Genomic DNA, 235,801 nt, shown 5'->3' on the forward strand with positions numbered 1-235,801 from the left:
ACCTCCAATTACAAAAAAGAAGACTCCTAGAAGGGCCTCCAAGCAAACTTAGATCTCCTCAAAGAAAGGAGAGCCAAGGTGCATCTACATACCTTAGTGTATAAGAAGGCAACGACTTGGGTATACAACCGCAGAGTCCGCCCATGGCCAATCAAGGTCAAGGACCTCGTCCTCCGAAAAGCAGAGGTGAGTGACCTGACTCGAGCAAGGGGAAAGCTCACCCCTAACTGGGAAGGCCCATATCGAGTCTACGACATGGTCCGAGAGAGGACCTACCAACTTGAGACTATGGAGGGAATCCCCCTGCCGAGAACATGGAACGTGATAAACCTAAAGAAATTCTACCCATAAAAGAAGCAAGTCTGGGTGAGAAGAAGACATACGAAGCATGTACACCCACACTCGAGAAAAAGCAAGTCAGAATTTCAAAATGAAAGTGCTTCTTGACAAAAGAGGAAATACACAAGGTGGTCGGACGGTACGGTTCCTAACCCAACCAGAACAGAAGGAAAAGAAAAGGGAAATGCAGCCCCTAGCTAGGGGGCGGGGTCTCGGGCCCATCGTCGAAGGGGACATTTGTCGGCATGTCGATGTCTTGATTCGTCGAGTTGTCGGTGAATGGGTCTGACTCCAGCTCCAGGTCCAAGTACTTCGCTCAGAAGCAAGTGCAGGCCACCCGGTACTCGTACTCATACGTGGCTCGCCTCGACCTCACTAGGCCACGCTCGAACCTGACGGATGCTTTGTATATGGCGACCGCCTCCTCGACCTTCTTGGGCAATGCCAGTCGCTCCTCCTTCAGGATCTCTTCGGTGGCTTAGGCCGAAGATTTGGTGGTCTCAACATCATGGGAGAGGGTCAGTAGCTCGTCATCCAGTGATTGGATATGTGACCGGTTCTCTTCTAGCTCGGTCTTCAAATGAGCCACCTCCTCAAGTAGAGTCGAGGCGCGCTCTTCGACCGTGACGATGACCTGTTGCCCCCCTCCGACCTTCAGCTCCAAGTTCTCCAAGCGAAGGGCAGCATAGGTGTCCGACTAGCGCTCAATCACCCGCCCGACATCGAGCACCCGGTCAATTAGCGCCATGTCGTAGTGCTAGCTCCGCATGTGGATCGGTGTTAGGACCCATGCAGGAAGGGATTGAGCAAGGAAGGGAAGTCACCACTTACCTAAATGAGTGACTTGGCTACCCGCTCTGCCAGCACCTCGTAGGGGGAGTTGTAGAGATCCTTGGCTATAATGGGGTGGAGCGCCCCTCGGATGAACTCCTGGGCAGTTAGCCCATCGTCCAAGATGTGACTATCGGCCTTGAGGGTCGCCCATCGGGTGGCATAGGGGGCTCCTGGCTCCCCAATTGAAAGGTCAACCATGTTCAAGGCCTGGTACTCCTCACCATTGGCCCAGGAGTAGACGCGACACAGCTCCCGTATCGACGGTGGGTGCGTCGGCGGAAAAATAATATAAAGCCCCGTGAAATAGTATAATATAAAACCTTGTGCAATAGTATAAAGTTCCGGGCTAGCCTCCGGCTAGGGGGAGGGAAAAATAATTCTACCCACTACTGACTTGCTCGTCGGAGGGGCTAAAGTCGGGAATCACTCGACGAAGGCCATTTTTGCAAGGAAGCAACCACCTACGGTCCGCGAACGTCCCAACCTTGGAAGTTGTCGACCGACGTCCCTAAGGTGAGCCATCAATTTGCCCAGATCCTAACCAACGCCAACCAGCACTCATTCTCGATGGTGCGGTCACCTCAGCATCCAGCTCACTCTATAGAAAGCTCTCGACATTGACCCGCGGACCTAGCCATGCTCAATGATCAGTCACGATATATTTGTTCGCTAACAACAGGATACGAGGAAGATTTCTCTGTGACGTCTTCGCGCATGCTTTTCGTATCACAAGTAATTGGTAGGAAGAGTTCATCGAAGGCTATGGCTGCATGTGCAACACTGGAGCGAGGAAGATGATCGCGATAACGGATGCAACTCAAACGTACACGCCACTTGGGGCTTTCATTGGTTGAATTGTCCGGGAGCGTTCACGGGTTCACGGGTCTAGCATGGAACAAAACACGCAGCTTGGGAAAGTGGAGAAGCGAACACGCAAGTATTGTCAGCTTATTCTTCGCGTCAACTCCAACCTCAAAATGAACCGCGGACAACTCGCTTGTCTAATGTTAGAATTCTCTAGACTTGCAGGATGATAACCTACAGCCATTTTTGCAGGCTTTCTGATGCAGCAGGGGATGAAGATGAATATGAGGTCTGAGACAGAGGAAAGGACGGAAGAGCAAAAGCAGCAACGAGGTCTCGTCCCCTTGGGGAACACGCAGTGAAGATTGTTGAGATGATGATTCAGTTTGGCGTCAAAGTGAACTCGGATCCATGTTCTTTTGGCTTCGAGGTTAAAGCGACTTTGGTAGCCAGTGATGTGTTGGCTGCACGCTTTGCACCATCGAGCATGTGATGTGTTGGTGCCAGTGCGGCACTGCTTTAGAGGCACTGAGTTCACGAGCTCTCTGTGATGTGATACAACCTTCTTCGCCATCACATTAAAATAACATTAGCTACTCGGTACGACCTGTATGTCACAGTAATCATATGACTATCGATTGACAGATGCCACAAGGACAGCATTATCCATTTCAGCATCCCTCGCTCCGAACCACAACAATTCACGCTGGCTGGATCGTGGAAGGCTTCTGTTCCTCGTAAACTTTTGCTCGTTAGTGTCGGCCACCGCTTGCTGACGATGAAAGTTCAACGGCGAAAGATTCCCAGCACATTCAATGGCTGTGGCAAAGCCAATCATCGAGGAAGCACCATCCCCTGCAAAGGCCTCACCTTTCCTGCAGGATTAAATTGCATGCTCCGATGTGGGCGCGTGCAATGCAATGCATGGCCCTTGCGTGCATACAATTCGCACTCCATTCCTCGATCTAAGAGATGACTTAAAGCCGGAATGGGAAAAGAGATTCCCAACTCCCCACCACCATCCGCCCACTTCGCCCCCCTCTATCTCTCTTGCGAACTCATATGAAGCCATGAAACGAAAGATAATATCTAAACAAATGGCGTCTTCTATTAATTACACATTCACTACGGTGGTGGAATTGCTGTCTGCTTCTGTTAGAGGCCACAAACGGGAGGCACCCGAGAGACTGTTATCTCTTGCGCTGGAGCTTTCTGCTTGGATCGATGTAGCCTTTCTCCCTGAGCCTCAGCTCCAGGTTTCCCTGCTCTGGATTCTTTCTCTTGGAGTCTCTTTGCATCCCACGTTGAGGCTCTGGGGATCCAGATTCAAATCCTGGTCTGTAAAAGCTGTGCTTGGAGCCCTCTTCTCGGACTCCTCTGCTTCCTATCTTCACTTCCTACTTGTTTCCTTCCTGAAGACCTTGACTTTGGCTTCCCAGAAATCTTTTGGCTCCAAATCCTTGGTTTTCTCTGTACGAATTCGCTCGTCTAGCACCAAGTCTTTAGCGTATCGTGGAAGATTCATTAAACTCGACCTTTTTAGCTGAAAAAGATGGTTCCTTCTCGAGCCTTGGTGCTGATGGCGGCCCTGCTGCCTCTCCTGCTGCAATGCAGCGTGGCGGTGACGGAGGCGTCGTGCTCCGACGTCGTGCCGATGAAGCGGCGAAGGGAGGTGATTTCGATCACGGACTTCGGAGCTGTGGGAGACGGGAAGACGCTCAACACTTGGCCTTTCAAGAAGGCCATCTATCGGATTCAGCACCTTCGACGCAGAGGTGGTACTCTTCTCTACGTCCCCCCCGGCGTTTGGCTCACAGGGAGCGTCAGCCTAACCAGCCACATGACGCTTTACCTGGCCCGAGGAGCCATCATCAAGGCCACCCAGGCGTGTCTTCTCGTCACATTTAACCTTCTCTTCTAACCACCTAGTAGACCAAGTTATGAAGTGGACTAAACTTGGGGTTACATATCCTTCAATGTCTGTACCTTCATTTTTGTACACGGATGCCAGAGGATACTGCTGTGGGTTCCGCTGACACTCGCAAAGTTGAGCTGTGCAGGATACACGGAGGTGGCCTTTGGTGGATCCTTTACCGTCGTATGGAAGAGGGCGGGAGCTGCCGGGCCGTAGATACATGAGCTTCATTCAGGGAGACGGCATCAGTGATGTGATCATAACAGGTGACTTTATCACATCGCTCTTTAGGTCTTGCTATTGCATTCTGCAGAGGCAGCATGTTTGTCGTCTGCTGCACTCTTTTGAATTCTACATTCTTTTGTGGAGATCTATTAACAAAACATGCACCATAGGCGACACACAGTGGTTTCCATGTCCAATGCCAACATGGGCGCTGTTTCCTGGGCAACATTAGCGGAAGCACTGAAAGGTCTTTCACCCGACGGAGACGAATCTCTATGCCCTGTAGCTGAAACGATAAATAATAAGAACAAACAAAAGGGCATACATGCATGATTATTTGTAGAAAAAGGATGTGATAATGGAAATATTCGAATTTAATGATTTTTTCCCCAAGCGGACGATGTTCATCTGTCGAGAAGGGCATGCCTCGCCTGCGCAGCAACAGTAAAACAGAGAGACGCTCTTCATACATCAAGAATCTAATTTGTGTTCTTCTACGCTTTTGTAATCACAAATTTTCGTATTTTAAACGATATTAGAGTGAATAGCGAACACTGGATGCTATTCACGGTGCAAAGGATTCGAAGTTAGGTCTCAGCTCAGGCAGATTTCTTTATCCTTGCAGTCCACTCTGGTTTGCAGAGGTCCATCTTTGGTGAACCTACGATGTGTACATATTTCAAGCAGCTTGTTTTTGCTTTCTTCCTCGCACAAATGGATTACCTGGTTCAAATACTCAGATGATCAAGGATGGTCTATGTTTGTTTGGATGATTCACATTTTGCTTCCGCAGGTGAGAATGGAACAATCGATGGTCAAGGCGAGGTGTGGTGGAACATGTGGAGGCGGAGATCTCTCCATTTCACAAGACCGAATCTTGTGGAGTTCAAGAATTCTAGAGATATTATCATTTCTAATGTGGTCTTTCAGAACTCTCCTTTTTGGAACATTCACCCTGTTTACTGCAGGTAGCTGCATTATCTTCCTTTTTCTTCTTTTCGACCATCTGTTGATCTAGCGTTGAAGGAAGACGACGATCTGCATCTCTGTTGCAGCAACGTGGTGATAAAGTACGTGACCGTGTTGGCTCCGCATGACTCCCCTAACACGGATGGAATAGATCCAGGTATACTGGTTCCTTCGAATGCTCTTTGAGCATGCAACCGCGTCATGTGTGGTGATCGAAGAAGAAACTCGTTTGATTCAGATTCCAGCTCGAACGTCTGCATCGAGGATGCCCACATCTCAACTGGGGATGATCTGGTGGCCGTAAAGAGCGGGTGGGACGAGTATGGAATCGCTTATGGGCGTCCCAGCTCTGGCATCATGATCCGAAGGCTCACAGGTTCCTCGCCCTTCTCCGGCGTCGCCATCGGAAGCGAAACCTCGGGCGGGGTGGAGAACGTCCTGGTGGAGAACGTCAACCTCTACGACACCGGCATCGGCATCCACATCAAGACCAACGTGGGGAGGGGAGGGTTCGTAAGGAACATCACGGTGGTCAACGTGAGCATGAACAAGGTGCGCAAGGGGATCCGGATCGCAGGCGACGTCGGCGACCACCCCGACGAGTACTTCGACCGACGCGCCATCCCCACCGTGGACGGCATCACCATCAAGAACGTGTGGGGCGTGGACGTGCAGCAGCCTGGATCGATCCAAGGCATCAAGAACTCACCCTTCACTCGGATATGCCTCTCCAACGTCAAGCTGTGGGGCGTCGCCAAGCGCTCGGCGCCGTGGAAGTGCGTGGACGTCAGTGGAGCTGCTCTCGGAGTCCAGCCATGGCCATGCTCGGCCCTCGCTCGCACCATCAGCTCAGGATACTGCTCCACCGCGTTCTAGGACCGTTAGTTTCGTTCTTTCTTTGCCCATGGATTGGTTTTCGTAAAGCATCAAACTCGAGTTCAGATCTACAATGAAAGGGCCACATTAAATTAATTGATTTGATGCACCTAAATCTTAATCGATTTGAACTTTAGGGGAACTTAATTGATTAGAGCGGCACGTGTGACGTACGTGAGGTGTGATTTCCCGCGCTCGGTGGGATGAAAACATTTCCTACGTTCTCTGTTTCTGTTTCGTGCCCCACTTTGTCGGGTGTTTCCAGAATCAGCATATAGGGTTTAGGTTTTGATCGGCTCTGCCTCCATGGCTGCTGCGCGTCCTCCGTCGAAGCGCCGCCGGACGAACCGGAGCGAGGGGGGTGCCGCCGAGGGGTCTCCTGGAAAGGAGGGCGCGCCCCTCGTGGTCTTGGCCCATGGCGCCGGGGCCCCATCCACCTCCGAGTGGATGCTCAGGTGAGCGGCTTCGTTTCTAGCTGCTCTTTTCCGAATGAAACGCCCCGCCTCAGGGTGGATCTGATGCTCCTTGGTGTGTTTGGATTGAAATTATAAACCTACAAACCTCCTCCTCCAACTCCGCTTCCTCTTCCTCTTTCATTCTATCTAAACATCCCAAATCACCCTTGCGAAAAAAAAAGGGTACTTTTTTTCTTTTTCATTAATATGAATGCATGTTCCAGTTACTCTTTCGCAAGGTAAAATTAAAAAAAAAAAATCTTTGGTGCTTATCAACTAAAGAATGAATGGTGCCGTTTTCAGATGGAAGGAAAAGTTAGGGGAAGAACTGGATGCTGTCGAAGTAGTCACTTTCGACTATCCCTGTGAGTATCTTCGGGATGATGCATGAGGTGATGATTGATTGGTCTGATTAAACAATGGAAAACAAAGCGGTCGCTTTCAGAGTACCGGTCTGATCTGCAAAGCAAGGAATCTTATGTTCTACTTACAGAATAGTGCTTTGTTGATGAGGATATGTTCACCGGCAGGGGAAATGGGTGACGTTGTTAGGTGATTGTACATGACACTTAACTGGCTTAATTGCCGTGCAGATATCTCTGGCGGAAAACGCAAAGCTCCTCCCAAAGCAGAAAAGCTAGTTGATCATCACCTGGATGTTGTGAAACGTGCTATTAAAGAATATCCTGGGCATCCTCTTATTCTGGTCGGGAAGTCCATGGGATCAAGGTAATAGTCGGTTTATTCGACTAATCTGCTAATTCATGTATGTTTGGTTAATTGTCATCTTCGATAACGCATAATTTCCGATTTCAACAGAGTCAGTTGCATGGTAGCTGGTAAGGAAGATATCAATGTTTCAGCAATCGTATGCTTGGGTTATCCACTAAAGGTACTAATCTGTTGATTGTGTTCTTCATTTAGATCTGCTTACATTTATTAGATTTTGTAAATTTGTGTATGGCTAATGTATTGCAACCTGATAACGGAATATGAGAAAAACTGGAGTAGCTTGCAGGAAGGCCGAAAAGCCATTTTGAGGAGTGACTCGTAAAGAAGGTTAGAACGAAACTGATTTGGGATGAGTTGGGAGGTAGCTTCATCGTTTTTTTTTTCTTCTAAGAAAAACAAATGAGGTACAAGATAAGGCCATCTTGTCCGTTGTGAAGGCTGAAACTGAAGCAGCACCATTGTGATACAATAGGTGCTCCACCAATCAAACACATGGGATCAATCCTGATAGATCAATGAACCGGTGGATGCATGGTGGAATGGACTTGGATCAGCTGATACAATGGTCCAGACCTGTTGGATTACGAATCTCCTTTTTTATCATAATTTATGTGTCATTGTTTGTCATAGGATCAGACTGGGTGGTTTGGCATAATGTATGGCCCCCTCATAAGCGATTACCATAGGTTATTTTGGTTTTGCCAGGGAACATGTTTCCTGGTTTCCTACTATATTTTATTTTTGATTTTTTTTTCCAATTTATGATCCACTTTTAGAGAAAATATTAACCCACAGTCCTGGTTGATCGCCATCCAGGTCCCAAATTTTCTTTACTCATAAGTGTATCATTAAAGCTCGTAAGAACTATGACCTGTCTGCTTCAGAAAACCTTCTTTTGTAACGCATCAGATCAACTACAATAACATGTGAGAGTAACGTGCAACATAAATGTTTTTATCTGTGTAGTTTTGTTTCTCTTGCAAAGTCAATACGAGTTACCGAACCCTTCATTGTTTGTGACATCTTTGTGCCACACTCATCAGCTGAAAATTTTACCTCATCCTACATTTTATTTTGACTTGAAATAATCTGATGGAAGAAATTGAGAAGTTATAATTCTATGCTAATCTTACTTGTTCAAGAACTTGCAAAATCCATGTGGAAGTTGTATTTGATGGTCATAAAAGTTGATGAGGAATGCACTGAATTCATGGAGATTAATTGGTCACCGTTTCACATTGATATAGGGCATGAACGGAGTAGTACGCGATGAGACATTATTGCAGCTAAAGGCTCCGACTATGTTTGTGCAGGTTAGGATTCATGTACTAATCATTGTGATATCTGAGCTTTGTAGCCTTGTTATTCCAACATGGACTTTCTTCTTTTATGTTATGATTGCTGACTCATAAGTGAACTTTGGTATAGGGAAGCAAAGATAGTTTGTGTCCTCTGGATAAGCTGGAAAGCACCCGCAAGAAAATGAAATGTGTCAATGAGCTGCATGTGATCGATGGCGGTGACCACTCATTCAAAATTGGAAAGAAGCACCAACAGTCCACCGGGATAGATCAGGACGAAGCCGAAGGAAGATCTCTGAAGGCAATAGCCGACTTCGTCAACAGATCTATCCTAGAACAGTGGTGATATGCGAAAAGCACAAGCCAACCTGAAGGTTGCCAATTCCAACACCGTCGAGTCTCCTCCTTTGGCATGCTAGGATCCTAATTTATAATCGACTGTGGCACGGGTGTTTCGGGTCCTGTGATGTTTGATAGTTTTAAGGTGTAAGATTTTGTAAATCAATGCTGTGTGCATACACCAACACTTGCATCCTATTGTGCTGACTTTCCACTCTTAACGCATGTATTTGCTTTGCCCTTTTATCTTATTGTGGAAATACCATAAATCTTGAATTGACTTTTGGCTTGAAAATTAAGAAGAAAGGATGTCTGTAAGTGATGCAGATTGTCGATCAAATCGTAATTACAGGTTTTGACTTGTTGATCGTTCCCTTACTGTCCGGCGGTTGTTGTAACACATTAGTGAAAGTCAAAGTTAAAAATGGTTGGAAGTTGAAAGTCAAAGTTCTAGATTTGATTTGGTTGGTGGAAAAAGTGACAGCCTTTCTCGAGGGCGAAACATATTCGGTTGGCTGATGATATGGACATGACACGTATGTCCATGAGGTGACATGACATTATACTTATCCTTTCCAATTTCAAGATAATCCATTCAGTGTAACATATATTAGTCCTTCCATGGATTAAATAATATAATTATGATTTACAAATTAAAATTATATTAAACGTCAGGAATCATATCCACCACCCAATAATTATGTGCGATCCTCTCTCCATATCACCCAGAAACACTCGCGGGGTGATTCAGTCAATCCGAGCATTTTGATGGCCAATCAACTCTCGCGGATATGAGGCCCCAACGCGGGGGCCCCGCCAAATCAACTCAGCGATCGAGAGACAGCATCACCCCGGAAAGGTCACAGGGGTCTCTCGGTCTCCTCTAAGAGTCCTGCAACTCTTCTTCACCTTCACCCGGTGCTTGATTACAGCACAGCAAAAGGACAAAGCATCCTCTTCTTCTTCTTCTTCTTCTTCTTCTTCTTCTTTCATTTTTCTTGGCTTCACATGTAATTTGATCCAATATCCGGTCCCTGGTAGGACCAACAAACAGATAAGCCTCTTTGCGACTTCCCAAGAAAGATACAACCTTGTCATTATTCCCAGCCTTAAATCTCTCTCTCTCTCTCTGTGTCACGCGCACAGAAGAGGATGATACAATAACAGCTTCGTTCGGACCAGCCGTTTAAGAGCCTCAGGCTTGACTATTATTATCATTCTCTGGAGACGCAGCGCCTGCCTCTTTCATGGATTCTGAGACCACTTTTGTCTCCTTTCCTTGTCCCTTCTATTGAGGGAGGGACCAGCTTCTGGGTTTCCCATATGAACCAAAAGGGCATCACATGCATCTTATGCAGCAGGGGGGAGCACTCGAGAGATGTGAATTCAAGTTCATTGAATATTGTGGATACAAAATATGTCTACATATGGATGGATTGGATCGGACATCTCCATTCACGCTTCAACCAAACTCAAGCGCACAACATGCATCGACTCAGGAAACTCTCCAAACCGAGGACCAAGGACCAAGAAGAGAAGGAACGCAAAAGAATAGAATGTAGAGAGCAGCCTCATCATCCTAATCCGGAACAAAATCCCACATCCCCTCAGCGGTATTTGCCATATCGCCTGGCAGCAGCAAAGCCTTCACCGTGCCTCATTATCCAGAACCTCTCTATTTCCTCCGGCTTCCTCCCCGGAATCCGGCCAGCTATTAGATCCCATCTGCAAAAAGCCCCCCACATCAGATTAAAAGTAGTAGACATTGGCAGCGCAGCCGATACATTACCAAGTACCAATTCGTAGAATAAAGTTGGTACGACTTTCACCGACTTTCTTTGTGTTGGATTTCATGCGCAGAGTGCTGCACCCTTACCTTATCGGTTTGACAACTAAACATACTTTTATTGACATGACAGAGATTGCAGAGCAATAGTATTTGACGAGGCTGGACCGGTCACACCATACTAGAATCCACCGGTCGGTTTATCCGGCATGATCTCCGGCAGACATGAATATTTTCCATCATCGCTGATTGTCGTCCATGCCCTCATCTTCGCTAAATCTTTCGTTATGTGCACTTCATATATGGCATGCAACCGACAGAATGAAGCTAATCATGTCCGACATTCTGAATCAGGAGCATGGGCTCACCTGTCGCCGACGAGCCTGTACATTCTATAGATGAGATCTTCCTCTTGCTCCGTCACGTTGATGAACTGCCACTCCACGCTGCTGACCTCTGCCATCCACCAACAACATCAGCGTTACCCTCTAACAAAACCAACCTGCCGAGGCCATCAGGGGGGTGGTCACACAAGCTCCTCACCTTGCGACTCCCGTCTGCTGGACGCCCTGCGCTGCTTCTTACGGCGGTTGTCCATGGCCTCCCGTTCGTCCGCCTGTGTCAGATGGCAAAAGATGGAACAGCCCCGACCGACCAAGGTACGAGAGAACAGAGGCGGCAACTGCGTGGTTATATAGCGGCGACACTTTGGGCAAGGTGGGGAGGAAGAAGAGGTAGTTGGAGAGGCAGAAGGAGAAAGGCTAAGAACAACGATCTCTTAGCCTTTCAACAAAGAAGGAAAGGTGTGGATGCCATAAAGCGCTCGAGCAGCTTGCGGTCGAGTGAAGTAAAGAACGGCAGGTGAGAGCGGCTTACATCCCGACAACGCCAAAACCCCGAGCTGACGAGTAGTTGTCGATCTCCTCCCCGCCACCGCGTAGCGAGGCGCGACCGAGTCACCCTCGAAACTCCACGAGGGGATGGCCCCACCCTCCCCTCTGGCATGCCTCCCGAGCGGGCCCCACGCCTCGTCAGCCCTGGAAGGGTAAAAAGAGAAAGAAAGAAGGATCCCACCGGGCCATGGCCGCCCACCTAAAACAGCATATTTAGGTGGTGCTTGATGGGGAAAAGGGGAAATCTAGTACCGCTCGCTCATGTCCATCTCCCCCCGTGTCTCTTCTGCGACGAAGTTTTGATCTCGCGACCAGGAAGTACACCTCCTTTTCTTTCCTCCGTGGCAACAAAATGAGTTGGATTCTGTATTGCCACAAACCAAGAAATTAACGCAATCACGGACGGGCCTCGAGTTACAGTGGCGTCACCTAACTTGAGGTGAGGGAGTGGGGGCGGCAGTATCCTGTCAGGGCTTTGATACCAACCAAGAAGAAAGCCATCCATCGGTGATGGGCGGCACAACCACAAGTCTACCATCAAACTATAACACCATATCTTATAATACGAGGGGTTCGTACCAGTGACTCGGACAAACAGGTGGCGCAGCATAAACACGTCTTGAACCTTGTCGGGATTTAGACAGGCGAGCTGCAATGGGCGACTCATCTCGGAGTCCAAGTGCTCGGACCAATCGATAAGCTCGCAGATGCTTTTCTTTACCAGCACATCCGAAGCAAACCCCTTCGGAGTTTGGATACGGCTGCCTTCTGGTATAATTAATGACCATTGTCTGTTGAGGCTTATCAATTCGCAGGTAAAAGGCTGCTGCAGTCCACATTGAAGAGACCTAACCGTGGTGGTGAGTTACGAGCAAACTCCTCGAAGGAGGAGAGAGAGAGAGAGAGAGTTGACTGGTTGGTTTGATTCTGTCCAGGAACCCAAGTCCGTCCTTACTCTTACTGTTCACCATCAGAAGAATGGCAGACCGGAATACAGTCGGTCCTTCTGCTCTCGTCCGGCTGGCTGGCTCTATCCGGTATGCAACGTCGTGACAGTTCCCTTTAGGATATCGTATGGGCATGGCGGTTTCCAGGCATCGGGTTAAGGTGGCCATGCATGCAGGAATCGATGAGAACGAACTAATGAGAATATGAGACCGGAATAAAGCTTGCGTTAAGCATCAATCAGGTCAGATTCGGTCCATCCAAAAGCTCACTCTCCGGTTATGTTCCCTATCCACAAATGAACTTATTACTATCATATAAACTGCATTAAACGATAGCTTGGTCTAAAGCCTTAAATTGCCACCAAATAGTTTCCCTTTCTTCATGTCAAAACGGCACAGCACACAAAGATCTCCCCCTCCCCCCATCCTACCGAGACATCGTATTGAATCGGTCATAGAGTTGCAATAATTGAACTCAAAACACGTTTGCCGGTGGTGCTTATTCTTCCATTCCTCAGCATCCAACATGTTGATGTAGGAAGCTGAATATTGAATTAGCACAGGTCTCGAAATTAGGTTCATGTGCTACTGCTGCACCCATTTTAATTTGACGTACAAGACATGTTTATGTTCCCCGACATGGCTCGGGAGATGGACGAACAGACAGACTAATAGAATACTGGACTGTATTTAATTACTGGCTAGCTAGGGAGCTAGAAGAAGAAGGCAACACCCACCCCGAGGCATGCGTTTTGGCTATTAAATTATTTAGTCTTTTATTAATTTGTAGATAATGATTTGGAAATTACAACAGTCTAATCAACTCGACAACAAGTGCGCATTCACGAATGGTGATGACATACGTGCAGAGATTCCATCTCGTCGTGATTGTTCATCTACTCAAAACGATGTCAAAGAAACCTACCCTTTTCGTATGGCAAGCTATCATCGTCATCCATGTATAGCTCTGCGTGAAACCAATATTTTTTTTTTTCTGTGGCTTTCAGTGAATTATTATCGTTGTGATGTCTCCATGACCTAAGGCATGGGGACCGACAAACCTGAAATATTTGAGCCTATGATTCAGTCTAGTTTTATTGCATGTCATCACAAACCTCTTTATTTTGAATTAGTTCATATATATATATATATATATATTCAGAATGTTACTTATTTACCTGAAATTTCACGTGAATAATATACTATGCACCTTATTAGATAAAAAGGGCAAATAAAGTCTTAAAAACGCTCGCGTTGATATTACCAACTTAATTTGTTATTACTCTAAATCAAACCAAGATTTATCATTCATAACCTTAACTACATAACTTAATAATAATAATAATAATAATAATAATAATAATAATAATAATCCCGCCGATGAAAGGAGCAATTCTCATTAACTAGATATGGTGGTCCCCATGAGTGATAGTGAGGTGGTTAGATTAGCTCCTATCATCGACTAATGGAAATACGATACTTTTCTGTTTTGAGTGTCGGCTACGAAACACCAATAAATTTCTTCTCCCATGATTTTTTTTTGTCGAACAAATCTCTGTTTCCGGGTTTGAATCGGTCAGCGGGAAGTATGACCAAAGACCAGAGTGCTGAACGAGCAGAATCATCAAAAAGTAGAAGAAGATACAACAAGATCTTGACATTCCAAGTTAAACTTGGTGTGCCATTTCGCTCAAGACCAGTTCTGAACTGACTTCTGAGTCCCGAAGGCCCAATCATCCTTCTCAATTATCGAGTTTAAATTCGGACGTTTGGAGATCATCTTCTCTCAATCTAGAACGTGGATTAAGAACAGTAACTCTTGATTCTAGGATTAGCTCTCTTGATCATTCTTGACTTGATTTCTTCGTTATTCCTTTTTTTTCAATTGCTTCCTCAAAAGTTATAGAAATGTTAAGTCATAAATTTCTATTAGTGATCTGAAATTTTTTGAAGGGATTTCATCTGAGAAATCAGAATTTGAACTGTTATTGGGTGAGATTGATGATGAACTTGTTGGAGTAGGATTTATCATTTGATTACGTAGAGTGTCTAATTCTGTTAGAATCTAAATTTGTTTTTCACTTTTATTGGTCTCCCAATTCTAACTTGCCTTTGATAAAAAATATTTCTATTGATAATAATAACTTTGCCACTAACATGATTATATAATTGATATGTTTTGAATCATAACGAATAACCAATTAAAATATATTTTTCGAATTTTTCATCAAGCTTGTGATGATTTTGTGAATTCACTAAAGCATAAGCAATACAACTAAAAATTTTTACATAGCTTACACTTAATTTCATAACATACCCTCAAAAGGAGTTTAATTTATAACAACATTTGTTGGTGAAATATTTAACAAATAAATTACTATTACAACTACTTCTGCCATTTGGAAGGTGTTTTCCTTTAAACAAACTTCTTGTCATTTCAATGACAGTTTGATTTTCACATTCAATTATACCATTTTGTTACGGTATATATGGTGTTGTCAATTATATATGAATACCATTTTTTTCATAAAAAAAACTAAACTCATTAGATAAAAATTTACTACCTCTATCTATCTGAAATGTCTTTATGTATTTACCACTTTGTCTTTCTACAAGTATCTTGAATTTTTAAAAATTAGTAAACGTTTCAGATTTTAATTTCAGAAAATATTTCCATCTCATGTGACTATAATCATCAGTAAATAATAAAAAATATTAACTTCTACTAAATAACTTTATATTCATATGTTCACATAAGTCAGCATGAATTAATTCAAGATTATTATATGCTCTTCATGCATTTCCAGTAGAAAATAATTTTTTATTTTGTTTGTCATAAATGCATCATTCTCATATATCAAGTATATTAATTTTAGGTAATTCAATTTTTTTTTATTTAATAACCTTAAATTCGTAATGTTAAGATGTTCATATCTTAAATGTCATAAATTAGACTCATTCTTTTGAGTTGCAATAAGAGCATGATTTTCAATATTTGAAATATCAAGTGGAAACATCTTATTTTACATTATGTAAACATTTACCGTAATCAAACCAGATTTTTTATCTTTAATTATGCATGAATCATCATTAAATATAATTGAATATCTACCATCTATCAATTGGCCAACACTCAACAAGTTACGTGATAAAGTATAAACAAAAAAAATATTATCAAGGTATTTTACCTTCTCTTGATTTATCTTCACCTCAATTGTTCTTTTTCCTTCCACTTGGATTTGCTTGTTATCTCAAGTCTAACTTTCTAACTTATGAGTTTCATCAATATCTCTAAATATTGATCTTATGCCTGACATATCATTAGAACATCCACTATCCAGAAACTAAATATCATTTGAGATATCATTAACTTGTGAATGAGTCATAAATAACTTACTATTTTCTTCATTTTCCTTCATATAGCTTGCTTGTTTTTCTCTTTTCCAGCAATTTATTTTCATCTTACTAAACTTTTTACAATAGTAACATTGAATTACACTCTTATAATTTTTTTTATCATAATTTGATTACCTTTATTCATGCATATCAAAGTGTCATCTTCCTCTTCTTCTTCCATTTTCTCTACCATGAAATCATTTTGCTAATTTTTTATCTTCTTTTGAAGTAGAAGACTCTCCCTTAACCTAAAATAATTTTTCTTCACTTTTTTCAAGTAACATATTCAATCTTGCTTCATATGCTTACAAGGAACCTATTAGTTCATCAAATGAAAATGTAGATAAATCTTTTGACTCGATTGCGGTAACAACATGATCAAATTTTAGAATAAACTTCTCAAAACTTTTGTAAGAATTATATGATCATGAAGATATTCACCATAAGATTTCATTTGACTAATAATTTCAATCACTCGAGAAAGAAAATCTTGCACCGATTCATTGCTTTTCATGAGCAAAATTTTAAACTCACGACGAAAGGTTTGAAGTTTTACTGTAATCACCCTTGATGAACCTTGAAATTTATTTTGAAGTATCAACCAAGCTTGCTTTGAGATTGTCGCTACTGTAATTCTCGAGAAGATTGTCTAATATACAACTTGTTGAATGAAGAATAATGCCTTTGAGTTATTCTTTCTATTCTCTCTCAACCTGATTTCTTCATCTAGATCCATATCCATTCTCTATTAAGTCTCAAAGATCTTAAGACTTGAATAGAGTCTTTATCTTGATACTCCAAAATTCATAGCATTTACCCGAAAAAAATGAGAATAAGAGGTTGCGACATAGAATTACCATTGAAAGTAATAATGCCTAGTTCAAATTGGAACTAAGCTCTGATACAACAAATGTTAGGGATGGAGGAGCAAGGAAATACTAAAAATAGAATTCTTTCGATCAAGAAAATCGATGTAGTATTTAAAACAAGAGGATTGACTAGAATACTTACAAGATATTCTCTAGTGTATTCTCATTTTATCTTGTTTTATGAACTATGATCATATTTATAGGACCTAGTGCTAACTACCTCATTCCATCATATCATCCATGATTGAGTTAGTTATAGAAATTTCCCTATAATTTCTAGATGTGCTGCTTCTTGAAACATACATAAAACATACATAACTATCATTTGTTCTACCCCTGTCAACTTCTTGAACTCTTCTGAGTCTTTTTCATCCAGCGATGCAGAGCGGCGGTACTGCATTAGATCTCAAGCTGCTGCTGCGTTTGCTAGCTCAAGGTGAGGAGCAAACGAGGCAACTGGAAACTAATCTGGAGGTTGCTTTCCTGGTTCAGCATTGCAAACCATTGGCAGGACAGATAAGGTCAACTTTGAAGGAAGCCATATCCATGGCCAAACCAGTGGATTCCGAAGGGTACTCACGGCAGCACGCGTGCACCAACCACGACGCAGCTGCATCACACCCGCCTCGATCGAACAACAGGAACCCCAGGCGCCGGAATTCGGAAAGGGTCGTCAAGGAACATGAACGCCGGAAGACGTGCGAGAACAGGTACAAACGAATAGCGTACGGTAGTACCTGCAGCTAACCATCGTGGAAGAATGGTTTGTTCGTGGGCATTATGATCTTTGGGTTGCAGCAAAATTCTACCCAAATGGACGAGCCACGTTAGTGTTTCCAGCAGTGGAGCGATCGAAGCACTAGAAGATGGCTACATCTGGAGGAAGTACGGGCAGAAGGAGATCCTTGGATCCAGGCATCCGAGGTTTGCATACGAATGAGAATCCTCTTCTGTTCCTCAATCGTCTCTTCCAAGCTTGAGACTGACAGCCAACGTTTGCTCGAACCATGAACGCTGCCCTCAACATTGGTGTCTGCATCCTCACATCAGCGCAATAAATTAGATGGAACGTTATCAAACATCTACCGATCATATCATGTATCTATCGAATTACTCTGTCGTCCTCCACATACCTGAACTACTCTTCTCTCACCAGTTTTGCTATCACAGATAAGTCAACCCCAAGATTGCGGTGAGGCTATGTTATGTTATCATGGATGATGTGAGCAATGCTGCGACAGCTCCACATTCGAACATATCAGCTATTTATGGCGACCATGGGTCGATCAATCATGTCAATCGGAAATCGCTTAGTTTGTGTACGAGATAGTTGGTACAGTTGCTAAATACGTTCGCGCGAAGACTTTTTGCCTAATACGTCACAAAATCATGTGAGCTTCCCGGACTAGTCGATTTTGCCATGAGTTCTTGCATCACTTTCTTCACCGATAGCATGTCAACTTGAAAGTATTAGTTTGGCAAGTTTCACATAGTTTCACATCAGTAAAATCAAATTTGACATTTCTATTTAAACTATAAATAAGGATATGAACTTTGAAGTCAGATACCACAAGAAAACCTAATTGTTTGCTTTAGGCTTTTCTTGTTTAGTAGTTTTAAGTATTTTATAGCCTAGAAACATCTTCCTAAAGCATTTATAATTATCTCTTTTATAGTAGTGATTTGCTCCTCATTCGTCCGTGGATGTAGGTCAATTGACCGAACCTATCCTTTGGTAAATTTCTTGAGGCTAGCTTTAACAAACTGGTATCAGAGCCTGGTTTCGAGATCTTTTGACAACGATGACAATAACAAAGATCGTTGTCGAGAAATTCGACAAAAATGTCAACTTAGGCATGTGGCAACCTAAGATGGAGGTCATTTTGGATCAAGACGGAGTTGATTTGGCACTATAGGGAGCTGAGAACATTTCAGAAGATACATCAAAGGAAGATCTTGCGGGTATAGATAAGAAGGCTCGATCAAACATTATTTTAAATCTCTCCGACGAGGTTTTAGGGAGGTAGCTATAGAGACTACGGCTAATAGCATATGAGATAAACTTAAAGCCTTGTATATGAAGAGGACAGTGGAGAATCATCTCTACTTGAAGCAGAGTTTGTATATGCTTCAGATGACTGAAGGTACATCTATGCTCTTGATAAATTTGATTCCTTAGTTATAGATTTAGAGAATATAGATGTGACAATTGATGACGAGGATAAGACCCTATTACTATAATTTATGTGATACTATAATTTATGAAAAAATAATAATTTCGTATTAGGAAATTAAATCTGTACTAAAATCTAAGGAGCAAATAGATAGGGATATCACTGGGGAAAGTAAAGGGAATCAGGCTGAAGGTATGATTGTCAGGGATAGAATGGATAAAAGAGAATTTGATAATAGTAGATCTAAATCTAATTCTAAATCCAGACATAGAAATTTGGAATGCAGATATTGTCATAAAATGGGGCATATTAAGGCTGATTACTTTAAATTGAAAAATAAATTAAATCAAAAGGAAAAATTTATTGAGAAAACTATTGAGTCCACTGAAGCTAATGTATCAGTTGAGAATGTTGAAAATATTTTCTTTGCTACTGATGACAGGACGAGGTCTAAAATTATTAGATTTTATATTCAGGTTGTTCTTATCACATGTGTCATAATAGAGATTTGTTTTCTACGTATGAATCTTGTAATGGTGGAATTATTTTGATGGGCAATAATACCGCGTGTGATGTTGTAGGTAGAGGTACAATCCGAATTAAAATGCATTATGGTATTATGAGGACGCTCACTAATATTAGACATGTTCCTGATTTAAAAAAGAATCTCATCTCTTTAGGCACCCTAGAGACCCTTACCTATAAATACGCAACTGAATGTGGAGTTATGAAAGTTTCTAGAAGTGCCATTGTTGTTATGAAAGCTTGTAAGTCTGGTAGCTTGTATATTTTGTAGGGAACTACTGTCACGGGCTCAGTTGCAGTCTCGTCATCATCATTATCTGATTCTGACATCACCAAATTATGGCATATGTGTTTGGGTCATATAAGTGAAAAAGGTTTGAGCATATTGAGCAAAAGGGATTTTCTTTGTAGACAGAGTACTGGGCCATTGGATTTTTATGAACACTGCATTTTTGGAAAGCAGAAAAGAGACAACTTCAATTATTCGGCAATTCACAAAACGAAAGGTACTCTTGACTATATTCATTCAGACCTTTGGGGTTTAGCTCGTGTTCAGTCTAAGGGTGGTGCCAGGTATATGTTGACTTTCATTGACGATTATTCCAAGAAAGTTTGGGTTTATTTTTTGAAGCATAAAAATGATATTTTCTAACCTTTAAACAATGGAAGGCTTTGATTGAGAAGCAAACAAGTAAACAGATTAAACGGCTTCGAACAGATAATGGCATGAAATTTTATGAAGGTGACTTTGATGAATTTTGTAAAAATTAAGGAATTATTCGGCATCGCACTGTTAGGATGACGCCTCAGCAAAATGGTGTGACCGAACGTACGAACAGAACACTCTTGGAGAGAGCAAGGTGTATGATCTCAAATACAGGGTTGACAAAGGACTTTTGGGCAGAGGCGATTAATATGACCTGTTACGTTGTCAACCGCGCTCCTTCTGTAGCACTTAACTTTAAAACTCCGGAGGAAGTTTGGTTAGGTACTTCTGCTGATTACTTTGATTTAAAAATTTTTGGGTATCCAGCATACATGCATATAAATAAAGAAAAATTAGAGCCTCGAGCGAAAAAGTGTATTTTCCTTGAGTATGCTTTTGGGGTGAAAGGATACAGATTATGGTGTTCTGATCCCAAATCCCTAAAATTTATAATCAGTAGAGATGTTACTTTTGATGAATTGTCTATGTTATCTTCCAAAGAGGAATCTACTAGTTGTATAAATGATAGTGCGCAGAAGCAGATGGAGCTTGAGATTAGTAATTCAGATTCTTTTAAGTCGAACTCTTCTACTCAAAGAATACTAGTAGATGGTCCCGAGTCTACTGACGAAGATGATCTAGAGGAAGAGCAATATTCCATAGCCAAAGATAGACCATGAAGAGATATTCGACCATTACAAAGATATGCAAATTTGGTTGCATATGCTTTGTCTGTTGCAAAAGAAACAAGTGAAGTTGGTGAGCCTACTACCTACTCAAATGTAGTTTCTTATGATAATTCCACTAAGTGGTTGATTGCGATGAATTAAGAAATAAAATCTCTCAATCATAATAGAACTTGAGATCTTGTGAAGCCGTCTTCAGGTAAGAAAATTATTGGATGCAAATGGGATACTATTGCTGAGGGAAGGGTCCTTGTTTAAAAAATTTATACAAAGGACAATCCAGTTGATATGCTTACGAAGCCTCTTATGGTTTACAAGTTCAAGCAATGCTTGAACTTGGTTGGTGTTCATTGTTGGTGATTGCTCATTGGGGCTTTTGTGAAGAAGGTGGAGTAAGTTTTGTTGGGACATGCCAAGGTGGAGATTTGTTAGTTTGGCAAGTCTCACATAGTCCTACGTCACGAAAATCAAGTTTGGTATCTCCTGTTTAAACTATAAATAAGGGTATGGGCTTTAAAGTCAGATACACCATAAGAAATCCTAATTGTTTGCTTTAGGCTTTTCTTGTGTAGTAGTTTCAGGTGTTTTATGGTATAGGAATATCTTCTTAAGGCATTTATAATTGTTTCTTTTATAGTAGTGATTTGCTCCTCCGTGGATGTAGGTCAATTGATTAAACTACGTAAATATGTTATTCTTGTAGCTTTTATTATTATTATTATTTGTCAAATTACACTTTGATAAGTTTCCTTCGCTAGCTTGAACAGGAAATACTTGGAGTGGCTTGATGCATGCAGTTCTTTAGGCACTTCAAGATTCCCGTAATTCTCCGGCGACATCCTTGGACACTTGTGCAGGTGCTACTACAGATGCACCTACCCGCAACGGCCTTGGAAGTCTTGCAACAAAGCAAGCGCAAGGATGTGATGAGGACCCCTGGGTCATCGACATCACTTGCCTCCAGAGGCCACAACCAGCTGCAGCTTCGGCACCCGTGGAACGATACTTGCAGCGAGACCAGCGTAGGCCTCCCGTGAACGAGGCGGCACAGCACCCTCACCAGGATCACCACCTGCACGGCTCGGACATGCAAGATCAAAGCTTGACTTCTTCCTTCTCCTTTCCTTCCACGCCACTCAGCGATTAGAGACCAACTACCTCGGAGTCGAACCACTTCACGGTGTCTCCATTCTGAATGGGCACCTATCGATGGGGAGTAGCTCTGATTACTTCGGAATCTGACTTCACTGAGATCATCCCCGCTGCGACCTCTACCACCAATTCCCCTAAGTTGGATATGTCGAACATGTTCGAACACATGGAGTTTGATGATTCCAACTTTTTCTGATATATCCTATAAACATAATTGAGTCACTGCGTACGACAAATAGGTGCTATGATAAGGCCAAAATAGACATATGGAGTTGAGTTATTTTTAGTTCAAGCTTCTGCGCAAAAGTGTCAATGTAGCTGTTGGTTGTCGTTGTTGTTACTATTATCATAGACATATCCAACTATCATAGCTTGTTGGTTGTCGTTGTTGTTACTATTATCATCAGTTGTACATAGTTCCCACATGTATATTGTCTCTTTATGAGCAACTGCCTCTGCGTGCGCCGGCAGTAAGTATCACTGGCAAACATTCATGGCTACGTTAGCTAGCATGGAACTAAGAAAATGGATGGAGTCATACTTTTAAGGTTCAGATTGAAATGAAGAAACCCAGAGATTACATGGAGTAATAAGTATGTTGGTCATATTCAAACAAGGCTTCCCCGTTCTCTTTGCTACAGAAGCTTTGGCCTTGGGAGAGGATAGATAAAGAGAGTCTAGATATGGAGGATCCAGTGAGAGAAGCTTCACGAGAATGTTTGCTGAATCGCTTGTGCGAGTTCTTCGGCACTGAGCACGCATTCAATTCCGATCTGCAGAAAGAAGCAATATTGCATGGAAAAGTCGAACTAATTCAATGGTTAGAAGGAATAACATGCATGCGATGTGGTTTTCCCATCGCTTATAAAGCTAGCTGGTTCCCCGTATGTGTACTCGCTGAAATCTATGCTAAACGGCAGGTGAGAGCCTTTACTAGCAACTTTGTCATGGAGTGACTATTAAATCTTGTAGCTTGCAGTTTTTGGTTTTGTTTCTGTGATCCATGGTGTTCTAGAGAAGGTGATGGTTGTGAAAGTAGTAGCAGAAGAACATTTGGTAAGCATTTTCTGGGTAAGAGGAAATCCGAATCAGTTAGCATTACCTTGATGGTGAATGAATTGAGCATGGTGTCATCGGTGGTGCTAATGCTAACATGGAGTATCTCGAGCGCGAGGCCCTCGAGAGCTGCAATTATCTTCAGAACTTGCCCAGGGATGCGGTGAGAAGCCGTCTTAAGGATGACATTAGGACCCGAGAACTTCACCTCCACATCGGCGACAGGGGATTTGGAGTTGGCTGCAAGCTCGGAGATGCTGCTGAAAAAAGGAGAAGAGGATTCATGGGACGAAGCCAGCGTGGGGGAGACGTAGTTCTGCTGCATCTTTGGCATGTAAGGGCTTCCTGGCCGCGGCGTCCTCGGACTGATGGGAAGGGTCATTCGAGGGCTTAGAGGTGGAGGCCGGGGGCTCAAGGGTGAAGGCCTGGGGCTGGACAGCGGCCTTGGACTCAGCACTTCGCTGTAAACTTTCCTTTGCTTCTTGGCCTCCAGGGACTGCAGGACTTGTTGCAGCTCCTTGATGTAATCGACGACCCCTCCTATGATGGATGCTTGATCTCCCTTTGATCGAAAGTTGATAGATAGATAGATAGGAAAGACACGAGCATTTAAGGAACGAAGCATGATAAAAGAACAACGAAGGTGGCTGCTCGAATTCATCTTACTCTCTTTGCGTAGAAGCAAGGCATCAAGGAGCGCAGCACCGACAGGTGCTCATTCATTTGCTTCCTCCGGTTGCGCTCCACGGCGATGTGCGACGTCTTCTGCTGTCCATCGTGGATTCCTGCTTCGGTAGGAGAAACAGGGGAATCCGACAGCTTCCTCTTCTTCAGAGCTTGGCCGGCTTCCTCCAAAGCGTCGTCGGTCTCCGAAGGCCCGGCAGACCACCCTTGAGATACCAAGCCGGTATTCGGCTGCTCGCCAACCCTGGGGCTGAAGTTACTCCCTTGGAATGGGTCAAACAGGGGTACTTCCTTCGTGATGGCATCCTCGAAAGTTTCCAAGATGCTAAAAAGATCCTCCGGCGAGGTGTCTACGGCCAAATCTGTTCGGGTGAACTCTGGGTGCTCAAAAAGCTCGGACAGGCCTTCTCCCATGGTATCTAGAAGAAGTATTGGATAATGCAGCAAGTCACCACTTTTAGGATGAGTTCTATGGACTCGATATTTCAGCTCTCAGTGTCAGTGAGCATATAGCACGGTAACCTTACGTTCCGCGGCTCCGGTAGGGTTTACATCGAACTACAAGAAGAGCAGCTCTACGAACACGACGAACATGCAGCTGCTGCAGGCCATATTTACTTATATACAAGGAGAGCTCTAAGAACTCGAAAGGTATCGTGGAATGGTGAAGGAATGGGATGCGAGGGGAGAGATGGCAAACGAAGAAGCCGAACGAGAACAAATGGACACACCACCGGCTATAAGACCATTGCATCTGCATGGGCTTTGTAGATGCTCTGCATGCACATTAAATTGAGATGCTTCAGACACCCGTACACATGCTTTAGTTTCTGAGCTCTGAGGAGATTGGAGACGGGCAAACATCGAGGAGGGGGATGGGGCCACGCTTTAACTGCGCCACCAGGCATGGCATCTACATTCTAGTTCATCAACTTCTGATGGACAATAGTGGTCGTGTTCTTCATCGATGGGTGAGAACATTGTCCTTCTCTTCTTTCTCATGTTTCCGTAGTATATATATCATGCATCGTATATGCTCACTGTTAATCCATGTTTTGTAGATAGCACACCGACGTCACATCGTTCAGGTGGTTCACCGAGTGGTACTGCTAAGGTGCAATCTATGAAATGCTAAGCTGCAAATTGCAACTGTGCATTGTGCATGTAAATGTTAGAATTACGACACACATCATCAGTCTTTTAGCCTTCCCCGAGGGGTGCACAGTATTTATTAAGATTAATAATGAGCAGTACTGCCAGTAAGTAAATCCAAAAGCAATCAACAAAGCATAAATCACAAAAGTTGTGCAATCAAGTGTTACCTTACCATTTAATTTCCCTTTGGCACGGAATGACATCGACTAAAAGGATTTCCACTGCTTGTGAGAGCAGCGCAAGATAACGATGACAGTCGCTGTCAGAAGGCTTGAATGGGATCACCACAAAGACACAGTGCCATGCTAAATGTAATAAATAGGAGGAGGAGACGCAATCGCCCCCTCATTTAGTGACCAGCCGTCTTCTGCCTCGTTATTGTTCCTCAAGCTGTCAGCCGCTCCACATTTACTGTCACATTTACCGCATCCAACGGCCACAAAACAAAGTCATGCTTTCGCATCGATATCTCTGTAGAGGAAAACGAGGGATTGGCTGTGGAGACATCCATTTGATCTTATCAAGCTCCATGGAGGTGGCATCGAATCGGCTTGCCATGCTTGGGTGATAAATGCTGCTAAATGGTATTCTGACAGCTGCATCACGAGCCCTTGTGTGGTCATTTTAATGCAGGAAACTTCCAACAAATTCCAATGATATGATTCCTACTTTGTTTTAGCAACCAAACTTAAGCCTACCAGTGGAAGGGCAAAGCAGAAAGCCAGACATCATAATAATTGCAACAGAAGAATACTATGGTAGATATGTTTCGAAAAGAAATCATCAGGCAAGCGATAAATGCCTGGCTGTCTCAATCTGATTTGGCGGCCCTCCACAGATCACACATGGAAGGCCGCAGATATGCATATAACTCACAAGAGACTTAAAGCATCATTGTATGTGTGTGTGTGTCAACATAAAATAATGGTGCCCGTATATGGCAGCTTCAGTACTGATGATACCTCCCTTTCGAGGGCTTCAGCGAAAGCTCCAGTGAGACTCATTCAATGGCACCACGAAAGATGTATGAAAGAGAGAGGAGGGAGAGAATCTTGGCCTGCCGCAGTGACAGAGGCGATTCAGATTCAGACGCCCATCTGATACCCAGCTTAAAGAGGGCGGGTTGCATTGATGAACACGGGGAATGGTGCATGTATGAATGTCCCAACCATGGCGGTCCCCATGGCCTTGAATGCGGCTACAAAGATTACGAGGGCCTCGACCGGTCGCCATCAGATGTGTAGCCGTTGGGACTTCGGCTTTGATGATCTACGATACCATTTGTTGTCTCCGAAGAAGAGGCCTGCGTCATAAGCATCATTCATCTTATTTCAACATGAATGGTAGGAGGGGAGGAGGAAGAAGCCTGAAGAACTTCAAGGACGAGCGGCCATGCACGTACGACATGCAAGAACGGAAAACAAGGTCAATGATTTCAGATCGTTCCAAGCAGCACTACCGATTAGTTTAATTGGGTATTTATGGACGAGGAAATGATTTAAGCAAATGAGTACAAAAATGAAGATCTCCAGCTGTCTTCTACGGATTCACTTAGCCCGCTTCCATCTCTATCCTCTGCCCGATGATTATGATACAACTCAAGATGAGTAGGTGATAAACATGCAATTAAACCAAAGGCATCATCATGTATTTCCGGATCGAAGTATTCCAACGAAGACGGAGAGGGTGAGGGGGAGATGCAGTCAAAAGCTTGCCTCTGATTCCGCGTTAAATGAAGGGAGGACGGGTAATATGGAAAGGACGAGAAGAAATCTTTGCGAGGATCTCCGAGACCCGGACGATTTTATGGCCGTGGCGTGCCACGCGGGCGAGACGCATACGCGTGCATCGGAGACGCGATACGGCCGGAGATGGTCGGCAGATGGGATCAACATCCTCGGCGGAGATCCAGCCTACTGCCTGTGGTTAGGTTGATGCAGCATAAGAAGCATATCAGGGATGTGCGTGACAGCCGGAAGAGGGTCCACGGAGCACAAAAATTGTCCAAGCAAGCTTGCACGAATTAAGTTAACATGACCGGCCGGACCCGTCTCCTCCTCCGGGAACTCGGGGTGCGTTAGAGAGGATCGTCCCCATGCTTCAATTAATGCGTAGTCACCATCCGATATCATTAGATAAACGTGACAATTTTGGTATAAAAAATGGGGCCACATGTCGTCACGATCATCAGATCGGATCGGTGGGTCCGACCTGAAATCAATTGTGAACCGGGTTTGAGATCGGACGTGTTATACGGCCGGTTAACCGGCTCGGATCCACATGACAATAATAATAATAACTAATTGTACGAGATAAATGAATTGAGTATTTGTGGCCGAAACATAAAAAGAGAACCTACCGACGATGATCAAGTATTGGTTGTTATTCGATCGCAATGTCATCGACGATTTAATTTTCTTGGGCTGATTTTGGGCCGAACAGATACTGGAATTAGGCCCGGCCTGGTTCATTTCTTTTGGTTTCATTTGGGCTTCTTTCCCTCCTTTTTCGTCCCCGAAGCGGGGGTCCACCGAACCCTAAACTTCCTTCTTGTGGTCGGTGAATTAGGAGATGGAGGATGTGGATGCCGTGCTGGAGAGGGTCTGTGACCTCCACGACATGATCAACGACGCCATCCACGCCACCTCCCGCGCCCATTTCCTGCGCTCCATCAACGTCCGCCGTGGCGAGCGGGAGCCTGCAGCGGGCCGCAGAGGGGACGCCGGAGATGGAAATGGAGGGTTTGTCTTCGTCAAGGAGTTTGGGGCCGCGGGGGACGGCGCGGCGGTGGCGGAGGCCAGGAGCCTCGCCGCCATCCGGTCCGCGCTGGAGAACCTCGAGGACCAGCTCGAGTTCTTCCATGTGAGTTCCACTTCTCTTTCCTTCTATGTTTTCCCCCCCTCGTCATGGCGTTTTAATTCATACATACGATTGAACCAAAAGGCCATAGTTTTTTTAATAATTTGATTACATCATGGTGAGACTTCGATCAATTGATTTACGTGAGTTTGTATTTCTTTTTTCAGTCATTCACACTGGATTAGGCTTGAGAATTTGTTGCATTTATGATAGATTTAAGAAGATTGTTCTTTCGCAAATGATTTGCCATCAGAGATTGATCATGAAAACGAGATATATATATATATATATATATATATATATATATATATATATATATATATATATATATATATAATGGATTGTAGAATGTAATAATTTATACTCATAAAAAATTTACTCTTGGCTTTGAATTCATTCCATTCATCAGGTTTCTAGCGTTGCTAGACTTTGTATTTACAACTTCAGTGGTCTCTTCTTCTATTTCAACATCTGATGTTCATCGATCTATTTGATGAGTTCCTTTTACGTAAATTATGTAAATTATATACTATCCTTTTTCGTGGAAAGGAGAGTTCAAGGAGGCTTTTGCTAGGCTGGTCTCAAGGCATTGCAATTGCCTCCCTGTATGGATTATGTGGTGTTAAGTTCAATTAATTTCTAAAAAAGTTGTGTGTTTATCCCATTGATTATCCTCTGTAGAGGAACTCAGATTGCTTAATACTTGGGCAACTCTTCAACATAAGTCGATAGTATGAAAATTATAGATAACATGTTGGAAAATATCAATTAAAGTTCCCAGATTAAGGCAATCGTGGCATGATGCTGTTATATGACATTTTGGTGGGCTGGCTAATTGTTAATCAGGCATTGCAGTTTTGGCAGAAGATGACAAATGAAATTAAACCCTGGCTCGGGTTTACTCATACTTTTCTTGATATAGTTGTTGGCTTTAGAATGTGCAGCACTTTTTTTAAGATTTGTGCTCGCTTAGCTTCGTCCATACGTAATTTGATCTTAATACCAATAATGAATCATAATTGTGTTTGTGATTGTTGTTGTTTTTTTTTTTGAACAACCACTCTGTGTTGTAGAATGCTTCCTGCGCTAGACTTATTACATACTAGAAAAAGTTCTGTTTCTTGTTGGTTGCATGATCTTAACCAGCAGCAAACTAACAGAGTTTTCTACTTGTGAAATTGCCTTGTGCTTTTAAGATAACATTTCTTTTGTTAATGCTTGTTTTCAGTTCTGTGTTGGGTTAGATGATTAAGTTTAGGTTGATGGTGATTTTTAAAATTCTACTGATCATTCATGAAGCCTCTTGGTCTACTTTGCAGAAAAATCAAATGGATATGTGTTATATATATATATATATGTGTGTGTGTGTGTGGACTAATATTGAATGATTGTTTTCTAGGCTAGTGTGTGTGTGTGTGTGTATGGACTAATATTGAATGATTGTTTTCCAGGCTAGGGTGTGTGTGTGTGTGTGTGTGTGTGTGTGGACTAATATTGAATGATTGTTTTCCAGGCTAGTGTGTGTGTGTGTGAACTAATATTGAATGATTGTTTTCCAGGCTAGGGTATGTGTGTGTGTATATGTATGTATGTATGTATGTATATGTATATATATATGGACTAATATTGAATGATTGTTTTCCAGGCTAGCATTTTTGCTTGACTTTGCACGATAGATATGTGCTACGATTTACTTAACATGCAAATTGACTCTACAGACTGTACAATCACAACAGCAAGCCGAACGAGATGCTGCTATAGCACGGTTGGAGCAAAGTCATATCATTCTTGCCATGAGATTGGCTGATTATCAGGGAAAGAAGTACAGGGTAATTGACAAAGCTTTATCGTTTGTTGGTAATGTGCATGACATGGGCCGTTCTGTCACACCAGAGACCCTCTCTGAGAACAAGATAACAAGGAGTCAGTCTGGTAAGAATTTGGAAGGCCACGAGGGAAGGAGCTCTAGCATGTTAATACAGATGTTCATATCAGGCTTTGCTGCAGCGAAAAACTCATTCAGATTGGTGAGGATCCATGGTGTTTTAAGGAATGCTGCTGTTTTTGCCATAAGCATGCTTGCTCTCATGCAACTCAATCAAGTTGCTTGTAGTGGTGGAACTGCTCGATCACAACATCAGACATTCTACAAGAAGAGAAATGGAGGAAGATTTTCTTGGTCAGCAAGTGCTTCTTCTCATAGCAGCCAATTGGAGCGTCTTGAGGTTGTGTCAGCCAGAGGTTAGGGTTTGCAGGTTTATCCCTATAAATACTGAAATTAGTAGGAAATATTGTGTGTTTTTACTTCTTTGTCAAGTTTTTCTTTTTCTTTTTTGTTACTTTAATCTTGTAAGATGGTCATGTACATGGTTGTAAATCTAGTTAGGTTGTACTCGAACACTGTTCTGATTGCTTATCGACAAGCTTTCTTCTAGTATGAGCTAAGGGAGTTGTGGACTGATACATTTCTGATTACTTGGCGCTAAACTACGACTCTAATTCAGATCCTTCAGCTCATCAGTTTTCTTTCAAAGGTTTAAGTGATTTGTTCTTGTGGATGTATAGAGTGCAAACCAGCCATGGAGAGTCATCTAAATCACTTTACTGGGAACCTACTTCTCGACAAATGATCATTAGGAAACAAAGATGTCATATTGATACTCTCTGTGCACTCTTTGATCATTAGGAACCTACTTCTCGCATGCAGCCGAAGGAAAAGTTATATACGATGCATTTATAGTGGCTCGTAAACTATACATACATAGCAGTTGTAATCGACCTTACAACTCCACCCCTTCATCCTTCTCTTTCACCCAAGTTTTAGGCTTTAAGCCATTAAATCAAGTGATGTTGAACTCCACATTATTGAGTTCCAACGACTTGGGTAAGGCCAAATTAGTTCCATCAGATTCCTTTAGCTGGATGACCAACAACAGTCCAAACAGGAAAACAAGACCAACATGAAGTTTTCCATGGATCGGAATATGCTCCTTTTCTTTAATCCCTAATCTGTTCTTGTCCTCATATCGCTACAAGTTTGGTTATGTTCCTATACATCCGTTGGACTCTTAGGCGAAGCATCAGACTTCCTGGAACCGAAAAGGAATGTCTTTTGTCCCTACTTCACTACCATAATCATCATCTGCAGACAGTAAATAAATTGGCTAAACAACTATTATACATCTTGTTTTGTTTTACAATTGGCAGCCGCAAACTAGAAAAGAATCAGCAGTTGGTGCAATGAGACAACCATCACCTTTGGGGTGTATATAGAACTCACTTCCATCTCTGATAGCATCTTTTCTTGGTGTCTCGCTTGATTCTTTTACTCGGAGCTCACAGCTTACCCCCACACAAATGCATATGTTTCCATCGTTAATCGTCTCTGATGCCCATAGTTTTGGGCATCTGCATTACATTGCTTCATGAGGTTTCAAGAACATGCCAACATTGTTGTAACTTTTCAATCTTCAAGCATTTGCATGGTTAAAGAGACGAGACGAGACAGCCTTGGACTGTTGGGAACACAACCACCGAGCTGGCGAGTACCGTAATTGATAGGGGTAATAATAGCGACATGACGTGTCACGACGTCGGCCTCACCTGGGCGCCACTCTGTCCGAGGCGGAGGGCAATAATGCTGACTCGACATGCGCTGACGTCATTCGCTTTCGGACAATGACTTCATCGTTGACTGATCCCGCGCACTTGACCGAGGCAGAGGAGGACGACAACCGACCCCGCTTTCGGTTCTCCACGCAACGTCAATAGCAATGTCAGACGTCATCAGAGGTATAATCCCACCTCCCATAGACAGACACATCAGGTAATACTAAACTGTCCTATAAAGGACCTCCTCCTAGGACCAGGAGAGAGAGTTGGAGAAGGAAAACTCCCTTTCACATCATCTGACTTGATCGTCGAAGAGGTCAAGCCGAGCTTCCGACCCGACCTGCGTGCAGGAACGAAGGCGAGGTCGCACCTCCCCGACGCTACATTCCCTTCGGACTGCCGCGACCAGCCACCCCGGCTGTCCTGAGGAGCGTCGCACCGGATCCCCGAGCATTCGGACCTGAACCAAATCGCGTCGGCCCCAAGGCCACGTCTTCCGGTTGTCTCCCGCAACAGTAATGACTCTGCTGGAGGAGTTCTCGAGAGGTGCATATGATCACATCATTTAGCAGCTGCAGCATTCACAATCATTCGTCCTACACACCGACATCTCTCGTGCCACTCAACTTACTCCAATGATTCAGATTCGGAGACCAAACCACGAAGAACAATGGTCTTCTCATCCCTGACCATTTTATCGACGGAAGAAGGATGACAGTCGCATGAATGATGCAGCGGTATACTCTCACGGCTAAAGTGACACGAAAAGGAAGGTTTACACATCAAAACACGGTCTCTGACATATCTGTTGAACTAAACACAGCTATTCGGAGAAGGCCGACATCCTCCGGTTTCTGTTGATGCTCCGCAGATCTCAGTTAAATGAGCTGATGGGTGTGCTGCGGTAAGAACAGAGGCTTCACCTTCACCTTCAATGGTTGTTCGACGTCAAGGTCATCTTTCAGCACCATAAACGTATAGAAAGTGCCACATTTCAGGACCTGTCAATCATTCCAAGTAGTCGTCAAAAGTTAGGACGCCACAATTATCACAAGACTCCAAATATGGATTTGATAGCGAGTTCCGGTTGTCTTTTCACTTGACTGATAGAAACGTATGATCGTGTTCATTGCCCCAAAAACACAGCCTAGAGAGTAAATCCCCAAAAAAACTCGGTGACAGAAAGATTTGCTTGTATAATCATCTATGTTAGATATCTATTTTCTACTTGTAATCGTCCCACTAAAACTCGATTCATACACATCTCTCTCTCCCAACTCTCCAACTCCATTTCAAATTCGACTTTGGTGTCCTCTCAAATTGATTAACAAGTAGAGACAATTACGCAATATAATTTCTGATAGCTGCCAAAATCCTTTTATCCCGACAAAGGGCCCCACGTGGGACCGACTCCTGCGACACATCGCAGGCAACACGGCCACGTGTTCGGTGTTGACATCCCAAAGTATACTGCAATACACTATCACGCATTCAAGTTCGGCAAATAACACGTCCCCACACACACTCAATATATATATATATATATATATATATATATATATATATATATATATATATATATATATATATCACGCAAAAAGCTGGTATCGGATAATTCCATAAGCCTCATATTAATTGTTGTTATTAGGAATTTTCTAGTGACTGCGTTACATCATCCACTTAAGAGACGGAGTGATTTTAAGAAAGCCACTACGAATAGGGAAAATAAAGAGGAATAAGTAGAAGGAAAATAAAAAGAAAAAGGAAACTGAAGCCCTCCATTTTTTTGGGGCTCCCGAAGGAAAAAATCGACCGACTAATCTCGGCGCGATTCGCGAGCTCGAAGAAGGCTTAGTTTGCGGCGGGAAGGGGCTCGATCGGGAACAAGTCGCCGATGTCTGCGAAAAAATCGTCTCCCGCTGGCCACGTCGACGACGGCTCGAGGACGTCGAGTCCCGAGTCGTGGATGAAGGCGGCGCTCAAGTCCTCGGCAAGGACGCCGACCGGCGCCGACTCGTCGTCGAAGAAGCTGAGCAAGCCATCGAAGAGCGTCTCCTCCTCGAACTGCAGGAACCCGCCAGGCTCCACCGGTGAGCTGGACGCAATGCCCGTCGCCGGCGGTTTCGGCTTCTCCTCTGTGTCGTTGGCCTTGGCCGCGGAGGTGGAACAGGAGGAGGACGAGGAGAAGCCGCGGAGGACGGAGGTCGGGGAGTAGAGGTTGTGCGACTCCTCGGCGGATTCGTACCCGCCCGAGACGGAGGTGAGGTAGTTCTCCGATAGGTTCTTCTTGGGCGGCGGAGGAGGAGTGGGATGGGTCGTGGTGGCGGCGCCGTCCGGGGGGCGGGCGAAGTTGGTGGTGGCGTCGGGGCCGCGGAGTTGGATGGCGGCGGAGTCGTAGACCTTAGCGGCCTCCTCAGCGGTGTCGTACGTGCCTAGCCACACCCGTACGCGCCGCCAAGGGTCCCGGATCTCAGCGGCATACTTCCCCCACGGCCGCCGGCGGACGCCGCGGAATCTCTGTACGCTCCCATCGCCGCAGGCAGCCGCAGCGGCACCAGCCTTCCGCTTCTTCCCGGCCTCCGCGGCGGGCGTGGCCCCGACACGGGCAGGGCGGGTATGGAACCGGATCTCCTGGACGTACCGACGGACGCGGAGGCGGGAGTGGCAGCACTCGCCCTCGTCTCCGGAGGAGTCGGTGGCGTCGTAGTCGTCGCAGAAGATACGTACTGTACGCGGCCGTGGCGCCGCGGCGGGCACGTCGCCGGGGCGGCGCTTCGGTCGCGACGCAAGGGGCGGCTTGGGCGTCACGACGACGTGCTCTGTACGCTTCACCGGCACCAGAAACGCAGCATCCATCAAGTTAACTCCACGACTCTCCTCTACAGGATTTGCATTCCCCTGCATCCAACACAACGACAACGAGCCAAGCCAACCATAAAAATCTAATCTTTGCCATTCCAAACGCTGCAAGTAGAACTGCAGGCAAAGACATAATTGTCACACCCCAAAAGCAAGACATCCCTCCCTATCCCACACCCACGATCAACTTAGAGAGAGTAAAAGCTGATGCTTTTACCGACATATGAATGGAATATCCACTAAAACCGTGACAGCACCAACACACCCTCAAATCTTCATGGATTCTACTAATCCGAGGACAAGAGGAAAATAGGGATCGAAAAGAGAAAGAGAGACCTCGATGAAAGGAGAGAGTGTAACTCACAAAGCGAAACACCACCAAGCGAGCACGGAGTCGTTGAATCCCAGACGCGCAAGAGCAAGGACAGGCAGCCTTCTACTATTGGCACCTCTGCCCTCGACTGCAGAGCACTACCACCAACAACCCCAGAGGATGGTTGGTGCAAGAAGTAAGATAACGGACAAGAGAGCAAGAAGCGGCAGAAGGAACAGTAGAAGCGGAGAAACTTCGGCTTCAAAGTATATTGGGCTGCGATGATGGGAGAGTGAGCAGCGGAAGTCGCAGCACTCTCTTATAGGAAGCCGATGGAAAATCTGGCACCCCAAAATAACATCATATTCCATGATTTTTTATCGCTCACCGGCTGTTCCCGGTGAGCCGGTCCCCATCCGCGGACCGCCGCATCCTTCGATATGACAGCTGCCAGGTTTCAAACCAGCAGCGTACCCCCCAAAATGCTGACTCGGACGGACCCCACCACGACATCGAATCGAATTCTCGCGGTCAACCTTTGACCCAATCACGAGTCTTAAGTCCTTCCTCCCTTCCTTTTGCAAGATTTACTTACTTGGCTCCGAAGAAAATAATTAGCCGACGCAATTAGATACCATTTAATCGTAATTATCCTTATGGAACAAGCGGCCAACTCACATCAGACGAGTTGGAATCTCAAGGATCATCATCCATGTGAAGGAAGAGGAAGCCAAAATAGTTAGGGGCAAGAAATCACTGTAGGACAAAGCATACAACGCCTGTCACTACTGCCACGCTCTTAACCCGAGACATTGTTTTTTATCTTTTACAGCTGCGTCGTGTCACGTATTATCATTACCACGGTAAGCTTTGTGTGTTCTTCCTCGTTACTCCCCCTCATGATCATCTCATCGACGTGTGCAAAACACCCGAATCCCTTTCTTTCATCAATACACTTTCTTTTTTGTTTGACGTATTCACATATATCAAGTTCTATTTTTCACCACAAACACAATGTCGTTGCTAACCTATTAAGAGTCCATTCCTATCGCTTCTCATGCTTGTTCGTAGATCGGAATATCCAACTCTATACGAGGGAGAAGCACTTTCACTTCGTTATGCCTTCGCAAGAAGGCCGGTGGAAAAGGCATCGATGCACCCTAAGTACCTAAAACCCAGTCGCAATCATACGAGAGGTTTCCAAAACGCTTTGGGCGAGAAAGAAAATGTGAAGTGTACATCTAAAAAGCATTCACTAAAGATGTGACGTGATACAACCTGTGCATTTCGGAGGTGCAATCCATCCACGAAACATACATAAGAAAATGCTGTTACTCGAGATTCCAACTCATGGAGAGGTGTGTCCACGGGAAGGTTATGTGGAAGCAGCAAAGAAAGAGACGAAGGGTTTGCATATCTGCCGATGAGCAATGAACAAAAGGAAATGGTGGGAGGACAACACCGCGCACAATCGACATGTTAGGAAAGAGATCACCGAGTTGGACAAGAAAGGGTGGGTATTAATTGGTCCAACACGATTCACAGTGGCCGTGTTTTGTGGATGGCTCCTCCGATCTTTTATTGCTCCTGCTATTTTTATTTTAATTAATCCTTTTCCTCGCAGCTCCCAACATGTCCCATTAAGGATAAGTCAATGCAGCATCCAACTCCTAGATGTTCTTCCTTACCCGTCGTACCAAACCAAATCCCTATCTAGCTTTCTTCTCTTAATTATATTGCCTTTTAATGGTGATTATTATAATTACTGTCAAAAGACATCATGCATGCTTTGTCTTTCCAGGATCTTGTATCCCACTTTTTTTAGTGTGACAATGGCCCAACCCTCGTGATCTTTATACCAAAGAAAAAGGATGAAATTAATCCTTTCCAAGGAAAAGATATCGGTATGACACCTATCGTAAGGTTATTCTACAACTTAATAGAGCACAAGACACCAGCAACACATGTAGTAGTTAGTAGTCATAGCCATGGATTTACAAGGCATTTGTTTACTCGAGCTGCATGAATTCTTATGAGTAAGGTTATTCTACATCAAGTATGGATCACCCAGTCACTATGATATCACCAAGTAAAGCGTAGAGTTATGCGCGAGCAGCTCCAAACAACCTGAGTCTCCCCTGAAAGCATGATAACATAATTTTAATGCGGTCTAGGTCTAATGGAAGCATCATCATTCTCCATCAGGGTTTCATGTAATGGTAGCACTACGTACTGCTGCTGCTGCTACTGTAGGTCTGATCTTAGCTTTAGAATTTGAGAACGAATCTCTTTTAGCAGTTAAATAATGACAAGTGCAATTAATGCTGTTATATATTCTTTGCTGAATAGCAGACGGTGATTAATGATCTCGAGCAAGAAAAAGATCTCTGTATTTGTCTATTTGATCTAATGCCCATCGTATGAGCAATAACAATACACGAATCAAACCGCTTTATTGGCTTACTTTGTTGAGAAAAGCAATGCTGGTGAGAAATAAAACCGTCTCCAGAAAAGAACATCATTTGATGTCGTCTCTCTATCGTCAATGAACCGAAGATATCAACTTGAGCAGATCAGTGAGACAAAATAAGCAGCTTAGTATTATTATTATTTTCTTTCCTTCCCTTTTCGGCGACCAAAAAAGAGGAGAGGTTTATAGAGCCAGGCGAAGGCCAGGAAGGAAACGGGAGGTTGTCGCAGGAGCCGAGGGGGCCGACCCTGTGTTCCCGGCGGCCGCACCCACTGCCCACTATCGCAGTGGCAGCAGGTGATCCGTGTCCAACTCTCGGCGTCCCCATTCCCGCCCGCCCGCATGCGGCCGCGACGTGGCGGCCTGTTTCCCGAGAGAGCCGCAGGATTCTGTCCCCATTCCACTTTCGAGCGCAACCATCCCCGTCCGACGTGGCTTACTTCAACGGTTCGAAAAACCGGACCACCCACTGGTGAGAGCGTCGGTAGGTGCGGCTGACTGACGCGGACACGTGAGAGCTTTAAGACGACTCTGACGATTCCCGCGAGCTCATGGACGGTCGTGATCCTATCCAAGATCTGATCGCGTCAGCAGCACTGAGTTCAGTTCGCCAAATCTCACCCAATAGTAAATTATGAGTCGAATCAATACAAGTTCTAAGATGCCATGTCTACATTTTAGTGATCCCGCATGGTCCATCAATTTAAATAAATGAAAAGAAATCTGAGACATGTGGAATCCTTTGAGAAAGATGCATTCATGCATTGTTTTAGCTCCATCGAAGGCTGTTCCACACCTGCCACGCCCGATCACTCATAAATGAGCCATGGAAGAACAAGCGGACGTGCCACACACTAACTCTCCACTTGGGAGTTCGAACATTAGACTTTTCCAGGTGACAGTTCCCAGAAGCAAGAGCATGAACGCAAACAGTCGATCCACGGCCAAACCATCTTCCTCTGAGATCCTCCAATGGAGGAGGAGAATCGAGTCGTCGCAGCTTTGCGGCTTTATTCCTTGTCTTCGACACGAGACAAAAGCTAAAGCTCCAAGCATACATAGGAAGCGAGGCCTGGTTTTGGGGGTTTAGGTCGTCCACTCGTGTGCACGAACCCTAAAAATATTAAGTGGACTCGAGTTCAAGCATGACATTATCGTAGGCATGTGAGCTACAAAACATACATACATTTGGAATGGCTCTCGATGCGTATTAAAAGCAATCAGATGCTCAACGGGTCCTCTCGGAGAATCTGGCTTGGCTACAATACATTAAGGGGTTCGATGGAGGAGGACATGAGTCCTCTTATTTTAAGCATGGCTTCATCTTAGAATCTCAGACCACATTACTGCATGGCCTCTGCACCTGTACATCTTGCAGTTTGCGCTCAGGATGGCACATAAATGCACACACTGTGTGACTTGGTGCCATGCGAGTCTTTGTATAAACTATAAGGTTTACATCTGATACACAAAATCTCTTTTTGTCAGCATTTTCAAGCATTGAATTGATTCCTTGACGAAGTTGTAATGGCATATGCCAACTGCAAGTAGGATAGGCTCAAGAACGCAAAATAAAAAATAAAAAGGAAAACAGCGACATAATGACTGCTGTTTTCTGCATATGCTGTTTCAATTTGAACATATTCTAATTACCCATTAATTTTCTCCACTCGTCTTGCGAGCATATTGTTCGGCTTGTGCAGCAGCAAAGTGGTACGACTATGATTAGATCCTATACGTACATCCCATTTGTCGTAGTTTAAAGTCAACTGACAAATCTAATTTGACTGCAGACAGAAACTAGCAATTAGTTGCTTTACTATTAACGTGCGCGATGGTGGTAGTGAATGGGTAAAACGCACAGCTCCTTCTCCGGCCATCATGTAAGTTATAATAGTGCAATGATTGCACTTTAACTCGGAGGGGAAGACTTATTTCCATGGTGGCCGACATGTGGAGACTTATTTCTAGGTGTATACAGACGTGCTCGAGCTTTGACTACTCGTTGAGAGCTCAGCGGAGTTGCTCTCCTGTGGCCGGTTATGTTATCAGCTCTAAATAATTCCACGGCCGATGAGAAGTCGGATCTCTCTCTCTCTCTCTCTCTCTCTCTCTCTCTCTCTCGTGTTGAATCTGTTGATCGAGGAAAAGAATTCCAAGTGGTGCATGGAACTATGTAGTTTCCAAAGGTCAGCGCCCTTCGATGGCTCTAAGGCACAATGCATGATGACTAGCAGTAACCATTTGGTGATCCATGCATTCGGGAAGAAGGCTACAAAGCATAAAGCACCGGTGTTCTCTTAAGAGCACAAAAAGAGGAAGAAGGCTGCTATATGGGAAACGATGCTAACAGTTTGAGCTACATCACATCCGGTGAGAAGAGACAAACGAAAGAAGGCATGCATGCTCAAGAGTGGAGACCTCCCCACATTATTCAGGTGCCCTATGATTTTAATGTTTCTGGAGAAGGAATTAAGAGCCTCGAAGCCCAAAGACCAGCGGTCTGAGTGAAGTAACATTGTCGTGGCGACCAGGATGGGGCAGAAGTCAAGCGAAGCCAAAATGCCCAGCGCCAATCATAGCTGAAGGCTCGTAAGCAATTACTGTGTCGCCTCCCCATTAATTTTTGATACGTGATAAAGAGCCAGGAGTCTGGCAAAGCTGCTATTTCTCTGGAGGCGTCCTTGCGGTGGAACATGTCTTAAATACCAATAAATGAATCTGATGAAATCGATGCCAGTATGGTACGTAGCAAGTCAAATCGAGACAAATTTACCGGTCCACATCTAACCATTATGGCCACAAGGATCCACTATCAAGCTCACAACGAGGTAAACCGGTCGGTATTCTTCTCGTGCTTAACTTGAACCATCTCGTTAGCATCTAACCAAAAGAAGCCATGGGTGCAGCTGCATGGATCTTTACCAGTTTAATCTCATGGATTAACCATGCACGTAGTAAATAAAATATGAGCATTAGGGATATAGCCAAGCATATCAAGTAATGCACAAGCCATTAAATCAAATTAAACGGAATAGCTCAGGAAACAACACATCTCTCAAACTAGACTTCCCTTCTTGAGGTCACAGGATAGTGGTGTTCTGCCCCTCAATGATAGACCTACAGATACATCTTCTGCAGAAGCCAAAGAATCTGAACGAAAGTTATCCTACGATGGAGAATCACACTAATAAGAAGCATTCACGAAAGCGTCAACACGCTTAGCCTCGCTGTGGAGTTGTTTGGGCTTCTGCATCCTGTACTGGTGTTGGTGTCGAACTCTCTGATATGGCTTCTGTGGAAGACCGATTCCCGCTATCGAATCTTCTCACCCCTTCGATCATTCCAACCACCTCTGGTATCTTCGGCCTCCGCTCCGGTTTCCTCGCCACGCAATTCATGGCGATCTGAAGCATCTCCACCATCTCCTCCTCGATGTTGGGATACCTCAGCAGCTCCACGTCGAACACCTCTGCAGTCCATTCCTCGCGGAGAACAGAGTGAACCCAGCGGACCAAATGGACCACCTCATCACCACCACCGCCGCCGCCGCCCGTTATCTGAATGGGGGACTTCCCGGTGAGCAGCTCGAGCATGAGAACGCCAAAACTGTAGACGTCGGAAGGTTGTGACGCTTTCCTTGTGTCGACAACCTCGGGTGCACGGTAACCTGCGGTGCGGGACAGGCGTGGGAGCATCGGGTTGATGAGGGATGGCAAGCCCAGGTCGGAGACGCAGCCGTAGTGCTGGTCGTTGAGGAAGACATTGGACGATTTGATGTTGCCATGGACGAGCTTTCCATTGTTCTCCACGTGAATGTGTGCGACCCCTCTTGCTGCTCCTAGCGCTATCTTGAGCCTGGTTTCCCAGTCCAGAGGTGTCCTCTCCTGCCCTCTCTTCCCTGCAAATTATGGGGTAGATATTACCACATATTAGGGTAATCAACTGTTGATTGAAAAGACGGTGTGGTGAATCATTAGTAGCTCATCAACGATAACAGAATTGAAAGTGAAGAGATACCGTACCATGCAGCAAGGAAGAGACACTCCCCCGGCTGTAATGGTCATACACCACGAGCTTTTCGTCTTTGGAGTAGTAATACGCCCTCAGCTCCACCACGTTCTCATGCTTTACCATGCCCACCATCTCCATCTGCTGCTCGAACTCTCTCTTCCCCACGCCGACCTCCTTCAGCCGCTTCACCACCACCGTCGTCGCGTCCTCCAGTACTGCTTTGTATGCAGTCCCAAACGTTCCCTTCCCTAAAACCTCTGCAGAAGCCCTCAGCAGATCCTCTAAATCAAATGCAAACGTGCAGCCCTCGAAGAAGACGAGCCGGTTGTTCGCATCCTGACTTCCAGCGACAGCTTTCTCTGGTGACCGGTCCCTTCTCCTCCCCTTACCAGAGACAAAAATCTCGTCTTTCCTGGAGCAGCAAAGGAAGAGAAATAGCGCAAGCATGGCGAATAACAAAGCACATCCGCCGACTATGATTCCTAGGATGGTGGATTCACTCATCTTCCTCGTGGTTATAGAGCTTGGAAACAGCGGAGGAGAAGGCGGCAGCGAAGATGTAGTTGATGACAAAGCATTACCAGAAAATGATGAATTTGGAAAACCACGGAGGGATTTGGGAATCGGGCCATTAAGATTGTTATCGGAGAGATCAAGAAATCGGAGGTTTGGGAGCTCAAGATCTGGAATTTGGCCGGAGAACGAGTTACTAGAGAGGTTCAGCGCGGTGAGCTGAGTTAAGCCGGAGATGGAAGCTGGGATTTCCCCGTTGAAGTCATTGAAGGAGAGATCGAGAGACGTGAGACTCTTCCACGGCGAGAAATCCGACGGCAGGGGGCCGGAGAAGCTGTTGAGCTGGAGATGGAGGCCGGTGAGGGCGGTGAGGTTCGCGAAATCTGCGGGAAAGGGACCCGTGAGGTTGTTAGAGTTGAGGCTCAGGATCTGGAGGGCCGAGAGGCGGCTGAGGGTGTTGGGCGGGATCGGGCCGCCGAATCCGATCTCCGGGAGGCGGACGGCGACGACGCGGGAGCCGTCGATGCTACAGGTGACGCCGGTCCAGCGGCCGCAGACGGCAGTGGACGGACTCCAATTGAGGCCGCGTGTGAGGCGGATGGCGGCGAGGAAATCTATCAATGCCTGCTTGTCCTCCGCCAGTCTGCCAGCGCCCACTCCGAGACAGGACATCGCTAACCAGAGTGCAGAAGCAGCCAAGAACACTAATCTGGGATTCATTTCTTGCCGTAGATTCCGAAATCCCACGAAAGCACAATAAAAATCTCAACTTTTTGGCATTTTGCTCTTCCAACACTCGGATTAAAATTCACGAACCAGTTCGAAAGGAGAAGCGATCTCTAACTCTGCAACACCATCTTCTGAGTCAAACAAGTGACGATCACTTCAAAGTTTCCTCTTTTCCTCTGAGACCGCCGCACGCAAACAAACCGAGCCGGGGACCGAAATGGGAGATCTTAGAATAGAAGACGGGAGACAAGGGGAAGCACGTAGCCGTCAAAAGAAAGAAAAGACGCCTCGGAGATGAAAGCAACAAGTGCTATCTCCGGATTTTGCTTAAACGAAGGGCATCCAAATCGCTCCCCTCCCACCTCGGACGCCACTGAACGCAATCATTTACTCACCGAACTGCAAGCACCGAGGAAGACAGAGAGCCGGGGAGCAGGCGTTACCGTCGAACATCTTCATTCATGAAGTGAAGAGTGACAAAGGAGAAGGAGAAGAGAGAGGAAGAAGGGAGAAAGAAACCTTGCGAAATTTGTCTGGAGATCCGCCATTGCCGAGCTCGAGGAGCGCCTGCAGATCATCGAAGCCACCGAGCTCTTCGATCTTTTTATCTATATGTTTGAGGGCGGTAAACAGGGAGGGGGGAGTGTCGATTCTTCGCACAGAAGTTTACCACGATTTTGAAGGTCGGGACCACCACGGGTGCACCTCTACTTGGGTACATCGTAGCCGTACTCTTCATCTACCCTTGCGTGATTAACGTAGATATATATTTCTTACGTATCTTTCTGACAAGAAAAAGAGTAATAAATCATTAAATAATGAACAAGCATGATAATAATGTTATTATAAATCGACGAAAAATCAATACTTAATTTTAATTGAACAAAACATAAATGAAAATTATATTAGATTTTCAAGTAATGACACCGAGAGAATAAACTAGCCCGGCGGGACCCACCGTCACCCAAGGACTCATGGTGTGCCCGTGGGCCCAGTCGTGCAGAGGCAGGAGAAATCTTGATGACGATGAGCTGGCGGAGAGGGGTCTGCGAGAGTGGTGGTTGGGGGTGGCTTTGCTGTGGCTCCGGTGGACTGTTTTGTTTGGCCGTGGAAGTGATTGCCGTCTCTTCTGCCGCCCATCATGCTTTTCTCACCACTCGAGAGAGAGAGAGAGAGAGAGAGCATGATGACATCGTTGATTCTGATTCGAATCGAACCGTCATCGTCCGCTGAATTCATCTAAATTATCATATAATTTTTGTCTAAAAATTAAGTAGAGATATCTTATAGTACACTAAAAATCATAAATTTAAATATAAATATAAGAAATACTGAGTACTTTTACGCCTCTTCACATTAGGCGAATGATTGATCCTTGAAATCTAGTATTTTCCTATCAGACGACGACACGCACAGCATCGACGCTGGACCAGTCACTGTTAGACAGCGATCTCACTGCTTTTCTTATACTGTGAAGCATATAATTGATGCCGCTGGTTCACTCGGCTCTATAATTGCTCGGACACATCCGTTCGGCGGATTGCATCGAACGAGGACACAATAATCGATACCAAAAGCTCAAGATCCAAATTTTAGTTGCATCCCCTGCAGTTCTTCGTTGCCTTGCGTGAATGGAAGCGGAAGAAGAAAGAAAGACCAGTTCATTCCAGACAGACTGCATCATCCACTGGGAATAGAAGGGTTTTACTTTACTCTCTCTCTCTCTCTCTCTCTCTCTCCGAGCAACACCTGCTCCTGAGACGACGCCGTAGACAACCTTCAGCGCACAGCATTCAGGATTTCGAGAATCTGTTCCCCTGTCGAAAGACGAGTGTGGATAGTTGTTTGGTGTGATGTGAGTGAGATGCAGACAGATGCATTGATACAGCGACAATGACTCTCGTCTTTTGCTACATCGATGCTACATGAACCCCGAGCATGCGGAAGGTGTCGAAGTGCCTGCCATCCGTGTGATGGACTGTTGGATCACTGCATTGTTTTCAGGAAGCACTACCGATCGCAACTAAGTTATTGGTGGAAACTCCAACGCCTTCCGATCTTATCCATTGATATCAGACTTTGCCCAATATAATGAACTCAAGCTAATCAGGTACAGGAGAATTGAATAGAGATTGTCGTTTCTAATCTGATTGGGATTGCTGACTTCATTTCCTCATCAATCTCTAGCTTGATCCGACCAGATCATGGAATCGGATGCGGATCAATAGATAAACCGGGCCCTATCACTATCGGCCGCCCACAGGGAGGCCCAAAACTCAAGTGGGGAGAGAGCCCGGATCAGATCGCCAATTAATCGTCTGCCGCTCACTCATCGTCAATTGAACACCAATTCCAACCCATTTATATCTCTAACCAATCACCACCTCGTTCGTAAATCAAGGCACAAGTGGGCCCCTTATGACGTGGTAGAGAAGACGGGCAGGTGTACAGTGTCAATTACGAGGAGGGCGTGGGGAGACATCAGGGACGGATCATCCATCCACGTGGCAGTAAATCTCGCCAAGTTCTCGCCGTGTAAAATAGTAATACGCACAAAAGAAGACGGACACTAAACGCGATCGGCCGCACCGAGGAGAGAGGCGAGTCAGTAAACCCTAAAAGACGAGAGAGAGAGAGAGAGAGCGAAGGCGGGGGGAGAGAGCGCGTCGGCGAGATCTCATCTCGCGATAATTGAGTGGGATCGGATAGGTTTCCGCTTCCTTTGGGTGGGAATTGGAGGCGAAACCCGGAGACGAAGGCGGCGGGTGGCGATAAATTAACCCGAGGCGATATATTCTCCTCCTCAGGTCCCTCTCTCTCTCTCTCTCGTTCTTCTCTCTCATCTCCCTTCCTCCTCTTATATTTCCCTTCCTCTTCGTATATTTCGCACACACCAACTGGCCGATCTTGGAGATATATACCTAAATGTGCTCGGGGTATAGTGATCCCAGTCCAAGAAACTGAGAAGTTTGCGGTTGGCTTTTCGATCCGTTCTCGAGTCAGCTCGAATGTCGGCTGGGTTTGGTTTTCTGACGCACGTGTAGACGGCTTTCTTCTCACGTCACCTCGTTGTTCATCCCAGCTCGAGCATAGTCTTCTGGTCACGGCTCTGATGCGCCTCAGCCACTGCCCCATGAGGATATCAGTCACACTTGTCCGTGACACGGGCTAATTGGCTTGTTTTGTGGAATGTATCGTATAAAGGCCAGAGAGTGAGTGAAGAGAGAGACTGGAGCAGTGGAGCTGCATCCGTAAATGGCTGCTTAATCTTTCTCACCTGGACAGCCGGCTATCGAAACGTTGCTCGACATGGTTGGTGGAAGCTCGATATTGTAGCTTTTAATGTCCACGTCTTTCGAAGCATGCTGTTCTCACGATCGATTCACGACGAAGTATCTTTTTGTCACTTACTGCTGGGTTGCTTGGATCTGGTATCATTTTCATGTACCTCTGTCATACCTGAGACTGATATCTAATTTGAAAGCCAGAGTGAGAAATATGAAATACTGATGTTCATAGGGAAAGTTGTGAAGCTAAGGAATCGGTGGTTATTAAGTAAAATTCTTTTAAATCTTTACTTCTTGTGTTGAGGTTGTCTTTCAATGTCGTTAATTTTATTCTTTTATGGGTTCTTTTTTTCATTCTTTATGTCATGAGAACTTATGTAGTTTTTTTTATCTGAATTCCCTGTTCTTTGTTTTACGTAATTTACTTTTTGAAATCCTTGATCGATGATCTTTTCCTCTGCCTTTTCTTTTCCTGCAGATAGAGCGTTGGATGACCGATCCATTCTCATCAGTAAGTATAATTAGTCAATTCTACTGCTTGTACTCATTCAATTTGATGAGGTGCATTGTTATTATTTGCAGCAGACTTGCGACCACTATGTATTGTGGATTTTACACGCAATTGAATCATTTTTGGGATTAATATTTTGCATGTCATTTATTTGATCTTGCATCTATTTATTGGTCCAAACAATCCGTGAATTGCTTTTTTTTGGTCTTTGCTACTAAGATGTAAAATTAGTTTGACCCTGATAATTATCTGCCTCAGTGGTTCGAGAGAAAGATGTTTGCTGGGAATATTGTGACAAGATGGATGGAAACAAAGTTAGATGCAAGTTCTGCCTCAAAGTACTGAATGGGGGCATTAGCAGATTGAAGTTTCACCTTTCTCGCTTGCCAAGGAAAGGTGTCCATCCATGCACAAAAGTCAGAGATGAAGTTACTGATAGGGTGAAAGCTATTATATCAATGAAAGAAGAGGGGAAGGAAGTTTCTGTTGTTAAAAAACAAAGATTGGTTGAAACAAAATCTCCGGGAATAGTTTCAAATACAAAAGTGCATATACCCTCACCAGAGAGTACACCTCCTGTCGTGAAGCTTCTTACTGGATGCACGGCAATCAGGCCTCAGTCTTCTCTGGATGCAGAGAGATGCATTGCTGAGTTCTTTTTTGAAAACAAGTTGGATTTCAGTGTTGCACACTCTCCTTCGTATCAGCTTATGCTCGAGGCACTTGGTGGTGCAGGATTTAGAGGGCCGTCGCCAGAAGCCTTGAGGACGACATGGTTGCAGAAGCTCAAGTCAGAGGTCACGCTGCAGATAAAAGAGATCGAAAAAGACTGGGCAACAAGTGGATGTACCATCATAGCTGATACATGGACAGACCTCAAGTCAAGAGCCTTAATCAACTTTTTTGTCTCATCTCCATTGGGAACCTTCTTCCACAAATCTGTTGATGCATCTACGTACTTCAAAAATTCTAAATGCCTCTATGATTTGTTTGATTCTATCATTCAAGATTTTGGCCCAGAGAATGTTGTTCAAGTGATAACTGATAGTTCTTTAAATTATGTCAGTGTGGGGAATCACATCATGCAAAACTACAACACCATCTTCTGGTCCGCTTGTGCTTCTCACTGCCTGAATTTGATTCTGGAGGACTTTTCCAAGATTGATTGGGTAAATAGATGTATCTTGCAAGCACAGTCTATCACAAGATTTATCTATAACCATACCTGGGTGCTTGATCTGATGAGAAAGTTCACTGGGGGTCAGCAGCTTGTTCGCTCAGGCATTACAAGGTCTACATCAAATTTCCTCGCCTTGCAATCAATGTTGAGGCACAAATCAAGGTTGAAACATATGTTCAATAGTCCAGAATATTCATCTTCTCCTTATGCAAATAGACCTCACAGTATATCTTGCATGGATATTCTCGATGACAGTGAACTTTGGAGAGCAGTTGAAGAAATTGCAGCTGTTTCTGAACCTCTTCTGAAAGTATTGAGGGATGTTTCTGGGGGTAAACCTGCAATTGGTTCTATATACGAATCTATGACAAGGGCCAAGGAGTCCATAAGGACTTACTACATAATGGACGAAGGGAAATGCAAGACTTTTCTTGACATAGTCGATAGAAGGTGGCAAAACCAGTTTCACTCACCTCTGCATGCAGCAGCAGCATATTTAAACCCGAGCATACAGTATAATCCAGAAGTTAAATTTCTTGGGATTATTAAGGAACAATTCCTCACTGTCCTAGACAAACTACTGCCGATGCCTGAATTGAGACACGATATCACAGAGCAAATTTATATATTTAGAAAGGCGCAAGGGATGTTTGGGTCGAACTTAGCTAGGGAAGCACGCAATACCACCTCTCCCGGTATGTAATTAAAAGCTTAGCCTTTTGTTTTTCACGCAATACCAACTTAATTAACTTCACTATATTTTATGCCATAGGAATGTGGTGGGAGCAGTATGGTGATTCAGCTCCTGGACTGCAACGAGTTGCAGTAAGAATACTCAGTCAGGTCTGCAGCACTTCTACCTTTGAGAGAAACTGGAGCGCGATTCAGCAGATTCACTCGGAAAAGCGTAATAGGCTGGATAAGGAGACTTTGAGTGACCTTCTCTTTGTTCACTACAATCTCAAACTAGGATCCAAGGGAAAGGTAGCTGATATGGATCCTATCATACTTGATGACATTGATATGACCTCGGATTGGGTGGAGGAGACAGAAAACCCAAATCCAACGCAATGGCTCGACCGATTTAGTTCTGCCTTGGATGGTGGAGACTTGAATACCAGACAGTTTAGTACTACATCAATCTTTAATTCAAATGATCACATATTTGGTTTGTGACTGTAAAGACATAGGTCATGTTTAGTGTTAGATCACCCCCAAGTAAAGCTCACTGCTAGAAAAAAAAAAAAGCTGTATCAAACGTATCAAATCAGTTTTTTCCTGTACCAATTGCTTTCATATGTAAGGGATCTTCTGGGCAGATTGCCCAGGTAATCATGCATTATATCACCTTAGAGACAGCATAAATATGCAGGATGAGTTAGATGTTGTACTCACAGTGGAGACAAAACAAAGCAGAACTAATCAGGGGAAAAAGTCCAAGTTGGTGATAGTCCTATCATGGCATTCAATCCTTGCATGTCAAACCTGTTGTGATCAACACAGTTGTGGATTATTGCCTCTTGGAAGCGTATCTTCTTCATCTGAGCAAGTGTGTTTTGCTCCCTTTGTAAAGTCAATGCTTATATGTGTGTACATGTTGGCTATTCTCGCAACATGATGAAATTATTGCTTTCTGCATCTACCATTTTTTGTGTAATTATTTTTAAAAGAAATAATCGATGAGAATTCCTACTTGATCCTCGAAATTTCTGAGGTTAATACATGTCTATTTAAGGATTTGGAATTTTAGAGGGTATAATGCAAACATGACTTTGAGGGGGCATTTATGAAATTATCGGCAATGATGGAGGGCTGAATTAGCCTTTATGACACTCTCCTGTCTTCCGACCTATTCCATTATCCATCTCGTTATCCCCAACCCATCCCCGAACCACAGCGCGAGGCAAGGCCATGGCTTCCACCCTGGGCGCCACCGCGCTGTCCTCCGTAGCCGCCCGCTTCTCTCTCCCCCGCCGAACCCCAATTGCCGCTCTCTCCTCTAAGCTTCGGCCCCTCTCTCTTCCCTCCACCGAGGTCTCCTCCTCTCCGACCCCTCTCCTCCCCCTTCGTCCTCCGTCTACTGGTACTCGTGTAACCCGCAAATGGAAACTATGCGCGGCTTCCGACGAGACCTTGGAGCCCGAGGAGGCTCCGCCGGCGGTGCCAGAGCCCGTCGAGGAACAGTTAGCTGCTTCGACCGCCACCGAGGCTGCCAAGGGGGAAGACGTCTTCGCAGTCGTAATGGTGAGCCGAAAACTGCAACTAGGTTAGGGTGTTTTTTGGGGAGAATTTTCTTATTTTCTGGATCGTCGAATTTGTTTGTTCTGGTTTCTTTTATTGACGAATTTCTTAATTAGCATATATTTATTTTGAGTTTCAAAGTTTGATCTTTCTGGGTAAAATTTTCAGGTCGGCTCGCGGCAATACATTGTTTTTCCTGGACGGTTCATCTATACCCAGAGGTTGAAAGATGCCAATGTCGATGATAAGGTCAGAGGTTTAGGTCTTTATTAAGATTCATTCAGCCAAATTGTGTTCTAATTTGATATGAGTTTCGTGTCACAATCATGGACGTTTAATAATTGATTTCTTTGAAATTGGTTGATTTCTCCTCTTAAGGAGATTAGTCTGTTTGATTGGTATTCCGTGGTTGCTCCTCTCTTAACATTAATGCTTTTTTGGATTCGATCACCAATTTGGGGTCATGTTCAAGAGCATCAATCAAGAAATACAGGAAACAGGGTAACCAAAACAGGAAATGCTTCATGAATGTGAGGACAATCGATGTTTGAGCGGGATGCTCACGAGTTTGAATGAAATTAAGCCTTAAATCAGCTAAGATGTAGTGTTACGAGTGTGCAAATTTTTGTATGTCAGTGACACACAACCTTCTTAAACGACCTCATAGGTAATTTCTGACAAGAAATAATATTTAAGGTTGAATCCACATGTTAGTACTCCAAGTTATCATTTGTGAATTGCTAAGCTGTAAGCTGGGAGTGGGGTGATTGCTTCGAATCTGTGGATTTTAGTATTCCACATCCTCATTCATCTTCCAAGTTTATAGTTCAGGTAATGGTTGAATCCAATCATCACTGATCATGTCAACAATATCTTATTGCTAGTCACATACGACATGCTTATTTTCTTTGAGCTCACTAAAAAAGCTATGTCGCTTGAATGTGGGCATGAGAATCTGATATGGATGCATATCCAACTGTTTGATCTCAAGTGCGGGAAAAAAATGAAGATACAGGAACGCCTAGGAGCAGAGTATTAAAATAAGAGAGAACGAAAAGATGTGTATACTTAAATTTTGGAAATCAAGTTCATAAAGTCTTGAATAACATAGAAGCATTGGTCTTTGTACAACATTATAGTGTTTGAAATTGGAATAGTGTAAGTATACATATCCATCGTATCAGATTTTTGTCTGTTCAATTTCTTTTTCCTATCTTTCTAACTGGTCAGTGTGCCCATATTAAAATTCCTATGTAGATTATTCTAAACAAAGTATTGTTGGTTGGAACTCGAACGAAGGCATATATTGGACAGCCAGTTGTGACTAATGCGGCTGTACATGCTGTTGTTGAAGAACAGGTACTTTTCTTCCTCAGCTGCTAATGAGACTTAATATGAACTGCCTTAGTTTGCATCTTTTCCTCTGATTTCATGCAGGGGTTAGATCGTAAAGTTATTGTTTTCAAGTACAAGAAGAAAAAGAATTATCGCCGCAACATTGGTCACCGACAGGTACCTTGTTCTCCCGTATTAGCATTCTTGTCTTTTCTTTGGCCAACACAGCACTCTTCCTAGAAAGGTTTTTATCAGCTCTGTTTGTGTATGCTGAGGGCAATGAAATGTTAAAAATCATGCAGCCAAGAACACGGATAAGAATAACCGGCATTACAGGATATCAAGACTTCCCTGCTGAAACTATGCCCAAGACATTTCCTGCATAATGTGGCAGGGATATAGGGCACCAGGCCCATCACACAAGACTCATCATTTGAAGTTGGATGCTAGAATTTGTCGTTGCTTGTAATCTTTCTGTGAGGTTCTCTCGGTTGCAGATGTTTTACAGATCAAACTGCTTGCACTTTTGTAGCCATAAAGGATCGAAAATGTCCAATCCATATGCTACAGAAGAGCTAGTTCACGACTCGTGCGTCCAGGCACTCCTTTTGCTGATAGTGAACTGTTGATCTAAAATCTGGTGTTTACAAAATCAGCTTTTTAATGGTGCTGAATAACTCCAAAATTTGTTGGAAAACTAAGACTTTAACAGCAACCTTGGCTGTTTCTTTTCCTATTCATTCTCTAGTTATTTTTATGTTTTAATCTTTATATCCAAGTGTAATCTGACAAAATTAACAACAGATACGGGTATTTATATTCACTTTTAAAGAGTGATTAACAAAATCGATAGAACTCAAAGAGGCTGACCAAGCGAGCAACAGAATTGCTTGTTCAACTACTTTGGAATGTCATTATTCATTGCCTAGATGAACACCATGAGTAAATCTTGTCTCAGTTTACAACCAACAGTAAAGCCAAAACTTCAGTGTGTTCATGTTGGCAATTGGTTGGTGTGACTGCATGCATGGAGTGTTTCTCCGCACAGGGAAGATTTGGAGGTTTGAGAGGAAGTGATACTGTTTTGGGGTTTCCTACTCCTTGGAGAAGCCACTTCCTCCTCCTTTGTCTCCAGTTTGTTCAGTGGCAGGTCATCTAACTTGGTGATGTAGGTCACCTTATTTTTTGACTCAACATTATGTGGCATTTGGTGTTTCCCTGTGTCCTCTGTTGAGGTAGAAATTTAAATGGCAGCTCTGCAGTGAGTTGTGTGGCTTCAGTAAGGTGTTCTAGAGAGTGGCTTATACAGACAATATTCTTAGACAACATAATCCAAAAGAGCCACCCGAATCTTAGAAGAGCTCTGTAATACAAATGCAACAGGAGGACACACGGAGTAGTACAAATAGCAGCAGTGCCAAGGTAAAATGTTCCGAGTCAAACAAAAGGAGAGGAGGAATTGGCATATGTGGACAAGCTTTAACAGTGAGACAATCACAGATGTGTCCTCATCCAAGTATTGTCACCTTCTCTTTGGAAGGCTCCGTTCATGGAATATATGTATGTCTCGTTTGCTCGTAACAAACACATTGTGGTCAGTCTCCATGCACAAGCTAAACACTCGTCTATCCGATCTGCAACTCACGCTCCGTATCTCACACGTCCTACTGTCCCCAAGTCAGATGCCCTTGTTCTTGTTCTCCCGTGTCGATGCCCTTGTGCTCATCTGCTTGCCTGCTTCTCCAAGTCCAGCTCCCAGCTGACGTCCAAACTACTTTATCCGTGGATCAAACACTTCCGATGACGAATACCCGAAGATAGATATATAGCTAAACTTTAACCCAAAAAGAAGACCGAAGAACCGATGAAGCTGATGGATGACAACTTGGGAAGTTGGATCTGCTGATACAAGAAGACTCGCAGTTTTGAGATGCATCAGTATGCGTAATCTATGTATGCTCCCGGCAGCTGTTGACGCATACATGTGAGAAGAACAGTGGCAAGTACATGCACATGCAGATTGACGTCGGCATGGCCTGGTGGCTCGCACCCTACAAGGACACTTCAACACGCGCGTTGTCCGGATGTGATGGATTTACATCGACCTCTTCCCCTCCACCCCATGGCTTGGCTTCGTGCTGATTAAGCTAATATACAACTCCGAGGAATCCCACTTAACACTGACGATGATGTACTTCTCCATAGGCATGCAACTATCATGTGCTGCTGTTCGCCCGCAACTCAATCCCATCCCATGTTCTAATCATTAATTACACCTCGATTAAAGCGAGTTTATTATTGCCTGTTTCATCTAGAGAATGGCAGTCAGTGGATTGATTAATTAGCTTCACCTATATATCCTTGCTTAGCTGAAGACACAGAAGAGAGCAGAAGCTCACGACGCAACACTTGGGAGGGCTCTTCACACGGTTCCAGCTTCTTCATGTGCGTCCCAACCCGCGTTGACCGGCACACCTCCCTCCGCTTTTCAAAGATTTCCCGAGAAGTCAAAGAGAAGGTGTTCGCCCCGTAGAGGTAGGTGATGAGACGGAGAAGCGAAGAGGCGGTGCAGAAAGATCGCCATGGAAATAGAAGATCAATCTTGGAGAAAGAACTCGTTTTATACAGCAAACCAATCGTGAAAGGAAAAGGGACGGAGAGGGGATCGCACGAGACTAACTTACTTTTTCCTTTTTATTTTTCTACAATTTAAACAATGAAAAAGTAAAACCAATGGTCGAGATTTTTGAACGGTGAAAATGGACGGATAAGATGTTGGCTTCCATACTATTTCTCTCTTTTTCTCCTCTTCGCTCTGCTCTCGGCTCTCTGGCAGCACAAGAATGGAGGGACGAAGAAGAATCGGTTGCCACCGTTTGCCGTGGCCGCGTTGTCACTGTTAGGCAGACACGGCGGGGGAAAAGGAGTGTTCCCCTAGCCCGCTGTCGCCGCCGAAGAACTCCGCGACCTCCGCAGACGAAGCGGGGGCGGCGGGGCCTGCTTCCTCCGCGCCGCCCATGAAGAGCAGGTCCTGCTCGCTCATGACCTCCATGTCTTCCACCAGTAGCATTCCTTCGTCTTCGTCCAACTCCTCGTCCTCCCCGTCGTTGCGGTCCTCCATGGAGGCCGTGAGGGGGGTGGTGGGGGAGAGACCCGCCGCGGTGGACGACGACGGGGGGCTTGAGGTCGGGTTGCCACCGTCTTCTCGGGCTGAGGCAGAGGCAGAGGCAGAGGCAGAGGCAGAGGCAGGAGAAGAGAACTTGTGGCGGGTGCTGCCAGCGAGGGTGTTGCGGTGGGTGGGCACCGGGTGGTTGTGCTCGGCGGTATAGGTGATGATGAACATGGCCGGGTCCGCCGGGCTGCGCTCCACCTGTTTGCGAGCAAGGCAACCCTTCGAACTGCTACACCTGTAGTATCCCCTGTGTCTCATGGCCAAGAGAGAACCAACGAAGCCATCGTTAGCTCCTCTCGTGCTCCTCTGAAACCACAGGTAGAGAGAGAGAGAGAGAGAGAGAGAGAGAGTTGGGTTACCGAGGATATGGAGAGCCTTTGATGGGTTTCTGGCCGTACTTACGCCACGCCCATACATCGGAGGAGAGCCCGTCGGTGGGGACGTGGCACACCACCTTCTTCTGCTGATTCTTCCTGGAATCACCGAACCAATATCCGATTTTTGGATCAAAGTTTCCTCTTCAAGTCTGAAGGATAAACAAGAAATGGATGATGACCGATGGGTGCAACGCTGCATCCACTTACCTTCGTTTGGAGCGGGGGATCTGGGAGGGAGGCCGCTGACTCTGACGGGACGGCGGCGGTTGATGCGGCCCCGCCACAGCGGCAGGGGAAGGGCACGACGGACTCCCCCGCGGCCGCTGCTGCTGGACTTTTGGGAAGAAGGGCTTGTAGAGCTCCTCCAGCTCCTGAAGGCCGTCACGGCTCCGGAACAGATCTGGCCAGCCCACAAAATCGCCACCTTCCCCTCCCTCCGCCGCTGCTTCCTGCTGTTCCACGTCGAGCGGCACCGCCGACGGAGGTTGCAAAAAGAAGTTATCCCTCGCCGCCGCAGCCGCCTCCGTCGTCCCCGACGACCGGCAGCTCCGCACCACCGCGCCCAGATCCCAGTCATCGTCGGCCATCTCCGGCGAGACCAACCACAAAGCCCACGGATCGCCACAGAACCTTCACTCCGACGGGAATCCGAGCTCCAGCTCCGCCTATGTTCCACCGCGTGCAAAGCGAGACGGAGGCGTTGACAAACGGCTAGAGGAGGTGGGAAAAGGTTCTCAGAGAGAGGGAGAGAGAGAGAGAGGTGAGATGCGCTGACTTTTTCTTGGAAAAGGAATGGAAAGCAAAAGCGTGGAAACTACCTTTGCATACTTCATCAGATTGAGATTTAGCCAAAAGCAAAACAAATCAAAAGAGAGAGAGAGAGAGAGAGAGAGAGAGAGAGAAAAGTGTATGTTTGATGACGGGTTTTTAATGGAAAACCACTTGACTTTGCTATCGTTGTCAAAGGGGTGAGAACGTGAGGAAAGAGGTAGCGAGAGAGACGGGGTGGGGAGATGGAGACAGAGACAGACAGTCCAATTGTGACGAGTGAATGGGGTGTTACGGTAAATAAGAAATCATTTGCCAACTCACTAAAACAAGTTAAACTCATTATTCCTAAAAGTATTAAAAAAGAGAAAGATAATTTATTATTGGCAACTCATTCCAATAAGATAAATACCGACTATTGATATCTTATGCCCACTGCATATTGTTTTACTCATATATATATTTTATATTTTTATAAAAATCATACCGACATAAATCGTGTTAATTCTCTTATCAATATCAGGATATATATTGGTAGACTCCTTACACATATCGATTTGAACCAAGCCTAATTGATCCTAATTATCAACGTCACTTCCTATAATATTATAATTTGTTAGTTATTATCATCCCCGTAAATAGTTTTATAAGGTGACTATCATGTTCTTGAAAAGATTGAACAAAAGATTAATTATGTTAGGTGCCACGATGTTCTTAAAAGGACTGCATGAAAGATTTTTCATGTTGTTAAGTGAACCTATGAAATACTATTTATATATTAGAAGATTATCTTATAAAACTAATCGAGACTGACCTCTTCCTATTAGCATGTTTTACTCGTTCATCGATCATCGTATTATTATTATTATTATTATTATTATTATTATTATTATTATTATTTGATGATCATATTGTATGTTTATATATTTTTATTTTTTTGATAAAAATGAACAATAATTTCATGTCACAAAATAATATAAAAAACTAGAGTTATTGTCATATTCAATAAATAGTTAAAAAATACAGAAATTGATATATAAATGACCCTTAAATAAATAAAAGGAATAAAAAAGAAAAGTCTCCAATGGGTACTCATCACACGAACACACACGCAATCAATCCCCACCAGTGACTATGTAGACTGGGGATCTGCTGCACGGACGCAGTACCACTTCATTAAGTCCCGTCCTCGCCATGATCGGTGTTTGAAGAGGAAACGTACGTTTGCAGCAACACAATCATGTATTCTCTCACCTAAAGCTTCCATTCCCCAGTCGTATTCATCTAATTTGGCAAACAATGACAAGTCAACAGCGTTTGCATCTCGATCACAAAATGAGAATTTTGGTTGGCTCTTTCTCTCTCCTCCGCCTCTTCTTCTTCTTCTTCTCCCTTTTCTTGCACACACACCACTGAAGCAATCGAATGGCGGTATCTTACAAACGGCAACGATTGAAGGTCATGTTCATCTGACAAAGTCAAATTAAAAGTCACCTAATTTACTGTTATCATGTGAAGTCATATTCCATGCGTACAACCGTTGACCAAATATCTCACGTGTTCAACAGGAGCACCGACCGTTGCATGATTAGTGATCTTCCAGTCTCAGAACCTCGATTCCGGCCAATTCTCCGGTTCTTCCTTCGCATCCATGGCAGAGCAGCAGGAGGAGGAAGCTCCATTTGGGGCGTCGGATGAACGTGGCCGGCCTGCGCACCGCTTGAAGCAACTGGTGGTTGATGGCTAGATTCCGTAGTCTGTACTGCTTTACGTGTTGGCGCGATGCTAAGATCACGTTGCTTTTAATACCCATGCAGTACCGCACGACGGCGACCCTCCCCCAGCCAGTTGGGGGTCTCCTTCCCTGCCTTCAATTAGGGTCTCGCAGTGATCCCCAGGCTAATCCATCAGCTCCTACTTCATTATTCATGATGATTGGCCTCACGAATAATAATTGAGTCAACCAGCTTGTGTATCGCAACCAGAGCAATCGATTGAATGAAACCCAAACGAGAAACTGTTGGGTTGATAGTCCATATTCAACCCATGTGGGTTAGAACAGTCTACAGTCCACATTTTCTTTTAATCTAATCCTAATTAAGATCAGGGGTATGATGATTACGTTTTAAAAGCAGAAAAAAAGTTATAAAAAGACAACAACGAGATAGATCTTTAGGCTACGAGTTTTCAAAGAGAAGAAGGAGAACAAGACAGAAAAGGAAGAGAAAGAAAGGGAAGAAGACAAGGACAATGCAGAGAGATTGTTCTCAATCATCTAGCAGTGTTCTCATCTCAGATTAGATCAAATCTACAGTAGACTCTTGCTGTGATTACTTAGGGAGGTTTTAGATATTGTGGACAGTGACGTGATCCTTGTATCCCAATTATTCTCTTGTGGTTGTTGCTAGGGTTTTGGACAAGAGATTGAGATTTGTATATTCATTATTCTCATAATGGATTATCTCTAGTTTACCCCGTGGTTTTTACCCTTCACATTGAAGGGATTTTCCACGTATATTTTGGTGTTTTGTTTGATTGTGTTTCCATTTTATTCCGCTGTATATTATGATTTTTAGTATTTGTTCATATATAAAAGTTATTTCTCTTTATATCCCCATCAGAAACACCATTGCTTCTGCTTCTCTCGATACGACGAGCGGTGTGCGCAACAATTACCGGCCTTTTCCTCTCGATTTGAAGGGATGGACAACCGAACAATCACCCTGCGATCCACTGGTCCGTCTAAAGAGAAGACCGCTTTGCAGAGGAAACGCGGCAAAAGGAGGATATGCAGTAGCAGCTGGAAGAAAGAAACCCGGTCGAAATGAATTATGTTCTCTTCCCCTGACGTGCAGAACCGTCAACAGTATTCAGCTCTCCACGGAGAGCTTCGAGTCGTTTCGAGACAACGAAAGGAAGCAAGTGCTTGTCTCTGACATCAATCGGTCCTCGGATTGCGCAGTTGATGCGGCAAAGACGAGGATTAGTTGTTACGTTATTGTCAAACGACCAACACTCCTGCGAACCACTTCAAATATGGAATCGTGATCCATAGCACTCGCACGCATGCCTCATTGTTACAGAGAGTTGGCGATCATTGGAACTCTGCTTGTACTCAAAGCTCTCTGTCTTGCTGCCACCATCAATGGCGTAACAGATCACGGCACATCACAGCATGAACGCTCTGTTTCCCTCTATGGAGTGCGCAATCCATCACAGGTGACAAAAACCATATTGGCAATAGTTTGTATCAGATATTGGACTTTTGATTGAATGAAAGAAAGAGCACCGTCCGATTCCTTCTTATTCGAACTTAATCAAAATTAATGGATATCATAAGAATTTTGAAGGATAGGCGGAAAGAATTCGTGTAGCCAAGAAAGAAAAGCTGAAATATATAGAGAAGCAGCAGAACGCTAAATTCCCAGAAGATTGATCTTTCATTCTAGAAGAAGTGATGCGACTTCATATGAAAACAACGAGGAGTTCATGGAATCTTGTCTTGGAAGGAGGAAAGAAAAAAAAAAATTGAAGGAGAACGAGCTCGGAAAGATCAGCAACAACTTGCCTGTCTGCTTCACGAGCTCCGCTATCGTACAAGGACGGACTTGATAGAACGGGATGCAAGTGACACATGTACAGTATCGGAGGAATGCAACCCACGAGGAGTGGACGGGACCGCATGGACTCCGCTATTCTCTCTGCCTTCCACTTTCTTCTACGATGAGGATAGGAAGGGTGCACACGGCCACGGTTCAACTTTTCCTTGGGGCTGAAAACATGACGTTCTCAGAAACGGTGAAAAGAAGCCTTCAGATGGTTTGGGTCCCGTAGATTGACGTACGAGGAAAAGCCTGTACCCTGCGGGGACCGGAACATCAAATCCTTATCGTCCTTCCACTCTCGCCACCGGAGTGCCCCACTGAGTGCGAGCGGCCCCCGCGGCGATGCCGACCGAGCATCTCTCCCATTCCCATTACCACCCTCCGCAGTCGGTTCCTCTCCCTTAAACCTCGAAGAAAGCAAGAAGAACAGGAAGAAGTAGCCGGCCACGATACCGATACTTGCTGGCCATGTCCACCCCCTCCGGCTCCCCTCTCACGGCCACCCCCGCCGCCCAGTCCACTCCCTCCCCCGCCAACACGTCACAGCCCCCGCCAACCCCTTCCTCCTCGTCTCCACCGCTGCCCTCCGGCCGAGCTCCACCCATCCCCCGTCCACCTTTACCACCCGATCCTCTGTCTGCCCCGTTTTCTCCGTCGCCATCGTCGACGAGCTCGGTCTCGACCTCACTTGTGGTCGGAGTCACGGTGGGTGGGCTGGTGATCCTCTTGCTGCTAAGCTTTATCTGCGTCTGCTGTTGGATAAAGAAGCGCCCGCCGCCGCCCCATTACTACGGAGCTCCCCCGCCGCCCCCACCGCCTCACTACTACGGACCTCTCCCGCCGCCTCCACCGGCACGAAAAGGTTCCATCTACTACTCCAGAAATAGCCCAAAATCTATAACGAAACCTTTCTTTAGATAAAGTCTTCAGATAGCCCAAATCTTTAGATTAGATCTCTCTGATACTCCACAATTCACATTTGTGTAAGTTTATATGTTTGTGAGTTCCGCTTGATATGATATATGCAATTCTGGATGCATTACAAAATGGCATTCCATTAATGTAATCCCCAACAAGTAGTAGTAATCTTGGAAGGATGAATCGATGTCATGACATCCTCCTCACTTCCGGTTGAGACCCTAAAGAGGATTGTTATGGCTGCGTCTCTTACTATTTTTCCTCACTGGTTTTAGCATAGTGTTGCTGTCTTTTCTCAGTGTTCTATGATTTCTAAATGACAAAAGATATTTGGGTGCTTTCAGATGAATGGTATGGCCAGCATCGGCAACAATATGGTCCACCTCGAGCATATCATTTTGTCAAAGGTCCACCGGGACCTCCACCACCACCACCGCCGCCGCCGCCGTTGGCTTTGCGTCCTCCACGCCCACCAAGCCATTTGCCACCTCCACCTATGATAAGCAGCAGTGGAGGTCTGGGGTCCAATAATTCTGGCGCTGAGGATCCACCGACTCCATCCGCCGGCGGTGCACTCGGCTTCTCGAAAAGCACCTTCACTTATGAAGAACTGGCTATGGCAACAGATGATTTCTCCGACGCTAATCTCCTCGGACAAGGTGGATTTGGCTATGTTCACAGAGGGGCGCTTGCCGACGGCAAGGATGTCGCAATCAAACAATTGAAACCAGGTAGCGGACAGGGTGAGCGTGAATTCCAGGCAGAGGTTGAGATCATTAGTCGTGTGCATCACAAGCATCTGGTCTCATTGGTTGGATACTGCATTTCTGGAGGCAAGAGGCTGCTTGTTTATGAATTTGTTCCTAACAACACCTTGGGGTTCCATCTGCATGGTAAGCCATCATACCATTTTGTCAGCTGCTGCCATTAGACATAGCTTGAGCTATATAGTTCTTCTAGATCTTCCTACATGTATTCAGATGACAGTGGCCGATAAGCAGGCATTTTTTTCGGATTTGTGCATGAAACATGATTAGTCCTATCCATTAAGTACTCTGTTGATTGTGATGAACCCTGTAAAACATTTAATAGATGTTTGATCTGTACAATGTATTTGGATTAGGACCCTGCAATTCTGTAAGATTTCTTCCTGGAAAATGTAGTAAACAAGAGTAAGATTTCCTCCTTTGAATTACTATTGACGGCTGGATTCTATTCTATCATCTAAAAGCACTTCGTTTTCTAGGGAAAGGTCAGCCAACAATGGAATGGTCTATACGATTGAGAATTGCACTGGGATCTGCAAAGGGATTGGCATATCTTCACGAGGACTGTGAGTGTTTGTTCTCTTTTTGCATGCCTCATTAAACTCTTTTAGGTTTTGATTTGCTTGACTTTGTTCCTTATTGTTATTTACATTCGCAGGCCACCCTAAAATTATTCACCGCGATATTAAAGCATCCAACATTCTTCTTGACTACAAATATGAGGCAAAGGTAAACAATCACCTCTCACATTCTGCTTTAAGCACCAGGCAATTTATCTCCTGTAAATAATTAGGCTCAGGAACATACTACTGCAATTGATCTCCTGAGAGCAGTAATGTAATCTGCGAAACTCTGGGTTTTGGAAAGCTTTGATGTTCTTCATTTGTCTCAGTTCTCAAATATTGCTCTTTTTTCTTTTCGTGCCGATGACTCTGTTCAAGTGGACAAACAACTTAGTTGAAGGCATTCTGATTGTGCTCCTGTCTTGTTATACCTCAAGGCAAGAAACATAAATAAAACTCTGGTTGTGCTATATGTTCATGCTTCGACATGCAAACAATGCCCCTTTTTTCGCCTGAAACCTTCACAATCAAGCAGCAACATTTATTTCATCCACTAGTCTGTCCATGAAAACAGAACGTTAATTTCATTAAAATTTGATTTTCTGATTTGCAGGTTGCAGATTTTGGGCTTGCAAAATTTGCTTCTGATACCGACACCCACATTTCGACGCGAGTCATGGGAACCTTTGGGTATGCTTCATCTTGACTCATCTCAATTTGCTTTATAATCTCGGACTCACTTTTATAGATTAGGGACTTCAGATCATGTGTTCGTCTTTGCTCTTTCACTTATTTCCTGCCTGTGTTGAAATGTGGATTATAACAGCACACGATCGAAAATTGTTTCTTTGGTGATATTTCAGCAAAATTGAAAATGATGTAGTGATTGGATTAGCTCCTATACTGTAGCAAGAATGAAGCTTTTGAATGAAGATTGGATTAGATTAGCTCCTGCTATCTTTGCCGCTGCAAATTAACCTGCAAGCTCAAAAATTCTTGCAGTTATCTGGCACCTGAATATGCAACTTCAGGCAAACTCACCGACAAATCAGATGTCTTTTCATTCGGTGTCATGCTTCTGGAGCTAATCACCGGGCGGCGCCCCATTGATTCATCCCAAACTTTCACGGATGAAAGCTTGGTCGACTGGGTCGGTGTATCATTCATGTTCCTCTGCTTAATTACCTTCCGCAACCAATTCTTAGATTTGCTTGTCAGTCCTGCAGGCGAGACCGCTGCTTGCTCGAGCGCTAGATGATGGCAACTACGACGCCCTTGTCGATCCAAGGTTGGGAAAGAAGTATAACCTTAGTGAGATGGCCCGCATGGTTTCCTGTGCTGCTGCTTGTGTGCGCCATTCGGCACGGCGCCGGCCAAGGATGAGCCAGGTGCTGTTTCTTGATCTCTTCTCTGCACAGAATCTGCACTTGTTTCTTGACTCAGAATGCGGCTTTTCCTAATCCCGGAGAGTGCAACCGATCAGATCGCCCGAGCTCTAGAAGGAGATACGTGCCTTGAGGATTTGAACGAAGGCATCAGACCAGGTCACAGCATGTACCACACTTCCTATGGCAGCTCCGACTACGATTCTGGCCAGTACGGGGAAGACATCAGAGAGTTTAGGAAAATGGTAATGGGGACTGAAGAGTACGCCACCGGCGAATCCATCATGCCCACCGCCGAGTATGCTCAGAATCCATCGACGTCGAGCAGCGAAGGTCGACACACGCAGGAAATAGAGATGGGGAAGAAGAAAGACGTGAGCGAGAAAGGTGGCTGAGGCACGCGGTTTTGGGACTACTTTTACGGGTCTTTCATTTCATGCATGTTTGTGACCTTTTACATCGGAGTATCGACGAGCACCCACAAGGTTTATGCTCATGAACAAGACGGAGAGAGTGAAGCATGTGAGAGAGGATGGCCACTTGGATTTGCCATGATAGAAGATGAACGAATCATTAATTTCTTCTGTAGCCATAAGAATCAGTAATTTCTCATCTAATTAAGTAGGTTTTACTTGATGATGCTCTGATTCTGATTAGTCCTATAAATTTATGCTCAGAACAAAAATTTACGTTAATGCGGTCATTATTCCCTCAAACTGTCCGCCAAATAAGTATCTATCGAGTATTCATAACGTTGCTCATCCACGAGAACAGACACAGATCTCCGCCGCGTCAGCTCGCTGCGTGTGTACGATCTAAGAAAAGGAGGGTTAAGGTCTTCATGAATTGGGGGTAATCGTGGCTTCTCAGCTCGGGGTCTTGTCGGCGGGTCCCACAAAAACTGTCGCAAGCGCCAAGCGGGTACGGACCGGCGGGGTGGGAAATGCGTCGCGTCATTATAATTATGATACAAGGAAGGAAGAGGCCGACGTCATCGTCATCAGTTGTGATTTGGGGGGTCCTAAAATTGGGTTCTCGACTTCTCTTCTCCCCCGATTCGGGCAACGGTTTCTGGGCCGCGTGGCGACGAAGGAAACCCTAGATCGCTAGGCTTCGATCCTCCTTGCCTCCGCGGGATCCGAATCCATGGCGTCCCGAAGGCGAATGCTCCTCAAAGTTATCATCCTCGGGGACAGCGGGTGAGATCTCCATCCTCTTCGTTCTTCAGGAAGAAAAAGTGCCTTTTCCTGTGTTCTCGAGCCGTTACTTAATCGTGATTGTGTTCTTTGACAGGGTCGGGAAGACATCTCTGATGAATCAGTAAGACTCTCCGACGGCTTCTTGCTTTTGCGTTCCTTCTTTTCTTCTTCTTTAGATTTTAGTTTCCAATAAAAAGGTTTGTTCTTCTAATGGTGGATGATTTGGGGTTGAATGCTATATTTATATATATTCACATAACAGGTACGTGAACAAGAAGTTCAGTAACCAGTATAAGGCGACCATCGGAGCTGATTTCTTGACTAAAGAAGTTCAGATCGATGACAGATTGTTCACATTGCAGGTTGCTTCTGTTGATCCTCTTCCTTGCTTGTTTCCTAAGCACAATAGTGGCTCATGGTCATAGGATCCAAGTTGGTTTCTGGCTGGATTTCCATAGGCACTATGCTCCCTTTGTCTGACATGAATCGTTGTTTTCATTCAAGGTTGTATTTTGTGATTCTTCGATGAAGATAAATGATACATTCCATAGTGCTCGGGTGGAGTGGGGATGTTGGCTCATACATTTGCAAATAAAACTAATGTTCGGAGAAATCATCATCAATGTTTTTTATTTAATTATCCTGTTTTGCTTTGGTAAGAATTTAAAACCATTGATCATGTCTCATCTAATAAAGTAAACTTTAGATGCACCGACACCGATCTTTAAAAATTGAAGGTATCAAAGAGAAAAGTCCTACTTCTCCACATGTTGGATTTGACCCAATCTATCTCACTTTATAGCTTAGCTTTTTGATGCAATGACACTGATAATAAATCTACTTTTAAGTTGATTTTTTTTCTCCCGTTTCGAGTCTTTTACTGTTTATCGTCAAAGTAAATTTCTATAGGTTCACTTTCTGATATTTTCCTTTTCAGATATGGGACACAGCAGGACAGGAGAGGTTCCAGAGTCTCGGTGTGGCTTTCTATCGCGGAGCTGATTGTTGTGTCCTTGTGTATGATGTTAATGTCATGAAATCATTTGATAATTTGAATAATTGGCGTGAGGAATTTCTGATTCAGGTAACTGATGTTTGACTCTCTTGATTGATCTAGAAAACAACACATGAAAAATTTATATGCACATGCTCATCCAATATTGAATTTTCAGGCTAGCCCTTCTGACCCTGAGAACTTCCCTTTCATAGTGTTGGGTAACAAGATCGATATTGATGGTGGCAACAGCCGAGTGGTAAGATGACTTTTCCTTTATTTTCTTACGTAAGAAACAAAATGTTTGATATAATAGTCTCAGTTGTCTTCTACTCGAGTTATGCGATGGGCCCAAACAAACAGAATACGTCGAAGAGATAGATGGTTGTCATGGAACCATATCTAGATCAATGCGGTGGACTAGTAGATGCTAATATTTGGCTGGACTGAGTCTTGATGTGGCACCCTGTGATCTGGTACTGTGTGTTTTATCGTGCGTTAACCTGTCTCGGGAATTTTCAGGTCTCCCAGAAAAAGGCCAAGGCATGGTGTGCATCAAAGGGGAACATCCCCTACTTTGAGACGTCAGCTAAAGAAGGATTCAACGTCGAAGCTGCTTTCCAGTGTATTGCACAGAATGCTCTCAAGAATGAACCAGAGGAAGATATGTGAGTAGCTTTCTTATCATCTGTCGACACCTCTGAATTCCTAGTAGAATAACCATTTACGCTGCACACACATCAGTACACATCACCGGCCTTTAAATTTTCCTCTCAAACCTAAAAGTTGCAGTTAGATGTTGATCTGTTTATTATCCAAACCCCATGACATTGATCTGTTTATTATCCAAACTTTTACGTCATACAGGTTGTTTGTATATTTAACGTTCCGATTTAATAGTATGGCTTGTTTATCTAACTCGCAATTTTGAGACTTAGGTTTGTTTATTTTTTTACTCTGGTTGTGGAGCTAATTGTCATCTTTTTTTTTTGATGATGATGAAGATATCTTCCTGATACCATTGATGTCTCGGGTGGTGCAAGACAGCAGCAATCATCTGGTTGCGAATGCTAGATGGAATTCGTTCGTGTTGCTCTTTCAAAATTTGTCACCTCACCAATTTAATCCTATCGTTGCAACATCACTTGTAATTTGTGCCATATTCTATGGTGATTGGTTCTTGTTCTTTCTGGGATGTTCTTCCCCTGTTTATTTATATGTCTTAGCTTCAAGGATCATCGACTTGATTGTACCCCATGAATATGGTTGCCGAATTTTATCAGCCTCTGTGCAATCTTTTGCACGCGTCCAATGTCATTTGAGTTCCTTTTTACCTCTCAGCTATATATATATATATATATATATATATATATATATATATATATATATATATATATATATACACACACACACAAACGTTCTTACACCCCAGGTGGCTGGTGGCTTTCCCTGGAGTTCCGCGAGACTTGAGATATTTAAATGGCCGCGAGAGACTCGCAATGGTGATGTGAGACGAAGACAGATCCTCAACTGCACTTTGCCACGAGAAAAATAGAAGCTGTATGAAGATGCTGGTACAGGAATTTGCAACTGCCGAACCATTTCAAATTTCCTTCTCTCTATGGGAAAAAGAAAAAATAGTATTATCATTCGAAAAACAATCAGTCAGCTTGGCCACATAATAACTGTCCGTAACCAAATGATGAAAACAATCAAGGGTATCCATCCGAGTGGCCGAACGGAGCAGGGGTTCATACCGTCTTGCCGATACAGAATAGAATTTACATAGCATTCGATGATTTCAAGAGGCATATTGCTCTTTCTTCTTCTTTCTTTTTATTCTGTAAAACGGACGGTGTGATGGCTCTCAAAAGGGGACACCATCATCGTCATCAGCTCTGACTCTTCTTATTTTCCAAGGATCGAAAGGACGTAAACCACTGCTTCCAGGGAGCATCCCCTTGTTGCTCGATCCAAGACAAGAAGGAGCTATCTAACAGGCAAAACAGATTAACATAAAGGAGTTGGTATCTCACTGGAACGAATCGGAAGTTTGCAACTTGGACGATAGGCCAAACTGTCCCACCCACGATGAGAGCCGGGAGGAAATCCCTTTTCACGTCTTCCTTCACTTGGCTTATGCTCCTTCCAGAGGCTAGCCCCATATACGAGAAAAAAATTAATAGATCCAAAGGCCCGAATATAAGCCCATCTGCCGCAACCTTTGTCGTGACAAACTTCATCGATTTTGGTTGCAGTTGAAGTCGAACTCGAATGATGCGGTCCAAGTACTCGTACCTACATAAACCAAGAAAAGAAATTGCACTAGTCAGAAAAAAGATTACACATACCAACATAGTCCAAGTACACTTCTGTCAAGAAATTCCAAGTTTTGGCACTAGTAAAACTACTTCTACACAAATTTATAGGAACATATACCTATATAAGAACCGATGGTCGGCTCCTGCAGTATGTAAACATAACACTGACCTTTTTCCCACACCTTAATGTCCTCATCTCGATAACCATGGGTCTTGTCACAACTCGAAATATCTAAAAGCAACTTCCAGAAATAATGTTTTACTAGAAAAACCAACAGGCATTACCATTCTATTGGACATATTAGAATTGTTTAATTACTATATCCTAACCTTATCGGATGGTTTACTATCTTGCCACAAGCCAAGATAGAATTGCTTCATGATGAAAGGCTTATATATTGGCTTCTTTCGACAAGTTGTTATAGCCTTGGAGGATTTGTCTCCCCTTGCAGAAGCTCCATGTATATGCCCTCTTAAAACCGAGTTCTTCATGCGACTGGGAATATTCAAATGAAGGAAACTCTCATGGAAACAGATCTAGGCTGGTCAAGTTCTATTACCCCAAAAGTTCAAATAAAAAACCATCAATTACATTCTCCATTACAGCTTTGCTGAAGGAGCTGGGTCGGAATTCAAAACAAAATTTGCATTTCTATACATCTCTTTTATTCAAAATATTCTGGGCCACAAGTAAAATTGCATCAGATGATCCCAGTGAATACAATATGCCCTTTATCTTGCTTATGCTGCTACTTCCAAAAGTTGAAATGTACCTTCTAAAGACAAAGCCTTGTCTGCAACCAAATTGAAGGAATCTATGAACAATATACGTGTGGAAGCGGCTATTTTCAGAGAACATACATGATTCCCATGACAACTTGTGCAATTCTCTCACTTAACAGAACCCCAACCTTTCTGGTGGTGGCAAAGTTCAGAACATCCAACACCGACTCAAATAATTTCCCCCAGAAAATGTAGAAAGTGCAGAATTTGGAAAACTAAAGGAAGAAGCCTATTTGAGGCGGGCATACCATCAGTTGAAAACTATGTTTAAACTACAAAGGTGTATAAACATTTTTGTCTGTGACATAATTATCTTCCATCTCATAATCAATAAATTTCTCAAAGACATTACTTTTTCTTGAAGCTTAACCAACTTTTCTACACAAGATAGGGACCAAGATACAGGAAAATTATGTGTGACCTAAATGTTTTACTTACTAAGGGGAATAGTTACTATTTATGTACTAAAGTTGAGAAAATATTATCTTTTAACAAACAGTATCTAGCTTATGTTGAAATTTCCTGCACATCTAGAATCCATCTTGGGCATCTTGAAATGCACCCTCTACATTTTGTCTACTTATTACCCACCAATCCACCAACATTTTGTCCATTTAAATAAAAAATATGTGCTCAGCCAAATGGCTACTTAAATGCACTAAAAGGGAGGGAAAAGCATCGAGTAAGCTTGGGAATATAATTTCAGCTTAGAGAAACACCTCACCTGGGCAGCTAAACTTTGTGTCATTTAATTGCAAATAGGATATATTTCTCTTGGAATTCCAAAAAAAATGTATTAGGACTGTGCCAGATAGATCGGAAATGAATAAACTGAAGCATTTAGCATGCAAAAGCAAACCGCGTGATTTCATAGTTGTGAAAAGACCTTACCAGTAATGGCCAACAGGTCCAACAAATGCAAATCCAAACATGCTCGTGGTAGCCACCCTTCTCCAGTCTATATTGATCTCCTTATTTTCTTCCTGCAAGATATACCAGATGTGCTCAAACTATCAAACAAATTTTTTGATAATTAACTAACCACACTTCCACCCCAAACTACATCCACATGATGTGACTACGGTGCCCAACATTCGACATATGACTTAACAACCAATATCAGCCATCAACTCTGGGAAGCAGAAAATGTTAAAGGACATAACCTTTTATACAGCCTAGAAACACGGAAGCATATGATGGAAATTATATATATATATGATGGAAATTATATATATATATAGAAACGTCTTGAAGAATTAGATCAAGTGGAACCATCTGGATTACAATTCTTAGAATCACAAGACAAAAGCAATAATTACAGAAGCATTTGGATGAGAAAGTTCAGGAAACAAGATGGCTCATATGTAATAGGGAATAGAATAAGCTACTGTTACAGTAGAGGGAGGAGGGAGACCATGTTAACCCATTCTTGCATGCATTTTTGTTCTACTGTGATCATTTTCATGCACAAAAAAGAGAGAGAGAGAGAGATCCAAGCTGTGTAATGTCTGTATTCTATTGTTTGTTAAGCAAAACAGATAATCCTTTTTTTATCAGGACAACAACCACACCTAGTGTAGCTGCACACAAAAATTAGCCAAGCCAGATACCAACCTCCACACATATTCATACTTAGAACCTCTTCAGATGAAGGACCCTACTACAAAATTTTCACCTTCCATGTTTCTTAACCCTTGGGAAATCTTGAAGCCCTGATAAATATCATCAATAGATTTATCTTTTATCAAGTGCAACCCAGAACACCACAAGGGAATATGTAATCCAAACATCGTTTTCTACTTTGGGATGGCTTGATGCAGGCTTCTGAAAAGGAGATCACTCATTGATTAGCTGGGTTGGACTCCATGGCCTTCTATCTGTCTGTACTTTATGGAAATAGCCATTGGCCACACCATTTGAATCTACTTTTGCTCACTGTTTACTTGCAAAAATAAAAAAAATAATCTGTAAAATGTAATTTTGGACACACATATACACCTGTTGAGCTTAGCGTTAAGAACTAGAGAGTCTGGATAAGCCATCCTGGGAAGAGGATGTTTCAGGTGTTGTATAATCACTCTATAAGGACGAATGAATTGTTTCTCTTTTATCTCTTTTAAGAAGACATAAAATCCAGCTCATCCAACACAAAAATGATTCTAAATCACGTCGAAATTTTGAACAACATCCAAAAGGTAAAGAAGTCACTAAAACAACAATGTAAATGAAATTTAGTATTCCCATCCAACTCAAACAAGCCGATCTATGATGGAGCAGAAGAAGTGTGGAGCTTTCAGAAACCAAATTATTCAATCAATCCATCTTCAATGATCGTCAGTTCATCTTCCAATCACAGTCAGCTAGCATCAGGGGTTCACCGACTCGACCGCCCGGTCGGTGGCCTTTCAGCAATAAACAAATTTGATCAAATCGAAATGTGATGGTGAATCGGAACCTTATCTATTCGCATAAAAATCACTCGATTTCCCTCAAAAACTACAGACGTTACATTATCGAAGCATCCTAATCAATAACGATCAACGAAAAGCGAGGGGAGAAAACCAAACTCAGAACTAAATCCACATATAACAAATCCAAAAGAAAATACGACTTCCACGAAACGATCGACAGAAAAGGGTGAAAAGAAAAAAGATTGGGGAAATCTAATAACCTTCTTGTCCTGCGATTGGTGCCTCAGGGTTCTCTGGGTGACCGCCTGGGCTCCAATGTCTCCCAAACCCCACAGGAAGCCAGAGCTGACAATCTGCGTCTTCACCGGGTGAACGGCGAGGCACTTCTGGTACCACCTCCACAGCTTCAACATCGAGAAGGCACGGAACGAAGACGACGGAGGGGAATGGAAGTGGGGAGGCCCGGGGTTTCTCTTATTGAATCGATGGAAAGAGGAAGGGAAGAGCCAAAAACGATAAAAGGTTACGCGAACGGGCCTCGCAGAAGTCTTTATGAAACATTTGCATTTAAGTACTTCAAAGTTCACTTATTCTTGTTTTCTACCTTTAAACTTAAGTCTAATGCATATTCCTTATCATTTCAGAAAAATTGCATATAAGTCCATCAGAAACCATTTTTCTGTTTTCATTCCTTGAAATATGGTTTTGCATAAACATCCTCGTCAAACTTAAAACACTATAAATACATATTAACCCTGCTAAAATTTGCTTTTAATCTCAATTAAGCCCAATTAAAATCACCGATAGGCAGGATTTTTTTTTTTTTACTGAAAATTCAAATTTAATAAATGTGATATATTTTCATGTACAGAGATCATATGTATCGATGGATTATAAGAACAAAAAGAAAATTGTCTGTTAGTTGTTAACATCCAAAATTATATGATAATACAAAGCCAAGAGAGTTGTTGGAGTCTTATAACCAAGTGGACTGCTAGTATTCATCAAATGCAAACGCCATCCCCTCAGACAATGAATTCTTCACATATGCTCTCAATACATCATGTGATAATGTGAAATAGTAAATCCAGCATTAGTGAAATCGAACTGTGATGGTCATTGCAACCAAGCATAAACAATGAGTAAACAATAGATACATCAATAGCTAACACCAAGCAAACAACTACATCATCTTGCACCAACAAATAGTCACAAGATCAAATTCTACACATGAATGAACTACAAGTTGGAAGGATGAAGTTGCCCCCGAACTGTTTCAATGGACATTTAATTGAGCGATTCCATGGGCATCGATGGCATATGGCGTACTTCATTGCTTGATTAACACCACAATACAATGGATTTATCTGTGACAAATGAACAGTTTTGTGACCTAAAACTCACCCATAGCATACACTGATTCATGAGACGTAATCAGCATTTTTCTTGATGTGATTCTACTTTCAACAAAACATCTAGAAATAATGAAGTTCACATGAAATCACTAAGCCACATGAATCAACCAATTGAAGGAGTATGGGGCTCAGCAGCTTTAAGAATGCAAAAGGCAATAAAAATGGCACTGAATTTTTTAAACTAAAACATCACATTGCAGCGAAAAAGAGGACATATAGTGAACTTGTTGAGGGATGGGAAAAAGCACCGTATGCATCATAGAACTAGTCCAGTTTTATTCTGTCCAGTTCACTGATCATCTCCTCAAACTGCAAGATATTATCAAAGAAAACCAGACATAATTAGGGTGTAAGTCCTATTAAAATTAAAAATGTTACTGCAGCAAAAAAATAAACAAGGCAGGCAGCAACAACAGCACCAGTGGATAACAAACCTTTAAGACTTGGCGCAAAAAATAATCACTATAGCGCTTTATTGGTTTGGACTCCACGACATGAACGATGTCCTGTATTCAATTTACTAATTCTGAGAAATGTTTGAGAAAAATGGCTTGTCAAACTACACTCAAGCAAGTATTATTGGTATTCAATAAGAGAAGAATGGAAGACGAGAATGGACCACACAACTACAAGACCTCAAGTTTTATCTTGCTTTAATAGTATATATCCTGCATTTCCTCTTTCAATTTAAGAATCCACATATCCTGCTGTCTGTGGCATTGAAACTCCAGAACCACAGTTCTAATAAAAAGCTTCCAATCTTCATTCAAGAAAAACATGAAGACGATACCAACTATTAACAGGAAAGGTTAGGTTGCCCACCGATCCACAACTTACCTCACTAATATAGTAGTCCAAATCTGCATTAGGAATGATCTTCCCATCCCTATCAACTGCATGCATCTTGTGTTTGTATGTCATCAAGATGGTTCTGTCAAAAAAATTATTGCCAAGTCACGAAATTACTATGGATGAAAGTCAATTAACTCAGATTGGCTATAAAAAGCTTGAATCAAAACCATTCCAGAGCTTGCAGCAATGATAAGCATATGCATAACTGAGTCTATAGGTATAATAGCTTTTCTTTGAATAAAATTTACCAGATTGCAACACAAACATCAATGTACGGACCTCAAAGTGGGTTCATCCACCTCCATATATGCAGCAAGTTTCCCAATTGATATGGTGGAGTACAACTTCAAGAAACTGCGGACACCAGACAGCAACTGCTGTTGCTTCACTTCATAAAGAAACAATTTCAACTGAAGTCTGTAAGCATCCTGATTTCAGGGTTCAGAAAATTAATTATGATGTTCAATAGAATACTCAATAATAGATTGTTATGTTGAGCTAATTCTAGATAAGCATACACATGCTGGTAACTGACGCAGTATACCACAGAAACAAGGATGGAATCAAAAATCCAAAAATATAGCACAATTTTGGAATTTAAAGTTGCATTTATATGAAAAAATAGGTTAAAATAGACTTACTAAATTTTTAAAATCAGAAGGCCAACTTGGTTGGATTACTTGACAACCAAGTAAGACTTACTATTGCCAAAAAGTAAGACGAATAGTAAAGGTGATGTCCACCTGACGACATATCAATAGTTGCAGCATTTCTACAAATGAAACGACAAAACAAAACCACCAACCAACATAGGAAGTGAAATGAAAGAATTTACCTGGTTGTAATTCGTAAGAGGTTCCTCCAAAACTGGAGCCGATGGAGTAATGAATTTGGGGCAGGCATATGTGAAAAGTTCATCATATACAGCATATGCTTCATCATCATACCTCAGCATCTTTGTCATCTTCTCATTGTACTTATCCCTCAACTGTGAATTCACATTCTCTTCAACAAGATTGATTTGCGGGCACAAAGAAAGGCAAATAGCCAATAAGGCATACATCTGTTCATTTTTCTTCAGTATCTGATCATATTGTGGCGATTTCTGATGATACTGCTTGAATTTAAGAATATACAGTAGGATCTTATTGAACTCACGAATTGCTTCAGCATACCTATCAACAAGACAGTAAAAGGTGAGCAATCTACTGGGTTGTATTGGTAGACCATCATGCTGATACCAAAAAACAAGCAGGCATGGAAGACACAAGGTAACACAACAACAACAACAACAATAACATCAATAAGCCAAAATGTCCAATTATTTTGAGATCAGCTACATGGATCTTTTCCCTTCATTAAGCTCTATGATACAATATCTCTAGTTAAAATAAGAGCATTCTAGCCTCTAGATAAGCTAACAAGGTCAACAAGAAAGTAAAGAAAATCAACAACATTCATCCAAAAACCTATCAAAGAGAATAATGCTTTGCAATGTGGGAACATTAACACTTAGCCAGTTGGCACTAAAATTCTTAAAAATATGAGAAGGACAGAACAAACAACAAATAAGCATATATTTTACAAACAAGCCAAACATGCAGTTTGGTGTCCCCAGTCCTATTAGTTCAAACCAAAAACTTGCCTGGAATTCATAGAGAAACACATTAAGCCAGAGCTGCTATGCTCAGAACAAGCTTATATCTTGAGTAGTGTTCTTCAGCTCAAGAATCATTTAAATGAAATGCACAATGATCCTTCTTCCTTCAAAAATGCCAGCAGGCATTATCTATATCGATGAACTAGCCACTTCCTTACAGCAATTATATTTCAGAGTGTTGATGATGCAATGATGATGTAGGACATTTTTCTAATATTTGCAAACACTAGGAAAAAAATATGGTATTTGACAAACTGACCTCACAGAACAAAAAATGAGAGTCTATCTGCACAGTAAGTCCCTAACTTTAACAATTATATGGAACTATGTTTCATGGCTCAAAAGACCAAAGCAGCTTTAACCTCAAACAAACCAGTGAAACATCTGTACTCAATGCACTTAACATTTAGATAAGACAGTTAAAGTGATCCAACAGACTCTGAAATTAATTTTCTTGAAACTGAATCAGGCATGTGAAATATAAATCCTTGTAGAATTCTAACCATAATATGGTCCTTGCAAGGAAATTAAAACATCATTAGTTTTTTATAATCCATGGTATTTGTTGAGGCCCAACAGGAAAGAGGATCGAGATGGTGCATGCATACTTAAATGTGACCAAACAGTAGGCATACCATTGCAACTCACATCTGAGATGAGCAGCTAATGGGCCTTTGATCGAGGTCCTTGGGGTTCATACTGATATATTTTATCAATCTGAGAATCCATCAACCAAGAAAGTGAAATAACTCTTAAAATATAGAAGAATGTACTAATCCTTGATTTTGTAAATTTTTTCTCATTTTTCAAAAAATATTCCGGATTACAATACCAACAAGGTAATGTTCATGTCACATATAACATATACATATATGAATATTAAAAACAGCTTCGTAGCTGCTGACCACACTAATAGCTTAAGAAAATTAAATAATTGGCTAAAACCATAGTATGCAGTACCGAATGGTACCGCCCAGTACGGGCGGTATGTACCGATCCGATGGCATACCGGTACGCGGACCGCCCGGTACTGCTACAGTGCCACAGTATTATACTATAACAATGTTACAGTGCTACAGTAATGAAGAAAATATATAAAATTATTCGGTACACCAGGATATACTGCTCGGTATACCGGTACCGTATCGTACCAAGCCAACCTCGAAACATCGGTACGGTACGGTATTACATACCTTGGCTAAAACAACTAAAACAACACTATAATCAGGTGAGTGGAAAAGACATAGGAAAAAAGCCAAAAAGAAAAAGAAAATGAATATCAACAAGACTAAAGTTTGTTTTCTCAGAATGATGCAACAATGATATATGGTGGATATATGGTGGATATGTGACTCCCAATCACAACATTGTAAACACCTTGTTGACTAATGTCGATTGGAGCCAAACACTTTAACCCGGTATGATAATCTCCCAAAAGGCAATGGACCCTCAGCAGCCCAATCATGCTGTAATAACCTAACATTTTTAGGACATTGCTGGTTCCACCTTCATAATCATAACCATCAGTAGCAGTGAATTGTTCTAGGCCTTCTTTCTCCCTTTCCAAGATTTCAATGATAGCTGATTTCTCCACCAGAGCTTGCAAGTAATTAAGCACCCCATACACATTCCATGCCTATCAACAACAAGTATTACAACGGACTAGTGTTTAGAAGTGAGGCATCAGAAAAGAAAATTGTACAAAACAGAACCATGGCAATGCATATCAAACAAACAAAGATGCAACATGCACAAGACCTGGCAGATTGCAAACGTCTGTCATGGGGAGCACTACAGCAAGTGATGACTAAGGCATTAGACACTGAAAAGAATCAAAACAAAAAAAAAGTGGATAATGCACCAACAAATGTGTCAAATAGAACCACAGAAGTGCATATCGGAGAAAAGCACAGACACACCAGTCATGTACAATATTCTTAACACGCACAAGACCATGCAGATTGCAAATGTTTGTTACAGGGAGCACTACAGGTCTACAGCTAGTTATGACTAAGATCACTGGGAACTACAGAACATTAACTCCGTAAAAAGGAGAACCTAAATGACATCAGAACAAATAAATAAGCAAGGAGATGAATCAATAACTAATATCCTAATTTCTTTATACTTGTGCTGGGTCCATATATTTGTTACATCATTGTTGCTTGTAGTTTCTTTAATACTAATACCAGACCCATATCCAATGCGATTGTTTTTTTCCTACAAGTCTTATCTAATCATAAACTCGATTGAATGGGTTTTTAATTGAAGATATACCATTACCGAAAGAAAGAAATCTGCTTTCCCAGTATCAATTACGCTCAGCATCACCATAAGAAACACACGGAACTTACTATTGCACAACATCAAGATCGAAACTGTGTCGTGTGATAACAAACGGTAGAATGTAAACAACGCATCGACAAATAAAAAAGAAAAAAAAAGTTTCCCCGCAAAATTACCTGATCGTACTGCTGAAGCAGCTGCAGCTCCTCCTCTGTCTTGCTCTTGAGCTTGGCCCGATACTGGCAGTATGACTGGAACTGGTAGACGAACTCATCCACCATATCCCACAGCCACTGGTTGGGAAGCTGCATGTTGACGACCCCGTGGAGCACGACTCCGAAGAGGCTACAGTAGTTATCCCACGACTCCACCCGCTGCCGACCCGTGGGAGAGAGCCGAGCGTAGACGTGGCGGAACCACATCTCGCGGTATAGGAGACAGAAGACATGGTCGTTGTCGACGTAGGGGGCGATGGCCTCGACGGAGGGCCAGGGGTTGTCTCGGAACATACGGTCGCTGAGGCGCTGGAAGCTGCCCTCGTACATCTGGTGAATCTCGTACACGTTCTTCTCCCGGATGTGGCGGTAGAGGTGGACGACGAAGGTCTTCACCGAGTCCGGCACGAAGTTGGGGTCGTAGCTAAGATCCGTGGAGGCGCCTCCATGGCCGGCCGACGGCGGGCGCCCGTACCGGGACTCGAGGGAGCCGTCGTCGTAGTCGTACGAGCTCGCCATTCCCCCGATCCGATCGATCGATCGATTAGGGTTGCGCTTTGTTTCAGTTTCGCAGGGCCGATGGAGAACAGACGCTCGTGTTATCGTTTCGAATAGGATCGAGCAGGCTTATCAAGACCGTTGATTTTGGATGTTTTATGATTGATATAGCATCGACGGTGATGTACTGAGTTGGGTAAGAGAACCGTGAGATCTCGCATCGGAAGGCCAGAAATCGAGCGTGTTGCAAATCGGATCCGAACCCGTTAAGAGTCACAGTGTACGTATCCCTTCACCTTTCCATATCTTCGCAAGCCTCAATGAAGGGAAATGGTTGGATTTGGCTAGGGCTGCTGCAAAACTACATCGACGGACGTATTCGATAATAACACTTCCGATACTTAATGTCAGAAACAATAAGTATATTCGAAGATAATACCTACATTCCAAAGTCATAAAGATTGCAGCTATAAATATTAGAAAACAAAGTAAATGATGGAGAAGAAAGAAAGAACAGTGGAATGAATAATTTTGGACACACCAACTTTCCTACGAGAGAGGATTCATGCATCAGAGGCGACCTTTCCAAAAGTGCCTTCGTGATTCGTTCATTCCATCTTTGTTTACGAATGTGCATCATCTGCCTATTTTGATTCGAAGACACGACACTCGTAGAATTAATTTAGTTTCCGATCCTGAAGGCCGAGCCGATCCCGGAGACGGGCCCACGGCTTTGTAGCCATCCATGCCGTCAAATCCTACGTAAAATCACATCCTACGGCCATGATCGATCGAGATCCGATTCACGCTCCCCATTCTGGCTGTGGCCCCGCCACTTATTACTGCGTTACGGTGGAACCACACTCCCGTTCACTCCCTCTCGGTGTACTAACTCGTGTAAACTACGTGTCATATATTTATCCCATGAATGATTGCCACGTAGCGTGTAATTATTTTAGTTAATTTCGTCGGGGTAATAATTACTTCATCCCGATGTTCCTGCATACGGTGTCGGCGGTGGGCGTCCACAAGCGCGCGCTCTTTGGCGTTCGAGTCCTCTCGTCGATCGCCTTCTTCCTTCCTCTTCTCGAGATCGATTTCGATCGGCGGAAATCCCACGGGTGAAGTCGAAGAGACGCACGTTCTCGATCCCTCGGGCTCGATCTGATGGCGGCCGTTCGAGTGACGATGGACGTTGGGAGCGACGCGGTGGCGGTCATCACCATCCGCAACCCTCCGGTTAATGCTTTGGCTCTTCCGAGTAAATCCCCATCATTTTCATGTTTCTCGTCGTTTCGTGGACTGAGCTTCATTGTTGATTTAGTTGTTTTTCCAAATATTTGGGATCTTATCGTCCATTTTGATCTCCATTTGAGGGCTTATTAGTTACGTTTGGTGATTAGAGGATTGCCAATAATATTGGTTAGATTCTTGTAGTCGTTGCTGGATTGAAGGAGAAGTATGCGGAGGCAATGAGTAGGAGTGACGTCAAAGCAATTGTCTTAACCGGTGAGCTTCTGATGCTACGTTTGTGCCTTGTTTTCTGATGTTATTTTACGTGGCAAATGCAGACTTAATATATTTGATAATTCATCATATATGTTTTTTGAAAGGATTATGATTGTTTTTTACCAGTTACCAAGAGAATTACATAAATTGACTATCTTGTTGGCTTCTGAAACTTATTATCTGGATGACCTACCAACTTCGAGATTGGCGAGGTGAATTGCCCCTCGATAAACGTATTATACTTCTTATTCTAGATTATTGGTATGCAGATCTTGAGAAGGTCTGGGTAACTGTTGGCAAATTTCTGAGACCGGATGTTTCATGAATGGACTAATATGCTTTCTGTTCCAGGTTTCACCTTGTAATGGCTTCTGATCTCAGTATTCAGTGGTGGTTTTACTCATCTGTGCTTGGTCACGGGGACAGATTTGCATGGTGATGGTGATTTTAATGGCTAATGAGCATCTTTAGCTTTTGGAAAATTTGCATTGTTCTGGATCTCACATAGGTTTTCCGATTAATTTCTAAGTGGTTGCTAGAAAATGCAAGCTGGGATGTGTTTTAAGAACTCTGAAATTGGAACACTGCATAATGCTTATTGTATGTTTTCACATCAGGAATTGTTTCTGTTAGTCGACTGCAAAATTAGTAAAGAAAATTCATGAATGGTCATCACAAGTGGAAGGAATGGTTTGTTATTTGAATGGTCGAGTGGTTGTTTCATAGGTTTTGAAAGGAAGAGAAATAAGAACTTGATGGGTTTCAGACGTAAGAAATGCTATTATCATTGTAGCGGTAAATTTTATTGATTGCCAAGCAGCAAGGTTTAAGTTGGAATTATCTGATGTGTATGACGTTTGACATTCCATGGTGCCATATTGGTGCATTTACATGCATTATTTAGTTCTTAAAAGATGCCATATATTGGTGCATTTAAATTATATTTCTCTTATATGTGGATCTGATGCCATCCCCAATTTCTTTTCTGACAGGGGAGGGTGGCAAGTTTTGTGGTGGTTTGGACATCAATATTTTTGCTGCTGTTCAGAAAACAGGCATGGTCCTCAAAGGATGCAAAATTGTTAAATTTGCTTGTTTGATAGTCTATCATATAAGATTTGCAATTTTTTAATTAGTGCAACTGTTACTTGCAGGTGATCTGTCACTGCTACCAGATACATCTGTTGAACTTGTGGTCAATGTTATTGAAGGTTTGTCGCCACTATGAGTTACAACAACTTATCTGTTTTAAATATTATGTATACTCTTGCTGGAAAAAAGAGTACTTGGCAGTCCGATTGGACATTTTCCTGCATCTGATATGTATTCTTTCTTTCAAGGGCTTAAATTTGCAAACTTTATTGGTTATGCAGATGCTCCAAAGCCTTCTGTTGCAGCCATCCAAGGGCTTGCACTAGGTGGTGGTCTGGAGCTAGCGATGGTTCGTGCTCTTTATACCTGTTGCACTTCAGCTGTCTTTCTTTATAATTACATCTTCACAGAACCTCCATCAAGCACTTCTAAAACTATTCAGGGTTGCCATGCACGAGTTTCTACTCCCGAAGCTCAGCTTGCATTGCCAGAATTGGCTCTTGGTGTGGTTCCTGGAATGGGAGGTGATGACCAACTCATGTGATTCTAAGAATATTCTAAACTATTCATATTTTCTAGAGGTTTCTTTGTATATTCTAATTGTCTTGTCTCACTGGGACCTTATTATCTGAAAGGCACACAACGTCTTCCAAGGCTCATGGGATTGCCAAAAGCTATAGAAATGTTGCTGGTTAGTTTATTCTTTCCAATATCAGTACAGCCTGACTAATCTATGTTGCAAGTTAATCTTGATTTTGTTTTGTTTATAATATCGCTTCCTTATATGTCCAAAAGAATGCCACTAGGAATACTTACAGTGTTAATATTGGTTTTTATGCATTAAAATCATGTCTTTTAAAGCATGCTGACAAGTTTTAATATGGTATGTCCTAAACTGTGCTGAGTGGTATTGCAATCCTTGCTTTATAGTCCACTTTGTCAACATGTCAGCCACTTTTATGTTCTCTTGAACCCCCTTCACAAACAAAACCATGTGGCTTAACTATATTTGGTCTGTATTTGTACGTGTTTGTTGCTTTGTTGTAACAAACATTATTTTGTTCATTATGACATTATATTTGATCTTTTGAATGTAATACCTTTTATGTTGGTCTAGATTATAGTTAATTAAGTGACAATTACTAAATATTAAGCTAGCATTCATAATTGACAGTTTTTTTTACTTTTCTGACACTTCAATGCAGCTATCAAAAACAATTATTGCCAAGGAAGGGAAAGAATACGGTCTTGTTGATGCTATTGCTTCACCTGAGGATTTGCTGAAAACATCACGATTGTGGGCTTTGGAAATTGCAGGGCAGCATAAACCATGGATCATTTCACTTCATCGGACTGATAGACTTGGTTCTCTTTCTGAAGCTTTTGAAACACTGAAGGCTGGTAGGCAACAGGCTAAGAGGATAGCACCTAATGTGCCACAGCACCAGGCATGCCTTGATGCAATTGAGGAAGGTATAAATTTTGGAGGATATGCTGGTCTTCTGAAGGTATGTGTTTCTTTCTAGTTTTTGATGAAAAAACGTATTGAAGTTGTCAAGACTTACATAGAGTCCCATGCAAGAAGCCTGTACCAGCACTTGCTTTTCTGCTATATTATGCCATCACTAAATCTCACAAAGTTGATTAAGGGCTTGTTTGTAATACTTATCCCATGGATTTAAGTACAGAAACTTAAGAATGGTGCAGAATCATTTTTTATAATTTTGTTATCGTTTTCTTCAAAAGTACATTTGCCTTGCTTCTTATCTTATAGGGCATATAAATTGTTTGGTCCAAAAGGTACTCCCAAAAATTCAGAATTATTTTCAGTGATATATGATCATATTGGATACATGATCCTCCAAGAGTCCTTCCCTTCATCCCTGGGTGGACCATGGATAGGGTTCCCTTTGTTTTTTTGATACACTAAAATTTTGATCATAAAAGCCAAAATACCTTAGTTGGTCCTTTACTTGCTAGGGAATGCTCACTTCCACATGTTATGAACAAGTTGTCCATGGTTTACTTGTGGAATATTTTACAACAGTATCATATTATTTGAAAAATATTATGTTTGTATAAAGAAACAAGTAAAAGGTAAATTCTCTCGAAATTTTTGACTTCCAACGTGCAATTTAATGTGGAAGAAGAAATTGTAACCATATTATGCAGTTGATGGGCATAAATTTTGTCCTGCTTATTCCGTAGTAATAATGATCTCAAGTCAGAGGCATGTTATATTTTCATAGTTGATGAAATTCTGGCATTCTCAGAGTAAGTTAATATTCAGGCCAATGTTTTATATTAACTATCAGTTAATTTAGTTAAAGAGACTTTGTACTAACATGAAAAACTCCAGAAAGTTATGATGTCACTAAAACTCAATTTTCCTTATTTTAAAAGGAAAAATGCTTTTACAAACTTCCATAGGATAGTCAACCATTGATATCATTCTTTGCCAATTTGTTTTAGGTGCTCAATTTCTGCTTGTAGCATTGTGCTCTAAAGTTGATGTCCTAATTTCAGGAAGCAAAGGTTTCTAAGGAATTAATTTGCTCGAGTACTACAAAGGGGCTTATTCATGTCTTTTTTGCTCAACGTGCAACATCAAAGGTAATTATACTTCATGTTTTGAATTTTATTGTCTCTTGTTTAATATTACTTCTTCTGAATTGTTGGTATATCGTCTATTTGTAGATGAAATATGTTTCTCACCTTCCTTTTTCATTAAAGATTTGATATTCCAAAGACAAATGTGAACTGAATATGGAACTGCCGATGCTTTTGTTGCTGCTAAATAAAATTTGCACACGGAATGAGGTGGCATGAGCCGAAACAAAGACATATACCTGCCTTTTGATGGGGTTTTACTTTCCAAAACAACTGATTTTGTGTCGTCTCACTATTGCTTTTCCATATCTAGCATGCCTTTTGTGGCTCTTCCTAAGAAGGTTGAAGCCGCCTTCTATCATACTTTCTGAAAAAGCCTTAGCCTTCATTCTGAGGTCATTAATTTTTCATCGAAGATGCAGATAGAACCAAGTAGAAGTTTAACACCATGGTATTTAGCTAGTTAGAGAGCCACCATCTTTTGTCAGATCAGATAAACAATGTTTGTTTTGTACTATTGAATATATATCTTTCTCGTTTCTGAATGCCTTCTTAGAATTTGAACTGCAAGAATTTGGCTTGAGCAAGTCCCTAAAAGACCCTGAGGACTTCTTAGGCCTTAGAATGGAGCATGGTGTTTTGAGAAGAAAGATGAACTGTGACATGGCTAAAGCTTTCTTATTGAAATATATATATTTCATCAAAAGTAGGGTGGGCATACTTGTAGCCTCAAACCATAGCTTTGATGACCAAATTCGTGTTTGTATACCATTTATCTGATATTTATGTAGTTATCTTAACATACAGAAGATTTTGTGGAGTCATCAGTTTTCACCAAAATGCATATCCACTTGACCGGAATCTTAGCACTATCATCTTTAAATCCTCCAAGAGCCGGTTTCTTGTTGTACTCCAAAGTTTGTACTAACAAACAGACCTTCTGATTCCTGGAAATTGGCCTGGTTTTTATTGCTTTGCCTACAATATTTTTTTACTTGTCTTCCAGCTAGCCTTTGTGATACTTTTGAAGTTTTTAGATATATCTCTTTTGTCCTTATGCTTCTTTGCACTCTCTGCTGCCTTTTGAAGTCCAAATTTTAGTGTCTAGATGAATCAATATCTAATCTGATTTATCTTCTTGTTAGAAAATTCAGTAGTGTCACATAGGATGTCTTTTTGACACACTCGAATAAAATGAGAAAGAGAGAGGAGCGGGGTGTTGCAGAATAGTTACTCAATGGATAAGCAGTTCTGAATTTTTGACATAGTGTGAGCAATGTGCAGCAAGAATCATTGATGTCATTTTGCATCTTATTTTTCTGTGATTTGGATAGTCAACTCTAAACGGGAAGACATATTCATGAAACCACGTAAGATATTATTTTTAAAGAAAAATTCTTAGTTTCCCTCTACTTTTTGATACTGAATTTTTACTTACTGCAAGTAGACTTTACTTGAGTTAGTAACTCATTTGAGTTCTATGAATTTCTTTTATGCATAATCTTTATTTGCATGGACCAGGGACAGATATTGGATATTCCTGTGTGCCTCCAAAGGTCTAGACTCTAGTCCTTTAATTTTCTTGTGAAAACATCCACTTTGTATAGGTACCAAACTGCAGCAACTTAAAATGAATTCTATTATTGTTATTAAGCCCAATCCTCAATTTCACGGTGTCTCCAAGTGTCAGATTCTTTGACTTTCTGGTGAAATATCAGCTTTTTCCTATACATGCCCAGTTCAGCAACTTAAATGAAGTCTATGAATGTTAATAAGCCAAATCTTTGGCTGCAAGGGTTAGGGATATGTTTCAGATGTTCGCATCCAAGCCTTGGATCCTTTCTTTTAGTTTACAATATGGACGTAAATCTGTGGTGTACCAGAAGTGATATTATATTATACTAATATGATTAGGTTAAGAAACTTCAGAATGCAGATAATTTTGTTTCATTTTCTTACATGACTCGGATTTTCCATAAGCAAAGAATCTGGATGTGTTTCAAACTTAAACCTTAATTTTCTAGATATGATTAATTTTCTATCATTTAACTGTCTTTGGCAGGTACCTAATGTTACTGATGTTGGGATCAGACCAAGGAAAATAAAAAGAGTCGCCGTAATTGGTGGAGGCTTAATGGGTTCTGGAATAGCTACTGCCTTGATCTTAAACAATACACCTGTTATCCTCAAGGAAATTGATTCAAATTTACTGCAGAAAGGACTGAAAATGATAGAAGGTAAGTTCATAGTGATTAACCTCACTTCAAGTCCAGATTTCTTTTTCTTGTTTCTTTTTCCCTTCAGATGCTGGGAAAACCATTAATATCGCATAATTGCTGCAGATATAATTTTACTCGAGGATCATTTATTCATCATATTTTATTATATGATGTATACATTAATTTCATGATTCTAAGGAAATTGTGCTTACATTAATTGTGACAGCTAACCTTCAAAGCCTTGTGAAGAAAGGGTCGTTTACTATTGAAAAGATGAACAAGGCACTGCCACTTCTAACAGGTGTTTTGGATTACTCAGAGTTCAAGAATGTCGATATGGTTATCGAGGTTACTCTTCCAACTCCAAAATTTGTTTTTGGGCTAGAATATTGTAATCAAGTTGAAATTTTATTTTGAAAATTTGAAGCTTATGATATACTATGGTGAGAAGAATATGTCCTTTACCATTTGAAATCAGTAAATGATTATCTGGAAGGTATCATATAATTGGATGGAATTTGGCCATAGATTTAATAAAGTTTGCCTGTTTTTGGCTAGATTTAGTGCAACCACATAACAAAATTTGGAAAAGAAAGTCAGGCTCAGTTTGTGGGATGTTTTTGGAACTTCTATTCAAGATCTGTCATCACCAGTTTAGATCATGGTGTCAGCTTTTGCCCAATAGATAGAAATGCAAAATTTAACAAATATAAGTACACCCCAGAGTTCTTCTGCTCAAGTTTCAACCTATAGATTCTTTCCACCTACTCATTTACATGCAATAATGCTAAGTATCTGTTAAAACTTGAAGGTGACTCTTCTGTCTAGTGCTTGGTGTCCTCAATAAGTATCTAGTGCTTGCCTATCCTTATCCCCACTTGGCATCCTTTCAAATTTCTCCTCACTCTGTTATCTCATTTCCATAACGTTTTCCTGCACTGCTTTCTTCCTCATGGTTGCATCTTTTGTATTTCCTAACAATTAAATGACATCATTCTCTTTTGATAGCTACATCAAAGAGGAAATTACTACTGCTTAACTAATTTGGATCATCCATCTAGAGGGCTATTCACTATGTCTGAAAAAAATTCACACTGAAAAAACTAAGGTTTTTAATTTCGAATAATACTGCCCGGTACGGGCGGTACGTACCTGTCCGATAGCATACCAGTATGCGGACTGCCCGCTACCGAGCGGAATGCTCAATATTGCCCTATATCGGACGATACAAGGGTATATCGGACGGTAACGATCGAAATTTTAATCATTACAGGCCGACACAGCTTGATAACGATCAATTTTGACCATTACCGATCTGTAACAGTGGTCCAACGATCAAAATGACCATTGGAGCCCTTTCTCATGGGTTTTAAAACTCATTTTCTTCTCTATTTCACTCTCACACTATCTTAAACTACCTTAAACTTATTTTTTTCTCATATTTACACTCTCATAAACTTTACAAAGCAACGATTTGTGAATTGACAATTCAAATAATTTTTTTGTAGATATTTCAATATTTACAGAAGAACAATCCATAACAGACCGAAATATGAACCTTGCACAATGTTATTTCTCAAAATCCGAAAAAGATATATGATACTATTTTTACCTAGTTTACATTGGTTTTGCTAAACTTATATTATTACTATATCTGTTTCTAACTTAAAAATCCTATCCTAACTTTTTTTTTTATTTTTAGATGTTTTCGGAGGATTTTACGTCTAAAGTAGATGTACCGCTTAGTATATAGTACCGTACCATATCGAGCGAAGCTCGAAACTTCGGTATGGTATGAAATTTCAATCATTGAAAAAAACAATATTTTTATGTTTGATAACCATTTAAGTCCTTGTCAAAACGTGTAGGAAAGTTGCTTGAATTGCAGTCAGACATAGATTGACATGGATCATAATTTAATTCATCAAATTTCAATTGTTTCAAGTATAAAAAGTTAGGGTCGAAAGTGTAAATTTACTATATCAGAATCATATGGATTATGTCATGCTAGATCTAAGTACATTATGTATGGATTAGTCAAATTAATCCCCAAAAATTTAAGATCTAGCGGTTAAAATGACATAAGACTGGAAGATAGAAGTTTGGGTGGTGATTGCTCCTAGCATTGCTGCGAAGTTCGTTGGTGGTGTTGCAGTCTTGCTTTTGATGATTGCAGGGTGGTCTGTAAAGATAGAATTGGACCTCTTTACTCTGGTTTTCTTTCATCTTTGCAGGTCATGGCCTGGTCTGCTACTCAGTGAGGAGAGCAGGTGGACAGGCTTCAAAAATGCTTGCTTTCCTCCTTTTCCAAGACCTTCGGATGGTTAATTTATTCCAGAAATGGATGAATTGGTTGATTCTGTCTGACTTCACCCTACATCGCTATGATTGCAAGGGATTGCATAATTCTGATCTGGGATGAGCCATTTTGGGCCTAGATCAGCCAATTTTTTAAACCATGCTACCTTGATACCACCTAAGTTTGAAGATTTTAGTATTCTCTTTCAAGACAATGCTTTTCAGCCATCATGGCCAAACAAACTCTTTTGGATATGGTTATTGTTGTTGCTACTTGCTAGTATCTTCTAACGTTATATAATCTAGTACTAGTGAGCAATTATGGATTCTTTCATTGTTGCAATTTGCTGACTGCATCTTGAAGGCCTTTATCATTTTTTCTTTTCTTAAGACTAACAAATTTCCTCTTTTTGTAGGCCGTTGTTGAAAAGGTTTCACTTAAACAGTCAATATTTGCTGAAATTGAAAAAGCTTGTCCTCCACATTGCATTTTTGCAACCAACACATCCACCATTGATCTCCATATTGTTGGTGAGAAGACTCATTCCCAAGATCGAATTATTGGGTCACATTTTTTCAGGTCTGTGACAATTTTCCTGCTTTAGCATGTAGATGAAAGAGAGGAAGGTTGAAAACAACATTATTAAAAGAAAAGCAAAAACCTTGAGTAAAAGCATGAAGGTGGAAAAGAAACACCTTTTTGAAGAATAATTTAGTAATTTACATCAAATATTTTACATTTTTTCATTGTGTTGGATAATAATTCTACCCTGTATTTTCGAAGTGTGCTGTACAGATCTATGTCTTTTACTAGGTTTTCAAGTTTCTATTTGCTAGATCTGCACTATCTCACTTATGCCAAGTTGGGAAAGGGTCTCATCTTCTTTTGGCTTCGATAAAAATTGAACTTTCAAAGGTGTAATCTTGCATTAACTATTCTACATTTCCTTGTTATGTGTTGAAATATAACTTTACTGTTGGAATTGTTTAGTAGATTAATTTTTAATATATGTCCGTGGCTATTATTTAAATGCCAAGTTGTGCTGGTTTACGAGATTTTCACTAGCTCTGTTAGGCCAAGTTGGGAAATTACCACGTAATCTTTTGGCCTGGATAAAGAATGGGAACAGGTTCTGGATGCCTTTAGTCGAAAACAGCTGTGGACTGAAGTTCATAATGCAACGCCAAGGCCCAAATTGTGCATCAATTTTTCTTATGGGTTCCCACATAGATATGCAAGATTCTTTATACTTCACCATGAACCGATTTTCAGTTTTGGAGATTTCAAACTGACCTGTTTGTCACAACCTTGCCCAATTCTAATGAAGTTGGTCTAGGATTAATCTGGACCACCTCACATCCTCATGCCTGAGCTTCAAGTTGTGTCACTGACAAAGCTCGTATTGTATTTCAAGCTTTGGGGAGTCTGTGTTCAGCCTGAATTGGATCATTACATCTGTCTACTGGTTAGTTGCATGTTATAAAACATCAATAAGATGAAAGGCTGGCCTGGATGATTGCACATGTACAAGCTATTTGCATATTATAGTGCCCCATTTGGAGTGCAAAAATTATTGTCAAAAGATATCATATGCAAAATAAATTACACAAAGTGCTGTATTATTTGTACTTACATATATATATGGTTATATTTATTCCTCATGAGTGCCAGACTGCATCAAACACAAATTCATGATCATGTTCTGTCGTTTCCATAAAACACACATAGTGATTCTTGGATTTTATTTTTCATTGGAAAATCTGATTGTGTTTTTATTGTGGTATTGCACAGTCCTGCACATGTGATGCCTCTGTTGGAAATCGTTCGGACAGACAAGACATCTCCACAAGTGATCCTTGATCTCATGACTGTGGGGAAGACCATTAAAAAAGTTCCTGTTGTGGTGGGTAACTGCACAGGCTTTGCAGTAAACCGTACATTCTTCCCTTATACCCAAGCAGCACAATTCTTGGTTAATCTAGGTGTGGATTTGTTTAGAATTGACAGAGTAGTCAGCAGTTTTGGCATGCCAATGGGCCCTTTTCAGTAAGTTATTAATGCATCTAATTCTTTTATTTCATCTTTAGCTTGAGCATAAACAATGACTAACAAGAATACATTAATTTTACTGTTTTACCCTATTTTAAAACAATAAAACTGTACGTGTTAAAAAAACCATATTTTTAAACAGTAGTTGCAACTCGCAAGGGAACTATACTTTCTTTTCTACGAGACTATTCCTTTATTATACATTTAGTTCATGCCAAGACACAAGTATTATCCTTTTCGAAATAGCATAGTGAAATTTAACTATGTGTGTGTGTGTGTGTGTGTGTGTGTGTGTGTATGTATGTATGTATGTATGTTTGTATGTATGTATAAGATGCATATTTGTATTTAACTATTTATGCATGCAAGCAGGCCTACATGTATTATATAAAGATGTTGCATATAATTATGTATAACTTATCTATGTTATATATATTGAATATATATTAATCCTTCTGGTTTCTGTCATGCTTAAATATTTTGGAGAGTTACATAATGTTCATAAATTAGACCTATACAGGATAGCAATTTGCCTTTGTAAAATAATATAATCAGTTATTATTCCAGTGTTACATCTTTTTGCCATCTTGAACTGTTCAATTTGTCAAATGAACAGACTTCAAGACGTGAGTGGATATGAGGTGGCTTTGGCAGTGAAGGACTTTTTCGCTTCTTCCTTTAGGGGTCGGACATTGGAGTCTGAACTGGTAGGATTGATGGTAAAACATGGACGAAATGGTACGAGTCTATCTTATTGTTTTTTTATGTTTTTCTTTCCTGTATTCTCCCAATTGTTCTTCATATTCTCCTTGTTGTGGTATGTCAATGGGCTCTTTATTGACAGGGAAAAATAATGGCAAGGGGTATTATATATATGAAAAGGGACAGAAGCCAAAGCCTGATTCCAGTGTGCAACCTATCATAGAGGAATGTAGAAGGCGTGCCAATGTTATGCCTGGCGGAAAGGTAGTCACTTGCCCAGCCTCATCTATATAGTAAAGCGTGTATGTGTATTAATACTTTTTATATGTGTATACCATGAGAGTGCACACATTGACATACAGATCTTTAAAATTTTAGGGGGAAAATCATGTAATTTTAAGTTTTTGTCACATCGGATTCAGATTTCAACATTTAGAGCAAATCTTTTTTATGTACTCGTATACCATATTTACATAAAATTCATGGTGTTTTAAATAGGATTAAGTAGGAAGATAATTAAAAGAGCATATATTTTGGTGTTTTTATAAAATAGTTATTTTGCAGTTTTAGTATATTCTTTTGTTTTGTTTATGCTATTAGGTCTTTCACCTATTGTTTCAGAAATTGGTGACAGAAAGCCTCATGTACGGGACATCTTTTGGCCTTGTACGATCAATTGGCTAGGTTGCTAGGCCTCACTGGTATCTGGCAGAACTCTGTGAACAGCCATTCGCATGCAAAGGTCTGGTACATGGTCCACAGATGCTTTATTCTCTGACCAATAATTTGAAAATAAAATTAACGGTATTGAATGCATAACCATGGTTATGTTAGAAGGCTATGCGATCAGATTTGTTTTCCAATGGGATCCAAGTCAGATGATATCCTTGATTACTAATGTTCTTTACTGCTGTGACCTCTCTACAGTTAGTTGCACTAAGAGATGCATCGGATGGTATGGCAGTTCCAATCTGATACATCCAAGTACAGTTATTAGGAATTGATCAGAATGGACAAGAAACAAAGCACACCACAGAGAGGTGTCTGATGGAAAAGAAGATTAAACTAACTGAAAAAGTGGAAATATAAATAAATGGGGAGAGTCCAAGATGTTGTCATGTGTTTCATGTGTGCCTAAGAATATATGGTATTAAATAAAGTTGAGATGGAGGTAGGGGGCAGAAGTGGATAAAATCTGCAGTTCATATATGATCTTTTTAATTTGATGGATGTGGAATTGGTGGCAATGGAAGAAAGGGCATTTTCAGAAGAAAATGTAACAGATCCAAGTGACAGACTCACTTTTCTCTTTATGGTAGATTGATGTATTGGTATTTATGTGGCTGTATATTCCTGTGTATCATTTCCTTCATGTGACTGTGTAACTTAAATATTTTAATTGATGATACAAGATAAATATCTTTTTTTTTCTGTAGCCTGTTACTCTCAGTGACCAAGAAGTTCTGGAGATGATATTCTTTCCAGTAGTGAATGAGGCATGCAGGGTCCTGGCTGAAGGGGTTGTGATTCAAGCATCAGATCTTGATGTTGCATCTGTTCTTGGAATGAGTTTTCCCAACTACAGGTGAGTACCTTTGAATATAGATTACATTCTCCAAGCATGCTTCCATATATATCCGTCCGTATGATCATGAACCAGTATCCCATGGTAGGATTGTGTTGCTCCACCGGAGCTATTGCAATTTTATCCTATGTTAGTAGGGCTGAAAAATATGCTCTCATCTACTAATTACCAATGGTGGCACATATGGCAACCACTTTTGTGACCTTTTTCATGTTTCCTCACAAAGAAAAACAGAGGACCAGAACCAAAAACAATGCTAGATGTTACCGGAGCTTACATGTCCCACTATTCCTTTGTTAGCTGTTATTTTTTAGGGTTAAATTAATGTTCCTATTAACTTAATGTTTGATGGTGCCTGAAGATTTTCCTTTGCGCACACTGGCTGAAGACTTGTGTGTTTAATCTGTGATTGTGCGCCCTGACAATTTGGTTTTATCTGAAGGGGTGGTATCGTATGCTGGGCTGACAGTGTCGGGTCTAGTAGCATATATGAAAAGCTCAACAAATGGACAGAGTTGTATGGAAACTTCTTCAAACCGTCACCATACTTGGAAGAAAGAGCCATGAAAGGCCTGCCATTGGTAAGAAACTTCTCAATACCCGCTAACTTACATATGTTCCTGCTTCCTGAAGTAGCCATGATTACTCAGTGTCCTTGTACAATTTGCATTCACATGTAGTTTATTTGAAGTAGGAAAAGAAAATGGGGCACGAACTTGGCATTGCTTCAAGCACCAGCCTTGGCATTGCACATGTTTCTTATTTTCCCCATTGTCATCAGTCAAGTTTTTCTTCTGCAAAAGCTTTTGCCAAGCCATCTTAAGTTGCATGATCCTAAAACCATTTTTGTAGAACAATGTCATATTATGCATAATGGCTTCCGGCTATACATAGCTTTGCTCAATAAAACACAACAAACGAAACGAATATCTTACATGTTTTTGTCCATTAAGAATTGATTTTCCATTTTTCCCTTTGCGTTTGTCGTGAAACTAAATCGAGTTCATGAGGCATCTCGAGAAACATCTCCCCTTCAATGGGCAGCAAATGTATAGAGTACCCGGTGATCTTTTGAATTGACATTGTTGGAAGAAAGGGAATCCACCGCATGGTTTATTAAAACAGTTGCTTAGACAGCACTTGCTGATGTTGAACAAACCATTCATCTTATCATCACTCTGCTTAGGTCAAACAGACTGGACTGCTTGTTTACCAAATGTAATTTGCTCTGCACCTTTAATCACTCTGAAATCATTATCCTTTTTTGTACAGAGCATGCTGCATGTCGCGGAATCTCAGCAAATGAGGGCTCGGATGTAACTCCGCGAAGACCATTGAGGTTGGTGAGTGCCACTGCAATTTCGTTAGCTGCAGCTCTAATAAACATAACGAGTACCTGATGATAGTTTAGGGATTTTTTTGGTTACCCAAACTACCAAGAATGATGCAGTAGGACTTCGCCATATTTATATCATCATCCCCTTTTCACAACCTTTGTGATGTTGTTTTTTTTTTCTTCTTTCCTTTGGAAAGAAACATGCAACTTCTGTGTATTCAAAAACTTGGCAGGAAGATCTATTTTGAGACATTCAAGTTGGTTAATATATTGTTGTACAAAGTGATAGATCTTAGGCTTGAGTCCACATGTGAGCGTCGTATACGTCATTTAATGTAAAAAAAAATAGTAACTCCATGAGCCTTAAGACCGGCAGACAAAAAAGTCAAAGTAGGGGTTTAATGTTAGTCACAGTAGCTTGCAAGTCTTCGAGGAATGACTCCGTAGGTATCCTTGGATTCCTTCGATGGGGCGCCAGACATGCAACCGCCACCGGACTAACAGTTCTAAGATCCCCGTTTGCCGCCTTCCAAATAACCAAAGCCAGTACATGGAAAGGTTGCATTAAACTAAAATGAGACCATTGGAGCGGTCATTACCCCCAAGTCAAGTACTTCATTGGAAACTTGCCGGTCTTGAGTCTGACACAACTAAAGGATTGACCAAGGCAACCAGAAACCATTCCCAGTAATCTATCTCTCTCCTCCACGAGATATTCATCTAGTAGAGATTGAGGCATCCAAATCTAATTGCCAACTGATAACTGATAGATTTCAGAGCCGAGTCCACGTATGAATGTCTTGTTTATCAATGTCCTCGACTTGAGTAAAAGTAGGGATATCTAATCTACAAATAGATTAGATTTCAGATTCGTATATTATCTCCTCCACTTGCAATTCAACTAGTAGAAGTAGAGACATCTAAGCAATGCAACTAGTACAAGTAAAGACATCTAATCTAATGCACAACATGTAAACATCTTATACACTATTTGACGTGATGATTTTTTATTTAAAAAAACACTCGACTATAAGTAGAGTGTCTCCAAATAAACAATTTCTCCTTTGGTGCCACAGGAAAATATCATTCCACCCACCTTGCTGCATGATGTTAGATCAGCACTTTTCTTGTCTAATATTATTTTTGGAGACACGAAGCATCTAAAACCATTATGCTACCATGGCCCCTAAATCAAACCAGTGATGGTCAAGTACGAAGCATGGCGTGGATCATTATCCTGCCCTGCTTCCATATCAGTATCTGTTGCGCTTGTTACAGTGAATTCGCCGTAAGGGATGGATACGACTCGTATTCTTTGCTAATGCATGGATATGACACCAGGCTCATTCGAATATGTTTCTATGTGTACTTCCATAATCCCACCATGATCGATAAACTACAGGCCAGCCGGCTTGAAGATTGGAAGAGGGAAGAAGCTCTCCACATCAATGGGGACTCGAAGCGCACGCCTCACGACCTCCGGCGAGGATGTCGACCCTTTCCAACCCGAAAACCATGGCCCCCCACCGACCTCCAGGGCTGCCATGTTGCTGCTAACGTCGAGGATCATCTGTGAAACATATGGATGAGCGGTTAAACACATCTTTTTGATATCTTTGGTTGATGTGTGCAAGACTAGCAGTTTACCACATCATTTATAGGATAATTCTACTAAATGGAAACATGATGAACAGATTTGTGTTCTGAGAAAGAAACAGACCTTGCCCTTGCCACCGTCGTCATTTCTGCGTTCCCATAATTGTAGTCTAAGATCACCGAAACACGTATCTTTACAGGCCGTCACAAATCCAGCTTCTGTTGTTGGGGCTCGCAAAGGAGTTCCGTGCTCTCCAGCTGTAGCCTCTAACTCAATCTAATTTTCCAGGGAACAGATGAAGAACATGCTAAAAGAGAAACATTTATTTGCAAAACAACAATCGATAAAAAACATATCATGTAAATTAGCCACTTTGCTAGTAAATAAAGACCCCAAAGCTGGTTTTGGAAAACAAGGTTTCTAAATCAATCCAGCTTCACAGTCTTCTGAGGCATCTGGTTGGGCAAAAACACATCAATGCGGTGTGATCCCCAAAAGTCTCATTTTTCTGGACATGGCCGGAAAAGAGTATGTCACCTTTTAAGCTCTGGGTTATTGCTTGGGTGAAACCATGGATTAGGCCTGAAGAATGACTGTTGGGCTATTCCATAGAAACTAATTTAGCTAAGGCAGGCATTAGTTTTGACTTCTAATCATTAATAAGACTACACCAGCATGACGGCACGAAAGTAGTAAAGAGAAACATTCAAGGATTACATGATGTAGAATCCAATTCAATTCTTGAGAACAGGATATAGGTAAGTTACCACATGTGTGTCATTTTCTGCAGACATATGCCAAAAGCCCCACTGAGCTATATCCCAGCTTATAGTTCCAGTCCAGGGCACAAATTCGTAGAAAGATCCTCCATAGTGGACTCCAATCTGAAGTTGCAAAATGATATCAGTGTATTCTAGTAAAGCCTGTTAGTTTGTCTCACCATAATAGAAAACAGTAAAAGAATAAATGACAGAAAACTAATATTGGTACAGTAATAAAAGAGAGCACACTATAAAATGATATCCTTTAAAATAGTCAATTTCAATGTGCCAAGTGGAGTCTCTTACACCAAGATTCTTTTGGATAATAATCCACGCATAATCCTTGCACTCTATATGGAGATAAGTTCTTAGGATGAATTAGTGGTGGGACAATAGGTGAAAAAATTGCTATAACTCAGATGGGAAAAAAATTACGAGCAACAGTCTTCCATCATCCATGTCAAGGATTTCCTTCAGACACTACCATTGACACTTTTACCAAATAGTTTTTAGCTTCCTTCTGTTAAATAGGGCATTCAGACGAGGCAGAACAATGCAGAAAAGAAAAACAATGATTTATATGGAAAACTAGTGCAAATGACACAAAACAGCAAAAGGAGTCTACAACTCTTTCACACAAACATGTGCATGTATACTCGTACAGGATATGCAACATGTAACATGTGTATGTATACTCATATAGGATACGCAACATGTAACATGTGTATGTATAAGCTTGTGCACGACGATGCCAGGTTCTTCAGCATCATACCAGGGCAGCATTTTCATAGTTATCAATCAAACCAGGCAACTTCCTCAAGCCTCCAGCTGCAGTTAAAGCAACCTCTCCTGATGCACCTTCAAAGACATTACATTGCACCTGCAATAGATGTAGGGCCAATCATCCTCACAGATGTGAATATCTAAGTATAACAGCAAAACCAATGAGCTGTAAGATCCCAATTATTTTTAAGAAGCTACATGGATCATTTACTGACAATGATCTCATATAAGATCTCCTAGAGAAAACACAATGAAAACAAAAACATATTTTATATACTTTAGACTCATATATCAGCAGTGTTGTTAGCCACATATAATAGAATGATTATTATGATTGGCAAAAAGTCTACTTGAGAAAAACCATGCATGACCTTTTGTTTATTACTTCACCCTGTTATTTAGAGATGGGGGTCTCTTGTTCACATCAGAAACCCATATTTGATCGACTTTGAAAGAGTTAGTTCAGGCTCCCTGTGTTTGGGGATTGTATTAAGACTATTAGAAATACATGATCATTCACTTGAATTATCTTGGACAAAGCCTTGTCTTCAGATGAGCTACACATGTTTCAATCAAGAAAAGAAGATTAATTTAGAAGCAAATGGTTGCTGTTTCACAAACAGCATTGCTACTAATGCTGTTCCATAAAGAAGCTAGAGTAATTAGATTCAATAGACACCACACTTGCTAGTAATCTCAAAGAGAGTGTAACCAAAGTCAAATTTCCTTCTGTCATCAATCACGTTCACTTATACAAAATTAGGTTGCAGAAAACACGTAACAACAATAAGCACACAACTCCAACGGAGCCACTTCTGTTGTATTTTGCATGAAAAGGGAGCACGAATTGAGTTGATTTTACCTCACAGGACTTCTTGACACATTCCAATACTCAAGACATATAACATACAGATTGGTGAAGGGCATTAAAGATCATCCCATGCAAAATATTACAAGATCATAAACTGTAATCATACCAAAACGGAGACATACCCAAAACCATTTTCTTGGAAATCCAGCACCCCAGTTTTTCTCTGAATAGGATGGGGCATTTTCGAATTCAAAACGTTCTCCATCCCACTCTATCCAACCTGTAAATTGCACATAGAAGCCAAACAGGCTAAGATAAATTTATTTTAAATTTTAATATTTCTAGGTCCTAAATACTGGATCTACGATTGGGCCCATGATAAGCATATTAGAATTGTGAGGATTTTTAAATAGAGTAAATATTTGTCTTTAAAAAAGTCTGACCTGCAAAACTCCACTCATGGAGTAAACTCCATTTAGAGCAATAATAATTATGGATTGGAGATGTTATACTGGGTCTCCTTATATACTACAATTCAGCTATTGATTACAATAGGCACCAGATAATCAGAGATCTAGACCTAAAAAAAAATAGGACCTCTGGTACTTTGGTTGTGACAGAAATTACTTAAATATTTCCTTGTATATTGGTTGGACCGTTAGCTCATTTATTTAAACCATTAGGGGTAATGCATGTTATTTCTCCAGGGGGAATGTAGCAAACTGTCCAACAAAGCAACTAATGCTGCATTCTTAAATTTGTCTCTGTAACAAAGAGATACTACACCAAAGTCAAAAGGCTTGATACAACGTGAAAAGCAATCACAAAGAGAGGAATAAATTACAGAGAAGTTAGGTTATCACCAGTAATCAACATGGACAAACTAAGCTCTAAAGAAAATGCTCTCTTCTGCTGTGGAATCAGGAATTGAAGGAACTTTTCCCTGCCCAACATCCCCAAGCCCCTCACCCGAACAAACGATGAACATGCACAGGTACACATGAAAAAGACATGTCTAGATGAATATGTATACATCTATATCGAATCTTGCATGCAAATAATTTATTTAACTGTTTACTACATAAGGTAGGCAAATGACAAGAGACTATATTCATTTTCACAAATGACACTCTAACAGGAATGCTTAGGACCTCAGGTTTCTTTCTTGCATCGGTCACAATGCAATTAATACCTGTTGACAGACCACCTGCCATGCATATTTGCCAATGAGGTTCAAACACAGGAAATGCTGCAAGCCAGCCTGCTGTTGATTTCTGCTTTGATTTGACATCACCCCAGCCATAAACTGGACGGGTGCTGTACTCCCAGCGTGCTGTTTTCACTGTTTGCACATAATTTGACCTACCAGTTGAGGATAATGATGAGATTAATACAGTTGATTATAAGACTTAAATGACATTATTTGATGCAACATGGTGAAATTGACTACACTAAACATCTAGTGGTTGGAAAGTCTGAAAATCATAGATATCTAGGCACCTAAAACAACACCAATCAAATAGATAATTGTTCCAGTTACAAATTTTGTTGTGAGGTGCTGATGATATCACAAAGATAATAGAAAAGGATTATTTTTTCCACAAAAGGAAGTCCCAGGTTCCGAAAAACAAATTTTGATTGTTTTAGTCCGATTCTTACAATTGCATGTTTCTTTCACTTGAATATGCTTAATAGAGTGCATAAAAAAAATCTAGAAATTTCTTTAAGAGATATAGAGAGTGATGAAAAAAGGTAATAAGGAAAATTTGCAAGTAGAATATGCAACACAAATAAACATAATGCATTATTACAAACAATATAACAAATAAGCTCTCTTATGATGATAAGACATGCCTTCCATCATCACGTATGAAACCCTGATGCCAAAGGGGAGTGACTTGGAAACCTTCTGAAACACGTTTACGAAAGTCCTGCATAAACAAGCCAAAATTAGAATTTCTAAGATAGCATTTAATGGAGAAAAATTACAGATGTTTATTCATTACTTATATAAGCACATGCTTATCGTGCATATGCTATAATTTTAGATATGATCTCATATACATGTATGTCAGGTAGAATCCTACTAATGTGTTATGCAAGTTTCAGTTTCCAAAAAATTTCAGCAAGATATATTATAAACTAAACAAGTGAAAATCCATAGTTCCTATTATCATGGTTTACTGTAAAACATTATGTTGCAATGTCCTTTCATAAATATCACAAAGTCTATTTTACATATTGTGCATAAGAATACAAATATCCACAGAATCAAGCCCTACAGTGTAGATGCAGGACCAGGAAGTACATGCAAGTCTGAAATCCAGCATAGACCTGCGTATACCACCGGAGTACTAGTCTAGTATATCACGTTTGAATGCACACTTCTCTAAATTGATCAAAACTTCATTGGTTATCTGAGTTTATTTTATCTTATTTTAATGCTTCTGCCCTCAAATTCTTACCCTTGGCTAGAGTACCATCCAGCCTCCCTTCTTTCTCAATCTCACCGCCTAATCAGCAACTTGATCCTGCAAACCACTGACCACCCCAAACCATTGAGGCATGGATCCAATTGTTGGTGTGAATACAAGTAAGATTTGACACCCTCCCCCAAACCCAAAAGGCCAAACACACTCGCCTTACTCCAAATGGACTTCACCTGCCACACACACTCATACCCTGGCCAGCCATCCAAGACCAATCCTTTTCTTTTTTGGCTATAAAATCCTAGTAATTCACACTGAAAGTAACATTTTCAGTTTTGTTTTTTGTTTTTGTCAACCAATCTATTCAATAAATTTACCATTGTTATATCTAGCATCAATCATCTCCAATCTATACTAAAGCCAGCAACGTTGAACGGATTTCCAGTCAGATGACTACAACAAGTTATGATCCCAGTCTGCCAGATCTGATTATCACCAATCAGCACCCAAATAACTTCCATTCATGAGCCAGCTCTTGACAACCAACGTTCCAATTCATAATCCACATAGGTGAAATTTTCCGATGGACATGCTTATCGACATTTTGAATACTCCTTCCAGCCCAAATCTTGTTCCCATATCAATCCCAACCCTAACATAGTGGAGATTGGCGAGTCGTCTCCACATGGATGGTTGGTCCTCGTGCACACCAAAATTATTTAACAGTGACTAGATATCAACAGCCCTCATGATTCTGGACCAGTATAGAGAATCTGTAGTAAGTATACAACATCAACATTGTAGGACAGAATTTCACAAAACACTGCATGTAGGGGCCGAGGAGGTGGAGCATGCAGAGGCAAACTCCAAGTACCGAGACAAGGCTGAAGGGCAGAGGCCAAGGAACTTCGTAAAACCGGTGTCAATGAGTTTCTCATCAAGATAGCCGAAAGTGAAGGACTTCGGGTCATGCAAGAGTGCACGACCAAGGAACGAAGTAGTCAGTACGCGGTGCTAGACCTTCGCTACTCAGGAGAGTAGGCGGCAAAGTTGATGGAGAAGACGGTACAATCCCAGAGGCGACCAAACCTATTATTGAATTACTCCAAGTTGGGGTGAAAATTTCCCGCATTCCAGAAGTTCAATGGCATTGAGAAGGTGAATCACAGTAGCTAACTCAACGCAAGGAGTGCAAACACTTCAAGTGCTTCAGAAGTGTGAGCAAAGAGCAGGCGAAGGCCAGTAACCAGCGCAATGCATGGAGTACAACCTCGAGGAGGCGGGCGAAGTCAAGTAACCTTTGCCTTCTCAACCCTTAAGAGAATGGGCGAAACCGAGTACCCCAATTCTCTTATCTATCCAGCAGAGGAGCTCTGCAAAAGTTCAAAGACCCTTCGAAGATAATGGAAGACAATAGTTATCAAATCCTCACCAATGGTGATCAGTGTTACTGAGAGTAGATTGTCCGCTTCATTTCCCAACGAAATGCCAATCGAAAGCGGAAGTGATGCGAACCTACTTGGATATGACAACTAAGTGAAAGAAGAGTCAATGAGCAAATTTTGTGGAGGAATGACCCAAATCTTCAGAAGTTTGCGAGACGATGCTCGTTAAAAGCTCCAACAAGCATCCACCCAGTTCAAGCAGCATGAGGCATTTGAGAGACTGGCGCAGTAAGGATGGTCTTTTCCTTCATTTGAAGGATCCGCAGGAATCAACAAGGATCAACACAACTCAGCCAACCCCACACCGGAGTCAGAGTCATTGGTGAGTTGAAGCAGCATGGTGGATCAAAAGGTTCGACTACTCGAAAACAACAGTGGAGAGCAGTTGGGAGCCAAGGGACGCATTGCAGCTGGAGCAGAAGATTGAAGACTCAGCAGAGGCAAGGAGTTGCAATGTCGACAAAGGCTTCGACGAGGACATCGAAGGAATAAGTGGGGGAGAATGTCACGGACAAACTTCTAAACAGGGTATTTGATGTAATGCTTATGTATGTCCGTGTCTTTTGGTATGTTCATGCTTTGTACAGCATGTAGGGGGACGGCCGAAGGCTTGATAGTCCCATTTTAGTTGGGTCGGTGGCCGCTTTAGGCTTGTAAATAAAGGTTGTGTCATGTGGACACGTGTGAGAGATTTTTGGTCTGTAATGGACCATTTTACCCTTTGTTGTGCAACTGTTCAGAGCTTGTAAAGTTTGTTTGTAATTTGCATTGTCTATAAAGTGTTTTTCGGAGATGTTTGCTTGTGGATCCCGAGTGAGGCCTTTTCTCTGTCCTGTTCTCTCTTTTGTGGGACCTAAGGGACCATGGGAGACTTCGGGGAGGCTGACCTTTGCGGACGGACACGCAAGGGTGCCGCACGACTTAGGCAAAACCAGCTAAGTCCGTGACAGAGGTCCACAACTCAAATCTTGGTCACCCATAACTAGGTTGCAAAGAAGTAACCTGAGTTGAGTTATATATGACACTATCCTATACTTGTTTATTTTCAGTTGCTAGTTCATGATTTTTTTTTCATGTAAAAATAGTTAATTATATTTATGCACGAAATTATACTAATTACTAAACGAGATAGCTAAACCATAAAAATAAAAAAAACATACAAAATAAGGTGTTCACCAACTGTGAATAATAAGAATAAAAGGAGTTGAACCTGAGGTTGAATCTCCTCAAATGGAGGAGTTGAACCTTTCCCAACTACAAAGGTGTTTCCCAGCATAAGTTCATGCCTACCTATGAAATAACATTTAGTAGATAGGAATTATGTTCAAATGAACATAACATCATTCAATACAAAGTGCTAAATGCTAACGCAAAAAAATAGAAGCAGAATATAAAAGAACAAGAAAAATAACATAATTATCTGCCACAGGATTCACATAAATGTTAAAAGTAAAAATATAACAACAGTAGAATATATTACTATAATGTATTCTGTGGCAATAGCCATCATACTGTGACACAGTCATCAAAAGCACAGGCATAAAATTAAAGCTACAAGCACCCAGAAAACAAAAAACTTTAAAATTTTCTTCATAACCCACAGTATCAAACAATATGCCTATGTCAAATAAAATATTGTTTGTATGTTGTATTCTTTATCTTTTTTTCTTTTCAAATATGGAGAAAAGGTCAAAGAGGGGTTTATTCATATGTCAGCATTTTTGCTTTCTCTTTTCTTAATGTGGTGACAGTTAAAATCAAGTTTCATGGGTTAGATCAACCATGAATTGAGCCAGATACAGCTAAGAACTATTACTAGTTGCCTCACATTGTTTGAGATCAACAAAAATCAGCTAGATCAGATATCTAAGTCAATCCCAACAATCCAAAGTCAACAAATCAGTACTTAGTAGACTGCAAAAATTAATTATTTTTGATAAAAGGGACTTTTAATCAGGCTTGGATCTTGCCAGCCCAATATGCAGCATAAGATCGATTTACTAGATTAACCATTAGACATGGTCAAAACTAAACTATCCAGAATCTAGTTTTGATTCCCAGTTGTCAACCAAATAGACATTTTGTCGAATGCTGTCATCAGCATCAATTTGGTTTACAAACTTGGATATGCATAGTCAGTGACAAAACTCTTGACTCATGAACAACCAGGTCCCCTCGGTAAAGTTTAACCACTCTAATCATTGGAATGGCATCCATATGAATCCTAGGATTCTTGGTTTAATCTTGACAATATTCTTTATGTAAATATTAATTTTACAGACACTAAAATTGATTGTCGTGGTAGCTCAACACAAGCTGACATTCTTCAAGAGACTAGATCCCTCTGCTTTATCTAGATAAATTGTCTTCCAACATCATAGATGCTATTTAAACATTCATAGGAAAATTTTAAGCTACTCCAATGTGGTCTTTTTTACTTATTGATAGTTTTGTCACATTAATCAATCAAAATGGGGACTTCGATTATGTTAGAGAAATCAATGAGGAACAAGGCCATAACTTATTATAAGAAATCTTGCATTATAAGTAAACAATACTACAAGAAAAGGCCATTATTTAAGCAAAAAAAACAGGCTTACTTCCCCAAAAATTCTTTGAATCTTTTGTAAATTGACATATATACTTATCATCGGGGCCAAGAATCTGAGCTCCAACCCCAGTAAAGCGAGGCCCGTGCACTGCATTATCCAACAATCCCATTCCATTTGGAAATGCAGGATTCTCCACCGAGTACATGAAGCAGAAGCTTTGCCTACACTCAGGGATCGATACCTTGAAATACCATCCTTCGAAAAACAACCGTGTAGTCCCGTCAAAATGATACCTGAAAATTTTCACATTGACTTGATTGGAATTAAGCAAGTTGCACGGACCGAAAGAACACATAACAACATATTATACATTTCCCTTTTCTTTTAACAATAAAAAATGATGATGTTGTCAACCACTTAACCACTATTAAAAGAATGTTGAATTATAACTTAAAGAAGAAAAGAGTACATAATATTTAGAACTTGGTGAATACATATTAATCAAACTGAATAAATCTAGAGAAGCCAGAGAAGAAACAAGCTGCATGAAACTAGAAAATAATCATTTTCTGAGCAAAGAATAAGATGCCGAATAGGAGGACCGTAGCAAAACCTGAATTTATGACTTGGATTCCTGCATAAACATCTACAGTTTCTTCAAGAAACAGGGATGGGCCAATAAGAATCACCAAACCCATCTTAACAATCACAGCCATAACTAAAGAAAATTTGAATAGTAAAAAATGCCAAATAGGAATTCAAGCCAGCACAAATCACCGAACTAAATTTCCAAACTTCTTTAGTCATATACGATTACCCGCTATGGGGAGTCCTAAGTTCCCTGTTAGGTGGAGTGGGCGTGTAAACAGGCGCAGCCGAGACCGGCGTCTTCTCTTCTCCATCCGACGCTGCCGGAACCGGCGCCAGGTCTCGGGACACGGCCCGGCACCCAAGCCCTCGGGCCAGCGAGGGCAGATGGGTGGAAAAGGGCACCAGCCCAGCCGTCAACGGATTAACATGCCTCCGATTCGGGGCAGCGGAAGCGGTGGGGAAGGCACTCAGGCGGGTCAGAGCGGCAGATGAGGCGACCTCCATGGAGATCTTTTGGTATATGATACGAAGGGCGATAGCCCAAAAGAAACTCCAAATAAGAAGAAATGGGAAGGCCGCGATGTCGTCTCTCTTCTTCTTTCTCCCCGTTAAGGTACGGAGAGAAAGAGAGAGGTGAGGTGAGGAGAGGAGCGAAGTGGCGTGTGGAGTGTGGGAAGAGCAACAGGTGGCTGAGGGTGGAGACGTACGTGAGCGGGGGAGTCCACTTGTTTCTTCTTCGACGAGGTCGACGATGCTCGAGAATTGAGAGGACCTGAGCCCGGCGGGTCAAATTCGGATCCGACCCGTCTTTGAACGATCCGTTAAGAGATCGTGTCGGGTTCGAATGACATGAATCCGCACCCTTGCCATCGGCCTTGATCCATAATCCCACCTCAAATGATAACGGACTCGGGTCGATGTACTATGTAGTGCATCCGTGACTGGTGCTTTAAAACGCGTGCATATGGACGCAGCATGTCCGCATAGATATTCTAGGCCGATGTCCAAAATTATCTTTTTCTCAAAAAAAAAAAAATTATGAGGAGTTCCAATTTTTTTACCTTAAAGACAAATCAAACAATCCTGTGTATATGGATCCGAACCACATCAAACGTCAATAATTTTTTCTCTCGATATTTTTTATATTAAAAAGATTGGAATATTAATTTAGTTATCTTAAGTTAGGTCAGGTGGAATACCTCGAAAACAAATCAAATAATCCTGTGTATACGGATCTGAATCACATCGGATTGATTAAGATGTCAACAACTTCTTTTCTCAACATTTTTTGCATTAGAAAGATTGAAACGTTAATTTAGTGACATGAAGTTAGGTTAGGTGGAATTGCTTGTGAGTTAGAAAGTATGGAGTATATGATAATAATACGTGTTGTAATGAATAGATGAAGATGATATGTTACTCAGTTTACATCTCTATTACTCTACGTAAATAATCTTAATTTTCTTAAAATTTGGAAGTAAAACAATTATATCTTTATTTATATTCAAAATAACTTAAGGTTGGATTATTCTTTGATTCGGCTATACAATACAGAATCAATCATTCCTTAATCTATCTACAGTCACGTAAATACCACTTAAAACCAACCCCCCTCGTTACTTATCATTCTCTTAATCTTCTTTTTTCTTATCCATTTCGGAAAACTAAGTTGAATGTTAAAAGGGATCATGTCAAAAACTTTTACTGACATTGGTCTTCGCATAGGAAGGAAACATATTAAATCCGATACCATATTAAGTCCATATTCGTTGTTTGAGACCCACAGGTTATGTTCCCATGGAATTAAATGTAAATAATTATGAGTTTGCTAGGCTGAACATTACATGAGAAGAAGAGCAGTTGGTCAACAAAATATATGTTTATATATCAGCAAGATGCATAATAAAGTCCAGAGGCATTAGTGGGGGGCACAACTCTCGGAAACCAATGCCTGTGTTGGATCAAACATAGCTGGGGAAGAATAATGCCCAGACATGCTGAGGTGAACATGTCTTCATGATCATGCTCTGTTCTTTCGATGCATTGCACACCTCGAAGAAGCCTATATATACTGATGCATTCATGGCTTCCGTCATCTCAACAGAGGAGGAGCTCGAGGACCGGCAATGGCGAATTTTCGTTCACTCCTCCTCGTCGTCGCCGGTCTTGTTCTTCTTGTTGCCAAGGAACGAACTATGGCAGCAGATTTCAACTTCTACAGAGACATGTCCTGCTACTGGGGTCCCAAGAACTTGGCTGTCTGGAACAATGGCCAAAACTTCGCACTCAGCCTCAATAACATCTCAGGTATGCAATAGTTGCTCTATTTTAAAGTAGATTCATAAGAAATCATCCTTTTTCTATTTAAGAAGGTGAAATGATGCATAATGGATACATGCGCAGTCAAAATAGAATTTGGAGGATCGTCTTTACCATCTAATATGTTTCGGTGAATGCTTTTAGGTTGTGGAATCCAATCTTGGAATCAGTTTCTCTTTGGAAGCATAGAAATGCAGATCAAGCTGGTCCCCGGGAACTCTGCTGGTACTGTGACTACATATTACGTAAGTCCCGCTCCGGAATGCTTATCGTGAAACACGTAAACAGAGTATGTATGATGTTGGATTGAGTAGTTTCTTCCTCTGCGTTTGGTCCAGATGTCTTCGACAGGGGACAAGCATGACGAGATCGACTTCGAATTCCTCGGCAACGTGTCCGGCCAACCCTACATCATCCACACCAACATCTACACGCAAGGGCTGGGAAACAGAGAAGTGCAGTTCTATCCTTGGTTCGACCCGACTGCTGCTTTCCACAACTACACCATACACTGGAATCCAAGCCAAGTCGTGTAAGCTCTCTGTGATAAGCTGAAGCACATCTCCCCTGTAGTTTCTGAACATATAATGGTCATCGACTTTGTTCTACTGTTGCAGGTGGTTCATTGACGGCATTCCCATTCGAGTCTTCAGAAACTATCAGCAGAATGGAATTGCGTTCCCCAACCAGCAAGCGATGAGGGCCTACTCCAGCATTTGGAACGGCGACGGCTGGGCGACCAGAGGTGGGCTCGTGAAGATAGACTGGAAGAACGCTCCATTCACGGCGAGATACCAGCAAGTGAACCTGAGAGCTTGTCCGTACTGGCAAGGCAGCACTGCGCAGTGTTCTGCGAGTACCCCGGCGAATTGGTGGACTTCGCCGGCTTACAGTAAGCTGAGCTACGCACAGCAGGGTCAGCTGATGTGGGCAAGGAGCAATTACATGATCTATGACTACTGCCAGGACAAGAAGAGGTTCAACGGGAAGACGGCCCCCGAGTGTTCTCTGCCTCTGTATTAGCAGAGCTGTTGCTGCTTCCCATTGGTTGGTGTTGATGGAGATGAGTCAGTTTGCTTTGTTATCATTGTCATTATTATTGCCACACATGAATAAAAAGCATCACTTAACATGAGTTTAATCATCATTAAGAAAGTATGCTCGGATACATCGTTCCCATTGGAAATCCACGCCATCTGTTCGAGGAGTGACACGTTTCTCAAAGTAGATCGACCGGTTCTCCTCCCGCAATGCAATCAAAGGGGGAAAAAATCCATGGACTGAGGAGTTCTTATACACGTTAGTTAATCATATATTCATATAATAACTATAATTAAGATATGTTAATATAATTAGAAAAGGAGGAATTTGTTAGTGAAATTTGTTACAACAATACCCGACGGTTAAAAAAAACCGTTTCCGGTTCGGATCAGTTCAAGCGGACCGTCTCCCGTCGACACTGATAACAAACGAGCGGGTTGTTCGCGAGTGTCGTCCCAGAAATTACCGGAAATGCCCCGTCGTCGAAGATGACGACTACTCCGTATCCAGAGTTCTCTCTCTTGACCCCTCTCTCTCGTGAATTCTTTGCCTCCGATCGAAGCCCTATTTTTTGATGCTCATCTGACGGAGGAACGGAGGACGAGTAGGGAATGGATCGGATCATCGGGGGGAAGTACAAGCTAGGGCGCAAGATCGGCAGTGGATCCTTCGGCGAGATCTATCTTGGTGAATGAATCGGCACCCTATTTCTCCTTCTATCCATCAATTCGTCTCGCGGCTCGTTTTTCTTTGTTCTTGTCGGTTCTAATCTGCTTGTGTTGATTTTGTCTGTTTCAGCGACCCACTTTGACACGTTTGAGATCGTCGCGGTGAAGATCGTAAGTTGTCTGATCTTTTTTTGTTTGATATCTTTCCGATCTGTGCCTGCCGATTTTAGAGGAAGATTTCGTTTTTTTTTTTGTTCTTCACTTTTTTCTCCAATTAATGGTAAAGATTTGGTTTCTTTAGGGCGATTGGAGGCGTTTGGTTAATTTTTATACTAATTGTTGTATTTTTAACTTCTAGAGGAAGACTAAGTTGACGTGCGATGCGGTATTATATGGTCCGGCTAGAATGGTGTAAGCTGGGCGACATGAATTGAAGTGCTGATTAATTTGCGCAACTGGATTTCATGGTTATAAGTCAGTAGTTCTTTTCGATTTTGATGTTTTCTTTTATTTTATAATAATATTTGGATGCTCAGAGCACTGGTCCTGTGGAAGTCTCAGTGTTACAAATCTTTCAGTTTTTTTAGAGAATTTGCTTAGATGTGATTCATATCATCATGGCTTGATTTGTCTAGTGTTACTGGTTTGTGTGCTGGCTTATATTGGCTAAACATGGATGCAGGAAAACAGAAGGACCAAGCACCCACAGTTGTTTTATGAGGCCAAGCTGTATAACATTCTTCAGGGAGGAAGTAGGTCCATTGTTGTTGTGGCAAAGCACCGTACCTATTCTTGAATTTATGAGATAATTTCATTATGGACTCATGCATTCAGGTGGCATCCCGAACATAAAATGGTGCGACATTGATGGAGAGGATAATGCTCTTGTTCTCGATTTGCTTGGTCCAAGTCTGGAGGGTTTGTTTGTCTATTGCAGTTGCAAGTTCTCATTGAAGACTGTTCTTATGCTTGCAGATCAAATGGTAATGGGAAAGTACATTTTGTCGAATAAGTATTTTCATGGAATAGTTCTAGTATCTGCTTTTTACAGCTTTGCACAATTTGGAACTACATGTAGAGAGTTTTAAAGAAATTAAAGATATTCAAAAGTGTACAATAGCATTAAGAATAGCACTTAAATGGTTGGATAGAAAGCTGAAATATGTTTCACATACTTCAGCCAATAAAAGAAACGTAGATGCTCTCTCATATAAGCATTTATTTGAAGGTGTATGAGTCTGGGTATGATTTCCTAATTATTAAATCGTAGCTAACCCTTAGATGGGATTAGATAGGATTGAATCATGAACTCAATAATTTCTCAGTTACATAATTATAGTGGAAACTTGTGAACCAATAAACGATGACTTGCAAATTGCATAAATAGAAAAAAAACCTTAAACTATCACATCTAATAAATAAAAGGTAAGAAAACACGTTCAACAATGACAAACTATCTGCTGTGACCCCATTCTAGCATATGAGACTATGGATGGTTGTAATATAATTGTTTGAAGATTTGATAGAAACAATGTAGATAAAAGAAGATGTTAATCATTCTTTAACTATCACAATTGGTCTTGATTACTGACATGATATTATCTTTTTTTTTATTTTTATAGGCACTGTTGTATGCTGATGATATTATCATAATTGATGAGAGTTTGATTAACTTTAAGTTTGAGTTAGGAAGACAAATCTCATAACGTGAAATTAAGTAAAACAAGACTAAATATAAAAAATGTAACTTTAATAATACTAAGAAGAACTAAGGATATTAATATCAGTGGTGCAAGAGGTAAAAGAGGACCAAAAAGATTTCTCTAGAAACTATAAAGAAAAATTTAAATGCTTTTGATTAACTAAGAAAGTTGTTTTCTATAGAGCTCAATGTCAAAAAGATTTATAAAGCCAACTTTAAATAGTTGGGACTTCAGGACGTCTTGTTCTTGTTATTGTTATCAATGATTTCAGTAGGCGCTCGGGTGCTTGCCTAGGTGCTCGGGCGAGGTGAGGCGAGGCCCGAGCGCCTCGCTTCAAAGAGGCGCCGCCTGAGCGTTGGGCACTTCGGGCGAACGCCTGGGTTAAAACAGGCGACCGAACTAGATTTTTAGGTTTGGTTGGTCTTCGGTGCTTTAGTTGGTTCAATCGAACTAACTAAATCATCGATATCAGGCTCCCTCTCGTGATTTCCCCGACTTTCCCAACTCTAACACTTGTGATCGCCATTTCTTCTTCGTTGTCGCTGCTCTCTACTACCGCTGCCACAATCGTTGCTCGTCGTTGCTGTTGTCGCTCGCCGCTCCCGCTGTCGTCGTCGCTCCCGCTCCAGCTACGATTGTCGCCTGCTACCGCTGCCGTTGCCTAAGTAGCCTCGGTCTTCTCACACTCTTCTCACTATACTGTTAACAGTATATTAATAGTATACTGCTAACTGTATACTAATAATAGTATTTTTATTTATTAGGTTAATAATATATTATTTTAATTTTAATACTATTAATTTTTATTTATTTAATAGTATATTTTTTATTTAAAAAATATACTATTATGATTTATTTATTTATTGTAATTTTGTACCTGATTTTCTTAATTTAATAGCATATTTTTTATTTAAATAATTATATTTATTAATTATATTATATATTTTTATATTTTAGCGCATCGCTTCGCTCGGGCGAGCGCCTAGGCGAGTGCCTAGCGCCTTGGGCATTTTTGGACCTTGGTGCCTAACACTTTTTAAATCATTGATTGTTATATGAATCACATAATGAACCTTTAGTTCCAAGGCTCCTTAATAGATACTGATTATAATTATGCTAAAAGCAGCACAAAGGTACAAATTTCTAGTGCAAATACATTTAGCTCTATCAAATATTTCATATATTTTTTCAAAAATCTAGTTCTTTCTTTTCTTTTATAGGATAACATTCATGAGGTGATTGTTTTGGATGCCTCATGAGGTTCTATAACATCTCGATTAGTTCCATATCGAAAGTGAGTGAGACTAAGATTGGCTTATAAGAGTCTGATGAGTGTACTACTATCAATTTCAGCTTAGACATTTTAGCGAGTGAATTGGGTTAGACGAAGTTGATAGGCCAATTAGCTCATCAAGCCTGGGTCATGACATTTGGTATCAGAGCCGAGTATTTGGGCATGGTGAAGGGGCACAAGTAGGAAAGGGCTACTTGTGGATGGAGTCAAAGGACTCGTTATTGCGTGAAGCCACCACTGGCTACGCCTCACATGCACTATGTTAGGGTTTGATCTGGGCTATGCTTGGCCTTGACAAGTACGCCAAGCCATTGAGTGATGGAAATTGTAACACTCCGATTAGTTCCATATCGGAAGTGGACAAGATTAATATTGACTTATAAAGATTTGATGAGTGTACTACTATTAACTTCAACTTAAGCATTTTGGTCAGTGGTTTGAGTTAAACGAAATTAATAGATTAGTTAACCCATCAGGCTTGGGTCATGACAAGTTCACTGGAAATAGCCATAATATTCTTTGGTGATTTAAAAAGGTGCTCGGGCGAGGTGAGGCGGGGCCCGAGCACCTTGTTTAAGGGCCAGACAGCGCACTTCGATGAGGCGCTCGTCCGAGCCCAGGCGTCGAGCACTTCGAGCGAGCGCCCGATTGATATAAGCGACCGAACCAAACTTTTTAAGTCTGGTTCGATTAAATTTGTGTTAGTTGGTTCGACCGACTACCAACCCTATGCTTTCTCCCTCTGTGTCCGTCGCCGACGATTTCTTCCTCTGTGTTCACCGCCCACGATTTCTCCCTCTGCCTCCGCCACCAACAATTTCTCCTATTGTCTCCGAGTCTCCTCAGCTTCCGCTACTGCCCGCTGTCTACTACTGTCGTTACTGCTGTCCACTGCCTGTTGTTGTCCATGACGCGACTCCGCTGCCTCCTGCTGTCCGCGACTCCGCTGTCGCTGTTGTTTGCTACCTCCTGCTGTCCGCGACTTTGCTGTCGCTGTTGCTATATGTTGCCATGATTGTTTTCCGTTGACTTCTCACCGCGACTTCTCACTGTCATTTCCCTTCTAACTATTTGTTAACAGTAAATATACTGTTAACAGTAGATTATCAATTATTGTACAAAATAATCTTTATTTATTATATTAATAATATTATATATATTTTTTATATTTTAATATTTTAGAGCATCTCGCTTCGCTCGAGCGAGCGCCTAGCGCTTTTGAAATCACTGATATCCTTTAATCTGAAAGAATTGTTTTAATCTATGATCGTGTTCTTTATACTAAATGAGTGGATGATCCATAGTTCTTAATGTGGTGAACTTATTCGTCCTAACATAAAAATATGTTTGGTATTGTATAAGGCCATTGGAGTAAGAGTTAGTGTCTTTCATGTTTGATACTTGATCAATGTTTTGGGTTCATCAATATTTTTCTAAGCATCGTTGTTAAAGTAGATTTCTCTTTCTCGGTTTATGCTGAAGTCCACCAAGACATGTTTCTGTTTCTATGAATCATCAAGGAATGTGCCATGTATTGCATCAATATGCTGGTTATGTGCAGGTTCCTGTATATATGAGTACATACTTTGGCCTGTTTGTGTATGTGAGTGCATGCTTTGGCCTGTTCATGCATCTATGCATATGCATTTCTATGTTGGTATGTACATCTTGTGCATCTACATGAATATATATACATAATCTGTTACAAAGCAATGTCTTCATCTTGCATTCTCTTGAAGCCCCATGTCAGATTCATTTAGAACATTGGACACTTGACTCCCATCTTATTTTTAAGGAATGCTGCATTTACCTGTTATTCTAATTTCTAAGTGCCCTCTAGGATTGTCAACTAAACCTCATGTAAAAGATGCAAATGGACTTTGTTTCATGTTATATGTTTATTTTCTTGCTTACAACTTTATAACTCAAGATTTTACTGCTTGATATACTTCAATATACTACAGATTACAAGAATAGAGTATGTGCACTCGAAAGGTTTTTTGCACAGAGACATTAAACCTGATAACTTTCTGATGGGTCTTGGAAGGAAGGCCAATCAGGTAGCAACTTTAAGTGCCTCTAATCTAAATCAGTTTCATGGTTGTATATGCAATTTGATGGTATTTTGCCAATTACATCTGTTTGAATATGGTTGTGCAGGTATACATCATCGATTTTGGGCTTGCAAAAAGGTATAGGGATTCTACCACAAATCGTCATATCCCATACTGGTGTGTAATCCACTTCTCAAGCAAGACCTATACAGTTTCATGTCACTCTTTGTTACTGCATATTGCATGATTGGAATAAAGGTTAGTTTAGGCGTCCTAAGCTACCAACTTGTGGAGTATGGATGAATTTTCATATTTATTACCAGGGTTAGATTCATCTGGATTAATAAATAAGTGAAGGAACACTACAGAGATAAATTTCATGAAAGCTTATGATTACCAGATATAGAAAATTCAGTGGTTTTTTTTTTTTAATCTTTGAGGGAGTTGTTCTCTGCATTTATTTTGTCTTATCCTTCTGAATCCTTAGGTGATTATAAACTATTTACACATTGTGACTTAGAGAAAACAAAAACTTGACTGGAACTGCTTGCTATGCAAGTTGCAATACTCGTCTAGGAATTGGTGAGTAGAGACCAATCTAACTGTTCTTAAACATTAGTTAGTCACCATGACAACTTATTGAATTTGTGTATTTATCAGAGCTAAGTTGTCGGGATGATTTGGAATCTCTTGGTTATGTTCTTCTGTATTTTCTCAGAGGAAGGTATTCTTTAATTAAGTCATATTTATTTCCAAATTTAACTTGCTCTTCCTTTTTTATTCCTGAAACTATCTTGTAACTATTGGAGCAACCATACTTAAGAATTTTTTGCCTCTTGTTCAAAATTCATTTTGTATGGTACGGGTGGCACCAAGAGATCACTAATGTTCTGAAAATATAGGCATAATGTAGATTATGATTTTAGATAGATTGTGGATGCATATTCTTGATTGGTTTTCGTGGAGCTTGAAATGCTTTCATTAGCTAGTTTCGTTGCATAAAAGCAATAATTATATGTATTTTGTGTACAATGAAAATCTGCTTTAAGTATTTTTCTGTTATTTTTGTTTATTTTTACTGACACCAATACCTCTGAACTTTTCTTCCATGAGCCAACTTATTACTAATAGCATCTTACTTTTATAGGTAGATAAATAGTATAATTAACTTTTGACCTTGTGACTGTTTGTAGTCTTCCATGGCAAGGTCTGAAAGCTGCCACAAAGAAACAGAAGTATGATAAGATATGCGAGAAGAAGCTTTCAACTCCCATTGAAGTATGTTTTATAATTACTTGTATTTTGTGATGTTCTCATATCTCTGAACATCTCATTAATATTTTTGACTTAACACCATACCTTAGGTTTTATGTAAATCGCATCCGGTGGAATTTGGATCTTACTTCCATTACTGCCATTCTTTGGCATTTGAGCAATGACCTGATTATGGATTTCTGAAGCGCCTCTTCCATGACTTGTTTAATCGTGAAGGTAATATGTGGGAAAATATAATTGATTGCCAATTTCCATCTTGAATTGGCTTAGAGGCATGCATTTCATTTGGTTTCTTCCGGTCCTTATCCTTCCGAATCTTGTTCATACAATTTTCATGACTTCATAGCCAATAAGAAGGGAAAAAGGGGAGAAGATTTGGGGAATATGGAAGTGAATTCATTAATTATAATTGGCATAAAAGAAACTTTTATGAATTCAAAATTTGAGTTAGTGCTTTTTTCTCATGAATTTTTTTACTCATTATTTGTTAATAATTGTCAAGATTTTTTTGTTTGCGATTGTCTGAATTTGTTCTTTCTATCAACTATGGCAGGTTATGAGTTTGATTATATTTTTGACTGGACTATTTTGAAATATCAGCAAACCCAGAGGACAAAATCTCAACCTCGAATCTGTGTTAGTGCTCTTCTCATTATTTAAATTACTGCAAAGTTCCTTTGGTTGCAGTTAATATATTTTTATTCTAGTTTGACAATTCACAAGATTGCAAGGCATTTAATATATATATATATATATATATATATATATATATATATATATATATATATATGTATGTATGTATATATATGTATATATATGTATATATATATGTATATATGTATATATATATATGTATATGTATGTGTATATAGTGTATATATATGTATGTGTATATATATATGTATATATAAATATGTATATCTATACATATTGTCTTATTGGGAGACAAGATGGTACACAAATCAAAACTTGATTTTGCAACAGTTTTGGGGTATGTGTTCAACATGTATATATGTAATTATATTGATTGTCTTATTGGGAGACAAGATGATACACAAATCAAAACTTGATTTTGCAACAGTTTTGGGGTATGTGTTCAACATGCCCAACTTATGTTCTATTGTGAAACAAGGAACTGATGACACTGGACAACTACCAGCAATCAATGTCTTACAAACTGATCCAAATATTTCGTTTGCTTTATTGGCAGGGGTCATGCTCCCCATAAATGTAATTTATGTGCATTAAGTTTATTAGTTCATTTTTTCCGACATGTGTATGCAGAAATTGCATGTTCTTACAGAAATTCAGTATGCTGGATCTTTATTAATTGAGAATTTTTGTCTGAATTGGTAGCCTGTCTATGGTGGAATGACTAGCCGGATTATTCCAATGGATGTTGACAAACATCAAGGTACCCTTAACTAGACATATATTTAGTTTACTTGTGAATTTTCTATTTTAAAATAGTGAATGGAATACAACTAACTATCATTAAGAATTTCATCTTTGGACCAAAAGCAAGCAAGAAGTGGAATACCACAAATATAGTTTACCTAATAGAAAAGTAGTTCTTGTAAAACCGTATTCTCACTTTTATCTGGTTTCAAAATGAATAATAGATCCAGATCCGAAAAGATTGGAGATAAGATAAATTACATTATTTGCAATCATTCCCATCATGGAGATGCATATCTTTTGGTTTCTGGTGAATTTTAATGAAATATACAAAGTTGGCATTCTTCTCAAATTGTGATGGTGCCATTGGGTTAGGTGTTTTAGAATTCTCCATGAATTACCATTTATACGAGGCATTCTTCCCATATGATTTGAAATTTGAATCATTTGTATCAACAGAAAAATGTATATTGGTGAAAGAATATTTTTGTTGTTATTATGGTTAATGTATTTTTATAGGCACCCGTATAATTTGATTTGCAATCAAAGTCTCTCAATGGTACCATCATTATCCTCATTGGTAGATTGATGATTCTTTATGTTTTATAGGTAGTTCCACTTTGATTTTGGATTGTATTACCTTGTGGTGGGTAAACTGGGAACCACTGTATCCTAATATGTAATTATCTGATGCTAATTAATGAAGATCCTGGTGCAAAACCGTACCTAGTCAAGCTAATGCTCATAGTAAATAATAAAGTATCTTGGAATCATGTACTCCGTATATTTACCATATTCATAAGTGCTGCACTAACATGCATTTTTGTGCTTATCTTACATTCTTGTTATGGCCAAATTATATTCCAGTTACCAGTGCAAATTATGTTTCTTGCCTTTGAAGTTACAAACCAGGTAGGACCAAGAAATGATGCACGTCCTACAGTTCAAATGTAGTTCAAACTTGCAGCTGATAAGAATCTGGGTTCTGACAATCAGGGACTTGATAAGTTGGTAGGTCACTAAAATTCAGTTTTCCACTGGTGATGAAGTATTCCTTTTAATCACACTATGTGAAGCAGTAAACCATTCCAATATGAAATTTTCCGTTACCTAGTTTATATGGATTGTTGTGAATTTCTTGATTTTGAAGTTATTGGATTCTCAATTGTTTCAGAGGGTTGGAATGAGCTCTGAAAACCCAAAAGTACCATCTACATCATTTGCCTTTCCTGGAACCCCAAATAAAAATGTCACAAGTTCCAGACAATCAGGGCCAACTGATGCTTTGAGGCTCAGTTCATCTAGTAGTTGGATTCCTGTGCTACAGCATAATGCTTCAGCCAAGTGACTGGTAATGCTTTCAACTGAATTTGCTTGTGTTAAGTGTCCAATCCTCAGGGTAGCAGACTTCTCTGGTTATGTTCTTTATTGGCTCTTTGGGTGTTGTTTCATATGGGTTGAGTCCAACAACCAAATAGCATATGCTACCAAAGGTGGCTACAAAGTCGTTGTTGCTTAAGTTGCTTTGGGATATCAAGCGGCCTAGGGTATTTCTATTAGGGCGACTCCAAATGCAATTGTTTCTAAAATGGCCCTTTAAGGGAAATGATTGATGGTGTGTTGCAAAATAACCTTTTTCTGGTCTAGAAATTTGTCGATATGTTCAACTTGGATGATCCCATAAAATTGGCATGTTCAAATGTATGTTAAAAGATCAGACCATTCTTCTGAGAAAGAGTATAGTGTAATGAAATATGTTTTGTGGATATATTTTTATTTATTCTTTGTGTCGTTCTGACCTGTGGGCAGCAATCTGAAATAATTTTAGCATTAGATACTCAAATCACTCGAGGATTTGAACAGAGGACACTGGTCTAGTTTTTCATATTCTAGCCTCCTTTCTTTTTATCAACAGCCTTGACCAGACGAACAGTTATCACTGTAAGATGATCACTGTTACTAGCATAGTCAATGTGCATATTTCATGTGTCAACGTCACATCTATTGGCTTATCTATATTGTGTATTTTTTGCCTCCAGAGCATGATTATGTGATGGTACAGAGCACTACCCATTTGCTGTGAGGATTCCGGATCAAGTTCCTGTAGAAATCTGTTTTCAGGATGGAAAAAATGGTGAGCAGGTTTTTCCACCAGTATTTACCAGCATATGAGAGACTACTTTGATGAATCGAAAGGTATTATGACAATTTCCATCAAGCTATATTTTAGTTCTTTTAACATGTTTTATGTCAATATCAAGAAAATAATTAGCAGCTGTTGGATAAACTTATAGATAAATAATAGGGAAAATTTTAGTTCATGTGAACAATTAGTACGAATGAATTAAAAAGGCATCGTTGCTCATCGTGCAAATGGTCGATTTTGACACAAGCGCTAGGCTCTCTAGTGCTCCAAAAACAGCAAGGAACCACCATGCTGCTTTTGACTTGAAATGTCATTCTGATCCTGGAAGGCGTAGAGATTGTTGTACTCTTAGTCTGCAAGATATTTGACCAAACATGAAGACTATAATATTGTGTGAATGGAGTCTTTGGATAAGTGACCAGGGTGCCTAGGCTGGGCCACAGCGTTGGAAGAGCCACATAGTTGAGCCTTGGTGCCAACAAGTTTGACTACACTCGGGTTGGGTTTCACCAATTCAATTTTTGCTTGATTCAATTGTCTGACTACACTCGGGTTGGGTTCCACCAATTCAATTTTGGCTTGATTCAATTGTCTGACTACACTCGGGTTGGGTTCCACCAATTCCATTTTGGCTTGATTCAATTGGTTTACCAGGGGTCACATAGTTGAGACTTAGTGCTACCAAGTCTCAACTATGTGAACTTTTGACCTTCCCCTCCACCGATAACCAAGGCAAAGGAAGCAAAGATTTCTCCACACTGGTATTCATTGGGTACTTGACATCTCAATCAAAGATAAAAACATGCTATAAATGATTGATCTATCCTTCCAATTAGATATTTAATAACAGATGTATAAAAGAAAACTACTGCTACAACACATTTGTTGTGGAGAAATTGCAATTGTCTTATCAACAATATATATAAGATCTGGATAGCACAAGAAATTTGACTTAAATTTGACTTGTGCATCCAAGCAGGGAACATCTGTGTCCTAATATATCGGATGGGTGATTTGCTTACTTACAACCACCATTCCGTTATCCTATGATAGTCTAAATAGGCTGTTAATAGTCTTACATCTGATTACAATAGATATGGAACAGTAATCAGTTATCCTATGATAAAAGTTTGTCGAGGTGACGATCCATGATCTCAGAGACACACTCCAGAAATGCAGTTTCACGAGAGCGTGGCAGGATAGCATTCCCCGCCTCACGGATGATCTCCTCAATTTTTGATTCCCTCTCGGTGGTTACCCTGCACATGATGCTTCCGATGTCGTAGGGAGTCAGCCCTCTTTGTACGCCCTTCTTCAAAAGCATGGTTGAGATACGAAGAGTGCGAGAGCTTTCAGGTGACAGTTCCCACCCATAGCTTCTGAGAAGTGCAATATCTTCTTCAGCATCTAGTGATTTGATGTAAGCAATGGTTTCACCACTGAAATGCTGCCGAGCTTGGCGCCAATAGAGCCAATCAAAGGTACAATCTTCAAACTGTGGCACCAGAGGTGCAAAAGCTTATCATCAGTTATTTAAGTAAGAAAATGATACATGTTATAAGCATCAACTGACACACCAACTCTGCTAATAGGGCATTGCACTGACATTTGGTCATTTGGAAGCGACACCGGTTAGCTTGTCTGGCATGCAACTAAAACAAGGTAACTCTTGAATATAATATATATATATATATATATATATATATATATATATATATATATATATATTATATTATATTCTTTAGGATTATATTGAAATTTATACATAGAGCCCAACAAGCATGCCATGCACATAAAGAAAATGTTGTAAGGTCATGGAGCATGAGAAACACATCATGTATACAAGGAAACTGTTTTGGATCAGGTTCTCTGAAACATCAGGAAATTTAGTTTTGGTTCTGAAAGCCTAGAGGTTCTTAGGAATTACTGGGGGCTATCTTTCTCATATTGAGGAATTTTTTGTAATGAGGTACATACATATTGTTATCGGAGGAGATCATGTCAAATAACATTGATCAAGATTAGCAAGAACAAAGTAAAAAAAACATACAGCTATTGAAGAATCCGGATAAAGACAAGGTAAACTCGGATGCACATGAAGTATCTATCATTCTCGAGGAAACAATCTAAATCATGATCATTCATTGAATACAGATGGAAGACCAAAGCAATCGTGTATGACTTGGTATCAATTTAACGTTCTTTAACAAATTAAGCACAACAAATAAAAAGAAAAAAAGAAAAAAAAGAAAGGGCAAAGACTTACCCTGTCAGGTAAGCAGTATGCATGATCAATGGGAGCCAGCATTATCCGGCCTTTGTTATCCTTGCAGACCAATATATTCCCAGCATGGCGATCAGCATTCGCCAACCGTATATCCAACACGGCTATCTTCTGTACCTCCCCAACCGGGAATGCTTGAGGTCCCATATCCTCGCAGCTTCCACAGTTCTCCACAAACATCTGTAAGGATCCAACCTTAACCGTCTTTCCCGCACCGTTATCCTCCGCGGAACGATGGAAACCACGGTTCAAGCACCCCACCATGACCGTCGGTGGAACACCAGCAAACCCAGCTTCCTCGGATATGCGTCGTCCGCCCAAAGGGTGGTCCAGTACATATGCTGCGACCTCTCTCATTGCTCCCTCTCCAACACGCGTCCCCCTCTTCATTCCCTCACCATTTGTCGACAACTGAAGCCCTCGAGGATTGTTCTCAGCCATGGGTTCCTCGTCGATTGGCTTGAACACACCAATGCACCTGTGACCCAGGGCATCCTGCATGAAGTAAACTCCCCCACAGCCTTCCGTAGACAGAATCGGTGGGTTCCCCTTCTCCAGCCCTGCAGAGGTCGATCGGACCAGTTCCATGATCGCCGGAGAGTGTTCAACTTTCGGATCGATAATGTTCTGCTGAATCCAACAATATCTATGCCGTGGCTTCCCAGCAACCATTTGAAGATCATCGATCCCCTTCTTTTTCTTCCAATCAGATGCAACCACGACCAGCTCGTTGTCCTTCTCAACAGGTTTGGATCTAACCTTTGCTGATTGGGGGATCACCAAATGGAACACAGCGTCATTGTTCTTGCAGATGTCATCGATAATCTGATCGTCACCGATCTCCTCACCATCACACACCAGCTTATGATCCTCGAGATTGCCCAAGGCCCAACCACCCTCGGCAACCTGCCGTTTAACATACCCAATGTTGCGGCGCGATTCCACTTGGAACTCATACTTCTTGCCGCAGGTGGTCTTTATAGTGATAGATCGGAGATCGGAGAGTCTAGTTTCAAGTTGCAGGACATTCCCATCGCTCAAGCCGTAGTCCCTCACCAGGCTATCATTCCGTGCCAACTCCCTGCCATTAGACATCAGAGTCTGTTTCCCGGCAACAAAACCCTTGAAGCTCTGGATTCGAAGCTTCACGGAGGCGATCGAATCCGACTCCAACACCTTCATAGGGATCACCGGCGACCCCGGGACGGTGAGGTAGATCAGGATTGCCTCCGGCGAGCAATGCGGGCGTCGGCTGCCTTCGAAACTGACTGGGGAGAGCGCTGAATCTTCCAGGGTGGGATTAGCTACGAGCGCGGACGACGACATCGTCGTGCCCTAACAGACAAGGAAGGAGCAAAACAACCGCCTGGTTCCTCAGAAGCTACAATTCATCTTCAACTACGGCCATCTTAACAAGAAATTCAAATCTATCCTACGAACCAATCACGGAATCACGGGAAGCTTCGGAGAACCAATTCAGGATTCTCAGAACAACCAAGGATTCCGTTGATTCGATCAATGTGATGTTTTCTACACAAAAGGGGAAGAAAGACCGAAGGAGATTGACCCGAACAGGAACCACCCAGTTGCAGTCGAACCAAAAGTGCTTTCGTCGACGCAAACTGGGGGGACTCGATCGGTCTCCTTCCTTCGATCCGGATGCAAGATGTTACCTTCGAGTTCGCTTCGTTGCGTCGAGTTCTTCTTCTTTTGTCCATTCCCAATGAGCAGCAGCAGCAGACAGGAGGCGAAGGGATTGGAGGACGCCGAAAGGAGAGGGGTGGAGAAGACAACAGCGTAATGGTGGGTTTATATTAGGGAGAGCAAGATTTAGCGACGTGTCATGACGGCGCTACGTGGTAATGAGGTGGACGATTGAACGGCAGGGATCGGATCGACCGCGTTACGTGGAAACGAGCAAAGCCGTCTAATATCGAGTCGGTTAAAAGTCTCTCTTTGTTCCATATTTGCATTAACAATGTCAAACATATTTGAAATCGTTATTCATAGTAATAATAATTTTGGATCGAGATGTAATAAGCTAAGTTGTGGGGTGATGTTTTGTTCTCTTGAATTACTTCAAGCATTCATTTAATTTTCTATAAACTTGTATAGGAATACACATAAAATTCACTTCTTTTCAGAACCAAAATTGCTTTTAGTCGGTCTTTATAAGTCGTTTGCCGGAAATAATTTCAAACGCAAAGTACTTGTTTTATATTTCTTAGATCAATGATTAGTAGTTGTTGATAAATATTTAACATAATTCGCCTACCAAAACCACCGATTGCCACTTCCCAATTTGATATCATCCCTCACCATAGTTCATTGCCACTTATGTCCTATTTCATTAGTTTTGCTTTCTTACCTAAGAACACAATTCCCATAATTTATTTTTATTTATTATTTACTTTTTCTTTAATTTTGTGACCTCGAGCCATGATTATGTGGTTATACTTACCAATGTTCCATCCTCAAAATTTCAAATTTATTTTAAAAATAAAATAATAATAATAATAATAATATATTGACTAAGTAAAGAATTGTTTATTTTGGCTGAAAATAAATTCATATTATTAAAGGATGATTGATAAATAAGATAATTAGACATCAAGAATTCGTAGTAACTATTGATATTCAATCATGTGTCTTGATGAATAAATGTTTTGATTAGTTATCAATTGGGCTTTTACGAGTAGGATGATGTTTCTTTAGATTACCCACATGATACTTCCTCTTATTGGGGCACAACAACATTATGCTTGGTGAGTAACTTAGTCATATCATTTATTTTTAATATATTTAGTATTCGATTGGACTTATTATATTTTATTATATTTCATTATCAGACAATTTGGTATGTTATTGTTGAGAAATATTTGATGGACAAATTGGATTGGATCATTGTTGTAGATGTTTTGCAGTTAGATTTGATCACATTATCATCGTCCAGATATGCATTATGGATAAATTCAAATATATCATCGTCATATAAGATGCTTTATAGTAAGATTCTATCACATCATGAGTATATGATGTTTCATAATTAGGTTCGATTATATCTTTTTTCAAAAATACTTTATGATCTGATTTAGTCACATCATTATTATATGATATTTCATTGAGAAATACTTCATGATCGACTTCCATCGCATAATCGTTAAATGATATTTTATCATAAAATTCGATTGCATCCTTGTAAATGAATATTTTATGGTTGAATTCTATTGTATCATTATCGTACGATGCTTTATAATTATATTCGGTCATATCTTTATTAGGGACATGGGTGAATTCGTTTATATCATTATTGTATGATATTTTATGGTTGGTTCCACAACATGCTTGTGGAACACTTCAAATTTGAGCACGTCATTGTTGTATAATAGTTTATGGATAAATTCAACCTTATATGTGTTGGGAGATACTTTATCTTCGATCCGATCGTGTCATTTTTCATATGATGCTTTATAGTCGGACTCGATCATATTTTTATTAAGGAATGCTTTATAGTTAGATTTGATCATTTTGTCATACAATGCTTTAGGTTGAATCATATTTTTATTGGGTAATAATTCATGACTAGATTGTACCATGTCATCATTATATGATGCTTAATGGACAGGTTCAATGACTTGCTTATTGGGTAATTCTTCGTGATCAAATTCAACTATCTTTATTGTATAATGATTTATGGTTGGATCAATAATATTCTTGTTAAGGGTGAGTTCATGATTGAATTAGATCATATTGTCATCGTATAATGATTGATGGTTGGGTTCAACCATGTGGGATGTTTTATGTTAGTTGCATAGTTGTCATGTGATATTCCATGGTATCGTATCCTTATTATATGTTATTTCATTTCTAAAAATATAATTTCCTTATTATATGTTGTCATGTGATATTCTATGGCATCGTAGTCTATTCAAAAGCATGTCAAAAATATTATTTTTATTTATTATTCTATTAAGTAATTATATATTTTTTACTCTTTAAAGTAGACAACTATCGTGATTTCATTGTTTCTGTGACTATATTTGATGAATGTTCCTGTAAAATTTTTCAATGTCAAAATTATGACTTATGGCTACTAAATTTATTTTTAAAATTAAAATAAGAGAATCAAAATGATGATTTTCCTTTTCCAAATGATGAATCTATTGAGTAAACAATCACCTATTTTGACTGAAAAGGAATTCTGATTTGATGATAGAAACTTTTGCTTACTAATATTAATGTTTTGATCCACGTGTCATGACGAATAGACATTCTTGTTAGTAATCATGTATTCACTATTTTGTGTTAACAATATGAGTCAGATAAAATATAGCAATATGATCACGTTATCTATTGTGAATATGCATAGTGTCTAGCTTAGATTTATTATCGTTTATCATTGAATGATCTTCCTGGTCGAATTCAATCATTATTGAGTGACACTTAATGAACAAATTTGATTATGTCATCGATGTATGATGCTTCATGGCTAGATCCTAATGCATCATCGAGTAACATTTTATGGATAAATTTGATCATGTCAATATTATATAATATTTCATGGTCAGATTCAGGTAGTATCTTTGTCTAAGAATGCTTCATAGTTAGATCTCATCCTTATTATATGAAACTTCATCACATTGTATCATTATTGTATGATGGTTTATGGTTAGGTTTGGTTACACCTTTAATCGCGGGAAATCATGATTCGATTCATTTTAGGAGATGCTTTGTGGTTGAATTTAATTATGTGATTATTATATGATTCCTTATAACAAATTGCATATATATTGTGGGGGCAAATTATGCGATTATTATAAGTAAATTTGATTGCATATATATAGTGTGGGTTGGATCATTATATGATGTTTCATTATTAGGTTCGACCACATCCTTGTTAGGGATACTTTAGAGCTAGATTCAATCATGTTCTTATTGTATGATATTTTATAATTAAGTTTGATAATATCTTTATCGAAGACTCTTTATTAAATTCAATTACAATATTAGCATATAATGCTTTACAATATTAGCAATTACAATATTAGGAAGGTTTCATGGTCCGATTCTATCATGTCATTATTATATAATAGTTCATGGTCTGGTTCGACTATATCTTTATCGAGGAATTCTTTATTTTATATTCAATTACATCATTGATGTATATTGCATCATGGTTAAATTCAATTACATCTTTATCGGGAGATGCTTCACATTGTATAATACTTGCTACATGATCGATTTTGACTACATCCTTATCGAGGGACATTTCATGGCTAAATTTATGTCATTGTCACTTGATGTTTTATGATTGGATTCAATTGCATTTTTATCCGATGATTCTTCGTAACCAAATTTGACTACAATATTAGCATATGATGTTTCATGGCCGAATTCGATAGTAAGATTGCCAAAGGATACTTCATAGTCATATTCAACCATATCATTATTGTTTAATAATTTATGATTCATTTCAAAAGGGGGATGCTTTATGTCGAATTCAATATTGTTATTGTCATATGATATATGATAGATATTTCATGATCTTACATCTTTGTTATGATGTTTCATAGTCGAAATCAATCACATCATTATTATATAATATTTTATGGTTAAATTTAATCACATCCTTATTAGGAAATAGCTAAATTCAATCACGTCATTATTATTTGATGCTATGGTCGAATTTGATCGCATCCTTCTTATGAGATGTTTCACGATCAAATTCAGTTGCATCATCATTTTACGTTGCTTTACAATCAAATTTAAATTTAGTTGCATCATTATCAAAATAATACCACATACCTACATTCGATCGTGTTATTATCGTATGTTATTTTATGATCAAGTTTGATTATAATCTAGTTAGGAACGTTTCGGATTTGACAATGATATTGTCATATGATGCTTCCTGATTGGGTTTAACCATATCCTTGATAAAAGATACTTCTTAGTCGAATTTGGCTATGTCATCGTCGATGATATTTGAAGTCTAATTCTAATACATCCTTATCGAGGATGCTTCATAACCCGATTTGATCATTGTCATAACTATCTGCTTCAATTATGATGTTAAATTTAATTTGATCTTTGATAACTTATGATCATTGATTGATGATTGATTTTTTCCAAAGTCAATCAGAAGGTTTTATGTTAGCATTCAATTGAATCATTGGGATCTAAGGGGATCACAATCTCAATGATCGATCTTTAGTGATTGATTTATGGCCCATATGTCACTTTTTTAGTTGAAATGTCGACCAAACGAAGAGTTTGACGGTGGATATTTGATCTTCCTTTTCCTTTGTACTTTCTTATAAACTCAAAACTTAGATTTTTCTAAACTTAGATTTATGGCCCAAAATATATTTTTCTTCCTTATATTTTAGTGACTAATGTCATCTATTCTCTCTCATCACATAGTTTTTTTTTTCCTTCTTTTCTTTTTATGTTTGGAGTTTTGTTTCCTTATTTAAAGTACATTAGGTACACCTTGTTTATAAGATTATTGTGTTCATCAAGTTGAGTCAATATTCTAATTTTGTAGGATATCAAATTTATATTTTATGTTTATGAGATATCATAATATATTGGTTGTCTACCAAAGCCTAGCTTTGAAACTTACCACAAGTTTTGTAAGAGATTTGATAGATAGACTTATAAGAATTACATCCAACAAAGACTCTTTTAATACTTGAGTCAATAGAGATCGAAAGGATTCGAGAAAAAAAAGATGATATTAATACTTAAGTCAAAAAGGATTCAAAGGATTTAAAAATAAAGATGATATGATTTTCTTCGTGAGTCAGAGAATACACTTGGATATATCTTTCTACGTAAGTTGGAGTAACCATTAAGATTGAAGTGAGTAGTTAATTGAATGATAGGATGTTATAACTATGATATGATGGCTTATGTTGATATTAAGTGGTCTTGCTAAGGAGTTATTTGTAATCATCATATTATAGAAATGGAAAGAGTATGCCTTGATCTAATATCATCACCTTTGTTGTTTTGATCTAAAATTCATAGAGATGTAATACATTGACTACATTTTTCATCAAATAACTGTACATTACTTGTTATCATTATTATGTTATAGAAATGTGTTCATAGGTTGTAATAAAGTTCTAAATCAATTTTTACCATTACAACTTCCCAAATGTTAAATTTACTGAGAATCCAAATTTGGGTAGATGTGAAGAACTCAAATCTAAGATACTAAGCACATCAAATATTTTTCAATTGGAATATAAATCAGAGTCAAGTATCATAAACAAATAGCTCTCATTATTCTCAAAGTCCAAATCCAATTTAAACTCAAACTAATAACTATTATCATTATTATTATTTTTATTATATAAAAATATAAATGATATCATCAACGTCTTACATTTTTTTGTTGATTAAAAACTTGAATTGATTAAGCGATTAAATTTGATTAAAGAAGATGTAATAAATAAGGCGATTCGATTTTATTATCATTACCATGCTTTACTCGAGCCAATAATAATAGTTTAGGTATGACCATAATTAGGGGTTAATTATATATTTTACTCTCTGCTTAGTTAGGATCAGAGTTTTAAACTTTTAAAAATTATATTATGTCTTCATATTTTTAAAATTACTATAATTTATTTTATTTTTAAGAATGCTATTTGTTTCTTTGATGGAATCCTATGCACGCGATACGAATCGAATTGGCCAAAGGTAAAAATTATCATAAGCCTTTGGTACAAAAGGGGATTGGCTTTTCGTGTATTGGTACAAACAGGCAGCATTAAACGGAGGGGAGCAAGTTAGCAAAGGTGGTTTTGAGGGTGGAGACAGTGAACTTGTGAGGCTAATTAGCTCGCGAGGGCATCGGAGACGAGAGGTTGAGTGGCTGACGATAGGATGAGGGTGGTGGCATTAAGGGAGAAGATCAAGATTGTATCGTAGGCTATGGTTAGAGCAAAGGTGACGATTCAAGAGACTCGTTTTTTAATTAAATTAACTAATTTAAATTAATTTAATTTAAATTGGCTCAATGATCCAATTTTACAAATGACATCGGTTTAATTATATATATATATTTTTTGTATTACCTGATTGAATCAAGATTCCTAAATCAGTTTATTTTAAAAATATATATATTTTTAATTACTTAAAATTATAAATAGTTAATTGGTTAAATAGCAAAACTCGATGATAGATAGCTTTTCACTTTGGTGCCCATAGTGATATCAGAGAATTTCATTAAAAAAATAAAAGATGATATTATTAAAATTAAAATAAAATATAATGATTTTAAAACTGTGAGGATCCTAATATAATTTTTTAAAAATCCAATAATCTCAATGCTACAAAGGGTCAGGTCAAGCAGAGAGAAAAACATGTAATTAGCCCCCATAATTAATCTAAATATTAATGTGTCTACTATTGCATCAAACATGTATACATGATAAATGAAAATAATAATAATAATTTAATAATCTATTTATTGTGTATTTTCTCTACGAATTTCGGAATTTTACCCACCCTTTTCAGAAAATGTTTAGCCGCTAGATTTATTTATCCTCTTTTTCTTGTCTTCTCCTTTTGCTTTTAGTGCGGCAGCGTCCCCGTGACCATCCTTAAATAACATCGGCGCCTTCGCGGCCCTCCACTTGTACAGCTACTCCTCTCTCTCTCTGGCGTTCCTAAGAACTCTGAGGAGGACAATGGGGAAGAAGACGAGCTGGCTCTCGACTGTGAAGAAGGTCTTCAAGGCCAAGGACTCATCCTCTCCATCGAATCGCCGGGTAATGCCTCCCTCCCTCCTCCTCCTGCTCCATGAGTACCGTTCTTGACGCCAGCTGAGATGTTGGCTTTGCTGTTCTCTTCGTCGTGTGTGAGCAGAGGGATAGGGAAGCGGAGGCGGAGGAAAAGGAGACGGCGGCCGCGGACATAGTGTCGGTAGAGCACTTCCCGGCGGAGGCGTCGTCGGAGGCGACCAACCACGACGGCGGCGGCGGGTACTGGGGAGCGGATGAGGACGAGGACGATGCGGCGGAGCGGGAGCGGGAGCGGGCGATCGCGGAGGCGAAGAAGGCCGCGGCGGCTGCAGCCGAGGCGGCGGCCAGGGTGGTGCGGCTGGGGGGCTACGACCGGCCATCGAGGGAGGCGCGGGCGGCGGTCGTCATCCAGGCATTCTACCGCGGCTACTTGGTGAGCGCCACCACCACTCCTCGATCCCCCCCCCCTTGGCACCTACGTTCCCCACCACGCTCTCCCAAGTCGTAGCGTGAGATAACATCAAGTTAATAGTCATAGTAATAATAATAATCTCGAAGCAAATTAAATAACGGCAACATTTAGTCGTGATAAAAAACATTGTTTTTATTAGATAATTCTAACGATGAGTTAATTATAAAGGAATTTATCTTCCTTTTTCTATAACCTCTTATTAGAAAAATTCATTAGTTTTAGCCATCAAACACCAATAAAACCTTTGATTACACACTGCTCGGTTTCCAATTAGATATCAGAAAGGGTGGCATGTAACTTGTGATGCTAATCAAGTTGACAACGCAGCTGCGTTACGGAAGACACCAAACCACCCACGAAGTGGACAGGTTAACTTGGTCGAACAGGGAAAGGATAGATGATGAGTCTCACCTATAATATTTATCTTTGGAATTTGCACTAGATTGTGATGAGGTTGCAAACCCTGCATGACACGGCATGGAAAGGGGAAGGGAAAGGGAAAGGGAAAGGGAAAGGGTGGCCAATGCCCTACCAACTGAGTCACCGTCCATGTCGCAATAAACTTCAACCTAAAGTTGCACTGTGGGGTTACTCTCAACCCAACACCTCCATTTATTTCATGTTCTTGCGCAGTGATGCCCAAAGACTCCGTCGATGGGAACGCAAGATTGTATTGATTGCGATCGACTCGTTATTACTTGTTAAGGCCATGGTAGATTGATGAACCAGTGACAGCGGCGGCTGCGTTTACAGGCTCGCAGGGCGTTGCGAGCGCTGAGGGCGCTCGTGAAGCTGCAGGCGCTGGTGAGAGGCCACCACGTCCGGAAGCGGGCCCACGTCACCCTCCGCTGCATGCAGTCCCTCGTCCGCGTGCAGGCCCTCGCCCGCGCCCACCGCCTCCAGCTCGCCAGCCACCGCAACCTGCTCTTCTCCCCCTCCCCCACCACCGCCCCCGCCTACCATGACCCCTCCCACCTCCGCCACCTCGAGCGAGGAGCAGCACCGCCGGATCGCCTCCAAGACTTGTACTTCATGAAAGGAGGCGACGTCGGCGACGAAGTGGACGGGGGAGGCCATCGTCTCAGTGAGTGGGACGGGCGACAGCAGAGCTCGGATTCCATCACGGTCAACTCCCAGCGCAAGCTCGGTGCCGCTTACGATTACGCTTATCAGCTGGTATCGGTCTTCTGTGTCTCCCCTTCTCCCTTGGTTTTTTGCGCCACCCAAACTTCGCCGATGCTCGTACTTCTTTTGTCAAACCTCGCAGCCGGAGCATGAGAAGGTACAGTGGGGCTGGAACTGGCTGGAGAGGTGGATGGGCGCCCAGCAGTGGGGGCCCCAGCATGGCGCACCCCCGCCGCAGCCAGTGAGCTCCTACGTCACGGCCACCGCCATGGACGGCTTGTCGGAGAAGACGGTCGAGATGGATACCGGAAGAAGAAGCCCAGTCAACCCCACGCACTATTCCTACCGTCTCAGAGATGAACCGGCTCAGCCGGCGGCGGTTCCGAGCTACATGGCGGCCACGCAGTCGGCCAGGGCCAAGGTTCGAGCTCAGGTTCCGGTGGCCAAACCTCACGAGCCGAAGCGGAATGCCGCCACCAGGAGATCTCGAGCGAGGTCGGATAACGCTGCCGACTCGTCGAGCTCCAGCGGAGGGACGTCTACGACAATTAATCCGGCCGCCCGAAGCCCCAGCCACATGGGCGTGGCGCTTGGCATGCAGACAAGGCGGCACAGGGCGTACAGCCCTGATTCGAGCTGCGGCGGGCACGACCGCACGCCTTCGTCCGGTGGTCGGGGAAGGCTGACTGCTGTAAACGACTGAGGGCCAAATGCGTACAGGAGCAGAGGAAGAACACCGCAGCAACTCTTTGCATATCACTACGGCTGGATTGTGTGTATCTCGAAACCGTGCTTTGTATATTTTGAATAAGAGGGTGTGTCGTGGCTTAACGATGACGAATAAATGCAGTGACTGATGATCGAGATCGAGTGTGTCGTTTACCTCAGCAATTAAGACATTATCTCGAGTTGAAGCAGCCATTTGGGGGCTCTCTTTTGGTTTGCAGCGACTCTGCATCTTTTTCTTGGTTGATGATTGATATGCATTTGAAGATGGTTCCACTGCCTGAAAATTGATTAGTTGATGGTTTCTCAATCAGATCAATCTGCTCTTCCTTACAAGTTCATGATTTCTGATTTCTGATTTTTTGCTTGTGCTATTGCTGCATCAATATATTTGCATCAGACAAACAATGAGTAGTAATACAATCATGAGGTCCAAGAAATGGTGAGAGCCAGAATCCCATCTTACCAATTCAATGGAGAAGGATGTAGCATCATGATTGACCAACAAAAAATTGGATGGTTGCTTCATTCAATGGCAACAAGTCCTATGAAAACCTGGGTGGGTGGGAACAGTGGAAGGCTCAATGGCATGTGAGTTGATCTGTCCTGAAGACCAGCTTTAATAGAAGGGCATGTGTTGTTGTTGATTGTGTGGGAATGACAAGCACTTGGTTGTCTTCAATGGAGGACCATCAGGTGCACCTGGCATTGGCAAGCCATGTTTTGCCAGCTCAATGGAGTACTTTGAGTAAAGATGCAGTCAAAAAATCAAAACGGGGATAGATTAGAATCAAACACAAGATGGAAGCAAAAAGTAAAGAATGCTTGTTAAAGTAGTACAGAAACCAAAGATTTGATCTTCTGTCAAACTTCATGGCCCCATTTCTTCATTTGAAGACAAGCTCTTCTCTGGCAAAGAAAGAAGCCTGCAATTTTCCAATATGATATGCGTTTTATGTTCATATACAAAGTTCAAAAGGGCTCAACTTCCTCTATCAAGATTGAAAGCCAATTACCCTCCCTCCCTCTCTCTCTCTCTCTATCTCTCTCTCTGTGTCTGAAAAGGAAAGTCTATCATGTGCAGTTAAACAGTGTTGAGATTGAATTCCATATTAATTTCTGCAAACTAAAAGAATCCTATATATATATATATATATATATATATATATATATATATATATCACATATTCTCAAATGTTAATTAGGAAGTCATGTCAATTGATTCGATGAGAAACAAATCAAAGTTCATCTACTTTTTAAGAGGGGAGAGTGGGAACGCAAGCAAAGGAGCCCTCAAGTAGCTCCTTTTCAAGTGGGAAGCTGATGATGAGCTCCCTGCTCAGCCTGCTCCACCAAAAGGCTGAAAGGCTTTAAAGATGATCAACATGCCGTATAGCTGATGCTTTTGAAGCTTAAAAGGCCCGATTTTGAAGGTGACAGAGGCAACTAAAGAGAACAATAATACACCCCTCTTACCCTTTTTCTCATGCTGTTCTTGCTCTGGAGTCAGTGTGCTTGCTGCATCAGCTCACCAGTGTAGTGTGGCAGGGAAAAAGATCACATCCGCAAGGTCTCTCACCTTCCTGCCTTGCACTGCTTCGATCCTATCCTACTCCTGACATCAAAAACTGGACCTTGGCTTTGGTCGAGGGTATAGCAAAACAAGGTATATGCTTTCCCATCTCTGGGCCCTTTTAGTTTTCCTCTTGGGTTGGCATGGGAATTATGCAAGAATGAAGGGGGCGTTGCTGACTTTTGAAGTTCCTCATCTGCTTTTCCTTCTTCCTGCATCACAAGGTTTGTAGAGGAAGGAAGAGAGCAAATCGAGGTCTTTGCATCCATGGAGACCACATCTCCACCTTCCTCTTCTCTGTCTCCCATCCATCAGGAGATATCAAGCTCGGATGGCCTCCCTATCCAACAGAGCCTGCTTTTGTCAGAGAGTCTCAAGGTACTCACATTCCCATTGGTTTATAGCCACTGCACTGTGTCTTATGTGAGCGTAGAGGGAGACTAGATATAGATCTTTGGAATCCCCATTAGATGTTTATTCTGCAGATCTTGATTGTATTCTGCATTAAATATGCCATTTTTTTAGTCAAATGAGAGTTCTACCATGTTTGTTGTCCTCGAACGCATGTACATTATTAGTACATGGACATAAAATTAGACCTTGATTTCTTCCTTCTTGCTTCCTGGGTTTCAGGGATTGAGGAATATGCGGTCACAGTTATACTCTGCAGCAGCATATTTTGAACTATCTTACATCAACGATGACCAGAAAGAAATGTATGTTTGGATCAGCTTTTCTCTGATGGATGAGATTTGAAATGGTAGAAGCTTTCCTCCTAATTCGAAGCTACTCTGCAGATTGGTGACGAGTCTGAAGGATTATGCTGTCAAGGCCATTCTCAATGCTGTGGATCATTTAGGTTCAGTGTCGTGTAAGGTAAACAGTGTTGTCAGCGAAGAGGTTGATGAGGTCTCAGTAGCAGAATCTGAAGTGTCTTGCATCGAGCAGGTACCATTTGGTCGATTACCTTTTACCAATCATGCTTTAAGCGTAGGAACGCCTCGTCTCACCATTGTTCTACCGTTCCTGCTACAGAGACTTCGTACATGGCAAGCATCGATCGACCACGAAGGCCTTTCTCAGCAATCTCTCTCGCTTAGACCTCCCAAGTATCACGAGCGCTACATTCTGCCAGGCAAACTTACTGCATCCATCTGCAATAATGCAGTCATCATTCTGGATATTGCTTGGATTGGATGACTAGTAATACTGCATTTTCTTCTCTTTCTGCTGTGATTAGGTGAATTTATGGATGAAGGATTTCATCCACCCGAGGACAATGACAAATTACAGCAGCATCAGACTGGTATAGTTCTAATTTTCGTATCATATGAATGAATATATATGGCTGAGAAAACATAAGAACATTTTGATCATTTCGCAAGCTTGTTCAGCAATCGGGCGTAGCACATCTCCGATCAGGTAAATGTCATTCCCCATTTAAGGATGCTGGAAGTGTTGAATCCGAGTCCAGATTGGTGAAGTTTAATGATGAGCATTTGGTGCTACATGTAGGAATGTTCCTTCACGATCCACTTCTCCTTCGACAAGAGAACACTACTCATCACCTTCTCGCAGCAGACGTTCGACTTCACCTTCACCACAAGCAGAGAAGATCTCTTCCGAGGGTACTCTCTAACTGGAATTGGCTAATACTGTTTTCATTAAGTTGAGATGCATATGATTCGTAGTTTCATCTTTTTAATCTAGAGAAAAGATCAACCTCGCCGCTTGGAGCTTCTAATCCACTTGCACGAACAAGATCGGCAGCAAATAGACCAACCGTTCCCAAGTCATCGAAGCAGGTGGGATGATTTGGTTCCTTCTTCTGTGGTCTTTTCGTCGCAAATGATCACATATGAGAAAAGAAAAAGAAAGAGTTCTTCCACGATTGACGACTATTCTCTTCTATTGGTGAAATTGCAGTCTCATCTGGAGTCCCAAAATTCACTTCCAAAAAGCTTGCGTGCTGAACGCAAAGAGACTCCGAACAAGAAGAGAGGCTTTCTCAAGTCCCTGCTCAAGCGGAATAGGTCATGGATGGACGACTCTCTGTACAGCTACTTGGATGAATATTAAGCAAGTTCACACATGTACAAAATAGAAAATGTTTTATGCAAGCATGTCCTTCATTTTTGCTGGTTAGATGGAAAGCATTGGTTTTTATGGATTGTATGTTAGAGACATGCATCTTTGTGGAAGGCAGCGACACTGTCTCGAGTTATTTGAGCCAAATCTTTGTACTCTCAAGTTGTCAGCTGCAGGAGAAGAAATGGAGGGGGGAGAAGTTCCAGTTTACCAATCCATGTTTCAAACAAAGCCAGTGAGATTTTGCAGCAAAATGGTGACACTGAACATTGTCGAATAATGAAGCTAAATACTCCAATATGAAAGTAACAGTGCGACAAGATAAAAATGTAGAGAAGCCAGAGCTAGAGGGATTTGTTTGTCATGACAAAGTAAGGTTCGAATGTAGTGAAAACGCCCTCACAGGGCGTGACAGACTCTTTTGAGAGACGATGTATCTCCGGGTGGCTTATATCATCACTTTTTCTTTCTTCCTCCCTTTCCGGATTTTGAAGGTCCTGCAGCAGTTGAAGTGTTGACGGGCTCCTGCTTCTTGGTCCTTCCATGGTGCTTCGGGATTAACTCTGCGATCCTCAGCATCAGTTGCTTCTCTGTAGTATGTCGACACCCAATAAGTCCATTGACAAGACAAAATGAGAAGAAAACCAATAGGTTGAACATTTGGCAATGATAATCCAAAAATTAACAACATCCAGACCGAAGTTCTCTAGCATGAAATACACTTTGTCGACCGCCAACAAGGGTAAGGATTGAATCATCTCATTCTGTTCATGTACTGGCCTCAAGATTGCATCTCATTATCAAAGGCATGTTGTGTGTGCTTATTATTAAATCTTTTATCTTTTCTACTCAGTACTATATATAAATAATTATATATAGTTGGGATATTCTCACTTCTTGTTGTAAGTACAAGCGGATCTTGTTATAGTGGCAACCATGCCAACCGCCATAAACTTTGAAACCACAGAAACACTTGTCGCAATGCAGTAGTTGTAAGCCCGAAACACCATTGTGGCCAAGATGGTGATTGCTATCACGGACAATTCTTAGATAGATGAGTTCACTCCTATAAGATCCTTGAACCTACTATTGGCAATTAAAAGACCACAGCATACAGAAAAATCAACAATCTCATTAGCCTTTTTCTCTCTCAAATCTTCTTCATTCCTGCCGAACATGGCAATCACACCTCCTGCTGTGAATACTTGTTTCATATCTCATAATGAAATATTCTTTAAATTTTCCTGTCTATCTCAAAGAAAGAAGAACACCAGTGTTGTAAACATCATCTCAATCACTGACCTAACAGTCTATTTTTTTTCTAAAAATTAAAATCTTCCTCAATAGTCAAATACTCTAGCACATTAGCATGTAAATTTTCAGTTTTCTTTGTCATCTATAAAATGAATGTTGAAAATTTTCTCTTCCCATCACTAGCATCTATTTTTACTACAACCCATATTCCTAACATTGTTCATACTGAGCTTTCATTCTATTGTTATATGTTTCACATTGATTTAGGGATACCTTAAGTATATGGTCTTCCAGATAAAACCTTTTCTTCTATCTTAGAAGAGTTAAATTGTCCTTTCCAATGACATAAAAAAGAATAATCTGAAGATCATCGGATGTCTAAAACATTTAATTCAACATTCTTAAGTAACATTTATAACACAGTTGGCATAACTGGCTAGGACAATGACATTTTTATACTACATGAATAGGGAATAGGATAATACACTATGCAGAAGACTCTGGATATAAAGATCCTTACTTGAATCGATTTCAGAATTCCAGAGAGATCCATCTTCTCTTTTAAGCTGGACTCTGACCCTCCCCCTTTGCATGAAGTCCCGAGGATACGCCTTGTCTAACTGCAAACATTTGAAGGCATCTACAGATCAACAAAGCAAGATGTAACAATAGTTTGCAACCTCAGTGCGACCAAGGCAGAAGCGGGAATTGTAAGTTGGCACACCTCGATAGCAAATGGAATCTTGAGATAGCTGCAGCAATCACCAATCTCAATGCAAGTGGGATTCTCGCATGCTTTTGTGGCACTAATCCTGCGGCCTTCAGCAACTGTCTTCTTTGAGTTAATGTAGACCGGGTATATGACATTCCATTTCTTTATATTGGCTGGGTCAATCTGCATTTTTCACTCAACAAGGAGCGATCTGAGAGCACATAGAGAACAAATTCAAATTGTGCTTAACCCACTCTGTGTTATCTCTATGACCATGCAAAAAGTCCCCTAAATATAACAAATTTAGTCAATAAAGAAAGGCAAATGAATTGTCATGAGCATATCACGCATCTCACATCGAACTGTAGAAATTAGGACAAAGTAAACCAAAAGTAGATGAGATGGATCTCTTAATTGCTATGACATGTTAATAAAGAACAATTTTGTATCATCAATGCACATGGACAGGGAACAACTAATTCATCTGACCGAAACATCCTAATTCCAAACGGAAAAAAGAAGTAGAACTAATACAACGGTAGATCGCTTCAAAATTCAGTCTTGTCACACAAGAAGCAATAATTTTCAGAGAAGGCGCAGGACAGATCAAATCGAGGCCCTTCTGTATCGAAAGAACGCGGTCTTTCAGAGAGAAACGTCCATGTTAGGGTTTGGAGAGCACATCACAGATTCAATCAAAAAAGAGAAGAAAAATGCAAGAAGATTGGTCCCTATAGGAACAAGAACCCATACGTAATCAATTGGCGAGGGTTTCCGTCGATGCAAAAACTGGGACTTGGATCGGTCTCCTTTCTTCGATCCAGATGCCACGATTTTTCCTTCGAGTTCCCTTCCTCGCTCCGATTTCTACTCCTCTTCTTTCTAGACAGAAGAAAACAGGAGACAAAAAAAGACTCCGGGAAGAAGGAACAGAAGAGAGAGGGAGAGGAGGGCAACCTGGCGGTGGGTTTGATAACGTCAGACCAATACTTAACGGCACGTTAGACTTGACGGCGTTAGATACGAAGGAGATGGAATAATTAACGGTGTTATGTGGAATCGAGCTGAGGATTACATATTGTGTTGATAAGTTGGGATGCTATTTAATTTGAGGATTACATTTCGCAAGCACTTAGGCCTATTTATTTATGATCGACATTAATAACCCACAGCTCACATCAGTAGTTAAATTTTTTTTCTTTTGATCTAAACTCTTACTCTTTTGAGAGTAGAAGAACAAGAAAGAAAAAAAAAAATACGACGATATCAGACTTGTTTTTATTTTTTTTTAATTAGAGAGATTTTTTTATGTAAATCTTGATGTTTTATGTGATTGTGGTTTTCGTTTAATTCTTCTGTTAGTATTTGTTCGTATATAAGTTTTTTTTATCCTATCTTCGATAAGATTAAATATCTGTGAACAATGTATTGTTCATGATCAAATACCCTATATTTATTAAACCTTAGTGTATCTTGTAAACAAGATGTAGATGCTTAATTGGCATGGCTGCATCGAAGCAAAGAGTAATCAGTGATCCTCCATTCATGTGTTTGCAGCAGTCAAACAGAGTGCGTGTTTGCAGCAATCTGAATCTGCCTGTCCGCAATCGAAGGATGTGTCAGGTTAAGTTGGACGTCTTCTTTGAAAGCAACATTGTAATTGAGATTATTCTTTTCCTCGAGTATGCAATCGTTACAGACATGGAACGCATGCTCAGGTGTTCTCCGACAAACAAGCGAAAGACGCAGTCGAGCAAGATATCATGTATCGGGAGAGAGCGGAAATCCAATTCCATGGCGGCTGGTGGGGAAAGCAACAAGCAATGTGCTTCCGATAACTCCGATCCCGACGGGTAGAGCCGACAGGACCTGCCGCGTCTCCTCGGACGGCGTCGGGTAGAAGCACGACGCCACGTTCTTGTCGAGCAACGCCACCGCCGCGAACACCAGCAGCGAGGTGAAGGCGTGCAGCAAGTCCACCAAGCGGAGTCGGTAGCCCGCGGCAAGCTCCGGCGGCAGCGGTTTCAGGCCGTCGATGACCCATAAGCCCTTGAGCGTGGCGAGGCCGTAGCGGACCCGCCCTGTGGCTTCGTCGCGGAAGCTGTCGGTGAAGCTGAGGAGGCAGCACGAGAGGGCGCAGAGAGCCAGGAGGCAACTCGCCATGACCCGGTTCGCGTCGGTGCAGCGGCCCTGGTTGGTCAAGACGGGGGAGAGGACTTGGAAGGCGAGCGCCGTCCCCGTCGGGAGGTGGTTGGCGAGGTGGGCGGTGCTGCGGTAGGCCTTCTGAATCAAGTTCGGTGGATCGTCGACCGATGATTCCTCATATTTTATGAGAGGCTGCTTCTCCTGGTCATCTTCTGCCGCATGAGTTGCCATTTTCTTCTCTTTCCTCGCGGCCTCCTCCTCCCCTGGAACTCGATTCCAACAACGACATATGCAGCATGTCACTCCAGCCAGTCGTACATAAAGCAGGGATAGGAGGAATCGCTTGCAGGCAGGATTTATCACCATGATTGATTCGGCTTGTGTTTTGCATTAGAATTTTTTTTTGGGTTGAACTTAGAACGCGTTGCAAGTAAAGTATTTTTTTTCTTTTAATGAAATACTGCTGTTTGGACGCAAGACAAGTAAAAGCATAAAATATGTAATATATTATATTAAATATGAAAATAAATCTTTTATATGATTCAAATCAAATAATTAGATCTGAAAATATATCTAAGGGAATTTTTCATAACTGAGATAACTCTCTATTCCTCTTCCTGTTTATATACAAGCAAGAGTCGACTATCTAGAATAAGTTATTAGGAGATTTTTTTATTAACTAAAATATTTTTTATTAAAATTTAATTAATTATATTATATATATCTTATCAAATTATAAAAGATCATGAAATCTAACATAATCGTGTGACTAAATAGGAGCATTCAATTCTTACCCAAACTAAATATTGGCATGACATGTTTCATTCTCGAGTAACAATGAGACGAAAACTTGACGTAGCACAATGTTGATAAGTGAGATTAAATTCCTCCCCCATTTTGCAGAGGAAAAGCAGATGGGCACTTACTTTGTGCTCGCGCACTCGCTCGCTTGCTTGCCGACGAAGGCTGGCCTCCGATTCCGACCGCTTTACGTTGGTGGGCGACTGACGAAAACCGCCGACCACCAAAGTCGATGGACCACCCGAGTCGTCCCTTCGTATAGGAATCGGATTCCAGCCATGGCGAGAGGCAATTGCAATTGCCCATCAGTTCAGTATCCGTGTTGCTGTTTTGTCTTCTCTCTCTCTCTCTTCTTTTTTTGTACGGAAACGAAAAGAAACAGTTCAAAGCCGAAAGAAAGAGAAAGGTGAAAGAGAGCAGAAAAGAAAATAAACTGCTCGAATGGGACAGCAGGTGCTTTGCTGATGAAGTAAGAAAATAACAGTGACAAAAGTGATGGAAAAAATTCATATATGACATGAAGATTCAGAGATGAAACATATCGATTATAATAAAACACATCATTTTCTGGTCAAAAAAAATTTATGTGGGAGACATTACTTATGAATAGAAACATCTGTTTCCAACATCCAACGAAAGATGAAGACTCGAGTGTTAAGTAAGTTGAAGACTGTCTATATATATGTGCTGCGCGAGAAGCCCGGCTCCTGCAACAACAGGAGGAGAGAGTGCAGAGTAAGGTGCTCCAATATGGCCGCGCTTGCTTCTTCCTACAACCAACGCATCCGCCCCCTCCTCGATGCCGTCGACCGCCTGCGCCACCTCAACGTGATGCAGGAGGGCATCGAGCTGCCCACCATCGTGGTCGTGGGCGATCAGTCCAGCGGCAAGTCGAGCGTCCTCGAGTCCATCGCCGGCATCAGCCTGCCGCGTGGGCAGGGCATCTGCACCCGCGTTCCCCTCATCATGCGCCTCCAGAACGACCCCTCCGCCCAGGAGCCCCATCTGCAGCTCGAGTACCAGGGCAAGGTCGTCACCACCTCCGAATCCGCTGTTCCAGACGCCATCAACGCGGCCACCAACGAGATCGCCGGCACCAGCAAGGGCATCTCCGACGCTCCCATCACCCTCATCGTGAAGAGGAAGGGCGTCCCTGACCTCACCATGGTGGACCTGCCCGGCATCACCCGCGTCCCCGTCCACGGCCAGCCGGAGAACATCTACGAGCAGATATCGCAGATCATAATGAAGTACATCACACCCAAGGAGAGCATCATCCTCAATGTCCTCTCCGCCACCGTCGACTTCCCCACCTGCGAGTCCATCAGGATGTCCCAGCGGGTGGACAAGTCCGGGGAGCGCACCCTCGCCGTCGTCACCAAAGCCGACAAGGCGCCAGAGGGACTGCTCGAGAAGGTGACGTCCGACGACGTGAACATCGGCCTCGGCTATGTCTGCGTCCGCAACCGCGTCGGCAACGAGACGTACGAAGAAGCTCGAGATGAGGAGATGAAGCTCTTCAAGGAACATCCTCTGCTTTCCTGCATTGACAAGTCCATCGTCGGAGTCCAGATGCTCGCTCAAAAGCTGACGCAGATCCAGACGGCGAGCATCGCCAAGTGCCTGCCCGACATCGCCAAGAAGATCAACGACAAGCTTAACCGTAACATCGTGGAGCTCGAACAAATGCCACAACACCTCTCCACCATCGCCGACGCTGTGCGGGTTTTCATGCGCATCCTGGGTGCCTCGAAGGAGTCGCTGACGAAGCTACTCATACGAGGAGACTTCGAAGAGTTCTCTGACGACGTGGACATGCACGCCACAACACGCGTTGCCGACATGCACATTCACTACGCCGACCAACTTCCTTCTCAGTGTCCTACTACCGGTGACAAGTTCCTGATGGAGGAGATCTATGTCTTGGAGGAGGTGATGGGCATCGGGCTTCCCAACTTTCTACCTCCCACCGCCTTCCACACCATTCTGAAGAGGAAGATCAAGATGGTCGCGGACGCCCCTCACCAATTAGTCCTCGAGGTATGGGGTTACGTCGAGGATGTGGTGGTTCGGGTGCTGCTGCTGCAATCCCAAAACTTCCCGCAGCTTCAATCTTCAATCAGGGTAGCAGCACAAGACGTCGTCAACAAGATGAGGCGGAAATCTCTGGCGTTTGTCCAGGAGATCATAGAAATGGAGATGACCGCCAACTACACTTGGAATACCGAATACATCAAGACATGGACGGAATTGATGGATGGCCAGCGAGATTTCAAGGCGGTCATCGATGATCACAGTCGATCGACCATGTTGGAGCTCAGTGGTTTCGGGACAGTGGACGTCTGCCATCTGAGGCCTTACGGGGGGATGGCAGTCCAGGCCTTCGACTTGAGAACCAGGTTGATGGCATACTGGAAGTGTGTCCTGCTGAGGCTGGTGGATGGAATGGCCCTGCACATACTCTACACCATCAAGTGCTTGGTGGAGAACGAGATAGAGGTGGAGATCATGAACAACCTGGTTGGGGAAGGCATGACCGGCCTGCAGCGAATGATGGAGGAGACCGCCACCATTGCAGCTAAGCGGGAGAGGCTCCGCAAGAGCATCACTCTGCTAAAGGAGTCCAAGGATGTACTGGCACAGATAAATGATCGCATATACAGCGGGTAGCTGCTGTTGGTGGTGCTCCGTATTTTGTTTTCGCTCGGCTGCTGCTGTGGTAGTATGATGGTGTATCGTCGTCCTCGTTAGTCTCCAATATGTTTAGGGGGCATAAGTATCATATAATCTTATAGCTTCGTTTGTCTTCCATGGCTTGGCCATCCTTGTGCTCTGTTTCAGCACACAATCTTCACTTTGCATTTAGCGCTGCACTTCTGCAGCAAGGTTATGTATTCAGTCGTAATATATCATAGGCTCTTCCGTATATCCAGTCTCACTAAATCATGTGTTGGTTTGGTAGCCAATCAAACGATTCAGGTTCTTAGTTAATGCAAGATCTATCATAACACCTCCTTCCCCAACTTAAACCTATCATAACACTTGAATCAAACTCAGATATATATATATATATATATAATCCTCGTCTAATTAAACCTGATTAGTGGAAATTATAAGCCGATTTAAACAGATTCATCGAAAATAAATTGAAGCCTTAAACAGAAGATGATGCCTATTCCAGTTGATGTATGACTTCCAGCTGGAGCGGTGTCTACTTATCTTATGCAAGACTCAAGTTCAGATTTCCCTAGAATTATATTACAGCAGTCGCAGAACAAATAAGCATATGTAGATCGATAATCCAAGAGAAAACATGTTCGCTTGGCATATGAAACAGTTATATCAGTTGATGATACACAATCCATGGAAACAAACAGATGCAAGAGAACTATGCTTTCAATAAAGAATAAGAAAAAAAGACCGTGCTTTCCTACAACCTACAAAACCTCCATGGTAACCAGTGTTCTTGAGCCTTATCTCCATGAAGGGCCTTCCTCGAGCTTTACAGAAGAAATGCCACACGAAAATTAAAGATCGTAGAGATGAACGAGTGGCTAATCTTAGCAACAACCGGTTTTCTTGACAGCTCGCACATCATCATCATCATCTTCGATGTTGAGTTTTATGGTCTGTCCTCCAGGCAAAGCTGCAGGATCAGCACCCACACCAAGCACCTTCTTGTTGCTGACTACGTGGTGGATCTGCGTCAACACTCGGGTGAAGGCATTCTCCACGTTGGTCGAGTCGAGGGCAGATGTCTCCATGAAGAAGAGCCTCTCCCTTTGAACGAAGGCCTGTGCCTCCTCCACTGAGACCGCCCTGATGTGACCCAAGTCTGCCTTGTTGCCCACAAGCATGACGACGAGGTTTGCATCCGTGTGATTCCGCAGTTCCCGCAACCACCTCTCCGCGTTCTCGAAGGTGACATGGCGAGTCACATCGTAGACGACGAGCGCAGCAGCAGATCCTCTATAATATGCATTAGTGATTGCTCGATATCTGTAGAAACAAGCATCAACAGGACAGAGAGAAACATTCATATTCGCATTCTAGTCAAGCTACGGTAGCAGCAGTACGTACACAAATTAAAAGAAAGGTGCGAGATGATACCTAAAGATAAGATCCGAAAACAATGGCATGAAGTGGTGGACAGTGGAGCAGAGGACATGTAAAGGTGAATGTTTGTTCTAGTGCAAGATATGCTAGCAACTATTAGTAGCAGTAAGTATTTCCTGCATTTCCACAAGCACATCTCACACGCTCTTCGTCCTTCTGATGCGAAAAGATCATAGCCTCGTGATTGGTTTGCTACCATAATGCCTAATATGATATCTTTCGAGGATTCACCTACTGAGACTTGATCTTTGACCTTCTACTGAAAGGAAGAAAAAGAAGCTTATCGCCGATGCATGTTCCAAATCCAATGCATGCCTACAAGGAAATTTATCTGGCTATGGACAGACATGATAACATTCGATCCAAGAGAAACCAACAAGGGGAATAAAAAATCTCAAGTATTGTTTTGTTGGTTTGACCTCACAAGTAGAATCGGGCATCTAACTTATAATTCCGGTCAAGGCTAAGCAGTACTCAACTTGTGATGTTCAACCTACATAGACTTGGAACTTGTGCAATCATGAGCGAACGAGGTGGATATCATGCAGGGCGAGGTGAATGACCAGGCCAATGGAGGCAAACGGGAAGGCAAGGGAGGTGGCCTTGTTCTGACCTTTCTTGGCCGGCGGTGTCCCAGATCTGGGCCTTGATGAGCTTGTTGTCGACATGGATGGTGCGGGTGGCGAACTCGACGCCGACGGTGGACTTGGACTCCAAGCTGAACTCGTTGCGGGCGAAGCGGGATAGCAGGTTGGTCTTCCCCACCCCGGAATCCCCTATCAACACCACCTTGAACAAGTAGTCGTAGTCCTCGTCCGCCATGTACGCCATTCTTCTCCTCCGACGCGCCTCTCCTCTCCTCTCCTCTCTTCTCTCTCTTTCGGGCTCTTTTTGGGAGTTGTGTTTATATCCAAAGGAGAGAAGGAAAGAGATAGAGAAAGAGAGGAAGAATGAGGAGGAAGATGGACCGACGAATTGCCAAGCTCGACGACGGAGGCGATGTCTCGGTGGAATATGGAACGAGGCGGACGAAGTCTCTTCACGATTGGCAGCTCACGTGGGAATCCGTTCCTCGCTCAACCATCTCCAAGTACCTACTATATGATTTGGGAGCTCCTGTGGGACCCGCATGTATTCCATATGGACACGAAAGGCTAGTTCTATTAATTATTTCTGAGGAGCGATACCGAACGCTACCCAGCGCCGCTCACCCAAAGGGCTACCTACCATAAGGAACGGTCTCTCGAACCGCTGGGTGGGTTGATGTGAAAGGCAGGAAAATTTGGGTACGTGAGGTTCCTTTTCTGTTGAATGGGTCAACTCCCAAACTGTTCCTCATCGTTGACCCAACGCCTCCCACATGACACCTTTGATGACCCATTCATCCACTTGATAATGCACGTTATCAACTTTATAATACCATGCAAAACCTATAAAGGACTTCTGAAATGTTCTTATAGTCATAATAAACATTATTTAGATTTAAAATTAATAAAAATAATAATTAACTGTCAGATATACAAGCAAAATAAAATTTAGAGTTACAAATTAAAAATGAAAGCCATTTAATTATAAAAAGGCATTAAAATTAAAATAAATGAAACTTATCTACTTTATAAACAAAACCCCATTGATTGTATTGATTAATTTGGTCAACCTACTGGACGATATCAGACTTGGTAGAGATGATTAAACAGGTAAACCACAATGACAAGACAGGCTAAGAAGCCTCATCACAAGTCACGCTGGCCTGTTCAAAGCATTATAATGATACAGATGATTAAACAGGTCGATGACAGTGACAAAGACAAAGAAACCTTCATACAAGTCATGCCGCTTGGCGTTCAAACTTTCAAACAATTTGTCCACACATCATAAATATCAAGAAACTATTGCATCTTTGCATTGAAATTTACTACAATTTACTATGCACAACAATTTGGTTACAAGTCAAGAAGCAATTGTTGTAGCAGAGACTGATATCCCTTCACATGATCATGGAAAACAAGAAGTAAAAGGAAACACCAACCATGTAAATCTGCAAGCTTTTCTGGTTGAAATCTTCCAACCCAATTGGCAGATATCTCTACAGTCTCTGTCATCTTCATTTCCATCATCTTGGTTCACCTAAATAGATTTGGCATGACTAGTCTACCAGATCCCATTAGATGCTCATCCTGACCAACATAAATTAACCGAAGTTGCAACCAAGCATGACCAGAAGGTAGGATAATTTTTGGCTGATGAACTGCTACAGAAGGTCTGCATCCTTCACTATAAACTTTTTTGAGTTTAAGTTGTACTTATTGCTATGGTTTTTCAAGACCCAAATACCTGTTTGGTTTCTGCTCATCCTACTTACAAAATTCCAGAGTACTTCGATCTTATATATAAGGTCAACTTGAGGAATGGAATCACACGCGAGCTATTCACTTGTATTAGATCCTTAACTTAATCAAAATATAGCAATTTAATCCTAATGTGCTCATAGAACTTCAAATATGTCAGCAAATATATAAAAAGAATAATTAGATGAGTGCAAAATCATTGAAATCTGAGAATACAATTGTTCCAATTATGTAACTGATAGAAGATCAAATCCTTTTTTTTTTTTCTGTCACTACCAAATCATAAAGAAAATTCACAACTGCATTATAATGAAAGTTTCTCGGTTCACTTTCATCCTCATGCAGTCACATTAAAAAAGAGCACACTCACTTAATGGTAACACCTAGTGGATTTCATACTAGTTGAACTCATTGTTCACCAACTTCCACCACCTCAGAGGAACCAGAGCTGAGAGAGATCCATCACAATGTCCCAAAATAATAGAACAAAAAAGTCAACTCAGGCATGTCACACAAAATTTTGATATATTCCATATTTCTTTATAGTTCTACGGCAGAGTGAGCTCACCATGACACTGATGAATCAAGTTGCATCGTGACAGGACCATCATTCACCAAATTAACCTGCACAGCTTCAATTATGAGCAGCAGCAAACAGAAGATTAGCATAAAAGAAGTATAAAAGATCTTTTTGTGTCAACCAACCTTCATCATCGCTCCAAAAACACCATCTGATGGATTGAGGGGAAATGATCAGAATTGCATAAGGTAAAGTACATTAAGGTACTTTAGAGTATAAATGCAGTCAAACAGTTTGCATTATTAGTAACTCTTTTCAACAGAAAATGTACATAACAGACATATCTACTTGAAATTTTAATTAAAAAAATATCAAGACAATGTCAGCCATACTCCTCGAGAAAGACCTGGAACCCAAGCATTTAAATATGGTGTGTTTGCTTGCATCATGCTGAAGAGTTGCAATTCTCAGAATAACCCAATAAGAGTGGAACTTAACCTTATATGGATTTGGTTGTCAATGTGTCATGTCTTAATCCAATAAATTGGAATTTTTGTGCCACAAACAAGTAAATAGTGCCCATTATGTTGCAGATTTGGTGAAGTACACAAGAAATAGATGACAAAAGTTACTGGCTTCACGAATGATATTATTATTAGGTTCAATTATGTTTAAGTTCCAATTAGGATGACAACAGTATCTTGCAAAAATCCTCTGAAACTCGACTTCAAGCCTCTTATTTTCGAGCAATAACATCGTACCCAAATAGGAATGGAAATCAGGGTAAGAAAGAAGACAAATGACTAATAAGAAAAACAAAGAGGACAATCTTTTATGAGTGTCCCCTCACATGATTTAACCAACTTTTCTTCCACCCCTCTTCTAAATAGGTACGCCTATTAGGTGGTGCCACTTGACTACTAGTTATTTAAGTTGCAACTAATCACAAGGATAAGCCTCTAGTCAACTTATAAAATTTCAATTTTGTCCAACTTTAGATTTTGTAATATTAGCAATTGATTGGCCAATTAATATTAACAAACATAGCCATAAATGAGGCACTAAAAGCAGCATGATCATGAGAAAATGTTCTACTAAATATACTATTTTTAGAAGAAAGGAGGGGAAAAAAGCTAAACTGTATAAAAAAAACCCCTTGGCAGGAAGTGATTAGCACCACCAAGAAAGTTCTAGATAATCACAGTCAGTTCTCTCTACATTGCCAAATCTTGACCTTGTTCATCCATGTAAAACTCGTGTGGAAATCTCTCCATTTGATAAGGTGGTAACTAACAACAGATGCACCTCAAGTATGCCCATCAGATCCTTAGTCTCATCCTTTACCTACTAATGACGTCTACGAATGCTGGGAAGGTTCCCATGCTCAGGAAATCCTAATGGAAGCAGCATAGGCCAACAACTGAGCATTCAAGGGAGGTTTGGAATATAGACATTAGGACTCAGCTTCTTTGTGATGAGGACCTTATGGATGAATCATAAACATGAATTTTCTTAATTGGTCAATGAAAAATTAACAAAAAGAATAGGAAGCAGAATAGAATTTTCTAACTTACAGTTACATTTCTTGAATAACAAATATATATTGGAACATGAAAATGTGAAGCTCTATTGTCCAACCACTACAATTTTAATATGGATACAACTGGAGATCGCACTGTTGATGCATCATGATAATTAAGTGTTTAATTGTAGGAAACCAAAATTCTACAGTCAGCGATAATTAGCTTGGTCATTATCAGGTGTGCAAGATAAAATAATAAGCATTTTACCAACTCAAATATAATTAATACCTTTAACTGCATCTGAAGTGTACGACTTGCGAAATTTTTCAACAAGTGACTCATAAAAAGGCTTTGCTTTTTGAGGTGGCATAGCAACATGAAAATCTGGTTTGTTACCCTTTAAAATACCATATAGGGTAAACTGGCTCACTGAAAAAAGCAGAAAAGCAACAAGGGAGAGGATCATTTATCAAGCATCAAATAGATGTCTATGGAAAGTAGCTATCAATTAGCTTAAGGAACTGTGGAGTGCTAATACATACCCAGTAATACTCCAAAATTGCTCTGTTTAACCTGCCAGAGAAGAGGAATTATTTAAATAATATTTAGAATTAACTCTAGAGAATTTCTATTTTGCAGAGCTTGCTGTTCAAAGTTTGGTAGATCACAGTTTATTGAAATCAAAATCCATGTAGGATATATGCATTTTGTTTAAATGCTTACACTAAGATCCCATGATTTCCCAGTCTTTGAATTTGAAAATAACCTCATATTCAAGACCTTCCTACATCTGCAATTGCACAAGAGAACACTTGCATGTAATGTACGCCTTTCATGTTGAACAACTCATTTTCACCATACTACATTTGTAGAAATACAACAAATCATAAACAACATCACAGAGACACATCCATTAATATTTTCTATGAGCTATATTGCATACATTTTCAGTATTATTCCAATATTTCGAGGTTTTCATTTGTTTTTTTTAATTTGTTTGAACAAAAATTGCCAAAACCCAAGGCAAAACCAGAAAAGTGTTTGACACTTCAACTTCGCCTGATCTTTGTTTACATTGATCTGCATGTTTGTGGCAGCTCCCGCAAAATTCAAGTGCAAGTAAGAAAAAATGCAAACCAAGGGAAAGAGGCTTGGCAACGTTTTAAACTATAACACACTATTTTGGGACCTTTTGTATCTTATTAAGTGTAGTTTTCCCTTGTTTTTCTGACCTTACCTTTAGTGTCTCATTATTGTGAATAATCTAACCAGAATGATACATTGATAAGTTTATAAATCCCAAGTAGCCTCATGAGCAATTTGAGTTTAACCATGCACCACTACTCTGCTAAATTGCAATTCCTAGATTTCTCCTAAATAAGATTTTCAATTAGCTTTCAACTCCTTATTCTTGTCAACAATATTGCAGATAACCAATACATGAGTTCCTCGACGGACAATTTAACCAGCGCAATTATTAATGACAGATAAAGGAAAAAAGTGAAGTCTCAAGTGCCAAGTGAATCACATGGAAATCTTCTTTCACAATCAGTAGTAATGTCTCTCAAATGGGCAGTCGTGCAGGCTGACATTTCTGCGCTCTTTCAGTGGATGATTCCCCTTCGTGTGCTTGTGAACTTAAGTTGGTTTGAATTTATCTGATATCCTGCTTGTACTCGAGGATGACCACAACATTCCTCTCTTATTTGGTCATAAAAGACTTCATCGTTGATCCTTCAAAAAATGGCTTGCACAATGCCAATAACTTCAATCAAACCCTATGAACTCTTTTTCCATGTTATACACCATGTCTAATTGATGATGCATGAGCAAACTTCTTCTCCGTCAACCAAGACATGGCTGGAAAGGCCAATTTCTCCTCTAATTAGGAATTCTTCAGCAGCGGTACGCCGTCCTAATTCTATATCAATCTATTAGATAAGCAAATTATCGGAAGAACGACGATGGTTAATCTACGACGATAGTCGCGAAGAGGCAGACACAATCTGCGGCAACAATCAAAAGAATGAAAGAAACGACGACAGAAACGGACACACATGTAATCGGCATCAGCGTCGGTGTCGGATTCGTGGACGCCGACGAGGACGAGCAGACCGGGGCCGATCTCCGACACCACGCGGCCCTCCACCTGCGTTACAGATGAGACTGGGGGAGTGAGACAGCGCTGAAAAGGTCTCAAGGGATCCATTGCCCATGCGAACCTCGACGCTGGCAGAGAGGACTCGCTGCACGACGGCCCTCATCGCTCGGCCTCCGCCGCCACCCGTGGCTGCCTGCTCTATGGTGTAGCCCTGGGCTATGCGACGGTGCAAGCCGTGGGCTGCCCGGTTTTGGTGAAGCAAACGGGCCCCTGTGGCCTGCCTTGTGTCACAAACGAACGCCGATGGGCTTCGTCGATCCAAACATCTAGCGCATGTTCCAAATCTGACAGTGCCTCGGAAAACGAAAAGTCAATCTTCTTCTTCTTCTTCTTCTTTCATTATCATGAACATGTCATTTAAGTACAATTCAAGCAAGAACATGCAACGCAGATCACATACTAAAAATGACATGATTAGATTGATGGAATCTTTATGACGATAGACCAGCAGACAAAAAACAAAGTGGTGGCCTAAAGATGCAAGGACGAGAAGGCAGATCTAAAGATGGATTGCTTGGGATCTAACAACGTTAATTATCTAGACGGCAGGCCACGCCAACCCGTACCTAATTTGTCCTCACTTGGTTTGGGTCAGTAAGCACATGAATCGAATAGTTGATTTCCCTTCTGAATCAAACAATTATTCACAACAATCTAACACAGCAAAAACTAATAGCTGTTGATGGTCGAAGAAATAATAAAAATGATACCAAAAATAAAATTTTTTGACTCAAAATCTTAATTTTTTTTATTTATTTGAATCAAAATTTTGTTCGCCTAATTTTTATATCATGTTGAAAATATTATAATAACGAATCTGAGTCAAATTAATCAAGATTAATATTTATATCAGATCATACGTATACTAATTCAATTTTAAATTTTAAAATTTGAAACTATAAGTCAAACCTAATATTTAGATCTAATTTAACTATTTCAATCATTTAAGTGTTTCTCTTCATCACACACACTCATTAAAAATATTTTTTTAGCACATGTTCGTCCATCACATTCTCACGTCTCCTTATGTTGGTCTCACCATGTTATATAATTATTATATCTCTTCGTTTATTCTTATTATTATTATTATTATTATTATTATTATTATTATTATTATATGTTCAGCATCTCATGTGCCAATGGGTGGAATTCTAATTTATATGATTTCAGGAATATAAAACTCTTTCCATCTAAATATTACATGAGACTTTGACCATTAGATTTATCTGACAAGCGAAGACATTCTAAAAGAATTTTTTAAAGGAATTTATTTATCCATACAAAAATGAAAAACTGGCTGTGAGTTGAAACTCTAAATGATATATTACCATTCTTTGAATAATTATTATTATGTTATAAAAAGAGAGAGATTATTTGAGGTTTATAAATATATAAAAAAGAAAATGGCAAATACGTTATTTTGGGAATTGGAAAGGATCAAAATGGAAAAGAATATTTTTGTTCATCGGTAAGAGTAGCGCGGTGACTTCACCGTCGCGTGCGCACGTTGCCACGTCAGCGAAACCCATCCACATCACAAGCCTCTCTCCCTCTTGTATGCAACGGCACTCTCCTCTCCTCGCGATCTCTGCAGCTGAGGAAGGGACGTGACGATGGCGTCGGAGTGGTAGGCCGGGATCTTCAGCGGCCGGGCTTCCCTGGTGGCGGATGGCCGGCGCTCGCAGCATGTCCTCTTTGCCGCCGCGGAAGCGGTCCGACCTAGAGATGTTGGTCAATGCGCGGTCGGATACCCTCCGTAACTTTCTCGCCAACCTCCACGAGGTCTTGCTCGGCACCAAGCTCTTCCCCCTCTTCCCCGTCGTGCCCCTCGCCATCGCCGCTCGCTGCTTCCGCTTCGGCCAGGTAATCCCCCTGTCTCCCCAATCCCCGGTCTGATGTCTCGTTGAAGTGGATTATGCATGTTAAAGATTTCCTTTTTAGGTTGTGACGACGGCAAACGTAATGCGATAAGTTTATGTTATGAACATAATAGGAGTGAAGAGGATAGTTTTGATTTGGTCGCTTTTCCTCGGTGTTTGGTTCAATCTGAAAGAACACCACCCGCCGAAAGTTTTCTTTTTTGTCTTTTGTTACTTTGATGTGTCTTTGGCATCCTCCTGCACTCAGTTTTACTATACATCTACCGCAGCTTTCACCCGAGTACGAGAGACATGGTAAACTCTGGACTTTTCAGTCATTATAATCATTTGGCAAAAGTTCATGCAGCAAATCAGTTTCTTTTACTTCATCGCAGAGTTAAGTCGCTGCCTTACCAAAATTCTCCTTGCAGTTGTTCTAGCAGCATGAGTCCAGCACTGGTTCTCTTGTAGTTACTGAAACTAGTCTGCCTTGTACCGACAAAGTAGTCCTCATTGATCTAAAATTTTGAATGACCAAATAATGGGTGAGAATTCTAATATCTGGTTGGTGTTCGCAATGATCGGGGAAGGGGATAATTTTCTTCTGTCTTACTCTGTCATCCTTCATCTCACCTTTTGCTGCTTCTCTCTCATATCACTTCATGAATTTTTTTGGTTGTGTTTATCACCTGCCTTAATCTGATGCCATGTTCTTCTCTGAACCAGGAAATAATTACAAACATCACAAATCACTTTGCTACTAAAGAAAACAAACAATACCACCATTGGCAAAAGTGTAACACTTTAATTTGAACTTTCTTTTCCCTATCACCTGGATCAAGGTTGTTGCTTGCTTTCAAGAATCTTCCTCTGTGGCTCTGCTATTCCAATATCATTTATTTTTAGTACCTGATTGTTATCTTTTTGGTTCATTGGTCAAAACAGGCTTGGGTGTTTAGCTTAAGTTTAATAGGCCTCGTCCCTCTTGCCGAACGCATGAGCTTCCTCAGCGAGTAAGATTTGTTTAATGTTAAGATCCTTCGTATTCTCTTTTGGTTCAAATTTCAGGTCAACTGACATGTTTGCCTTTAATGCAATTCCCAACAGGCAAATTGCATATTATGCTGGTCCAACAGGTAAATGCATCCTTTGGTTAATTATTCGTTTGTAACTACATTCATGTTCTTGAGCTCTTGATAGGATCCATTATTATCTACTTAATATATTTTGGTCATAAGTTAATCATGAAATATCAACGAAAAGCAAAGTTACTAACATATGATCCTGAACTACAGGAAAAGATAATTAAATAATGCATTGTGTTCTTGCAAAGTGTTAAACATTTGATATACTAGGTTTTAGAATTAATGGTCATTTGTTTGATTTATTATCACTTTCATCTTGAACTTGATAGATCTTGTAGGATGTTCTATATCCAACTTGTAGACCATTTAGCTTTGTAAAATATATATGCTGCATAGGTAAACTCATCTAATGGAATGGTTAATTTTACTTCAAATGTTATCAGCAAGTGGTCTCTGAAAAACATTTTAAACATTGGTCTACATTCTATTTTGAACAATATTCATACTGAAATATGTTTGTTAAAGATTCAGGTAAAGAAATTTAGCTCAATTAATGAAGTATTTGTTAGGATCGAGAGCACTAAGAGGGGGGGGGGGGGGGGGGGGGGGTGAATTAGTGCAGCGGAAATCTTTCAGCGATTAAAAATGAAAGCTGCGTTCGTTCGATAAAACCGATTTCGATGTAAAAGACGATTTTAAGATTACTTAAGATTAAGTGCAGTTTTACTTCTAAACGCAGTTTACGTCTAAACACAATTTACGTTTAAATGCAGTTTGCGTCTAAACGCAGTTTTACGTCTAAACGCAGATTTACGTCTAAACGCAGATTTACGTCTAAACTCAGTTTACGTCTAAAACGCAGTTTTACGTTTAAACGTAGTTTGCGTCTAAACGTAGTTTTATGTCTAAACGCAGATTTACGTCTAAACTCAGTTTACGTCTAAAACGTCTAAACACAGTTTGGGCAGTTTTACGTCTAAACGCAATTTTACGTCTAGACGCAGTTTCAAAGGGATCTGAACTTAGAAACTCGTTCGTAAAAGCGCAGAAGACAGTTTTGCAGAATCAAGGCGTAAACGTAAACTGCGATGTAAATATCGTACGAAAACACTGGTTTACGTCTAAAAGCAGATTCGGACAAATCAGCACTTAGAAACTTGTTCGTGAAGGCGCAGAAGACAGTTTTGCAGAATCAAAACGTAAACGTAAACTGTAATGTACGAAGACACCGATTTACGTCTGAATGCAAATTCGGAAAGAACAGCACTTAGAACTTGTTCGTAAAAGCGCAGAGAGCAGTAGTTATGAAGGAGGTTTGCAGTAATGATAAAGTGCTAAAAAATAAACGCAAACCAGAGATTTAGAGTGGTTCGGTCAGTCTTGACCTACTCCACTTTTGGCTTCCTCCACCGACGAGGTCACCGACGTCAACTAGAGGCCTTCCTTCAATAGGCGAAGGCCAACTGCCCTTTTACAGTTTCTCTCATTTTGACAGGCTCAGGAGACAACCTTTACAGACCTTTCTCTCCTCACTTTACAACTCAAAACTTGAAGAACAAAAGGAGGAGACTTAAAGGCTTTACAACACTTTTGAGCTCTTAGAATCACAGAAAAGATCAAGATTTCGGTGTAGGTCTGTATCTTTTCAGTGCTGAATGGGTGGGGTATTTATAGGCCCCAACCCAATTCAAATTTGGAGCTCAAAACGATCAAATCCCGGAATTCCGGGATCAAGCGGTTGCACCTCTTGACTGGAGAGGTTGCAACGCCTGGCAGAGCTCGAAGACTGAGCCCAGGCGGTTGCACCTCTCTGTCAGGGGCAGTTGCACCGCCTGAGTCTGGCTCGGAGACTGAGCCCTAGGCGGTGCCACCTCTTGACTGAGGCGGTTGCACCTCTCTGCCAGAGCTCGAAGACCGAGCTCAAGCGGTGCCACCTCTCTGTTAGGGAGGTTGCACCGCCCAGTCTAGCTCGAAGACTGAGCTCAGGCGGTGCCACCTCTCTGTCAGGGAGGTTGCACCACCCAGTCTAGCTCGAAGACTGAGCTCAGGCGGTGCCACCTCTCTGTCAGGGAGGTTGCACCGCCCAGTCTAGCTCGAAGACTGAGCTCAGGCGGTGCCACCTCCTGGCTGGGGAGGTTGCACCGCCTAGTCTCGCTGGGAGGCATAGCCCAGGCGGTGCCACCTCCTGGCCTGGGCGGTTGCACCTCCTGGTGCAATCAGGGTCCGAATGGTTAGCTCCATTCGGCCCAATTTCAGTCTTTCAGGGGCCCAATTGCCCCAAGATTAAGCCAATGGGATCACCTCCCATTTTCCAACTTAATCAACGTGCTAACTACGATTAAATCTAAGACAATTTCTGCAGCTTTGCTTCGGTGCGTCAATCGCTTCTTCCGGCGAGTTTCCGGCGAACTTCCGTCGATCATCCGATGAACCCTCGGTGATGCTCCTGCGGACTTCCGGCAAACTCCTGGACTTTGCGACGATCCACTTGGCGAGTTCCGACGAGCTTCGCTTGGCAAGCTTCTGGACTTCTCGGATCTGTTCTCGCAGAACCTCCGATGACCGTCCGAACTTCCGTCGAACTCTCGAACTCCCAACGTGATCATGAACTTGACTCCGGCGCAACTCCTGCTGCTTGTCTAACTTTCATCGTAGTTAATCCTGCACACTTATCTCAACACATAGATTAGACAACTAATGACAATTGACTTCATCATCAAAATCCGAGATTCAACAATCTCCCCCTTTTTTATGATGACAATCAATTGATAATGGAGTTATCCTTAACTCCCCCTGTCTATATGCCATAGTTGAGATAAGTCAACCTTGAATTCAAGACCCAAGAATTCAAGTGACGTATTGATAAGTTAGATCAGTTAAACTTATCAATACTCCCATCATGATACTCATGATGTATCTCTTCAAAGATGATGTCAAGGCTTGACATACATCATCAAGTTTGTATGATTGTGTTTGTAACTATTCATCATGTACTTTGAACATTATTATATAAAGCTGTGAAGCACGATTACATGATGCACACATTTGAAATATTCTAGCAAGTTTTGCATTTTCTTCACATGATAAGATATCAACTCAGGGCATAATGCAAACTTTAGCACATGTTCATATATTTCTTGGTGATGCAAGGATGGCATAATTATAACAGTGTTTATAGCATCACTCATAGTATTTCTAATCATAGCAGTGTTCATATATCAACTCAGGGCATAATGCAAACTTTAGCACATGTTCATATATCTCTTGGTGATGCAAGGATGGCATAATCATAGCAGTGTTTATCAATTCATATATTTCTCCCCCTTTGTCATCAACAAAAAGCCTAGTAATTGTGATACCAGGAAAATAATATTAGCAAGCTTATAGAGGAATTTTACATAGATTGCTTTGAATACTTCTTCCCCTTTTTGTTATATTGTATACGTAAAGATTTTGCAGGATGGAATACATACACAGGAATCACTTCATCAAATTTATTCAAGAAAGTGTACGAGAAAATCTGCTTTATAGCATTTGAATAAATAAGATGCATTCGGACAAGATTTTGTTGCAGATCATAGAAACATGGCAATCAAGTGATTTGATAATTCAATATAGTCCGAGAAATAATTTTAGCAAGTTTATCTATTCGGACACATCAACATTCCTAATTCTCTTTGAATGAAATCAAGCCACAAGGTTTTCAAAACTTTTAGTTTCAAAGCACAACATTCTTAATTTGGACACAACACATACCAACCAGTAATGATACCATAAAAATCTGAGATAACCTTTACCACAAGGCGCAAGATAGATGTTTACAGCCAGTACATCAGAAGTGAGTAACATAAGAAGTTTACAACAACAACAGGTGTTCAACAAGTTCATTGATGAGGTGGAAAATTAAAGTGCCTAAACAAGGAGTCAAATTGACTATGAATTTGCTGCAGCTCAGATAGGATTTGGTCTTGTCGTTGTTCAATCCGTTCTTGTCTCTGTTCGAATCGATCCATTCGAATCCCAATTTCTTCGATGGATGTATGAGTTTGCTCAACTGGATGTGTTTCCTCAAAGGGAAGGGTCGGAGGAGATTGGGTACCCCTAAATACTGGTGTTTCCGGTTCTGGTTCAGGTTGAGGGTGATCAGTCCTTCTAGGGATTCTAACCCAGTTACCGTTTCTATAGTAACATCTTAGTCGGTGAAGTAGATTTTTGTTTATTATGCTGAATCTATCTGCTTTCATTACTTCTTCTTCTGGTGGTATTAGAATGTCGTAAGCTTTCATTATTCTTGTGATTATACCACCATATGGGAGCATCATATCTTTCTTAGATAATTCTAACATGTTTTGTTGGATAAGATAACCAAGACAGATGTCATGTCCCTTCATGATTAAGTACATAGTTCCTAATTCTAATTGACTTACTTCATCATGATGGTATTGTTTAGGAAGAATTATACTAGTCATGATATGATGAAGTATCTTAGTGTTCAAAGGCAGTAGATGTTCACAACTTTTAGGAACCAATGCTATGTTTGGATTGGCAAAGATTGTTCCTAAGGCTTCAACATAGGATGTTCCAATACTTTCATCATCCCATGATCCTCTAAAGTAAAGTCCTAAGCTTTTCATGGGAATGCCTATCATATCACAAATGAATCTATCAGTGATTGAGATGTGTTGTCCTAAAAGATAGGTGGACATCCTTTCTTCATCATCTATTTGTATGTTATTGTAAAACAATCTAACTAGCCTAGGATAGATGGGTTCGTTAATCTGCAAGATCGGAAGTAGATCTAGGTTTGCAAACCATTGGATAGTCTCTAAGTCTCTTAGTTCATTCAGATCTACGTCGTTTCCCTTATTGATACTTCTAAGTTCGAAAAAGGGAAATTTTTCAGCATGGTTTTTTGAATCAAACAGGGTGAAATCAAACTCTTCTACTAATCTCCTCTTTCCCTTGTCCCTTGAGGATCTTCTAGATCCCATAACAACTGCTGTTTTGAGGGATGATGATGAGCAAGAGTAAATGAAGAACAAAACAGAATTTAAGGGCTTCTTAGAGAGTACCTTGGTGAAATCTTCAAGAGAAGGAAGGATTCTTGATGTTTTGCTCCGAAATGGGAGGTATTTGGAAAGCTTAGAGGAGTGAAATGAGGATGGAGGAGACTTGGAGGAGTAGAGGAGGGAATGGGAGTGAGTTGGGGTCGGTTTCACCGCCGGCCCTAGCGTGGGTTAAAAAGGCAGAGTTGCGGGCGGTTGCACCTCTGGCTGGAGCGGTGCAACCGCTGGCAACCCGTGGTAGCTGGAGGTGCCACCGCTAGCTGGAGAGGTGCCACCGCTTGCAGCCAGTGAGCACCTAATGTGATTTGATCAGGGAGCCTTTGCCTTGAGGAGAGTTTTTCATTTCAGAGCAATTAACGTTTCTTACGTGATTTCGTATGAGTTTTTATTTAAGGAAGAAGCTCTTGTACGATCAAGATAGATCTTTTAACGTGCGTATGTCGTACGTATGTTGATAGTTTGTTTGGTATCCCTTTTAAGATCATGACATATTTAGTTTCTTCATGATACAAGAATTAATTCGTAGATGATAGAGTTGACGGGTTTGAAGATCAAGGGGATATGTGAATTTGGGAATCATATGTTTCTAATAAGGTTGTATCCCAATCGCATTTGTGATTTCATAACTTCCACTTGTTACTTTAGTGTTGCGAGTTCCTTTTTGACTCTTGGTTTATGACTATCGAGAATCAAGGAGCAGAATATTATTTCTTGCTCCAGCCTAAAATTTTAATGGTTTTATAGGAAGGGAAGATTTTTAGGTACCCATTTGCTTTTGGGTGCCTCACAAATAGATCTACATTTCCTATCATGTTGCATAGAATTTGTCATGGTTCCTTTAGGAACCCAAATCAATTTGTTTGGACATATTTTCTTGAATGGACAACTATGTGTCTTGTGTCCAAGTTTGCAACAAAAGTTGCATTTGTTTTGATGTCGAACATGTAAGATGGAGCCTTTTGTGAAGGTGGTTGGATTTTGGTGAGAACTTCTCACGAATCCAATTCCACTTCTTTTGGGAACGTGACCCTTGTTTGTAAGGATCATGTTCAATGACTTGCTACCAACCTCGAATTTCTTCAAGGTGTCCTTAAGTAGCAAGTTTTCTTTTTGGAGAGTTTCTAAATCATGACATTTGATACATGAATTTAAACTATCATGATGTTCAACTTTTAACTTGTCAAACTCACAAGTAAGACTATCATGCACCTTTTTCAGCAATTTATATTTTATACTGATACTCTTGCATTCGTCAAATAAGTCATTGAAAGCATTTAATAATTCATCGAAAGATAAATCAGCATTTAATGAATTCGTTACCTCCTCTCCGATAGCCATTAAGGCGTAATGAGCAACTTGCTCGGTGTTGGACTCCTCTTCCTCAGATGCGCTCGAATCATCCCATGTTGCTTTGAGCGCCTTCTTCTTTGTTGTTCTCTTTTTGGCTTGGGGACAATCACTCTTGTAGTGTCCCGGCTTTTTGCACTCATAGCAAATAACTTGATCTTTCTTGGGTTCAAGTTTATTTTTAGTATCATTCTTAAACTTGTTTCTTTTAATGAATTTTTTAAATTTTCTAGTTAGAAGTGCCAAGTCATCGTCACAGTCCTCATCACTTGAGTTTTCTCTCAAGTGATCTTTAGAAGTTTTGAGTGTCATATCCTTCCTGTTCTTTGGAAGGATGTCTTCTTGCTTTTCATGAGCTTTACAAGTCATTTCGTAGGTCATTAATGACCCGATTAGTTCTTCAAGAGGGAAATTTCGCAGATCTTTTGCCTCTTGAATAGCCGTGACTTTAGGATCCCAACTCTTAGGAAGGGATCTTAGTATCTTATTAACAAGCTCAAAATCCGAAAAGCTCTTTCCGAGTCCTTTTAGACCGTTGACGACATCCGTGAAACGGGTAAACATGTCGCCAATGGTTTCACTCGGTTTCATCCGGAAAAGTTCGAAAGAATGTAACAGCAAATTGATTTTTGACTCTTTTACTCTACTTGTGCCTTCATGGGTCACTTCGAGTGTGTGCCAAATATCAAATGCAGTTACACAAGTTGAAACACGATTAAACTCGTTTTTATCAAGTGCGCAAAATAAGGCATTCATAGCCTTTGCATTAAGAGCGAAAGCCTTCTTCTCCAAATCATTCCAATCGATCATTGGAAGAGAAGACTTCGAAAATCCGTTTTCGACAAGATTCCACAATTCAAAATCCATAGAAATAAGAAAGATCCTCATTCGGGTCTTCCAGTAGGTGTAGTCCGTCCCATTGAACATGGGTGGACGCGTAATAGAATGCCCCTCTTGGTTTCCGGCGTATGCCATTTCTCTTGGGTTTTAATCCGTTAGAGAGTTAACCTTGCTCTGATACCAATTGTTAGGATTGAGAGCACTAAGAGGGGGGGGGGGTGGGTGAATTAGTGCAGCGGAAATCTTTCAGCGATTAAAAATGAAAGCTGCGTTCGTTCGATAAAAACGATTTCGATGTAAAAGACGATTTTAAGATTACTTAAGATTAAGTGCAGTTTTACTTCTAAACGCAGTTTACGTCTAAACACAATTTACGTTTAAATGCAGTTTGCGTCTAAACGCAGTTTTACGTCTAAACGCAGATTTACGTCTAAACGCAGATTTACGTCTAAACTCAGTTTACGTCTAAAACGCAGTTTTACGTTTAAACGTAGTTTGCGTCTAAACGCAGTTTTACGTCTAAACGCAGATTTACGTCTAAACGCAGATTTACGTCTAAACTCAGTTTACGTCTAAAACGTCTAAACACAGTTTGGGCAGTTTTACGTCTAAACGCAATTTTACGTCTAGACGCAGTTTCAAAGGGATCTGAACTTAGAAACTCGTTCGTAAAAGCGCAGAAGACAGTTTTGCAGAATCAAGGCGTAAACGTAAATTGCGATGTAAATATCGTACGAAAACACTGGTTTACGTCTGAAAGAAGATTCGGACAAATCAGCACTTAGAAACTTGTTCGTGAAGGCGCAGAAGACAGTTTTGCAGAATCAAAACGTAAACGTAAACTGTAATGTACAAAGACACCGATTTACGTCTGAATGCAAATTCGGAAAGAACAGCACTTAGAACTTGTTCGTAAAAGCGCAGAGAGCAGTAGTTATGAAGGAGGTTTGCAGTAATGATAAAGTGCTAAAAAATAAACGCAAACCAGAGATTTAGAGTGGTTCGGTCAGTCTTGACCTACTCCACTTTTGGCTTCCTCCACCGACGAGGTCACCGACGTCAACTAGAGGCCTTCCTTCAATAGGCGAAGGCCAACTGCCCTTTTACAGTTTCTCTCCTTTTGACAGGCTCAGGAGACAACCTTTACAGACCTTTCTCTCCTCACTTTACAACTCAAAACTTGAAGAACAAAAGGAGGAGACTTAAAGGCTTTACAACACTTTTGAGCTCTTAGAATCACAGAAAAGATCAAGATTTCGGTGTAGGTCTGTATCTTTTCAGTGCTGAATAGGTGGGGTATTTATAGGCCCCAACCCAATTCAAATTTGGAGCTCAAAACGATCAAATCCCGGAATTCCAGGATCAGGCGGTTGCACCTCTTGACTGGAGAGGTTGCACCGCTTGGCAGAGCTCGAAGACTGAGCCCAGGCGGTTGCACCTCTCTGTCAGGGGCGGTTGCACCGCCTGAGTCTGGCTCGGAGACTGAGCCCCAGGCGGTGCCACCTCTCTGTCAGGGAGGTTGCACCGCCCAGTCTAGCTCGAAGACTGAGCTCAGGCGGTGCCACCTCTCTGTCAGGGAGGTTGCACCGCCCAGTCTAGCTCGAAGACTGAGCTCAAGCGGTGCCACCTCTCTGTCAGGGAGGTTGCACCGCCCAGTCTAGCTCGAAGACTGAGCTCAGGCGGTGCCACCTCCTGGCTGGGGAGGTTGCACCGCCCAGTCCCGCTGGGAGGCATAGCCCAGGCGGTGCCACCTCCTGGCCTGGGCGGTTGCACCTCCTGGTGCAATCAGGGTCCGAATGGTTAGCTCCATTCGGCCCAATTTCAGTCTTTCAGGGGCCCAATTGCCCCAAGATTAAGCCAATGGGATCACCTCCCATTTTCCAACTTAATCAACGTGCTAACTACGATTAAATCTAAGACAATTTCTGCTGCTTTGCTTCGGTGCGTCAATCGCTTCTTCCGGCGAGTTTCCGGCGAACTTCCGTCGATCATCCGATGAACCCTCGGTGATGCTCCTGCGGACTTCCGGCAAACTCCTGGACTTTGCGACGATCCACTTGGCGAGTTCCGACGAGCTTCGCTTGGCAAGCTTCTGGACTTCTCGGATCTGTTCTCGCAGAACCTCTGACGACCGTCCGAACTTCCATCGAACTCTCGAACTCCCAACGTGATCATGAACTTGACTCCGGCGCAACTCCTGCTGCTTGTCTAACTTTCATCGTAGTTAATCCTGCACACTTATCTCAACACATAGATTAGACAACTAATGACAATTGACTTCATCATCAAAATCCGAGATTCAACAGTATTTTGGTTGGTGAACCAAATTATTGGATTTTGTTTCACTGTTTCGAAAACAGAAATTTGCTTTGATCACCCATTTGCATACAAGAGCTATATATTGATGTACATAATGGGTCTTGGTTCAACGATAAGAGATCAGGATTGAGTCACAGAAATTGCCAGACGCTCCCAAACCCCGCATTGGCGGGAGCCTCATGCACTAAATTCGTCCTTGTTTATATTGATGGAAATAGACAGCCATTCAATTGAGCCTGGTTAAATGGTTTGGATCCTTAAAACTAGTCCATTAGGTGCTGATTCCTGTTCTGCATCTAATAGTAAGCTTACAATTTTGATATTTGACTAAATCCAGTAGTTATTGTATTTGGATACGCCTTTGGAATGCATGGCTCCTTATCCAGATTTTGTTAGGATCCTAGTTGAATATGACCTAATAGCACCCCAGATGGGATGACTTCCAGATCGTTTTATCTCAATATTAGATCTTCTTCCAAATGAAGCCCAAATTGCATAAGTTCTATAATATTAGAGTTGGAAAATGATGGGCCGGGAAAACTAGCTATGTTAGATGAGTTTTTCAGTTAAGTCAAACTGAAACCATATTCTGAATGTAGACTGGTTGACTTATAATGATCAAGGCTGTTATATATCCATGTATTGTCACAGCATCCTAACAAAGTCTGGATTTCTACTGGTCTGAAGATTTCTTTTGATATGAAATTATAGTTGAATTGCATCATGTGCAGTTGGTGGTCTCCTAAATGCCACATGTGGCAATGCACCGGAGCTGATAATTGCACTGCTAGCGCTGCACAAAGACAAGATAGGAGTCCTCAAATGGTCCCTTCTTGGCTCCACCATCTCCAACCTACTCCTCGTCCTTGGATCCTCCCTCTTCTGTGGTGGTCTCGCCAATCTTAACAAAGAACGCCAATTTGACAGGGTGAAGTAACATATGCTTTTATAGTGCAGTTCCCAAAGTTAGCTCATTTGATCCAAGTGTTCCTTAACAGTTTGACTTTGCCATGTTACTTCAGAAGCAAGCTGATGCGAATTTAATGCTGCTCCTGCTGGCGTCTCTTTGCCACATTTTGATTTTGACCTACTGCTATGTTGTGAAAAATGATATTTACATGGTGGATGCAATCTCAACACTCGAACTGTCGAGGACATGCAGCATTGCAATGCTAGTTGCCTACATTGGGTGCATGTTCTTCCAGCTGATGACCCACCGCCAACTTTTTGTATCACAAGAGGTTAGGATATACACAAAGCTAGTTTTTTGTCTTTTAGGTGCAAATTTGGATATATATATATATATATATGTATAAGAGAACAAAAACAATAGAGATTTGCTTGACTATAAAATATTCTAAGACTTAACAACTAATAAGAATGACACACAGGTCTAGATCATCAATATAAGGATTATGCGGCCCGATGCATTTTGCATGTTTAAAAAAATCTGAGCAGGTTTTATGCCCATTTGCCCTTTTGTTCTATTTGAATGCTTCTGGAATTATGTAGCATAGAGTACAACACATTTTCTGATAGAATTATGATTAAATGCTTGAAATGCTAGGAATGCTAAATTTTGTGGTGATTGACAGGAGGATGATGATATTGTTTCTGATACACCGGTGATTGGATTTGCTAGCTCATTTGCTTGGTTAGTAGGAATGACGATGCTTGTCACTATTCTATCAAATTATGTCATTAGTACAATTGAGGTAACAAAATTGAAACATATCACCTTTACTAATGGTCTATTTCTTTCATAAACAAAGAAAGCAATAACTTCCTTCTCTGCACTTAGGCAGCTTCAGAGTCATGGGGAATGCCAATTAGTTTCATTAGTGTTATCTTGCTACCTATTGTTGGAAATGCAACTGAACATGCGGGTGCAGTCATCTTTGCTTTCAAGAACAAAATTGTAAGTTCTGCTCATATTTCATGAAAGAAAACAAGCACCAAGTATTACAATGTTCCAAATTTGTCCGTGGAACAGGATATCACCTTGGGCATCTCGTTGGGCTCTTCAGCTCAAATCTCCTTGTTTTTGGTAAGACTAGTCAGCTGTTATTGAAATTGTATATAACCCGTATTAGCTTGCTTATTTCAAGGAGGAACTGACTAATTGTCTTCCTTTACATGCATAGGTTCCATTGACTACTGTTGTGGCCTGGATAAAGGACATCCATATGGATCTCAATTTTAAGCTCCTCGAGACTGGAACTTTGGTTTTGGCAATACTTATAACCACCTTCACTCTTCAGGTGATTCTATGGTCATCATCCGGTGGTTGTAACTTGGGATCAGTTATTAGATGATACCAGTATCATACATGTAACATGAAAGAGGAACTACATATCCGCTAAGTGGTCTTTACAAATCAATGAAAAAGAATAAATCAGATAAATCAAGTGATCCTAGGAGGTCATTTTGAATATATGTTCTATTAGATTGTGATTGGCCAGTAACATATGAAATGATATCCTTAATAATGGGTTTACTAAGAATCTTCAATCCAATCACAAATTATGAGTACATGATCTATGACATATGAGTATGATGAAGTAAACTTTCAAGATTGCCCATGATCTGTAATATGTACATCCCTGGGTTTCTTACTAATGCTAATAGAGGTACGTCAATATTAATGGATTCACAACAATATGATCCATGTCATTATTATCAATAAAGCAACATAGTAGATATCACAGACATGAAGATATGTACTTATATTCTTATGATTGGATCTCTGCATATGGTGATTTAAGCATGTCCTGTGCATCCTGGACCTTGTTTATGACCTAGCAGCCCAGGAGCCTAGGTGATCGATCATTCATGACAACAATGCCTACTGATGCTTTGTTCAAAGAAAAGTTATTTAGTTAGAGAAGAGGAACTTCCATTCTTATAGAGAACCTATCGGGTACAATCATGTTTATGACTACCAACAGACAGTGATGTGCTCATATTTTCACTTGGTAATCCTCTATTTGTGAATCATGATTAGCTTGTTAGATGCTATGCACATGTTTATTTGTTTGCCCAAACTGCAATTGTCGAAATGTTTGTCAACATCAGGTTCATCTTATGTTTATGAGATTGACTTTTATCGAATAGAATTGCTTTATGTATAACGCCACCTGTATCTCTGTGCTTGGTGTGTGTGGAAAATGTAATGTTCAGATGCAACTTGCCTGAAAAATACGTGTTCTCGGTGCAGGATGGAAGTTGGCACTATCTGAAAGGACTGGTCCTCTTACTTTGCTACGTCGTCATCGCAGCAGTATTCTTTTTCTATCAAACCCCTTTGGGTGAGTTCCAATTAGAAGCTTCTGCAGTAAGTTTATAGAATCATTTTATGTTCCTAATTAGTTAACATTGGCTTTGATCAGATCATGTTTATGTTGCTCCCGTGGAGGTCAATGGATACCGATGAGATCCGTGAATCATTGGCTGCGGTTCTCTGAGTTTGTACCGTTAGCGACTGCAACTTCAGTAAATATATGGTTTTCCATGAAGGGCGGGCATAAGTTGCACATTCAAATTTATTGAAAAATGACTATTTATATTGGTTTGGTTCTGCCACAATCAAAGTGTAACTTAGCATACAAAAGTATAAATGGCTGATATGTCACCATTCTCTTGCTGCAAAAACAGTGTCTTCATTCATCTTGAGTTTATGGTTGGTTTATCACAGTCAACCATGAAATCATATTGAATCCTGAGACTAATTGCTCCCATTCCTCAGCAACACTGAAACTTATATCCTCCTCTTCTTGTGTGATCAGTAATCGACTGACTCATTGATGGTGTGCTGTGTGTAATCTGGAACCTCTACTTACTGCTTAACTTTTCTTTTTCCGTGTGATTACAATAAAGTCTTAAATTTCGGCTTAAATCACCTGCAAAAAAATATTTTCTGATCTGAATCCTTGTGCAGATGAGATGAAGCAGAGGTATGTTTAATACAGAGGGACATGACATGGAATTTGTTTGGCATCAACGACATGTAGATTAATCCCAGTGGCAGGAATCATATCAATGTCAGATGGCCACTGTCTTGATGCTGATGGCCACCGACCACCAATGGACAAATCTCTTTTCTTTTCTTCGCTTGGGTAGAAACCGAGAAGGATCCCCAAACTTGCATGCCTCATCATAATATTTTGTGTACATGATTCTTTTGCTTTTGGTTTCTGAGGGGATGAGATAATGTTGTTTTGTTGGTTTGAGACTCTGTAACTCGTCAGCCTCACAGCTTGTAAGATCGGACTATATATATGCAGTCAACATCAGCTAAGAAAATAATTCTGCAAATGACGACTCATCCACTAAGCGAACAGAACTGCATCACTGCAAGTGATCTAATTCAATACAAGAGCTTGATTTAGTACAAGTTGACACAGCAATCACATTTAACTCTTCCTTGTATCACTCACTATATATAGTCTTATATATGCACACCTCCAGAAAAGGGTGGAATTCTAATTACAATGCTTAAGTTACGCCTTTCGAAGAAGATGATAAGGTTGGGTGAGGTGAGTCATGTCCTCAGCACATCGCATATAACCAGCCAATATTGCTGCAGTGAAATCGACCTTCATGTAATGGACTAAGCAGGAAGCAGATGAGTGGACCAAAGAATGGGACATTCCAACGTGCAGCACACGGCCATTCGCTCGAATCTTTGCCGAACCTGCACATGAAGGCGGCCAAATCCATGCACGCACACAGATCTCAGCCGTATGTGTGCGTGTGTATGTATCATTCTGCATGCATCATGACCGCCGAACCTGAGATCAGGCCCGGTTCATGCCCGACTTGAAAGAGCGGAATTGGCTGCTGCGTGTTGGGAGGACAGCCGTTCTGCTCGCCGTCTCCTCAATCACATCCGCTTCCAGCTCACGTTCTGCTACGTCTCTACTGAAAAGATGGGGAAACAAAAGTTGGAGTCAGCCGGCCAAACCTGGTGGTGACAGAACCCCTACGACTCCCCTTGCGAAGCTGGATGCTTTGTAGAAGAGAGAAGTGCGCTGCAGCCTTGCTTGTTTCCTTCCTTGGGTTCTTTTTGGCTCCGAGGAGAGTCGATGAATTTGATGTGAGACAAACCTCTCTTACGAAGCTCGATGCTTGCACGAAAGCTCCAAAGGAGGGAGACGATCAAAGAGCCTGTGACAATACATTCTCCGAAAACTTCTCATCATCTAAAACCATGTCAGTGCCTTCCAAGATTCAAAAGAGAGAGCGAGCGAGACGAGAGGAAGAAGAGAGGGAACAGGTGGTGCGAGATGTTGCGCAAGAACCGCGCAGCCTGGCCATAGAGCAGCGCATCGACGTCCAGCCCTATCGCCTCCTCCCTTCCTCCATGATGGATAGGCGAGCACAGCGATGCGCCGTCATATGGAAGTGTTGCGCGGTCTTGAGCAAAACCATCTTACCAATGCCATGTCATGCCATGCCACACCTCAGTAATGTCCGTCGGCACCGGAAGCCTCGCCAGCCCTGCAACGCAAAAGTACCAGAAACGAAGACGAAGGAGGCTTGTCTGAAACGATGTGCAGATGGGCAAAGGAACCATGTGCGACAAAATGGGTGTTTCTCGTGAGCTGGAGTGGGTCACCGAGGGGGCCTTGTGTGTGGTATTTATAGAACCCAAAGACTACATACAGATGAGAAAGATGGGCGAACGGGTGCTGCTGCGGAGTACTCTTCGTTGAGTCCAAAAAAAAATACTGCATGATTAAGATTATTCCGCAAAGCGTGCAGAGGCAGAAAATAAAACTTGTTTTATCTAAATAAATAGAGCCAGTTAGTGATGCTTATAAATGGAAGGCATCTCGGTCGTTAGTAAACATGGAAACATCGCCAGAATTCTCCTCCGGCAAACAGCACATGTTCCTCCTCCATTCATAACCCCGTGCCCGTATGCGCATCGCTGTCAAGGACAGTATGCTCCTCTCTCTCTCTCTCTCTCTCTCTCTCTCTCTCTCTGTGTGAGGAGGAGAAGGAAGTGGGCGGGATGGGTCAAATGAGAGCTACTATGAATGGGGGTGCGGTGGCGGACTGTCAGAGGGGGATACAGGGTTCCCTACAGAGATTAAAAGAGCCTTCTTAATGGGGATGGCAGAGCTTGTTGTGATGCATTTTTATGTGATACACACGATAAAAGGAAAAAGCTAGCTCTCAGTCACCCCTTCAAGCAATCTCCCCTTTTTGTCAACGCCAAAACCATGGATGGGCCCAAAATAAGCTCCTACTTCAGTGCTAAAGGACATTGCAGTTTCAATCCCTGCCTATAGATCTCCTGCTTATATGGATCTGTAGGATGGAACTGCTACCTATCCCCTGCATGATTACAAACCCATAACTGATTCCAATTTCATAGGTGAGATCAGCTGCGTGATTGCAATCTGAAGGCTGCAAGCTCGACAGTCTCCTGCTTTAACTGCATCAGATGGACGGTTGTGATGACAGGAGGAGCCATCTATAACTTTAGAATTTGCATTCCTGCTGATTGGGCCGACTTAACGATGAGGCCTGTTGAAGGCCCAAAAGCCCAGTAGTTCTCCTCGCCCTCCTCCTCGAATTGGTTGTACTCCCTGAATGACAACAAAAACAGCAACACACCGCTACCATCCAATGGACTGCGGCTAAGCTTTCGGATGGAGACACGAACGATAGTATCGAACAAGGTACAATATTTCTCTCATGATTGATTCAAATGATTGCTCCAACTAGTCTAGTCTTACCAGAAATCAGCAATTGTGTTGCTGAGTTAAAAGTGAAGCAACACTATTTTATGTTTTAAATCTTTGCTCTTTCAGACGATCAACGACTGGCCTTTCAATTTCTTTTTTTCGACTGCAGTTTTTTGAACTCAGAAAGTGAAACAAAAAGGAGATTTCTCTGCTGGTCCATCACCGTGATTATGATGTTAATCCGGTCGCTTCCTTTGGAATCAGAAACAGAAAGGTTATGGGAAGCAGAGTGGCTAATAATTGCACAGCCACACCAAAAATAAGGTTATCGAAAGACTCCGAAGAAATGTTCAGCAATGATGCCAAAGCAGCTCCTAAGAATGAGCCCAAAGTGGCTCCCAAGTTATTTATGGACATAAAGAGGGCAAAAAGTGTTCCTTCAATTCCCGGGGGGCATAGCTGCCCAGATATTATCAGGAATGGCATCAACCTGCATCAGATATAAAACATCATTAGAAACTATAGCCACAGCTAAAATATTACAAAAAAAAAAAGTCAAATCCAATATCTCATTCAGCAGCATACAATCCGGACTTGCAGGATTGAAACTCGGTTTTATCTTAACATAGCAGTAATATCGTACAATTAAATGTATTTGATGGTCAAGAACGGATTGAAACATTTCAACTTAAGGGATTTCTTCCTGCAAATAAAGCTCTCTCTTACCTTGTTCAAGTTTAACATGACTTCTTCTGGTGAACTGTTAGGTACAATAATGTAAAGCACCGAAACTCTCATGTTTATTTATAATTCATGCAAAGTATAACTTGATTATGATTTACAATTTTTAATTCTTAAGATAAGTATCTATTATGTGAGTTGCCAAACTGCAAGAGTGGTGAATGGATAGACTCTTCGAGCGAGTAACGATGACAAAGGGGGTGTCAGGGAGCAGCAACATTTTGAGACATAAGAATCATAATTTTTGAAGCTGAAAGGAATATACATCAGCATACAGTAGTTCAGAGACATGATCATTGATACGATATCTGAGAAATCAAACAAGTGAGAATGAACTCCGATTCTTTACATATATGCACAAGAATCCCAAAACCTACAAGTTCAAGGTTTCTTTAATGTGCAAACTGAAAAACTGACAGTTGAAGAATGTTGTAATAAATGCAAAGATCAAACCAACATGTACACAATTGGAAAGTCCATTAAATCACCACTGGTTCAATTTAATTTCCAACATGTCAGCATAGCACGAGGATCTATATGATATAATAAGTCAATTTGTACTTAATGGTATAGATGTAAATTTACATTAGAGTTCCACACTAAAATCATCAGGGAAAATACTTCAAAAGTTTAATCTCTCTATAATTTGGATGGTTATTGTGAACATTTTTCTTATCTGGGTTCTTTATCATGTATGCTATGAGAAACAATTTATAATCCAGAACTATTACTCGCAGATAACAATCTCAAACTACATGGAGAAAAGAATTGCCAACCACTTGCACAAACTTGGGATTATCATAGACAAAGAAAGCATAGATATAGGTAGAGAAGGTAGAACAAAGATTAGAAAGTACTTGAATTGCTTAATTGCATCACCGAAAGCTGATCCCCATAGTACTATATATTTATCTGGCATAGCCAACTGATTATGCAACTTAGATACTAACATGATGTCCAAGAGGCTTACAATTGCAAGGCCAATATGAGCATACCTGTCATGTTATTCACAAGTACAGTTAGGTGCAGGAATAAGAATCTTAGAAACATTAAGTTAAAAAGTATCACTGCATAGTATTACTTGGGAAACTGCCATTGGTTAACAACTGCAAAGTTATATAGATGTAATAAACAAATGTTGTATGACACTGTGACTCCTCGAAGAGCATACCTTTTACAAAAGGACAGGACTAAATTTGTTATTTTTCAGAAACATCATTTGGAGGGGGGAGAGAGAGAGAGAGAGAGAGAGAGAGAGAGAGAGAGAGAATGACATAAAGGAATAAATGAGTTAATGTTTGCAAGGTACCAAATTAAGCAATTGTAATTTTTAAAAGCACATGAGAAACTTTCGTTTGTCTTCACGCTTATAAAAAAAATAATGAATGATAAGCTAAAAGATTCTGCATTAAAAATGGCAAATATACTTGTCTCCTATATGCTTAGTTATTTTTAATTAATTCATTTGCCCTTACCAAAGATTGTCTTTTTGAACTAAAACAAAAAAAATTCTCAACCAGCTACTGCAACTGCTTGAAATGCTAGAGCAGGGACTATATGGAACTAAAATAAGAAAAGGCTTCTTAATGGTCAATTCCGCTGCTAGGTTCACAGCTCGGAACTCAGAAATTAGTTAGTATAAAATAACCATGCAACTCCAATGCCACATGACCTAGGTGAGCTCTATTCCTTGGTGCTTAAAATCATAATGGTCTGCAATAACTACAATGCCATAAGAAAAATCATGGCATCGTTTTGATATTAGTCTTCATATCAATGATTTCAGTTTCAGCTAAAAGTTGAGGATCAGGCATTTTGCCCTATATTGCTGGAACAGAAACATGTTACTCTCATATATAGACATTACACTCCTTTTATACTTACTTTTTCAAAAGAAAATAGTTGCTTTCCAAAAAGGAGTACTGAAACTAATGATGGCAACAGCAATCTTATCATATTCTAACATATGCTGCCATTTAAAACCATCCTTGAGAGCCAAGGATTTAGACAAACATGGCCAGATCTCATCAAATATCACGGTCCACCACATTCACCTCACTGAGATGCATAACTGGTCCACCAAAAAACAAGAAAGGAGGTAATGCCATTTTCTTACTATTTTTTCCCTTTATATTTCTCTCTATTCTCAATTTCTCCCTTTCCCTCATACAGTACCATGAGCAAGCTAGGCCGTGCCAAGCATAGGCATAGCTTGGTATATTGGCGCATATTAATATACCCCATGCCAATAGGAAGATAAAGTTAAAACCTTGGTTTAAATCAATATTTAAAAATGAAAATTATACTATAAGGGATAGTCCAATAGACAAGTTTTCCACCAACATAGGGACTCAATATTAAATTGTATAAAATTTGAATTATACTATATGTCACAATTCTCCATAAGATATATTTTTTTGACAGTTACTAATACCCGACCCCAAATACTTAGAACAGAACAACATTTTGTTGATGTTGTACTAAATAATAATTGCATATCTTCTCCATCTAAGTGAACTTTCACTGTCTTTATTGATATATTGACCAACAAATGAAAGTATAACACATAGATCTTTATATTCCACAAAAAATAATCAAGAGGACTAATATGCCAACAGAACTAGAAAAGGAGCAGGCTCGAAGACAGTTATATGCCATCCTTACTCTGATTCGAAGATCAACATGTTGTTTCTAAGCACTAAAAAGTGATTTAACATGGACTTGAATGTTCTCCCATCACATTAATCTGTTACATTATTTCTTTGAATATCTTTTATAAAAATGGAAGCATGCAAACAATCTTGAAAAATTGTCCAACATAAAAAGCTACATGATAGTAATTATAAACATGAGATTTAGAAAGTAGGAAGCCATGAGTAATTTTTCTTTGACTTACATGAGGACGTGTCTTAGCTTCTTACGCTTTAAATATCGATTATATAAATATGTACCAAGCATAAGTCCAGACCACCCAATCACACGTGCAGTCCCAAGAAAAGATGCTTCCAAGTTCAAAACCTCAGTCTGGTAATAGAACATCACCGTTGAGAGGTTTGGAACTGCAACATTTGAGAGGAAAAACCATGCCATCGGTCTGGCATTCCCAATAGTCAAAAATACAATATCAATAATTGCATCTATTTAGGAAGTTTGATATATAAAGGGAACAAATAAAATACTTTAAAGAACATAAAATTCTTTGGTTACCTTAGGATGATAGGCTGCTTGAAGGCCTTGGCCAAACTAACGATAGTTGACCTCAGAGATATGTCGTATCTTGCAACTAGTGGACCGGGCTGCTTTTCAGAAATCTCAGATTTCAAATTCAGTTTCCTTTTGTGATATTTATGATTATTCTTCCTCCTTCTGGAAGAATCAGATGTCCTGGTGGGGGTATCTTTTCTTTTATAATCTCTAGTGCCTTCTTTGAATTCCAAATTTTCCTCATTCTTATAATGTTGCAAGCTTTCGAGTTGTAAAGGAGTCTCCTTGACTAAAGCACACGACAGAAGCTGAATTGCTGGAAGAACAGAGAAAAGTAAAAATATTGTGTCTATTGTGAGATGGGACAATGTGTACCCTCCTAACATGCTCCCAAATATTCCTCCCAAGGCCATAGCAGACCATGACAAAGATTGGAGATCACCAGCAAATTCTGCACTGTGAAAAATGGAGTCCAGTATCAGCTTTTAATGAAAGTCTAAGATCAGAAACAACAAAGCCATGTAAATTCTACATACAGTTCAGACCGAACTGCCTCTGCAATCATTGCATCAACAACAACATCCGCCATGGCAGATCCCAAATTTTGTAATGTCAAGAAAGCAGTAAGGGAATCACGTGAACTCCTTAGAGAATTTGCTAGACCAAGGATGAGCCACGGAAAAAGAGAAAGAATAGTGGATATAACCAAGTATGGGAGTCTCCTCCTCCCGCTAATAGGGATGCAATCTGACAGAATTCTGCACGAACAAGAAGTCAACCATGTAAAAAACAGGTAAACATAGAACAGGGTGATCGATAGCAATTTCACATCAAATTTAGAATATCTCGAATAAAAAGAAAGATGATCCCAAGTAATCAACAATTTTTTTCTGTCGTTTCTCGCACAGAGCCCATTGTGAATGTTAAGAACATACCACAATGAGGCCTCCATAGGATGGCGATACAGTTCTGTCCAAGAAACCAGCATTTTGTTCTTCGAAAATCATACTTGCATAGCATTTCATCGCCATGTAATATACACAATTTATTGTATCATATAGTTCACAGAACTAAACATGCCGGGCATATTTATCATTTCATCCAAATTGTCTCCTTAGAAATGTTACCATTTATAACTTTTTCTTTGGGTAACAGACATGCATTTAAATAAATTCACAACAAATCTATTTAATATACGATTGGTAAAAAGTTAAACTAATACATCTGCCATGCATTTCATCAACAGTTTCATGTTTTTTAAATGTTAACATTTGAAACAAGTGTAGTGTGCCACAGGAAACCTTAAAGTTTTTGCATGTGCAGCTATGAGAAGTTACTGAAACATTAAAAATATCTCAATGTTTCTGATCGACTTAAATCTGAGATAAAAAAAAAACAAAAGGAATAAATGCTAGCATCCTCATGCCAGATGAAATATGGATCAACATCATAAGAGTTGCCAATACAACACATTTACATAACGAGGCCCGTGATGGACATGTTATTGGATCAAGTGATACTTTAATTTGATGTCTTACTGCCCTTTAAAATTAACATGGCACCATGCTCGTCTTTTATGTAACAGATTCTCAATTTGAAGATTGACGATCGCTAAATGATTTAATACCCGTAAATTGGTTTGATGCTCCACGGAGAGTGTGCAACAGAGACCACGAACTGTGATGCCGATGGTGATAGCTTCAGTATGTCTTTCATCTGGTACGAAACTGCTGTCCATACGAACGATCTGAAACCCTGTAATACGATCATCAAATTAGACGTTAGAGTTAGACGAAAGCACTTAAAGATCACAGACCTCAGAACCCTAAGACCAAGAAAACGGGAGAGAAAGAGAGAGAGAAGGGAACCTGGGTGAAGTAGACCAGCGTCACGAGCCAGAGGAAGGGAGCCCCGAAGGAGGCTCGCATCCGCGTCGCCCAACCGATCCGCATCTCGGCCGCCCACCTCAACCACCGTCCGCGCGCACTTCGACCAACGCGGCCCTGTCGCCGGCGGTGAATCGAATGAAATAGCAACGAAAGGGCGCGGGCGCGAGGGACGAGAAGATTCGCTCCGGAGATTTGATTCCCCTTCTTCTCCTCAAGAGTTTCGAGTCGGAACCGTTGAACGTTTCTTGTACGCGTTACCTAAGACCTCAGAAGCCAAATTGCAGATACATCCCTCTCAAACTTTTCTTTCGGTATCTACTCCTACAAATTTTAGTCAGTAAGTCCCTTGCAACCTCGATCTTACGCATAAGCCCTCGTAGCTCGTCAGCCATCTCGACGGGCAAACAAGCAGATGGATAACGCATGACACTTGTCGTTCCATGTCTTTATGCTGAACTGTCTGTCCTTAATTTTCCGGCATTACTAAAAGAACTGATTTATGGCATGTTTTTCGAGTCTTATGCACACAGATGATTCCTATATTTGTCATCATCATGCTGAAAACCAAGCAGCACTCGCCGGAAAAGAACATTGTGGAGACAGGGATGTTTAAAGAGTGCAGTAGCTATTATTAATTGATGAATTCTACATCTAAGACGACAATAATGCATCCATACTCACTATGGAAGAGTTCACAGAATCACTTAATATGTAATTTTTGAACACAAACCAGCTAATAACTAACCATCAATCACAAACAAAAGGATAAAGCCCACGGCCGCTCCTCCTCCGGGCACTTGAACAGCAGCAATTCAAGTGTTTGTTCGATTGTGTTCACCAATCAACCATGGTTCATTGTATAAAATATACATATATATCTGCCACCAGCTGCATGGCCATCAAATAGTTACATGGGTAATCATACTACAATTTCGAGTAGAGCATACTAGAATTTGAGCACGAGTGTTTCATCCCATCAGTTTAAGCATACACTGTATCATATGAATACCAAATAAGTCATCAGATGAGGAAGTATGACCATCCACTAATTTATACAAAGCCTTGTTGTAGTCAAGTAATTTATCTAAAATCAAATGCTTTGGACGGAAGCACCAGAAGACCATCCACTAGTCCGGCTAGTTAAAGCAGGTCTCATCGTGATAATGGCTGATTCATTCGCTCCAGCCCTCAGCGCGGCCCTGCCAGCTTCCAGAAGCCTTGCGACTGCATCCTCAGCATACTTGTTGGCTTGGCCGACGGTCATGCCCTTGCCAATGTCCGGGTAGGTATTCAGCACATGGTCTCCATTGAGCTGAGAAGCAAGTTGGATCAGTTCCACCTGAAACTCAGAGAGCACTTTATCTTCCCTCGGTCCAAATGGCCTCAGCGGCTTCACTTCTGGGAGTTTCTCTGATCATACAGACAAACATTAGCTGTCAGAAACAGGATAAATGAAGCGGTGAAATATGAGTGTGAGATTTCATCTTTATATGGAATCAATTTTCGTGGATGAGATGAAAAGGTTTCAGTTCAAGCAAGGCCCAGCCTGACTCGGGTGTTGGGAGCTCAACGTTGGTGACATTTTTCCTATATATAGCTTCGATATCAGAAACTGAAACTGAACCTACTTCATGGCATGTCCGACCACCTAAATTCAGTCACAGTGCCTGAATGAAAAATGTTTTTCTTTTTCATGTTGAAGCAGATATCTTTTACTGCTAATAAGCTGGTCAGATTTCCATTAGCAAAATATCTCCATACTTGAACTAGTAACTCAGATTTCCATCTATTGTTCCAACTATTAGTCTTTCGAATAATCTCGACAAATAGACAATAGATCTAATCAAAGGATCTCACAGCTTAAATGCTAGCACACCACTGCATGTGCTACATGGGTATAGGTGCTTATAAATGTATCACATATAGAATTGCATTACCTGGACAATCAGTTCTTGGCGTCTTCCTGAGGTAAAAGTAGCTCTCAAATGTCCCAGCCCAAGCATCTCTCTTTGTGAGATAATTAGAATTCAGGTTGAACAATCTCTTTACAGTTGCTGGAACGGAAGAGTGCTCAAATTGTGAATTTGGAGTTGGCCCTTTAGGCTCATGGATCACTGCATGGTAAAAGGAAGTAATGCATAAATAATCACGCTCGACATGACAGATTAATAATTTTAGAACAGCCATATATTTGCGGGATGAAAAGGAAAAAGTGTCTAACACAACTACATTGCACTCAATATGACAAATAAAATGGGCGAATAGCTGTGTGTCAGGACCATAAGTCTAATGGATCACTTCATTGCGCCGTACATAATAGACAAAAATGTATCAACAAAAATCTTTGAATCTATTGCCATGAGCGCAAACGTTAGCTGAAACAATATGTTGATCAGCGTGGATCTGTGACAGTATGTGGTGTGCCAAGCCAGCAAAATGTCAGCAAGGCTCCATGCCAGTGTAAGCATGGCCAAGCCCACAAATATTGGCACGACTATAAATCGCTTCTTCTAAACCAAACCAGAAATTTTCAAAAAGTTTAACTTGCCTTCTTATTTTTTATCTCCTAATGATTCTCTGTTGCAAAACAAAGCCTAAAGACAGATATTTCATATACATGTTGGATTGATGAAGTGTAGAGAAATTATAATGAAAAAAATGTGCACATCGACTTTCTAGAATGATAAAAAATCATGCAAGAAAATGCAGTTCATGAAAACCCAATTGAGATGATTTTTTCTTGTTTCAGTGCATGCAGATAGTTGATGAATGCATTAAGAAAATACTAGAGTTTGACACATCAAGAAATCTTTAATTGGAAAGTTCAAACTTGCACAAAGTTTTCTGCAAACATTGATTAGGCTACTACAAGACTTCAGGAAATATAAGTTCATACTTCATACCATAGTGGATCTTGCTCGATGGCATACATAAACTGAAATGATTCCTAACTGCAACTAGGTTGGCATGTATAACAACTAGTGGTCATACAGAAAAATGAAATCAAAAGATAATCAACCAATCCATTTACCGATTAGCTACATGAATTGTATTTAAGATGAAAGGAACACAAATCCACATGGGCAGCGTGCGTTTCAAAGCCTCAGTAGCAGAGTCTATCATAATTGATTTAAAGAGTCAAGAAGAATGGAGAACTTTGAAAGTGAAACAATCACTCACCGGTGCGCTTCTCAATCCAAGGGGAGATAAGGATGGTGGGAACCCGAACACCCAACCTATCGAACTTGAAATAGAAAGGGTCGGGGCCGATGATGCCGTCCGGGTTGGGCACCCCAGTGACAGGTGTGGGCACATGGTCGTAGAACCCGCCATGCTCGTCATAGGTGATAAGCAAGGCCGTCTCGTTCCACTGCGGGCTCGCCCGGAGCGTCTCGTAGATCTCCTTCACGAGCCTCTGACCCCTGGCGACGTCGTGGGATGGGTGATCGTCGTTGGCCGGGGAGAGCTTCACGTCGAAGTAGTGTTGTTCGATGACCACGTAGTTAGGCAGCCGGCCCTGCTTGGCGTGCAGCTTGAAGGCGAGCTTGTAGCTGTGGAACTTGACGAGGTGCTTCAGCTTCCGCAGGCTCTTGAAGAAGAGCACGGCGGGGATGTTCTGGTAGTAGACGCCGAAACTGAGACCATCCTCATCGAGGGAATCGAATATGGTCTTCTGGGGGAAGCCGTGGATGAGGTCCCTGCGCACGTTGCTGGTGGCCCCGTGGGAGGTGGCGGAGTGGACGTAGAAGCGATTGGGCTGGGTGGAGGCCGGGACGGAGGCGAACCACCTATCGAACACCGCGAACTCCTCCGCGAGAGCGGAGTAGACGGGGACAGCCTCGGGGGCGAAACCCCGCATGACGGTGCCGGCCACGCCCTCGCCCATGCTCTCGGCCTGCTGGGCAAAGCCGCTCATGGGGGCGGGAACCGCAGAGGTGTCGTCGGAGCCGAATATCTGCTCGCGGATAGCCTGGAAGGAGTGGCCGGGGTCGTAGTCGACGTAGGCGGCGCCGTCGGAGACAAATACCTCAGGGGAGGAGGGGTCAGACGCCTTGACGTGGTTGGACTCGCGACCGGTGAGGCCGTCGATGTCCGTGCGGCCGCCCTTGCTCCGGAGCCACCCCAGCATGTGGTCAAACGACCGGTTCTCCATCACCAGCACCACCAGGGTCTTGATCGGCCCTTTGATTTCGTGCTTCGCCTTCTTCTTCCTCCTCCCCACCGCCCTCTCAGCGTCCAGGCAGTGGGCGGAGGCCACCAGGTAGAGCACGAAGACGGCCACCGCGAGGAGCCTCCTCCGCCCCCGCCCCCGCCACTGGACCCCCGAATCCATCTCTCTGTCGCCGAACGGAGGAGCCCGGAGCAAGAAACGTAATGATACAGTTGTTGATGATATTGTGATCTCCGAATGGGGAGGACTCCTTCCCTTCCACGGATGAAAGACGAAGGGGTTTGTCCGACTGCGGTTGGCGAGTCAAACAAAGAAGGGCGTCTGGTACGAAGGCCGGGTCAAATATAAAAAGGCACCAACGAATAAATTAGAACCAAAGGTACGCCACAAGCTACCCTCCTCTCTTATCTTCTACTCTTGGATTGGTATTGATGAGTGCTTCGTCGATTTCAATTCTTTTAAACATTAAAATATATACATATACATATTCTTTTTGTATTTTATTTCTAAAATTGAATTAATATGTGCTAATGACTGCTATCACTTCACGTTGAAACTTCAAGAGAATATTCGAGTATATTATTAATGCGGTCAATTTTGATCCTTTCACAACCTACCTTTTTTTTTTGTTTTTCCACGATGCCGAATATGACAACTTTTTTCACACACACCAATCCAAAGGGGTATAAAATAAACTAATTTTTTTAAATATTTTAAATATATATTTGAAAAAAAAAATGATTTAAGTCTCTTCACAAAACTAATAGTATCTTAGAATTTGTGCCTAAAATATGAGTGTCATGAAATCGATTTAGCAAATCGTGCAAGAACAACAATAAAGATGCATGATTAAAATTTAATATTATAATTATTAACTAATAACATGCTTATAATCAATCGTGATAATATAACATAATCAATTAAAATTTTATAAATAATAAAAAAAAAAGGAGAGTAGAGAAACCCACCTCTTTGTCTCTTGAAATGGAGATCCTCCTTCTCCTCGTCAGTAGATAAAAGGAGGGTTTGATCATCCTTAAATATGAGAGAATGGAGGGTTTTCTTTTAAGAAAATAAATTATTAATTTATGGAATTAATGATTAATTAGTTATTTTTTTCTTGAATTACCAATATAAATTATGAATTATATTTCAACTAGGAATTAATTTTCCTTATTAGGCTATACCTACTAGCAAATTAATTAACCCATTTAGAGTAAGACTCTAATTATAATTTTAAATTTTAAGAAAAATAGATTACAAATATTTCAGTGATGATATTACATTTTGGTTGCATCGAATTCTTTGAATTCTCACACTTTGGGTTGTAATACTTTAGATATATATATTTTTTTTATATTTTAAGCAAATGTATCGCACACAAAAATTCTACTTTAAATTACATCAAATGCATTAATTTTTTTTTTTTATCATAAGAACAGATTTATTGCATGCTGAAAGGATGCATTTGTTGCTTAGCATTTTAGAGATATTTCTGTTAGGGACGAATGCGTCACACAAAATGAATGTTTTGATTTCATCAAGTATCTTAAATGCTTTTTTTATCTTAGGTTAACGTAGCGTGAGCAAAAGGAATGGTTCATGCATTCCTTCAATTGTAATAATCAATTAATCTTCTTTTTTTTTTAGTATTGTCATATCTAAAAGATGAAAATAAATTAATGTTAAGGGGATATTATTTGAGAGTTGTCACAATTGACCAAAGAGAATTTTTTCTCAAAGACAAAAAACGATGTCTATATCTTTACAATTAACATTTTTAAATAATATACTATAAATCATTCTTCTATCGGATAATAGATACATAATAACCGGAAAAAAAGAAAAGGCAAAACCATATACATCATGGAGTAAATGTGGAGAGGCCCACATGGAAAATGACGTTGCCGTAATCGGGTGGATTGATCGAAGCTTCTTCGGACCCATCCAATGCTGAAGAAGACAGAGAGAGCCGACGAGTAAAAGGCCTCTGGTGGCGGAGATTGGACCGAGCAGAAGCTTATGTTGGCAAATGCAACAGCGTGGCCCACTTTGTCGACCACATGTTTTGGGAGACGTCGATTGTCGCGATTGCGTTCTGGAAATCGATGTTCCATCACAAGCGGCCAACATTTATTTCGACATCACGTTTCCCAGTCAAAGCGCATCGGACGGTTCCACGTGGAGACGAAGGCCTCGTGATTGATGCATCAGTTAAAAATTCAGTGGTCAAAGAACGCTAATTAAGTCGTGCGTTTAACCGTTAAACAACTAAGGACACGAAGATACTCACGTGCGATACACGTCCAGCTGACACGAAGACGCTCACCCGATGCCCACGTGCGACGGAGTATGGCGGTTTCCCGATGCTCACGTGAAGACCACGTGCTTCTGGTGTGCTCTCTATATAACGCGGCTTGTATAAATGATGTTCCGTTGCCGATCGTCACTCCGGAGGAGGCAAGAGACTGATCGGGAATACTCTTCTTTTTCTTGCTCGATTCTGCGGTAATGGTTATTCTCCCTCTATCACTGTTGTTTTCTCTTTATTCTAAGGTTCTTTAGGGTTTAGAGGTCTGTCCTTTTTTCGTTCGTTTGTTTTCCAGGATCAGATCATCGCTGGCCCCAAAGCCTGTGACGAGCTCCTCGTCCGATCTCGTTGTATGTAGTCTTCACTGCGTTTTTGATGCTCTCCGTTGGACTGTTCACGGGCATGTAATCCCCTTTTTTCCTGTCTCTTGTTGTTTTTTCTTGGGGTTTCGTAAGTGCGATCAGTTGGGTTCTAGTCATTTCTTCCTGATTACTTGTGGCTTTCATTGATTGTTTCTTGTTAGGTTTTCATAGAATGTCGTCTTCGTAAGGGATTGCCTGAGCTCTAATATTTCCTTTACTCTCTATTCATGCCCCTTTCTTGGTTGTTTATTGTTTCACGACGAATGTTGTGTTTTAAGATTGGGTCCTAATTCTCATTCTTTCTGAACAAGCATAAAATATTCATCTAAAGTACCTGCAATCACCTTAGAATAAACACTAAAGAATGCCAAAAAGATTAATAAAAATCTGAGCAATACCACAAGGCATATTATTCTTAACGATGCTAGTTCACAATGCAGTTAGAAGAGATAGACAAGCAATGCACTTCATACATTGGTCTCGATTGACAAGCAGCCAGCGCATATTAGAGAGATTCAGCAGTTATTATATATATATATATATATATATATAGTCTGTTACAGTATTCAAAAAAGTATATGTAGTATATGTAACATCTTAGTTTCACTTAGAAGAATCATTTACAAACAACAATTAGTATGCCATTTGTTGGTGTCTCTTTATGTTGTGGTCGGGGAGTTAGCACGGCTAAGTTCGAATCCAAATATGCAAGGTTGTCCGGTCTAGCACTCGGGTCTCAGGGGTGGGCGTCGGTGTTCTCGTGTCCGATGCAGCTTTCTGTCTCCAAGTCCTCGATGCATAGGGTCTCCCATGTCGATGCTCGTGCGTCGAGTTGGGTCGGGTTCAAGTCTTATCCCCCGAGCGTGATCCTCTCTTGGCAAGTGGCATGTTTCTTCGTTGTTGAGCTCCTATGCACAGGTGAGATCGGGAGGGGGATTTCTTGACCTGACCCTTTCGAAGCTTAAGTTAGTTTTTGGTCGAATGAGAGAGAGTTGAGTGTTTGAGAGGAAAAGCGTCGACAGTGTTGGCCAGACGATGAGTTTTTATACCTACACACAGTGGTCGATCGTACCTAGCCTGTTAATGGCTGCTGACCCCTCAAGCGGCGAACGCATACACTTCATGCGGATATCAGTCGTCTTGCGTAGATCGGCATCGAGCGACGTCATCCCGATCTCATCAGGTAGTGTCGTACTCGATCAATGTGTCCCGACCTTTGCGGGGTGGCGTCATACCCGTGCGGCGCCGTCCCAATCTTTGCGGAGCGGCGTCGTACCCGAGTGGCACCGTCCCAATCTTTGCTGGGCGACATTGTATCCGACGATGCCTCTTGCACGGTTTTGTATGGAGGATATACGTGTCATCCGAGTTCAGAGCATTGTGTTGACGTGGTCCGTCGTATCGACTTTGAAGCTCTTCGTCGGCGTTGATGTGGCTTTGGACAGCTACTAAGGGCATGCTACTAAATTATTCCTTATCACCGTTATAGAATATATCTGGACGAGGGATGAAAGTTGTAGTGACGTGGATGCTTTTCTATGCACGCTACAAGTTTGGGTTTTTGCATCTGTGAGCCGATACTGTAGTGACGTGGTGTTTTCGCATAAGTTTTTTTTTAATGTGTGATTTATAACCTCTGCAAATCACGTATAGGTTGCACGGAAAAACACATATGAGCTGGTGCATGGTTTGATGAGATCTGGTGCGGACTAGTTTCTACAGAAGAAAACATCTGTATGTTGTAATTTTGAGATTGAGGTTGCAGGTAAATTCTGTGCTTCTGTATTATTTCTTGCTTGTGCTACAGGTGGCCATAGTTTTTCATGGGATTAGAATGTATGAAGCCAGCAAAGTTAGAAGGACCATCGCCGGGAGAGATTAAAACCATGAAAATTATAGTAGTTGCACCCCGTTTCGAAATAATCATTTAAGTTTCCTTTGATGAGTGACATTTTCTACGTCACTGCCCATTCATTCTTCACCATCAGTTTATCTCTCATTAATTCCGGTCCAAATCTTTTCTCCGGCCGCTTTTTTTTTTTGTTTACACTATTGAACCCATTCATCATGCCAAGTCCATCTTCCAGTGGAAATACTAAAAGCTAAAAACAGAACACAAACAGCTTGGTGATTTATTTGAATTCCAACTACTTGATATAGTTGTCTGTATAATTTCTTGCCTTGTATTTTCGCAGGTTGATGGGCGCCTTTAATGCATGGGGATACCTTCCAAGCTTTCTTGATGAGGACTAACAGATTTCGCTGTATCGGTCGATCCACAAAACAGCGTCCCTTCCTCGTGATGTTCAGGAATGCGGTAATGATATCAGCACAACAGGCCAGCGGGGTTGGCGTACGGGTTGTGGTGCTCAGGAGATATGAAGCTGTTTGCTGAATCGGTCGAGACAGGGTAGCTATGCTTGCCCCAAACGAAGTCACAGACTACCACGTACGCACCACAAATCGGTGAATATAAACCGTCCGTAGTGGTCGTGTGGTTATGCTCGAGGCGTATCCTAACTAAAACGTTGCCCACGAATAGTACCGTCGGATCGGAAAGTGAACGAATCATAAGGTAGATTCGATGATGATGATGCTATGAGCCCGAGTGCATGGTATGCATCAAGAAGCTTATTAGACTGTATGACTAACTCTCCTTTTCCGTTTCCCGTTCATGTACGACTACTTGTTGCCGCTCTCATTGGCGAGGACGGATCGGACGAGGAGAAGGCAATGTGGAGGCGGCAGCCAAGAACGGGGAGAGGAAGGCGACAAGGCGTTCCGATGGGTGACAAGGGACGCGTCCGGTCTCTTTTCTTCTTCGCCTTCTCCCGGAGGTGGGTTCCCCCTTCCCGTTTCTCTCGATTCACGCCTTTCTCGCTCTTTTCTTTCTTTGATCTCGTCATCACCACCCTCTCCGTTTTCTCTCGATTCACGACCTTCTCGCCCCGTCCTTTTCTTTCTTTGCTCTGGTCATCATCTCCGGAGGAGACTCGCTTGATGGAACGCTCTCATCCTCTGTTTCTTTTTCAGTCACTTGATCTTCGATTTGTTCTTACATTTTCTTCACGAACTGTGCTGATCGAATCGACTTTTCTGTATCTGTATATCTTTCGGAATGTGGGGAGGCATGAAGGAAAGTACAACAAAATTATAGTGATAGGACCATTGTTTGTGTTATTTGTATTTCTTTTTTGGGGTAAATTCCCCACTCTTTGTTCTCTGGTTTTCTTCTCTTCCTTTTTGTTTCCGGCCATCTTTTTTTTTTTTTTTTTAATTTTGGTTGTTTTTCTCTTCCGTGTTCTTGAACTGTTGTTTCCTAATGAACATTCTTTGACTAGCTTCTTCGTGTTCTTTCCTACGTTATTAGTTCACGAGTTCAAAGTCTGCAGAACACGTAAATAGCCAAAAGAAAAGGTTAGATGGCAGATGTGTTGTATTCTGTCATTCATTATTATATACATGTTTATTCGGATTTCTTTCTTTCTTTTTTCTGATCCGATGCTTATAGTTTTTTATTGTTATTCATTATTATATGCATGTTTCTTCAGATCTTTTTCCTGTTCTTTTGTATTCTGATTGGAAGCATATAACGAGATCATAGAAATCCAGTTCCTGATCGATGTTTCTTTTTGTTAATATAATAACAAGATCATTCATCATTATATACACGTTTCTTTTTTGTTTTGTGATTTAATGCATATTCACGGCCACGTATTAGAGGCATATAGCCAAAGGTGTAGGCGGGGTACTACTCGTTGATGTTTATGGAGGCCTTTAGGGAGAGAATTGGTGAAGAAAATGCATATTAATATGACAAGATTTGCTTCTCCTACAAAAGATCTTATTCTTTGAGGGTAGAAGGTAGGTATACCAAGACAGCTTAAAGGAACACATGGAGAGTAGAGAAGAAGAGATGTGATAATCTCCATGGTATTTACAAAATTTGTTGTTTAAAGATCTTAACCTCTTCGTTCTTGTTTTTAGACAACGTTGGACTAATAATCATGGAGAACACAAGTTTAGGGACTGGAATTGAAGTTAGGATTTTTGAAGTTACTATAAAGTGGTCCATGAAAATAACAAGGTGGAAAACACGTTTTTCTTAATTCAAGTAGGACTAGGACTTAGGAATTCATAATGATCTGTCAGTCAGGCCAGATTTGCATCATAGCATAACACAAGAATAAAAGGATGATATAATTTAAAAATGTAATCTTTGCTATTGGTAGACACAAGTATCCAACATATGCTACCTTCTCCTACATCTGTTAGTGGTTATTGGATCTAACATTTGGGTGTGATAGAAAGTTGATATGTGTCCTGTCTCAGTTGTTTTATCTATCAGTTATCTGTTGTTCCTTGTTACTCAGATGCAACTATTGATGTAAATTTATTTTTAATAAAGATTTCAGATCTTTTACTTCGTTATATAACAACAGCCCATTCAAGAACCCATGACCTATGAAATTATTGCCTTTTTTCTTTACTGTTATTAAGCTGTTCTTTGACATAAATGTCATCACAGTTTGTCCTACTTCCATTTGGTTTCATTCATATGAGATAGGAAAGTTACAGATAAATTGGTAGAGAGGTCACATGAAAAGCAACGTATATAATGATTATGTCCTGCTGTTAAAGTTGGATAATGTTGTTGGTTCAGTTGTGATTATCAAAGAATCCAAAATGCTTAGTTTAGACACTTTCTGCAGTACTGTTGGATTTCTTTTTTTTTTCTTCTTTGGGTTCTTCTCCAGTTTTTATTTATCTGTTGGATTTCTTGTTGATGAACATGCAAATGAAATTAGGAACCTATTATATTAGCTCCTAGTATAATAGGAGTGCGCTACTGTCGTAATAACTTGCTTGTTTAAGTTCGATGTAATAGCTGAAATCCTTTTTGTAAATTCTGTTCGTTTAACTTGTTTAACTTGCTTGGTTTTTGGACAGGGGTTTTGGGGAGCCACACTATACTTCTCTGTTCCCTCCGTCCTGTTAGGAATGTAGACGAGTCATGCATATTTAATGGAATTCGATGCATGTCCCATTTGAATATCATAGTTGGGTCATGCATATATAGATGTAGAAGTTTGTGGTTGTGTGAATGCAATTCAGTTCAACTTGATAAATAGATGTAGAAGTCATGAAATATTTGCTTGGAGTTCAACTTGGAGTACATGAACACCAAGGGAGGACTTTGTTTAAAATATTTTGCATCAAATAACAAATCATTTTTGTCTGCAATAATAACGGCGATGATATTACTATATAGAGTTTGTTGTATTCGTTACGTTAATGTTTCTTTTTTGTGTTTGGGTTTTGTCTTTGTTTTTTTTTTTTTCTTTGGAAACGACTCTGCTGCAAAGCAAACGGCGGACATCTGCAACGACTACTCAAAGCATTACGAAACACTATCTTTTTTAATAATCATCAAAACATTACGAAACAGAATCAATTTTCACGTTATTAAACGCACATCAAATTAAATAACCTCGAATTTTCCATCAAATTAAATTTTAGATTTCAAAAAAAACATTTGATTAAAACTAAAAGTGTATTATAAAAAACAACTGAAACAAATTTTCAGTAAAGGAAAGTAAATTTTTATTCTTTTCTTGCAGAGAAAAAAATTTTGTTATTGCAAAGTTAGCTTTGGGTGCTTCATTCCGTCATCCGTAAAATTGCTAAGAAAACATTTGTCGCTTGGAAATCCATATTTGAGGAACGTAAAACTTTGATCACCAAAAGTTGGAAAATAACAAACACCTGGCTACAAGTATAATACTTAAAAGAGTATAATACTAAGGAGTGCACTTTTATAATAGTATATATATATATATATATATGTGTGTATAATCATGAATGATAGTGACGTATTACTGTTTTCAAAGATATATATTCATCTTTGTCCCAATATGAATAGTAGTCTTATTTTGCACAGAGGTCATGATCAGAATGCATGACATTGAAGAGAGTATTTCCTAGAATCCTTAGTCAATAACCTGTGTGGTAAACCATATTGTTCCTGAATGAGCGAGCCATGGCCCCTTTCCACATTTAACTTTTTGTTTTATTTCCATTTCTATATAGATACACAAACTAAAAAATTAATTAATTAAACAAAGTAATGAATGAATTTTGCATGTGGTCTGGTTGGAGAACTTAGTGCTGTTAGATGAGAACAGATTGGGACAAAGATTTAATTCAAAGGCTTTCCACAACAACTCCAAATCCTTAAAACAAAAAATATGGCAGACTTGAGTTATATTCTAAACTTCCTTTCAGCTGCAGGAACAGGAAGGAGCTAAAATTCGAATTCTAAACATTATTATCAACTCATTTGGATCTAATTCTAAGCATCATTACAAGATCCAAGATCAAGAAACAAGAACCATGAATACGAAATGGCACAACCAACTAAGCACTATGTGGTTTCAAGATCAAATCACAGGCATAAACTTAAATGACAAGACATGATTCACGATCCCATTTGTTGATATTTCACTAGTACTTTTGATGATTGAAAAGATATTGACTATATAACTGTAAAATTCACCGAGGTATAACAAAGCATGTTGCCCATCTGACACGAAACAAAGTACACGGCCATCCGATGAGACTGAAAACGGTTATCATCACTAGAATTCTCAATGTCATGACGTGACAGAAGGCAATGCTTTCTGGTCCTACTTCCTAGTTCTTAGTCGAACTAGGTCCAACTCAACAACAACAACCTGGGTAGTAGGGCCATGTTGTTACTAGAAAGGGGCATGTCCCCTGTCCCACACATTTATTTAACTATTGGTTTTATTCCCATTTCTCTATAAATATATAAACAAACAAATTGATTCATCAAACACAAATAATGAATGAATAAATATTCCGTATATAATACGGTTGGAGAACTTAGTAGAGTTAGTTACGAATAAAATTGGAGCAATGATAGCTGAAAACCAATTCAAAAGCCTTGAACAACAATTCCGATTCCGATTCCATACAGAAAAACATACTGCAAACAAGAACGAGCTTTAGGGCACATTAGTTCATCATTAGAAACAATCTCTCTTAGATCTAACTGTGAGCATCGTTACAGGATCAAGAAACGAGAACCAATAAAACAAAAGGCACAACCAACTAAGTGTAAAGAATTAAACGAAAAGATAGAAAGATAGAAATTGTAAAAGAAACTATGGAACGTATGAAATGTAATTGCTTAATTCATTTAGATAGTGAGCTCTTAATAGCTATTTATACACAGCAAGGAGGATTTTTCTCAACTACTGAGAGATTTCCTCAATTGCTTAGAGATTTTCTCAACTACATTGAGGAAATCTTATCTACTTATCATGCCCCCGCAAGATTGAACTTCCATCAAGGATACCGATCTTAGACCGATGAGATGAAAATAGTTTGCGGGCGAGAAGCTTTGTGAGTAAGTATGCTAGTTGATCAGCTGTATGTATGTGAGAAACACGGAGTTGATGTCTGACAACTTGATCTCGCACGAAGTGAAAGTTGATGGCAATGTGTTTCATGCGGGAATGGAACACTGGATTAGCACAAAGTAGGTAGCTCCAATATTATCACAATATATTGCAGGAATAACCGTGGAGGTGACGTTGAGTTCCTTGAGCAGATTTGTGACCCAATTGAGTTCAGCAGCGGTAGTGGCGATGGTACGGTATTCAGCTTCAGTTGTAGATCGTGCAACCGTCTTTTAATTTTTTAGAACTCCAACTGATTGGGGTAGCTCCAAGGAAGACAATGTACCCTGACGTAGATGTTCTATCATCAAAGTTTCCTACCCAATCAGCATCAGCAAAGGCATGGAGACGGAGTGAAGCATTTTTGCGAAGAAAAATGCCATGATTAAGAGTCCCTTTAAGATACCGCAAAATTCGTTTGACCGCAGACCAATGCGTAGTAGATGGTCGATGCATGAATTGCGATAATTTATTGACGACAAATGAGATATCTGGACGGGTGAGAGCCAAGTATTATTGTAAGGAGCCAAGGACTTGTCGATATTGAGTCGAATCTATAGCAGGGCTTCCATCACATAATTTAAGTGATTCACTGGTAGAGAGATGAGTTGTAACCTCTTTCGCATCCTGCATGTAAATGTTGCTTCCATTGATCGAGGGAGAATCGATTGGCCAAGTGCTTTAGAAATGCCTGAGTCTTCAAAGGATCATTTCTTATGGCAATAATATCTTCAACATATACTGAAAGATATATTGTGCTTCCATTGTGTTGGCAAATGAATAATGAGATATCAGACTTGGAATTGATGAAGTCAATTGAGGTAAAAAATGAGCCAAGCTCGGTATACCAAGCTCAGTATCCAAAGGCGACAACTATGCATCTTGGCGGGCATAACTTTCTAATATTCTATTTGGCTACGATCTCCTAGGTTATGTTGATGGCTCTCTCTAGTGTCCACCTGAAATGGTCAACATCCTAGGTGAACCCAGTTACGCCAAATCCAACCCACAAACTATGGTTACGTCAAGATCGCCTCATTCTCCAAGCTATTCAATCTTCCGTTGCTGGATCTGTTGCCCCGTTGATATCCTCATGTACGACTGCTACAAAAGCATGATGTAAGTTACAAACAACTTTGACAAATCGCTCGCGTAATCGCATGCTCGGACTTCTCTCCAATCTGATGAAAACGAAACAAGAGGGAAGTACTATTGCTAATTATTTATAAAATATCAAAGTTATCATCGATGACTTGGCTTTGATAGGTCATTCTCTCAGTGATGAAGAAGTCCTAATCCACACCCTCAATGGCCTAGGAGGCGAGTACAAAGAACTGATAGCAGCACTTCGGGCATGCAACTCACCAATATCAATCAAAGAACTTTATGATAAGTGGATCGACTATTAGACGTGCTTGAAGCGTGATGATAGGTTACCCGGACCACCTATTACAGCTCAGGTCAATCAAAAATCCAAGAGGAAGAGCAACCAGTACAATAAGCACGTCGACAACGATCTTGCTAAGCTACCTTCTAGCCCTATGGGGCCCAGACCAAACCCCCCTTATCCATATCAAGGTGGTAACTTTCATAATCCTCAACCGTCACGTCCTGACTTCACAAGCCACCAACGAGTCGTTTGCCAACTATGTGATAAAGTCGGACACTCCGCGAAAGTCTATCGGTCTCGCCCTAGACTCCCTACTCCATCACAGTGGCCTCAAGCAAATTTCATGGCTACTCTAACTCCTACCCAACCTAATTGGATTGTGGACTCGGGCGCCTCTCATCACATCGCCTATGATCTTCAAAACTTGTCCATCCACAACAACTACGATGGAAATGAAGATATCATCATTGGTGACGGTAAAAGAATTCCTATTACTCATTTTGGTTCCTCAACGCTTAGTTCACTTACTACAACTTTTACACTCGATGATGTTCTGTATGCACCTAACATTAAAAGAAAACTCATTTCCATTTCTCAATTCTGTAAATAAAATAATACCTCCATTGAATTCTTTCCTAACTTTTTTCTTATCAAGGATTTGAGCACGGGAGCATCTTTAGTCAAAGGCTAGAACAAAGACAACATTTATGAGTGGCCATCCGCTTCGCAAATTACCCTTCCTACTGCTCACTCTTCAGTCGCAGCTCCGGTTGATGTATGGCATCGTCGTCTTGGTCATCCCTCCCCTTTTATCCAGCAAAAATTACTTTCTCGTTATTCTCTTTCTACCTTGAAAATCAATAGCACTATCAATCATTGCGATGCTTGTCTTTGCAATAAAAGTCATAAACTGTCTTTTGGGATAACCTCTATTTCTTGCTCTAAACCATTTGAAATCATTTATACCGATGTGTGGGGCCTTGCCCCAATTCCTTCTTTTGACAAGTTTCTCTTTTATGTCATTTTTGTAGACTATTTTACTAAGTACACATGGTTATATCCTCTTCACCATAAGTCTGATGTTTTCCACAGTATTTACCAACTTTCGAAAGTTTATCGAGAATTTTTTTCAATCTTCCATTAAAACAGTTTACTCTGATGGCGGAGGCGAATATCAAGCCCTAACATCCTGTCTCTCCGCTTGTAGTATACAACACCTCAAGTCACCCCCACATACTCCTCAATTGGTTGGCTCTGTCGAACGCAAACATCGACATATCGTTAAAACTGGTCTCTCCCTTCTACATCAAGCATCCATGCCATCATCTTTTTGGTCAGTAGCTTTTCAAACTGCAGTTTATCTCATTAATCGTATGCTCACTCCAGTCTTACAATATCAGTCACCATTTGAAAAATTATTCCACAAGATTCCAAACCTTCATAAACTCAAAGTTTTTGACTATTTATGTTATCCATGGCTTCGTCCCTATGCCTCACATAAGCTAACACCACGATCTAAGCCTTGCACTTTTATAGGCTATTCTCTTGAACATAATACTTTTCGATGCTATGAACCCCAAAAAGTCTTTATATCACATCATGTTATTTTTTAGGAGTTTATCTTTCCTTTTCAAAACAATCCTACTATGTAGGCTACTCCAATAAACATACATCATTGGAATATCCCTCTGATCTCATCACATGAACCTCCCATGACACCGTCCAGTCCTTACCCTCAAGATCCATATACTACTATTACTCCAGTTCAACAAGTTCTCACTCCCTCTATTTCTCCACTCCCTTCCTCACAAGTTTCCCCTATTAATGAAATAATACCCTTAGCAACATTGCCACTAGCGACAACTAAGAGTTTGCAGACATGCCTCGGATACTAAGGATGAACGAAACCAGGAGGTTGCTGCATAAAGACATCTTCAGTAAGTGACCCCTATAAAAAGGCATTGTTAACATCCAATTGTTCTATGTGTCAGCCCTTTGAGATGGCCAAATTCAGGATAAGATGGATTGTTGTGAGTTTAACAACGAGACTAAATGTCTCTATGAAGTCGACACCAGGTCGTTGATAAAAAGGATTGTTTTGAAAAGGAAAGACAGACTCCTCAAAAATAACATAACGTGACATAAAAACTTTTTTAGTTTGGGGTTCATAGCATTAAAAAGCATTATGTTCAAGAGAATAGCCTATACAAGTGCAACGCTTAGATCGTGGTGTTAGCTTATGTAAGGCTTAGGGACGAAGCCATGGATAATATAAACATCCAAAAACTTTGAGTTTATGAAGGTTTGGAAGCTTGTGGAATAATTTTTCAAATGGTGATTAGTATTGTAAGACTAGAGTGAGCATACGATTAATGAGATAAATTACAGTTTAAAAAGCTACTGACCAATAAGGTGGTGGCATGGATGCTTGATGTAGAAGGGAGAGACCAGTTTCAATGATATGTCGATGCTTACGTTCGGCAGAGCCAACCAATTGGGGAGTATGTGGGGGTGACTTAAGGTGTTGTATACCACAAGCGGAGAGACAGGATGTGAGGGCTTGATATTCGCCTCCGCCATCAGAGTAAATTGTTTTAATGGAAGATTGAAAAAAATTCTCAACCAACTTTCGTAAGTTGGTAAATACTGTAAAAACATCAGACTTCTGGTGAAGATGATATAACCATGTGTACTTAGTAAAATAGTCTACAAAAATGACATAAAAACGAAACTTGTCAAAAGAAGGAATTGAGGTAGGACTCCACACGTCGGTATAAATGATTTCAAATGGTTTAGAATAAGAAATGGAGATTGTCCCAAAAGGTAATTTATGACTTTTATTACAAAGACAAGCATCACAATGATTGACAGTGCTATTGATTTTCAAGGTAGGAAGAGAATAACGAGAAAATAATTTTTACTAGATAAAAGGGGAGGGATGACCAAGACGACGATACCATACGGACTAAAGATGCCCCCGTGCTCAAATCATTGACAAAAAAAAAGTTAGGAAAAAATTCAATGGAGGTGTTATTTTGTTTACATAATTGAGAAACGAAAATGAGATATATTTTAATATTAGGTGCACACAGAACATCATCGAGTGTAAAAGTTATGGTAAGTGAACTAAGCATTGAGGAACCAGAATGAGTAATAGGAACAAGTTTTGAAGATCATAGGTGATGTGATGAGAGACGCCCGAGTCCACAATCCAATTAGGTTGGGTAGGAGTTGGAGTAGCCATGAAATTCACCTGAGGCCATTGTGATGGAGCAGGGAATCTAGGGCGAGACCGATAGACTTTCGCGGAGTTTCCGACTTTATCACATAGTTGGCAAACGACTCGTTGGTGGCTGGTGAAATCAGGACGCAACGATTGAGGATTATGACATTGTGATGGAGCAAGGAGTCTGGGACGAGACCGACAGACTTTCACGGAGTTTCCGACTTTATCACATAGTTGGCAAACGACTCATTGGTGGCTTGTGAAATCAAGACGCGGTGGTTGAGGATTATGAAAGTTACCACCTTGATATGGATAAGGGGGGTTTGGTCTGGGCCCCATAGGGCTAGGAGGCAGCTTAGCCAGACCATTGTTGACGTGCTTATTGTACTAGTTGCTCTTCCTCTTGGATTTTTGATTGACTTGAGATGTAATAGGTGGTCCGGGCAACCTATCATCACGCTTCAAGTACGTCTCATAGTCGATCAACTTATCATAAAGTTCTTCGAATGATATTGGTGAGTCGTGTGCCCGAAGTGCTGCTATCAGTTCTTGGTGAGTCGATCAGTTCTTTCTACAAAATATCCTAGGCCATTGAGGATATGGATTAGGACTTCTCATCACTGAGAGAATGACATATCAAAGCCAAGTCATCGATGATAACTTTGATATTTTGTAGATAATCAGCAATAGTACTTCCCTCTTGTTTCATTTTTATTAGATTGGAGAGAAGTCCGAGCATGCAAGTACGCGAGCGATTTGCCAAAGTTGTTTGTAACTTACACCATGCTTCTACAGTAGTCGTACATGAGGCGGGGCAATGGATCCAACAACGAAAGTTTGAAAAGCTTGGAAGATGAGGCAATCTTGATGTAACCATAGTTTGTGGGCTGGATTTGGCACTGGACTGAGTTCGCCTGGGATGTTAACCATTTCAGGTGGACACTGGAGAGAGCCATCAATGTAACCTAGGAGATCATAGCCAAATAGAAGATTAGAAAGTTATGCCGCCAAGATGCATAATTACTGCATTTGGATAATTTGAAGGGAATGAGTGCTACAGCATTGATGGTGATAAGACTTTGAGAAGTGCTTAGAGTCCCTACAGAAACAAGGATAGGAATATCGGAAGAGAAAAATGAAGACATCCCAGATATTTTGTGGCGGTTTAAGTGATCTTTACAGAAGATGTAAAGATATAAGAGGGAGGGAGGAGGAGGAAAGCAGATCGATGCGCTATAGAGGAGGCTGCAGCAATGAACTACAGAGGAGGCTGCAGCAATGAACTGCAGAGGAGGCTACAACGATGAATTACAAAGGAGGCTACAGCGATGAACTGCAGAGGAGGCTGCAGCATGATGAATTGCAGAGGAGGCTGCAGCGCGATGCACTGTAGAGGAAGCTGCAGCGTTGGGCGAGGAAGCTGCAGCGATGAGCGAGAAATCTGCAGTGATTAGGTGAAAAAAAAAATCTACTACGATTAGATGGAAAAAAAATCGGCAACGATTAGGTGGAAAAATCTACAGCTATTACAGCTGCTGAAGCTTGCTGCGGTAGAGAAATTACTACGGCAAAGGAAAGCGACTGCAGATGGAAGCTGTAAAAATTGCAATCATTCCTGTTGCCGTAGGAAGGTGGTGACGGTTGTGGCGGGAGGTGACTACTTTGTTGCTTTGGATTAATGTTGCTGAGGTGCGCCAAGTTAGAGGAAATGACAAGCGACTGCCAGCTCAGATAGGAGAACACTACGAAACAGGATAAGCAGTATCGACGTCGAGCACCTCGACGAGGTTGTGTGGCGCGGCAACATCACTTCTCACTCGAGTGAGATGTGGGAACGAGGAGAAGAGATCGCTGGCCGAGGAGCAGTTGCGTGGACGGCGACCACCACGGTAGTGTAGGTGAGGTTCTTGTGAGGGCAGGAGGCGGTCGAGTGAAGGCTTCGACAGAACTACCTACATCCGCAAGGAAGAAGACTCTGATACCATGTAAAGAATTAAACGAAGAAGATAGAAAGATAGAAATTGTAGAAGAAACTATGAAATGTATGAAATGTAATTGCCTAGTTCATTTAGATAGTGCGCTCTTGATAACTATTTATACACATTCAACAGAGAAGATTTTTCTCAACTGCTCAGAGATTTACTCAATTACTTAGAGATTTCCTCAACTGCCTTCAGGAAATCTTATCTGCTTATCACTAAGAACTCTTTCGTTTCAAGATGCAAGATCACAAGCATGAATTTATACGAGAGAACATGCATGACAGATCAAGACCTCTTTATCATTGCAAGATTCAAGATCATGAGTAAGGCAGTAGAGATCAAGAAAGAAAACGAGAAGGCACAACCGACTAAGAACTCTGTCGTTTCAAGATAAAAAAAAATCACAACCATGAACTTATACGAGAGAACAGGCATCATAGATCAACAACTCTTTATCATTTCCAGATTCACGATCACAAATAAGGCACGAGGGATCAAGAAGACACGGATCTCAGAACCAAGAAAGCGAAAAGGCACAACCGACTAAGAACTCTGTCGTTTCAAGATAAAAAAGATCACAAGCATGAACTTATATAAGAGAATACACATCACGGATCAGCTTATCATTTTAAGATTCAAGATCACAAATCAGTAAGTCTGATCAAGAAGACACGGGTCTCAGAACCAAAAAAACGAAAAGGCACAACCGACAGAGAGCTCCGTCGTCTCAAGATAAGAAAAATCACAAGCATGAACTTATATTAGAGAATAGGCATCATATAGATTAACAACTCTTACCATTTCTAAATTCAAGATCACAAACGAGTAAAGCACGAGAGATCAAGAAGACACGGATCTCAGAACCAAGAAAACGAAAAGGCACAACCGACTAAGAACTCTGTCGTTTCAAGATAAAAAAGATCACAAGCATGAACTTATATTAATTAGAGAGTAGGCATCACAGAGCAATTTATCGTTTCAAGATTCAAGATCACCAACGAGTAAGGCACGGGGAATCAGGAATAAACGGATCTCACCTTGTAAACACATCAAAATCAGCGGGAAACCAAAACTCGGGTTTCCAGGTCTGATCGGCCGCAGCCAACCGAATCTGGATCCCAAGGAAGCTCAGCAACAACGCCCACCTCAAGGGAAGGCATCGAGAGGCTGGGAAGAAGGCGACGATCCGCATCGGGTGGTGGCAACAGCGTCGGGAAGCTTGCGAAAGGGAGGAGCAGGGCTTCTCGAGGAAAGCGGCACCAAAGGGACCTCGAAGAAATGGGACGGTACGATGAGAAGGGATGGGGATTAGGCAACATATCCACCATCATTTATATAGCACGCACGAGCGGCGACCGATGTAGTGATCAGCCGTCATGATCTTTGATCATTAAAGAATGGACGGGCGAGATTCTATCTTCACCACCGCCAGATCGATTCGGAACCATACTAGCGTCACCGGGGAGTACTTGATCAAGATCAAGATCAGACCGTACGACTCTCAAAGAAGATCGGAGCGCTTGATCTGAAATTAAAGGAACTCGCCGCTTCGTCCTGTTTTGATGGGCATGGAAAAAAAGGAATAATTAATTCTAATTAGAAACTCGGAAAACATGTGTGTTTGGTCCAATGGTTTGTCTACAAATTTTGAAGTCTATTATATATTTTCTTTTTGTTTATCTTAAAATGCTAATCACGTGTTGTTGTTTTGATGTAGGAATACATGTGATGATTACCACACGCCAATTCCTTCTTTGTTAGGAAAACCCACAAATGTTACTTGAAATGGGAAAATTAGAGTAATTTTAAGAAAAACTGAGAAGCACATTAACTCAAAACAGTGTTTGCCTTCAAAAGATTAGTTTTGGAGATTGAGCTCCCAAACGCCATCAGAATCCTGCATAATTTATCATCTCTTCGAGGTTTGGTGGAAGTGACAGCGAAGGAGATATCTGATACGCTTTGAATTTGATTACGGCTACAAAGAAGGAATGGCCACATCGCCCGGGATTTGCACCGGGGGATATGCATCCGTACGTGTGACCTGAATCAAGTTTTCGGATTAGGATCTTTCTTGGGCTAAGAAAATGTAGAAGAAAGTTCCACAGAAATCTGAATCAGATATGCGCAGCATGAAATGTCCAAGAAAGAGAGACACCTGCATGCAGTAAAGTTGAAGCACAGCAACTTGGAATTGGAAACAAGGAAACCAACAGAGTACACCGGAGAGCAACACGATCGAGATGTGATAGCTTGAAGCAGCCGAACGGCAACTTCTACGGCTTCGTCGCGACTCTACGGGGAGACGTAGCTCATGAACTCGTCATCGCGGAGGAGCGCGGCCATGGTCTCCGGCGCCAGGCACACCTCCAGGTCCACGCTCCCACCGCCCTCCCGGCCCGGGAACGCCGACATCTTCCCGTCGAACTTGTTGGCCCGGCCGCTCCGCACCGCCGCCGCCTGGCCCCATCCGAAGTCGTTGCCTTCGTACATGGGAAACCGGTGGGAGCTCCCCATGGTGATCCCCGCGCCGTCGGGGTTCCCCAGCGGGAAGCACCGCGGCGCCGCCTCCCACTCCGCCACCACGCGCCGGACCGCCTCGTTCCCGTAATCCGCCACGCTGCGGTGCAGCAGCTCCGCCGCCCAGCGGAGGTCCCGCCCCGCCACCTCCGCCACCAACGCCTTCGTCGGGGTGCTCTGGATCGCATTTCCGAAGTAGTTCGCCGCCACCCGCGGCGCCACCCGGCCCCGGCAGTTGACCGCCATCCGAAACGTGGTTGTGGCCTCTGCTGGCAGCCGCGTCCGTGCCCGCGTCACCGACCGCCAGACGTGGGCGCACAGCGACTGGAAGGACGAGATCTCCTCCTCTTCGTTCGACGCCACCGTCTTCCGGTCGTGGCTGTTCTCGCCGTAAATCTCCGTATTTGGGAGGTCTCCGGCGGCAACACTTTTGGCGCGGCAGTTGGCTCTCGATTTGAGGTCGACGATGGCCTCCCGGCTGAAGCGGAAAATCCGCTCCCGAAGTGGCGCATCCACGGGAAACGTCACCTCCGGGCCACGGCCGCCCGGAAACTGCAGCACCGCCTTTGAGCCGCCGAAGTAGTTGCGGCGAAAGTCCGGCTGCGCGGGGGAGCCACCGCGGCAGAGCTCCGCCCATGCGTTGAAGAAATTCCAGAAGGACGTCCCATCTACGATGGCGTGGTTGACGGCTGCGCCGAGGAAGAGAGCGCCATCGGCGAGCTCCGTTAGCTGGAAAGCGGCCAGCGGGCGGAAGTGGCCGTGGAAGCTGACGGCGCCGTCGAAGGGGAAGAGCGACTTGACTGCCGACGGCACGTCGGAGGAGGGAGGGAGGAGGTCAGGGAGAGAGAAGGAAGCGGCAGTCGCGTAGGAGAACTCAGCGCCGGCGTCATTGCAGGAGATGAAGATGCGACCGTCAAGGTGGGTGCAGAGACGGCCGGCGAGGGCAGGGAAGAGGGAGAGAGCGCGGGAGAGGGAGGAGGTGAGGAGGGAGACGAGCGAGGCTATGGGCACTGGCGGAGGGAGGAAGAAGAGCCCCTTCTGTATGTAGTGACACGACAGCATGGGGAGGTCGGAAACCGAGAGCGGGAGGTCGCCGAGGTCGGACTCGCGGTCAGGATAGACCGTGCATTTCGATACAATGGCGACAGCTGCTGCAGGAGCAACAGTAGAGGAGGTGGAATTAGGACCAGTAGCGATGAGAGAAGCAGCAAGAGAAGAAATGGAAGAGGAGGAAAGGTTTGGAGACATGGCTAATTCCATCTCTGCTGAAAGCAGCAGCTGCTCTCTTTGCACTCGGGGTGGTGGTGTGGGCTGTGGGAGGGAAGCTGGGACTTGGGGAGAGCTTATATAGGGGAAGGAGGGAGATTAGGTGCATGCGTTTCGGCACTAATCTCTCGGTTGCAGAAAGAGAGAGAGCAAGATTGGGGGACTAATATCAGGGAATGATGTTTTCATCTTCCACAACAAGTATTACTACCTTAGGGCCTGAGCATTGCTTGCTATAAACTAATACAATAATCCATCAGGCTTGGTTGGTGGATTATTGTAGCAACCAGACCCAGTTAACGAGCAGTGTCATGTCATGCATGTATAAAGAAATAGGAGTACTGCAACCGACCATCTCTGGTTGTTTACTGAAGAGAAAAAAAATTGGAGACTTTTCATTGACCTTCCTTCCTGAGGAGCCAACCAAATGTTGTGTGTGATAGTTCTCTGTTTTTCCATGGATCTCCCAGTAAGATTATCGGAAACTATCTGAAACCTACTACAATGTGATTAAGATCCATGCAAAAGAAACCGATCAAACCCAAGAACAACAAATGAATCACTCACCATCGTCTTATTTGGCGACTGCTGAAGTCCACAATGTCATCATCAAAAGCAAAAGAAACGGGAAGAAAACTACGTTGATTCATGCAACTCCAGGACTCGATAGTTAGCTGTGTCCAGGCTGCTGGTTCATGAACTCTGAGACCCTCCTGCCATGTTTACCGCCGCCCAAGAATCTTTGTTGAAGGTGGCGCTCGGTACTCGCCACCGCAGCTCTCCGTGTCCAACTCACTTGTCGTAGAAGGTACATGGATTCATCCTCGACTGAGAAGGGACAACTATGTCGGCTCTTTAATCTATTAGCGAGATGAGCTGGAACGTATCGGTAGATCCCCATGAGACCAAGTAATGATCGAGCACTCGAAGGCTCTTCTCCCAACTGGCCACGAGAGCAGTACCAAGTCAACGTCTCTTGGACGCAATTAACAAGTGCTGCGTACTGGGGAAGATAAAAACTCGAGTGCCTCTCCCCCCACGTGTAAGTGCCGACCTCCCTCCATGCAGGACCAGACGCGACGGGGGATTTGAAGGACTCGTGGACGGCGACGCAAGTGGTCCAGCTTCATACTGGCCAATCTCACACCCAGGCTTCATAGTTATCTACAGGAATAGGTTATCTCGCGCCGCCTATGAGTTCACTCGATGACAGTCGATGCATGGCAGTTCCTCTTCCTCGGAACCATCCACTTTGACGTCTATGCAGCAGTCGGCTGTCGGTCGAACGGAGGAGGCAGTGTTTGCACGAGATAAGCATTGTCCATTGGGACATAGCTGCAGGGATGTCTTCTGAAACAACGGTGAGGAAACTGCTTAAGTAACTGCAAAGGTGAGTACATAGAAGTTCGACAAGCAAGGCTGGATAAAGAAGCAATCGATAGCATCGGTGGTGGTTCGAACAAACACAACGGAGCTGTGCTACAAAAGAATCGTAAGACTCACTGTTTCAATCTCTAGGAAGAAATAAGGGATAGGAAGAAAGTTGAAGGTGATTGAATACCGTTGACACGCACCGTAAGTGCATATTTCACGCTCATTCACCAGTGTTTGGCACAAGTCAAGCGAGCTGAACTCTCTGTCATGCAAAAAAGTTGGACGCAAATTGAGAAATTTTCTGTAAGAACACTATCAAGAGACACCTAAAAACAAGATAGTACACAGTAAAAACCAAAGTGCACAGTAGATTTGCTAACGAAAGAAACACGAGGCAAGATAGAAGCAATGTCCCAGTTGGATAATACCTCCGTCACGTCCACAGTCTAGACAAGCCTGTTACTTCCCTAGAATACTCACTCGATGTTCTAGGAAACGCCAAAAGAAGGATCAGCGAGAAACGCAATATTCGACTTTGTGTCCTTGTTCACTTCAGCCATCTTATCTTCTCAAATAATGCACTATAAGCAAAAAAACCAACAACATGTGTTCTAGTATTTCTTCTATACAATTAGATGGAACAGTAGAGATCACGATGAACAGGCTTGCGATGGCCAAAGCAAAATGACAGCCATCACAATCATCAGCTTGCAGAAGGAACCACGGAGACGGTCATTCATGTCTGATGCAAAGCATCACACGTCAAAGTTGAATCCGGTATGGCTTCGTTCAAGGAACCTCATCTCCTACAGGATATGGAACTCTTGACTTATCCACCAGACTAGCTGCTGCACGACACAAATAGGCCTGCGATAGGTCACTTAGATTCTAGAAAGGGCATCCGAGTTCTTTTTTCTCAGCGCCTTTTGATGTGTCACGGTTGACAGGAAAAGAAGGGACACAACAAATCATGCCATGACATGGCACTACCATAGGCTGGCAGGTCATATAATGAAAGAGCGCCTGTTTCTTTCACTAGATACGATGTAACTGAGCGCAAAACATGATGATCCACTTAGAAGCATAGAAAGTATGAATTCCTCCTCGGCATGGCGAGACTTGTTTTCTCTTCTGCTACAGCTCAAGCCGATCGGACGAATTACTGCATGGGTATCAAACGTATCAAGACGACCCAATGCTTTTCATCATAGAGAAGTGGCGAAGTCGTCATCTTCTCCGTGGAAATGTTGAACTGGTTCTATGTAAACGACGGAGAGGGATGGAGAAACAGCGGGCGGAAGCAACCAAGCAAAATGATATATATATATATATATATATATATATATATATATATATATATATGAATTTGAATGGCTGATTTAAAATACTTAAGTTAGAATTAACAATTATAAACGATCAAACCCTTATATGTAACCCGTTGGAATGTGGGATTAATTTGAGATGTTATATCTTCTCTTCTTAAACCTCAACGAGAAAGAAAAATACTGTTATAAAATAATGTTCTGTTTGGTAAAATGGTTAGAAAGAGAATAAAAGAAAAAAAACCCTTTTTTTTTCTTGGGTTAAATCACCTGCTTTTTAAGTTATTTTTATTGAACTTTGTCCGTGGGCTACTAAAGCTAACTTATCGGCCATGGCGCGCGCCTTATTGGGCCCTCAGCATCGCTACTTGTGTGTTGGCCGCTCATCGGCTCTCGAGCGCGGAACGTGGATCTTGTAGATGACCGCGTCCGGAGCTGCCTTACGCGTGGCCGTCCTCCCCGGTTCTTAGCTCCACGCGTGTCCTCGCTATGGAGGCACCGGAGTTGCATAAGAGCTCACGAAGGAAGAAGATGTCGTTCCCAGCGAAAAGATGGAGGGCTCTGCGAAAGAGAGGAGGGAGGAGGCGGGGAAGGAGGGGCAGCAGCAGGTGCAGCTGCCCACGGAGAGTAGCCCCTACGTGAAGTACGAGGACCTGGAGGAGTACAAGATGCAGGGCTACGGCGCGCAGGGGCACCAGCCGGTCGTGGACAAGTGTGGCGGCGGCGGGACCGACGCCCCGACCATCTCCGGCAGCGGCCTCTCGGAGAGCCAGGCGCACGCTTCCACCGGCATCGGTCGCCAGGGAGTCCCCTAGTTAGCTAGAGATTTCCGTATGTGGGAACTTGGTGTGCGCTTGCATCCGTGTGTCATCGTGCATGTCGTCCATGGTTTTCCGTTCACATGCTTCGTGTCTTTGGAGAGAAGAAGATAATGAAAAGGAGGAGAACATGAAACTTTCCCACCGCTTCAATGCTGCTGCCGGTGGCAATAAGAAGCCGAGTGCTGTATGATCGTTGTCATCTCGATTTTGTTTCTCGTTTATTACGCTCGATCCAGGAAATAGTCAACAGCTCAGGTCAACTCTTTGACACCACTAGTAAAAGATCATGAGGATGATATATATATACATATATAGCAGATGGAGGGGTGATGGAGGTGGTCAAGGGAGTGGGAGAGAGAGTGGTAGAAAGGGGAGAGGGAGAAGGCAACAGTGGAGGTAGGGTGGAAGAAAGAGACGAATATAGAGGAGGAAAGTAAAAGGGAAGATGAGAAAGGAGAAAACCGGGGAGAAACAGAAGATGACATGGGAGGAGTAGTAAGAGTAGAAGAAAGAGGTGGTTGGGAATGAAGGAGAAGGAAAAAATGACAATTTAAGAAAATTAATGGATACTATAAGTTTTAATTAAATAATTAAGATTTAGTTGAATGGATCTGATTTATTTTAAAAGAATCTTTTCATTTAAAAAAATCAACCCAAACATAATAAAAAATAATAATCATAATATTTTTAATAATTTAATAAAAGATATTTAGATAAAGTAAAAAAAAAAAAGCCATCTGAATAGACCTTTTTTTGGGGTAAATTGCCCATTTATATTGGAACAGCAGTAGTAATCCCGAGTACGCACCAAATGTGTGTTGACATGTGGCAATCCGACTTCCGAAGCAAAGGCCGCTCGCCTGCTTCGTCCACGGTCGATGAGAACGAGGTGGGTCCGCGGACTAATTGTTAGCGTTGTAGCAGTTCACGTGTATCGAGTCAACACGGGACCACCGAACTTGTTTCCGTGAGAGCGGACGATGTGGTGTCTCTTGCCTCGTCCGAGACAGGTGATCTCCGGGCCTCGTCCGGGTTGGCGCGGCAATCAGGATTCAACGCCCTTTTTAATCTCAACCGTCTAACTGGTCTGAAGATGAGTTGTGATCCTTTTCAGCCCCTCTCTTTACCCGAAGAATTTCCAGTGCTCGCTGCCGAACAGCTAGCTTTCCGTTCTCCACGACATGAACGGAGCTCGTACTGTTCCTGCATCAATAATGCTTTTATACTTGGCTGAGGGCTATTCGAACGTCTCGTGTTCGTCCTTTGTTCTGCCTTCTTTTCCCGTGTGTGAATCGTCAACAAGTTGATGTGCACGGCCATGGCTCCATTCGTGCAGGACTTCCCGCAACAGTTGATGTTGCATTTGTCCGATCGTACCAATTGAATAATGCAGAGGCATGAGTAGAGCATCATATTGTATATCACGTTCTTCCCATTCATTACAAGACACAAACAAAAAGCACAACCAAGCCTGCCGCATGCAAAGCTTTGTGCCAGGGTGAGGAGGAGGAGGAAATTAGGTGGCCCTTTTTGAGTAGAAGATGAGGCAGATATCTGGAGGGTCTTATTACAAACACAAAAGAAGAGCTTCTGAATCATTTATTTCATTCTTCCTGCCTGCTATCCATCCTTGCTTTCGATCGAAGCAAACCAACATTTACCCCCACTTCAGAAACCAATATAGGTGTCTTATTGCCAATAGAATAGACACCTGCTGCTCCCACCATTCCGTTCCTTCTTTCTACATCAACAACACAACTAGTAAAGACTCAATAGGTCCACTCCTGAGGAAGCCCACTGACAGGGGTCGTCATGGCCGAAGGCCGGGGAGGAAGACTGTGGTGCCTCCCTGGGTTTCTTGGGCCCACGAGTGCATCTGATGTAACAACACTTCGATGAGAACAGAGATCAGAAACGGTGCACAGGTGAGTAGAACCGTCACATAACTTGCCTTGCTCGAGAACAAATCCGCCAGGGCAGCCTGTCTGTGCCTCCAGATTCAAGTTCAACGCCTGAACGACTCTTGCCGGAATGAACACTGTTGAACAAGCTGCAGCTATCACAAAAAACAGGACAAAACAAGCAGAAACCTCCCATCTTTAGCCAGATTGTAATCCATCGTTGACTAATCTTCGACAAGCAATATGCTGTGATCAAAGCGATAGGCAAAGGAGAAGCAGCGAGCGGCGTTACCTGACTTCTTCTGTGGTTCGGTCTTGCTCCCCGCAGTCCGGGGCAGGAAGACGCCGGTTCCGATGGACTCCTTTCTCGCGCCAGAGCTACGAAGGAAGACGGCTCTCATCCCAGATCCGTGCTGGGGTCGATGCTGCATCTGGAACGGAGGGCATCCGGAAGGAAACGAACCCAAGGAGAGGGCGCATCTGTTCCCTCCATGGCTCGCTCCTCTTCTTGCTTTGATTTGCCTTTCCCATCCCGCCGACAACTGCTGCTGCTTCGGGTGAAAGATCAATTTATTGGAACCAACGAAGTCAGTCGTACAGATCGCAATTTTAACGGGACAGACTTATGGGAGGAATTCTGCGCACGAAGAAGACGCACTCGAGCTGCCTGCAGCTGGTGGCGGGCGAGGAAGGGACTGGTCGACTTGCTCGTGCATGGCTTCCTCGGTTGACTCAGAAGCTCGTGTTCGTAGACTCGCCACCGACCATGCTCGGCATCGGTAAGCTTGGACCACATCGTCTGCTCCGCGGCCTCATGGAGCGGATCCCAGGCATCCCCCTTCGGCGGCTCCAGCGGAGAACACGGAGGAGAAGACCTCGCCGTAAGTCGATGCTTTAACGGCGAAGTACGGCGCAAAATCAGCGGGGCTTTGACCCGAACCAGGCGCGCAAACATCGAGGGCTTCACAGATTCGCTTACCTTCGCGTCGTCGCCCGCCGACAACCCAAGAATCCCCGAGTCGTCGTCCAGGAGGAAGGAGTGAGTCATCTGTCGTGCGAGGCCGGCCAAGTAGTCTCCCTCCTCGTCGCTCTCGCTCTCCGTCACTGGCTCCACCGCTTCGGCGGCCGGTCTTCTCTCCTCTCTCTCCGTAACGAACACGTCGTCGAGAAGCTCCGAAGGAAGCTGCAGACTCCCCACCCCGAACTCCTCCTCCATGTCTCGGAGCACTGCGGCGATGCGTAGCAGAAGAGGAGACGCTAAAATAGCAGCAAGCACGGACCGGGGGGGTCTTTTTTGCTGGTTGCAGAAGAAACAATAATAGCCGACAGCGGGCAAAGCAAGGCTGGGTTTCGTCTGCCTTCTGTTGCTCCCACTCCCTTCGCTTTGGGCCCCAAATCGAAAAAAAGCAAGCAGTGGAGGCAAGAGAGAGAGAGAGAGAGAGAGAGATCGGTGCGCTCCCTCGCTCTCTATGTTCGAAGTCGGGGCAGAGAAGGATTTATTGGCGCCACTCACAGAAGACGACCCAAACCATCACCTTCCACCATTTGTGCGTACGTTGTGGTGTAGATTAGGCCTGAAAGAAAACAATTCAATTACTTGAACCATTACAGCAAAGAAGCTTTGGCCATGCAGAATAGAAAAAAGAACCCTACAAGGAAGGAAACAACAGGACGAAGACAACCCCACAGCACAGTATCAAAACACTGTGTCCAAAACAGATGCCACCATCTTGTCTAATCCAACCTCCACCTGCTTAATCTCGGCAGCAATCAAATATTAGCTCAACAGATCCAGGAAGAGGCGCGCTCGACGACGTGCTCCCTCCTACCCTTCTCTTTTTGTCTACACGTATTAGAATAAAGGCTGGTGGTGGCAGGTCTCGGTGCGTGGAATCCGAATCCTGGGCATCTGAGTTCGTGGATCACGAGGCATCTTCTCGATACGACAGCCGACCGATCTCTAGTCGCCTGATTCGGGTGGGAAGCCGGACGGCGAGTTACACGTTCGAGTATGACGAACGAGACACGTCTACACGTTGACCTTTGTATTTTATTTCGTTACGATTTATTAGAAAACATTGTTATGATTTCAAATAATAATCTATCTATGACCGTAGTTGATATGGTTGTAAGGGTGCATCAAATCAAGATAGATGTTCCACGTCAACGAACAAAGAGACCATCACAGCAACGATGGCAGAGCAGGCGAGTTAGGTTGTGAGAGATGAATTGGTTGCATGATTGATGTGATTTAGCGGGCGAAGCGCCTGAATTGGCTCAAATGATTGAGGAGTCGTCGGATTTGGGATCGCGTGAGGTGGTCCTCAGATTGGTTGTGCCTTTCGATACTAATAGGAAAAACATCGTTTCTCGTTATTCAATATATGATCTTAATAAGATGTTTAAGATAACAAAGAAGATAAAAATCATCCTTCATGTGAACAATGGTCCAAAATAAATAATTATAAATTATCCTCTTATCATAATAAAAAAAAGCTAATGAGAGATTGTTAAAGACGGTTAAAAGTTATCTTCTCGTAAAATATTTTAAGAAATATTTTCACCTTTTCGACTAGGTATAAAAGCTCATATTCAATATAATAAAAGAGGGATCACCTTTTTACCATTCTCATCCACACTAATATATCTCGGATTCCTAACTTAAGCGTCGGAAGGATCAGGTCGAAAAACCTCTCCCGATCTCTATCTTCATGTATGTGGTATCTCGAGAGCTTGACGTTTTCACCTCAAATAACCCAATGCATATAGGTCCAGACCACATTGGGCTGATCAAAACATCAACGACTTCTTCCCCTATCATTTTGGCACCAAAAGAATGGCTCGATATTGCATGAACGATCATCTATCGACTCTTTTAATGAACACTTAGAGCGAAGAAGCTTTGATCCTGACTCATAGTACTTTCACCCAAGATGGATAGCAATTACTTTTTTCGTATATGGGTGCATCCACCTCAACGTAGAGATCGATGCAATACTGATATTTATTCAACAACTAAAGGCTCTCATCCCAAGGGACGACCCACCCTAAGCCACCTGCTCGTTCCTACCGAGGTGTTCTTAAATCTCACTTAATAAGTATAGACACTAATATGCATGATAAAGGATATTGCTCTACTTTTGTCTCAGTTAACCCAACAGGCGATGCCACCAGCTTAGTTGTCATCATTGGCTCTATCACAATTAGCACCAGCACTCGTCAAGGTTTCTTGTGGTGTTGACATCACAGGAGTGCTCGAGACCCGTCGAAACGTTTGTCGAGGGGCAATTTAATCTCCAATCTTGAATTTTATCATATTGCACTATCACTCTATCCTACTTGAATTTGAGGCCCAATCGACAGAGCTGATGGAGGATTCCCTACGGGCCTAACTATAATAGATAGACCAGCATTTGGAGGAGATGCGATGAGAGTTCCAATAATCGAAAGGGAAAGCATTGATCGATCCCACCTCGAGTCGATCACCGATCATCTATAAAATCTAAGAGAAATCGATTTCAATGAACTTTCTACTAGTCATAGGTGTCCTATAAGCCAATCACATGAGTAATGACATGTATGACATGATATGCACTATTTTTTATTTATTATATTAATTAATATTATATTATATTATATTATATATATAATATAATAATAAAAATATTAATTAAATATAATAAATAAAAAATAGTGCATATCATGTCATACATGTCATTACTCATGTGATTGACTTATATATATATATATATATATATATATATATATATATATATATATATATATATATATATATATATATATGGATCTATGCAATGAGAATCGAATGAGATCACGATAATATGATCGATTCGTCTTTAAACACAAACCCTAAATAATCCCGGTCATAGGTTACTCGAGAGGGATATTGAGATAACTGGATAGACTTGTATGTTGTATACTCGTTCATATGATGGAAGCGACTAGTCTCATAGCTGCTCGTGTGGGGACACTAGGGGTACAATGCAAGTGCTCAAAGGAGAATGAGTTCACTAATTGATCTGCTCATGGAATGTTCGATGGTTAATGATGCCTTATTATTAGACATCAATTCCGTCGTCTCAATGATGTATCAGATCTTTAGACTTTAGATGTCAAGGATATCATGTATGAGTACTCCATTCTTTGATACCGAACTTATATGCTTAAAAGTTTCAGATTTAACACAATCGATCATCAGGAGCGACAACCAATCTTATGAGGGCTATTACATATCGATAGAGAATTATCCGCTCTCAATATTATGAGAAGAATATTTCATGTATTCTTACTCATACAAATCCCTGGTTATGATCATTCGAAATGAAATAGAAAGAGTTCTCTAGTATAATCCGATTAGAGCGAGACTCGAGTAAAAATTGTATGGGCTTGACAACACCATACCCGGTATATGGTCTCTGGGATATTAGATGAATGAGAGACTATATATATACGATAATTGAGGATAAATAGCTCTAAAGGATTGAATTCCCTTGTATCGTTTAGGGATTGCAACGTAAAGTGACCTAGTACGTCCGTAGTCGATGAGTCGAGTGAATTATTATAAAGATAATAATTCATTAAGATAAAAGGAGTTCTGACAGGTATAACTTATGGCCAGCTCAATTTTGGGCCTCGAGGGTCAACACATATGGTAAGTATTGCGACGAGTAGAGGTTTGGATATGAGCTATCCGTTGGAGCTCTTATCTTATTAGATATCAAAAAAGTTCATGAATTATTGGATCCTATGAATGATATTTAATAAGAGCCAATGAGAGATTATTAGGTAGAGACTCACTAATCTAAGGACTTGGGTAGTTGGATGGAGATCCAGTACCCAATATGACAAGATCTATTAGGGTTAAGTTGATAGCGAGCTTCTATAAATAAGAAGAAACCAAATGAATATGAGTTATACTTTTTGGCTATCACATTTTATTCTCCTCTCCCCTTCTCCTCCTCAACATACAACCCCCTATTTGAGACGTATAGACAATAAGAAGGGGTAGCCCCTTCTTGATTACATAGTGCGTGTGAAGAGGGGATTTAGACAGTGATTTGAGGAGCGTCTTCACAATTCCAATCGTATGGATCGCCACTAGAGAGGAGGACAACTGACCTCTTTCATTCTCTCTTACAGATATATAGGAATTCTTGATTACATAGTGCGCGTGAAGAGGGGATTTAGACAGTGATTTGAGGAGCGTCTTCACAATTCCAATCATATGGATCGCCACTAGAGAGGAGGACAACTAACTTATAGGAGTTCAAAGATATACGATATTTCTAGGTAACACAATCTCTCTTGTACATGTAATTTTTGGTTTTATAGATTTTTACACATAAATCTTTACACGATGTTGAAACATTCTTTTCTACGAAAAAATCCTAGAATTACAAGCTGAGAACTTAGTATTTTTACTCGAAAATACCACCTCAAACTATATTGTGTGTTACATCCAATTGATCTCGATATAAACCATTTTTTCTCCTATGAATTAAACACGTATAGTGACCTTCACTATCGTCTTTACGTACGCAACAATCATAGTAATCTCAATCCCATAAAATGATAATAACAGGATTGTCCGTTGGGGAGCCGTCCTAAGATTTTGGTCACTCACGACATGACATGTGGAAGTGACGTAATACTTTTTTATACTCCACTATAATATTTTTTGGTGTTACTGAAAAAAAACACTGTAATAGTGTAAAGAACAGGTTCCATAGGAAAAAGAAAGAAAAAATATAGTCTAAACATCAGGCAAAAACAGAAAAAGAAGACAAGAGCCCTACCTGCCCACCGACCTACACACAAGGGATCTTATTGGTCACGCCCCTACCGCTCTTTCTGACCCCTTCCTCCTACACCCCTAGGTTGGCGGAAAGTTCGTGAGAGGATGGATGAACCACGCACGTACGGTCTCGGCTCCCCTACAGCACGACGCAAGCCCGATGAGTGCAGATCACATGCAACAAGGGATCTGAGTTCATAGATCATATATATTATTCTATCATACGGATGCAGAATCGATTTTGATCAATCGTCATGGTGAGATAACATGAAGTGGGGAGCAATGGATGGGCGACAAGTCAATGGCAGGTGTCGTCGGGTGGAGAACATGATGTATGGGCACGCACCACAGGAGGCCTCCTCCTCGAGTTGATGCTTCCAACTTACCAACCCATCTCTCGTGCAGTCATGGGCCTCCATTCTCGTGCCGCTTGCAATAATAGAGGAGTCAAAGTCAACCCCCAACTGCACTGCTTTCTTAAGTACCAAAAGTTTCTGATGAAAGTTATGGCATCCTAACATGTTGGGTACTGACACAAGTTTCATATGCCTCGCGTTTCTTCTCAAGCGTACCTAATCGAACAGTGAAGTGCGGTGATGTTCGTTCCTATCACAAGAACAGTCATCCAAGTTAGAAAGTTAGGAATGTTGTTGACGAGGTACGCCGAGGCTACCAAAACAAGATGCAAACAGCCACTCCTCCTTCCGACCATTCAATCAAACACCCTGTGACAGCCCCCACGTCAATCCAAGACTTCCTTTGTTCGATTTAAGACAATAAAAGTACCTAATGTTAGGTCGAAACGGAAAGAATATATATATCAACTAACTTAACTGATAAAAATCTTGATAATTTATCACAACACCCTATATGTATCCATATCCATGATGGTTAACTTTCACTGGATCAAAGGGGTAATGGAAGCCACAACATAATATTTCCTTCAAAATATATACCATTAGCATTCTCATTCCATGTGTCTTCTCACTCTACCCAACAGACGTTTCAAGTCTTGCATGAGAACTGGTCTTGACCATTGCTGTCTCTCTCACCAGAAATGGAGAAAGCAATGACCGATACTATAAACACCTACTAACATGGAATTGAAATGAAATATATGCGTGCACACAAGTGTAGGGAATGGAGGACGGTATGCATACCCTCACAAATCTAAACAAAAACGTTTATATTTATTTCATAATACGATAATATTACAGAGCAACCCTGCATCCTCGGTGCAATAAAGTTGGAGGTGAGGGCCTGATACTACTGTATACTAACTACATCAATCTCAGAACACAAAATAGATAAACCACACAAGTCCACATTTAGCACAGCCAAATAACTAGACAAGTCTGCTCTTTCACTTGTACGTTAATAGTCTACTAATCTCCAGCCTACAGATTATAAAAGAAAAATCAACTTCATGGGCTGAAAGCATACCGTCTCGCCACATTATGCATGACTACTGGGACAATCAACAAGTTTTGTAGCTTCCCGGACACATACCAGCATCACAAAGGAACTGTCGAAAGGTAAATTTTAGAAACTGCCTCACTGAAATTTGGAACAGCCAATGTGATAACAGTATTGGTAAAGAGAAAACAAAGTTGCAGGACAGCAAACGCATTTCACTATTGCTTGAAAGCAAAGAAGATGTTAGGCATAATTATCCAGATTGTGGGACTTGACACCACCACATAAGCTTAATTGCATTGTTTGCCTAGCTTTGGTAGAATACCAAGTGTTTAAATTAATGTTATCGAGGTTATTAACATAGTGACCGACAAAGTTGTCTACAGTTTCAGATACGGCAGTGCCAAGCAAGCAGATTATATGCCAGAATGACACTTACCAATACATTATTTCTATGTTGAATCAATAGTAAATAAGACCATTATGTAAATACAGTGGTTGCAATAAACAAGAAAATTAGAAATTGAAAATAGAAAAATTCTAAACTAGATCTATCTGACGTAAGTAGTAAATAGAAAATTTGAACTTTGCGACACAAACAAATGTGATATGTAGCCACATTTGAATGTAATTAAACACTTAAAGAAGCAGCATGAACTAAACAGAAGTCAAAAGATGCTACTGTATCAGTAACCTAAGATAATTGATAGTTGAATGCAATATGGGGATTAAGTCTAAGCCTACGGCTTTGGCATACCTTCTCTATACAAACAGAGAGCAAACTGATCTTGCCTCTTCAATAGTAAAGTGAACCTGAAAGAGTAAATTTGGATAGTGTATAAAAGAGTTACTTTCCATTTAAAGACATGAAAAATAGATTAAACTCATTCTAGAGTTTGATCTTACCTTGCCACCAGTCACCTCTGTCAGCAGCATGCCTATTGCCCCAGTCAACTCCATCATCAGTTTTATACTGGTAAAATTTCAAACAGGGTGAGTATGAAATCATAACAATGTTTTTTTCTTTTAACTTGGTATTCCAAGGTACATTGAAATAAGATCCTTAATATAACCAAGAGCAAAATCTTCCTATGCAACATGTAAGGAGGTGTCGCATACACTTTCTGAAGTTTCAGTGGTCTGCATGGACAAAGAGCTCATGTAGAAGTCTCTACCACCATAATGCACAGATGATCCGAAACATGGTGACTCTACAGATTCATTGGGATGGACTGATTTCTCATCTTTGTTCTTGGTGACTTGTCTTTTAGTTGGACAGCCTTGCGATTTGCAATCTGAAATTACATACACATATATGATTGACTTCTGATTGTTTTTGAACAAAAATTCAGTTTGAGTCCAAAAAAAGGTCGCCTTATATAGACCATCCACCAAAACAAAGTTCTCTAACAAGAGGCACATCGACTTTTTGGTGACACTAGCAGCAGTGAAACAAGATACAATGATCAAATATAAACACTCTTATTCTCATACAAAGACATCAATTTCCAAAGACAGTTGATTTTTCTTCAAGAAAGAAATGATCGCCGGTGAAGTACTTACAAGTGGAACATGAAGTTTAATCTAACTAGTGAAGACACCCATGAAAATACCCTTAAGAGTTGTCAAGGAAGAAAATATCACCAGCGAAGCACTAAATCAGTGGCACGTGAACTTCCTCTACTACTCTCAAGTTCACTTTTATTGAGTCTGAATCCTTCTATTCACCACTGAGAACAGGCATCAAATAGATTGGTGATATCCGCAGCAATTTGATCCAATAAAGACATACATGCACATCATCACAGTAATCTTAGAAGAATATAGTACTACAAAATAAGGCAACTGTTTCAATTCAAGATTGACAGTTTTTGTGCTACTTTACAACCTCTGGCCTGCAATGACCTGGATTTATGTGTGATTGGGCATTCTAATCATCGGTACATGTTCCATTGAATAAGGAACATAAGTTTGTAAGTTCATTACCAAAGTACTTATGTATTATTGTATTTATGCTCAATAATTCTCATACTCTACCGGAAATATTATCCGAATATTGGTTGCTACAAGAATGTAATGTTTGAGGAAAACTAAATTTTTACTGGCTCGAAAATAAATCAAGTCTCATCCCGGTAAAACACTGTAGCTAAAAGGTACTGTATAGGGTAATGTAAAACAGGCAGATTTCTCCCCTTTTTTTGTGTGTGTTGGACGAAGAGGAGGAGGAGGAGATTCTTGTGTTTGTATGTGTGTCGAAAGATGAAAAATGCATAGGAGTTAGCATATGAGCTGCAACAGCATTAAGCATTATCAATTACCTGAGGTTGCTCTCTGAGCGTCCGCACTGCCACCTTCGTTTCTCTGCTTGTTCAAGGTCCAGCAAAAGTCAGAATGTGATAGATCCTTTGCAATCACCTAGCATCATGGAAAGCGAATAATTAGGTCGTCCTACCATCAGAAATCCATGGAACCAAGCAACAGCAACAACTATGGCGACTAGGAAAACCTTCATCCCAATCCACCTTTTGTTTCAAGAACGAAGAGCAGAACCCCTTCAATTCCACAGTCGCACAAGAAGAACAAAAGGAGAGTCGATTTGGGTTGCCACAGATCTAGAATACAAAGGACAAAGGACAGCATGATGACAGACAAGGCGCACTTACCGCGGAAGCAGGAGGGATGACGGTGCTAAAATAGCCGGGGGACGATGACGAGGGATTCGCGCCCTTCCGCCCGGGAACCTCATCCGCTTGCGACGTGAACGAAGGAGAACAGTTGTCGTCTTCCATCGGCCCTTTTACCCTTCGATCTCCTCCTCTCCCAACAACGACTCCTCTGCTCGATCTGCGTGTGCTATGAGAGGGCGAGGGAGGCGGAGATATAAAAAGAGGACGAGAGGTACACACGGGAAGGGCGAAGAGCGCAAACAAGGGTCGCGATCACCAGCAGCTGCTGCTGCTGCTCCCGCGTCGTCTCAGCACCTTCTGGCTCGCATGTGCCGGCATGGAAACGTCTCTTTATCTTCGCTTCTCAGAAAGAAATCTCCAATGATGAATAGAACCTCAGCAGACTCAAAGCCTCCCGAATCCAATCAAATACGTGTTTTCTTCTTTGGGTTCAGAGTCGCCTCCGCCCCCAATTCTCTCTCTATTGCCAAATATTTAGCTCCGACCCATCGCCCTCCTTTCTTGCTCTCCTCAAATCGTCGTAGTTTTCGTTGGGCGTGCACTGGAGGACAAGAGACCCTGTGGGGCCCACCGTATCCGTCAAAGTGCACCTGAGACCAGTCGTTGCGTGCCGGATCGACACGTGCGCAAGCCGATAAAGAACGGCCACAACTTCTCAATGCAGCGAAATGCTTTCCCCGACACCCCAAAATATGACGCCCAAAAAGGATCCGAACCGTCACTTTTTGATCAATACCACTGTGTGTATCAGCATGATGCAATCCCATGGTGGATTTGTGGGTAGATGCAATGCATTCAAAGGGTCAAAGATACGTTGTAGAACTTGGTGCAAATGTCGTCCCGGATTGTTCGACTCAACAAGGAGACAAAAAAAAAAAGAGTAGTCTCATATGTGAGAAATATGATTCAGAATTACAAAATTATGGCCTCTTTTTTATGATAAGATCATATTCAAAGACTGCCAAATGCCAGATTCATCATGTACGTTAAAAAATGAGGTAACTGCATATGCCACGGCACCTCTTCATGTGCCGATCTAGGAAGGAGATGAAGATGGACAACATCAATGGGCACCTTGATGGGATTCGGTGATGGTGGGAAGGAAGATATATGCCCTAGGAGTTCCAAGGTCTGTAGGTGAGACTTATCCACTTGAACATGGCCACCAAGACTACAGGAGTTGACTCTTATGAATCGACCTTATCTTTATCATGCCTAACTCTTATCCACTAGTCTCTTTGTTGATATCCTTAGCTTATCTACTAGAAAGATGAAGAAGAATAACGTAGATGTCATGTCACTCTGCGATCTATTGTTCTTAAAAGAGAGTTTACGAACCTGAGCAACATAAAGTACTGACTCTTGTGATGCCACTTGAAAGCACTCCCAGCCATGTCCCAAAGTCGAGTATATGATCATATCTGGCCTCGCGTGTCCTGAGCCTCGCACAGCCGGCCACTGGGATCTGAAACTGCACAACATGTGTCATGGAATTCAATGTTGCGCCACTTGCATTTCTCTTGCATGATAACGAGGAGGAGGATAAGAGATGACCTTTCACGCCACATGCTTTCGGTACCTTTCGCAGACTAAAATACTGGGAGAACTTTATATCCACACCAAAGAGCTTTGCCCCGTCACAAGGATAAAACGTCACCATCGTTGCATACAAACAACAGACTTTTGCAAGAACAATTCACATCGTTCTCGAGCTTTCAAAAGAGATTGGTGGTTCGGCATTCAGATGTTTAACTCCTGAAAAGTATGCATAAAGATATAAATAAAAAGCAGCATAAACAACAAGCACACTAAAATGCAACCATTTGTTTGTGGTGATAGTGTAGCAGACCTGATACAAGCAGCAATCCTTCCGAGTCGTTGCCAACGATGCACTTGTACCACCATATAAGAAAAAGAAGGTGACAGACTACTGTTTGAGAATACCTTTGAATTCCTTTTCCCCAATGGATGTGACAAAATATATGCTTTGCTTGTGCTTACCTGAATGGGCAGCAGCCGGAGTTTCTCTCTATCAAGAACAATTTATCATGGATATACATACATATTATTTACATCCTTGTAAACCAGACATTGGATAATTTATATATAAAATATTGTTTGGAACTTAGTATTGCAGCTGCTGCTTTTACTTGAAACATAAAGCAGTATCAACCATGTGGCTCCCCAAGAAAAATTATGGGACTTGTGAGCCAAACCGTGCATGAGTAACTCACTCTTTGCAATAACAACTGCTCACAGCAAGAGAAGTCATTTTCATGTAGGAAAGCTTCGTGTCAAGCGGATATGGTCCAGGGTTCGCGGAAGCCCATATTTATTAACAGCTGCATTGGCAGCTCTGAAACCTTCACCATAGGCTGTTGAAGTGTCATGAGCAATTTGGTACATGAAGAATTGACCAAGCTTCTTCTCAATATCCGACTTCCCTGCTTTCTTTGACAATGGCATCCAGGATGATGATGACGAAGAAGAAGATGAGGCGTAATTGGATGAGGATGGCAAAGTTGTTGACCCTGGCATCACCTCAGATTCAAGCCACATATGGGAAAGAGCCTGACAGATGCCTTCCTCCACCTCGGCGCTTAAATTACGGTAGCCTGGTAGGAAAATGAAGAATTGGGAAAACAAATCCAACCAATCAGTCAAGAGGAAACAAATAATGAGAGCAAACAGTGTTTCTAGAGAAAAGGAGAAAGAGAGTTGGATCCGACATCTAGTGATGAAATTGTTTGCAATTTCACATCTAAAGGAGAATCATAAAGGCATCTGTAAAAAAATAAAACTATTTGAAACTTGACACCAAATGATGGAAGACTCGCAACCTAAACAATCGAGAATATACCTTTGAGACGTAACCAACCATGCATTAGCTCATGAGCAAGGATCGAACCTGTTAATAGTCTGCATATAGAAGGAAAGGAAAGATCAGGATACCAGGCATAACTTGATGAATGAAATGCATATTAGCGATTCAAAGAACAAAATCTTGACAAAGTGACTTCCATGTGCATCCAGTTCAGCTTTCACAAAATCCTACCCTGATATCACAGGAAGCACAGGTTCCTGTATTGCATAAGCATGTTAACATAACATGACACGGTAAAATACCCACATGTCAAATATATTATCATATTGGATAAATAAGTTGATTATAACATAATGATCTCAGCACTTCAGTTAACTATGATCATGTTACTGAATATAAAAAGAAAACTAAATCAGTAATTGCATAAATAAAGTTATCTGACTTCCAACATGATAACAAGAGGAGACCAACCTGGGAAGGCCATACAAAACGAGAATTGCAGTAACTTCACATTTACGGGTCAACTTCTGTGGGCAAGTCCGCATGTCCAGAATTCTGTTTCCCCAAATTCTTGGCCTTTTATGTATCTATATGTTGGGAACTAGAGAGCTCAGACATCAACAGTGCCTATCATAATCAAAATGGAAGGAGATTGCTTACACTGCTAATTGTTCGTTCCTCAGTAAGACATAAGCCTCTTATTTCGGGCTTGTGGTGATGACCCTGATATGAAAATATTTGAGAAATTAGCAAGTTTCCAGGATATGCATGATAAAACTTGAAACAACCAAAGAAAGCTTACATCTTTCTCTCCTTCTATGGCTTCATTAAGAGCCTGCCTTTCAACCAATAGCATTGGAATTTGTTGATCTATTCTCATGTACAGTCCTTCATAGTAATCTCTAATTGAGTGGTACAGGGCTTGACAGTCACCAGCATCCATGATGGCAGAATCAAGACATTCTATGCACAAGCTACGGCCTTCTCCTAGAGAGATATATCTAGTACTTCTTGACTTCAATACAAAGTAAAAGAAGGAAAAAACAGATATTATTTAAGATGGATGTTCTAGATATCATGAGCATTTCTTTTGCTCTTAATGACAATTTTCATACATGAAAGTTCCTCCAATAAAACAATTGTCTTCCATACCTCCATTCTCTCACAACTACAGCATCGAGGTGTGCGGTCATGTTCATGTGAAGGACAATATTTTTGGCCCCAAAAGGGGTGAGCTCTATACTCAATTAAACCAGCCCTGTTTGTTGGTATCTGTTGAGAGAAAAATGAAGAAAATTCATTTACATGCTTGCTTGCTTATATTGTAGCATGTTATTTCTAACTCAACTTTTGTAAGAGAAACAATTAAAACATTTCTAGAAAAACTAAGAGACATATTTTGGAGATCAATTAAGCTGCCAGTTAATTCAAAAGTTCCAAATGGAGAAGGAAAAAGACACCACTGATGATATTCATCTTTTTAAGAAAAACATAAGTAGAAGATTCACTTTCTAAGTTCAACGGCAGATTCAAGTTTGGGTCAATAATATCATTGTTACAAAGCCATAACTATTTGCAAAGCTTATCTATTTGAGTTTTAGACGTCTCTAACACACGTGGGATCCCTATCCAATAGTACAACATCTATGAATGTCAAAACAAGAAAGCTTAATTCTCATTGTGATACAAATCTCATTCTGGAAAGGATTCAGTATCACTGTATTGAAATAGACATATATGCTGATATCTAGAGAAAACTTCAATGCTGGTTCTCAAATCGACAGACTAACATATATAGCATGAAGTACCCACAAACAGGCAACCTAGAACAACATGAACTTCTGCATGGAAAATTATTCTGTAATTTTCTAATGACAGAGTTTGTTAAACACATTTATTCAGTGGTAAATGACAAACTGCAAAGTATCATGACAAAAATTCTTACAAATTCATGGCAGACATCACATTTGGGGTGATGCAACTCCTTATAACACAACTTGTGGTATGGATTACTGCCTGACAAAGAAAACTAAAACAAGCACCATCCTTAAGATCTGCTTCACACAAAAAACAACTCAGAAAAGACAGGTGCCAGTTAATTATTTAACATGCTTTAAATAAGTGAAGCAACACTTTTATCAACACACCTCAGCCTCATGAATAAGCTGACCACAAGCATAACATCGAAAGCACTGTGGGTGCCAAAAGATTCCCATGCAGCTTAAGTAATGTCCACAACCTATTTCATCGTGACAAACACCACAGATTCTACAGGCCACAATGAACAAGCATAGTTGTTAGGTAATGTGATGTAGGAAGATGGCATATATACTAAGAATTACAAATCAAACCTATATCCTCTTGGCAAAAACTGTACAGGTTGATATGGTTGAGATGAGGGCATGCTCAAACTTTCTTGTATAGCTTTAGCTAGCTCATCATCATCATTTCCCTGGCCCTTGTATCCTGAAGATATCTCAGAAAATTGCCAGACAATAGGTAATCAGCACTTTAACCAACCTCTTCAACATGGAAGGGAAACCATATAATTCAAAATCAAGAAGCTAGACTTATAATTTGAAGAAGACTGAATAACTCGAGTATCAGCTCTCCAAATAGTTAAAACCTACCATTAGGTTTCTTGGCATCCTCTGCAAGAGAAAGGGCAATCGCATGATCCAAATCTTCATTTTCACCCTTTGATTGGTCATCCTGATAGTAGCTTGTGCAAAAAAAAATTCATGCAATGACATATAAGAAGAGCAAATGGACACCTTAATGAAATTAAGATAAATTTCTGAAAACTGTGTATATCAATATGTAATGAGGATAAGGCCTATTCTGAGAAATTTGACATCCAATCTGCACAGCCAAATGAGATAGAATCTTTACCACTGGTTTGACTGGTTTATGCAATGAGTTCTCTCCCCCAGTTACACTTGAATGGTCTCCATTTGACACTCCAGCATCTGTTCCTTTGAAAAGCTTGCGGAGCCACCTCATGAAGCGAGACCTTCTCTCAATAAATGATGGAGCTGTATGTCCTGATCAAGTGATGAAATTTTATATTACTATAAGATCATGATCAAACATGAAATTCACTGATAACATGCCCATCATGTTATGTAATTCTTAACAAAAGAAGACTTGATGCAAGCTGTGTTATTTACAGCTGACATCTTGAACATGTGAAGCTCGTGTTTCCTCTCTGAAATGCCATTTTCCCAAAGATATTTCCATTGAAAGTAGAATACTCAACATTCACTAAATAATTTCTCTTAGTGATTAGAATAAGAGTTTGAATAATGTGAGGTGCTGATGCTTAAGGTTTCATGGCATTGCATAGCATGACAATCCCTATATCAGAAAATAAAAAAGATCTCTGATAAATTTTAGCCACTTGAATAAGAAAATATTAAAATGATGTTTATATTTCTGATACAAACATTTTTATCAACTAGATAAGAGTCATTAACATATAGACATCTTTGCTTATTTTTCATCATGCAGGTTTTTATATAGTGGGCTTATAAAGTACTGCAGATTATAAATTTTCATATAATAATCACACATGCTCGAATGCATATATACTAAACAAATATATATGCAGTATGTACCCATGCACTATATATGAGTAATTGTATATACAATATACACAAAACCTATGACATTAATGCAAATACATGTGGATAACATTTATTCCCTATGTGCATCTAAAAAAAAATTGTTCCTAAGTCCTGAAACAAGGGGAACCTTGAATCAGAACAATCAAATGATCAGGTATTCAAACTTCAAAAGTCAACCAGTAGGTTAGTTTATACACAAATTGCACAAAGAGATTATTCTTCGTGACATAAATATCAATTTCTATGGTCCACTGTTGCATTACAAAATGATTTATTGTTGCAGCAGCCAATATGCGACTAAATGGAACGAGCATTTGTCTTGTTCTGGGGCATGAAAGGACCACAGGAAGTTGGTGATGCCCTTTTCAAGGCATCCAGGGGAGGGTTAGGCAGGCAGTGGTTCTAACGTCTAAGTGAAGGATGGATAAGAAAATTTGTGTGAGAGAGTTGACATCAGTAGCAGAAAGAACTAGAAGATTCCACATGGGATCATTAAATCTTGACAATTTTCTCTATTTATGAAGAATGATCAATGTGCGTTTATTGTTGAGACAGATCAACCAGGATAAAAATAAGGATTATTTCAATCCTTAGGATTTTCATCACTCTAGTGTGGAGTTATGTCAATGAATGTCTTCTAATTCTAAATTTGCTCCAATTAAAAAGCAATGTCCCATAATTTCCTTACTTAGAACTCTCTAAAGCCTAGCTAGAGAAGAGAGAGAGAGAGAGAGAGAGAGAGAGAGAGCTTAGGGCTTCTTCTGTTGGTTCACGTATGCTAAGATTTGTGTATTTGGAAGCTGAAGCTAGAAGTGGGAAATTATCAAAAGCCCCTATATTTTGAGGAAGACTAGTCATAGTGAAACTATGGTGCATAAATGAATGCAACTCTATCAGCTTGTGACATATCAAACCAAAGCTATAATTTCTGTCCATGTCCTTCATCTAAGGAAAAAGTTGACACTGATAATACATCCTTTTCTGTGATTCAGACATGACAGTGATTTTTTCACCTAAGACTATCATTCACATGGGACTTCTTGATAAGTAGATGAGATTTTCCTAACTGTTTGAGGAAATCTCTCTACTCTGTTTAGGGAAATCCTGTAATCTGTTGAGGAAAACTCTCCCTTCTAACCTGTATAAAAGGAAGGGGGATATGTTAATAACAATCAACTTCTTCTACAACTTGTTTATCTATTTATTTTCTAACATGGTATCAGAGCAGTTCCTCCTTGGCGACAACAGGATCACCGTGTGTTAGCCAAGCGGCCACAGTAACACGCTGCCTCAAGCGGAGTCATTGAAGAAGCACAAGACACGGATTCAGAGCCAGTGCTAACGAGCACCGTCTTGGCTCTGCTCATCCACTCCTTCTCTTCCTTCATCGTTGGTCTTGCTTTTCTTCGACCGGCCTTGTTCCCTCTCCTATTTGCTGCCTACAGCAGATACTCTCTGTCGCCGTCACGCAAGGAGGAAAATATTCTCTCACTGCCTCCTCAATAGCGGTGAACAGTGAACAGCGGTGTCTTCCTCGCTTCCCGGCCAGCAGCAGTCGCAACTGCTGCATCTTCCTCTACCGCAGTAGCTTTCGCTGCCGCTTCCCTCTACACAACGGTGCCTCTTTAATGGCGGTGTCCTCCTCCTCAATAGCGACGAACGGCGAACGGCAATGTCTTCCTCGCTTAGTCTTCCTTGCTTAACGACGGCTGCCGCATCTTCCTCCTTCGTTGTCGCAGTCGCTTCCCGGCCAGCAGCAGCCGCAACCGCTGCATCTTCCTTCCTCTACCGCAGCAGCTTTCGCTGCTGCTTTCCTCTATACATCTAATTGCTGTAGATTTCTCTCACTGCAGTTTTCTTGAGTACCGTTGCAGTTTTCGCGGCCATCTTCCGGCGAACTGCAGCCTCTACAATCTGCTGCAGCAAGCAGCAATCCACAACAGCGAACCACAGTCTTGAGTACCGCTGCAGTTTTCGCGGCCATCTTCCGGCGAACTGCAGCCTCTACAATCTGCTGCAGCAAGCAGCAATCTACAGCAGCACCCCCCTCCCTCATTCTCCACCTTGTGTGACCTGAGTATCACACAAGGTTCGCTGCATATCTTCCAAAAAAAACAAAATGTCTTCATTCACTTCTTCTGATGTTTCAGTTCCTGTAGGGACTCCCACTTCTTGTTATTCTACAGGGCTTATCTCCATCAATGCTGCCACGCTGATCCCTTTTAAGTTATCAAAGGGTAGCAACTATGCGTCCTAGCGAGCTCAATTTTCTAATCTTTTATTTGGATACGACTTGTTAGGTTACATTGATGGCACTTTCAGTTGTCCTCCGGCCATGCTCAACGCTCCCGGCGATCCCAGTCCAGTACCCAATCGAGCTCACAAACTGTGGCTACGTCAAGATCGTCTCATCCTCCAAGCTATTCAAGCTTCAGTTGCTGGATCAATTGCTCCCTTGATATCTTCATGTGTAACAGTTGCCGATGCATGGTCTACACTGCAAACCACCCTGGCAAATCATTCACGTACTCGCAAGCTCAGTCTTCTATCCAAGCTTATGGTGACGAAACAAGAGGAAAGTACTATCTCTGATTATCTACAACATATCAAGGTTATCATTGATGACTTAGCCTTGATAGGTCACTCCCTATGTGACGAAGAGGTTATCATTCATACCCTCAATGGTCTCGACACCGACTACAAGGAATTGGCTGCTGCAATTCGGGCACGCGACTCGCCAGTCTCTTTTGAAGATCTTTATGATAAACTGACTGACTACGAGATGTACTTGAAGCGTGTGGACAAACTGCCTGGATCAACTGTCACAGCTCAAGTCAGTCACAAGTCCAAACTGTCACGGACTTAGCTGGTTTTGCCTAAGTCGTGCGGCACCCTTGCGTGTCCGTCCGCAAGGGTCAGCCTCCCCGAAGCCTCCCATGGTCCCTTAGGACCCACAAAAGAGAGAACAGGACAGAGAAAAGGCCTCACTCGGGATCCACAAGCAAACATCTCCGAAAAACACTTTATAGACAATGCAAATTACAAACAGACTTTACAAGCTCTGAACAGTTGCACAACAAAGGGTAAAATGGTCCATTACAGACCGAAAATCTCTCACACGTGTCCACATGACACAACCTTTATTTACAAGCCTAAAGAGGCCACCAACCCAACTAAAATGGGACTATTAAGCCTTTGGCCGCCCCTCTACATGCTGTACAAGGCATGAACATGCCGAAAGACACGGACATACATAAGCATTACATCAAACATCCTGTTTCGAAGTTTGTCCGTGACATTCTCCCCCACTTATCCCTTCGACGTCCTCGTTGAAGCCTTTGTCGACACTGCAACTCCTCGCCTTTGCTGAGTCTTCAATCTTCTGCTCCAGCTACAATGTGCCTTTGGATTCCCAGCTGCTCTCCGCTGCTGTTTTTGAGTAGTCGAATCTTTGATCCGCCATGCTACTCCAACTCACCAATGACTCTGACTCTGGTGTGGGGTTGACTGAGTTGTGTTGATCCTTGTTGATTTCTGTGGATCCCTCAGATGAAGGAAAAGACCATCCTTACTGCGCTAGTCTCTCAAAATGTCTCATGCTGCTTGAACTGGGTGAATGCTTGTTGAAGCTTTTAACGAGCATCGTCTCGCAAACTTCTGAAGATTTGGGTCCTTCCTCCACAAAATTTGCTCATTGACTCTTCTTTCACTTAGTTGTCACATCCAAGTAGGTTCGCATCACTTCCGCTTTTGATTGGCATTTCGTTGGGAAATGAAGCGGACAATCTACTCTCAGTAACACTGATCACCATTGGTGAGAATTTGACAACTATTGTCTTCCATTATCTTCGAAGGGTCTTTGAACTTTTGCAGAGCTCCTCTGCTGGATAGATAAGAGAATTGGGGTACTCGGTTTCGCCCATTCTCTTAAGGGTTGAGAAAGCAAAGGTTACTTGACTTCGCCTGCCTCCTCGAGGTTGTACTCCATGCATCGAGCTGGTTACTGGCCTTCGCCGGATCTTTGCTCACACTTCTGAAGCACTTGAAGTGTTTGCACTCCTTGCGTTGAGTTAGCTACTGTGATTCACCTTCTCAATGCTATTGAACTTCTGGAATGCGGGAAGTTTTCACCCCAACTTGGAGTAATTCTCTAATAGGTTTGGTCGCCTCTGGGATTGTACCGTCTTCTCCATCAACTCTGCTGCCTACTCCCCTGAGTAGCGAAGGTCCAGCACCGCGTACTGACTACTTTGTTCCTTGGTCGTGCACTCTTGCATGACCCGAAGTCCTTCACTTTCGGCTATCTTGATGAGAAACTCATTGACACCGGTCTTACGAAGTTCCTTGGCCTCTGCCCTTCAGCCTTGTCTCGGTACTTGGAGTTTGCCTCTGCATGCTCCACCTCCTCGGCCCCTTTTACGACCAAGCGCTCTCCCTCCATGAGAGCAAGGGATCAATGACTTTCACGGAAGTCCCGCCTCTGCGGTACCATGGCGCTGCCATGCCCATGGCACTACTATCCGTCGCCTCGCATCTGCATCCCTTTTCTTCACGATCAGTAGAAATGTCTCTGTGGCACTCCTCTGAGTCCACCTCCATTCTAACTGATGCTTGATTTTGGGTAGCTAAGTCCCTCTGGACTCGTCGTCGCTTCCTCGCCCCTTTCGACCCCCTGCTTCAACACCTCTGTGTTCTCCAAGCAGTCCGTCTGGTCGATGGAGAGACAGACTGCAACTCCCATGCACGGCCTCTGCCATCACGTTGTAGGGTTTGCACTGATTCTATTCTCCTTAGCTTCCTTGGTAGCAACGTTCGCTTACTCGACCTTGTCCTCTGACTTGTCGGGCTCCCTTAAGCGAATATGAGCTCTGGAGCAGTCCAACTCTCCAGCTGCTTCGATCATACCGCTGTATGATCAAGTCCCTCCCATGGGACTCACTGGTACTTGCATTCGAACTTTTCCCTTGGTGGAACACAGCCCCCATATGCTGATGACCAAGGCTTTCATCCGATACAAAATTCGATGCACGCACGGAAGACCCGCCTCTGCGGTACCATGGCCTTCACTCCTTGAATCCATAGCACTTCTCGCCGTCATGTTGTTCACCGAAGTGGAGCTTCCAGTAGCTCCCGATCATACCTCCGTATGATCTAGTCCCTCACGGGGCAAGGTTGCGTGAATCGCATTGCCACGAACTGTTCCACTACGATCCGCTGCACCATGTCGCCTCCTGATGACATCTCTATTGCATTCTGATCCTTGTGGAAAAACTCGAATTGTGAACCCTCCATGTGTGGCCTCTGCCAATACATCGCAGGGTCTCCTCTACCTTCGATTTTGTTCGCTCCTCTGGCAATCGACCTTCATCCACCCACTCTTGGGTCACACCACGATGGAGCACCGCTCTAGGACAGTCCGTCGCCTAGTAGCTCCCAAAGTCCCCCGACTTCGCTGCAATTAGTGCACCATTGTCTGGATCCTGGGCCTCTACCCCTACCAGCACAATCTTCGCTGCGCACCGCCTCCTTTATAGCAACTTGAATGACAACACTGTGGCATATTCTTCAAGAGTACTCGCCTCTGCGTCCTCTTGCCCCGTGCTAAGGCCTTCTGATCCCAACTTCGCCTCCGCAAATTGAGTCGCCTTAGTTCCTCCATCAAATGCTCCTCCGAGATAAGGTGCATGTGCCCCGAAGCTCCCTTCGTCTTTGGCACCATTCAAGATGAGTCCGCTCCGTCAGAATGAAGGACCCATGGAACAACATGATCTTACTCTTGCCTCTACAAGAGTTCATGTCCTTAACCTCTGTCTAAGGAAAGCACTGTGCCTCTGCTCCATGTTCCAACTTTTATGCTGGCTCCCTTCAAGCGGCTTGGGTACTTCACCAAGTTACACCCAAGTTGCTCCGCTCCTCGCTTTTGCATTGAGTTGATGGTGGCCCTCGCGCCCACCATTCCACGGGTCAGCCCTCCCTTGAGTCCGATCTCCGTATCGACTCCAAGTGTGCCTTCATTTGTGTTGCCTTGGGTCACTCCCCCACTTGATCTCGCAATGCATCCACCAATGCATTCTCTCAAGCGAGATCATGCGACGACTCCTCGTCGCTTGCTCAGCCCCTTGAGCTTTGTGGAGTTGTTGTTTGTTGAGGTACTCCTCCTCAACTTGTGAGGTCCGTCCCACATGATTCTCCCTCTGGAGAGCCGGGACTTATCCCTCCTGGATAACTGTCCCATTGGAGCAACATCTCTCTTCGTTTCGGAGACCACCATCCCCTTGGACTACTCCGATCTGCTGAACAAACTGTGCATTGTTCTGCCTCCTGCAAACACACTTGCTAGATTGCGACTCCACGTCAATACAACCCCCGCTGCACCCCTCAGGGCCTAGCAACATGCTGAACTAGTTGCACCATTCAGCCTCCTACGGATGTATCCTTTGCATGCCGAAGAGAAAGTTTTAATGCTCCATGGCGCCGAGTTTCGGTCGCCTTGGGATGGCCATGAACATTCCGTCGTCCGCATACAAGCCCATGTATGAGTACCAAATTCTTCGAGCTAGCAATTCCCCTCACCTCTGTGAGCTTTGCATAACTCTTTTGGTCGTTGAGCAACTCATTCCACCTTGCATGGTCTCCACCTTGAGCACCATCAAGTATAGTTGTCAACGTTGAGCCGTAGCTCAAACTCAGCTATCCCAACCTTTGTGCGCTTCACATTCTTCCAAGCTTGTCTGTTCTCGTGGTGCCTCTTGCGCGAAGGGTTGGCAATTCCTCTGAATGCCAATCTCAGATGCCCGCTCCTCTGAGCGACTCCTCTTCCCAACATCTCCATGCTCGTTTTCCTCTAAACGGTCGCGCGTGTGCTGACTGCCCTCAACGCAGTCCTGCTAGGTCCCCCACGTTTGCATGCTAAGTGTTTCTATGAGTGCTTATCCCGCTCTGATACCATCTGTCACGGACTTAGCTGGTTTTGCCTAAGTCGTGCGGCACCCTTGCGTGTCCGTCCGCAAGGGTCAGCCTCCCCGAAGCCTCCCATGGTCCCTTAGGACCCACAAAAGAGAGAACAGGACAGAGAAAAGGCCTCACTCGGGATCCACAAACAAACATCTCCGAAAAACACTTTATAGACAATGCAAATTACAAACAGACTTTACAAGCTCTGAACAGTTGCACAACAAAGGGTAAAATGGTCCATTACAGACCGAAAATCTCTCACACGTGTCCACATGACACAACCTTTATTTACAAGCCTAAAGAGGCCACCAACCCAACTAAAATGGGACTATTAAGCCTTTGGCCGCCCCTCTACATGCTGTACAAGGCATGAACATGCCGAAAGACACGGACATACATAAGCATTACATCAAACATCCTGTTTCGAAGTTTGTCCGTGACAAAACGGAAGAGCACTCGGTACTCGCCGAACATCACTCAAGGTTTGGCTAATGCACCTCTTGATTCTGTGAGTTCCATGCACACCCCTCCTATCCTCTTAGTCATCACTTCTCGCAAAGTGGTAACTCCAGCCATCATTCGTCTTGGTGCCCTGCCCTACCGAGCCATCAAAGACGGGTCGTTTGCCAACTGTGTGACAAAGTCGGCCACTCCGCTAAAGTTTGCCGATCTCGTCCCCGCCTCCCTGCTCCGTCACACTGGCCTCAGGCAAATCTCTTAACTTCTCCGACACCTAGCCAGTCCAACTGGATTGTCGACTCTGGTGCCTCTCATCACATCACCGCTGATCTTCAGAATTTGTCTTTTCACAATCCCTATGGCGGCGATGAAGATATCATCATCGGTGATGGTAAAGGACTTCCTATAACTCATACTGGTTCCACAACGCTTAATTCTGACTCTAATACATTTACCCTCGATGATGTTTTATGCGCCCCTCATATTAAACGCAACCTCATTTCTGTTTCTCAATTTTGCAAACATAATAATACTTCCATTGAATTCTTTCCTGATTTATTTCTTGTTAAGGACTTGAGCACGGGAGCATCATTGGTCCAAGGCCCGAATAAAGACAACATTTACGAATGGCCGTCAACCTCTCGAATAACCCAACCCACTGTTCATTCTTCTGTTGCGGCTCCAGTTGATGTGTGGCATCGTCGGCTTAGTCATCCCTCGTCCTTTATTCAGCAGAAATTATTATCTCGTCACTCTCTTCCTCTTTTTAAGTCCACTAATTCTATGATGCATTGTGATGCTTGTCTTAGTAATAAGAGTCATCGGCAGCCTTTTGGCTCATCTTCCATTTCCTCCTCTAAACCTTTTGAAATTATATATACTGATGTTTGGGGTCCTGCTCCAATCTTATCTTTTGATAAGTTTCGATTTTATGTTATTTTTGTAGATCACTTCTCTAAGTACACATGGATATATCCTCTTTCTCATAAATCTGACGTTTCTCGTATTTTTTCCACTTTCCAGAAGTTGGTCGAAAACTATTTTCAGTCTACCATTAAAACAGTCTACCCTGATGGTGGCGGTGAATATCAAGCCTTGGCATCCCATCTCTCAGCTTGTGGCATTCAACACCTCAAGTCTCCCCCACATACTCCTCAACTTGTTGGTTCTGCCGAACGTAAACATCGGCATATAGTAGAAACTGGACTCACACTTCTACATCAGGCTTCCATGCCTTCAACTTTTTGGACAGCAGCCTTTCAAACTGCTGTCTACCTGATTAATCGAATGCCTACACCAGTTCTGCAATACCAGTCCCCCTTTGACACACTATTTCACAAACCCCCTAACCTTCGTAAACTCCGAGTGTTCGGTTGTTTATGTTATCCTTGGTTACGTCCCTATGCCTCTCATAAGTTAACATCTCGTTCTACTCCTTGCATCTTTATTGGTTACTCACTTGAACATAATGCTTTCTGCTGCTATAATCTCCACACTCGTAAAATCTTCATATCACGTCACGTTGTCTTTGTTGAGTCTAACTTTCCTTTCCAAACCCTTCCATATCCTGCCATACGGACCACTTCACTATCTCACTGGAGTATACCTTCGGACCAATCGGATGAGCCTCCCATGACTTCGTCTACTTCCTCCCCTCCTGATCTGCACTATATCACTCCAGTTCAACACTTGCCCGTTTCCTCTGTTCCTACTCCACTCCACTCTTCTCCAATTGATGGGGCAATATGTTCCGAAACACAACCATCCTCCTTACCTCCTTCTCGCCCAAGTGCCCCTGACGTGTCTCCACTTGACCCGGCTTGTGCCACAGATCCTCACCCAACATCACCTCCCAATCCTGTCGTCTCCAATCATCCTATGACCACTCGCTCTAAGCATGGAATTTTTAAACCTCGTCAGGTACTTAACCTACAAGCTATCATGAATTCCTCATCCCCCAACGTTGAACCCACCACCTTCACTCAAGCCCAAAAATCTCCGCATTGGCGTACTGCCATGAGTGAGGAATATAATGCCCTCCTCCATAATTCAACGTCGGATCTCATTCCTTTCCATCCTTCACAAAACATCATCGGGTGTAAGTGGGTCTTTAGAATTAAGCGGAACCCAGATGGCTCTGTTGCCCGATATAAGGCACGCCTGGTCGCCAAAGGGTTTCATCAATGACCTGAAGTTGATTTCACTGAGACGTTTAGTCCTGTTGTTAAACCCACTACAATCCGGCTTATCTTGAGTCTGGCTACCACCAAAGGCTGGCAATTACGACAATTGGATGTTAATAATGCCTTTCTACAGGGATCTCTATCCGAAGATGTTTTTTTTATGCACCAACCCCCCGGTTTTACTCATCCTCAGTATCCACAGCATGTTTGCAAACTTCGGAAAGTCATTTATGGACTTCGTCAGGCTCCGAGAGCTTGGTACACTGAACTTAGCTCATTTTTTACTTCTGTCGGCTTTCTTAACTCCAAATCTGACACTTCGTTGTTTCTGCGACATCATCATGGAAACACAATGTATATTCTGGTATATGTGGATGATATTATTGTCACAGGCAACAATCCTATCAGCATCCAAGCGTTCATTAAACAGCTGGCAGCTCGATTCTCGCTTAAGGATCTCGGACCCTTGAGCTACTTTCTGGGTGTCGAAGCTACCTTCACGTCTTGTGGTCTCCTTTTATCACAACGCAAGTACATTCCAGATTTGTTATTAAAGACAAACATGCATGAAGCAAATGCAGTTACAACCCCCATCTCTACTAGTGGTTCTCTCAAATTATCGGATGGAAGTCCTGCTACGGAACCCACTCAATACCGCTAAGTTGTTGGCTCTTTACAATACTTAGCTCTCACGCGTCCAGACATCTCATTTGCTGTCAACAAATTATCACAGTTTATGCAGCAACCATCTACTCTACACTGGTCTGCGGTCAAGAGACTTCTACGATATCTTAAAGGGACCCTAAATCATGGACTCTTTTTTCGTAAACACTCTCCACTTCATCTTCATGCCTTTGCCGATGCTGATTGAGCAGGTAACCTTGATGATAGAACATCCACATCGGGGTATATTATCTTCCTTGGTGCTCATCCAATCAGTTGGAGTTCTAAGAAGCAAAAGACAGTCACCGTTTGAGGAAATCTCTCTACTCTGTTGAGGGAAATCCTCTAATCTGTTGAGGAAAACTCTCCTTTCTAACCTGTATAAAAGGAAGGGGGATATGTTAATAACAATCAACTTCTTCTGCAACTTGTTTATCTATTTATTTTCTAATACTTCTATCCATGTAAAAAAATGTTTTGATCTGCTTAATTCTTATTCCATTGCAATGTATTATTGACCACTCTCATCTGCAAACCCAATATGTAAAACTTGAATTGGTTGGGGTTGATTTGATTTTTTTTTGTTTTTTATGTATGGTAAGGAAATTATTTGAATGAGACCTTCCTTCTGATACCATGTTAAACAAACTACTGGTCGTTATCACCCCATCTAATATCTCAAGCTCATAGATGAAACATGATCTTTACTTTTATCTTTTTAGCGTATTGAATTGAAAGATTTTTCATCTGTTACTTAATATTTTGCGTATTGAATTCTATTTTTTCATCTGTTACTGTATGTCACTGTGCATCTGTGGAGTGGATAGTTGACTGAGTGGCCCTGCAAATACTTTTGAAGGAATTTGATGCTTTGAAAAGTCACACGTCAGCGTCAAGGAATTAATGCTCATTTATCGATTCCTGTTGATATCCACAACTCACCTCAAGAACCTAGACTGTAATTGGCATCGCCATCAACCCTCGCAAATTCTTTCAAGGAAATGGCGGTTTATCTACATAAAAGGGTTCTACAAGAAGACGAAAAAGGTAGATGATTCCAGAGTTTGTCCTTTCCAAATTGATTATGATTCATCTAAATGTTACGAATACCATCAACCGATAAGTAGCCCTAAAATAAGCTCTTCGATATTCTACAAAGACTTTGCATAAACAGATCTAAGAAACGAGCCATCAAGAAGGAATCCAAAAATGGTAAATAGTTCTCTGTTACCTTGGACGCGAGGCCGGGAGTGGCAGCTGGAGTTGGAAGAGGCCATTGCGGCGGCCGGAACCGGTGCCGCGATTCCACCACCAAGAGGAAGGGGGGAAGAGAATGGACTCTGAGGGAACAGGATGTGAAAAGGAAGGGATGTAAAGGGGAGGTGAGGTTGGAAAGGAAGGGAGTGGGGTGGAGCAGAGGACGGGGGCGGCGGCCCAACGATGAGGCATCTCAAAAAGCTTTCCGCAATTAAGTATGCACATAGAGAGAGAGAGAGAGAGAGGTATATAGATATATAGTGGAGAGAGGAGGAGAATAGCGTGAGAGGGACGGTGGAGTGATGGAAAGAGAGATTCCTTCGTCTCCAAAAGGAATGCGTAGAGCGTAGAAGGAAAGAAAGAAAGAAAGAAAGGGGAGCGACAGGGAGAGGGAGAAGGGAGCGGTCGCGCTTCGATATTTCAAACGGGGTCGACGTGGTTCGACGTGGGTCGGATTAACTGATCCATGTTACTCTTTTGAGGGTATCCCTTCCGTACCACGCACGCAAAATCATATATACATAATATCCACTCCAAAATAAGTATTATATCATTTCGGCTCTCCTTTTTCCTCCTCCTTCCGATGTTTGACGGCTTCAAACTCGCAGTTTTTATTCTCTTAAAGAATCTTTAGTGTTCTAATGATTTGATTTCGTTGAAACTCATATTATGCTTTATTGTAAGAGCATTTGACGTTAGATGTGTTTTCCAGCAACTGTTTCCTTGCACGGCTTTGGAGTTTAGACTCGCATCAATATTGAATGATCTGATCCATGGATTTCACACCTCTTCGTGAGTGGCCAACTTATACATGCCTGCTATCTTTTCTTCGTGGCTTGCTTTCGTTTCTCTTTCAATATCTTATTTTTAAGAAAATTGCATGTATATATCCTTCTCAATTAAGTGATTTCTATATCTTTATAATATTTTAAAATTTACATGTTCAAGTTAACGTCTATGATTGTTATTTAGAACCCTAAATACTATTATAACTTGTTAGAGCAGAATTTGATTATCCGGTTGGCTTTAAAGTCACCTTTATTCGAGCTTATGTTAGAAGATAAGTGAGTTTGAAAAAAGATCACGTCGAAAGCATACTTAACAAAGCTCATTCGATTTGATGCTTAAGTTAATAAGTATTATAGTGTAACATTTTGATTAATCCTATATCAGAAGTAGGTAAGATTAAGATCGACTTATAAAGGTTTAATGAGTGTATTATTATCAATTTCAGTTTAAGTATTTTGATCAATAATTTAATTTAAATAAAATTGATAAATAAATTAACCCATTAAACATATATTTTGATCACACACCATGCGACTAATTACAAATTGTCCCACGTAGTTAAATGTTTTTAGTGCTTGGATCCCTATACTTTAAAAAGTTATATTGACATCCCTATAGTTATAAAAGTGAAATAATTATATCTATTTATTTTAATGATATTAATTTTATCAATAGAAATATGAAAATACAGAGCAAAAGATAATTTTAGCATTTGATGGTAGACATCGTTGGTGGCGGACAATAACGTCGCTTGCATCAATGGTGGTAGACCCCTCTCCCTTCGCATCTACGTCAGCATCAATGTAGATGTTGAGCAGTCATCGCCCTCTAATTCATGCTCCCTTGGCAAGCTCTGCACTGTGTTTGACCACCTTCCTAGTGAGTGGTTACTACTATTGAACTAAATCATCACCATCGCTCGTGCTTCCTTGATCATCTGCAACACCTCCCATATTGGCAACTACTTCTTTGCCTCAATTGCTATGCATACCATTGCGACCTTCGATAGCACCATTAACTTCTCCTCGAGTGCCTCGTTCCCGGATGACCTAAGGTCCTTACTGAAGTTATTCCACTCCTCCCGCACAGAGCGAACCCCCTTCCAGGACCTAATAAAGGAACATTACACTAACATCCCCCGATGGGTCCGCTTTGTGCAAGAGGAGGAGCCGTGCTCCTCCACCGGGGATGTTCGCTATGTGTAGTAGGAGCTATGCTAATCCACTAGGGGATGTCGGTGTCAGTACTCCTCCACTAGATCCTGGAAGGGGGTCCGCTCTATGCAGGTGGAGAATCAGAATGACTTTGTTGAAGTCCTCGGGTCGTCTAGGAATGAGACATCCGAGAAGAAGCTGACAATGTTGCTAAACATTGCAGTGGGTTACATAACGATCGAGGCGAAGAAACAATCGCCTATGCAGAAGGTGCTACGGATGATCAAGGAGGCACGATAGAGATTATGATCTCATCCAATAACAGTGACAACTCGCTGGGGAGGTGGTTGGACATGATGTAAAGCTTGTCGAAGGAGCATGGATCGGAGGGTGACAATCACTCGACATCTGCGTCGACATTAACACAAATGCAAAATGAGAGGGGTCCACCACCACTAGCGGCAATAACGTCATCGTCCGTCACCAAACGTTAAAATTATTTTTTTACCCTTTATTTTTGTATTTCTGATAAAATTAACATCGCTAAGATAAATGAAGCTAATTATTTTATTTTGGTATCCACCAATATAACCTTTTAAAGTTTAGAGATCAATACTTAATTAGTCTCGCTTCAGCATCACTCTATCAACTTAAGAAGTTAACAAGTTAATTAGTCCATTAAACCTGGGTTGTAATATATGTTGTTTAGGGTCACAAATTTAGTTTATAGAGTAAGGGATTTTTATAGGTGTCAATATGATGATGATGTGGTGTCAGCATGTGATAGTGGCGTGCAGAGAGTCTTTTAGATGTATCATCGACCACATATCGTAACTTTTAAAAAATTTACATCAAAAAGGTCAGTTATGTATGGTATATAATTTAAAACAATAAATATTAGCAACACTCGATCATAATTAACCTAACTTTTCTAGATGAATATTAAGTAAATGGATATATGCTATCCTAATATTTACAAGTGTAAATCTGTAATTTT

General features: G+C 41.5%; 34 protein-coding genes and 2 long non-coding RNA genes across 57 annotated transcripts; 16 read left to right on the top strand and 20 right to left on the bottom strand.

Annotated features, from left to right (window-relative positions):
- The first annotated feature begins 2,913 nt into the window (after positions 1 to 2,913).
- LOC135619602 (probable polygalacturonase) lies at positions 2,914 to 6,062 on the top strand. Its single transcript, XM_065121768.1, has 5 exons — positions 2,914 to 3,862; positions 4,038 to 4,158; positions 4,911 to 5,085; positions 5,173 to 5,243; positions 5,325 to 6,062. The coding sequence occupies exons 1-5, from the start codon at positions 3,530 to 3,532 to the stop codon at positions 5,960 to 5,962; spliced, it is 1,338 nt and encodes a 445-aa protein (XP_064977840.1). The 5' UTR covers positions 2,914 to 3,529; the 3' UTR covers positions 5,963 to 6,062.
- A 131-nt stretch (positions 6,063 to 6,193) lies between these two features.
- LOC135619603 (uncharacterized) lies at positions 6,194 to 9,069 on the top strand. Its single transcript, XM_065121769.1, has 6 exons — positions 6,194 to 6,417; positions 6,721 to 6,782; positions 7,011 to 7,146; positions 7,237 to 7,309; positions 8,397 to 8,462; positions 8,578 to 9,069. The coding sequence occupies exons 1-6, from the start codon at positions 6,269 to 6,271 to the stop codon at positions 8,794 to 8,796; spliced, it is 705 nt and encodes a 234-aa protein (XP_064977841.1). The 5' UTR covers positions 6,194 to 6,268; the 3' UTR covers positions 8,797 to 9,069.
- A 1,097-nt stretch (positions 9,070 to 10,166) lies between these two features.
- Positions 10,167 to 11,438, bottom strand: LOC135618231 (transcription factor TRY-like). Its single transcript, XM_065119100.1, has 3 exons — positions 11,119 to 11,438; positions 10,944 to 11,031; positions 10,167 to 10,514 (listed from the first exon to the last, which is right to left on the bottom strand). Exons 1-3 carry the CDS (start codon positions 11,171 to 11,173, stop codon positions 10,397 to 10,399), a joined length of 261 nt encoding a protein of 86 aa, XP_064975172.1. The 5' UTR covers positions 11,174 to 11,438; the 3' UTR covers positions 10,167 to 10,396.
- A 5,620-nt stretch (positions 11,439 to 17,058) lies between these two features.
- On the top strand, positions 17,059 to 21,918 carry LOC135620410 (probable WRKY transcription factor 41). The gene is made up of 4 exons (XM_065123334.1): positions 17,059 to 17,390; positions 17,479 to 17,604; positions 19,791 to 19,885; positions 21,629 to 21,918. Exons 1-4 carry the CDS (start codon positions 17,059 to 17,061, stop codon positions 21,916 to 21,918), a joined length of 843 nt encoding a protein of 280 aa, XP_064979406.1.
- Positions 21,919 to 22,478: 560 nt separating this feature from the next.
- On the bottom strand, positions 22,479 to 24,348 carry LOC135618410 (transcription factor SPEECHLESS-like). Its single transcript, XM_065119295.1, has 3 exons — positions 23,646 to 24,348; positions 23,026 to 23,541; positions 22,479 to 22,696 (listed from the first exon to the last, which is right to left on the bottom strand). Exons 1-3 carry the CDS (start codon positions 24,075 to 24,077, stop codon positions 22,631 to 22,633), a joined length of 1,014 nt encoding a protein of 337 aa, XP_064975367.1. The 5' UTR covers positions 24,078 to 24,348; the 3' UTR covers positions 22,479 to 22,630.
- A 3,001-nt stretch (positions 24,349 to 27,349) lies between these two features.
- On the top strand, positions 27,350 to 30,114 carry LOC135618232 (plastid division protein PDV1-like). The gene is made up of 2 exons (XM_065119101.1): positions 27,350 to 27,680; positions 29,396 to 30,114. Exons 1-2 carry the CDS (start codon positions 27,390 to 27,392, stop codon positions 29,921 to 29,923), a joined length of 819 nt encoding a protein of 272 aa, XP_064975173.1. The 5' UTR covers positions 27,350 to 27,389; the 3' UTR covers positions 29,924 to 30,114.
- A 2,787-nt stretch (positions 30,115 to 32,901) lies between these two features.
- Positions 32,902 to 34,737, bottom strand: LOC103995060 (ethylene-responsive transcription factor CRF2-like). Its single transcript, XM_009415553.3, has 2 exons — positions 34,513 to 34,737; positions 32,902 to 34,187 (listed from the first exon to the last, which is right to left on the bottom strand). The coding sequence occupies exon 2, from the start codon at positions 34,143 to 34,145 to the stop codon at positions 33,141 to 33,143; it is 1,005 nt and encodes a 334-aa protein (XP_009413828.2). The 5' UTR covers positions 34,146 to 34,187; positions 34,513 to 34,737; the 3' UTR covers positions 32,902 to 33,140.
- A 5,195-nt stretch (positions 34,738 to 39,932) lies between these two features.
- On the bottom strand, positions 39,933 to 42,805 carry LOC135584464 (probable inactive receptor kinase At4g23740). 2 transcript variants are annotated; one of them, XM_065121772.1, is made up of 3 exons: positions 42,707 to 42,805; positions 40,957 to 42,586; positions 39,933 to 40,832 (listed from the first exon to the last, which is right to left on the bottom strand). In XM_065121772.1, the coding sequence occupies exons 2-3, from the start codon at positions 42,176 to 42,178 to the stop codon at positions 40,153 to 40,155; spliced, it is 1,902 nt and encodes a 633-aa protein (XP_064977844.1). In that variant the 5' UTR covers positions 42,179 to 42,586; positions 42,707 to 42,805; the 3' UTR covers positions 39,933 to 40,152. The 2 variants fall into 2 exon arrangements, with proteins under 2 accessions (XP_064977844.1, XP_064977843.1); XM_065121771.1 differs by having other exon boundaries at positions 40,957 to 42,747.
- Positions 42,806 to 44,755: 1,950 nt separating this feature from the next.
- On the top strand, positions 44,756 to 48,532 carry LOC103995056 (uncharacterized). Of its 3 annotated transcripts, XM_018830094.2 has the most exons (5): positions 44,756 to 44,994; positions 45,953 to 45,985; positions 46,244 to 47,327; positions 47,421 to 47,860; positions 47,938 to 48,532. In XM_018830094.2, coding segments are annotated over exons 2-5 (1,929 nt in total). In that variant the 5' UTR covers positions 44,756 to 44,994; positions 45,953 to 45,984; the 3' UTR covers positions 48,342 to 48,532. The 3 variants fall into 3 exon arrangements, with proteins under 3 accessions (XP_018685639.2, XP_009413822.2, XP_009413823.2); XM_009415547.3 differs by having other exon boundaries at positions 44,757 to 44,994; positions 46,244 to 47,860; XM_009415548.3 differs by lacking the exon at positions 44,756 to 44,994 and adding an exon at positions 45,001 to 45,499 and having other exon boundaries at positions 46,244 to 47,860.
- A 487-nt stretch (positions 48,533 to 49,019) lies between these two features.
- On the top strand, positions 49,020 to 51,481 carry LOC103995055 (large ribosomal subunit protein bL21c). Its single transcript, XM_009415546.3, has 5 exons — positions 49,020 to 49,409; positions 49,575 to 49,655; positions 50,664 to 50,765; positions 50,844 to 50,918; positions 51,044 to 51,481. Exons 1-5 carry the CDS (start codon positions 49,077 to 49,079, stop codon positions 51,125 to 51,127), a joined length of 675 nt encoding a protein of 224 aa, XP_009413821.2. The 5' UTR covers positions 49,020 to 49,076; the 3' UTR covers positions 51,128 to 51,481.
- Positions 51,482 to 53,366: 1,885 nt separating this feature from the next.
- LOC135618338 (probable WRKY transcription factor 27) lies at positions 53,367 to 55,074 on the bottom strand. The gene is made up of 3 exons (XM_065119220.1): positions 54,498 to 55,074; positions 54,273 to 54,386; positions 53,367 to 54,160 (listed from the first exon to the last, which is right to left on the bottom strand). Exons 1-3 carry the CDS (start codon positions 54,875 to 54,877, stop codon positions 53,641 to 53,643), a joined length of 1,014 nt encoding a protein of 337 aa, XP_064975292.1. The 5' UTR covers positions 54,878 to 55,074; the 3' UTR covers positions 53,367 to 53,640.
- Positions 55,075 to 59,086: 4,012 nt separating this feature from the next.
- LOC103995133 (proline-rich receptor-like protein kinase PERK1) lies at positions 59,087 to 62,932 on the top strand. The gene is made up of 8 exons (XM_018829769.2): positions 59,087 to 59,525; positions 59,926 to 60,474; positions 60,828 to 60,914; positions 61,007 to 61,077; positions 61,525 to 61,601; positions 61,914 to 62,061; positions 62,138 to 62,299; positions 62,395 to 62,932. The coding sequence occupies exons 1-8, from the start codon at positions 59,132 to 59,134 to the stop codon at positions 62,689 to 62,691; spliced, it is 1,785 nt and encodes a 594-aa protein (XP_018685314.2). The 5' UTR covers positions 59,087 to 59,131; the 3' UTR covers positions 62,692 to 62,932.
- Positions 62,933 to 63,288: 356 nt separating this feature from the next.
- On the top strand, positions 63,289 to 65,792 carry LOC135619604 (ras-related protein Rab7-like). The gene is made up of 7 exons (XM_065121773.1): positions 63,289 to 63,495; positions 63,590 to 63,616; positions 63,758 to 63,857; positions 64,433 to 64,579; positions 64,668 to 64,748; positions 65,012 to 65,157; positions 65,494 to 65,792. The coding sequence occupies exons 1-7, from the start codon at positions 63,443 to 63,445 to the stop codon at positions 65,561 to 65,563; spliced, it is 624 nt and encodes a 207-aa protein (XP_064977845.1). The 5' UTR covers positions 63,289 to 63,442; the 3' UTR covers positions 65,564 to 65,792.
- Positions 65,793 to 66,111: 319 nt separating this feature from the next.
- Positions 66,112 to 70,594, bottom strand: LOC135619606 (uncharacterized). The gene is made up of 3 exons (XM_065121774.1): positions 70,265 to 70,594; positions 68,485 to 68,576; positions 66,112 to 66,787 (listed from the first exon to the last, which is right to left on the bottom strand). Exons 1-3 carry the CDS (start codon positions 70,415 to 70,417, stop codon positions 66,382 to 66,384), a joined length of 651 nt encoding a protein of 216 aa, XP_064977846.1. The 5' UTR covers positions 70,418 to 70,594; the 3' UTR covers positions 66,112 to 66,381.
- A 542-nt stretch (positions 70,595 to 71,136) lies between these two features.
- Positions 71,137 to 77,036, bottom strand: LOC135619607 (uncharacterized). The gene is made up of 8 exons (XM_065121775.1): positions 76,394 to 77,036; positions 75,264 to 75,567; positions 74,863 to 74,882; positions 73,107 to 73,457; positions 72,551 to 72,699; positions 72,257 to 72,350; positions 71,854 to 71,925; positions 71,137 to 71,728 (listed from the first exon to the last, which is right to left on the bottom strand). Exons 1-8 carry the CDS (start codon positions 76,949 to 76,951, stop codon positions 71,684 to 71,686), a joined length of 1,593 nt encoding a protein of 530 aa, XP_064977847.1. The 5' UTR covers positions 76,952 to 77,036; the 3' UTR covers positions 71,137 to 71,683.
- A 919-nt stretch (positions 77,037 to 77,955) lies between these two features.
- Positions 77,956 to 92,596, top strand: LOC135584452 (peroxisomal fatty acid beta-oxidation multifunctional protein-like). 3 transcript variants are annotated; one of them, XM_009415539.3, is made up of 18 exons: positions 77,956 to 78,191; positions 78,368 to 78,439; positions 79,432 to 79,494; positions 79,594 to 79,650; positions 79,813 to 79,880; positions 79,974 to 80,055; positions 80,167 to 80,222; positions 80,737 to 81,039; positions 82,058 to 82,144; positions 84,204 to 84,378; positions 84,587 to 84,708; positions 87,075 to 87,238; positions 88,451 to 88,705; positions 89,325 to 89,446; positions 89,553 to 89,674; positions 90,847 to 90,995; positions 91,438 to 91,576; positions 92,268 to 92,595. In XM_009415539.3, the coding sequence occupies exons 1-18, from the start codon at positions 78,098 to 78,100 to the stop codon at positions 92,313 to 92,315; spliced, it is 2,178 nt and encodes a 725-aa protein (XP_009413814.2). In that variant the 5' UTR covers positions 77,956 to 78,097; the 3' UTR covers positions 92,316 to 92,595. The 3 variants fall into 3 exon arrangements, 2 of the variants coding, with proteins under 2 accessions (XP_009413814.2, XP_064977848.1); XM_065121776.1 differs by having other exon boundaries at positions 78,036 to 78,169; positions 92,268 to 92,596; XR_010489418.1 differs by lacking the exons at positions 91,438 to 91,576; positions 92,268 to 92,595 and adding an exon at positions 90,032 to 90,152 and having other exon boundaries at positions 90,847 to 90,982.
- Positions 92,597 to 93,303: 707 nt separating this feature from the next.
- On the bottom strand, positions 93,304 to 104,058 carry LOC103995049 (probable tocopherol cyclase, chloroplastic). Of its 2 annotated transcripts, XM_009415538.3 has the most exons (10): positions 103,527 to 104,058; positions 102,758 to 103,002; positions 101,368 to 101,447; positions 98,138 to 98,214; positions 97,476 to 97,645; positions 96,466 to 96,563; positions 95,462 to 95,569; positions 94,696 to 94,812; positions 94,052 to 94,204; positions 93,304 to 93,901 (listed from the first exon to the last, which is right to left on the bottom strand). In XM_009415538.3, the coding sequence occupies exons 1-10, from the start codon at positions 103,802 to 103,804 to the stop codon at positions 93,728 to 93,730; spliced, it is 1,500 nt and encodes a 499-aa protein (XP_009413813.2). In that variant the 5' UTR covers positions 103,805 to 104,058; the 3' UTR covers positions 93,304 to 93,727. The 2 variants fall into 2 exon arrangements, with proteins under 2 accessions (XP_009413813.2, XP_018686198.2); XM_018830653.2 differs by lacking the exon at positions 101,368 to 101,447.
- Positions 104,059 to 105,413: 1,355 nt separating this feature from the next.
- LOC103995047 (xyloglucan endotransglucosylase protein 7) lies at positions 105,414 to 106,763 on the top strand. The gene is made up of 4 exons (XM_009415537.3): positions 105,414 to 105,607; positions 105,764 to 105,864; positions 105,958 to 106,151; positions 106,237 to 106,763. Exons 1-4 carry the CDS (start codon positions 105,427 to 105,429, stop codon positions 106,640 to 106,642), a joined length of 882 nt encoding a protein of 293 aa, XP_009413812.2. The 5' UTR covers positions 105,414 to 105,426; the 3' UTR covers positions 106,643 to 106,763.
- Positions 106,764 to 107,070: 307 nt separating this feature from the next.
- Positions 107,071 to 117,373, top strand: LOC135619609 (casein kinase 1-like protein 4). The gene is given in 13 exon segments (XM_065121778.1): positions 107,071 to 107,347; positions 107,459 to 107,499; positions 108,011 to 108,080; positions 108,163 to 108,311; positions 112,290 to 112,385; positions 112,486 to 112,556; positions 112,900 to 112,961; positions 113,040 to 113,103; positions 113,573 to 113,657; positions 113,744 to 113,870; positions 114,208 to 114,290; positions 115,011 to 115,068; positions 117,092 to 117,373. Coding segments are annotated over 13 exon segments (1,026 nt in total). The 5' UTR covers positions 107,071 to 107,271; the 3' UTR covers positions 117,136 to 117,373.
- Positions 117,374 to 118,239: 866 nt separating this feature from the next.
- LOC135619608 (phosphatidylinositol 4-kinase gamma 4-like) lies at positions 118,240 to 120,882 on the bottom strand. Its single transcript, XM_065121777.1, has 2 exons — positions 119,465 to 120,882; positions 118,240 to 118,693 (listed from the first exon to the last, which is right to left on the bottom strand). The coding sequence occupies exons 1-2, from the start codon at positions 120,806 to 120,808 to the stop codon at positions 118,316 to 118,318; spliced, it is 1,722 nt and encodes a 573-aa protein (XP_064977849.1). The 5' UTR covers positions 120,809 to 120,882; the 3' UTR covers positions 118,240 to 118,315.
- Positions 120,883 to 128,138: 7,256 nt separating this feature from the next.
- On the top strand, positions 128,139 to 130,756 carry LOC135619610 (protein IQ-DOMAIN 21-like). Its single transcript, XM_065121779.1, has 4 exons — positions 128,139 to 128,265; positions 128,363 to 128,671; positions 129,464 to 129,886; positions 129,978 to 130,756. The coding sequence occupies exons 1-4, from the start codon at positions 128,185 to 128,187 to the stop codon at positions 130,536 to 130,538; spliced, it is 1,374 nt and encodes a 457-aa protein (XP_064977851.1). The 5' UTR covers positions 128,139 to 128,184; the 3' UTR covers positions 130,539 to 130,756.
- Positions 130,757 to 131,784: 1,028 nt separating this feature from the next.
- On the top strand, positions 131,785 to 134,242 carry LOC135619611 (probable protein ABIL3). 2 transcript variants are annotated; one of them, XM_065121780.1, is made up of 11 exons: positions 131,785 to 131,994; positions 132,110 to 132,227; positions 132,359 to 132,512; positions 132,768 to 132,850; positions 132,932 to 133,082; positions 133,170 to 133,269; positions 133,375 to 133,440; positions 133,520 to 133,556; positions 133,650 to 133,762; positions 133,845 to 133,939; positions 134,061 to 134,242. In XM_065121780.1, exons 3-11 carry the CDS (start codon positions 132,402 to 132,404, stop codon positions 134,211 to 134,213), a joined length of 909 nt encoding a protein of 302 aa, XP_064977852.1. In that variant the 5' UTR covers positions 131,785 to 131,994; positions 132,110 to 132,227; positions 132,359 to 132,401; the 3' UTR covers positions 134,214 to 134,242. The 2 variants fall into 2 exon arrangements, with proteins under 2 accessions (XP_064977852.1, XP_064977853.1); XM_065121781.1 differs by having other exon boundaries at positions 131,785 to 132,227; positions 133,529 to 133,556.
- A 249-nt stretch (positions 134,243 to 134,491) lies between these two features.
- LOC103995044 (signal recognition particle 19 kDa protein) lies at positions 134,492 to 137,139 on the bottom strand. Its single transcript, XM_009415535.3, has 4 exons — positions 136,942 to 137,139; positions 136,201 to 136,399; positions 135,997 to 136,096; positions 134,492 to 134,812 (listed from the first exon to the last, which is right to left on the bottom strand). The coding sequence occupies exons 2-4, from the start codon at positions 136,375 to 136,377 to the stop codon at positions 134,679 to 134,681; spliced, it is 411 nt and encodes a 136-aa protein (XP_009413810.1). The 5' UTR covers positions 136,378 to 136,399; positions 136,942 to 137,139; the 3' UTR covers positions 134,492 to 134,678.
- A 682-nt stretch (positions 137,140 to 137,821) lies between these two features.
- On the bottom strand, positions 137,822 to 138,668 carry LOC103995042 (protein DMP4). The gene has a single exon (XM_009415532.3). The coding sequence runs from the start codon at positions 138,562 to 138,564 to the stop codon at positions 137,950 to 137,952; it is 615 nt and encodes a 204-aa protein (XP_009413807.2). The 5' UTR covers positions 138,565 to 138,668; the 3' UTR covers positions 137,822 to 137,949.
- A 1,138-nt stretch (positions 138,669 to 139,806) lies between these two features.
- On the top strand, positions 139,807 to 142,060 carry LOC103995041 (dynamin-related protein 4C-like). Its single transcript, XM_009415530.3, has one exon. The coding sequence runs from the start codon at positions 139,885 to 139,887 to the stop codon at positions 141,802 to 141,804; it is 1,920 nt and encodes a 639-aa protein (XP_009413805.3). The 5' UTR covers positions 139,807 to 139,884; the 3' UTR covers positions 141,805 to 142,060.
- Positions 142,061 to 142,512: 452 nt separating this feature from the next.
- On the bottom strand, positions 142,513 to 144,324 carry LOC135619612 (ras-related protein RABA1f-like). Its single transcript, XM_065121782.1, has 2 exons — positions 143,864 to 144,324; positions 142,513 to 143,133 (listed from the first exon to the last, which is right to left on the bottom strand). The coding sequence occupies exons 1-2, from the start codon at positions 144,079 to 144,081 to the stop codon at positions 142,695 to 142,697; spliced, it is 657 nt and encodes a 218-aa protein (XP_064977854.1). The 5' UTR covers positions 144,082 to 144,324; the 3' UTR covers positions 142,513 to 142,694.
- Positions 144,325 to 145,778: 1,454 nt separating this feature from the next.
- LOC135619614 (uncharacterized) lies at positions 145,779 to 150,111 on the bottom strand. Its single transcript, XM_065121783.1, has 8 exons — positions 149,864 to 150,111; positions 149,699 to 149,790; positions 148,365 to 148,431; positions 148,184 to 148,214; positions 147,930 to 148,070; positions 146,304 to 146,329; positions 146,167 to 146,222; positions 145,779 to 146,046 (listed from the first exon to the last, which is right to left on the bottom strand). Exons 1-8 carry the CDS (start codon positions 149,903 to 149,905, stop codon positions 146,007 to 146,009), a joined length of 495 nt encoding a protein of 164 aa, XP_064977855.1. The 5' UTR covers positions 149,906 to 150,111; the 3' UTR covers positions 145,779 to 146,006.
- Positions 150,112 to 151,371: 1,260 nt separating this feature from the next.
- LOC135619615 (vacuolar cation/proton exchanger 3-like) lies at positions 151,372 to 165,969 on the top strand. The gene is made up of 11 exons (XM_065121784.1): positions 151,372 to 151,665; positions 152,607 to 152,674; positions 152,769 to 152,797; positions 163,050 to 163,246; positions 163,341 to 163,559; positions 163,914 to 164,033; positions 164,120 to 164,236; positions 164,312 to 164,365; positions 164,463 to 164,579; positions 165,536 to 165,626; positions 165,708 to 165,969. The coding sequence occupies exons 1-11, from the start codon at positions 151,471 to 151,473 to the stop codon at positions 165,749 to 165,751; spliced, it is 1,251 nt and encodes a 416-aa protein (XP_064977856.1). The 5' UTR covers positions 151,372 to 151,470; the 3' UTR covers positions 165,752 to 165,969.
- Positions 165,970 to 168,998: 3,029 nt separating this feature from the next.
- LOC103995037 (probable folate-biopterin transporter 4) lies at positions 168,999 to 175,083 on the bottom strand. 2 transcript variants are annotated; one of them, XM_009415526.3, is made up of 7 exons: positions 174,827 to 175,082; positions 174,586 to 174,713; positions 173,495 to 173,716; positions 172,962 to 173,414; positions 172,651 to 172,848; positions 170,612 to 170,749; positions 168,999 to 169,503 (listed from the first exon to the last, which is right to left on the bottom strand). In XM_009415526.3, the coding sequence occupies exons 1-7, from the start codon at positions 174,908 to 174,910 to the stop codon at positions 169,242 to 169,244; spliced, it is 1,485 nt and encodes a 494-aa protein (XP_009413801.2). In that variant the 5' UTR covers positions 174,911 to 175,082; the 3' UTR covers positions 168,999 to 169,241. The 2 variants fall into 2 exon arrangements, with proteins under 2 accessions (XP_009413801.2, XP_018685241.2); XM_018829696.2 differs by lacking the exon at positions 172,651 to 172,848 and having other exon boundaries at positions 174,827 to 175,083.
- Positions 175,084 to 175,702: 619 nt separating this feature from the next.
- On the bottom strand, positions 175,703 to 179,333 carry LOC135619616 (non-specific phospholipase C1-like). Its single transcript, XM_065121786.1, has 3 exons — positions 178,028 to 179,333; positions 176,785 to 176,961; positions 175,703 to 176,257 (listed from the first exon to the last, which is right to left on the bottom strand). Exons 1-3 carry the CDS (start codon positions 179,178 to 179,180, stop codon positions 175,938 to 175,940), a joined length of 1,650 nt encoding a protein of 549 aa, XP_064977858.1. The 5' UTR covers positions 179,181 to 179,333; the 3' UTR covers positions 175,703 to 175,937.
- A 2,133-nt stretch (positions 179,334 to 181,466) lies between these two features.
- LOC135619617 (uncharacterized) lies at positions 181,467 to 186,960 on the top strand. Of its 3 annotated transcripts, none has more exons than XR_010489421.1 (5): positions 181,467 to 181,526; positions 181,625 to 181,733; positions 183,345 to 183,456; positions 183,887 to 184,528; positions 186,642 to 186,960. It is a non-coding gene; the product is annotated as an uncharacterized LOC135619617 (long non-coding RNA). The 3 variants fall into 3 exon arrangements; XR_010489423.1 differs by having other exon boundaries at positions 181,492 to 181,526; positions 181,625 to 181,679; XR_010489422.1 differs by having other exon boundaries at positions 181,476 to 181,679.
- A 7,950-nt stretch (positions 186,961 to 194,910) lies between these two features.
- On the bottom strand, positions 194,911 to 197,327 carry LOC135618234 (uncharacterized). The gene is made up of 2 exons (XR_010488948.1): positions 196,811 to 197,327; positions 194,911 to 195,743 (listed from the first exon to the last, which is right to left on the bottom strand). It is a non-coding gene; the product is annotated as an uncharacterized LOC135618234 (long non-coding RNA).
- A 609-nt stretch (positions 197,328 to 197,936) lies between these two features.
- LOC135619618 (BAHD acyltransferase DCR-like) lies at positions 197,937 to 199,633 on the bottom strand. Its single transcript, XM_065121787.1, has one exon. It carries the CDS (start codon positions 199,551 to 199,553, stop codon positions 198,069 to 198,071), a length of 1,485 nt encoding a protein of 494 aa, XP_064977859.1. The 5' UTR covers positions 199,554 to 199,633; the 3' UTR covers positions 197,937 to 198,068.
- Positions 199,634 to 204,474: 4,841 nt separating this feature from the next.
- On the bottom strand, positions 204,475 to 206,779 carry LOC103995033 (uncharacterized). 8 transcript variants are annotated; one of them, XM_065121788.1, is made up of 5 exons: positions 206,631 to 206,779; positions 205,957 to 206,551; positions 205,636 to 205,869; positions 205,270 to 205,525; positions 204,475 to 205,132 (listed from the first exon to the last, which is right to left on the bottom strand). In XM_065121788.1, exons 2-5 carry the CDS (start codon positions 206,191 to 206,193, stop codon positions 204,846 to 204,848), a joined length of 1,014 nt encoding a protein of 337 aa, XP_064977860.1. In that variant the 5' UTR covers positions 206,194 to 206,551; positions 206,631 to 206,779; the 3' UTR covers positions 204,475 to 204,845. The 8 variants fall into 8 exon arrangements, with proteins under 8 accessions (XP_064977860.1, XP_018685377.2, XP_064977861.1 ...); XM_018829832.2 differs by lacking the exon at positions 206,631 to 206,779 and having other exon boundaries at positions 204,475 to 204,952; positions 205,028 to 205,114; positions 205,957 to 206,627; XM_065121789.1 differs by lacking the exon at positions 206,631 to 206,779 and having other exon boundaries at positions 204,475 to 204,952; positions 205,028 to 205,126; positions 205,957 to 206,626.
- A 5,184-nt stretch (positions 206,780 to 211,963) lies between these two features.
- On the bottom strand, positions 211,964 to 233,207 carry LOC103995031 (LIM domain-containing protein HDR3). Of its 5 annotated transcripts, none has more exons than XM_065121791.1 (20): positions 232,836 to 233,207; positions 220,612 to 220,763; positions 220,350 to 220,431; positions 220,071 to 220,185; positions 219,867 to 219,987; positions 219,665 to 219,748; positions 218,872 to 218,991; positions 218,522 to 218,734; positions 218,380 to 218,442; positions 218,191 to 218,306; positions 217,756 to 217,814; positions 216,745 to 217,510; positions 216,450 to 216,650; positions 216,234 to 216,366; positions 214,872 to 215,453; positions 214,527 to 214,623; positions 213,328 to 213,503; positions 213,115 to 213,181; positions 212,966 to 213,021; positions 211,964 to 212,317 (listed from the first exon to the last, which is right to left on the bottom strand). In XM_065121791.1, exons 1-12 carry the CDS (start codon positions 232,879 to 232,881, stop codon positions 217,170 to 217,172), a joined length of 1,512 nt encoding a protein of 503 aa, XP_064977863.1. In that variant the 5' UTR covers positions 232,882 to 233,207; the 3' UTR covers positions 211,964 to 212,317; positions 212,966 to 213,021; positions 213,115 to 213,181; positions 213,328 to 213,503; positions 214,527 to 214,623; positions 214,872 to 215,453; positions 216,234 to 216,366; positions 216,450 to 216,650; positions 216,745 to 217,169. The 5 variants fall into 5 exon arrangements, with proteins under 5 accessions (XP_064977863.1, XP_064977865.1, XP_064977864.1 ...); XM_065121793.1 differs by having other exon boundaries at positions 214,872 to 215,043; positions 215,115 to 216,366; XM_065121792.1 differs by having other exon boundaries at positions 214,872 to 215,052; positions 215,115 to 216,366.
- Positions 213,005 to 214,997, bottom strand: LOC135620411 (uncharacterized). Its single transcript, XM_065123335.1, has 6 exons — positions 214,872 to 214,997; positions 214,731 to 214,820; positions 214,527 to 214,623; positions 213,328 to 213,503; positions 213,115 to 213,181; positions 213,005 to 213,021 (listed from the first exon to the last, which is right to left on the bottom strand). The coding sequence occupies exons 1-6, from the start codon at positions 214,995 to 214,997 to the stop codon at positions 213,005 to 213,007; spliced, it is 573 nt and encodes a 190-aa protein (XP_064979407.1).
- Positions 233,208 to 235,801: the final 2,594 nt, after the last annotated feature.

This window comes from Musa acuminata, chromosome BXJ2-8 (assembly GCF_036884655.1).
Source record: "Musa acuminata AAA Group cultivar baxijiao chromosome BXJ2-8, Cavendish_Baxijiao_AAA, whole genome shotgun sequence".
NCBI lineage: Eukaryota > Viridiplantae > Streptophyta > Magnoliopsida > Zingiberales > Musaceae > Musa > Musa acuminata.

Excerpts from the sequence above, each read along its gene's own strand:
- LOC135619602 (XM_065121768.1), top strand. The coding sequence starts at position 3,530 with ATGGTTCCTTCTCGAGCCTTGGTGCTGATGGCGGCCCTGCTGCCTCTC. Across the intron at positions 5,086-5,172 it reads ATTCACCCTGTTTACTGCAG|CAACGTGGTGATAAAGTACG; the intron begins GTAGCTGCATTA and ends TCTCTGTTGCAG. Across the intron at positions 5,244-5,324 it reads CACGGATGGAATAGATCCAG|ATTCCAGCTCGAACGTCTGC; the intron begins GTATACTGGTTC and ends CGTTTGATTCAG.
- LOC135619603 (XM_065121769.1), top strand. The coding sequence starts at position 6,269 with ATGGCTGCTGCGCGTCCTCCGTCGAAGCGCCGCCGGACGAACCGGAGC. Across the intron at positions 7,310-8,396 it reads GCTTGGGTTATCCACTAAAG|GGCATGAACGGAGTAGTACG; the intron begins GTACTAATCTGT and ends ACATTGATATAG. Across the intron at positions 8,463-8,577 it reads CTCCGACTATGTTTGTGCAG|GGAAGCAAAGATAGTTTGTG; the intron begins GTTAGGATTCAT and ends ACTTTGGTATAG.
- LOC135618231 (XM_065119100.1), bottom strand. The coding sequence starts at position 11,173 with ATGGACAACCGCCGTAAGAAGCAGCGCAGGGCGTCCAGCAGACGGGAG. Across the intron at positions 11,032-11,118 it reads CAGCAGACGGGAGTCGCAAG|AGGTCAGCAGCGTGGAGTGG; the intron begins GTGAGGAGCTTG and ends GGTGGATGGCAG. Across the intron at positions 10,515-10,943 it reads TACAGGCTCGTCGGCGACAG|ATGGGATCTAATAGCTGGCC; the intron begins GTGAGCCCATGC and ends GGCTTTTTGCAG.
- LOC135620410 (XM_065123334.1), top strand. The coding sequence starts at position 17,059 with ATGCAGAGCGGCGGTACTGCATTAGATCTCAAGCTGCTGCTGCGTTTG. Across the intron at positions 17,391-17,478 it reads CGGAAGACGTGCGAGAACAG|CAAAATTCTACCCAAATGGA; the intron begins GTACAAACGAAT and ends TTTGGGTTGCAG. Across the intron at positions 17,605-19,790 it reads CTTGGATCCAGGCATCCGAG|ACAGAGTACTGGGCCATTGG; the intron begins GTTTGCATACGA and ends TTTTCTTTGTAG.
- LOC135618410 (XM_065119295.1), bottom strand. The coding sequence starts at position 24,077 with ATGGGAGAAGGCCTGTCCGAGCTTTTTGAGCACCCAGAGTTCACCCGA. Across the intron at positions 23,542-23,645 it reads CTTGCTTCTACGCAAAGAGA|GGAGATCAAGCATCCATCAT; the intron begins GTAAGATGAATT and ends TTTCGATCAAAG. Across the intron at positions 22,697-23,025 it reads TCAATTCATTCACCATCAAG|ATCGGAATTGAATGCGTGCT; the intron begins GTAATGCTAACT and ends TTCTTTCTGCAG.
- LOC135618232 (XM_065119101.1), top strand. The coding sequence starts at position 27,390 with ATGGAGGATGTGGATGCCGTGCTGGAGAGGGTCTGTGACCTCCACGAC. Across the intron at positions 27,681-29,395 it reads ACCAGCTCGAGTTCTTCCAT|ACTGTACAATCACAACAGCA; the intron begins GTGAGTTCCACT and ends TTGACTCTACAG.
- LOC103995060 (XM_009415553.3), bottom strand. The coding sequence starts at position 34,145 with ATGGATGCTGCGTTTCTGGTGCCGGTGAAGCGTACAGAGCACGTCGTC.
- LOC135584464 (XM_065121772.1), bottom strand. The coding sequence starts at position 42,178 with ATGAATCCCAGATTAGTGTTCTTGGCTGCTTCTGCACTCTGGTTAGCG. Across the intron at positions 40,833-40,956 it reads TGTCTCTTCCTTGCTGCATG|GGAAGAGAGGGCAGGAGAGG; the intron begins GTACGGTATCTC and ends CATAATTTGCAG.
- LOC103995056 (XM_009415547.3), top strand. Across the intron at positions 47,861-47,937 it reads ACGCAATACCACCTCTCCCG|GAATGTGGTGGGAGCAGTAT; the intron begins GTATGTAATTAA and ends TTTATGCCATAG.
- LOC103995055 (XM_009415546.3), top strand. The coding sequence starts at position 49,077 with ATGGCTTCCACCCTGGGCGCCACCGCGCTGTCCTCCGTAGCCGCCCGC. Across the intron at positions 50,766-50,843 it reads ATGCTGTTGTTGAAGAACAG|GGGTTAGATCGTAAAGTTAT; the intron begins GTACTTTTCTTC and ends GATTTCATGCAG. Across the intron at positions 50,919-51,043 it reads GCAACATTGGTCACCGACAG|CCAAGAACACGGATAAGAAT; the intron begins GTACCTTGTTCT and ends AAAATCATGCAG.
- LOC135618338 (XM_065119220.1), bottom strand. The coding sequence starts at position 54,877 with ATGGCCGACGATGACTGGGATCTGGGCGCGGTGGTGCGGAGCTGCCGG. Across the intron at positions 54,387-54,497 it reads ATCCCCCGCTCCAAACGAAG|GAAGAATCAGCAGAAGAAGG; the intron begins GTAAGTGGATGC and ends CGGTGATTCCAG. Across the intron at positions 54,161-54,272 it reads AAAGGCTCTCCATATCCTCG|GGGATACTACAGGTGTAGCA; the intron begins GTAACCCAACTC and ends CATGAGACACAG.
- LOC103995133 (XM_018829769.2), top strand. The coding sequence starts at position 59,132 with ATGTCCACCCCCTCCGGCTCCCCTCTCACGGCCACCCCCGCCGCCCAG. Across the intron at positions 59,526-59,925 it reads GCCTCCACCGGCACGAAAAG|ATGAATGGTATGGCCAGCAT; the intron begins GTTCCATCTACT and ends GGGTGCTTTCAG. Across the intron at positions 61,602-61,913 it reads CGAGTCATGGGAACCTTTGG|TTATCTGGCACCTGAATATG; the intron begins GTATGCTTCATC and ends AAATTCTTGCAG.
- LOC135619604 (XM_065121773.1), top strand. The coding sequence starts at position 63,443 with ATGGCGTCCCGAAGGCGAATGCTCCTCAAAGTTATCATCCTCGGGGAC. Across the intron at positions 63,858-64,432 it reads ACAGATTGTTCACATTGCAG|ATATGGGACACAGCAGGACA; the intron begins GTTGCTTCTGTT and ends TTTCCTTTTCAG. Across the intron at positions 64,580-64,667 it reads GTGAGGAATTTCTGATTCAG|GCTAGCCCTTCTGACCCTGA; the intron begins GTAACTGATGTT and ends TTGAATTTTCAG.
- LOC135619606 (XM_065121774.1), bottom strand. The coding sequence starts at position 70,417 with ATGTTGAAGCTGTGGAGGTGGTACCAGAAGTGCCTCGCCGTTCACCCG. Across the intron at positions 68,577-70,264 it reads ACCAATCGCAGGACAAGAAG|GAAGAAAATAAGGAGATCAA; the intron begins GTTATTAGATTT and ends TATATCTTGCAG. Across the intron at positions 66,788-68,484 it reads GGACCTGTTGGCCATTACTG|GTACGAGTACTTGGACCGCA; the intron begins GTAAGGTCTTTT and ends TGGTTTATGTAG.
- LOC135619607 (XM_065121775.1), bottom strand. The coding sequence starts at position 76,951 with ATGGCGAGCTCGTACGACTACGACGACGGCTCCCTCGAGTCCCGGTAC. Across the intron at positions 73,458-74,862 it reads ACTATGGTTTTAGCCAATTA|CTTGTTGATAGGTATGCTGA; the intron begins TTTAATTTTCTT and ends ACCTTTTACTGT. Across the intron at positions 71,926-72,256 it reads TGGACTACTATATTAGTGAG|GACATCGTTCATGTCGTGGA; the intron begins GTAAGTTGTGGA and ends AATTGAATACAG.
- LOC135584452 (XM_009415539.3), top strand. The coding sequence starts at position 78,098 with ATGGCGGCCGTTCGAGTGACGATGGACGTTGGGAGCGACGCGGTGGCG. Across the intron at positions 82,145-84,203 it reads CTCAACGTGCAACATCAAAG|GTACCTAATGTTACTGATGT; the intron begins GTAATTATACTT and ends TGTCTTTGGCAG. Across the intron at positions 91,577-92,267 it reads CCATGAAAGGCCTGCCATTG|AGCATGCTGCATGTCGCGGA; the intron begins GTAAGAAACTTC and ends TTTTTTGTACAG.
- LOC103995049 (XM_009415538.3), bottom strand. The coding sequence starts at position 103,804 with ATGGAGGTCGCCTCATCTGCCGCTCTGACCCGCCTGAGTGCCTTCCCC. Across the intron at positions 96,564-97,475 it reads GGCAGGTGGTCTGTCAACAG|GTTGGATAGAGTGGGATGGA; the intron begins GTATTAATTGCA and ends TGCAATTTACAG. Across the intron at positions 95,570-96,465 it reads TTCCAAGAAAATGGTTTTGG|GTGCAATGTAATGTCTTTGA; the intron begins GTATGTCTCCGT and ends CATCTATTGCAG.
- LOC103995047 (XM_009415537.3), top strand. The coding sequence starts at position 105,427 with ATGGCGAATTTTCGTTCACTCCTCCTCGTCGTCGCCGGTCTTGTTCTT. Across the intron at positions 105,608-105,763 it reads CAGCCTCAATAACATCTCAG|GTTGTGGAATCCAATCTTGG; the intron begins GTATGCAATAGT and ends GAATGCTTTTAG. Across the intron at positions 106,152-106,236 it reads TGGAATCCAAGCCAAGTCGT|GTGGTTCATTGACGGCATTC; the intron begins GTAAGCTCTCTG and ends CTACTGTTGCAG.
- LOC135619608 (XM_065121777.1), bottom strand. The coding sequence starts at position 120,808 with ATGTCGTCGTCCGCGCTCGTAGCTAATCCCACCCTGGAAGATTCAGCG. Across the intron at positions 118,694-119,464 it reads CATACTGCTTACCTGACAGG|TTTGAAGATTGTACCTTTGA; the intron begins GTAAGTCTTTGC and ends CTGGTGCCACAG.
- LOC135619610 (XM_065121779.1), top strand. The coding sequence starts at position 128,185 with ATGGGGAAGAAGACGAGCTGGCTCTCGACTGTGAAGAAGGTCTTCAAG. Across the intron at positions 128,672-129,463 it reads CATTCTACCGCGGCTACTTG|GCTCGCAGGGCGTTGCGAGC; the intron begins GTGAGCGCCACC and ends CTGCGTTTACAG. Across the intron at positions 129,887-129,977 it reads ACGATTACGCTTATCAGCTG|CCGGAGCATGAGAAGGTACA; the intron begins GTATCGGTCTTC and ends CAAACCTCGCAG.
- LOC135619611 (XM_065121780.1), top strand. The coding sequence starts at position 132,402 with ATGGAGACCACATCTCCACCTTCCTCTTCTCTGTCTCCCATCCATCAG. Across the intron at positions 132,851-132,931 it reads AACGATGACCAGAAAGAAAT|ATTGGTGACGAGTCTGAAGG; the intron begins GTATGTTTGGAT and ends GCTACTCTGCAG. Across the intron at positions 133,441-133,519 it reads ATTACAGCAGCATCAGACTG|CTTGTTCAGCAATCGGGCGT; the intron begins GTATAGTTCTAA and ends TCATTTCGCAAG.
- LOC103995044 (XM_009415535.3), bottom strand. The coding sequence starts at position 136,377 with ATGCAGATTGACCCAGCCAATATAAAGAAATGGAATGTCATATACCCG. Across the intron at positions 136,097-136,200 it reads AGATTCCATTTGCTATCGAG|TTAGACAAGGCGTATCCTCG; the intron begins GTGTGCCAACTT and ends AAATGTTTGCAG. Across the intron at positions 134,813-135,996 it reads GAATTCTGAAATCGATTCAA|AGAAGCAACTGATGCTGAGG; the intron begins GTAAGGATCTTT and ends GACATACTACAG.
- LOC103995042 (XM_009415532.3), bottom strand. The coding sequence starts at position 138,564 with ATGGCAACTCATGCGGCAGAAGATGACCAGGAGAAGCAGCCTCTCATA.
- LOC103995041 (XM_009415530.3), top strand. The coding sequence starts at position 139,885 with ATGGCCGCGCTTGCTTCTTCCTACAACCAACGCATCCGCCCCCTCCTC.
- LOC135619612 (XM_065121782.1), bottom strand. The coding sequence starts at position 144,081 with ATGGCGTACATGGCGGACGAGGACTACGACTACTTGTTCAAGGTGGTG. Across the intron at positions 143,134-143,863 it reads GACACCGCCGGCCAAGAAAG|ATATCGAGCAATCACTAATG; the intron begins GTCAGAACAAGG and ends TTGTTTCTACAG.
- LOC135619614 (XM_065121783.1), bottom strand. The coding sequence starts at position 149,905 with ATGAGGGCCGTCGTGCAGCGAGTCCTCTCTGCCAGCGTCGAG. Across the intron at positions 146,330-147,929 it reads CACTTCAGATGCAGTTAAAG|ATGGTGTTTTTGGAGCGATG; the intron begins GTATTAATTATA and ends TCAATCCATCAG. Across the intron at positions 146,223-146,303 it reads TTTTTGGAGCGATGATGAAG|GTTAATTTGGTGAATGATGG; the intron begins GTTGGTTGACAC and ends GAAGCTGTGCAG.
- LOC135619615 (XM_065121784.1), top strand. The coding sequence starts at position 151,471 with ATGGCCGGCGCTCGCAGCATGTCCTCTTTGCCGCCGCGGAAGCGGTCC. Across the intron at positions 164,237-164,311 it reads TTGCTTTCAAGAACAAAATT|GATATCACCTTGGGCATCTC; the intron begins GTAAGTTCTGCT and ends TCCGTGGAACAG. Across the intron at positions 164,366-164,462 it reads CTCAAATCTCCTTGTTTTTG|GTTCCATTGACTACTGTTGT; the intron begins GTAAGACTAGTC and ends TTACATGCATAG.
- LOC103995037 (XM_009415526.3), bottom strand. The coding sequence starts at position 174,910 with ATGCGGATCGGTTGGGCGACGCGGATGCGAGCCTCCTTCGGGGCTCCC. Across the intron at positions 174,714-174,826 it reads CGCTGGTCTACTTCACCCAG|GGTTTCAGATCGTTCGTATG; the intron begins GTTCCCTTCTCT and ends ATCGTATTACAG. Across the intron at positions 170,750-172,650 it reads AAGCTAAGACACGTCCTCAT|GTATGCTCATATTGGCCTTG; the intron begins GTAAGTCAAAGA and ends ATAACATGACAG.
- LOC135619616 (XM_065121786.1), bottom strand. The coding sequence starts at position 179,180 with ATGGATTCGGGGGTCCAGTGGCGGGGGCGGGGGCGGAGGAGGCTCCTC. Across the intron at positions 176,962-178,027 it reads TTGGATTGAGAAGCGCACCG|TGATCCATGAGCCTAAAGGG; the intron begins GTGAGTGATTGT and ends TTTACCATGCAG. Across the intron at positions 176,258-176,784 it reads GCCAAGAACTGATTGTCCAG|AGAAACTCCCAGAAGTGAAG; the intron begins GTAATGCAATTC and ends CTGTATGATCAG.
- LOC135619618 (XM_065121787.1), bottom strand. The coding sequence starts at position 199,553 with ATGGAATTAGCCATGTCTCCAAACCTTTCCTCCTCTTCCATTTCTTCT.
- LOC103995033 (XM_065121788.1), bottom strand. The coding sequence starts at position 206,193 with ATGGAGGAGGAGTTCGGGGTGGGGAGTCTGCAGCTTCCTTCGGAGCTT. Across the intron at positions 205,870-205,956 it reads CGGCGGGCGACGACGCGAAG|CATCGACTTACGGCGAGGTC; the intron begins GTAAGCGAATCT and ends TCGCCGTTAAAG. Across the intron at positions 205,526-205,635 it reads ACCAGCTGCAGGCAGCTCGA|CAGCAGTTGTCGGCGGGATG; the intron begins GTGCGTCTTCTT and ends CACCCGAAGCAG.
- LOC135620411 (XM_065123335.1), bottom strand. The coding sequence starts at position 214,997 with ATGGAAGACGACAACTGTTCTCCTTCGTTCACGTCGCAAGCGGATGAG. Across the intron at positions 214,821-214,871 it reads TCATCCCTCCTGCTTCCGCG|ATCTGTGGCAACCCAAATCG; the intron begins GTAAGTGCGCCT and ends TTTGTATTCTAG. Across the intron at positions 214,624-214,730 it reads CTTCGTTCTTGAAACAAAAG|GTGATTGCAAAGGATCTATC; the intron begins GTGGATTGGGAT and ends CCATGATGCTAG.
- LOC103995031 (XM_065121791.1), bottom strand. The coding sequence starts at position 232,881 with ATGGCCTCTTCCAACTCCAGCTGCCACTCCCGGCCTCGCGTCCAAG. Across the intron at positions 218,992-219,664 it reads GTGATGTCTGCCATGAATTT|ATACCAACAAACAGGGCTGG; the intron begins GTAAGAATTTTT and ends TTCTCTCAACAG. Across the intron at positions 218,307-218,379 it reads AGGAACGAACAATTAGCAGT|ATACATAAAAGGCCAAGAAT; the intron begins GTAAGCAATCTC and ends CCCAACATATAG.